The 288,358-nt window shown below is 47.3% G+C and overlaps 3 protein-coding genes across 4 annotated transcripts; all 3 read left to right on the top strand.

Annotated features, from left to right (window-relative positions):
* Positions 1–87,444: 87,444 nt before the first annotated feature.
* On the top strand, positions 87,445–226,155 carry LOC146197229 (uncharacterized). The gene is made up of 4 exons (XM_084599022.1): positions 87,445–89,008; positions 215,331–215,517; positions 223,511–224,075; positions 224,454–226,155. The coding sequence occupies exons 1-4, from the start codon at positions 88,205–88,207 to the stop codon at positions 225,232–225,234; spliced, it is 2,337 nt and encodes a 778-aa protein (XP_084455148.1). The 5' UTR covers positions 87,445–88,204; the 3' UTR covers positions 225,235–226,155.
* A 24,243-nt stretch (positions 226,156–250,398) lies between these two features.
* On the top strand, positions 250,399–256,123 carry LOC146197228 (EEF1A lysine methyltransferase 4-like). Of its 2 annotated transcripts, XR_014706187.1 has the most exons (4): positions 250,399–250,813; positions 252,385–252,668; positions 253,480–254,858; positions 254,911–256,123. XR_014706187.1 is itself a non-coding variant. In XM_084599021.1 (3 exons), the coding sequence occupies exons 1-3, from the start codon at positions 250,657–250,659 to the stop codon at positions 253,762–253,764; spliced, it is 726 nt and encodes a 241-aa protein (XP_084455147.1). In that variant the 5' UTR covers positions 250,399–250,656; the 3' UTR covers positions 253,765–256,122. The 2 variants fall into 2 exon arrangements, 1 of the variants encoding a protein (XP_084455147.1); XM_084599021.1 differs by having other exon boundaries at positions 253,480–256,122.
* Positions 256,124–256,899: 776 nt separating this feature from the next.
* LOC146197227 (ceramide-1-phosphate transfer protein) lies at positions 256,900–276,445 on the top strand. Its single transcript, XM_084599020.1, has 4 exons — positions 256,900–257,114; positions 260,976–261,212; positions 264,569–264,710; positions 270,627–276,445. Exons 1-4 carry the CDS (start codon positions 257,005–257,007, stop codon positions 270,759–270,761), a joined length of 624 nt encoding a protein of 207 aa, XP_084455146.1. The 5' UTR covers positions 256,900–257,004; the 3' UTR covers positions 270,762–276,445.
* Positions 276,446–288,358: the final 11,913 nt, after the last annotated feature.

Raw genomic sequence — 288,358 nt, 5'->3', positions numbered from 1 at the left:
ACAACGAAGCTGTTTCTGGCTAATTTTGCGCCTATGAATGTAGTTCTGCCGTTCTATTTATTTATCAATTGCATTTTGATCAGAACTGAGTATACAGTGTACTTCTATTCGTCTGTGTTGACCTATATTTAAAACAGGACTTCTGGGCAAATATGCCGAGAGAAATGTGTACGGTTATAACACGAGACAGAATGTAATATATGTACTGCCACGTTAATGGCAAAAGCAAATAAAAAGAGCGCATGCGAGCCCTTCCCGTAAATCCGGAAGCTAGTGGAACAGTGGGACGCCCAACATCGCAGAAAAAGAATGGTCCTGCTCCCCTTGAGACCTGTACCGCATTCTAAAACGCGTTCCCGTCTCGCACCGAGAAGCTTAGTCGCGCACGTGTTCTGGTCACGTTCTGTGAGAACACACGTAAGGAAACCGAACCGTCTCACCTTGTACAGCCGAGCTCTCACGCACAGCATGTGGTCGCTCAATGTGTCGCATATAGTCGGTAGGCGGAAAGGTGGCGCTGTCGTTGGTTCACTCACCGAGGGCGGCTAAACCGCACCGGTTTTGCATCTTGTTGCCGCTGTGCGGCTTTTGGCCTGGGCATCACATGGGCAGCATCGCCTGGACATCACCTGAGCTTGTACAACGACGAAAAAGGCGTCAGCGTTTCCTCGGTGGGTTTTGCTTACAAATATCGGCGATCGGAAATGATGATCCCCTTTTCTCCCCTCAATTAGGCGCATGCCGGCGCGCAAGGGGGGGGGGGGGGGGGAAGAAGAAGAAAACAGGCGCCATCCTCCCGCGCACTTCGGAGCGCCTAGTCAGCGCCCTGTTATCATTTGGCGCCACCATCCTTGGGCACAGTCGCAGGTCTGTTTTCACCGCCATGCAAAATTTTTTACTGGAATCAAATCGTTTGCCTTGCTGAATATTTTAACATCACTTGTTCTACAATTCCAGTGTCAATCTCCCGTGGGTGTTGCCACTTTTCATTTTATATTTCACTTATTTCCCGTTTCGTTTCCTTTCCTCTACTCCTCAAATCACTTTCTTTTTTTTTTTTTTCTGCAAATACACTTCGAAAATTTTCTTTGCTACCCAATTCTTGGCCGATCCCCCTCTGTGGGTATGTGCCATAAGTTATTTAGTCAACAACAACAACAACAACACTGAGTAATCCTACTTCGCGTCTTTCTCTCCCTCTTCTTTTTCTTTCTTCTCTATTTTCTCTCCTGTCCACACGAGGCAGCGGAGGGGGCTCAGCTACAGAGCCAGTAGCAGGCCCGTGCATTTTATTTTCTTTCTTCCTACAGTCGCAACAACAACAACGGGAAGGCCCGGTTACTATAGCGCGGCGAGGTGTCGCTCTGATCAGTTGCAAGTGGTCATCCAGAGAGGTTTTTAAATATTATTTTAAAATTACAGGGTTCACGCAGATGTTTTAAATTTGACTCGAATGTTCATAGCGATCACCTCTATGGATCTGTTGCATTAGAATATCGCTATAAATATCGTTTCAGGGTCCCTTTAAGCTGGGCTCTCCAGGGAAACAGTGAGAAAGTGAGCCAATGAAGCCCCCCATAACAATTGGCGGCGCGCTACCTTGCGTTCCTAGCATGCACGACAGTATTAATACATTCACTTCCGCTTATCTCCTCCAGGTTTTTCTTGCCATTGTAGGTCAAAACTATCACTGAATAAAACCTGAAATGGAGCAACGGAAATAGCAGATATAATTGTGCATTTATTGATTCGCGCAAATATTCTCCTACTATTACGCAGTGCACAGTACGAAATATTTTTCCCTCATACCATTTTTTCGCTTCATAAGATTCGTAAGCTTGCTTCGTAAGCCGAGAGCAAGAAAGCAAAATGAAGGAAGTGCTCGTTTTCACAGGAAAGCTATGCAGCGCTGATTGAGTGGATAAAGCAGATCAATTTTTCCGCATTTGGAAAGGGGAAGGAAAAAGTTGATTTCTTTACTGTTTTCGTTTTCTCTTTTGACATCGGAAGCTTGACATTCACAGAGTAGCGTCTACGTAACGTCTTCCGCACTGGGCATCGTAGTTTTGCTTGGCGGACTTGCATGTGGCTTTTACGTACTAGACCCAACTTTCAGCCCATACATGAGCCCTTTGGAAAAAAAAAAATCCTAAAAGAAAGCGTGCCAACTCAATTGCGCTGTAATCTTAGTGAAGTCAAGTAACGAGTCGAAGTCTCAAAATATAAACACTCGAAGAGCTGGTTCATTGTTTCCGGCACTACGCTACTCAAGGTCGCAAATCGAACCCCGACATTGGAGGCGGTATTTATATTGAAGCCAAATGTGTCTTGTATATATGATGTCAGTGCTCAATAAAGAACCCAAGGAGACCGAAAATAATCGTGAGTCCATCACTAACGCGTCTTTCATAGCCCAACGTGCAGCTCTATGGCGTTAAGCTGCGAATTCGCAAGAATGTGAAAAATATTTCTGAGAGGAATAATCACTCATTTTGAATCGCTCATCATTTACTGAGACTTAAGCGCTAGCCGCAAAACCTACGCGTTCTCTTCACCACTCCAAGAAAACCTGCGGTCACTTGTTTATAATTTTGGACAGAAGCAGCACTAAGAGCACTCCATTTCTGACGGCATTCTGTAAACTTCCTGTCAAGTCAAGGAAGAGTGCAAGGGTCGTCTACGTGAGAGAGCTCGCCCGCTGTGACGACTTCCGTAGTAACATGGTTCGTCCGCAGCTTCTTACGGAAGGGCTCCGTGTCACGGAGTCAGCAAGGTGGCGCATACCCTTATCCTCGTCTCAACTTTTCTTTTTTCTGCTTCGAGCCTCGAGGGAGACTATGCAAGCCAGTCTTGTCGCACAGCACCGCTTTCTGCATCCATTCACGCGTCGCCCGAGTAACACACGTCTGCGTCTTCTGAGCGAAGATGCTGCAGGGGCGTCTAAAAGCGTATAGCGCAAAGTGCCGCGTGCCAATGCGCGTCGGTGTCTGGCCGGAAACGTCTTTCTTTTTCAGGCGTGTCTTCACGCCGATTCACAGGGTCGAGATAGAGCTTCGTGTAATGTCCGTGTGTCCCTTACGTGTCGCGCTCTTGTATGAATGCAGGTATGCATGTGCATGCTGGCCTGAGCTCTTCCGTGCTCGCCTCGGAAACGCGTCTGGTCCAGCTCGGCAGTGTTTTCTTTGTGCGCGCTCAATATGGCTTCGGAAGTGGCCCCTAAAGGAGTGCATCCCAGGCTTCCGTGTCTCCTTCAAGTGCGACGCGACCCCGACGTGGTAAGGGCTGGGTACGCACGCTGGAGCAGTTATTCTCGGCTTTGCGTGTCCGGGACGCCAGCAGATGATGATATGCACCCGCCCTACTGTGTTCTACAGGGCGTAGGATGACTCGACGATGATGGCGATGTCTCTGTCCGTGGGGCCGCTCTTGTCTCATATTTTGCGGGGCCATACACAGTTAGGTGTTTGTGTTAGTGATATGACATTGTTTTGCTTAGTTTATGGGCTTTAATGCCCCAAAGAGACATGAGGGACGACATAATGGAAGGCTTCGGATAATTTCAACCATTTGGAGTTTTTCCAGTTGCCCTGATATTGTACAGCACACGGGCATTCAGCATTTCGCCCCCATCGATACGCGGCCGCAGCGGCCAGGATCAAACCCGAGTTCTCCGGCACAGTAGTCGAGCGACCTATCCACTGAACAACCACGGCGGGCTGTTCTGATTTTGTGTCGAGCGTTTATGGTGTAGGCTTTCGGAATTTGCGAAATTATACAAAAATGATTGTACGTGTCTAATTGTAAGGTCCATAACGCCACCATCCAGTAACTATACGCGAACGCTATAATGTGGCACCGCCATTCACCTCTACTCTATTTCGCAGAGGTCCACACAACGCGTCGCATACACTATTGATACGTGGCCGAAGGCTAGTACCACAACAGGAGAAACCACAACAGGTGATGAGAGACGTAGGTTCTTCTTTTTCTTCTTCTTCTTTGATATTTGGCACATACCCACGAAGGGGGATTGGCCAGGGTTCAGTGGACTGCCAAATGTCCTACACAAACTGAATTAGTGTATTAAAGTAATTGACAACTAAACAAAAATATAAGATTTAAGATCACAAAGTTATTGAATGAAAAAATATGAAGCAAAAATTTGGAGTTTTGTAAATTTGGAATGCAATTAGCAAGGGAATCTGTCCGTAGCTGTGATATAGTTATGTAAGTATTGACAAATTTGAGGCTTAGACGTAGGTGTCCAGGCAAGCACCAACCGTTTCTTCAGCTTCGTCGTCTATCCCTGTGTAGTCCATCGTCGTCCTCTTTAGTGGCATATACGTAACACTATATATAGTACAGCTGAAGCATGGAAGTTAATCTTCGCTACAAGAATAATAATCATACGTCTCTATAGTTACAAGTCCAAGTCCCGCACGCAACTATATACAATGAGCTTGAGCTGCCGAACCCAATGTGATGAGCTAGAGTCAGTGGCCGATAGCGGCGGAACTCTATAAACCGGCATTGTACCGAGGACGACGCAAGCGTGGAATCTCCTCCTGTGGCTCACTGAATGCGGAGCTTCTCGCACCATCACTACATAGCTTGCGTCCTCGACGACGTTCTTAGTTGAAACCTTATTTGTTTGCTCGACTGCGCTGCCACACCATTCAACTCGGACATTGGTGCAGGTAACTTTACTGTGCACCACTGCACTTGGCGAGAATGCCAGTGTTGTGTCAGAACCGTCCACCTTCCAGAAGCACCACCCACAACACACTATATCCGCTAGCATCACCCACTAGCTCCACGGCATGTCTCTAATTAGTATCCACGTGCTACAAGGGCGAGAGGAGGCTCTGACGGTGTCCATTAACTATATCGCTTTATACCTGCAAAGACAGCTAGAGCTCTAGTCTCCAATATTTTAATTTTTCACTCATTTATTTGCAGTGCCTGGCCGACTTTCAATACGTATGATGTCATAGGGCTTGCCTGCGGTTAGCATCCGTTGTTTCAGTCATTCTCACTGAAGCACCAAAGCTTAAAGGGAAACTGCACCGGGTGTAGATTTTGATGAGTTTCAAGGAATCAAATGATTACAGCTTCCAGGTTAAGCATGCGAGATATCTTCGCGCTAGCATTTCAAAAAATGGCGCAAATAGCGATTTAAACCGCTTCGGCTATCAGGCTTTTCCGCACCACACAGTGTCGTGACGCCGGGTCTACGTCGACCCGGCCTTCACTTGGTAGCGTGCAGAGACTCGGGGTTGAAGTAGGATTGAATCTTCGAAGTTGGTGAAATATGTACAAGCAGGTTTAATGGCACTTTGAGCAAACTTATTTACATGATTATTTACACGAAAAAGAAGGGTACATCAGCAAAATGGCAAGCGTTAAGAGTTCATAGCGAGAAGCGACTGGATGAGCCGTTTACCCAGGGCCTAGAGCGACATTTCGTGCTCTGCAGCGTCCTTAAAACCCCCTATGTCCAGCCCCTCTCTGAAGATGCTGACCAACCAAATCCAGGGCACGCCCCTCAGGTATCGGCATCCAATCGAACACATCACTGCACTGATGGTCTGAAGCACTGACTGGTCCGGCATTCATTCGTTGGGCGTGATCACTTGTTGGCGGGAAAAGCTTGGGAACGGCGAGGAGAGGAGGTACATTTCTATTCTTCAGCAAAGAAACCACAGGCTGGTTCTGACAAGTGGTTTTACTTCTCAGAAACCCGAGTGCACGTGGCGCCGCATCCGCTCCCAGCATTGTCCGTTTTCGACAATTGCAAATCTTTCCTGCATTCCTGGGAAATCACTTAATGGCTGTATGCGTCATGCTCCTTTCTTGTCCTGCACGTCAGCGGACATGTCACTCTGTCGTCTCCTTTGGAAAGTAGGCATTCCTCACTGGACGATAGGGCTTATCGACTGGAAGGGTGAACAAAAGAAAGAAAGCACTTCCTGCATTTCCCGCAGGGGGACGTTTCTTTGTGTTTTTCCAGACGTTCTCTTGGCAGGGTCAATTTGGCATTTGCAGAGTGTCCACAAAGCAAAACAGGCTTACAAAACAGGATTCCTGGAAACAGGCTCACTTAGAGCCATTGGACCATCACCACATATTCACAGCACTTATCCATGCCCACAGGCGAACAATAGAGCGCGCAAATGCGGATGCTTGGTCGTAACAGCCTCCTCCCCCGCCAGAAGAGTCTCGGAGGGCAGCAGTCCCAGCTGCTGCATGAAGAGACGACTTAATGGCCTGCACGTGAACGCTTGAAGCTCGCTGTTGCTTGTCGCGTTGTCTTGATTGTTGTAGGCCAAATTGCTCGAGCTGTCTGAAACTCAACCACATGTCGAAGCAAGCACTCGGCTCCCGTCTGAAGAGACCAGGTTAAAAGAAAACTGCCATTGTTGTTCGAGAAAAGCCCACTCTCAAGACGTTCAGGACCCACGTATTCCTAGAAAACCAAACGTGCTGCTTTACATAGCCACACATATACAAGCGCACGAAAAAAAAAAAAAAAAAAAACCTGATTATCAATTTGGATACATGGTGAGGAACATCTCGGACCGCTTAGAAAGAGCTGCTAAGCGCGTCCGCATTCCCATTTAACGTCCCCTTTTTGTATCTTATTTCAAAATTGTACTGCTGTAAAATCAAGCTCCACCTAAGAAGGCGACTGTTCTTCGATGTCGCAGTTTGCAGCCAAGCCAGGGGACAATGGTCCGTCTCTACGGTGAATTTGGCCCCTCCAAGATAGCACTGCAATTTTTGAATGGCCCATACAATGCAAGCGCATTCTTTCTCTGACGCGCAATAAGCCCTCTCTCTAGTACTCAGTTTTCTGCTCAAGTAGAGCACGGGGTGCTCATTACCGTCGTCATCTCTCTGGCAGAGAACAGCACCTAACCCTCGATCACTGGCATCACACTGGACCGTGAATTCTCGGCCATAGTCTGGAGCTCGCAATACCGGACGGCTAATCAGCACAGCCTTCAGGTTTACGAAGGAGGCTTCCTTTTGTTCGTCCCAGACTACATTTGTCGGTTCTGTCTTGCGGAGAGCGTCGGTCAGAGGGCTAGCCAAAGCTGAATAGTTAGGGATGTAGCGATTGTAGTACCCAGTCAGACCCAGGAATGCTCGAATTTCCGTCTTCGTGCTCGGCCGCGGGTAGTCTGCTACCGCAGAAATTTTAATCTCGCTGGGTTTCCTGAAACCCTGACCTACATTGTGACCCAAGTAGTCCACGGTCGCCCTTGCCAGGCAACATTTCTCGGCCTTTACGGTTAGTCCAGCTTGACGCAAAAGGCTCAGTACAGCTCTTAGATGTACCATATGGTCCGCCCATGAGTCGGAAAAAACCGCAATGTCGTCTAAATAAGGCACCGCGAATGTTTCACACCCCTTTAAAACCCTACCCATGAGTCGGGAAAAACAAAATGGAGCATTTTTGAGCCCGAAACTCATCATTGTTGGCTGGTAGCTGCCCGTCGGAGTGACGAAAGCCGCGTATCTGCTGGCGCGTTCAGTGAGCGGTACTTGCCAGTATCCTCGAGTAAGGTCCAGCGTAGTCACATATGCCGCTCTACTGACCTGTTCTACTCTTTCCTCAATATTCGGAATAGGATACACTTGATCCCTGGTGAGAGAATTTAGCTTTCGGTAGTCTACCACAGGCCTAGGGTCTTTACCTGGAGCTTCTACTAAGATCATAGGCGAAGCATAATCGCTTTCCGAGGGTTTTATTACTCCCAATTCCAGCATGCGAGTTACTTCCCTATCCAGAATTTCTCTTTGCCTTGGAGAGAATCGGTAGCACCTTGATCGCACTGGCACGTCTGAAGTCAGCTCAATATCGTGCTCAGTCAAATCAGTCCTGCCTGGCCTGTCCACAAAGCAGGCCTCAAACTCTGTTATTATTTCGCCCAGATCGGACAGCTGGGATTTCTTTAGTTCTCCTATCTGCTCCGTCCTTTTGAGAAGCTCATGTATCTTAGGATCATTGGCTTGCTCCATAGCTAAGTCCTCTCGGGTTCCACTTAAAAGTCTCGTGAGATTACAAGACACTGGCGGCAAGAGGTTATTCTCAAAAACGTCCTCATTCCGCGTCTCATCAAGCTCACTTTCAAGTTGACTTATTTGAGATGCCTCGCTCTCAAAGTTTTCTGACCTGCTATCTTCCGCTTCGACCACTGTTTTAACTGCCGTTTCCTCCACTGTGGCTTTTTCTGGAATGAGCAGTGTAGCTAGTTCTCGCGCCTTTGAACGTGTTAGGGCTTGCACAACTCTGTCTCCGAAAAGGATGCCCCTCTTTCGCAGTAGCATGTCCGATTTGTTAGAGAACAAATACGGATAGCACTTAGGAAGCTTTCCTGAAACGGCAGCCTCGGTTGTTAACTTGCCGAAAGGGCCCTCGATGACCACGTTCGCGATTGGCAAGCACACACTCTGTTCCTCCACTACCTGGCGGATCCATGCACACTGCCCTGTATAGTCGGAAGGCGACACATACGCCGGATGGACAACATCCATCGTTGCGGCCGAATCGCGCAGTACCTTGCAAGGCTTCCCGTTGACTACTAGGTCATGCAGGTAGGGTTCTAAAAGCTGCATATTTTCATCGCAGTCACTGACATACGAGAAAGCAATCTTTTCTTTCCGGCAGTTGACGGCAATGTGACCCTGCTCATTACACCTAAAGCATGTGAGCGGCTTCCTAGCCTCAAGCTTATTCTTTGTGTTCTGCGCGTTGGTCACTTCCCCACTTTTCTCACTGCCGTCCTTTCTAGGGCGTTTGCCTGAAGAAGCCTTCCTTTCTTCGTTTGCAAATCTAGCAAAGTGCCTTTTTTGACGGTTATTCACACTCAACTTGGGATTGTGGGGCCTATCCACTGCTGGGTTGCTGAATTGTCGGCGCGAAGCATACTCCTCAATAAGTTCAGCAGCTTCAGTTGCCGACTTAATGTCGCCTCGGTCCTGTAACCAATTTCTTTCTTTTTCTGGGAGGCAGTTATAAAACTGCTCCAAAAGAATTCGCTCGACTACAGCGTCCCTATCACTGTAGGAATCAGTGCTCTTTAGCCACTCGCCCAAATTGACTCTTAAATTATACAGGAATTCAGGGTAACTCTCTTCTCTGGACTTAGTAACTTTCCGAAAACGTTGTCTGAACGCCTCGGCGCTAAGCCTATACTTTCTCAGAAGGCAAGTTTTGACCTTCTCGTAGTTGTCCGCGTCCTCCTTGCTTAGCCGCGCGACAACCTCCGCTGCCTCGCAGGGCAGAACCGTCAATAATCTCTGAGACCAAGTGTCTCGCTGGAAGGACAGTTTTTCGCAGGTTCGCTCAAAGTTAGCCAGATACAGACCGATATCCCCTGTTATCACATATGGCTGCATGTACTTTGACATCTTGAAATCTGCCTCCTTGTTGAGACGAGGTACCGCTAGCTGGGGACAATCGCCCGACCTCTTGCTCAACTCTAGTTCTAATTTCCGGAGCTCAATTTCTTGGTCCAGCTTTTTTGCTTCTCTTTCAAGCTTCTCACGTTCGTGCTCCCTTTCCTCTTTTTCCCTCTCAAGTTCACGCTCACGCCTCTTTTCCTCTTTTTCCCGCTCTTTCTGCTGTCTGAGCTGCTCCTCCTTTTTTTGGGCGATGAGGTTCCATGCTTCACTGAGCTCCTCATCATCGGCTCCCAAATCTGTGATTGCCTTTATAATCAAGGGTTTTCGTGCCAAACCACTTGTATTAATTCCCAATTCCTCACACAATAGCAACAGTTCCGGTTTCTGCAGCTTTTGTAGGTCCATGATCGCTCCGAGTGTCGGCTACTTCCAAAACAACAGTGCAAACTACCAAACCTAAAGGCGTTTCAACACTTTTTACCAGTTCTAAAATCTAACCCTGTTCTAGAACCTGGTCCACATCAGAAGAAAAGCCAAGCACTCACCCACACATGCGATCGATGTTCCGAGCTGCTCTCTTGTTGGCCGATTGTTGCGCCTGCTTGTTGCTTGAGATGCCACCTCCGATCACAAGATGTGGCTTGTAGATTCTGATCCACCTCGAATCACCAGATGTTGTAGCTTGTAGATCCAGATCCCACCTCCAGTCATCAGATGTTGTGGCTTGTAGATTCAGATCCCAACGCTGGTCACCAGTTGTCGTGACGCCGGGTCTACGTCGACCCGGCCTTCACTTGGTAGCGTGCAGAGACTCGGGGTTGAAGTAGGATTGAATCTTCGAAGTTGGTGAAATATGTACAAGCAGGTTTAATGGCACTTTGAGCAAACTTATTTACATGATTATTTACACGAAAAAGAAGGGTACATCAGCAAAATGGCAAGCGTTAAGAGTTCATAGCGAGAAGCGACTGGATGAGCCGTTTACCCAGGGCCCAGAGCGACATTTCGTGCTCTGCAGCGTCCTTAAAACCCCCTATGTCCAGCCCCTCTCTGAAGATGCTGACCAACCAAATCCAGGGCACGCCCCTCAGGTATCGGCATCCAATCGAACACATCACTGCACTGATGGTCTGAAGCACTGACTGGTCCGGCATTCATTCGTTGGGCGTGATCACTTGTTGGCGGGAAAAGCTTGGGAACGGCGAGGAGAGGAGGTACATTTCTATTCTTCAGCAAAGAAACCACAGGCTGGTTCTGACAAGTGGTTTTACTTCTCAGAAACCCGAGTGCACGTGGCGCCGCATCCGCTCCCAGCATTGTCCGTTTTCGACAATTGCAAATCTTTCCTGCATTCCTGGGAAATCACTTAATGGCTGTATGCGTCATGCTCCTTTCTTGTCCTGCACGTCAGCGGACATGTCACTCTGTCGTCTCCTTTGGAAAGTAGGCATTCCTCACTGGACGATAGGGCTTATCGACTGGAAGGGTGAACAAAAGAAAGAAAGCACTTCCTGCATTTCCCGCAGGGGGACGTTTCTTTGTGTTTTTCCAGACGTTCTCTTGGCAGGGTCAATTTGGCATTTGCAGAGTGTCCACAAAGCAAAACAGGCTTACAAAACAGGATTCCTGGAAACAGGCTCACTTAGAGCCATTGGACCATCACCACATATTCACAGCACTTATCCATGCCCACAGGCGAACAATAGAGCGCGCAAATGCGGATGCTTGGTCGTAACAACAGCGACACACGATGACGTCATTGACGGCACCGGTATGTTTCCCGCATAGAATGGCTTGGTTGGAAGAAGTAAAAACAAGGCTACCAAAATTGAAGGCCCAGAAACATTGTTTGATGGCATCAAAAAAGGCACCGCAGTATGTGGGCGAAGGTAACGAAAAGAAAAAAATATTACCGTCCGTGACGTCATCATCGAGCTTCTACGCAGTCCTTCAGTGCTGTGAGGAGAAGCTCGAATTGTAATCGTTGATTACTTCATCAGTTTTAATGATAGAACAAAAACACTTTCCAAGCATTACCGACAGCTTATGGAGACTCAAATCCTTGAATGTCGCAGAATTCTCGAAAAATGATGCAGCTAGCTGCGCTTTAACTTTCAACTTTAAGCTTTGGTTTTTACGTCTTTCACTTGGAGTTAACGTCCCTCCTGTCCTAGGCGAGCAACACTCGCCTTCCTTGTTTTCGTCCCAGTTGCGCTAAAGAGCGCTTCAGAATGCAACGGAGGCAACACATCTCGTTAACTGCGTGCTCTGCTTCCAGCAGCATGGCAGTGGTATATGGGCCGCTTGCACTTCTGTTCACGATGCCGGCTGTTCGCTGACCTCGGCTCGGAGACGCCGTTCGAACGCGCGCGTTTTCATCTCTTTCGCGGCATGGGGTCGAACGGGGTATCCCAGTTCACCGGTTTTTCAACGAGGCCACTGCAAGGCGCGGGCCCCGCCCTAGTGCGCCCCATGCTTGTATGTGCATGGTGCTGCTGGTAGCCGTGTACGCAAACGGCGTTCGCTGTCAGGTCAAACGTCAGGTGGTCCAAAATGGCCTCGAAAACAGCGCACCCGGACACGGCGCAGAGGCACTTTACTCGCAACGGTTAATTCCTTTCCAGTCGCGCGCTCTGCGGGATTAATTTCGAAACTCATGGAGCGCGGCTCCGTATACGGGTTGCGCACACGAAAGCACATGCATACACCTTCGCCTTTCGCCACGGTATTTTTCAATCGAGGACAGGCGATCCAGAGGTGTGCACTAACAACTACAACGCCGGCAGCGCACACGGCGCTTGCGTCATTCTCCGCGTGCATTCACGCGTGCTAATTGGAGGGCTATTCCGAATGCAGCGTACATTCCAAGGAATGCCGTCGTCTTCTGCAACGGCTAGTTCCGTCGTCCCGGCCTCTCTCTAATCACTCTGGAGAGCACGACGTAGGCGGATGGCGAGTGATGCCTTGAGGCCCAGTTGGCTGTACACACGAATCTCTGCGAGAGTGCGAGACCCTCCTGCAGATTGAGTAGCACCCGCAACAAAAGAAACGCTCCCGTCATGATGCGGCTCCATTGGTGAGGAATGTGGCCAAGGACGCCCAAGGCTGCGTGCCGCTGGGGACGGTTCGTCAGTTGGCATGATTAATGGCCGCGCGCAAGAAAATGATGTCGCAGTCGGGCATCAGAGGGCACGAGCAATGAGGGAGACCTCGTACACCTTTGATTTGGGTAAGGTCGCTGTAACGCCAGCAGGATGCGGCTCGACATTAGTGATACTGACGCGATAGCATTATTGCTGTTGAGACACCAAAACCCCGCCGCACGGATTAACGAAGTTTCCTGATTGGTCGATACATATAATGACGTAGGACCAATTGTAGAACACCGCCAAATTTGAAAGTGGTCTTCCCAAGATTTGAGGATCCCCTTGATCAAATTACCTGGGAGCCCTACATCCGCAGCCCAAATGTGGATGAACAAAAGATCGTCCTACGCCTGGCGGAGGAGGCTTACTCCAAGACCTTCTCTGCGGCCAAAGCGCAGGAGAACCGGCAAGGAGACCCTCCCCCTGGCTGAGCCTCTGCCCCGAGGTCCATGTCTGTGTAAATAAAGTCTTCTCACTCACTCACACAGGGGCCCCAAAATTAAAAGGGCCCCAAAACGCACCGCAACAAATGTACTCCGAAAAATTGTTCGGAAAGCAATTGTTTCACCCCCTTGGCAACCCTCGAGATATAAGACCTTTTAGCTGGCGTGGCTGCGGTCTACACTTTAATGTTACAGCAATTGCGTAACAAAAACGCTGAGGAGGCCCCGTTATTCTTTTTAAGCACTCTAAACGGGACATCAGATAAAAATTAAGATATCTGGTGTTCTGCGATCATTTAACCAGAAGCAGCGATGGTGGTATCGCATCTCACCTCCGCCTATATGCACACACGCTCCCAGACCCAGCTGGGTTACTGACGTCTCATTATCGAGAGCACGGCCGCTCCGGCCCACATACGTTCGTAATGAAGTAGGCGGGGCCAACAAGGCCTTCTCGACACATGTGAACACGATAGCGGAGTTGTACACAAAGAAAATGTGCTTTCACCGGAGCAGACGGCCACACCCGGCTCATGATATACCCTATGATCGGAACTTTACACTCTTTGTGAACACCACCTGGGTCATAGAAAGTCGCTCTGGCAGCCATCGATATGAAGGCAAGCATTAAATGCTGCAACAGAGCTGACATAAAGCTGCAACAAGGATGCTTCACTAAGTGTGTGATCAGAGCTTTACTGATAAGGTCTAAGGAAAGTAAGATCGGCATTATCTCCTCGTTCCAGGCCGGAGGCCATCAAGAATCTATAGATGCAGCGGAAAGCTAAGAGTCCACCCGTGATCGTGATCTCGTCACCGGCCACAGCAGAGGTACAACGGAATACAAGCGCTCCTGATGAGCCCGTATGAGCAGCCGCTTCTCATGCTTTACGGCTCCGAGGAAAATTTGTGCCGATGAAGAAGAAAGAGGAAGAAAACTTCACTTAAGGCCACCACGACCAGTGCAAAAGAACGCTTGCTTCGTTGAGGCCCGTTGGTGATGTGTCGAGCCCAAGGCACTGCAGAAGGGAGGGAGGGGGTAAGGGGAATAAGGAGAATGTAAACTGCCGAGTCGAGAGCTACTATCAACGCAAGCATCAATGACAGCCACAGAATCAAGCCACATCAGGCAAAGCTGAGAAATTCGACGCGGACACCAACTACTACAGAGGAGCATCGGAACAATGGCTGTTTTTAGTACAAGGAAAAGTTACTTTCTTCTTGAGAATTGCCACTGATGCCTCACTCACGGAAGCTTCCGTCTCTCTAATCTTAAAGGCTTCAACAATTGACCTTTTTTTTTTTGTTTGTTTTCTTATTCCTGTTGTGTTTGCATCCAGGACAATGCAACGACATGTTTTAGCCGCCAGGCGAATCCAGGGATTAGTTTGCTCTCTCAGCCGCTCACTGAGACAGCGCTCTGTCTGGGCCATATGTGCAGTTACATTCCACTCAGCTGTGGGAATAAGGAGGAGCTTTGGCAGTGTTACACGAGTGCAGAATTCGTTCCGCATCAGGCCTGATCTACGGACAGTTGGGACAAAGCCCGCAGCTCCTTCGCCAAGGCAGACACGAGATCGTATGATAAGCCGCATTCAGCCGCCGAGATTCGGCGTTCTCGTGAGCGTGAGAAAAAGCGTCGGCAACGGTTAAATCTAGCTGTACGCGAGGAGGAACGGTGAAACTGAACTTTTCCAGTAGGACGCACCCCAAGCCTGCAGGACTATTGAAAGCGCTGTTTCGCCATATTGATCTCGAGTGGACCGTTGTCTGATACCCATTGTCGGAAACGTGCTACGAGATGTACAGCCTGAAGCAGCACCTTGACAGATGCAGTTTTGTTCGATAGCATCCCCGTTAAGTCAAGAACGGCTTGCGTAATCGGGCTGCTCGCACTGCGTTATAGGTACATAATAAGTTCAGCGACTGATTAATGGCCACGAGCAGAAATGGAATGCGCGGCTGTGCTAGCAGAGGAACTTCGCTGGCTGCTCGCCACAGCGCAACTACCCGAATGTTAAACTGCCTGTCTGTCGCGCTCTTTTTTGGATGTCGTCGTCATCATCAACCTCCCTCCGTGCACCAGTCAGTTCGAAAGCAATTGAGAGCACGCAGGCACTTGCATGTGCAAGACACAATCCAAGAGCGCGGCTACCTGTTGTTGCTGTGGCTGTAAGAAGAAGGAAAAGAAGATGCACGGGCCTGCTACTGGCTCTGTAGCTGAGCCACCTCCGCTGCCTCGTGCAGACAGAAGGGAAAATAGAGAAGAAAGAAAAGGAAGAGGGAGAGAAAGACGCGCGCCGCAACAACAGCCGTCGTCCACCGCCGAAGCGGTTGCGGATGCAATGACAGCCTACAACAGATAAAAATTCGGTGGCAGGTTAGCCCCCGCCGCTACCGCCCTAGCACCGTAGGGCCAGGAACAGCCACCCTTCTTGCGTACAGAAGAGAAAGTAGAGAAGAAAGAAAAAGAAGAGGGAGAGAAAGACGCGCGCCGCAACAGCCGTCGTCCCCCACCTAAACGGTGACGGGTGTAATGACGGCCTACAACAGATAAAAATTCGTGCCACTCAAAAAGGCGCTTTCCTCTCAAGCATGCAGCAGAACACACGAAACGGCGAGAGATTGGAACCAGTAGCTTTTTTTAATGTGCATTGCCTGAGTTACAATTTAATGAGGTCGCTATGTCGACCGGTAATTATAATAACGCAACCACGGTTCCTTCCTTTTTTTTTTTGTTCATGACGCTATCAACTCGCAACGATACCTTTGTCAGTGCAGTAGCGTTTCAACGCTCTTTTCAAATCTTGAACAAGTTAAGCTCTGTTTTCGCTAAACTCTGCGAAATTAAGCATGACTTCGCAGATATTGTTTGAAGAAATGTGTGGACCGTTCCCCCTAGTAACTATAGGTGAAGACACACTTAAATTTTAGGAATGTTTAACGCATTTTTAGTGCTCGTCAACGGCAGTGTCCGCTACGCCGGCGCCTTAGAAAAAACGCCGTACTGATGAAGTTTATGGGGTTGCTGGTCAGTGACGGCATCAGTTGTACATTACAGTACCGGCAACTGATTCGCTGTAGCAATGCACACGTATAGGGAGAGAGAGAGAAAACTTTTAATGAGCATGTAATCAGTAAAAATATAGGGAACGTATCCATTCGCCACACAGTTTTGTCGGAAACGTATTCCTAATCACATTTGCTGGCGTACAGAAACGCTAACATGCACACTCTACGCCACTATTTCTGCACCAATGCGCCTTTTTCACAAGGCCGCTCTGAGCACGCGTGCCTCTTCCCTGGTTGAAAACAAACCACCAACCCCAGCTGCGCATGCGCAGTTCTTGGCCTCCGCGATCGGCGCAGCCGTAGCTGATCTCGGAGTCCATGTGTAGTTAATATTTGTGACAGGCATATGTGATAGATGACGTTAGCTGTCAAGAACAAACATGCAATGGTATCCATACGGATGTAATGTATGTAATGGTATCCATCCGGAAGTTGATGCAGGCGCAGTAACTGTTCCTGAAGCTCTGGGGTTTAGAGATAACAGTGGCCGGGTGAATAAACCGGCGGTGGAAACTAGCAAAAAACGACTGGAAGATTGATGGCTTAAAAGCAGAGAAGTGACATAATGTTAGTAATGTAGGAACAAAAATTTAATAAATTGAATGATGGTTTAGTTAACCATTCTAAATCAATAATTAAGATATAGGTAGAAAAATGAGCATGATAGCTACTGCTACCACCCCGTTTCAAAGGGGACGCTCCTATATAATCCACCCGCCTCCACCCAAACATCGTCATTTCGCTGGCGCCAAGGACGTTTTCAACCAGTAGCAGACGAATTTTCGACCACTACCAGAGGGCGCCACAGTTTGTGAAAAAGGCATTTTCAGGGTTTGGCACAAATTTGAAAAGGAGCCTTGTGGCATATCTCCGTAACTACCATTCACCCCACCTCCCTCTACCCCCTACTGGAAAAATGCGGCACCATGCTGACATCTGGTCTGTTTGGTTTGGTTTGGTAAAACTTTATTTCCCACAGAACCAGCGCAGTTCTCGACGCGAGCCTTCTTTCTTACTGTTCCGCCTTCCTTTTCCCTGCAGAATTGGCAGGGCTTGTACCTCTCAGCGGCTTATATGGTCCTTCACCCCCCCGCCCTGAAAAAAAAAAAAAAAGAAAGAAGAAAGAAGAAAAGGAAAACAGAAGTGCACAAGCTTCTCTGTTTCTGTCATGAATTATGTTCGCCCGTGCACTGCATCCTGCACCATGACGTTCTAATGGCTTTTAGTGGCCCATAATCACTTACTCTTCCTGCTTTGACCGAACCTATCTTTGCTCACAACGATCGTTAAGAACCAATTGATCTCCTCCAGAGCATCAATCGTAGCGGATGCAGACGCGATATCAGCCAAGCGGCGTTCGAAGCAACAATGTGGCCGAGGAGCGCGCTTCGCGCATCGATGCTCGATGAATAAGCCACGTCGTGCACTACTCGGCGGTGCTTTTTTCGCCAACAGGAAGAAACCAAAAAAGAGAATCGAAGCAATGGCGAGACGCGGCCGGCCGCGCAGCACGGACGTCCAGCGCGCAACTTCCTTTCCCCTTTTACGCGCGGGAACCGCGCTTGCTGCTAAAGAGCACCATCGTCCCTGCGAGAAACAATTCGAGGAAGCGGCGAAAAGCAACGCCGCCGCGGCGACGTGCCGCTCGGCTATTTCTGAACGCTCGTCCAAGCGCTGCGCACGGAGGATCAAGCTTCCACTTAAGTAGGAACGTTTATATATATATTTTTTTTCGTCGTCCTCATGGACAAGCTTCGACGGCCGTTCGAACCGTTTGAACCATCCCACCCTTTGCTTTTTCCTCCTTAGTCGGCAACGAGCGGACAGCGGTAGCTGCTTTGTCTCAGCGCCGGTCGACCCAGTAGCGCGTGAGAATCGCTACCCATATTTGTGAGCGCGCTTTCCCATAGCTGCGATGCCATCGGGAACTGAAAATCGAAGATGCGGACGCTTCGATATCGTGCGTAGCCTTGCAGCGTGCGTTTAACCTGCCTTAAATGGACCGATCGAGCCGGCTGGTTGCCGGCTATTCCTCCTCTAGTTTTTCACTCTTTCCCTGCTTCGTGCCTCGATGCAGAACCAGCGCCGTTCTTTTCGACGCGAGCCTTCTTTCATTCGGGCGCGGGGTGCGGGGAACGTCTTCCGGTTTAAGCGGACTGGATGTATGCGCTCGCTGTTGCGGGAGCTCAGGCGTCGCGCTCTTGGGCCACGGGTTCCCGAAAAAGACACCCTCGGTGCCGGTTGCTTGAGCGCGGTTCTCGGTCATTGACGCTCGAAACGCTTCCCCGAGGGCCTCTGATTCGGGGGTAAAAGACGGGAATGGCGGACGTGCTTGGGCCTTGGGCTGCAACTGTGTGACAGCCCAGCACAAGTAACACACAATGCGGTATACGATTCAGATTGGATTCACTTGCTCCTGGCCAGCGGGAAGATTGCAGGGGCTCCGTAATATTATAATCAACTGTCTAATTCATTATACTTACTATCTCTCGTGTTCCACCTATGGTTACTAAGACCGTTGCCTCTAAACAGTACATAACAATGTCTTGCATAGCAATCTTGAATATATGGGAGCGCGAGGTAAAGGCTTCCGCAAAAGTACGATTCTCGCGCAGTTCAGGAAGCTGACGCATAGTACTACCAGAGCGCACTTCAATTACAAGACGTATAGCGAAATAGAGAGTATGTTCCAGCGCTCTGCGTAATGATATTTGGGGAATCAAATGAAACGGGAGGGGAAGTGAAGTGAGAGACTTTTCCATAATGATAGTCCTTAGCCTACATGGCTTATAAGAGCTCGAGGAACGACGAATTACACACGCCGCATGTGTAACTCTGTCGGTCGCATAACAGTTTCCACTCTTCGGATGCCGCCTTTCCTCTCGAGAAGACCTTTCCGGTCCTTGTCGTTGGGTGATCGCCAGCTGTGCAAACAAGCGGGAGCGGCTTTTTATATTTCTCTTTTTCACTATTGCCCCCTTGCCATCGTTGTAAGCACTGACAGCGTGTTCCCCGTTGCATACCTCGGCGGCTGCTGCTGATCGAGCGTGCGTGGAACTTACTTACGCCCCTCAGTGTGACCTCCCCTATTCCTCCCATTTATTGTGAATAAAGTTTTATCAGTCTCAGCCTCACCTATATAGGGGATCCGCCTTTGGCTCGCTCAGCTGTGCTTCTTCTTTGATTTTATTCCTGCTTCTGAGTCTTTTCTGGCTTGGTTTGATTTATGGGGTTTAACGTCCCATAGAGAGACTCAGGCTATGAGAGGCTTCGTAGTGGAGAGCTGCCGAAATTCGACAACCTGAAGTTTTTTAACGTGCACTGACATCGCACAGCACACGGGCGCCTTTCTTGTCGCCTTCGCCGAAACGCGGCCGCCACGTACGTCTTCCTTTTCTATCTTCTTTTTTTCACGACGACGGCTTAACCTGAGAGGTCGCATGAGTTCAGATGACGCCTAAGGCAACCTCTAATGTGATCATAGCTTCGAAGCAGCCGCCTGCTGTTCTCAGGAAGCGCAATAATAAAATACTCGAGGACGCAGGTTAAGTCGTACCAGCTGTATCGATGGCAATCGTCTCCATTTCGCGGAGTGCACAGCGTATCGCGTTAGTTCCTTTTACCATTTTTCCACGCGGGTATACTGAATGCAAGGCGAAACAAAGCAAATTCTACATATATCGACCGTTCTTTAGCCCGATTAGCTGAGTTCATATCATCCGCAGCTGTCTTATCCTAGGCGATGTGATAAGCGACATATAATCCTCATATTGGCGTCTGCACCGCTTGTACCGGAAGGGAGTGTGCCCACTGAAAACAAACAGCCAAGCCAGGCGCCGACGCCAGGTTGCTGAAGAACCACGTCTTGGCGCATGCCTGTCATTACGGGACCGCTTTACTCGGAAACCAGGCGCTCCAAGAACGCGCGCCCGTCTCTAGCTGTCCTCATCTGCCGTTTCGGGAGGCTGCGGGGGGCGAGATGAGGGGGCAAGGCAGGGAGGGTGTAGCAGCGTGAGGCACTCGCATGTAAGAAAAGAAAATGCCAATAACGGGATTCCTACCTTTCGGGTCAATAACCTCTGCGGCTTGAAGCTGCGTAAGCGTGTGAGGGGAGAACCTTTGCCTCGTTACGTAGTTGTATAAACATAGAGCAGCATTCGCTCCTGGCTGTAAGTGGATCAAGTGAGGCGCTGTCACGAACGATTGGTATTTTGTGCGGGCAAGACGACCCGGAAGGAAAGCGCGTCGTCAAGCCTTGCGCTTTTCGTTTTATTTTTATTTAGGGCAAGTTTTCTCGTAAACTCATTACGTCTATCGTGATGCAATCATTCCTTATAAAAAATACAAAGCCTGCGAGCAAAGCTCAGGCAGTTCCAGGGCACACCTCGCCAAGGGCGCGGAAGATAGCTTTGACAGAAATAATGGCAGCCTCGATAGAATCTGAGTAAAGGGGTGATAATCCGCCAGGTATGATGCTCTCAGAGCATGCCGTAGGCCAGATGGGCTTAAAGAAATGGGTTAAACAGTGAAATGCTTTCCTGACCCAATTCAATTCTTGGCAACCTAAGGCTAACATCGTCCTTAAGCGGCACCGAACCTGAAGGCTCAAATGAGATCTAACGTAATGGAGAGGAAGAAGAACTTTTCTAGAACCCTCGAAAGTTTGCCGTTATAATGGTATACAACCATCCCAACCATCCCCCCCCCCCCCCTACATACACACACACAGACTTCACCTTTCTGAAGACTGCAGCAGGGCTCGAGCCAGCTAGGACGGGCTGAAATCGAGAAACTTCGTTTTCCGGTATGTCATGCACTATGAACAAAGGGTTTAGTTTTCGATCCCTGTGAAGTGGGTCTGGGAGGCAGCGGTGACGCTAAGAGACAAAAGGCTGCCGTTAGCTGCATGTAATTAATTCGAAATTATTCTGTGCCGAACTATCTAGCGCCAGCGTCTTGCCGCTCCTCAGTTTGCGAAGTACGGTCCACCGACGAAAAGGCGAGCAGCGCAACCGCGGAGAACGCACCAGTGCCGCCGAAGTGGCGGAGGACTGGCTCAGCGGCCGAGCCACCGTTCGCTGTCCCGATCCGAGACTGTTCGGCGTCCGGTTAGGTGACCGACATCGAATGCGGGTCGCGCGTCGTTTCAAGGTCGCTGTCGTCCCTACTCGCACATCCAATGATATGTGTTCCGCTGATGAGTGATGACTAGCGGTGTTCCGTAATCGACGGTGAGGATGAGCCTTCAGCTCGCGGCCGTTGTATACGGTCTCAGTACGATGCGAAGCGGATGAGCTCAAGCGAAATACTATATATGTATGTCTGAACAGCATGGATAAGGAACAACGCGCAGGCATGTCGCCTCGTTAGACAAGAGCTGTCTGCACTTGCATCTGATATCCTTCAGACACGTGACATTCTCTCAGAGAGGTCACGGAGGGAAGTTGTGCCTGCGTCACTAACTGAGCAGGGACGCAGTGGATCTTTTCTCAGGGCCCATGCCCTTTTGAACTTTCGTGAGCTTTTTGTAGGCCGTCTGTCGCCAGGGAGAGTTGTGAGATATCAGCCTGACATCGAATCTGGCAGGTTATCCTGCGTTAAGCACGTATCAAAGCACATTACGAATACGATGGACACGCATAAACAAGTGCAGACATTGGCAACGCTAAACAAAAATGAAGCAAAGACAATAACGGATATCACTATTCAAGTCGGTCAAAGTATCGGAGGAGAGGAAGGTCGCCAACAAGCGGCCTCGAATTAGTTGACCAACTAGCCTCGTTCAGCACCATCTCGCACAAGCACCAGGAATGTAATTTGCATGTTGCACGAGCCACTTGCTTATGTTACGAGGTCATCGTTGTTTCGCGACATTAACGCTGCGTCCGACGCGACATCCTTGACTCGTCTAGTGCGCCCAATTTCGAGCCCCGTGCTTGCTCGCTCATTTCGCCTTCCATTCGAGGCACGTTGGAAAGATCACGCAGCTTCCCGATCTGTTTTTCAAGAGAACCGTCCCAAAAGACGCCGCAGCGTTCGCGTAATGAGCCTACCGAATGCGCTGGAAAACTAAAAACAAAAAGGGAAGAAGATTCAAATTGCTATCACTCCAGTGAGACCATTTTTAGTCCGAATGTGAAGTTTTTTTCAAACTATAGCTCAAATGCATGTATTTCTGTATTTCGTTTTATTTGCAATACTGCTTAATAAGGCGGAAACTTGGGCGAGTCGGAGAGCATTCGAAATCATATTGATTTCATATATGATCATATATGATTTCGAATGCAATACTACCATTGTGGTAGTTAAGGGACCACATAAGGCAGGTGGTCAGCGAAACAGTAATTTAAGTCAAATTAAAAGCGCATCGCAAATGCTTTGAAAAATTTGCTAGTTAAGAATTATAACGACCCAGCCGGCATGATAACAATAATTAACTTAAACGAATTGCAATGTATGGCTGGATTCTGAATTTCACCGGTCCGGTCTATTATGCCAACTAATCCTTCCCCGTTCGCCCGTCCGTCTGCATGCATATAAGTATGCACTGGAGCAAAGAAGATTCTACAGTTCTACAGCTGCCTTGCACCTGTGCTTACCCTGTGCACAGGCGCTCATCTGCATCTGGATCGGGCGCTTGAACATCGTGAAGCGAGTCAACGTCCCTTATAGAGCCATATGTAGTTCTGAACTGCATAGATTACAGTGCGATCGCACCTCCACAAGTCAGATATAAGCTTACCTGGACAGCAAAGAAGCACCCCTGGTAGCCAGAGGAGCTCCATTATAATTTATATTTAAGAGAAATCGGTTCTATAGTATACATGAGGAAATTGAGGATTTCTGGCGTACTTCTAGACTCTTCGTCCCAGCCAGCGAGAACTCTACCGCTACGCCTTATTTGAGCTATAACTATCACGTTCGATCTGACCCAAGTTAACATGCTTACTTGAGTGTTAAGTATCGATAACCGCATTTGTTTTTGCTGAGCAAATACTGCTTTCAGCGGCTGAGCAGCGTATTGCCTGTTTCGTTAGCAAACTTGTGTATGGCGGCAGTGACTTCAAAGAATAATAAAGATGTCCGAGAACACTGCAGAATCTGCACAGCAGAAATGCATAAGGGCGTTGCTGTGTTGCCCGCGAGGTGTGTCAGCCAGACGTGTCAACTTTGATCCGTGCTCGACGAAGGGCACGCGTTGTATACCGTGTGCAGAAGCCGCTTCGACATCACGCGCTTTATTTATGCTCGCATGTATTCTGCGCACAGCTACGCTCGTGGTGGTTCAACGTCTTAATATATAGCTCGCCCAGATTCAAAGACCCTCCGCATAACAAGGACGTGCGGTTCAGTTCGGTAGTGCGCACACGCGGACCTTTGTGCGCCGTCCTACCTGCGCACATCTAAATCCGCTCAATTTATTTGCATAAGATGAAAAGACGGCGATGAGAACGGGCCGCATATTCGGTCAGACATTGCTTCGTTATTATTGAGGTCGCTGTTCAGGGCGCGGATTTAAATCGGGCTTTCTTCACCCGTGTTATTTTTTGATCCTTGTTGCATGCGTCCCACGCGCAGGTCAAAATGGGAAGACGGGAAGACATTAGAGCAGTATATGAAGCATAAAACGAAGGCCAAGAAAGGTATTATGTTCAAGCCCCGCGTGAGCTGACGGGTGAATAAAACCGGCCTTGGTTGGAACGGGAAGTTAGGAACAGATAATGCGAGTGTGCCCGTTTCAAAGATAGCCGTTAATAACTCACATGCGAGCAGTGCATATGTTAAATGAGGAGTCTGCTATAATGAAACGCCAGAAAACTGAGAACCATGTACAGGGCAACGCTGGTGGACACATGCTGCGCATTTAGTGTGTCAGTCTGAAGAACCAGGAACAGGCAGTTCGATCAGCCTGGCCTTTCTGAATGACTTTTATTGCAGTATTGTTCTAAATACAGTATACCTTGCTTTATCTACTGTTCAGACGACATCAACAGTAGTGAACTTGGTATAGAACATGGTTCGTGTCTTTTTTTCTGCAAAAGCTTCGAGTCATGAAAACTATCTCCATGAAGATTACTTCGTCATGGCTTTACGATTCTTGATGAGGGAAATGAGGGCTCATACAAAGACAAACGTTTTGTTCCGAGTTGAGCACTCTTAAACAAGACCAATGATCAGAAACATGTCGTAAACATGTCCTTTAATTTTTCATAGAATACTTATGCATTGTGAAATTCATACATCTTTTTACTCGCGACCACTGTTGCCGTTGTTTTTTTTTTTGTGATTATTTTTTTAAGCATATGGTAGCATACCACTATAGCTCTGGAGACTACTATAGCGTCTGCTTAAATTTTCTGTACAGTTGATTTCTGCTATATCGTTTCACTGTTTCTCATTAACTACTTTGTTAAAATTAGCCTCAAAATTTTGGTGCACCACTGAAACATTTGTGAAGATTGGTCAAAAAATTTAAAAAAAAATGCTTTGTTTTGTTTTAGTAGTATAAATTCATACTGCCAAAGAGCCCTTGTTACTGAGCAGAAGTCTGCCCAACTTCTTCCCCTTTTTTTAAACCACGAACCTTCATTGCAATAAATATGCCTTCTTGGTCTTTCTTTTTTCCTTTAGACTAGAGCCCGTATAAAACTTTCTTGAAAGTTAAGCATAATTACAGTCAAAGAGCCAGTCAAAAAACCACAGCAGCAAATTACGGAAAGCACACAACATTAGTGACGAGCAAACAAGGGCAAAATTACTAATACACAGAACAGCCTTTAAATGGCTGATGACTTTTAACGATAAACCAGCGATGTCCAAGAAACGGATAAACGAAGAGTGCTGTGTTTGTTCGTTATCTTTTTCTCGACCTTGCGCGATCTACTTTCATTATAGAAACGACACAAGGCCACGCGCGAGAAGATAATCGGGACAAAGCAAACGACAGGCCTTGGCGAACGCAGCGGGTCTGGTTCGCTTGTGTAGCGTTAGGCAACAGAGCAAATAAGCACCTCTGCTGAAGCCGGTAGCGCTGCAGTGAAACAAAAAGAAAACGCACACAAGAAAAACCGCTGTGTTGTATTCTTTGTAATTGGTTCTTTTCTGTCGCGAGCCTTGTCTGTGGTTCTCTAGACATTTAGGTGTACCATTTAGAGCATGGGTTGACGGGCTGGTTGTAAGCGTTCCTTCCAGGAGCTCTGATTGGTGCTATTTGGGTGACGCCATGGAGAGAGCGCAGCTTTGTTCAGCCCCATTAATGCCCTCGGTCCGCTTTTACCAAAAGTTGTGCTTGCCCTCGATAGACCCTCAATTAGCGGACCCTGCTGAGGAGGTCCATTCATTTGCTTGCTTGTCATCTTTCTTTTATTTATTGGTGCCACTGTTGATGTCAGGCACGTAAGCTGGACTATATCCACTGCAGGACGCAGGCCTCTCCCTACTCCTCCAATCAACCCGGTCCTATGCCAGCTGCGTCCACCTGACTCCTCTAAACTTCTTAACCTCATCCGCCCACCTAACTATCTGTCGCCCTGCTTCGCTGTCCTTCCCTTGGTACACAATTTGTTACCTGTTTCGACCATCGGTTATCCTCTCTCCGCACTACATGCCCTGCCTATGCTCATTTCTTTTTCTGGATTTCTTCCTAACTTTTAACGCTGCACCTACCATTTTCCGTTCCATAGCTCTCTTCAGTTCAGGTGAGGCAGGTATTTTATACGAAAGTGCGCAGATTCCGACAGGGAAAAGGGGGCGGAATGGGGGGGGGGGGGGGGAGCAGAGAGGACAGACATGTCTTCCTAGTTCTCTTGTCTGTTAGCACTGTTGCATTCTTTGTGCGTACCAACAAACCAACATGAACCAACCAGCCCGCATTAGCCTTCTTCTGGAGTTCATTACTGACACTTCGCGCCGGAGTCTGTCATTTATAATGGCTCATGTCACGTAGGAAATGAATGAGCACTGGAGCTGCAGAATTCAATTAACTGCTTTGATGAACACTTCAACTAGTCCTAGCGAATAAAGAACCGGTTTCGAGGGGTGTCATCCGTAACCCGAGTAGCGGCAACTTTCTTTGAGCTTCTGAACGAGCTAGTATGCAAACGAACTTGCATTCAAAAAGTACAAGACTAGCTCCGAGATAACCATGTCCTTCAGCCTGAACATAAAAGGGTCCAAAAAGTGATTCGGTTCTTTCACGAATCGCGTAACAACGATATGAATGGCGCGGCGAAATCGCCGCTTCAAGAATGCTTTTGAAGTGCGCGCTTTCCCCCTTACCACAAGCTTTCCTTCGCGCTGCACCAAATGAAATATCCCAGAAGGGAACCGCTCGCACATATTTATGCGGTGAAAAGGGGTTTGCATGCCAGGCAAACCTTCGTTCCATCTGCGACGTGAGTGTGGATGTTTTCGTGAACACCGAAAGGTTGGGCAGCGCGGATTTCCCCCCCCCCCCCTCCCCCCCTCTTTACATCTTTGTAATTTTTTTTTTCTGGAACGCTGAAGACGGCGGGCGCTCTTCCCCCTGACGGACAGAGCGGCGCCCATTTTCGTGCCCAGCCACCCTGCGGTGAGGCTGGTTTCGTGTTTACGGCACGCACATCTCTCCTCTGCGTGCGGTGGTGACCGCGCCTAAGGAAAGGCTGTCCAGGAGAGAGAAGGGGCGAGAGAAGGGGCGAGAGAAAAATGGTAAAAGGTCAAGACCACCCACCTCCAAAGAGCATGGCAGTCTCGTGACCACAACCTCTCTGCAATCCCCCCTCCCTCCGCTTCCTTCGGATACCTACACCGAACGGACCCCAGCGGGGCCACCAAAAAAAGAAAAAGAAAAAGATGGAAAAAAATGCGCGGGAAAGGCCGAAAATAATAAGACATAAATAAAACGACACGTCGCGGAAGGGACGGCAAACTGACCGAACACGGTGTGCGGTGCGTGCACGCTTCTCTACATACACACGAGCACACCAGATGTATATTCGTGCATGGACTCACAGGCGCTACGGTGGTATATGGAGCCTCGAAGAGGGGTAAGGGGAAAGCGGATGGACGCGGGAAAGACAAGAAGACAAAAGCGCATCTCTGGGTCTGCAGGCTTCATGGGAAGGCCGGTAGTGCTGCCTCGCATCTCCGCGAAGGCGTTCACTTGGGTGCGAACGTCGAACATCTAAAGAAAAAAAAAAAAAAGAAAGAAAAAGCGGCAGCTGAAAGAATTGAAATTAACGAAAGGAGAAGGCTTTAATGTTGATACTAATCGCTGCAAAAAAAAAACTGCCTAAAGAAGCGGAGCCTGAAAAGGTAAAAGGAACTGCTCAGGCCTGTGGAAAGAAGAGGAATGAAATGGATAAATGAAATAGAAATGTGAAAGCGGACGAAAAAAGGACTAGAGTACATGGCCTTGAAAGCAGCGGGTGCCTCTGTTGCCGCCACTCCAACGCCTTCCCTCTGGGCAGAGATGCAGCACACTGGAGGTCCGTGTAGTGCACGTTCGCTCACTCGCCGTCAGCCTTGGCTCACTGCGGGAAGGCTCGCTGATTGCTGGCGCCCTTCTGTCAGGAGAGCACGGGGCTTTTCTACCTCTCCCGTCCCGGAACAATAATGGCGATACGTCGCTGGGGGCATGCGCTGACGGAAGGCATGCCCATCATTCCAGCCTGTCCCATGTATGTGGGGCTATAGTTTCCGCGTTTTCATCTTTTGTTTACCTCCTCTGGGCGCTTTCTTGTACACTCATGCGTTCGGGTGAGTGATTTGTTTCCAGCTTTCTTCTTTTGCGTGCGCATGCTTCTGGGGTATGCGTGCAATTGGCGCCGATTCTCTAAAGGCTTTTTGTGCTTTAAGTTTACAGCAGATTGTGTTTAGTGTTATCACCTTTATTGCTGCCTTCGCGCCTACCTCCTCCACTGCGCTCGGTACGAATCGTGTTTAGTGTTACCGCAGGCGAAACGAGGAGGCGTCCGTGTGCTGTGCGATGTCAGCGAAAGTTAAAGATCCCCAGGTGGTCGAAATTACTCCGCAGCCCTCCACTACGGCTCCTCTTTTTCTCTTTCCACTTTCACTCCCACCTTCCTCCCTTCCCTTACGGCGTGGTTGAGGTGTCCACAGAAAATAAGTGAGACAGTTACCACGCCTTTCCCTTCCTGTATATCAATCAATCAATCAATCAATCAATCAATCAATCAATCAGTGTTACCGTCTTTATTGCTGCCTTCATGCCTACCTCCTCCACTGCGCTTGGACATTCGTACCTCCATCCTGTATGCCAGCTATTTTCTTGTGTATTTAACTCTTGCTTTTCTTCTCGTGCGCTGTCGGAATGCACGAATTTATTTCTTCAGACACAGCAAAAAACAAATAAAATAACAAAACTGGACAAGCCTTTAAATAAGTAATAAGGGAGTAATTGCTCATTGACATCCACCCAAGCATAGCATGCGTTTACAAAGGAAGTAGCACCTATATACACATACAGCTTAGTGGACAAGAATGGATGCCTCCTTCACTAAAACTACAGTACCTGCGCCGGAGTTCTATTTACTGGGGTAAGTATGGAACTGCGTCCATCACTATTTTAGTACTTCGAAGTTCTAGCTTAACGGTCAAGGATACCTCCTCCACTGATCTTTTAGATGGTTAGGTATCCTACCTCGTCCATTCAACTAGAACTCTGGTGAATTTACTGAAATTTTGTTATTTTTATGCGGTATTCGGACGAATCGCATCAGGCAATAACGGAGCAAGTGATTTTTTTTTTTATTTAAACTTCGCATTTCTCGCTTCATTCTCTCTGGGATAGAAGTCTCGTAACCGAGATTGCTCTTTCCATGACGAAGACAGGGCACCTGGTCAATGTATTTGCACCGTGTTCGAGAGTCGAGACCAACATCAGACTAACTTCTTTAGTGTTTGGCCGCAAATTTTCCTGACCCATTAACAGCTAGGTCCCTGTACACAGCACCCTAACTGCTCGTTTGGCATTTTTTATACCCGGCAATATTTATTTATTCAAATACTTCGAAGGTCTTCTTGAAGAGGGTATAAAATAAGAGGGGCACAAATACTTTTCCATTATCAAGGCAGAAATATTTTTCTATTGCATGCGAACGGAAAGGCCTGCGGAGAACAGACAATACTGAGCAGCGGCAGAGCTTGAATGTGTCGTTGCGAAGTTAAGCGGTTCATCGCTGTCACTTTATACAAACATTTAACCTATCTCACTAACGAGTAGTACATGGCACGTCAGTGCGTTTGGAAAATGTTTTTCGCGTTCTTGCCTCAAATTTGGTGGATCGAACGCCTCTTTCAAATTCACTCTTTCAATGCACAATAACTGCCGAAGCCAGGGCCGAAGCAGCGCCTATTTGCATTTGTCGAGAAGCGCCAGGCCCAATTCCCCTTCCCGAGACTGCAACTACCACTAACCTTATCTCGCACGCCCGAGCTCAACACAGCCGCACTTGAACGGCAGCAAGCGCACCGCAGCCGCTCAGTTCCAGCCGTACGGCTCTACACGACATCCCGCTGCTGGCAAGAAAAATAACCCAGATGAAGTAAACAGAGAAACCGAAGTACAAAGCCTGCGCTAAGCACCGTGTCGCAGCCCAGACGGACGCACGTGCGCGCGTACTGATGATGATGTGGTGTCTCCGACCCCCGACCGCCTTCTGCTTCCGTCAGTGCGACGAGGAAAGAAGACCCAGCGACGAGAACACCATGCGTCTTCGTCCGGGGTGACAGAAGAGAGCCTCGGATCTATTGACAGCAAACACCCGGGGACTTTCTGGCGTGGAGCTCGGCAGGAAGCCTTGCGCATCACGGCACAGAAAAGGGGGCAGTGTGCATGCATGTGCGTCTTCTTCTCGGCGGAACGCTTGCTTATTTGTGCGGGGTGTCGCTAACCGGCTGTTGGCAGCCTTTGTAGGCCCGAAGCAACGCACAACCAATCTGGCTGCACCAAATTTTGAAATTAGAAACAGAACAAAGCGCAGAAATAAACTGATACGATAATGTACTTAGTTGAGCAGTCAGCAACACTTGAGCAAAGCAAGAGGCAGTGAACCTTGGAATATATACCAGTGCTCTGCACAGAGTACTTGACTTTGAAGGAGCTTGAACGAGTTGATGTTCGCACCGACGTAATGGTGGTCGTATGAGTTCCAGTCTATTATTAGGCTCCTGTCATTTTCGTCTCAAAATTTCTACCTGCCACAACCAGATGACATTGATGGACGTATACACTGCACATCTAATGCCTCAGTGTCTGTTATGAGTTGTTGTCTCGAGCGGACTGTAAATTATCACTGGAGTGTTGTAACTTGTACTTCGATTACTACGTGTTCCTCAGTCATATAGTTAGTACCTCTCCTGAGTTGCCCAACCACCGTGTCATCAGCAAAATAAATAACAGCATTAATGCACTTTCTATTAATTAGCTCGTATTAATTACTTTTTATCCACTTGGTCTCTTGTATGCTTCTTGTAGACATGAAAGAACAAAACGTGATTGGCGTTGTGTCCACATGGTCCAATCTGTATCAACGATTGTCACACCACTAACACTATGGCTGCTGTTTCTTGTGGGCAGATGTGTTCAAACACACTTCGGTATTAATGCCCCAATTTCGTGTAGAGCTGAACTACCGTTGATGTTTGCCTTTACTTCAACGTCGTTCAAAGGCACAGAAAAAGATGCACTCATTATTGACACACTTTCTGCAAACATTCTTGAGGACATTGCATTTGATGTGGGATTTCATTATAGACTCAAATAATCCGTCCTGCTTTTAGAAGATGTGGGCCTATAACTATAAAAGCGAATAACCATATGAAAAACCATCGGGAACGGACGCACTAAGTTAATAATTGCGCATCCTGCCTGGATATTTAAGTATTTCATAGGACAGGTTTTTAAGGAAGAACTGGGAGTTATGTATCTGCTTAATAAATGCACACACCAATCTTACGGCTTATTCCATCAATGCTCAAGCGAAAGCTAATTCGAGGAATGTATGTATACATATGGCATTTGCCATGTGGCACAAGGTTCAACTCGTTTTGTGATGTCTTCGACGAGTTCGTTTCAGTTGCAGCTGCGCTTAATGAGGTCAAATAGCACGAATTAGAGGGTAGTCGACTTTCAAGACGCCTTTAATAGGCATTTGTGTGTAGATACGAAAGAAACTTAGCAACGTGATGAAATTCAGCGGTAACAAGTCTTACATAAAGACGCTAGCGCTTCTCGAGATGACCTGTCGGACAGCCGCGAGCGGTAACACATATTGAGGGCGTGGCCACAACTCAACAAGTTAAGCCTGCTTCCTTGTTGGCTTGCTGTCTTGTCCGCCCATTTTTCTGTTTGACTGGTTGCGTGTGTCATGTCGCCTAATACAGGCCATGAGCGCGATGCTCTCTCCTTGTTTTCTTTCTCTTTTTCTCCTGTCGACATCTTGATTGAGTGGAAATTCTCCCCTGTCAACACCAACGGTAGTTAACCTTGGCCCCTGCTAACCGAGTGAACCAAACGGCCCTTAACCGCGTACACGCGGTGGCTCGTGTTTCATTCGCTGAAGAATAAGATGGCAGCTATCCAGCGATATTCGCGTAACGCCAGTTTCCGAACGCGCAGCGAACGATCAGCGCACGCTTCCCGTCTTCGCCGGCGCGTAAATCACTCTGCCGCCGCGGCGCAAAGAGCCGCAGACGCGTCGGCGAGACCGTTGGGGATGAAAAATGGCCCGCCCGCGGAAGGGCACGCTTCTTCCCGCTAGCGTCGCACTGGCGCCATTTTTAGAGTTCAGAGGAACTTGCTGTTGGACAGCGCTGCAGAGAGCTAGTTGGGTCTTCCCAAATTTCTCTAGGGCTTCTTCTTATAGAATCTCGCCCCTTATAACTCCCTGCAACATTATTACAACGAAGAGCTGGACGGAGCAATAGTGGATATAACGAATTAAAGCAGCATGACTTATCTCAAGGACCATATTGAAACCCTTACCGTTTACAATACATCTGTAGTGATTGTTTCTTTTTTTCTTTTTTTTTTTTTTTCATCGAGCATAAACAAAAATTAGTGGCCATTTAGAGCGTCTCTGTTCACTGCACACTATTCGATGCGCAGCACGCTCCCACTCCGTTTTTCATGGTGAGAGTAAAGTGCCGTCGGCGTATACGATTTGAGAGCGAAAAATCATCTGCTATCACGAAATAGTGAAAATGGGATGATACTTCTCCAGCTCCTCAAGTTCCAGGTCGAAATGCGCGCGCGAATCAATCACAAACGCGTATAGTTCGGAACGACCTGTCAGTATTTTCAGATTCTTGGACTTCATTTTTTTTTTCTTTAGCTCGTATTTATTGGTGTGTTCGTCGTTCCCATGAACCCACTCAGACGTGATTCCAGCGATACCGACCTGCGCAGACGTCAGAGTTGCAAATACAAAAACGCACTGCGCGGGCGGATAAACACAGGATGGCCTCTCTGTGTGACGAATGCTGAACACGATATCCGATGACGTTCGTCAGTAGTTCTAATCGTGCAATAATTCTGTCTGGTTGGGAGGGAGCTAGCGTTCTACGTGCGTAAACTGTTAAACTTGAGCTACGCTGACTTCCACATTTTTATGCGTTCGAAAAAGGGAGAGCGCGCACGCAGTTTCGATTTGTTGTGTCCTGCGAGGCATTTGAAAGACCACTGTCGCAACTGCGTAAAAGATAAAAATAGAAACAAAAACCGACTGCCGCCTTTTAGTTGCGAACACTAAGATTTTATTTAGACACCGGGTTAAAACAACAAGAGAGCTGATGGAGGCGTACCTGATCCAAGAGAGACAGTCGCAATGTATAAGCCAGCCTTCGGTCATCAGTTCAGTTCAGTCGTTCAGTCGTGTCCGACTCTTCGTGACCCTATGGACCATGTCACGCCACGCTTTCCGGTCTCTCACTATCTTCCTAGCATCACATAACTTCATCTGCAGCGCCTCGAGGATGCCATCTAACCATCGCGTTCGCTGCCTACCCCTTCTCCGGCGACCCTCAACCTTTCCCAACATCAAATCTTTCTCCAGCGACTCCTCTCTTCTCATCAGATGACCAAAGTAGCTGAGCTTTAACTTTAAAATTTGACCCTCCAATGAGCAGTCAGGGTTTATGGTCGACAATATCGACTGATTTGATCTTCTGGCAGTCCAAGGAACTCTCAAAAGTCTCCGCCAGCACCACAATTCAAATGCATCAAATCTTCGGCGGTCAGCCTTTTTCATAGCCTTTGGTCATACTAGTAGATGAAGAGGTGGCGTTCCTTGATAATTCTTAATCGTTTCCTTAACCTTCAAGGAAGAGGGGGGGAAAACGTGTCGGAAAAAACTATCATTTAGTGATTATAACTTTTCATATCTTTTGTTGACTCCTTCTAATGTATTTTGCGCAAGTGCTATATACTTGTTATATTCATCATTGAAGAATTGTATAAAGATGGGTTTCTTTCCATTAAAAATTTAGTTGCCAGTCAGCGCTCGTGTGTAAGTCTTCTTCCTTTCGTCCCGGGCCTTTTTGCGCTGTGCCCTTCCAACATGAATCGATACCAACTCGCCCAATTGTCTATCCTTCTTCATACCCACCCCGCCAAGCTAGGACAAGAGGATCAAACCGAGGGTCAACAGCCCCCTTGTCAGCTTCACAATCGTTTTGCTTCTATGTAACCGAAGTTCACCCTGAGGTGACGTCCGAGTGAACCCTATACGGGTTCACTTCCTCTCCTCTTCACGTAGTTTATATACTTATACCTTCATATCTGATTTTGCCCTTGTGCCTTCCTGAAGCCCCGATCAAATACGAAGCAGCTCTCCGTGCTCATAGTAATTCATCTCGGAATGCTCGAAGATGCAATCTTTTTATCCAGACAAATCGGGTAGAGCTGTGTATCACAAATATCGGTAGCTATGTTTGCGTGATTTACCGAACGCGTAACCCCGGGGCGCGATGTTATCACTTTCGTATAGATTCTGTACGTCATGGAGACTCACAAAAGTTGAATTGGAATGCATTGCGATTAAGCGAATTTTCATTTGGCACATGGTGCATTCACCCTCGCAGTAAGGCTGCATGGCTGTCAATTTGCCACATCTGGGCCTTTTTTTTTTTTTTTTTTTTTTGCCGGCATGTTGTTTGTGTGATCAACATTCGGACAACGCAGTGGCTATGCGCCTAAGCCACCCGTACGAGTAACTTCTCAAGACGTCACTGCGCGCGGTATAATCTAACGTGCAGAAGTTGCAAATTCAAATAAAAGTTTATCCTTCACCTTATGCTAATCATTTGCAGGTGGCACGTTCGCAAGTAATACCTCTGTCACATGAACACTTCCGATCGTCATTGAACTCTATTTGCCTCGAGATTTTCAAGAAGGATTGAAGCATCCGGTGCTACACGGCCGCTTATTCAAATGACCATCGAGAAGTTTCCTTCGTGTGCGTTATGTGACGTCGAGGGTAGCACCGCCCGCTCTCGACGTGCTTGAAAACTCGACAGCGATTGAAGAAACGGCTTCGAGCCAAGTAGACGGGGGATCGATTGCACTTGAAAGTTACCGTGTGACAACCTCGATCTGCGTTCAGTATTCGTGCGACAGAGATATAACTAAACTTTTCAGTGGCGTACTAAAAGCATTACGTCGGCTTCATATTTTAGGGCGATAGGTTTACTACTCCATGTGCAACTCTGGAGAAAGCTTGAAAACATCCGGATGACCTTCAGTCTAGCCAAGGTCAAACTTAGAATTAGACTGAGGTTCACTACTCCATGTGCAACTCTGGAGAAAGCCTGGAAACATCCGGATCAGTCTAGCCAAGGTCAAACTGAGAATTAGCCTGCCGAGCGACAAGTCTTTCTTATCATAGCGCGCTATGGTGGACATGAGCACGCGACTTACTGACCGCTTTACTAATTAGGCGTCGTAATAATTAAAGTTCTTTAGTTATTAGTAACTGAAAATGCACATTTACGTTACATAATGTCGTATATCATTGGATACCTTAAGTCGTGTATAACTGCACCGGTCTAAGTGGAGGCCTTAATTAATTACCGTTAGTTAACTTTATTAATATTCAGCTTTACACTACAGCATCAAGTTGTACATCGTTGATATTATTATCTCTAGTACGGTTGCACTATGCTAATTTCAAGTTTTGATGATTTGCCATTAATTAGTCGACTGTGATTAAAAATTGCACTTTATGCTATGAAGTCAAGCCGTTGAAGGTTTGGAACAGTAGAATTCGAAAATATATATTATGATTCAGCTATTGCTCTATCTTGCGTGTAAACAGGATGGAACTCCTGCGATTTTTTTTTTTTCGCAGGTTTCTTCTCTTTTTTTTTTTTTTTTTTTTACGCACGTTGAAACAAAAATTGTTCCTAGAATGTGGCGTAACCTGTGTTTTCATTGTCTAACTCGAAAACATTTTAACGCTAGAACGTAGTACTACCGAGTTGAAAAAAGCTGTCCGTTGTCGGCGGCGGTCGCCGACCGTCTGAAGCTTCGAAGCCTTGAAAATTCACAAGCATTGCTCGGGCAGGCTGTCAGTGTGACAGAGTTAGTAACCTTATCCTGACAAAAGTTTTTGCAGTGGTATCTGCCTAACATTTTGAAGCGTCGCAGCCTCGCAAAATTACGAGCATGCCGTCTCGTTTAAAGCCTCGCAACATTGAAAAGTTGCAAGCATGCCTTTGGAATTTACCGGACATGCGATGATAGGTCGGCGGCTGGTGGCCGTGACGCCATGAGACCTGATATTACATGATTGAGCTCAAAGGAGCTCCCAACTCGGGCGGATACAGAAGTGTGAGCTTGGAATCGAACTCATGGGACCCTTTCGCTCCCCGTTTGGAGACTTGTCGCATCGAGAGAGAGAGAGAAAGAAACGCTTTATTGCGTCGATGGTCGAACGCTCACAAGCATGCCTCTAGGAGAGGTCCTGGGAATGTGCACTTAAATAACCAGAGTATACTATCATTTCATACAGCTGGAAACCTTCAGGTATGTCGGATATCTATATATGTGATCTAGACCAAAGGAAATTTCCACCACGTGTGCACAATAAATGATTATGAAACGAGCATTAACGTCTGTGTCATACTTTTTTTTTTTCATAGACGATAGCATAATCATGTATTTGATATGCCGTAGAAAAGTAATGGTCTCCCGTATATGCAGCATGTATCTCATTGATCATCTCTGAATTTTTCGCTCTAAATTTATTTACTCTTCCTGTAAATTCCTTGTTGAATGGCAGACATCGAATGCATTAGATACGGCATGGCTCCAACTCAGTCAGCGGTCGCAGGAAACAAAGTTTTACTAACAGATGACGTCAGAGTGCACTTTATCGGATCAGAGCGAAGGAAAGATGCCTATCGCATCATTGACCCGCAGCAGATCTGCCGGGACTGCAGCCCAAATGGCACAGAAAGGAAGACCTCAGAAAAGGGCTCTGTTTACATCAAGAGCTGTGAAATAATCAATGAGGTATGGATGAGACCTTGATCTATAAATAGAATTGTCACTCGATCGCAAAACGGGTCTCTCGGTCAGAGCGATAGACGTTTTCCCAGAAAGCGAGGCAGCATCAGCACGCCAGGCGACACGCGTCGTCAACGCCTGCTTGAGATTCAGTTCGCGTGAGGCGGTAAAAACAACCATTTCTCCCAAGGCCACGAGCGCTTTCACTTTGCCCGGCCACGCCCCACCACGAATACTCGTTTTTGCCTATCTTTCGTGAGTGAGGGGCACACAATGCACGTGTGCACAGACGATGTGATTCAGCTACAGACGCTGACCACTCGGGCGTGATTTCGAAGTATCTTTGCGCTCACGTTCTCAGTAAGATGGAGTTCAAGCGCGGGACATTGCTTTACAGGTTAAGGGTTGATAAACCATTTTTGATAGACTTGGATGGGATAGTTGAGATCACGCTTTCACTAGGTTAGCTGGACAGAAGACAAAGAGGCATGCCACAATGTCATGATACATTTTTTTCCCCCCTTAGTCACGTAATTGCCCGTGCGCTCAATGCGGAGACGAGAACATGCGATAAGAACATAACGATAGAAGTCGTAAACTACAAACAATGCTACGCACAAACAAAAATCAAATGCACGAAACAAAGTAAAAGTAAATCATTCAAGAGAAGACACGCTAGCGCAAAAACATTTGATTTAGAAAAGCGAGAATGATGTGAAGAAGGGGACATGACTCTTTGGTTCATGGCGAAATATTGCTCGATCTGTTTTCGAAGCAATTAATATTCTCAAACAGTGCCTAGACACTTCATTACACAGACACAGCTACAGATACAGTAACTGCATGGTTGGAAGCTTCCAACGAGTTACTGTGTCTGAGTACTGCAGCGGTACATGTAGCATGTCGTGTATCATAACTCGGGTATGAGTACCATAGAGAACTCTTCCACTCTAGGCAGAGCTTAAGCGTCCCCATAATTTTTGTGTAGATATCCTAATGATTATATAATATTAGAATGCCATGGGTGAATTTGGCAACATGCGTTGTGTATGCGAGCAGTTTTTGAAAACCACTGTTGAAGCGGGTACAAGTTATACTTTAATGATTCAGTACAGGACATTCGATACACGCTCAAGACGTTTAGCCAGTTGCTGGTGTAATTTAGAAAACCTTACCTAACAAGCATACTACTTGATATTGGAATAGTATTCTTTAACAGGGACGCATCCTTTTTGCAACTAGCTTATGACGATAGGTTTGGAGACCTAATTAGATTGGCGATTGAACAAGCCGATTCATCAGTATATGTGTCATTGGTGGTTAAGAAGACAACAATAATCAAAGAAAATTAGGCCGGAAAAGCGAGAGGGGCACATGACGCAGAATGCAGTATACGGGATGGTTGTAAACGAGTAATACGGATTCTTATTACTCGCACCTTTCTTCCGTCCCTAGCTCGTTGCAATGGCTGAAGAGTTTGCAGTTCGAAATGTAAATTTTACTTTCATTCATGAAGCATGCATTGTTTTTGCAGCTATATAAAGCCGAAACCGTATATTGCACCTGGCAATACGTTCGTCATTATCATCAGGGCTGTGCGCCTAAACCACCGCCATGAACAGCTCGTAAACAAAAGCAGCGCAAAAACAAATCGGAAAGACCTTGGAAATGTCGGGGGAAAAAAATATAGACAATTCTCGGTCGTCTTCAAGAGGCCTCGCCGCCGCTTCGCTAAACCCTCCGATTCCAGAATAAGCACTTGCAAGACATGACTTACGTTGTGGCCGTCCCAATGGCGTCACCGTCGAACAAAACAAAACAAAACAAAAGTGGCGGAAGCCACGGGAACACTGTTTAGGGGCTGCTTCGAGGAACAACCCGAGCAAAAAAAAAAATGAAAGAAAAAAAAGAAAGCGCCATCGTTTCTCGTTTCTCTCCGTACGCGCCTGGCAGCCGGTGAAACTGCGCGGCATCGCGTTGTTCGAGTGTCCTTCGGAAGCAGTCTCCTCGCATCCCGTGCATCGGCAATTCCGACAAAGAGCTCGCCGACGAGAGTGCAGCTTTAGGAGTCGGTCGAGTCGGACAACTTTCAAGCGCGAGACCTTGCCGCGGAGCCAGCTCGCATGAAACCAAACCACAGCTTTGGCAATGGAGCTGCCCGCACATTTTGCCAAAGGCGGTCTGAAAGTGAACCAAGTGGAAATGTTTTGATGGACGCGGTGGTGTCATACGTACGTGGTCGGGCACTCGCAATTCGGCCAAAATGACTGCTTTCAGAACGTCGTAATATCGGTGTTTTTTTTTTATTTTATTTTCTGCAGCTTAATATCGAACCAAAACAAAGGCCTGGTATAATTCAACGGAGCAGACTGACGAGAGCTGGCTTTCGAATGCTGTTTTTTTTCTTGGCTGTGATAATAAAAAGTAATGAAGACGGCGTATCCACAGCCTTGGACGAAACGAAGGCGTTGACTGCGATGACATAATGTATACAATCAGGCTTCATGCGCTTTACCAGCGAAGTATATCCTTGCTTTGCGTTCTCGTAACCGGAGCGAACATCTCAAAGCAAGGAACTTATGCGTTAGACGTATTTCCATTCAATCTTAGGCATCATTTCCCAATGGACTCCTCTGAAATATTGATTTAAATACGATGACGTGCAAAACACCCAAAACTTCAGTATAATGGGGCATTTTAAGACGACAGGGCTGCCCAAATTCGGCGTCATCGACGTGTTGGCGCCCGGGCTGTGAGCGAAGAACCACGGCACGCCTCTGGCAGGCGGTGGTTGGCCGGTGACACGGCCGTGCATTAACTGATCCCCGGCTTGAGTAACGTCACGAGACCAGATGACAAGGCCGCGTTGGCAGGCGCTGCCATTCACCGTCCCGATGGGAGGGTGAGATCGGAATCCAGCTCTCCATGGACAACTTTTGCACGTCCCTAAGCAGGCATGTCCTTGAGGCTTGGTGAAAGGGGAATTTATATCGGGTGATCTTCCACGGTCTCTTACGACTGCATGCTGATGAGCATGTGTGGGATAATAGAGGTCAATATCAGAGATTAGTGATTAGGCCAGTATAGCAAAGGGTACATACGTACGCGAGCCAGAATCAGCAAGGGAAGCCGGAAGACAGGAGTCATTAATGCTATCGCGTCGTACCCTTAAAGGCGAAGCAGCTGAAGGGTCTTCCCTACTTTTTCTTTGCTTTTTGTATTTCTTTACAACGTTTTCTTTCAATCTTTTCTTTTTCTTTTGCAACTTTATTTCATTTATTTACCTTTCTTTCTTCTTTGCTCATCAGCTTTCTCATCGTTTACTCCTGTGCTTGCTTCTAATACAATGTACCGGAGAAGAATTCAGATACTTTCTGGTGCTGTGCGATGTCAGCGCACGGTAAAGAACCCCGGGTGGTCGAAATTTTCGGAATCCTTCACTACGGCGTCTCTCATAGCCTGCGTCGCTTTGGGACGTTAAACCTCAAAACCAAACCAAACCAAAGTTAACGATCCCAGGTGGTCGAAATTACCACGCTGCCCTCCACCTCTTTTTCTCTTTCCACTTCCACTCTCATCTTCCTGTCTTCATTTACGGCGCGGTTTTGATGTCCGCGGAAACAAGCATGAAAGATACTTCGCCTTTCCTTTTCTTTAAACCAACTTTATTTATTTATTGATACTTTCTGCTATAAGATTTATCCTGGATTGCCGTAGTCGGAATCGGAACTGTGCTCTGGTTTCCGCCGCTTCCATCGAAGAACTGCCCTGGAAACAAAACAGACCAAGTCATTCGCTCCGGTAGGCGCGACCATGCATGCCTATAGCTGCAGCGCGGCAGCAGCAGCCCGCCTCCGAGATCTGGTCACGTCCCTGCTTCGTGGCTCGAAGGCATGCAGGCTTCGCACGTGCTCTCCTGACTCGTACATGTTACACGCCTCCCCCAACTCACGGACATGTAGCACATATGCGCAACGCGAGAAGTAGCTCGTCGCGCGCGCTCATGCACAAAGATGTATTATACGCACTCCATAAAAGCGGGGGATAAGAGAATAGGGGTAGGCGTATTTGCTACGCCGTGAACAGGAGTACGGTATTTTGAAAGACTATCCCCGAGCAACAGAACACGTGCGCTATCGCCTTTTGAGAACACGTCAGGCTCAGAGATGAATTCTGCGTGCAGTAAGCGCGCACGAAAAGGGAAGAGAGGCTTTCTGATATGTGCTACCTGAGATAGCGTTGTTAGTTTACGCCTCTTAGGAGTCATGCATGATTTGTGAGGCTTACAAGGGCTTCGATTTGGTGAGGAAGCTGGTCGTATACAAAGTTTTCTTTCGCATCAAGAAAGAGAAGACCGCGTATCACTTCTTACCAGGTGTGGGAACGAAAGATAAATTGTAGGGATACTAATCATGCGTGCATTCAAGCCGTATAGGTAAAATAATCTGCGTTAATCACCGCAAAGCTCTGCAGCAGTTTTCCAGTTGCTCTGTTCGATAAACACATTTTGATGCACAGGGGCTGCACTGTGAGATGTGAAACGACGCGACGTTGTAGAGGCCGCGTTACAGTCTAATTATTAATATCTCCAATACTACCTGTAGCAATTGCTAGTAGTGGTAATATTCGCAGAATAGAAACAGGCAGAAATCAGGTAACGGCAGTAAAATTTAAATAGTGGCTTACAGAACCACCGCTATACTCGCATGAATGGTGCTGGTGGCGATGTAGTGCCACTAGAGGGAGCATGCAAAGGCATATTGTTACAGCGTAACTTTTATGTACAACTTGATCAGAACTTATAACTTTATTTTAGAGGTATACGCTGCTGAACGCATTTGTTTTCTTTCTTTGGAAGCTTTAAAAGTTTACGTACTGCTCCACAAAGGTCAGGTCACAAGCTAAATTAGAGGCATACGCCTCATGTGTACCTTTAACGGTAACTTCTATAGCTGACTGAAAAAGCCCTGTATACGTGTAAGCTTCTGAACTCTCAACAAAAACGAGGTCGAGGGGTCCACATTCGGAGAGGGCGATCAGGAACGGAAATTCAATATGCGCCCAAACGCATTGGATTGAAATTACTTGCTGCAGAGTGAGCGCCTTGGATGGCTTTGAGGTCGACCTCAAACCATGTGACTTCGTGCGCGCTTAAATAAAGGCACAGAAGACGATGAATTTTCCGCGCGTGGTTTGATCCTGCTGCTGCACGAATAAGTATATTAAAAAAAAAAAAAATTGCTACCCAATTCTTGGCCGATCCCCCTCTGTGGGTATGTGCCATAAGTTATTTGGACAACAACAACAACAACAACAACAAGGCACATTCACAACCAAGCAGTAACCAGCGTTTATTTTGTTTGTTATTTGACCTCGCGATAATTTTTATAGTTTTTACTGTTTTTATTGTTGTTGTTTTATGTGTTATCCACTGAAGGTACGAAAGTGAAGTGAAGCCTCTTTGCTTCGCGCAGCAGTAAAGGGGTACTAGGGAACCGACGAGTGAGCATTGACAGGGCGAATGGGTGAGTGGGCACCACTCACCCATTCGCCCTGTCAATGCTCACTCGTTCGTTTCCTAGTTGGCTTGTTACTTTAAATCACATGTTCTCGAAGTGGGTTCAAACTGGGTGTACAAATTACGAGAAATGAATTGTGATAGCAAAACAAGACCAAAAGGCGGGAGGGGGGGGGGGGGGGGGACAAATGACATATTTCCTTTCGCAAAGTCTGTCCCTCTCTCACCAAGGAATAAGCAGGGGATAAGGAGAGCAAACAGCCGAACAATGTATACTCAATACGTGGTTCTCTTGGCCTTTTGTGAATTCTAATTATAGACTGTATACCTGCGGCAATCCAAATTTCAGCGCCTCATATATATGCACGAACAGCTCGCAATTATATATGGAGGCACGGAAGCTGAAGTAATACAGTTGAAAAAGAGACTCATTGAATGGGCTGCCGTCCTAAGCCTGCTAATATACTACTTGAAAAACTTTTCCTACCAATCTGCATTTTTCCAGAAAGGTGTAATACCACAAAAGAAAATTCCACGAAGAATGATAACAAACCAATAAGGTGCTTTTTGGCACTACTTAATAAAAAAAATTGTCTAATCATTGCCATTTCTGCAGATCGTTATCGCAGAAAAGATTTAAGTAAAACTTTCGGACCAGCTAGTTGGTACATGATACTTAATAGTGTGCGCTTAAAAGACACAGTAAAGTATAGGGTATAGGACAGAAGCGTAACTTCCAACTTTAATAACACAAAAGGGGTAGATATGGGCGCGATTATATATCCGCTGATATCGGGAAGAAAGCTGCATGCTAGTGCGTGAACCGATTACTAAACACGAGGAGGAAACGAAGGCATATCAGCATGTGTAGAACTTTGATTAAGGCATATTCACATCTGCTGAAAAATATACAAAACAACCTGAACGAAGATACGGAAAACGACATGAAAAAAGGTGTATGACAGGTGAGAATGGAAGATTTAAAAGCATCCATAAGGATATTTTTTTTTTCTTTAGAAATAAAAACATCTCATTAACTGGAAATATTGCATGTATATTTTATGTTTCAAATAAACTATGCTTCCTATTTCTTATTCCCCTGGTACTATTTTTTTTTCTTCCGGGCGAACTCCTCAGCATTTATGCGCTTGCATGTGCCATGTTTCTGAGAACAAGGTCATCATTCCAGCTGAAGAACTAGGCTACCGTATACACACACGTACGCATTGTATATTTACGAACCAGGAATTTGAGAGACCATTAGGCCGATATGAACCACAGCCTCTGCGCGTTTTGTGCGATGCTCTAAGTCCAAATGCGAGAGCCTAAATTTGCACCAGATATGCGGAGGTTGTAGGTTCAGATTCTGCACAGAGCTGCGCTGTGCTCAGTTTAGAAGGTTTTCAGATACTTATAGGATAGACGCATACAAAATCGAATAAATGTATAACTATATGGCACAAAAGTCCCTTTTGCCCGAAGCCACATTTTGACAGGTAAGGTTGACGTGTAAAGTTTAAAAAAGAAAGCCTTTGCGGCTGACAGACATGGCAATAATTTTAAAAAAGTAATGTAATTTCATTACTTTTGAGAGCAGTAATGAGCAATGTAATTAAATTACTTTTCTGCGACTTTTTGCAACGTAATTAGTAATGTAATTTAATTCCTTTTCAAAAGTAATTTTGCCATGTATGGCGGCTGATTGCATATGCATTCGTTGCACCCGCTTTAATACACTATTGTCTGGAAAGGGGAAATAATGATGTCAATACATCGGTACGGGAAATGACGCCTCATTCAGTACTTTTGTCATCTGTCGTCTGGATAGCCTGTATAGGTATTCTAAGGAAAATCGTACGGTGAGGAATGCGTCGGCAACTTCCTTAAGAAAACCCCAAAAAGGGCCCTAGCTAACTCCTATAACCAGTGGGCGCAAACAAATTAGGAAAACGGGCATTTAACCATGTATTAAACTCAGCTAGGAGGAAGGGATGGCTTGCTGTTTTAAAAAAGAAATTCCTTGAAACAAGCTGATGAACAAACAAGTGCTAACGACCAGCTCCACCTGCCTCCAGAGGGAGAAACCGTGGCCGTGAAACGCACATCATAATTCTCCTTGTCTACCGTGAGGATGCTAGTAGCGATGACAGTGGCGCTGCAATTAGTGAAGAGGAAGAAGCAAACGATGAGAGGCCAATGATAGGAGAGGAAGGGCAGGCTTTCGCCGTTCCTCTCAAGATATATCTAAGACCCTCTTATATTTTGCTGGTGTTAAAACTGCTCTCGCTGCACAAAAAAGAATCCACACAAGGATGCATGGCTGTGCTGCTAGTGCGAGCGCTTTCAAAAACACTATTAAAACGGGAAAAGAAGCATTACTAGCTATCTTGCACAACAGCAGGTATGGATGCAGAGCATTGCAGCGGGCATTGGTAACCCTGCCGTCACACTGGTACGGTACAATAAATATAATAGCAGATTTTAAGGGGCAACAGTGTATGTACATATCAGTCGCAGCAACAGCTGAGGTACAGCCGTCCAAATCTTTAACTAGCGTGCGTAAGCCGCGGCCACACTTTCTGTGATTCTGAGCGTTACAGGGGAGCTTACCTACGAAAAGACCAAGTTTTTACTCACTCTTTTAATCTTGGCCTTCCAGAAAGTGCTATCGGCCGTAAGGCGCAGAAGCACAGAAAAGGCGGCCATTGCTCAGTTAAATATTTGGGCGGCTGTACTCGCACTATATAGTGTGTTCTTATATTATTACAGACATGGATTGACATTTTCAGGCACAGCAGGAAGCAGAGAAGCGTTCCGGTTCCAGCCTCGACGACTGCATCACTGCGAATGGAGTGAAAACAAATAAAAGCATGAGCGGAAGACGACGCGCTACTTCTGTCATTTCCCCTTTGCCACTTACTACGACGAGTATGCGCTTCGCGTAGCAAAAAGACCTGTGACATGCGGTGAATATTGGCTGTGAGAGATGCGAGGGGCTCGCCCTAGATGGAGCTGTGTGCATTCTTTGTGAACATGCGGGATGTATAAGACCAGGGTTACCCTTCGTGTGAACTATAAAAAGAAGGCTTCGGATGCGTCGGACACCCTTCATTGCGCAAGGAGTGATGGAGCGGATGACTGCCCTTACCCCACGGCTGCTAATCATGGTGCGGGTGTCTGCTATTATGGGAGCGCCAGCAAGCCGTCTGCTGATTGATCTGCCTGCATTCTGCGCCGAATTGAGGCAATGTTACGCAAGCCATGTGTGTAGAGAGGCTCTTCCCCATAGCGGCTATATAAGTATCAAAGGCGGCATTTGGCGTCCGTTAGGTATAGTGGCAATCACGCGTCCCATACGCTAATCCATCAGTGAGCATAGCGAAGAAATCCGTGACAGAGGAACTGAACTATACTATGCTCGCATTTTATTTCTTCTTTTGCGGTGAGCACGAGTCGGCCTTAAAGTACCTCGCTTGCATCCGGTTCTGAAGGCAGCAAACCACGCCTATATTTTGTTGTTAAACAAATTAGTAAACGCTTCAGTATCCATGCATGCCAGTATGACTGCATCGCGTACTCTAAGAAACTGCGCTACTTTGGAGTCACCAGTATTCCTCGTTTCTTCAGCTCTATAGTGGAACATCCACTTCTGATTTACCGCACACAGGTAAACACAGCACTCGTCTCCAGCAGTTGTAGCATTAAAAAAGATCAGCAAACAAATGTAAGCAAAATGAATCGTTATGGCATATATAAGCAAGGAGCCAACAGACACTACTGACACAAAGGAAAGCAGAGGGAATGTTTATATTTTTGTTGATCAATGTGAAGTAACAATTAAACGTGGAGGTAATTGATGAGAAAATGAAAGAACAACCATGCAGAGCCGGTGGAACCGGAACCCACTTTTCCTGTCAGATCACATTCTAACTGACACTCGCGGGATCACAAGACGCTCCACGTCCACCACTGGAGATTAGCGGAGTGTTTGTTTGTTTTTGTTTTTTTTTTTTGGGGTCTAAACGAATAAAAAAAAAAAAAAAGAAACCACTGCTTATAGGCAGCGCGCAGTTACGCCACTGCACAAATAGACTTCTACAGGAGTGCACAAAGACTGTACTTCTGGGTGCGTAGACATAGCACAGTCAGTGGTACAGCGCTTTCTCTCGAACCCGGCGAAGCGTGCACTGCTGCGCCGCGAGGCGAGGAACAAGACGCAGGTGGTAACTTGAGAGGGTCGCCGGCTTGCGATACATAACTCTTCCCTGCTGCCTGCAACAAGGATCTGTGCACGCGCTTACTGAAAGGGCCGGACATTAAGAGGCTCACTCACAGCGGCGTGCACGTGTCCGTATCCGCCGAGCCACTTCCGCCAGACCCGCGGGCGGAACCACGCCGTGAGTGTGCGGCCCGTTTCTGAGGCGTGCTGCGGCACTTGCTCGTGCGTGCCCAGATAGATAGCGCACGAAGCAGCGAGGTCTATGTGTACGTACTGCGGAGTGTCTCTGTGTATGAACGAAAGTAGACCAGCACTCGCTGTGTTGAAGTGAAGGAAAAGGAGGAGTTTTGTGCCGTATATTGTTGTCCTCAGAGTTGCTTACAATCGCGATCAGAGACAAAGGCAACGCCCCTCTCTCTCTCTCTCTCTCTCTCTCTCTCTCTCTCTCTCTCTCTCTCTCTCTCTCTCTCTCTCTCTCTCTCTCTCTCTCTCTCGCGCGCGCGCGCGGTCTGTCACCCTGCCTTTTCACATCTCACACATGCTCACACCAGTCTCGGCACGTAATGGGGACCGAAGCATGAAAAAGCGATTCTTTTCCTTCGATCTAATTTCATCTCACCATCCACCGAGCCGAATGACGTATCCTGCTGATATGATGGGGGTTGGTTTGTCGATCTAAGAGCCATTTCAAACGGCGGTAAGGATCGGAAAAAGGGAGTAGCTGGGTGGAGTCCTTCTATTGTCTTGGCCCGGAGCCCTTACTGCTTGCGTGCTAGCAAGTGTACAATGATACGAAGCATTATTGCGCGAGGGAAAAGTTATGATACATATCATAACTTCATAACATATATCATAACAAGTACGGCGCCGCCTGCTAGATTAATTTCACGATCACAACAAGCCTTACCTAAATGTGGATAATTTGACGCTTTTCGGTTTCCCAATTAGAGATGTGATCCAGTTAGCCGAGTTCTGTAGCACTGTAATAAACCAGAAGGATATGACGGATTATCAGCTCGCGACCAATCTTGGCAGAAGAACAGCTATTACAAACGGGGCACAGTCACCGAAAGCAGCGCTGACTTGGCAGGCTTAAAATTTCTCAAATCCTTAAATTGGTACTTTCCAGATGTGAGGCACCCCTCATGCTGAAGATAAACTCGTGGATGTTTCGAAGAACACATTTTTAGCCGTGCATTGAGGATGTTCCAGTTGATCGCATAAATTCCACAATGTATTCAGGGCACTTTGTTGGCGAACAGGGTTGAGTGTCAATTGGAGGCGGCGTTTCTTGCTACGCTAAGGTTTAATGGTTGGACTCGTCTCTAATGCGTAACAGTGAGCCGGGCTTCATTTCGATCACAAGAAAAAAAGACTCAAACAACATCCGTGCTTGCAGCATGAAACGGATAACGAGTTAAAGCTGGCAGTAATGGCCTCAAGTGTAAAATTCCACAGTCTTCCACGTTATGTAAGGAAATCTCCGAGTCCGAGCCATAGCATACCAAATCCATTGCATCGGTTCCGAAGCTGAAATGATTTTCAAGATGGCGAAAATGCCATCAAAGAGGACAACGAGAAGCGGAACCGACCAAAGACTATAGCCCTTTTTATTCTCGGAGCAGCGAATATACGGTAACTCCCACTCCATTTCTCATTCCTCCGAAGGGTGCTTTCCACGCACAAACATTGAATTGTACTGTTGCTGGAATGTCCAGGTATGTAGCCATCTCAGAGTTGCAACTTTTATCAGTATATCAGCGTGCTTCCAGCAGACGTTTATACATTCGCGAGAGTAAAACGCTTAGGAGGTGATAAGTAGATGGACAGCCTCTAGCTGGGGTTTGTTGAAAGATCCAATCATGAAGATATTCAGCAAGCAAGCCGTATGCCAACAACGGCTTTGACAACGTGAACGCATGCATGTATATTATACTCCCTATAAAATACAAGATACGGCTCTCGCTCGTTTCCCAATACGCCCACGGGTACGCGTCCTTCAGAAGGACGCACGCTCTGCCGAAACCCCGAGAACGTGACAGACAGGCACGACGCAAACGTGGCGGCCGCGCTCCAGTGCCGGTGCCATCGTCTGGGCGGACGTCGACGGCAGCATCACCGGCACAGATGCCGGTGCCCACACGCAAGAAAACAAAAGCAGGCGCGGTCTTGGGAGCCAGCAGGCCGTGGCTATGACGAAAGGACCGCAATCACTGACCAGAAGGCATGCGGGTGCAGAATTGGACCCCACTGTAACCTGTGACGCGTCCACGTAGTTCTTCGCGTCGACATGGAGAGGACCACCACCCGTGCAGGCCTTGTGGCATGCACAGCACAAACACGCGTGCACGCGTATGCACGCCTTGTGGACCAAGAAGGGGGGCGGCTTTCCCGCCGGAGGGAAGAAGGCACCGCTTGGCACATCCTCTTCAAGGTCGCGCGCTATTTTTTGTTCGTTTTTTATCTCTTCTTCTTAGCAACTTGATGCTCCGCTCCGTGCAGCGTCCAGAATGGCGGCCTCTCAGCCAAGGGGGCACCATCGCCGTCGCCGCCACTCTGCTCTTACCTGCCGCCGTTCCTTCTTGCTTCAGCTGTGGCCCGGGTCTTCTGCCGCTGAGCCGGGACCGTCCCCGTCATTACGGCGTGATTACGCGAGAGTCTCGCTGCCGTGCCTCCCATTCTCCTCCCCCTTTTCGTGAAAGAAGAGGAGTGCACTCGCGCGCTAGGAACGGCGACTGAGTAGCCCCGCGGGCTAAAAAGCGACGCCTCGGTGATTGTGCGCCACAGCGGCCTCCTGCTGAATGGGTCTTCGACTTCTTCCACGGCAAGGAGAACCGCCGCACCTTCTTGCTCGGGACGCGGCCAAGCGTCTCGTCACCTGTGCGCGCTGGCGACGGCCTGAAATCGGCCTTGCCGCGGCAAGTCCGCAGTTACTGATGGCGCGGGGCGGGAGGGAACTGTCAATGCGCAGAACCGTATGGCTCACATAAGGGTTGACTTCAGTTCTGTGTTGCCTGTGCAGAGTTTCTTACCCCAGTCGGTAATCGGTAGCCAGTTTTCTTTTCAAACTTGAGCAGCGCGCGTAGTAGCATTACGTCGTTGTCCTTCCTTGTCCAGACGAAGGGGCGGCGGTCGCGTGCAAGTGCTGTCATCCAGACTGACGGGGGTTTAACCACGACGCTGCGGTTGTTTTTCGGGTGCTTTTTGCCTAGAGGCGCCTTGACAGGCACGAATCTTTGTGGTTCCGCCTCGGTTATTTCTCATTCTGATAGGATTGTGGCTTATCGCTTGGCTGGCTTCACTGACTGCGTGCCCTTGGGCGCTATGAAGGATCAGCAGCAGCAACGACAAAAACGCTTCCGCGAATGATAGGCCATCAGAAATGAAAGGCTCGGCAGGCGTAACGGTGACTGGTTAGCTGCCTCCTTAGGGACCCCGACGCGAACCACCGTTACTAGCGTACATTTCGACGCGCGTGCCAGTGTCCAGCTATGTGAGCTCAAAATAAATTCGAGGCATTCGGTATGGATGCTCACTGCTATATGCAGGAACCAGCAGTACAGCACTACCTTTACGAAAGAAAAAAAGGACTGATTAGACAAAAAAAAAAACAGGTGTAACGTACGCTTGAGGTGCGTTGATAGTGGTATACACTCGAATTGCACATGCTTACCACGACATCACTTGTAAGACACTGAGAGAAGTAGAACTTTGACGCGTATCAGCGGGGGTGGAAGCAAGACATTTCTTTTGTTAGCTTCCTTATGGTAGATTGCGAACGGGAGCTAACGAGGAGGCATATCGAAAAGAGTGACCGAGACTGACGCCCCAATCCTTTTCACACCCAGAAGTCTCCATTTTCGCCAATGGTGAGAATGGTTGCGGACGTCCCCTTGCAGGCAATGCTTCTTATAATAAATCCTCATAAATTATGCTCAATCTGGTCGAGCACTTCGTTGGCTCATTTCTCCTTATCTCTGGACGATCCCTAAAGTGCAGCTTTAACGGGCTGCGTTGCGGTGAACCCGGACAGGCGGAAACGTCAGATGTATACGTGCTCTGCCGTCGCACGAAACGCACTCATACTTAAGTCTGCACCAGAATCAGGAATGAACCTCGTTTCTTGTATCTCCTATATAGTTCTTATTCGCCACTCTTACTACACGGACATAGTGTGGAATCGCGAAACGCCACCATCACCAGCGTTGCCGCAATTATCCGGGTCCCAACCTGACGACTCACGCACGGAGCATGCTCGGCCCAACATGCGAGCGCTTCTACTATCAGCCTATAGGGCTCTCAACGTGGGTGGCACTCACGGCGTCGTGTGGGATATGGTTCCTCTAGATGTTGCTCCAAATGCTGGGGAAGACCAAGCGCGACCAGAGTGGAGCACGAGGACACTGGCACGCTGCATGCACAGGCACGCTCGAGTAGACCAGCCGAAAGTCAAAGATAGACCATAGCCCACTTTGACCACATTTCACTCAGTCGCTCACGCTAACAGCCAGTGCCAGCTACTCTGGGAGCCTGGCTTGCAGAACTATAAAGAAAACACGCATGCATGCGAGCACCAGATTTCGTCGCGGACGCCAGCCGTGTCTGGAGCCAGCGATGCCTCGGCATGCGTGCGCCGCGACGGACACTTATGCCCAGACCGTTCCAGATCGATTCCCAGGAAACTAGTTTTAGCCCGAATTGATACCAGCTGCTCTTCTTTCGGTTGCGTGCTATACAGTGTGGCTGGATTCTGAACTCTATAGCGTTCTCAGGAGTCAGATTGCATATTTAAGTGCACGTTCTTTGTCGAGGTTCGGGGAGTTACGAAACTTGCGATTTGAACCACTAATATAGCCGTCCGCACCGCTAACGGTGGGGAAGTTATATTCGGCGCAAAATTCAAGAAAAAGTAGAAAACGATCTCTCTGGGAGCAAGTTGGAAGTCCAGGTCAGATCCATTGAACGCAACGCAACCATCGTGTTGGCAGGAAAGATGCTGGCAAAGAACGCCCTGTCATCTTACGCTTTTATGATTTCACTGAATAGATTAAGGGTTTTCGAAGTTTTCATAAGTGGAATATCAATACAGGAGGACTTCTCGGTTCCTGTTCACGAAATACGCAAGAAATTATGGCAGTCTTCTAAGTTAAATCGTGGCAATGGGGATAAAGTAAGTTTAGTTTTTGACAAGTTCAAAATAAGCAGTAATATGTACACATGGAATCCCACCGAGGATAAAAGGGTACCAGTGAAGCAAACGAAAAACACATTTTCGAAAACTATAGGTGGTCCCGCTGAATGACCGTCTTCAATCGAAAAAAACATTAATCATGCTGAGTTTCAATGCTAGGAGCTTTGTTAATAAGGTTGAGAAATTAGAAGAATTACCTGCTTTATAGTCCAGACGTAATAATAATTACGGAAGCGTGATTGCACTCTTCTATACACACTTCTTAGATCTGATAGGGACAGTCGTGGTGGTGGTGTCGCTATTGCCATTAAGCAGAACCTCCATTTCAAGGAAGAAGAAGGGATAGACGGGCACGAAAGGGTTTGATGCATGATTACAATGGGTAAGGCTAAAGTACTAATCGGTGGTATTTATAGGTGCCCGAACGCAGCAGATGACACTTTGAAATTGCATGACTATAACTATTTGAATGCTAAAATAAAAGAACTGACTAAAATTATATTATCTGAAGATTTCAATTTACGAGCAGTTGACTGGACGACCCTAACTCATGGAAGTAAGGAAGTGACTAATTGCGAACTGCTTTTAAACATAATGTTCCGTTTTTCCTTACAACAGCTTGTTACAATGTCGACACGCATTCAGGGCGAGATTAGCTCAGGGCTCGATCTTGTTTTTGTATCTAGCATGTTAACCCCGAAACTTGTCACTGAGGAAGGTATATCAAGCCACAAATTACTCGCATTAACATTTCCACAGATGGCTCAGCAGCATACCGGACTCCACTGTGCGCAGGCACGTATTGTAATGAAAAAAAATTATTGTCGGGCTGATGACGTGAGCATTATCGATTTCGTAGATTTAATGTCGTATTGTTATATTTTGGAAAACCGGTCGACTATAAATGACTTATGGCTAAAGCTCAAGGAAATTATAAAATACTGTGAAGAAAACTTCATTCCCTCCAAGTCGAAAAGAACATAACGTAAAACGCCATATATTGCCCGCAATATATTTCACCTAAAACGAATGCTCTAGAGAAAGCGTAGAAGTAAAAAATACCTGCGGATATATGTGAAATTTTCCATGTTCTTAAAAAGGAAATTGAAATGCGAGAGGAAAGTTTTTTTCAAGCACTTTGTCAAACTTTAGGTCTACACAACCACAGAAATTTCGGCTGTATATATTTATTGATCTTAAAAATAGAAATTGACGCTTGTATCGTTGAAGATCAGCGAGCGATTGCAAAGCAAACTGCATGCTTCAACTCATACTACCAATCTGTCTTCACAAGTGCAACACCGGTGAATGCTGCTCCTGCGCAGCACACCACCAACACGCCCGAGGTAGTGATAAACTGATTACGCGAGCAGGTGTCCTAAACTTGCTCTTGCAAATAGATAAAAAAAAAAGTCTCCTAGTCCTGACGGCATCTCAAATGCATCCATTAGACGCTATGCTGAGCAGATTGTGCCTTTTCTGTGTTCAATATTTATCGAGACTTAAAACAGGTACTGTTATTTCGAAGGTGAAACTTATTCACAAGGGCGGCAGCAAACTGCTGGTAAACACATACCGACCTATATCATTAATTAGTTCTTGTTGCAAGGTAATGGAGCACATAATTCATAAGGCTATCATAACGTACTTAGAAGAAAATAGCCTACTCTTCCCTAGAAAACATGGCTTTCAATAAAAATTGTCAACAGTTGCTCAACTGCTTGAAATCACACATGACCTGGCGTCAATACTTAATTCTCGACTGCAGGCTGATGCAATCCTCATAAATTTCGCTAAAGCTTTCGATCGTGTTCACCATAAAAAAAATCGATTCTTAAGCTAAAATCAATAGGTATTGATCTCAAGGTAGTATCATAGACAGAACCCCACCTTTCCAACCGCAAACAGTTGGTCTTAATAAACGGTTACGATTGGGATTTCGTTGAAGTGCTCTCGGGGCTCCCACGGGGCTCCGTTCTTGGGCCCCTGCTTTTTGTCATATATGTGAATGATATTTATTTGTGTGCAGAACCTGATGTGACAATGAGACTTTTTGCAGATGGCTGCGGGATTTATTTATTTATTTATTTATTTATTTATTTATTTATTTATTTATTTATTTATTTATTTATTTATTTATTTATTTATTTATTTATTTATTTATTTATTTATTTATTTATTTATTTATTTATTTATTTATTTATTTATTTATTTATTTATTTATCAAATGCCCCTTTGTAGGGGTTTTACACGAGGGGTTTTACATTTATACAGCCGTGAACAGCTCTGGAGATCAAATGAAACTTCAATCTTCTTTACAAAACATTTCTGGCTGGTGTGCAGCATGGGACATGCAAATTAACATTTCGAAAACGACGTACGTAAACATAACAAGAAAAAAAATTCCTTTGTCTTACAACCACATGTTATCTGGCTCCCAGATACCACACGTAGCCAAAGCCTGGTGATCACACTAACCCAAGACCTAAAGTGGAACACAAACATCCACAACATATGTAGCAGCGAGTTAAAACAGCTTGGTTTTCTTCGCCGCAGACTAGCAATGGCTCCACCGCACGTAAAATTAACTGCTTACAAATCATTAGTCCGACATACATCCTTCAGTATGCGAACATAATCTTGGATCCCCATTAACCATACCTGATCGAAAAAATGCAGTCGAAAGCACTACGGTTCACATATTCAAAATACTCACGTCATGAAGGCGTAACAGCCATGCACATCCCTGCACAGATACCGACCTTGCTTTGCCGTCGGAAGGCGGCTGCAATGAAGTTCCTTTTCAATATATATCATCATAGAAAAAACATAGTTAGGAGGACTATACCTAACAACATCCCAGCCTCACCCCACCCAAGGCAACCATAATTATTGTATTAGACCATTCTAGGCGCGTTGTGACACGCTTAAATACTCGTTTTTTCCTAAGGCAATTATTAAAGGTGAAATTATTAACATTGTTAACCCTGAGGTCTTTTTTCAAAATTTTGAAAATGTTTGTTTTGTTTTTTGCCAATGAAAATGATATTATTTCACTGTCAGTGATTACCAGTTTCATTGTATTCCTTTTTGTTTGTAGTGTTGCTATATACGACTGACTTGTCCCACTCCTGTATGAGCCTGAAGGAGGCTTGCAGTATTAATTAAAAAACAAAATTCTACGAGTGGTTTCTTTGTGCACCGCTACTTCAAGTCGAGCTATATAATGCAAGAATCTAAGTACACATGCATGAGAAAATTAATTTTATATTATGCTATATTAAGCTAAAACCTCCACATCGAAGTGAAGCCAAATCTTTAGCACTTCAGTCTGATTGCATTTAATGCCGCTTTCCTAACAGCATCAGATTAGCATTAGCAGACGCTATAATTGTATTATTTTGTTAAAATTTCGATCGAAGCAACACACACGGACGTCGACATAAGATGTGCTAAAATAACTCAGGAAGAAGGTGCAACTACGAGATAACTTCTTAAGTGCTGAAGAGGACGTCAAAATTCAATTTTGGAGTAAAAACTTGTTCCCAGCTGGCGATGCAAGACTATTTCCCTCTGGAAATGTTGAACGATTTGGCACCCTTTTTCAGAGGTTTATGACTTTTATGATGAGGTGAAGCGGGCACCAAAGAAACTGAACGTTTTTGTTTAATCTTTGTAAAAAAAAGATGTTTCGATTTGCTCATCTAGAAAACCGCATTTATTGCTGTGCCAAAAAGAATTGTCGATATGTCGGTCATTGCTTATATGACTGCGCTTTAATCATTCACGTCCTCGAGTAGCCATGAACAGTCTGTTCGGCACGCATGAGTACAATTTTGGACCGGAGCTGGACTACCATAGGCCGCATCGACAGCTTTGGCGCGCTCGCGAACATAGCTAGGAATGGGGCTTGCGCGTTACGTTGGTGTACACCGCGCAAACCTTTCGACCAGAAATTGTTATTCTACGGCCCCCGTCGGGGTGGCGCAGTGGTTACGGCGGTCGACTACTCTTCCCAAGGGCGCGGGATCGAATCCCGGCCTCGGCGGCCGCTTTTCGATGGAGGCGAAAAACAAGGCGCCCGTGTGCTGTGCGATGTCAGTGCACGTTAAAGAACCCCAGGTGGTCGATATTTCCGGAGTCCTCCTCTACGGCGTCTCTCATATCCTTAGTCGCTTTGGGACGTTAAACCCCACAAGCATCACAAACCAACCACCCTAATGTGCTTTATTTATTTTTTCGTCCAAGCGGAATTTCAGCTTTAATGTATGTATATTCCGTGAACTATAAGTACGATACATTTGCCGTTACCATCAGCTAGATCAAGTGCAGCGCGGGACAGAGGCCTCGTCAAACCAGGTGATTGTTTGTTTGTTTTGTGGGGTTTAACGTCCCAAAGCAACTCAGGCTATGAGAGACGCCATAGAGGAGTACTCCGGAAATTTCGACCACCTGGGGTTCTTTAACGTGCACTGACATCGCACAGCCCACGGGAGCCTTGCTTTTCGCCTCCGTCGAAAAGCTGCCGCCGAGGCCGGGCTTCGATCCCGCATCCTTGGGAACAGTAGTCGAGTACCATAACCACTGCGCCACCCCGGCGAGGTGTCTAACCATATGAAGTATATTCTAGTCCAACGGCCCACGAATCTACTAAAACAACATTCACAAGCCCCCCCCCCCCCCCCCCCCCCCTCCTCCTCCTCTAGCTAATTAAGTTTTACTGCTGTGTTTCTCTTCCCTTCGTGTCTTCTTTGAATCCATAGAAGAAGAACTGCGATAATATCCACGAATTGCGAGTATTGCCGATTGCCCTTCTTTATTTTAAATTAAGCTTGAACATTATCAATAACGCGCAGCTCTCGCAGCCACAGCTGCTCCAACAAAAAATAAGTAAACTATAATTGCACAATTCTGTCAATTTCCAATTTCCAATTTTCGAACTTCTCGGCTATAGCGTACACTTTCCTGCGGTTGCATCATGACTGCTGACGTCTCGACACTTTAATTCACTAGATGCTAACATGTCCACTGAAGATGGAAAGCCTGGAGCGTTTCGGCCCCGTGCACCCTGTGACCCGACGACCCGTGCCGTGCCCGTATATCTTGACAGCGAGCTTTCAACGTCCGCTTCGTATACGAGCGAGGTCTCATCCCACGCTAAACCTCTTTCTTTGGTTGCGCGCGCTTGACCTCGATTGTGAGAGTGAACGAGATCCACTTGTTGAAACCACGCCAACCTTAACGGGGTCGCGGACCGTATACACCCGGTGCGAACGCGCAAAACGGGGTGTGTGTGTTCGGATCCAGTGCGTCGAACGCTTGCGTAATGCGCATCCTGCTTAGCCCGAGTCGAGTACCAAAAATTCGTTGCTTGACCACTCAGTGCCAAGGGATGCCCCGGCAAGCCGAGTGCTAAAGGCCAATGAGTGACGACAGGGTATTGCGCCCTGTCCGGTCTTCAGGTCTCTTTCTTCCACTATTTTTTGCGCAAGTTCATTACCTTTCTTCTAAACGTCGAAACGGGGCTCCGGACTAAAGGCTCTTTCATCTCTCTCTTTAATTTTAGAACTAAATTTTCGCTAAAACTGCTGCTACTACTACTACTACAGTTGGCAGCTCCTCTATTGTTTTCTCTCCATCTGTACCTCTCGTCAAGGAATGTTTCTCAATTAATTTTCATATAACTTTAAGAAAAGGAACCCTACTGGATGATAAACGTGTGAGATCTACACACGATATAGCTTCAGATGTAGTATCCGCGAAGGGTATATCTGCCAATGTTTTCTTGTTTTCCGTCGCTATAACCGCATAATCTACCAGAGTATTACCAGCTAAGGAAGTTGTTCAGCTGCGCTTGGTGGTTCCCACAAAGCATGAATACTATCCTGTTTTCTAATATATTGCTTTTAGAGTGCATGGTCTTGATCTCTTTCTGAAGCAAAGCGCTTTATTGCAAACAGCACCTGCATAATCCACGCCAGGAATGTTATTAAGTTTTACATAAGCGACATGGTTTTGCAGCCCATCAATAGTTCTGGCGATGTCTGAAGAGAGAGAGAACATCAAAAAACCGGCATAAGCTGTCATAGCCTGCAGGCACTTAACCCTTTCGTTCCCTTGTAAATTCTCATTAATGCGGCGACGGCACCTCGTTCCTTCGCGTGCAGAAAGACAGAGTCCTCAATTCACTGCAATATCTATAGAAGGCACTGGAAAAGCGCGATCTCGCTGCGCATATTCTTAATTAATTACAACGTCATATTCGCACTAAGCGTTAATGCGACCAACGTACTTCGCCTGGAGACGGGCAGCCAAATTTCTGCTTTACATTTATAATAATAATCTTTTAAAGCACTATACTTTATATATATATATATATATATATATATATATATATATATATATATATATATATATATATATATATATATAGAGAGAGAGAGAGAGAGAGAGAGAGAGAGAAGCATCAAGCCCGCTTTAGGATATCCAAAGCGACAGATATCAAGTGCCTCTTCTGACTCGTACTCCCTTGATACTTTCGGCTGACGCGTACAGGCCGAAGTTGGAGAAAGTGCTTCCCTTCGTACTGTTGTTATCCCTTCCATGAAAACTCACTTTTTCCCACAGTTCATAATCCCGTATGATCACCCTGCTTCTTTCTTTTTTTGTGGTTCTGGGGCCCTTCGTACTGCACTAGAGAGAATCTTACTAGTGTAGGTCGACGAGCTAACTACGTTTCCTCCACACTTAACTATAAATGCTTCCTTCGCACGCACGTGCTCGCCAGGCCAGTCACGCTCACCCTAAAGATTAGAATTTGCCGCGTGCACTCTCGCGGAGTCGTGAATTAGGTTAACTGCATCCACGGCTACAGCGAGCATCCGGGTCAGATACGCCCGCCGAGACACCATGCCCGCACTGCAAGTGGTTTAGAAAACGGCGGAGTTGCATAGCTAGGTACGTATACATCGCTTGCCTATCGCATGAGATTTCTGTACTCTGCGATACGAGAAACAGTGGTGGATTAGACGCATGCTAATGTTATATAATTACTGCGTTGCGTGCGCGAAAACAACAGCGGAACGAGGCCGTAAAATAAACCATGCTATGGTAACCTTCTCTGAGGATTGTGATGGCCCATAATGATCTGCGATGATAAGCTTACGTTCCTGCGTGGCTTAATAACGGAAGGATGAAATATTACCTGCTCATGTAGATTCTTGTCTTCGCCGAACTATCGAGTAGCTCTATATTAATATTGATACGGCAGTTCCACTGCGATGGCAACGCCGCACCCATTCAATCACACTCCACAATCTTCTGGGAGACCATGCAGTTTTCTCCCAGAGACCGGAGAACAGGGGCTGGGAAAGAAGGCTGGGGGGCTTTTTAACTATAAAGCTCTCATGGGAAGCTTTTACATTGGTTTAAATAAATTTTACTTTCTCTCTCTTTCACTGAACTTGGCAAAATGTTCGTTGAAAAGGTGAGAGCCGTCAATATTGCCTGCTCATGCTGAGTTCGTTCCTGTTCACTTTTATTCTTTTTACGTGTTGGTGTCGTTAACGACCGCTGTAGATTTCCTTACCATCGTTAAGGCTACTCTGGTCTTCACCTTGCTGTTGACCCATTGTCAAGCTTCCAATTCCTTTTTGTTTCTTGGAAATGTCTTTGCATGTATATACGTCTGTGTTCGTCAACAGCCTTACTTAAGCCAACATCATGCCCATGAGAGCCTTCAGTTTGTTTTGCCTCGTGTTCTGCCCGTGTTCGTTAAGGCCGGTTTTTATACGATGGACCACATATACAGGAGTAAGCTTAAGATCAGCAAAACTTAAATAATTGAACTAATGTAGTAAAGCGAGTGCTAAAGATTGTCTGCGTCGTGAATAAAATCAAATTTTGCGACATTTTCCTCAAATACCTCTTGCTGCCGAGACTGACTTCCCAGACTAGCTGCACAATATGAAAAAGACCGCCCTTTTGTTCGAAACGGTATACACGCAGAAGCTGGAAGAAGGAAACGGGGAAGGAAGCATGGATCTAAAAAAAAAAACATAAAAAAAACAGTGTCGGCATTATGAGTGCAATACATTTGCGACATAAAAAAAAAAAAAGAAAACTGAAAGAAACGTTTCTACGGCCGTGTCCGAGCCTCATGGTCGTCCTTTAAGTGCCTCCTCATTCAGAAGCTGTTGCCTTTAGATACGCCCGTCCTAAGGCGTAACTGGCAAACGTTCACGCGTTCTGAACGGGCACAAAGAACAGCGGTCTCTGTATGTACGCTGCGCTGCGGAAACACCGAAAGGTGGAGGTTAAAGAAAAAAGCAACTCCAAAGATCCACGGACTGGACGCGTCGCCGCTTTTCGATGCTGCAGCCGTTTTCTAGGACCGTCTTGGAAAGTGGCCAAGGTGTCAATACGCGTTGACTCACCATGAGCGCTCACGCACGCACGCACGCACGCACACAAAGATTTTTATTCAACTCTTCCTGACCGCAGTCAGCTTCCAAGGTGGTCGCGTTTTGTGCCAAAAGGATTTTGTTTTTATTTATTTTTTTTGCTCGTGTATTCGGCTTTAAAAGTCCTAAGGCCTAAACATCGCATGGACAAAGGCAGCACCTGCGTGCTAGTAGCATATCAGAAACGCGCGACAGTGTTACCGAATAACTGTCGAGATAGACGCAAAGAGAACAGACGCCGAGAAAGTGCTTCTGCGACGTCCTCGGAGTCAACGGGTCTGTCTTCAATGCCCCCTGTGGACGTCGACTTAATTGGAGGAAACCACCAGACTACGGCGGAATCTAATGGCATGTATTCAGTCAAAAGAACACGCGAGAAGACGAGAGGAAGAGTACACCCTATCTTTATGCCGAGGCCTTAATTACGTGAACAGTCATTTCATATTGTCTGTTTTTTTAAAAACACAAAAGCGAAACCTGTAAGAGGACAAAGTTACACCTGTAAAGTAATTTCGTCACGCAGCGTGCGGTTATATACCCTGTGTGATTTTCTTCCATACTCTCAAATCGCTCCCAAAGCCATATTACCTTTGTTGTGGCTTATTCTTTGCGTTTTTCTTGATATTGTTCGCGTGAGAAAAAAAAAAAAAAAAGACTACAAACGGCATGCAAGATGAAAAGAGCAACGCGTTTAATAGATTGGCAGAAAACGAATGATAATGACATATAAGTTATAGCTCCTAAATTTGAGACGCAGATCTGATTTGTAAAGGAAAGGTGGTCAAGACAGTGCGTTAACTTATAGGCCAGTATCCGAATGGGACGTCACATAAATGGATTGGTTTTAAAGCAGGAACGCATTTAACGGCTACGTATTTCACCTCTCGTTGGCCGCAGGGTTTTGTCCGTCCGCACGACACCAAATGGCCACCCACTTCAAGCACAGATTTTCCTCTCTCCCATCAGCTCACCGCGCACTATATAGTCGGATGCAGCTAAAGTCTGCAGTAGTCTCGCCGCGGTGGCGCAGTGGTTAGGGCGCTCGACTGATGTGCCCGAGGATGCGGGACCGAATCCCGGCCGCTGCGGCCGCTTTTCGATGGAGGAGAAAAGCAAGGCGTTCGTGTGCTGTGCGATGTCAGCGCACGTTAAAGAACCCCAGGTTGTCGAAATTTCCGGAGCCCTCCACTACAGCGTTTCCCATAGCCTGAGTTGTTTTGGGAAGTTAAACCCCATAATCCAAAGTCTGCAAAAACCACCACGCACAATTGCTCTGTGACACACGTAATCCGCTATTAAAACTTTTCTTATTCTCTAAATAAAAAGCTAACTGATAGACCGAATTAGCAGCTCGAGAATTTCGATCTCTCTGAATTTTTTAGTATCGTCAAATTTCAAAACCTGATTTCGTGGGCTGTGCAGTGGAGTAATACACACGCTGCAGACCACTCATATTTATCAACTTCTGGTCATTAAGTTGTAATTAGTACAGATTGAAAATACAGAGCAGTCTGACGACGGCGGCAGACTAAGTGCCACATCGGACAATATAGCCAAATAGTTGCGCCGATGTGGCAGTGATCCGTTCCGCCATCGGACAGCAATAAGTCCGCCTCGCGTGGCGAAAGCCCATTATGTGGCCCTTTTTGAGACCTATGACCCCTTTCCCAAACATTTCACCCCAAAGAGCCGAGCACCAGGCCGGGGAAAGCTTGTACCCATTGAAAAGCCGGTGGGTACCCGGCGGCACAGAAGAACAAGAATAAGATTGGGATGGAGCGCATTTGGCAAGCACTCGCAGATTATATCTAGCAGCTTACCGGTATCGCTAAAGAGGAAAGTATATAACAGTTGCATCTTACCTGTACTTACCTATGGGGCTGAAACGTGGAGGCTAACCAAGAGAGTTCTACTTAAGTTGAGGACAACCCAGAGGGCTATGGAACGAAAAATGGTAGGGGTAACATTAAGAGATAGGAAGCGTGCAGAGTGGGTCAGAGAAATAACTCAAGTTACCGACATTCTAGTGGAAATTAAGAAGAAGAAATGGACATGGGCAGGACATGTAGTGCGAAGAGAGGATAACCGATGGTCGCTTAGGGTAACAAACTGGATTCCAAGAGAAGGAAAGCGTAGCAGGGGGCGGCAGAAAGTTAGGTGGGTGGATGAGGTTAAGAAGTTCGCGGGGGTCAAGTGGATGCAGCTAGCACAGAACCGGGTTAAGTGGAGAAATATGGGAGAGGCCTTCGTCCTGCAGTGAGTATAGTCAGGCTGGTGATGATGATGATGATGATGACCCGGCGGCACCAGGGATCGAACCTGGTACCTCCCGAACACGAGGCGGGGTACCTCCCGAACACTAGCCACAACAAGATGAATATCTCCTTCCATGATGCCATCTTACTTTGAACAACCCCTCCACCCCTTCTCGACATGCGGAGCGGTCAAGGTCATCCTTTTTTGCGGTACTTGTGGGAATGCCCCTAGCCCGTGGCATACCTCGCTTGCATACGTAACCCTTCCCCCTTCTCATGGGAGGCTTCTCAACTGGTTGCGCAACCAACTGGCCGAACCTGCACAGTGGACAGAGCTGTCTTCGAAGCCAAGACCCGTGGGCTCTAGCACAAGTAAGACTCCACAGTTCAGAGGCCCGCACCGGATGCGAGTGCACCGTTCTCACCGTCTGACGGCCAGCTTCAAAGTCAGCGGCGGCGAGGCGCCTGTGAAGGGAGCCTCACATGCCGCCTTTGCCACCGATGCCGCGACGGTAACGACGAACGCGGGGCCCTGACAACAGCCACGCCTGGTTTAACTCTATCGCCGAGCTTGGCTCCTCGATTTCCGCCGGGCGACAGGCCGCTTCGCTCAACGTCGATCCCGACTGGTCGCTTGCACGCTTTATCTGAGCGTCTCCCATGAGGCAGCTGAGCTAACGCTGAGTGCGCACAGTTATCCACTCAGTTGTTTCAAGAAGCGATCGCCTGTTTGCCGGAGGAAATGAGCGCCGTATTCTATAACAAGGAACAAGGGCAGGTGTGATATGTTCGCAACTCCTCACTCCGTACTCGTCACCCGCTATGTGCACATTTATTTATTTAATCATACTACAGGCCGAGGCATTGGTCTTAGCAGGAGGGTCCTTACAACAAAGATTATAAAGCAACTATACAAAATAAAGAACCAAAATTCAGGTCCCATCTCTAACTCTGAGCATCTTGAAAAAGTAAGGACGGAATTCGAGAACGCATTGCAAATCAAGGTGCTTTCTTGGATAAAAAGACATTCCAAGCGGTGGCGTAGCGGTAGAACATCCGCCTCGCATGCAAGAGGACCGGGGTTCAAATCCCGGTGCCGCGCAATTCTCCACCGGATTAAAAAAAAAAAGAAACAAAAAATCCGCGTGTCGATTTAGGGTGCGACCTGATGCCGGTGAACACCTCCGGCAACGCACTCCCTCACCAGAATATGGCCACCCTGGTGCAGTAATTGGCCGCAACCTCTCATGATAAGCTCCACAAAACCCCGGCCCTCAGTCACCAGCGGCTGCGGAACAACTGACCACGCGTCGGCGGTCAGACCTGTGACGCAGCAGGGGGTGCTAAGAAAGCCTGGCTCCGCTGGACAGGCCGCCATTGGAAACTGACCCTGGCAACGTTTAATGCTAGAACCCTAGCTAGTGAAGCTAGTTTAGCAGTGCTCTTGCAGGAACTAAAAGGTATGAAATGGGATGCCATAGGGCTTAGTGAGGTTAGGAGGCCGAAGGAGGCATATACTGTACTGAAGGATGGGCATGTAGTGTGTTATCGAGGTTTACCGGAGAGGCGAGAACTAGGAGTAGGTTTCCTTGTCAATAAGTATATAGCGGGTAATATCGATGAATTCTATAGTATTAATGAGAGGGTGGCAGGTATCGTAATTAGGCTTAATAAGCGGTATAAAATGAAGGTTGTACAGGCCTATGCACCTACATGTAGTTATGATGACCAGGCAGTTGAAAGCTTCTACGAAGATGTAGAATCGGCAATGCGAAAAGTAAAGACGCAGTATACTGTACTAATGGGCGACTTCAATGCCAAGGTAGGGAAAAAGCAGGCAGGAGACAAGGCAGTAGGTGACTAGGGCATTGGTTCTAGGAATAGCAGGGGGGAGTTACTAGTTGAGTTTGCAGAGCGCAATAACTTACGAATCATGAATACCTTCTTCAGCAAACGGAAGAACCGGAAATGGACATGGAAAAGTCCGAACGGGGAGACTAAAAATGAAATCGACTTCATAATGTGTTCAACCCCCGCTATTATGCAAGATGTATAGAGGTAATCGGGAAAGTGCGATGCAGTGACCACAGGATGGTGAGGTCCCGAATTACCTTAAATCTGAAGAAGGAACGCAACAGATTAGTAAGAAAGAAACCCATCAACGAATTAGTGGGGAGGGGGAGGGCAGAAGAGTTCAGGATCTCGCTACAGAATAGGTATTCAGCTCTAACCGAGGATGGTACATTACCCTAGAAGCAGGAACAATAATTTCAGAGATATCATTACTGAGTGCGCGGTAGAAGTAGGCCGTAGGACAGTTAGAGAGGATACCGGTAAGCTGTCTAAGGAGACGAAAGATTTGATTAAGAAACGCCAGAGAATGAAAGCTTCCAATCCAACAGACCGGATCGAATTGGCCGAGATATCAAAGCTAATCAATAAGCGCAAGGTGGCCGATATAAGGAAGTATAACATGGAGAAAATTGAGCATGCTGTAAAGAACGGGGGAAGCCTTAAAGCGGTAAAGAAGAAATTGGGCATAGGCAAAAACCAGATGTATGCGATAAGGGACAAGGCGGGCAACGTCATCATGAATATGGATAAGATAGTCAAAGTAGCTGAGGAGTTCTATACAAATCTCTACAGTAGCCAAAGTAGTCAGGACCGTAATGAGATTGGCGGTCGGGACAAACATTCAGACGTTCCACCAGTGACGAAGGACGAGGTCAAGAAAGCATTAGAAACTATGAAAAGGGGGAAATCAGTTGGAGAGGATCAGATAACTACGGATTTACTGAAGGACGGGGGGGATATCGTGTTAGAAAAACTGGCTACCTTGTATACGCAGTGCCTGGTGTCATCGACGGTACCGGAACCATGGAAGAATGCAAACATTATCCTCAATCATAAGAAAGGGGACTCTAAGGACCTTAAAAATTAGACCAATCAGCTTACTGTCTGTTACGTATAAGGTATTTACTAAGGTAATCGCTAATAGAATCAGGACAACCTTAGACTGCAATCAAACAAAGGATCAAGCAGGGTTTCGGAAACAGTACTCTACTATCGATCATATCCATACCATCAATCAGGTGATAGAAAAATGCTCGGAATATAATCAGCCCTTATACATAGCATTCATTGATTACGAAAAAGCATTTGACGCAGTTGAAACCTCGGCGGTGATGCAGGCATTGCGAAATCAGGGAGTAGACGAGCCGTACGTGAAAGTGCTGGAAGATATATATAGTGGCTGCACAGCAACCATATAGTTCTGCATAAAGAAAGTAACAAAATTCCCATAAAGAAAGGTGTTAGGCAAGGAGACACAATCTCCCCAGTACTATTCACAGCTTGCTTAGAGGAAGTATTCAGAGACTTGGAATGGGAGCAGTTAGGGATAAAGATAGATGGAGAATACCTCAGTAATCTGCGATTTGCTGATGACATTGCCTTGCTAAGCAACTTGGGGGATGAACTGCAAATAATGATTGATGACCTAGACAGAAAAAGTAGAAAGATAGGCTTGAAAATCAATATGCAGAAGACTAAGGTAATGTTCAACAGCCTCGGGAAGGAACAGCAGTTTACATTAGGTAGCGAAATACTGGAAGTAGTAGGCTACTTAGGACAGGTAGTAACCGCAGATCCGGACCATGAAAAGGAAGTAACAAGAAGAATAAGATAGGGATTGAGCGCATTTGGCAAGCACTCGCAGATTATGACTAGTAGCTCGCCGGTATCGCTCAAGAGGAAAGTATACAACAGTTGCATCTTGCCTGTACTCACTTATGGGGCTGAAACGGAGGCTAACCAAGAAAGTTCTACTTATGTTGAGGACAACCCAGAGGGCTATGGAACGAAAAATGGTAGGGGTAACATTAAGAGATAGAAAGCGTGCAGAGTGGGTCAGAGAAATAACTCAAGTTACCTACATTCTAGTGGAAATTAAGAAGAAATGGACATGGGCAGGACATGTAGTGCAAAGAGAGGATAACCGATGGTCGCTGAGGGTAACACACTGGATTCCAAGGAAAGGAAAGCGTAGCAGGGGGCGGCAGAAAGTTAGGTGGGCGGATTAGATTAAGAAGTTCGCGGTGGTCAAGTGGATGCAGCTAGCACAGAACCGGGTTAAGTGGAGAAATATGGTAGAGGCCTTTGTCCTGCAGTGGGTATAGTCAGGCTGATGATGATGATGATGACGATTTTTTTATGATGTCGTTTCACTCAAAAACGATTTGCGGCAATTCATTTCATTCTTTATTATTTACTCTCATTCATACATATATTTTTAGCAGTTATGAGTTGAGCCGGTTTAAATTAATCAGGCTAACTTCGAAGCTTTCCCTTCAGCGAAAATAAATTATTTCTCTCTTTGCTTCACTCTCGCTTATATCAAAATCAATCGGTTAGCTGAGCTGAAAGGAACGGCCCTCAGTAATTCATCATATTGTTACTTGTGTTCTTTTCTTTTTACTTATTCTTGACCATGCACAGTCGCTTTAGTGAGGCATGAGTATATTTATGTCTTCTCAAAATTAATGCGCGAAATGTACAGTGGAAATCGAGAACGTTACTAGTCCCTAGCGAAAAACTCATATGAGTCACCATAATTTTATACAGATTTCTCATACTAAACTCATACAAAACTCATACAAAACTCATACAAATCTCATACTATCTCATATATTTCTCATAAGTTGAATGTATTTGTATGAGATTATTTGAGATTTGTACGAGTTTAGTATGAGTTTATATGAGAAATCTGCATGAGGTTATTTTGACTCATAGGTTTTTTCACTAGGGTTGATTAGCACCAACCTAAACACGACCACGTGACAGCCAAGAAAAGCTACGCAGCTTTTTAAAATATTGCAATCGGCTTGCATATCGCACGCAAGTTGCTATATCTGCTAGGGTGCGACGGCCTCAGACAAGCAATGGCCACAGTTTCGAGCCCAGGGCCAATATTTTTGTGGACTGCGAATATTCTGAGCCATTTATGTTTTCCTTTGCATCCGTATGCCTGCGCTCAGGTGCATGCTAATGAGCGATTACTCCGTTCATTACACCCTTCCGTCGTAGGGTAAATCAATTTCGAGAAATATCCGTGGCGCATATGCTTCGGTATGTCGGACATTCAACTCGACTAAAAGCAAACTACGTGGAGAGAGATTCCACTAAATTCTTATTACTAATATAGAATATGCACGTGCAGGCGTGAAGAAAGGTATGAGAGCTATTATATTATATGCTAATATAGGCTATTAGCTACAAATATATTTCACGGGTTGCCTAGTCGAAAATTAGCTATGGTATACATATCGTGCACCGTTTACTTATGTTCGCGTTTGCTTGCGTAACTGCGGACACTACTGATGATTGCATGGTTGATGACCATCAGTGATCGCCAATTGTCAAATCAACTGTCATGAACCGCTACCCCAAAATTTATAGACAGGCACTTGTACGCCTCGGTGACTTTCACAAGACACGCCAGGTTATATACTACACATCAAATGTTCAAAACAGTGAGCGCGCAAAGAGTGCGGTATGAATCATCCGCAATGCTCCCTATAAGGGTCGTATGAGTTTCATATCCCTCTCTATATACTTCTTGTGTTATTTGCTACTTCACGCACAAACACGACAGGAGCCACATTGACGTACGAGCCTCGAACGTCAATTGTATACTTCTGCGAATGGTGCTTTGAAAAAGGCCGTTAGGGGCGAGGATGGGAGAGAGTCATGGCACTATTAAGCTCGCATTCCTCTGTGCTCTCGGGTCACTATCGCACGGTCGTACGGACATATCAGTTCTTACGCAGCAGAAACCTACAATAGGAAAGTCGGCAATCCAGATGAGGACCAGACATGATGACGTCCTCTCCATTTGTGCCGGCGACCTTCCACTCGACAACAATAGCTTACGGGGCCGATATGGCCGCATATATAAATGCGTCCGCAGATGGTCGACGGCCACCTCTATTCTGGGAGCATCCAAAACATCCTAACACTCTGCACTGTGACAACGGCGTTGCATGCATATGCACGCCACGACAAACGGGTTCGATGCAACACTGCTGAAACGGACACCATATGAAGCGTGTCTGCTCCGAATACTGACCAACTGCGCTAAGTCTGACGCCCAAAACGGAGGAGTTTCAATAAGCGTGGATACAGAGCGGTTTATAGGCAAGCAAAGGGGCACATGCCTTGCAACACGACGGCACTGTTAGATTTATTATTGCAAAGCTTGAAAGATTTCACTCTCTTCTGCCGGGTGGAGCGGTTGTTTCAACTTTGCGCAGTGCTGCATCGAAGTACATGGAGGCGGGACACGACGTACCGGACTACGCCTCCGCTGTCTCGCGCAGCAACCACAATGAGGCATTTGTCACTGCAGTCCCCGCATTGAACGTTGCGTAGCGTACGTATATGTATGGACGTTCTGTGCGACCCTGAGCCGTTGCTGTCTGTACGACTCAACTCGCGGTCGCCGAGTCGGGTATATTCGAAAGCTCTGCCGCGTTCCTGAATACGTCACCGCTTAGCGTCGATGCCAGCTGCTCTCTGCGCCGACGCGCCGCTTTCCCACGGGAGAATCTCGACTGCGTGATGGGATCTGCCGCAGAACGATATCGACCGTGATTCACAGTGTATGGGATGACTGTTCGTGCCGAAAAGACAGCGGTTAGACGAAGACGTATACGCTATCGCTATACCCTGAGGCCACAAACAATGCCCGCAAAAACGTTCGGCGAATGGCGATTCAATTCACCGGCGATAACTTATTGATGTATTTTTAGTTCAGAAGTGCGCTCAACGTCTGCGTTCACGTTATGAGGACTGGAAAGGGCAGCAATTCGAGCTCGATACCGTTTACAATTGTGAGGACGAGGCGGTTATGAGAAGAGGAAATAATGTTTCTCAGTTTAATCTTCAAAACTTTAACTTACTTTTAAAGAAAGGAAGGGAGCGTAGCTGCCTCTGTCTCGCTGAACGCCTCAAATCAACCTCGTCATAATCTTAAACTTTAAAGAAAGAAAATATGCAGTGCCTGCCTCTGTCTTGGTGAACGCCTCAACCTCGCCGTTAGGTAAGCTATCATGGGAGAGGAGGTGAGAGAAAAGAGAGAAAGAAGTGCCTTGGTGGAAGGCTCCGCGGCCGGGACTGAATCTTGACCTTATGGAAGCGAATGTGAATGATTTCTGCGAGTGATTGCCATGATTATGCTCTAGGAGCGTGCTATCGAGGTTTTATTGCGAAAGCAATACTACTCTAGGTTTCGAGCCTTCAGCGTAGCGCAGCCGGTAGCCACGTCTTACCCACGTGACGCTGTGACGTCATAGCCAACGTGACACCAGGGTGTGGGCTGGCAGGAGCTGCCAACTTGGGTCTCTCGTTTCACATGGGACGGTTATGTCAGAATCAGCCTGCTAGGACCCTGGCATTCACGTTACCCGTATAGGTCACTAAGGCATGTTCCTACGGCTTGGTTAAAGCGGGGCTTTATATGTGGGCTGAGGAAGAAGAAAAAGAGAAGAAGAAGAACGCTCGGTTATCCGCAGCTAATGCTTTCGCTCAATATTTGGTTCAGGAGCGTTAAACTCTTGTAATTTTTTTCGAGCTGAACTGATTCTGTGTGTCAGGGGGGGGGGGGGGGGGGGGGGTCGACGTCGAAGACGCTTGTACCTGAGGGATGATACAAAATTAAAGTATCAACTGTAGACAGCCCAGCTAAGAAGCCTATCTGATCACGCACTCTAGACGAGCAGCATGCAAAGACCAACCACTTAGGGTCTTTGAGTATACGGCCATGAAGAGAGACATCGGATATAAAAGTACTTCGTCTTTCCCGGTGGTCTGCAGATTCACGTTGTTTGGCCGCTTAATGTTTCAAGGCGGGCCACAAGCAGCCCCTAATTGAGATCGTAGCGGTGACGCAACATATAAAGAAGATCAATTCCTCGCTGATTGCTTCCCCTTGAGCTCAATTCATTTTTCACACGACGTCTACTGCGTTTCGCAATGTACGAAATAAATGCTGCAGGCTCTATACACTATATGTTCATTTTTATTTTTATCGTTTTTGCTTCAAGTATACGGTGGAGGAGGGGTGGTCCCTGATTATGCTCACGCTTTACAATGACCCCGTCCACGGGCCTCCTCAATGACGTGATGGAAGCATGGCGAATTGCTCCTTTTGTTGTATACGATACAACCACAGCAACTGAAGGGTACCCGTTGAACCGCAGCGAAGAAAGCTCTGCAGAAAGTTCAGTCTGCATCAGCCATCCGCCGAGCAACGGCGTCGGTGAACAGGCGTGGGAAAACTCTGGCAAGCAGGGCGCAGGCGATGCGGTTACTCAATACAGTCAGGCGATTACTAACCGATCGAGACAGCGCGAGCCAAAGTATTTCATAACTTTTTTAATCCGCATGGTGTAATTATCGTCTTATATATCTATAACGATCCTTTAGTGAGAATGTCAGTATTTTCTTTTTTTTTTATATTTTACTGTTATGTTAAAATAGTGGGAACGCAGCATGTTATATTTTTAATCTTTTTAGCTTCACTCTGGCACCAGCTTCTCTCATAGCTCATAAGAAAAATTCAAATGCATAACAAATTCTAACAGACCGTGTTTTTATTTATTTATTTATTTATTTATTTATTTATTTATTTATTTATTTATTTATTTATTTATTTATTTATTTATTTATTTATTTATTTATTTATTTATTTTATTAGCACTGCTGTCCATGGGGACCGGACAGCTGAACGGGTGGCGCCGCCTCTCGGCGCAGCGCTCAATCGCCGGAATGCGCCGGCCCCGGCCGGCGCATTGCCAGCGCATTGGAGCGTACTGTTTGTCATTGGTTTGTGTGGAAATTGGAAATCCTAAGGTTTAGATGACGTTGTGCGTGAATATATCCTCAAGAGAACAAAAAGTTGGGCTAGTTGTGTGAATATGTCCAGTGAAATGAAGTCTGGCCGAACAAGGCTGGCGAAACGTGGTGCGTTGTTGGCTCCACTGGCAGCTACGCAAACTCGTCGGACGTTTTTAAGTCGATTCATTTCTACGGGTTTCCACAGGAGCATGAGTGGCGGGCGACCTAAGCATGGTTCTTTGAAAGGCAAAGGCACGAATCTACGTATTTGGTTACTGTGTGGTCATGGAAAGTGCCGAATTTTTAAAATTCCGCTTGCTACCGGATGCTCTGTGCTTTCTGTTCCCCAGGAGGGACGGCACGAGAGTCTCGTAGTCGAAGCCGCACTCCTTCATCTGTAGTCACTTTATTGACAGTTGGAAATTGAAGTAACCCAACAGCGTAAGTTACAACGCTAGCATTTCCTCGCCTGTGTTCAAGAAAACCCCAGCACGGAAAAAGAAAAGGCAGCTCCACCATCGTCGTTCGGGCTGCGTTACCATCTTCAGTGATGGGCAGAGACAGTGTTTGTGCAGATACTTTCGCTGACATAGTCCAAGATAATTTACTTTTTTCTCTTAACAGAAAGAGCAGATAGGAGACATGGACAATTCCTATTACCATGATCTTGTCATTTTTCCTCTTTTCGTTTGTCAACCAATGAAAATGCGCTGAGAGCTCTGCGTTGATACTCTTAGAATTTGTTAACATTTGTTTGTGGCATATGTCCATTTCGCCTAATAAAATCACTCATTTCACAGCTCAATCAATACCACATGGTCACAAAATCTGCTATCGGGTTCATATAAAAGTCGAACAAGAAAAAAAATACAATTGAATTTATGGAAACGAGCATAAACATAGCATTTTTTTTTTTAATTTCGGAGGCCCTGTTTTTTTATTTTCGCATTCATGTTGCACCTGACACGGCTTTACGCATTTTCTCAGCAGCGCTCAGTTCCTGGCCCGCCTAAACACATGTGTTTTTTATTGACGTTTTAGTGAACGTGAGATTTCCTGATTGTGGCGTAGCAAGACAAAACCGTTTTCTCTCTCTCAGAAATTGCTTCTATGGCCGATGTAAATAGATTTAGCGGCAGTCTGGCAAGCTGCAGTGACAAGGTTGTAAAAGGAATGACTTTCAGTTATCCGGATTCCTTTACGTGCAAATAGAAAACTACATACATGGTCGTGTCCCCTCTCACTCATCAGGTATCGAGGTCAGCTAGGTATTGGCCCCGCAAGTTCGTGGTACGCTGAGAAAGTAGACCACCTTAGCGAACGAGCCATCAGAGGGGATTCATTTAACAATAGAACGCTCTCTTAGTTGTCGGTGGCTTATCTTACAACACATCATACTGTGTTGTTTTTTCGATTGTATTTAACAGTTTGACAGTATTGGACTATTGCCTTCAGATGTTCAAGGCGGGTGCGGTCGACGCATTGAACTTCCTGCGCTGAGAGAACGCTAGCAGGAAATTTATTTATTTTCTTTTCACAACCTCCGCAGCATGTCGGGAGAAAGGCATGTATAGTATAATATTTTCTAAGTCAATTATATGTAGCAGCTTCGACGGGTTCAACAAGAGCATTGCCGTATATGTAAAAATGATGCTGAGGTGGTATTACTCATTTGGCTTATATTATGATTAGGTTTGATAGTCTCAGGGCCGGGTTCAGTGAGCTATTGTAGCGTAATTGTGCAGGAAGTCGTGGAAGTATATGTGTGTTTGTTATTCCAACCATAAATAGGATCCTACTTTTGCCTTGCTTGTTTATTTTTCTCCTCTTACGGCTCTCGTTGCAAGGTTGAAACTGGAATGTCATTTCCTATTATTCTACTCTGAATCGTTTGAGCCTAGCTATTACCAAAAAAGACAGGTGCAGCATCTTTTTCATTTTGCATGTACGCTGACCATTACAACTACCACTACCACGGCGCCACGGCTACACGGCTCGGCGGTATTTGATCTTCAGGCAGGTTTCGACTAGACCTAATATAAGATGGACGCGCAGTGCAGGCGCAATTCCCGCCGTCGAAGTTGCCTTAACAAGTGCCTAACGAAGGTGTTCCTAGCGCATGGTGAAATCACGCGCGCGGCATTTTCTAATATAACAGCAAATACTATGCGCCATGCGGTTTCAAAAAGAAAAAAAAAAACGCACGCCCTGCCGAGAACGGCCTTTTTCTTTTTCAAGATTTCCCGGTCAAAAAATACTCCTTGCGATTACTCAAAGCAGCTCAAAGCTCTCAAAGCCACACCGCAAAACGTCGGGTTCGACATGCTCAAAAACGCCTCGCGAAACGTAAACGACTGCGCCGCTCAGCTGCCTCGGCATTCCGCTGTTTCGGCACTCCGCCGCGGGCGGCGCTGTTCCACCGAGGCGACGGTGGCGCCGTACAACGGGCGCCCGGTCCCTATAAAGACTTACGTAGGAGTGGGGTACGTGGAGCACAATTCTGTACTTTTCCATTCCGTTCCGCCGTAAAGTAGTTCCATTCTGCTGTAGTGTTACCAAAGAATGAACGTTTAAGGGTATTTGTGCGATAGAATATTAGGGATGATTTGTAATTATGACAATGGCTTGCGATTATAGGTGAAAGGTGCTGCAGGTATGACAAGGGGAATGAAATTTTGTGCCTGCGATATGCGCATGAAGACGAGTTTATCAAGATTAAGCTCTATGATTTGATTTGGTTTATGGGTTTTAAAGTCCTAAAGCTATGAGAGACGCCGTAGCGGAGGACTCCGGAAATTTTGACCGCCTGCGGCTTTAACGTACATTGACATCGCACAGCACACGGACACCTTGCTTTTCGCCTCCATCGAAAAGCAGCCGCCGCGGCCGAAATTCGATCCCGCATCCTTGGGAACAGCAGTCGATAAAGCTATGAGAGACGCCGTAGCGGAGGACTCCGGAAATTTTGACCGCCTGCGGCTTTAACGTACATTGACATCGCACAGCACACGGACACCTTGCTTTTCGCCTCCATCGAAAAGCAGCCGCCGCGGCCGAAATTCGATCCCGCATCCTTGGGAACAGCAGTCGAGCGCCCTAACCCCTGCACCACTACGGCGGGGAAGGTTAAACTCTATACTATAAATTATTCCATAAATGATAAATGATAATATATATGATCAGTGTAGTGCTAATGAAAGTCTTAATGATGTGCACACAATTCATAGGATCACCGAAAGATTAAGCTACATATACCAGTAATCCTATCTATTGAATACAGCATTAAATTAGACCCACATTGAACATTTGTATTGTTTATAGCCTTGAATATCATAGCTGTCATCAGCAAATAAACGAATACTAACACTTTCATCTATACAGGTGGCCAAGTAGTTTACATAAATTAAGAAAGGAGAGAGCTGTCCTGAGGGACATCGTATATAGTTTACAGAGAGAATACCTGAATGATGTTCTTCGACACCTACGAATTGACGGCGCGTATGCAGATGTGGCGATATCTAATTACCCCAAGGTAAACCCACCTTATAAAATTTTAATATCAACTCTGAATATGTAAACCTGTCAAATAATTTTCCGGAGTCTAGGAAAATAAGCTCTATTTGACCCTGACCTCCCGAGAACAGAGGAAAAGGAATGAACTGCAGAGACTATAGTTGCACATATTCGTGAAATTGTAAGCCCACTCCGGAGTGATATATACAGTTAATCCTACCGGAAACAGCCCTTCTTTGACTTCCCACCATTACAGCTACGACTTTGGCTACCGCTACACACTACCTTGGTACAGAATAAATAAATAAATAAATAAATCAACAATAAATAAATAATACGCAGCTGCACATGTGCAAAAATAAGAAAAAACGCATAGAGAATTTTATTACCAGCGAAATGTTTAGTGCACCGCCACGTCTCTCTCACTTCTCTGCCAGAACGATGTGATCACGTTGGATTAAATGTGTGAAGGAGCAGCTCGCGAAGCGTGAGCTCTCGCTAAGACTCACGGGGGCACGAATTAAAACAATCCGAAAGTACCATTATCAGGGAAGCGGCTTCGGAAAGCGCGGAGGCTTCTCTCGCTTAGGTAACGGATACAACGGAGTGGACGCTCGAAGGCGATTTATCATGAAACACACATGGAGACAAGTTATGTTCACAATTATTTTTTTTTATTCAAGAAGTTTGCCACGAGGCATAAGTTGAGAAAGGAGGAATGGAATTCAAGGAGATAGAAAGTTAAGAGAAGGAGTGAAGTCCAGTTTCAGTAAGGTAGTCGCAGAGATTGGCCGTGTAGTGGTTGTCCATTGTCCACTTCTCGTAATCACAATCGCGGTTCCACCACAGGCCCACCTTCATGAGTAGCCGTTTTCTAACTAGAGCCGTTGCTGGGCACGTCCACAACAAGTGAAGCACATCACAGATCTCAGGTGCAGTGTCACAGTGAGGGCACCTATCAGTCAGTTCACAATTAATTAAAGTAGTGGGGTGCATTTATAAAATACACACTTGATACCTGCCTGGTTGAAGAAAATGTCATATATATATATATATATATATATATCCGATAAAGCTACATAGGTGGGCCACGAGATTTACGAAGCAAACCTCCTTTCCTAAAACATGAAGTCGTTAAAGCTAGTCAAATATAGCATTACATGCTTACACAATTTATCAAAAATAATAAGCTATATGAAAATGTCGGGCTTAAGGCGCCCAGTCGGGACTGCCTACACAAAGCAACGCGTAAATACCCCGCATACGAACAGACTACGGCATCCAACACGCAGATTACCATGTCCCACTTAAATAAGCTCGAAAACGGCATTGAATTCTGCGCTCGTGTGCCGAAGAGATAGCTAAGAGGAGATTCTTGTTGTAGACCGAAATAGGCAGTATTTAACTTTAAAGGCTCCCTTATGTTGCTTTGTTGGAAAACATTTTCCCCCCTTTCTGTTCAACTTCAAAGTGTGCGAAGTGTACATAATACATTGTATATGCTTATTATTGTTATTTTTTTTTTATTTGCGATTTGCCTCGATTTTTTCTACCGTTATACTAATCGATAGGAGGTGCATTTGTGAGGTTATGTCTTTTACCCCTGCTTTATTGCTTCTTTTTACTCCTGTAAGATAAATTGATGAATTATTATTTCCACGGGCCGCCTCAGATTGGAACAGCCTACAGCTCTTCTTCGCTGCCATCACCTGCCCATCATCTTTCAACGTCAGCCTGAAAGTCGCATATTTTTGTGGCAATTTGTACTAAAGCTTCATGATGACCCCTCCCCTTACACCCCGGAAAGCGCCTTCAAGGTAAATAAATGAAATTAAATGTCTCTGAAACATGAAATATCGAAAGAGAACGGAAACCTCAAACGCCGATACATTCGTACCAATTCAGTCGTACATTCTCGCATTGTTTCGAACCCCTTAATCATCTACTAAGTACCACGTACAGGTGTAATAGCGTACGTGTCTTCCCTACTGACGTCTTCAAGGGCCAGAGAAGTCTCCATCTTGTGACGTAACACAGAAACTTGCGCGAACAGCAGAGGCGGGCAGATGAGCCAGCTCCCAGGCTATAATAATGCCTGCCATACCTTCAGGGCTCCAGACTAGTGGGTGCGCGGATTTATGCTAACGCATGCGCCCACATCTGCGGCAAAGCACGTACAATACGGAGGTCCTCACGCTCACGCACTCGCATACCCCGGAGAGCCTCCGCACCGCAACACGTGACGGAAGCAGGACTGTGGGATGCGCTCCGGATATTTGAGCGCGCTCCCACGGGGGCTTCTCATCGCGAACAAGGCGGGTGCTGACTCGCGTGCTGTGAACACGGTGTGTGCTCGACAGCCTGCAGAACCCGCGAGCAGCCGGCTGAGAGGAGATGCCTTGGCGTGTGGTCGTGTTGTGTGGTCGTTCGTGTCTTGTTTGTCGCACACTTGTAGAGCCAAGGTCGTTGTGCTGCGCGGCCCTTTAATTTGCTCCTCCCGCATCTTTTTTTCTTTCTTCTCTCTCTTTCTCTGTCTCGCTCGTAGAGCTCTCGGCGCTCTCGTTCACTTCACCTCACTGAGTTTTCGTTGTTTCTCTCCTTTATTTCCAGCCTTCTTTCTTCTTTTTTTCTATGCGTGTGCCGCGCTGTTTTTTTGCCGTAATGAGACTTCATGCAGTTGCTGGAGGGCCGCGATCTCCATTTTCGGAGCAAGTATATTACGCCGAGGATAATCTTCAGTCGAGCTCACTGTCTTTGCACTCTTCGTGTGGCTAAGGAAAAAATAAATGAAAATTTCTCGGAGTGCTGTTTCCTTCTTTCGCTTGCCATCTTTTCTTTGGTTTAAAGAAATATGAGGTCAGTGAACTTCGTTACACGCCGGTGTCTTTTATCGGCCGGCACTTTCGGTTTACCTTGATTGGGTTTCGCTGTAGATCGCAAAACTTGTTACTGCCCACAAATGAATGCCCGTTAAAACCATGAAATATTACTGTGGGTTGCACCCAGAGTGATTTCTTGTTTCCGGTCGTTAAATTACGTCGTAAAAGCAACTTTGATTTGCCACTTTCCGCGGAACTGTGGCTCTCTTATGCACCTCGCGTTTTGACTCAGTGTGTCAATCGTAGCACGCCTGAGGCGATCTATGTTCGAAAAGCGCATTGTGGGTGGAAGAAAAGGGGAATGGTTCAGGAGATGGCTGCTTGAAATCAGGATGGGACAAGCGACGATGCTATCTCACGGGAGAACTTGAAAAAATGCAATTGAATGCATACCGCTTAGACAGGATGCGCACATTTATTGATTTGTCGGACCGTCTTTAGCGATGTCAGTAGTGGTGCACTTCGGCAAGAAAGTTACACTACCGAAAAAAAAAAATGAGAATACAATATAAACGTGCACAGGTGAGCAGTGGACTTTAATATCCCCCCCCCCCCCCCCCCAGGTTACGTCTAAAAGAAAATAAACATTGCATGGCAGATACGAGACGTCCATGCGCCGTTAGACGCCGTGCTGTAAGAAATGGCACTAAACAGACTAACCTTTTATGCAGCTATGAAGGAATATCCAATCATCTTCGATTTTGACGGGTGCTTTTTGCCCTCTCTGCTTAAAAAAAGAAATCAATTCATGCACCCGTGACCCGTGAGACCTTGCAGGAATGCCACACTGATAACTGCTTTTTAGCGTCATCCTTTTTAATGCTAGCAATGCACGTTTGCATTTCCATCTATACTTCTTCACTTACCCCGTGTTCGCACATTTTTTTTGCTCCGTCCATGCGCGGTGCGGACGCATTTCAGTTTACAATAAGGATCATATTTGGATGGTAACAATATACGACTTCGTAGGAGGTGTAACGTGACGGTGCACAACTTGTGTCCCTGTAACTTGCGTACGATGTAGGACCAAAATTGCAGGCGAGAGAATAAGAGCATGCTTAGTGACGTTTGTTAGCGCTAGTGCATCAAGTCCAGCTATCTCGGACATCAATTCCTTTACTTGTGGCGAATGTAGTAGATTGTAAGATAGTCTCATGATTCATGAACGTACTGGTGGCAATAGCCTGCCTTGAGACGCGTAGCAAAACCTTACTTTTAAAGTTTGCTTTGGGCTATAAGCTTGCTCTGAGTAGGTAACATTACCACAGGGGGAAAAAAAATGGTTGCTTTTTGTTTTACAATAAATACCAAAAAAAGAACTGCAGACGTCATGGAGAGGATGTGCGGATATATTAATTAATGCGAAAGCATTTCTTGTCTCATTAGTGGCGTCATGTACCAGAGTGCGTCGGCAGAGTGTGTTGCCACAGCCCGTTATCACAGCTTGTCCGCACAACCGAAAAAGGTTATGGGTTCGAGTCCCAAATGAGGTCGTGGGTTCAATCTGGTCAAGAGTTTGAGTCATAGTAGAGGTCGTGCATTCCTGTCCGTCGCTCGCGTCACAACAACTGTGATGCCGTACATGATGCCGAGGGTTCGAGTCCTTCGCACACCTCACGAGTGTCGTCAGTGTTTGTCCAGCCATCGAATTAGCACTGCACGAACGAGCTTTCGCCTTCGCACACGTAGGCGGTCAAGACGGTCCTAATTGTGCTAATTTTTTTTTATTTTTAAGGTGTAATCTAATGATATGCAAAAATAAATGGTTCATAAACAACTTTTCGTTGAAAGAATGCGGTTCTCCAAAATACCTGTGTATAAGTGTTTGCATGGGCATTTTTAGTCCAAGAGGATAATCTTCCATAGGCTCAGCGCCTGATGACAACGTACTGCACTGTCCTAGCAAGCATTTTACTGCAGCGTGGAAACTTGTTCCAGTTTTCACCCGCGGTATGGCTGCCAGCAGAAAACAAAGCTCCAACGACACTCGGCTGCTTTTGTATCTCGTTATACTGACAGCCTCTATTTGGCAGCACTCCCAAAACTTTACGTAACGGAGCAGACAACGTTGCCTCCCTGCGTACCAATCCTTCGGCTAATTAGACTACATGGTAGTTCTTGACGTTGCCGCACGTGGGGTTGATTTCGAAAAAATCGCCAACGCGCACAGTCTATGCGCCTCATAAATTCGTGCTACAGAGAGCGAGGCAGAATCCATGCTATCTATATATGTACACTCATCCGCAAAGATGAACAGTTCAATAGGCTTCTTTCTCGGTCTCGCTATGTTTCCCGTCACGTATCGGCAGCCTTCAAAATTTCTGGAAGCTGAGAGCAGATAGGAACTTTCTCATCCCTACGAAGACTCCCACAAATGCTATAAAAGAAAGCTGAGAGCTCACTGCAAAATCTGTGCGTCCACCTACTATAACGGTGTGTAGCATTCCCACCTAAGCACGCTCAGCGTGTTTATTTGATCCCGTTATGCATGACTTCTACGGGAGGCGGTTGCGGGAAAGTACAAGCGAACGCATTTATTGCCCCAGGGTTCGTTATTGTTTGTATCCCGTGTGAATTCACGTTACCCTGGATAAGTACTCCCTTATATAGCATACATGCATAATTCGTACTGAGTCAGCCGTCCAAAGGTGACGGCCCTTTTATCGCAATGAAAGCGCATTCCCTCTGCTGGTCGCTGTGCTCGACTGCGTGTGCACATGCACACAAACAGTGGCGCACGCAATCTGCCCACCACGACTGCGCATGCCACGCAGAAAGCGAGGACAGGAACTGTGGCGCTCAAGGTCGCGGCTGTGGTGTCGCCCTCCCTGTTATTTTTTTCCTCCTCCGTAGCCCGCTCACGCTATACCTGTGACGTGAGCATGCATAACTTCCTCTTCGCTATCCACAGCTCGCACCTCTGAGAGAATATGCCGGACCATGTTCTTTCTTTTTCTGTTTCCTTTCTGTCTATTTTATTTTCACCATAGCCCCGTTATAAGGTCACACTTCACAATTTAGCGGGAAGTCGCTTTAACACCCGTATGCGCTTACCGCAACTACGTGACACAAAAGGATGGCGCCAAAGGTGGCAACAGTATCATGAGGGTACGACTCCGTCCAACTAGCAAGTTCTCATTCATTTGGAGAATGACTGACAGTCCTTTCTTGGGGGCCTGGGCCCCATTTAAACGCCTTAATGAGAGGGAGGGAGGAAGATACTGAACGGCGAAAATCAAGCGTTCAGTGTAATTTGAACAATATATAGTTGACCAAGGTGAACTGAATCTATATCTGTGCCAACAACAGCCGAGCCAAAACCAGTCTATAGGTGTTGGATATGCTGGAAGGATGCATGATGGAAAACGTTGACAGAATTAAGGCGGTATGCGAATGGCGAATTGCGGAGTTTTATGCATTTTTAATTGTTGAACCCACAACTATTCATCGGCTATTGGTCCAAGCACTTCTCTGCAAGCGTTTTCTACTTAAGCAGCAAATATAACAAACAAGCAAATGATGAATAATTAAACATACTACTACTACTACTACTACTACTACTACTACTACTACTACTACTACTACTACTACTACTACTACTACTACTACTACTAATAATAATAATAATAATAATAATAATAATAATAATAATAATAATAATAATACGCACCGCACGCTCCGACCACAGCGTGTGCGTGAACTTGTCACGCGTCGTCGCCGCACCGGGCCGTATGCGACGAAGACCGAAGCACACCCGAAAGCGGCCCCTGTCAGAAATAACGAGCCTGAAAATTTATGGCCCTACTTGTTAGGGGGATCACCCACGTCGCTCTTTCTTTGCGCGCCTTCGAGAAAGTAAAAAGGGGAACCGCCCGAGACTAGGAAATGTTGTCGCTGACAATGCGGACTCGATGCCGCCCGCCGAGTGTTTTGTGAGGCCCTTGACGACGCTCTCCGCCTTGGCGCCAAACTGAGTGGCCGAGACGACAGAAGAAAGGAGGAGGAGGAGGCAGTGGGAATGCCACATTTCCGCGCTCGTGGGAAGACGCCGCTGGAACGAGGGGGTGTAAACAGTTTCGAAGTACTAATAGTTCGAAACTACTTCTCACTGCCCACGTTCTCAAGAGAAGTTCCAGATTCCTCGCCCGCAGATCTCGCAATCTGCATAGAGAGATCAGTAGAGGTTGTTCAGACTTTGTGCGCAGTCCCGTAGTAATATCTGACAAGGCTGAAAAAAATATATATATGTGCTCCGAAGATGTATAGTGTCGTCTGAGCAGCATAAACAATATAGCGCTTATTTTACATGTTAAAAAAAAGCATCTAACCTGCGCCGGTTGGTGATGGTTGTCGCAAGGTGATTTTAAGTTGGGCGCGAACATGATATAGTGAGATAACGAAGCACTCCTTCACATGTCGTCTGTCTCTTTGCCGCGCATTTCCTGGCTGGTTTCCTTTTCCTCTTTTTCAGACGTATGTACTGTTTCTAGTGAAAGACGCTGCTCGGCATCCCAAGTTGGTTTCCAATGTCGGATGAGTTTCGTCCGGCACTACTATAGACTCTTCCTATAAGGAGAATATGGACATAACGGGTACGGATTGAGATCTCAGAAAATATATGTGCTATCGGAATACGCCACAGTGAGTTGAACGGAAAAGGTGTTACGATTACGAAGCGAGAAAGGCATGGACTCTTCCTGCGTGTGAAATCGGCAAACTCTCGCTCAGTGCTTTAGACATCATCGGCTTCATCACCCTTCAGCCCGTGCTCGAGTCAGCTCAAATGCGAGGACACACGGCCGTTCGCACATGCTGGCTGGCCTTATAGTTCGAACGCCTGGCCGATTTTTCGTGAGAATGCTTCGATATGCAAGAGCATGCGGATGGGCCTGAGAAAGAAAGAGAGGAAGAAAGAAAGAAAGAAAATTAAATAAATAAATAAAGAAAAGAAGGAAGGAAGGAAGGAAGGAAGGAAGGAAGGAAGGAAGGAAGGAAGGAAGGAAGGAAGGAAGGAAGGAAGGAAGGAAGGAAGGAAGGAAGGAAGGAAGGAAGGAAGGAAGGAAGGAAGGAAGGAAGGAAGGAAGGAAGGAAGGAAGGAAGGAAGGAAGGAAGGAAGGAAGGAAGGAAGGAAGGAAGGAAGGAAGGAAGCTGGGCAAGTCCGCGGACTGGCGGTTGTACTAATTTGGATCATATGGGATTTTTAAATCCCGGCACAATGAAGTTTTTGTCTTTCACCGCAATGGAGATAGGGGTCATTGCATAACCCACCGCTCGGTCACCTGAACGAGCAGGTTACGCGTAAGTCACACACGCTGTTTCTTTTTTCTGGGTGTTAACACAAAGTTGTAGCACTGAGTTGTAATGAATGGTTCTTTAGTGCGGTTTTATCTGTGACCGTCTTTCCAGGATACGGATTCGGAAGAAGATTGCTTTCAGGAATGCCATCACTTGCCAGTTAAAAGTAAGAAAGGAAAAGAGGGACCTAGAAAGATTGAGACGAAAAGAGTGAGGAGCAAAACAGAAATTGAAAGACAGCGTGCGCCAAGCGTCATCTTTTCTTCTTTTATCACTCCCCTTTCCGCTCCGTTCAATCTCCGAAAGTGGGCGTTGATATATGTCACCGCACGCGCGTTCTTCTGCTGCTCCAAGCGCGAACGCATGGCAGGGGCCTCTGCGTTGTCGACGCACCACCGTGTGGCCCACTTCTGGGACGACTTCCCGCCGGCGGCGAGCGGACAGCCGCCCCCCGTGATCTACTTTGGACGCCGGAGAGGCGAGGCTGCGGAATCGAAGACACCGGGCAGCAAGGAGGGGGGGGGGGGGGGGGGGGGGGGGGGGGTGATGTGCCACTCCTATTGCTCGTCAACACAAGGAGCAACCTCTCCTCTTCTCTGGTAAAGAAAGAAAGAAAGAAAGAAAGAAAGAAAGAAAGAAAGAAAGAAAGAAAGAAAGAAAGAAAGAAAGAAAGAAAGAAAGAAAGAAAGAAAGAAAGATGCAAATATGGCGATTTTTCCACTGGCTTCGCACGGGCCATGCCATTGCGAGAGGGTAAAATGAGCCACACTGTACCCTCGGTATATCCCGCGCAACAAAAGAATGCTGCGTGTGAAACGGCACAGGCTCCTTGGCGCTTATTACGTTCCATTCATTGCGCACACGGTGGCGCTACCTATGTACCGACATGTAGTGACGTCATTCTTTCTAAGGCGCCGTTGAGCACGAGCTACCTACGAGGCCGAGGCCAACCTAATGAATACTCGTGACGACGCCCGCGGCCGCTTGCGCTATTGGAGCCACTTATTTGCGCGCCACACTCTTCGTGATAATCTAGCACAACTCATTGCGCCCCGCTTGGTTTGCTCCACGAACGGTGGTCGAGACGCTTTCGCTATTCTGCAGGAAACGTTGTCACCTCGGAAGAGGAAGACGACTGCATGTGTCGAAAGTGAGGTCTGCCGGGGCTTTCTGCTACTAACCTCTGTGAGTCTTGCAAAGAAATTGAATTCATAGATGATTTGTTCTCTTCTGCCGGAGGTTCGCATCTCTCCGCAAAATTTACTTAGCAACTCCCCTTTCGAGATTAGGCCTTCCACAAACCATTCCAGTTCTCCTCTCCTTCAAAGCAAGCTTCAAGGGATATGGCTTAAAACCACTTTGCGATTTCATTCATCATTACATAATTTCAACAGGTAGATTCCTATGCTAGGTATGATTTCATTACCTTTTCTTTTCCTTTTTATTTTTTCCAAATTCTAGTTAAAGGTCCATATTTATATGAATACTCCAGTCCTTGAACATAATTATTTACAAACTACAATGCACCCTGGCCAATCCCCCGCCGTGGGTATGTGCCATTTTGTCTCAGGTCGCCATCATCATCATCATCATCAGCATCATCATCATCATCATCATCATCATCATCATCATCAAAAGTTCCAGTCCAAGTAAACCGAAAGTGAGTTTGAATTTTGCCGAGCTTCGTACGATCTGCGCGCGCGTTTTCAGGCATAGTGGCGACTGTTCACTGTATACAGACGCTCGAGGAAAAATTACGAGGAACTTCAGCGACTAAAGTAGTGAAAGGCGAAAGCCTGAGTGTCGTATTCTGCTACGCAACTGGCACTAATGAGCAATTGATTAATAAATTAATCACGAGTTAATTTTACCATAATTATTTAATCAATGAGTTATTTATATTAGTCATAAATTATATTATTCATTAATTAATAGTAAATGATCATTGATTGGCATATGGCTATATAAGGCATGCATTCGCGCACACTGTGGTGGTGCTCTGTGATTGGTCTAGACCTCTATGACGTCATTATGCCTCGGCCAATCAGAGCCGCCGCAAAAGCGGGACACATTTTGTACACGACAGCATGAGCCATTAAAGGCTTTCGCCTTAAAATGCACCGTGAAGCGTCGATGCCACTCGTACTCCATTTCTCAATGCCAAGCAATGCGAAGCTCCGGCGAAACCTATGAAGACAACCGATTGTCGTTAAGAGTAACTGACTGCATTCCAAGAACAGGCAGGAGTAGCAGGGGGCGGTATAGAAAGTTAGGTTGGTGGATGAGATTACGAAGTAGCGGGGATAAAGTGACCGCAGCCAGAGCCGGATTTGGTTAATGGAGGGCTACGGTAGAGGGCGGTCCTGCAGAGGGTGTGATCAGGGTGATGGTAATAACGGTGAACACGCCATGCCACTGTTAGGAGGGCCGTGGGAAAGCTCTTGTAATACTATAGGTTAGGTCTGCATTCACAAACGCTGAGGTCTACAAGAGGACGGCCACCAACGCTTCTCACTTGACATGCATAAATCAAGATTTTTTACTCGTTAGGCGACTTCTCACTCACTCACTCACTCACTCACTCACTCACTCACTCACTCACTCACTCACTCACTCCCTCACTCACTCACTCACGGGCAACGTCTGCATGGAACCCTTTACTTAAGAAGTAACATCTGTAATGCATTGCCGCTGGAGTTCTGTATCAACCACTGCGAAGTTCTTGCTGAGTGCATGGATGTGTGTGCCTAATTCCTATATACCAGGCCACGAAAAAGGAAACTCCTTTTGGCCATTAACGTAGTCCACTGCGATTTATTTATTTATTTATTTATTTATTTATTTATTTATTTATTTATTTATTTATTTATTTATTTATTTATTTATTTATTTATTTATTTATTTATTGATATAATATGGTATGGGGGTATGTGGGAAGTACATGCCGAAGCAACTCCGGCTATAGGGAGCTTGCACGAAGCCTGGATTGTCCGCCCTGTTGTCGTCGCTGGCAGCGTATACAATGCTGCTATTGCAGCAAGGACGCAGTGAATTGATCGCGATCGTCCCTTGTCATTTTCGGCACTTCAACAAGCAAGCACGCGGAGTAACTCGTGCGCTGACCCTACGTGCGTACCAGATGTATAGTCAGATTTCCTCTCGACGCTGTGCCCGAAAGATCGGGTGAGCTATGAAGAAAAGGCAAAGCAGTGTGCAGCGCGAAACCCTTCACTCTACGCGTCAACGACTGCACTATGGGTGCGGACTTGTGGCCGCTCGCCGACATTGACGAATTTCTAGTTCTGAGGAATAGTTTGGTATAGTTGCCCGGATTGACATCGTCTGTTGGTTCGTGCGACGGTGCGAGCCATTCGCCTCCAGGATTCGCTCAGAGCGCTTGCCTTCTCGCACTCGGGTAGGTGATTCGGAATCCCGAACAATGCGCATTTGGTTTGTCCGATTTCACGAGCATCGTCTGCACGTATTTTACGTGACCATGCACGTAAACGCGGCTGTGTGGCAGCGCGGTGTTGCGCCGTCTGCTGATAACGATGACATCATGATGGATTACCCAGTATGCATCGCTTCATGCAAGCTCCCTATATCAAGAATACCGTAATGGAGGACTCTTAGCAATTTCGACCATCTGTAAATTTTACAACGCATTGTCATATTATACAATATATTGGTGTCGTTTCTTTTGCGTTTCGCTGCCGTCGAAAGGCGGGCGTCGCAGCCGAGTTCAAACCCGCGTCCTTGAATTCAGCAAATTGGTGGATAAAAGAGAGGCGTAGTGAGTAAAGACCCATTCACACTTGCGACCCGCAGAGGTTGTGGGAGCGTTTTAAGTCGAAAAGCGACTGTCGCAAATGGTCGCATCGGTGCAAAATCGACAGTCGCAAGCCAGTTCAGCACTGCTCAATTTTCTAGTCTTGCGATTGCGAGTCGTTGAACCATTGAACCAATCAGCGGTGCAGATGAAGTGAACGAAAGTTAGTTTTATATCCGATCTTCTCGTTGCTGGTGAACAGTCAGGATCGCCAAGTCTCGTTCTGAACGCGACCAATTCGAGAAAGTGACCCGTGGGTCGCCCTCGCTGTGAACATCGGTCGAGCTGAGCGGCATCCTTGATCGCATGGCCAGCCGGTCGAGTGCCCTTCGCGACTCGCAAGTGTGAATAGGCCCTAAGTATAAAGCCTCGCTGCTACATTTAAGCAACTGCAGAGGCATTGCAGAGGTCACCTGCAAAATCCCAGTGTCTGTAAACATATTTAAATCTATAAATTACCTGTAGCCCCCTGAGGGCCTTCTGGACACTTCCAGCAGCTATTATTCGAAATTCGCGATTGCTGCCAAGCTGTACTTCCGCAAGAGTCATGATAAAGGTTGCATCTGCAAAGCTACTTTGGCAGTGCATCGGTCTTTGCTATGCAATAACCATCAATCGCTCCTGGATCGAGGAGGGGGTACCTACATACGCGACGCGCTTTCCGGTCCCCGCCGTTGGAGAGGCACTTGGGGATCCCTCTCCCCCAATCTCGTTCGGAGCGGCCCAGGAGAGGCTGCCACACACGTTCCGTCCTCTCTCCTGCGAGCGGGGGAACGCATCGCCGTCAGCGCGGCAAGAAACCGGGCGGCACGCAGAACGGGCAGAACGCGCTCGGACCGCACCGCGGGAGGACCTGTGTGCGCGCCGTGCTCCCGTTCCGGATACACACTTGGCCGCCACCGCGCGCTCTCCCCGCATCCTCCCCTTGTGCTGTGTGTGAGTGTGGCGGTGCGTTGCACGGGCGCTGTTGTGAAGAGTTGTTGCTGCTGCGCAGCCGGCGTTCGACGCCTCTTTCGGAAACTGGATATCCCAGCCGCCGTCGCAGAAGATCCTTGAGTGCCGCCCGGGGACTGCTCCGGGTGCGTGTGTGTGCGTGTGTGAGCTCCGGATTGCGCGCATCGAAACTCGGCGCCGCTTGAGTGACCCAGCGCCCGACAGAGGAGAGATGTGGCGTGCGTCCTCTTTGTGAGGGGTGGTGGAACTGGTGCCGCGAAACGAAGGATGTACGGTGGAACGCACGGAGTCCCTTGCGTTGTAAGCGAGTGTGGTCTCGGCGATATCGATTGCGGCCGTTGCTGTCAGGTTTAGTACTGACGACTTTAGTACTCCGGCTGTCACAGTCTGCATTACGCGAGCACTCGTGATGTGAACACGCACACTGTGATCCTTTGGAGTTAACCCCCTGAAACCTGTCAAAGTTGACCGACGCTGCCAAAACTTACGGGTGATACTGACCAGCTACTCCCGTTGCCATAGCTATCATTACCTACGCTGATAAGTCGCGTCATGTGAAATCGCCGCGACCCAATCTGGGGTAACCGCAACCACGGCGGGCTTTCGATTCACCATGGAGCTGTTCCCGGTGCTGTGGCTGGCCGTGTCAGCCACGGCGCCCGTGCTCATAGTGCTGTGCCTTTGGGTAGCCTACGTGTTCCACACGTACCGCCGCAAGTGGAGGACTGTCGATCTCTTCCTCCTTTCAGTCTGCTGCCAGGACCTGGTGACCGCACTCTTCTGCTTCGGCTTCTCAGTTCTGAGACTAATCGGGCCCAAGATGGCCGCCGCCCCCTGCGGGTTTGTACTGTGGGGACTAGCGGCGAGTCGCACCTTTCAGCTGACCACGCTGGCCTCGGCCGTTGGCGACCGGCTCTTGACAATCCGCTGGCCGTACCGGTACCGATTCAGCGTGCGCCGCAATCAGATCCGCTACCACGTCGCGGTGCTCGCCGTCATCGGCGTGCTCATTGGCGTCGCGTCGGCGTTCGCCCGGTCCTCTGAGTCCATGCTCGAGTGCTCGCTGCACCCACAGCTCTGGGACAGCCGGTACACGCTGTTCGTGCTCGTCCTCTACGGGCTGCTTATGGTGAGCAGCGTCGGCATGAGTGTCGCCATGGAGGTGCAACGCTGGCAGCTAGGCCGTAAGGCGCGTCTCCAGCAGTTGCGCACCGCCACCCCGGAGTACGGCACCACGAGCACTGGGAGCAGCGTCAGCTCGTCCAGCTCCAAGCCGCTGCACGTTCTGGGAAGGCAGACGTCCAGAAGGCCGTACAGTCCACAGGTTCTGTGCGAGGCCGGAGTGTCTGAGTATCGCTGGACGGTCGTAGCCGTCGTTACCTTGCTGTCCTTCGCTGTCAACCATCTGCCCTTCCTGGTGAGTACCCGTGCGTCATTCGGCGGTTATGTAGTGTCGTCGATCGTTTTACGGAGGCGATGCCACTCGCATCTACTGAACCGTTTGCGCGAAGAAAAAATACTGCTGTCACACGGGCATGAGAAGTCGTGAAGTACGACGAGCGCAAATTTCGTTAAAGTTGTGTTCGTAGTGATGCCGCAAATGTCCGGTTAGCAGAGCTATTTTACCGCTCCTATTATGGCTCGAAATTAAGAGGTCAGAAATACATTTCAGAACTTTTGCACCAGGTACAATTATGTGCAATGACACCAACACTTATTTCCCAAACAGTACATCAAAACATTGCACTTTTCCACAATATTTTGAAGCGGGGGGCGGAGGGGGGGGGGGGGGACCATGGGAGCCACTATAACGAGCCGTTCGAGTCCTGTCAGGCGTGACACGACATCGGATGTTCCCTGTAGTCTTATTACACTGTACCTGACCACTCACGACATGCTTACTGATGCTACAACCAATCTAAGCCTCTAACACAGATCCTGCATTTATTCCGCTTGAAAGCGAAGCTGTTTGACTTGTAGCAACTAATAAATACTGCGAAGACGCTAAGTACTTCTAACAGCTGAGCAGCTGCTAGTTTCTTCGAGGAGCTATCTTTTGTGCAGCGTCGTGGGGCCCTCGCGAGGACTAGACATGTTCGAAAATGTCGTGTTTGGTCTCCTAGCTCTTACTGAAGGATGTACTACTTCACCAATATCCTTGTTTCGATGTCGGCCATACACAACACTACTCATCATACCTCCGTACAGCTTTTTTTTTTTTTTATTTTCCACGGAGTCCGACTCTTCACTGAAACTTTGTCTACGTAACCTGAAAAGCCATGCGAACTTCTACGAATGCTACACGTTTTTCATTAATCTTCAGGCGCGGAGATGCGTGATGATGCCGGGTGATTCTCTCACGGGACACGAACCTGACGATTGCATCACAGGCCGGCACATGTCATTATAATTCGAAAGTGGTGCGCGCGTACACGTGCACAACATCCGCTCGTCTTAGCCGTGCACGACCGCTCGTATGCTGGCTTCTTGTTGCGCATATACCGCGCGTGACTTGATCGTCGGATGCTTCGGCATGATTAAGCCGAACTGCCCCAGCCGCGTTTTCATGTGCGAGCGATGAACGACAACGGGTAAGCGTAGCGAGCACCGCAGCGTGATCGGCAGCAGTTGCGCAAAGGGCGTTTCCCGCGCTGGGGGTTTAGTAGCGGCTTCGTCAGCCGGAAGCGAAAGACAGCGTGAATGGGAAGGCGGGCGGTGGCGGCCAGGTATGCGCACATTTTCGGCCCTTTCAGCGCCGCTTCTTTCTTTTCTCCACGACTGGCACAGAGCCAGAGCGGTCTACCGCTCAGGATCTCTTGCTACGTTTTCTTTTCTTGGGCGCGGCGCGCATTTACCGTTTATTTCCCGCGTTTTGCTGGTCTCTGCGCCATTTTCGTCACTCTGTATAAAGCTGGCAAAACGAGACCAAAAAAATAATAATAATAAGTGAGGAAGCGATATCGCTAGCGTGTACATCAGTCTCTTTTCCTTTCTTTTTATTTTTGAAAGAAGGGAAGGCCAAGGAAAGGTACTGAAGAAGGCTAAAGAAAAAGTTGCATGCGCCTCTAGCGGCCAGTGCCAGAACAGGCGAGATTCACATAATACGGGGCTGTCACCTCTGCGGCTATACCATAACTGTCACGCAGAGAAAAAATGTTTTCATCTACAACTCCTTAGTGCGCAAGAGTTCTTCGGTGTTATATGAGCCAGCTGTAGAACATCAGTTGTCGGCCAGTTGGCATCTCCGATTGACCCAGTCTAGGGAGATCGAGGCAATCTAACCCAGGCATAGTGCGGTCACGAGATAGATGGAGAGCAACCGTACATACCTTATAAGCAGTAACTTTAGGCCTCGCGAATAGTAAAATGCTTGCCCCATAAAGGTTCGATGGATGTATATCCGAATACTCCGCTAGAAAAGAAAGGATACCCGCCTTACGGGTGGCTTCTTCAGGCTGCTGACATCTGCTAGCGCGTTCGTGCGGTCAGCCGATTGTTGCAATGCGTTTATCTTACGCATGGAGGCGTGCTCACAACTATGCCAGTCAGAATCTGCGTTTCCTTTTGTAATGATTCTCTTATCAATTCGGCCGTTTGTTCCTCCTTGATTTCTTGCTACCGCGTGTGTTGTTGGAACTATACCAGCCAGATTAACGCAACGAGCGGAGGTGCTGACCAATTAATGGGAAAACAGGCAAAATACGAAGCGTTAGGAAGCGCAGCACCTGGCTCTTATATCCCCAGAACACACGCCTCGTAAATGCGAATTCGCAGAAAAAAAAGAAAAGAAGAAAACTCACTCCTACGCCAGCCTCGCTAACAATTCAGTTGCTATATATTTGTTTCAGTTCAGTTAATTCAGTTGCTATATATTTGTTTCAGTTCAGTTAATTCAGTTGCTATATATTTGTTTCAGTTCAGTTCAGTCGTTCAATCGTGTCCGACTCTCCATGACCCTATGGACCATATCACGCCACGCTTTCCGGTCTCTCACTATCTTCCTAACATCACATAACTTCATCTGCAGCGCCTCGAGGATGCCATCTAACCATCGCGTTCGCTGCCTGCACGTCTCTGCATGCTCATGCTAACTCTTTTCATTTACTTGTGTAGCGTACAGCGCAGGAACATTTTTCTGTCTTAAGTAACTCTTATAGTGTAAATATTTTGTCCGCAACTGTGCATGTTATCGGCTACACAGATAATGCAGCGAATTTAGGTCACTGTAAATAGATATGTGGGCATACTTTTGTTTTCTCGCAATCATGATGAATGCCATTTGTGGCGTGTAGAGGGTCGTCTTGACCGAACGAGTGATCTGCGCAAAAGAGCGATGCCTTCGTTTAAATTAACATATTTATAATTTTTATAGCTTTGTTATTGTTATTAGCCTGGGTCTCTTTGGGGGACGTTAAGCCATACAAACCAAACCAGCTTTGTTATGTAAGCTTTGTTATGAACGTCTCCTGTAGAACTATTCTTACGGAGGAATTACGTGTTCTGGAACAACAAGGATAATTTCCTGTTTACCACACACTATGGAGCAATGATATGGTCTTCAGCACTCGCTTTTATCATCTCGTCCGCTCGGCGATCAAAACAAGCGAAGATACGCGCATGCCTGAGACAAGACCCAAGACGCTCTATAACACATTCTCTCCGGGAGGCCGAGCCATGCATGGATCGTGATTGAAAGCGGTATTATTCGATTGGCCCACACGGTTCGACCCGTATTCGCGGTTGCAACGCTCATGTCCGACCCGATGCGCGTCGTGTTGTTTCTTATCGTCGCTTATATGCATGAGCCTAGTTGTCCGCATGTGGGAGCAGGCGAGTGATGTTATGTGTCGTCACCGTTGCGCCGCGTCTGATCACGATTGTTCGATGTACAAGGCTGCTAATACCAAGGCAGACATTATTCATACTTCGAACGTGTAACTGAGAGCGGGATCCGAGACCGCGTTGACGGCTTTGCAAGCGAGATTGGAATTGCAAAGCTTTTCGAGGAGGGAAGGAACTTTAGAAATGACTGATATATATATATATATATATATATATATATATATATATATATATATATATATATATATATATATATATATATAAAGGATTCCTTCCGGCGTGTGTAAATGTCGTCCTGACGAATTCGTATAATTTTAAAACGCATAATACGACGACGCTTCGTGCATTACGAAATATACCATGAAGCAGCTCTGTAGATGGGGCGGAGGGAGGGGGGCGGGGGGGTGTAGTTGTAACTCATGTATAAGAGCTTCCAATGCATCGTCCCATCTGTCCGGAGGAATGTCCCGTTCGGAGCCGCACGCTGCCGTCCTTCTTTCACGCATGAGTGTAAGGTCGGCACGAGCAAACACCGATGCGACCTTAATACATCTCACGAGGTCTGGCACGAATGACATAAGAGGGGAAGGTTTTGCCGGTAAGAGTCCGCGGAGGGACTTGCAGCAATCTTTTCAGAACGCATCCACGACGTGTCACTTTGAAGGCCCATCCCTTGTGTTTGCCTTACAACGTTATTTTTGTTTTTCTGAATATTTTCGTTACGGGCGGAAGTAAGAAGGTTGTACACTTGGTTAGAGATGTGAAAAGCGGAACCAACTGCATGACTTAGTATCGACGAATAGCTTCTTTATTTGAGACTTGCGTCTATTGTCCCTTTCTAGTTAATCCCTTAGAAGAGAGAGTGTGGCCATACAGTTCGCACCCTATGAGACTAGCAACCCCTGTAGCAGTTTGGACGTCTCTGCTTATAGAATTGGCACGGGTTACAGCCTACAAAGTTTATACTTCCTGGCACAATTCGCTGGTTGCTTGCAATTTAGAATCACACTTATGCCTTGCACAAAAACACCCGCAGTAGTAATATTTATAAGCTGTACACAAGTCAGAGGGGTCTTGACATAACGCAATGGCGTACGTTTTATTCTTTCGCAAACAGAGACATCTACATTGTTGAATAGCAAGAGCAATTGGACGTTGGTCGATTTTGTCGGGGAAAAAAAAAGATGCCCTCGGGTGGCGACGGCTGAAACACCATTAGAACCAAGGCACCGAAGTGACTCCGCCCTACACCATCTGGGGACGGTGCCAAAGCTAACGTCACAAAGCGATGCATTGGCTGCCGGGTACTTTCCGTGCAGGAAAGAATAAAGAGCGCATTAGGTGCGCAGATTACAAACAACACGCCACCACTGTCGTTTAGCAGCTCGTTCGTCATCCGTCTACGCCGTTCACAACGTAAAGGAAGAAAAAAGAAAATGTACACACATTGTCCGCCAGGTGGGACTCGCGGTTGCGCACCATCAAAGTCATCTGTTTCTTTTTCGCCCGAGGTGCTTCAACCCTTGTCAGGAGTGGGCTTCTATGGCTGTGGTTCTGCAGCCTGTGATTTTCTTCCACGCGCTCCGAGAACTGTCGTGCGTATAAAAGAATGATGAGAAGGAAAACTGCTTACGCGTGGAACCTACACCCAAACATTTGTTTGGGTAGTTTTAGTGAAAGTGTGCACCAAATTTGCGAGCTTCTGTTTTGCAGTAGGTTGAAAAAAAAAGGGGGAGGGGGGGGGGAGTTGTCGAATTTTGGGGGATATTCACGTGCAGCATATTGGCGCAGCTTAGCTGAGGGAAGGGGGGGGGGGGGTGCGGTTACAGCGCGCCTGAGCTAATACAGCTGTCGCCAGCTGTGCAGTGTACATCTGCCAGTATCTGAGTATTCCTCCCGCCTTTGTCCAGGCGCGCTGCCAATCCATTCTGGCGCGCGCCGAGACGCCATGCTCCACACACGTAACATGCTTTTCCTCACTCTCTCTTCCCGCAACTGCGCATACGTACAACCCTCCCTGATAGCGTGGTCCAACACGGGGGTCTTTTCCCGACCCCATCCATCTGCGCCGCTCTGTTCATACCGGCGCCTATTGTGTTCGTATGCGATATTCCGAGCGCCGTTGTAGGATTTTTTATATGTCTTTTTTTCTTGTTTTTCCGATCGTGCCTGCACACCCGGCCCCCAAATAAGTTCGCGTTTCGTATTCCTAACGGCAGTGACGTCCGCCATGCATCTCGTACAGCCCCTGCGTGCGATCAAAAGCACTTACCTGAAGGAAGCCCCGTGCAGTCGGGCGCAGCTGCTGGCTTTCGGTTTGTGTAAAAGAGCCTGGTACAGTCGCTTTCATATACTGTTCTTTACAAAAGTCCTGCACCAAGGGGAATCTAGATTCTTTTCGAGTAGGCTTCACTCGCTCTCTCGTCGCAGAGAACAAAAAAAAAAAAAAAAAAAAAGCTGTTTTAGCTTTCGAGCTTAGTACTGTATACGACACGATATTTATCGTCGTCTTCCGAAAATATAAGAAAAAGGAAAGAAAAAAACGTCAGTTTAAGTTGTGCAACGTCAGCAACGGAAAGTCATACATTCACATTGGAAAGTAATGCCATGCTGACAAGGCGCTGGGACCATGTTATAACTCTCGAATGCGCTATCCTGCAAAGCATATCTTATATAAGGTGTTCTGAGGTTGGAGTACCGTTAGATGTGACCTGTGGCATTTATCCCGGTGTCATTTAGAGCAGCATTACAACAACAGTACCGTGCGATATCTGTACGCGATTAATGCCGATGACAATATGAAGGACCTGTTTATCATGTTAACTCGACTGGCATATCGTACTTTCGGAAACATGCCGCAGCGTTTCTTGCACTGGCATTTCTAGTTGTTTTACTCTGCAATCTGACTTCAACACAGTTAGTGCTTATGTCCTATATTTGAACGGCAAAACTCACTCGCCGAAGTGTTTTCGGTAGTACGCATGTTTTCCTCTGAATTTTTGAACTGGATTTTAGGTTACGTGCGTCGAAGTCACGCATATACGCCTTTGTCTCGTGAACTTCGCGCATGACCTACGCGCGCCATTAGAGTCAGGTCGGGAAACGTTGCAGGAATGGCGTTTAGGCTCAACTTAAAAGCGTGGCCCCATTATTTTACGCTATAAATGGCTTTGCGAAGCAAATGCATACGTGCCTACATGAGAGCGGTCAGCGACACTTCGGATCGTGATTTTACACCGGCGCCTCCATTATAGAATGGAACACACACGAAGGTAGCCTCTCAAGAGCTTCTGCTCGCCCGCCTTCCTATAGAGCCGTCGTAAATAGCTTAGATATAGGCAGTGTTTTGGGGCAATAGCTTCGCCTCACGATGGCCGTGTCTTAGAGCACGTGCAGGCTGCTCTGTTATCAGCCCTTTAAACCTCGTAAACAAAGAACAGATAGGTGAAACTCACTGAGGTAAGCCGTCTTTTTTTCTGTTTAATTTGGGGCTTGAGATGTCAAAATGTGAAGTAGTTCGGCATTGCTAACGGCGCTACCAGTAATCCTCGGGAACATGGGGGAAAAAAAGTAGGTGCTTTTGACTAAATTTACAATATTGAGAGGTCGTCATTATCTGACAGGCCGGAATGCGAGTGGATTTGGCCGGGCGTGATGTATTGCTGTATCGAAGCTGGCTTCTTGTATGCAAATGAGCACCAGACACTGTTAGTCTCGCGCTCATGGTCTAGTTTTCTTTGCCTTTCAGGGGCACTTCAAATAAAAAGTTAATTTGTACCCATAGTCATCTAGTATAGCGAGGTCAAGCACCTCCCTTGTCCAATCTCTAATTCCAGTCCCGTTGCACCTCATAACTAATTCAACTGGCTTCTTTAGCGCTTAAACTTTACGCTCTCATAACCTGCCAATTTCGATATCGTGGGTTGGATTCTTTCCACAGTAGCCGAATATAGAGGCGACACCCAAAAGACAATCCGTGTGCTGCGCGACGCCAGTGGACGTTAAAGGAGCTTAGTTGATTTTGAAATTGTACTGGAGGGTTTCAGCTTTGAGCCTTGCAGCCCGCGCAGTGTAGTTTTGGCATATACGAAAATTCATCCACCCATTTTAGTTCTGCATATCCTTCCACCTATTTCTTTTACGATCTGACATCCACTCCAACCGTTTCAACAAATAATTGATGGTCCGGCTTTTCATATTTTATTTTGCGAGAAATCGATAAACTTTTCAGGTGTTTATTTCGGAACGCACTTTTCGTTTTTTTTTTTCGTTCTTTTTTTCTTTTTTTTTTTTTGCGAAGATCATTTTCGATGAATGAATTGCTGATTTTTTTTTTCTGCTGCTGTTCCTTCCTGAGGCTGTTGAACATTACCTTAGTCTTCTGCATATTAATTTTTAGGACTACCTTTCTGCTTTTTCTGTCTAGGTTATTAATAATTATTTGTAGTTCATCCACTGAATTATACTTAACACGGAGATGTTATCAGCAAGTCACAGATTACTGAAGTATTCTCTATCAACCCTTATCCTCAACTGCTCCCATTCCAAGTGTCTGAATCTTTCCTCTAAGCAAGATGTGAATATTACTGGGACATTCGTGTCTACTTACTTAACATTTCACATTGTCTTTATGTGAAATTTATTACTTGCTTTATGCAAAACTGTGGTTACCGCGCAGCCACTGTAGATATCTTCCAGTAATTTCACATACGGCTAATCTACACCCTGATTTCGCAATGCCTGCATGACTGCCAAGGTTTCGACTGAGTCAAATGCGTTTTCGCAATCAATGAATGCTATGTATAAGGGCTGGTTATTCGTAATCAATGAATGCTATGTATAAGGTGTGGTTATATTCCGAACATTTTTCTATCACCTGATTGATAGTATGGATATGATCGATTGTGGTGCACCCTTTCCGAAAACCGCACCGAAGTTAACGCACAAATAACAGTAATTGTAACTAAGCTCGTAAAAAGAATCATCAAAGCAACACAAGTGAAATGAGCAAAAATGCAGTCGGTAGAGCACCTTTAAGAGCTAGGTTGACATGCTATCTTCGGATTGCTTGTGATGAATGAAACAAGAGAGCGGTACATCACGTCACCTGCGTGTTGACGGAAGCGATGTAAGTGGCGCTCAGCCGTGCGGTGCACAACATGATACTAATTATATCGTGACGCCCAAGTATGGTTTCGTGTCAGTATAACCTACATAAAAGTGATAAGCTTAACAGACTAACTGTTCGAAGCGTGTGATGACAGTGAACAAATAGGGCCTGGGAAGCGGGCGGCGACTGCGTGGTGCTTCCTTGTATCCAGTGGCGTGTAAGCTAACGGAGCAATTCCTCAAATTGCACAACGATACTATTTGTTCGAGAATACCACCGCCATATCTTGCGCCTAGCTTCCCTACTTCATTAATTTTCGATTAAGTGTAAACCGTACTCAACAGCCGGATTTCTATAAACGTCTAAAATGGCAACTTTACCAACCTTCTCACTTCTACACCTGAATTCCGCTTACATTCAATGGTTTCTTTCGGTTTCAACCAAAAAAAAGAAACATCGACCCCCCTACTTCAGCAACGTCGACTGCACGTCATGCACGCGCATACACATTCGCGCACACCTGGCCGGGCGGTCCCGTAGTTTCCACCGCGTGCCTGCATAGCGCACGCTCATTGTCCACGCTGCGGGGAGGACAAATGGCACCTCCACAACGGGACTCTTCTCCCTCCTCTTGAGTAGGGCGTCCGCTTCCGGTTTCGACACACGCAGGATCCCTCCCCCACTTCCGGTGTCCCACCGCCGCTGCTATTGTGGACACGCGCCACGCAGCAGTCGGATGAAGGGAGGTGACAGGGCACGTGGCAGCAAGCGGCTCACGCTTTGACTATCCATGTGCCCGACCTGCTGGTTCACCAAAATAGGAAACGCCTGGAGGGAGCGAACATCACCTGGCACGCGAACGAAAGAGGAGTAGGCTTCCCGAGTTTCTTCTTGTTTTCTTATGTGCGCGTTACCACCTCCCTTTCAGTTCTAATTGTACCGTTAAAAGACGCGGACACCCCTTGGTGCAAACATTTTCGCGACATTCGTGAAAAGCTTTTATGTCTCCATTTAACGCTTTGGAAATACGGGTGTGGTCATGCTTCGACACACACACACACACACACACACACACACACACACACACACACACGCACACGCACACGCACACACACACACACACACACACACACACACACACACACACACACACACACACACACACACTGATAGTGGAGAGAGAGAGAGAGACAGACGGAAAGCTCACGTACACTGGTTGCAGGGACGGTCGCAAATTTCACTCACCACTTGCTTCATAAAAAACATTGTGTGGCACTTTGGACCACTAAGTGCGATAAAAGCATCACGTGACCTAGGGTGGCCGCAAAGTGTGACACCTTCTGCGAACGACAGTATGAGCCATTAAAGGTTTTCGCCTTAAATAGTAGCACAGATTCCTTGTTTCGTTTTATTACTACTGTATCTATAGCCATGGTCACAGTCATCAAGACATCATTGGTGAATTGATCGTCAGGTCACTAATGGAAGGTTGAAAATATCGGAAAGTCCGCGTCAGCCGCAAGGATGCGGCCGAACAGCTTATATGATATATTCCAGTCGGTTATCCATAGCACGTTGTTCCTAGAGCCGGTAAGCGTGCTTCAGTAAATCATTCAGAATGAGGTCGTCGCGGTTTCTTACTGGCCGAAACTGATGGTATGTTCCGTCTTGGACTCAGGGCTCGATTGGCGACTGGAACATGCCTGTTTTGCCGGTAGTGCTGTATATAGTAGCTCTCGAATAGTGTGCCATGACATCGTCTTGGAGGTATGCATGGTCTACGTGGTGCCACTGCCAGGGGTCGAAATGCAAGCAACCTATTTAGTAAAAAATAAACATCTTTGTAGAGTCGGTGAATTCCAAAGTAGAACTTCGGCGACTGGAACCCCCACGAACGGTGACATGGTTAAAAGTAAACAAAATCAAAAGTACGCGTAAAGCGTGCAAGAACCGGTATTCTAATAGTTCCCAGATGAGCGCTTATGGAGGTCGGCTACTAAAGGCAGGGTCGCTTTGTCAATTAGAGTTCGAACCATTTGCGACTTACCGGCCGGCCGGTCACGCAACAGCATTCCCGGGTAATCGTTGGTAGCAACTCATTTTCTCCTTCAAGTCGTTACGGACAGCCAGTGCTGCTCCGTTACAGTCCGTGAGTCCCATTCCCCCACTTCTCACTCCACGCCCATCTCGTGTCCACCCTTTCTTCGATCGCTGTTTAACAGCGAGTTGACTGCCTGCATGGCTATATTGAGCTTCCGTTCCTCCGCTTTCCATTGAGAAGTACCGCTGATTGATAACCTCTTATTGCGTTCATTGAGAGTATAGCGCACGCGCGCCGTAAAGATGTAGAGGCACGATCCATCGAGCTTAACAGCAAGGCAGAGGCTGTGCTATGTTGTGTGAGTCCGCTACTGCCCCGTGACATGGCAGTTCGCCTTATGCTCCAAGAGCGGAGGAACGCGTGTTTCTTCGCCTCCTTACGAATACCATGATGTGCCCGGCGTCACTTAAACACTTTGACAGTGCCTTCTCTGGGGAGTGCCCGCACTGCGCGGAAATGTCCTCGGACCTTTTCCACATGGTGTGGGCGTGCCCCTCCAACCCTGCCTTTGCACCTAACCCAAACACCACCCGGGAGGACTGAGAGGTGACCCTACTCGCCTGCTCCGACCTGAAAGCCCAAAAGGCATTAGTCAAGCGAGCATTGGCAGCAGCGGAATCCACTGGGGTCCCGTACTAGAGACTCCACCTAGTGTTTGGGAGTAGAAGGGCACTAAGCCTGACCCAAGAGCAACCTTCATGTAACTCTCTATATTTATTAAACGTTTTCACCACCACCCCCGAGCGCACTGCGGCAGGAAATTTGTATAACAGTGCAGCGATGACTTTGTTTTTCTTTTTGCCTGCGCTATCAGGTGCTTCACAAACTGCGCATATATTCTTCGGCTGACCGTCTCAGGAGTTGCTAATGCAAGCTGCTCGAGAAAGGTCGCAGCGATGGACACCTTTGGCATACGTGCTCCGTGCTGTCCCTCTATCCGAAGAATCCGCATAAGCGGACGGAATCGGCTGCGCAAGGCAGAGTTCAGGTCTCACACGAGCACGTCACGCTGCTGCAGCGCCACACATGATCTAGCGGCGCGGGCATGGCGCGGGCGCGCAGGCGACGAGAAAACGGGAGCTCACGTCAGTCAGGCAGCCATTGCTCGAGACGCGCGTTCGACCATGAGCCTGCCTCGCTGCCGTCACGTCTTTTTTTTTTTTTTCGTTGCTTCGCCCTTACATCCACTCTCCCACGGCGCATACAATTAAATGGCCCAGCAGAAGGCACCCCGAATTCTACACGCGCCTCCGGGCCCCGCACGAGGCCTCGTTCGCTGAGTTCCCATCGGAGCATGCGTGCTCGTCCCGTCTCGCCGTGACCCTAATGAGCAGTACACGCTCGAGTAAGTGCGCGCCTCGGAAGGAAGTGTTCGTCGTCTCCCGCCCGGCTGGCCTACCTCCGGACGATGAGTGAATGGTCCTGAGCCGGGCACTCGTTTCGCCAGGCGGCGCTCGCGTTGTCTAGAGGGTCCATTGTAGCTTGTTCGAAGCAGTTAGCTCGAGATACACTGAACTATGGAAAGGTGTACAGGTCTTCGCGGACTCGACTGCACACAGGTGCTTGGAGAGTTCAGATTGGCGCGCCTAAAAACCAGCGCCAACTCTATAGATCTAGTGGTGTCCGGTGGTGGCTTTGTGGTTCATGGTATGGTATGGTATGGTATGGTACGGTACGGTACAGTATGGTATGGTATGGTATGGTATTGTATGGTGTTTTATGGTATGGCACGGTATATGGTACGGTATGGTATGGTATACGGTATGATATGGTGTGTGACACGGCCACAAAGGAAAGCTATACAACTTTTTCAGACACTTCATAGTTCAACAAAAGTTCACCCTGGTCCGGTTTTCGCGCTGCATTCTTATTGAATGGACATATGGATGCCAGATCTTCCTCTGGAAAGGATCTGCTTTGGGATCGAAAATGGAAAGAAAACTCGTCTTGCTGGCGTTTCCTTTGTCCAAGGTTGATACACTATACGCAGGCGAACTTCGCTTCAAATGATTTCTTTCTGGACGCGGAGCATTTTCTTATTGCTATTGCTTACTCCTGTCATTTACCACCCATAGCTACGGAGCAACGCGCCGCGGTGGCGCAGTTGTTAGGTCGCTCAAATGCTGTATCCAAAGATGTGCGATCGAGCCCGGCTACGGTGGCCGCTTTTCAATGGAGATGAAAAGAGTGGCTGTCGTGTCCTGTTCGATGTCGTGCGCGTTAAAGAACCTCCGATAGTCGAAATTACTTCGGAGCCCTCCACCACGGCGTCTCTTATAGCAATTGAGTCGCTTTGGGTCGTTAAACCCCATAAACCAAACCAAACCGGCTACGGATCACTTGTGTGCCCTCTGTATATATAGTCTGCAAGCTGCGCACTCAAGGAGGGGAAAAGAAAAAGAAAGAAAACAAACAAACAAGAAAGCAAGAAGTATTACAAAAACAAGAAAAATCAAGACCGCTATCGAGTTTTAGAAAATTACGAGTGATGCATGTGTCTCGCACTTTTAGCAGTCTGCCTATAACGACGCAGTCTACAGAAGACGCTTAAAAAAAGCGCCTACCGAGTCCCTGTCACACAGAAGACTTCTGGACTATAGCCGAATGATCCTGCAGGCAGGCTTTCTGAAATGGCACGCGGGGAGAGCCTAACGTGTTTGGAATTTGAGGCAATTAAAGAGGCATCAAGAAAAATAAGAAAATGAGATGACACTGAAGGAAGCGGGTGGTTGGTTTCATTGCTTTGCTCATTTCTTCGTTGTCGACGTCCGACCTTCTATAGAGTCGGCGGACCCTTGATGTTGAAGTGACAGGGCAAACAAGCTATGTGCGCGGCGGGAGGCCAAGATGGGACCGGACAGGCAAGGAATGCGGAAGATGCCGCCTTAACTTTAAGCACCGCACAGCCATCACAGTTGCCAGTCGCAGGATGGAAGCACACAGGGCAAAGAAAACTCATTTGCAAGTGCATGAACGGGGAGTTAAGAGCGCACGAATGTCTGCAGTACATGCGCTTGTGTGCGCTCGTCTTTTAAAAATAAAACAGGAATTTTATACACAGATAAAGGTCGGTCACCGAAAGTTTCATCCCGACAACGTATTCTGTCAATGTGTCATATTTTCTAGCTGCCTAAAATGAGATAGTAAAGGAGGGTGTTTCATTTATTCTTTTTAAGGCAAAAAAAAAAGAAAAAAAGCGGGCCACATCGACAAAATGTGGCCCGCTTTTACGGCTGCTCTGATTGGCCGAGGCGGGATGACGTCATAGAGGTCTCCACCAATCACAAAACACCACCACAGTATGCGCGAATGCGTGCCTTATATGGCCATATGTCAATCAATGATCAATTACTAATGAATTAATCGATGATTCGAGACTAATTAAGTAATTAGTTAATTGATAATTGATGATAAATATTATCTACTAATTAATTACCGATTAATTCTTCACTTAATCATTAATTAGTGCCAATTGCGCGGCAGAATGCAATACTCAGGCTTTCGCCTTTCACTACTTTAGTCGTTGAAGTTTTTCGTAATTTTTATCAATCAGGGGACCAAAAGCGCTTTTCTGGGGAGGGAGGGCCGATCACTCAAAACGGGAAGCTAAGCGAGATAGCAGTCAAGTAAAAAGAACGGGTTCGGAGACGGAAAAAGGAAACAAACAAACGAAAAAAAGGACGGAGATTCGAAGGCCATTGCCGCGGGTCTGAGGTGTTTGGGTATGAGAGGTGCCCTCAAGATAGACCTGTTTCTTTGAGGAAGCTGGTCCCGTAATGACAGACCCGGCACGGCAGGCGACGCCAAAGAAGCCCTTGCTGCTGCAGCCCTCTGCGCGCTTCCCGAGTGTCGTCGTCCCTGACGGCTTCAGAGCGTCCGGTTCGCGAGAATGGGCCGCTGTAAGCTTAGGCGACGCTCTCAAAACTGCGGCCTAGCTAGCAGGTTAATTTCTCTCTATAGAGCCGATCGAGTATTCCTTGGCGAGCAAGGCAAGACCGCGCTGTAATACGGAGTTCTGGCGAAAGGCGATAAACAAGAAAACGCATGCACTGACAGGTCTCTTGCTTCTGCTTGATGTGTCTTGAGCGTCAGATAGACGTATCGGTTTACACATGTGTCTTTAGATCCAACCGCCGAAAAAACTGATGGAAACAAGCATTTTGCTAGCGTGGTCGTACACCTCTCAATAGCTGGGCTTCGTTGGCTGTTTATGCAATCATCTTTTTTTTTTTTTTTTATGACCAGAAAAAAGAATTTACACCAGAAAAAGAAACGCCTGAGTATGTCGGGGACGAAAGACCAAACCGTGCTGTTCGCTGCCCTATAGCTCCCGCTATTTTTTTTTTATTTTTTTTTAGCGCTTGTGAAATATCCATGTCAGCTATCTGGTTAAAAAGTTTTCCCTTTGGAAACACAACGTTTTCAGAGGCCAACAGCATCAGTTACACTATACTTGTTGGCTAAGACAAGTGGTAATTTACGTTACCGTGGTTAGATTTTGGTCTTGAACGGTCCTATTTGTCCTGCGAAGTATATGGCCTAAATATGACTCTTTCCGACGTGGACCTTACGCCGGAAATCTGTAGGGGAGCTTTATCGACTTTCAGTAAAAAGAAAAGTATGTGTTCTTTCTATGAATAGTGAGCGAAGTTTTAAAGTAGCAGTGACTGATTCCTGTGTTCCTGCTTATGTTATCTCGGAATGCCTTAAAGACGTCCTTGATTCACGAAGCTGCTACACCTCAAGTTTCCTTCATACATTGCCTTTATGCGCACATTCACCTCGAGGCCTTATCATTTTGCTAGCAGTGCATACTTATGCAAGGATGTTCGCGCAGCTGCCTCGGCCCATCTGAAATGATTATAAATGCCTGTGCCCCGTAAGAAGAACTGGACACTGTCTGGTTCCTGGCTGCTTTCTTCCAAGTGAAGACTGAGTGGCGTGCAGGAAGTCAGGTTATCACAGTTACCACTGCATGAGCATATATAGAGAGACCAGGGGCATTCGCACTCACCTCTCCTTCCGCACCGCTTTTAGCATTTCCTTGTTTAAACGAGTGGCGTTACGCTCACGTTTGACTACACCGTTACCCCTCACACACGAACATCCCTTTCTACCCTCATGACTTCAGTACGGTTGTTTCCGTGCACGCCAATTTTGCGCGTGAAGTTGTCAACTTGACGTTCGTCATGTAATTGTCTCATCACTTTGCATCTACAACTCACTTCTGATCGAAGATCGTTACATGCGCTCTCGCTCGAATAGCCCTCCAAGGGCTTTCTCTTGCTTCGTAAGAGGGCCCTCCGTACATGGAGGGGGCTCTCAAATGCCATATAGGGGACAATGCCCCCACTCTCTGTAATATTGGCAGTATATGTTTCTACCACCAGCACCACTTCTGATCGCGTGTCGTATAACCTTGCGTCGAGTACGCTGCGCTTTCCCTCCCAGGAGCAACGTTAACTGAATGATGATGATATGCCAACAGACATGCTGTGGTCAGGTAGCCGGCGACTTGCTAAATTCGCTTGCCGGCGTTGCTCAGAAGGGGGGTATCTTAGCATTGTACCCCCGTTCATAGCAGGTTCGCACTTATTAGCACCAGTTCGCATTTTTAGTAACTGCGGAACTCACAAAAGAGGCCAGAAAAAGAACATTTGAAAGGAGGGGGTGAAATTTAGAGGCATTGAGCTGATTACGTTGGACGGCTCGGAGAAAGTAATCAAAGTGACATGCGCATGCATTTTTCATGAAGGGTGCAAGTGCGTTAAATAGCCGGGCTGTTTAATAGCACGATGATCAACCACGAAATTGTCTGGGTTTATACATGCGTCTCTAGTACGAAAGCTGCTAGTGAAGGTGGCGAGAAAGCTTAGGGGGAGGGGGAGGGGGTATATTAAATGGTGGCTCTATTTGAATGACCAGGAAAAATATTGGGGCTATTTGGGGAGGCAGCTGCATATTTATTCCCTCTCCAACTTATTCTGATTCGATTCTCATTGTAATTGTATTTGCAAGCACTTGTTTATTCTGTTCTAGGTTTGGGTTGGTTCTATTCTAATTCAGATTCTTTTTTACTATTCTTATCATACTCCCCTTTTACTCTTATTTTAACTTTGCATTCTTAATTAGGAATTTCGACTCTTGCAATCACAATATACGCAAACACAGACATTACTATCGATTCTACTAGCTTTGGTATGCTAAGTGCGAATCTTAAAATCTTAATCACTAATTGAAGTCTGATAATTAGTTATAATTACAGCATTGTACTTACTTATATGCTACTAGAGCACTACACTGGCACTACTTAGGCCATTTTCAGACCGAGTATTCACACAGACAACAATGCCGGACAGAGTTAAGCTTTGTGGTAATCATTTGCTAACACAGTGAAAGGAAAGGTAAAACAGCAAAATATAAAAGCATGATTCCGAACTGGTTCCGCTTTTTGAACACTCAGCGAAACGTCGCATTTACGGTATTCGTCTCATAGAAATCAGCTTCTTGAATGGCCGTATGCGCCTTCTGCAACTTTACACACGTCTGTATATATATATATATATATATATATATATATATATATATATATATATATATATATATATATATATATATATATATATATATATATATATATATATATATATATATCTTGCTGTATATATCTTGCTGTACCTTGCTGTAGAGTGAGCAGCGTGTGTAAGTTGACCTTCTGCAGAGGCATATTTACAACCATAAGCCCCACGGTTAAATGGCTCGAAGTTTCCACGTTCGCTATTGTTGTCCGAAGGTCATTTACTTATTCTTTCTTTTTTTTCTCTTTTTTTTTTGCATCTTGGTCGCATGCAAGTGTGCACCATGTCGTGACGCTGGGGCTACGTCGTCCCGGCCTTCACTTGGTAGCGTGCAGAGACTCGGGGTTGAAGTAGGATTGAATCTTCGAAGTTGGTGAAATATGTACAAGCAGGTTTAATGGCACTTTGAGAAACTTATTTACAAGATTATTTACACGAAAAAGAAGGGTACATCAGCAAAATGACAAGCGTTAAGAGTTCATAGCGAGAAGCGACTGGATGAGCCGTTTACCCAGGGCCCAGAGCGACATTTCGTGCTCTGCAGCGTCCTTAAAAACCCCCTATGTCCAGCCCCTCTCTGAAGATGCTGTCCAACCAAATCCAGGGCACGCCCCTCAGGTATCGGCATCCAATCGAACACATCACTGCACTGATGGTCTGAAGCACTGACTGGTCCGGCATTCATTCGTTGGGCGTGATCACTTGTTGGAGGGAAAAGCTTGGGAACGGCGAGGAGAGGAGGTACATTTCTATTCTTCAGCAAAGAAACCACAGGCTGGTTCTGACAAGGGGTTTTACTTCTCAGAAACCCGAGTGCACGTGGCGCCGCATAGGGCTCCCAACATGGTCCCTTTTCGACAATTGCAAATCTTTCCTGCATTCCCGGGAAATCACTTAATGGCCGTATGAGTCATGCTCCTTTCTTGTCCTGCACGTCAGCGGACATGTCACTCTGTCGTCTCCTTTGGATAGGAGGCATTCATCACTGGAGGATAGCACTTCTCGACTGGAAGGGTGTACAAAAGAAAGAAAGCACTTCCTGCTATTTCCCGCAGGGGGACGTTTCTTTGTGTTTTTCCAGACGTTCTCTTGACAGGGTCAATTTGGCATTTGCAGGTTGTCCACAAAGCAAAACATGCTTACAAAACAGGATTCCTGGAAACAGGCTCACTTAGAGCCATTGGACCATCACCACATATTCACAAAACTTATCCATGCCCACAGGCGAACAATAGAGCGCGCAATTGCGGATGCTTGGTCGTAACAGCCTCCTCCCCCGCCAGAAGAGACTCGGAGGGCAGCAGTCCCAGCTGCTGCATGAAGAGACGACTTAATGGCCTGCACGTGAACGCTTGAAGCTCGCTGTTGCTTGTCGCGTTGTCTTGATTGTTGTAGGCCAAATCGAGCTGTCTGAAACTCAACCACATGTCGAAGCAAGCACTCGGCTCCCGTCTGAAGAGACCAGGTTAAAAGAAAACTGCCATTGTTGTTCGAGAAAAGCCCACTCTCAAGACGTTCAGGACCCACGTATTCCTAGAAAACCAAACGTGCTGCTTTACATAGCCACACATATACAAGCGCACGAAAAAAAAAAAAAAAAAAAAAAAAACCTGATTATCAATTTGGATACATGGTGAGGAACATCTCGGACCGCTTAGAAAGAGCGGCTAAGCGCGTCCGCATTCCCATTTAACTTCCCCTTTTTGTATCTTATTTCAAAATTGTACTGCTGTAAAATCAAGCTCCACCTAAGAAGGCGACTGTTCTTCGATGTCGCAGTTTGCAGCCAAGCCAGGGGACAATGGTCCGTCTCTACGGTGAATTTGGCCCCTCCAAGATAGCACTGCAATTTTTGAATGGCCCATACAATGCAAGCGCATTCTTTCTCTGACGCGCAATAAGCCCTCTCTCTAGAACTCAGTTTTCTGCTCAAGTAGAGCACGGGGTGCTCATTACCGTCGTCATCTCTCTGGCAGAGAACAGCACCTAACCCTCGATCACTGGCATCACACTGGACCGTGAATTCTCGGCCATAGTCTGGAGCTCGCAATACCGGACGGCTAATCAGCACAGCCTTCAGGTTTACGAAGGAGGCTTCCTTTTGTTCGTCCCAGACTACATTTGTCGGTTCTGTCTTGCGGAGAGCGTCGGTCAGAGGGCTAGCCAAAGCTGAATAGTTAGGGATGTAGTGATTGTAGTACCCAGTCAGACCTAGGAATGCTCGAATTTCCGTCTTCGTGCTCGGCCGCGGATAGTCTGCTACCGCAGAAATCTTAATCTCGCTGGGTTTCCTGAAACCCTGACCTACATGGTGACCCAAGTAGTCCACGGTCGCCCTTGCCAGGCAACATTTCTCGGCCTTTACGGTTAGTCCAGCTTGACGCAAAAGGCTCAGTACAGCTCTTAGATGTACCATATGGTCCGCACATGAGTCGGAAAAAACCGCAATGTCGTCTAAATAAGGCACCGCGAATGTTTCACACCCCTTTAAAACCCTATCCATGAGTCGGGAAAAACAAAATGGAGCATTTTTGAGCCCGAAACTCATCATTGTTGGCTGGTAGCTGCCCGTCGGAGTGACGAAAGCCGCGTATCTGCTGGCGCGTTCAGTGAGCGGTACTTGCCAATATCCTCGAGTAAGGTCCAGCGTAGTCACATATGCCGCTCTACTGACCTGTTCTACTCTCTCCTCAATATTCGGAATAGGATACACTTGATCCCTGGTGAGAGAATTTAGCTTTCGGTAGTCTACCACAGGCCTAGGGTCTTTACCTGGAGCTTCTACTAAGATCATAGGCGAAGCATAATCGCTTTCCGAGGGTTTTATTACTCCCAATTCCAGCATGCGAGTTACTTCCCTATCCAGAATTTCTCTTTGCCTTGGAGAAAATCGGTAGCACCTTGATCGCACTGGCACGTCTGAAGTCAGCTCAATATCGTGCTCAGTCAAATCAGTTCTGCCTGGCCTGTCCACGAAGCAGGCCTCAAACTCTGTTATTATCTCGCCCAGATCGGACAGCTGGGATTTCTTTAGTTCTCCTCTCTGCTCCGTCTTTTTGAGAAGCTCCTGAGCGTTGCTTCCTTTTCCGCTGAGGCAAATCAAGTTATCCCCCATCTCCTCGGGAAGGTTTAACGTTAGATTTACCACGGCTTCCTTCTGCACATAGGGCTTCATAAGATTGCAATGATAAATGCGCACTGCTTTACGCCTATCGGGGATTTTCACTGCGTAGTTAGTGTCAGAAAGCTTTGCAACGACTTCAGCAGGTCCTTCCCACTGTACTTCGAGCTTATTCTTGGGATCATTGGCTTGCTCCATAGCTAAGTCCTCTCGGGTTCCACTTAAAAGTCTCGTGAGATTACTAGACACTGGCGGCAAGAGGTTACTTTCAAGAACGTCCTCATTCCGTGTCTTATCAAGCTCACTTTCATGTTGACTTATCTGAGATGCCTCGCTCTCAAAGTTTTCTGGCCCGCTATTTTCCGCATTTACCACTGTTTTAACTGCCGTTTCCTCCGCTGTTGATTTTTCTGAAATGAGCAGTGTAGCTAGTTCTCGCGCCTTTGAACGTGTTAAGGCCTGCACATCTCTGTCTCCGAAAATCAGAAGGCAAGCTTTGACCTTCTCGTAGTTGTCCGCGTCCTCCTTGTTTAGCCGCGCGACAACCTCCGCTGCCTCGCAGGGCAGAACCGTCAATAATCTCTGAGACCACGTGTCTCGCTGGAAGGACAGTTCTTCGCAAGTTCGCTCAAAGTTACCCAGATACAGACCGATATCCCCTGATATCACATATGGCTGCATGTACTTTGACATCTTGAAATCTGCCTCCTTGTTGAGAAGAGGTACCGCTAGCTGGGGACAATTGCCCGACCTCTTGCTCAACTCTACTTCTAATTTCCGGAGCTCAATTTCTAGCTCCCGCTTTTTTGCTTCTCTCTCAATTTCACGCTCCCGCCTCTTTTCCTCTTTTTCTCGCTCTTTCTGCTGTATGAGCTGCTCCTCCTTTTTTTGTTCGATGAGGTTCCATGCTTCACTGAGCTCCTCATCATCGGCTCCCAGATCAGTGATTGCCTTTATAATCAAGGGTTTTCGTGCCAAACCACTTGTATCAATTCCCAATTCCTCACACAATAGCAACAGGTCCGGTTTCTGCAGCTTTTGTAGGTCCATAATCGCTCCGAGTGTCGGCTACTTCCAAAACAACAGTGCAAACTACCAAACCTAAAGGCGTTTCAACACTTTTTACCAGTTCTAAAATCTAACCCTGTTCTAGAACCTGGTCCACATCAGAAGAAAAGCCAAGCACTCACCCACACATGCGATCGATGTTCCGAGCTGCTGTCTTGTTGGCCGATTGTTGCGCCTGCTTGTTGCTTGAGATGCCACCTCCGATCACAAGATGTTGTGGCTTGTAGCTTCAGATCCCACCTCCAATCACCAGATGTTGTGGCTTGTAGATTCAGATCCCAACGCTGGTCACCAGTCGTTGTGCTTGTAGATTCAGATCCCAACGCTGGTCACCAGTGTTGGGGCTTTATCCCACCGCTGCCACCAGTTGTCGTGACGCTGGGGCTACGTCGTCCCGGCCTTCACTTGGTAGCGTGCAGAGACTCGGGGTTGAAGTAGGATTGAATCTTCGAAGTTGGTGAAATATGTACAAGCAGGTTTAATGGCACTTTGAGAAACTTATTTACAAGATTATTTACACGAAAAAGAAGGGTACATCAGCAAAATGACAAGCGTTAAGAGTTCATAGCGAGAAGCGACTGGATGAGCCGTTTACCCAGGGCCCAGAGCGACATTTCGTGCTCTGCAGCGTCCTTAAAAACCCCCTATGTCCAGCCCCTCTCTGAAGATGCTGTCCAACCAAATCCAGGGCACGCCCCTCAGGTATCGGCATCCAATCGAACACATCACTGCACTGATGGTCTGAAGCACTGACTGGTCCGGCATTCATTCGTTGGGCGTGATCACTTGTTGGCGGGAAAAGCTTGGGAACGGCGAGGAGAGGAGGTACATTTCTATTCTTCAGCAAAGAAACCACAGGCTGGTTCTGACAAGGGGTTTTACTTCTCAGAAACCCGAGTGCACGTGGCGCCGCATAGGGCTCCCAACATGGTCCCTTTTCGACAATTGCAAATCTTTCCTGCATTCCCGGGAAATCACTTAATGGCCGTATGAGTCATGCTCCTTTCTTGTCCTGCACGTCAGCGGACATGTCACTCTGTCGTCTCCTTTGGATAGGAGGCATTCATCACTGGAGGATAGCACTTCTCGACTGGAAGGGTGTACAAAAGAAAGAAAGCACTTCCTGCTATTTCCCGCAGGGGGACGTTTCTTTGTGTTTTTCCAGACGTTCTCTTGACAGGGTCAATTTGGCATTTGCAGGTTGTCCACAAAGCAAAACATGCTTACAAAACAGGATTCCTGGAAACAGGCTCACTTAGAGCCATTGGACCATCACCACATATTCACAAAACTTATCCATGCCCACAGGCGAACAATAGAGCGCGCAATTGCGGATGCTTGGTCGTAACAACCATCACAAACGACTCTCATCGACATAACAGCAAGGACATCTACAACTACATAAACAGCAACAACAGCAGCAACAACGGCAGCGAAGCAGCGGCCACAACGGTCACGGCCACAACACCAGCAACCCAGTTGAAACTCCCAGACAAAGGACAAAGAAGCATAGCAAGCATAGCGGCGGCAGAGTGGAGCTCGACTCGTGATGTCGTCTAGGATGTGCAGGATGCAAAGGGGGGGATCGGCGAATTAGGCGCGTTCTTCAGCGGCCTGTGACCGTGATGACAGGCTGCGGACCGCCGTTTCCTTCTGGAGGACAGCGCCATTGTGTCTACTGCACCGACACAGTGGATGAGGAGGAGGAAAGAGAGAGAGGGACAGAAAACCGGGCCACCACCAACGTGCGGGCCGCACTTCTTCCCGAACGACAGCGTCGGCACTCTGGCATTGAAGCCAAAGACGAAAAGAGAAGCGGGGGGATATATATTGGGCGGCCCGAATGTTCGAGTCTGCCTCCTGGTATATGGCCCTCGCGTCCTTTCGCGACAATTCTGCGACGGGGTTTGCTTCCTCACGGGTTGGCAGTTTATTTTACTGCGTCCGTCGGGCGAAAGAAGCTTACAGGCATTTCGTCCTCTTCCTCAGGAGCGAAGAAGTGACAGTACCGCACGGTTCAGGCCCACTGGAATCACGTGACCACTCAGAAGTTTTAGACTAGGCTGACCCTATTCGTTTGGTCGATAAGGGAATGGTGGGCCGCGAGTGCGCTTGCGCGTACGTTGAAGGGGCGAAGGGTATGCCTAAGTGTGGTTGGCTACCCTCGTAAATGCTCCGAATTTATTCTAAACTGCTTTTTGATAACGCCCCGTTACCCGTCCCACTTAGATAAGACTCGTGGGCAAACAGTTGAAAGCGAGATTTTTTGGCTACGGCCAGCTACCCCGGCAGCGGTGGGCTACTAAAAAAAAATAATAAAAAAAGCTCATAATGGTTCGTTTGATTCTCTTTATGCCAGTCCAGGTGTCCGCATTTTGAAGCAACTTCAACGGAGGAACGAGTCTGAGGTGAAAAAATTTGAGTACCTCACTCCATGTGAAGGATGTCGCTTCCGTTTTATACGTCTAAAAAAAAAAAATTAATTTTGATCAGAATAGGGGCACGTGCCCTGTTATTTTCTTTGCCAGTATGCGCATGCGGAAGATATCTGCAAAAATCTTCAGAATCGAACTGTCTGAGCGGCGGGTTCGATGTCAAATAACGAGATCTTTCTCGTTCTCTCTCTTGCTATTATTCGATTAATCTCTCGTTGAAAAAAATAAAGATGTCTGTATAATGTATCGATCACGCAGTATTAAAGAGCTGTTCATATGCAGCCCAGTCTGACGCTCACTTACCTGGAGCCAGAAAAGACTCCTTGCGATTATAATGGTGCGCGTGTGTGTAGCTTTCCCTGAAGGCCGATACATGACATTTATGTGGTGAGCCAATGCGTGCGCGCCGTATACTGTACATGTGCCGGCCATTTCCAAGTATCTCCAGTTCACAGAAGACAAGGCAGTGCGCCAGCCACCGAAGCCGTGAATGAAGGCAGCGGCAGCGGATAGGGGCGTCACACGAAGCTTTAATGCATTTCCGCGTAGAGCTCGTAACGAGCGCGGGTGCCCCCGCATAAATATCCGTATATCAGTGCTCGTGATCCGTAAGCGTAATTATTGACCGAACTACCTTCGTCAATACACCGTATACACAATACAAACACACACGGGGTGTTTATACATTCTCTCTTTCACTCTCTGCGTAGCCGCCATTTGTGCTTAACAATGGCACCCCCTTCTCCTTTCTTCTCCTTTGCTCCCGGTGGCGGTTCATTTCTCTTTGTTTCCTCGATGGCCTCCTGACGTGAGAAACTTCCTCGCGGCCTGCGTGCGGCATTGATTGAGACGAATGGGCGCGCTAGATCGCCTGTCGACCACTTCCTTGGGTGGTCGCCGAGTCGTTCGTATTCGACGAACGTACGCCCTCGCCAAAGTCCGTTCGGCAGGAGGCGTGTACACTATATGGCAGCGTGTATAGCTAGCGAATGGTGGCGACTGTGACGCTTTCGCAGTGGTCACCTCTGCGGTGCCGTCGAACTATTGCAAAGTGCAGCCCCACCGCGAGTGAAAGTTGTATAGAGCAGGACTAGTTTGACCTCCTCCTATATATTTTAGCAAGAAGACACTGACACATTGTTGCGACGGGAGGTAAGTCTAAATCCTCGCTTATGGTACGCACACCTCCCGATCAGAACTCGGTGCAAATGAAATTCAACGTCACAATTTCGATCTTCGCCGCCCTAAACGACCAAAGGCTTTCTCATGAGGTACCACTTGGTGTTGCGTGTGCATAGCGACGACGGAAACGGCGAATCTAAACGATCAATGAATACGCACATTGTGCGTAACAGTGGTTGCCTCGAAATCCTTAGTGGGTTCGAGAAAACGTGAAGAGTCTCGCGCGAAATATATCGGCGGCGCTGACGTGGAGAAGGAGCTGAATAGAGGAAAGATCGCTGCATTAAGCGGGGCAGCGTCCTGCTGTTGACATGCTTGGCTTTCGTGTCTCGAGGGGACGGCCGGGAAGTCGCACGGGGAAGGGCGAATGCGTTATGCGTACATCATTTGGACGCGAGGGGAGGAAGTTCGTGGCAGTGTGACGCGTACTTATCCTCGGCGACCTCCAAACGTGAGGAACCGGAGCAGCGAAAGCCGCAGGCGGAATGGCGTGTGCTGCTGGCGGTCACTGCATGCCCGCGTTGGCATCTATGTCGCGGGGACATTTTGCTGGCGTCGGGGTGATCACTACTTACATATTCTGTGTGCGCGTCCTCGGCTCCGTTTGCGTTGCCGAGTTCGCAACAGAAAATTTAAGCTTTCAACTGGAAACTTCCACTGCCGCTTAAGGAGTGGATCTTCCAATGACTCCCACATCTCTAGCCTGAGGAGTTTAAAGGTGCTTTAACTGCACACGCATATCCGTCTCATTCATTGTTCAGCTCTAACCATGTGCTCAGTCTACGGTGCGTTCAGAATGAGGGCGACTTGTTGCGAGGGATAAAAGGCGAAGCAACCGCGACACTATAGTAGTAGTTCGAGTCTTACGGTCTTAGCTATGCCTCCAACAGTCTTCGCCGCTCATCGATGGCTCGCTTGTTGTTGTTGTGGCTCTAGGAAGAAGAAAAAGAAAATGCACGGGCCCGCGCTTTGTAGCTGAGCCACCTCCGCTGCCTCGTGCGGACAGAACAGAGAAAGTAGAGAAGAAAGAAAAAAGAAAACGGAGAGAGACGCGCGCCGCAACAGCCGTCGTCCGCGGTGGCGGGTGCGATGACGGCCTACAACAGAAAAAAATTCGGTGGCAGGCTAGCCCCCGCCGCAAGCGGCGTTGACTTCAAGCGAGGTGTGTCGCTTTTATATTCGGCCCACAATCACTTGCCGGCAGTCAGTAATCGAACATGCTTGGCGATGCACAGCCCCAGTCACATCCAGCCTCAGCCGCGCCGCAGCCGTGAAAGTGATCCCCTTCAAAACGTGCGCGAGAGCTTTATGCATCCATCGTACATGCGTATACATGCTGTGTGTGAGCGCTAGTGAGAGGAAGAGAGCATGCAGAGAGGCAATCCAGCATCTGTTGTACGTGCGTGCGCCATTCTCCGCGAACGTCTTTGAATGCAGATTTGTGCCGCGATCGGGAGGCCGACTGAGCGTGCTTCGCGCTTGCGCATGCACGTAGAGCCCTCTGGCGCGGGGCCAATAAGCGGCCCCATTGTCTCCTCACGTCTGCCTCTGTCTGCGTGTGTTTGGGCCGACGTGCTTCGCTAATTGGCAGGAATGGCGTTCTTGCTGCCTGTGGCCGTCCGCGGAACACGACTGCGGCCTGATTAGCGGGCGCAATGCAGTCGCCCTCTTGAGTGCGCGATGCGGATCCGACTGATCGAGTCCATCGTACACGATCGCGTACGGTCTGAAACGAAACCGACGACAGCGGGATCCTCGTAATCTTGTACAGAAGGTTGTAGTAAACGAGTGGTTGCATGTTAACCGTGGTCTACTTTGCTGACTTTTACTGATTACTGGTTACCTGCCACTGATCAGTGGACATTTACTCGTCAGAGCGACACGTTGCTATCTGACGGACCCAATCGTAGAGTGCCCGAGACAATTTTCAATAACATGAGATTTTTAATGAGTCCAAATTTTGTTTTATCGTACGTTTGTTTGTATGTTTGGCCTCCATGGGAACGTGTCGGTATGGTCTCCACTCAGTCTGCGAATCAGTACGCATGCAGCCGATCGACACCATTACGCTTTAGTCGCTGCAGCAGGTCGCGCCTTTGAAATCAGCAAGATTGAATTTCGAGTAGACAAGTGTATGGTGCGTGCATTATTACTTTATTTTGAACAACCTGAAATACGGCTCGGGAAGAAACAATTGTTTCAGGGTACTTTCATCATCCTACATCTTCGGGCACAGGAGTATGTATAGGTAAGATGTTCCGGCAAGGTGTTTATTATTACTAGTGTTCTGTTGCTCTATATCGTTTCAGAATCGCGAAGGACAGCATTCGTACACGTGGATCGCTCAACCGCTCAACTACGTTCGGCGCCCTCGCTATAGGTTCGCTCTGTATGTGACGTTGACTTCCTTGCAGTGTTAACAGCGGCAAAAAAACGAGGAGAGAATGAAACAGGGTCACCGGGTTGCGACTACAAGCCCGAAGGCGTAATGGAGTGACAAAACGCAGCCTCGGTAGTGGAAAGTAAGGCGAGCCAAGGCACGTCCTTGTCTTCAGTCAGTTAAATAAATAACTCTCGTCGCATACGCACCCCAGGGAGATTCAGGCTTGGTCGGGAACGATGTTTCTTTTCGAGCTGCTCGAGGTCGTCCCGTTTGTAGTGCACGATAAAGTGACTCGCGTTCCTGCCGCTTCGACAGAAGCTGCGCCAGCATGGCCAAGATGCATGCATACTGCAAAGCCAAGCGATGCTTAACTCTCCTGGCATCGCTGCGCGAATTTCTCTCGAGTCTGGAAGCCGAAGGATTAACTCATTTAAGCCGAAGAGGCACGCACAGCAACTCGTGGCCGCCCATGATGGCCTTTGTTTGCATTATTTTGTTAAGTATACTGCGAGCCCGTATTATCGCTCGAATGGCGCTTTTAAGTTCGCCGCTATCATTTCACATATAGCCGCGGGTGTTTTTTTTTTTGTTTTTTTTTCTCTCTTCTTTTTTTTCTCTTCTTTTTTTTTTTTTCTCGTACGAATTCAGAGTATCTCTTAGACATTGTAAGAAATTGTTGCGACAGAACAGTACACGTCGTGGGCTCGATTCTTTCCAAAGTTAGAGGGTAGGGAGGGGCTGTTTTTTGATGAGAGAAAATGCAAAACTACCAGATTACCTAAAGTTTCCTTTGCCGCTGAATCGCGTTCTCACGGGGAGAATACATTGGCCTAGGCTTTTGTTAGAGGCCAAATCGTATCATAAGAATATGTACCTCCTTGAAAAGACAGCAAAAAAAAAAAAAAAAAACCAACTACTACTACTACTCTCCAAACTAAACCTCAGAACAATTTGACAACATGAGCGAGAGAGTGTGTGAGTCCACAGCTAACGAAATCCGAGCAAGATAAAATAATATACTCAGAGCCACACACTGCGCATTATCCAGTGTACAGGAAGCTTACTTTCGAGGATTAGCATAGAACACCCTTGATATAACCTATTCACGGCCAGTGTCTTATGGCAATATTCAATTCGAGAACCTCGCTAGGGTTCTCGACGGATACTCAAAAAGGCTGGCTAGAGCAAGCTAGTTCTAGGGTTACCCACTTTGAGCAGCGTTAATCCACCCACTTATGATGATGATTTAGAAAGAAAGAAAAGAAAGATATATATAGAGAGAGAGAAATGAAGAAGGAACGCACGAGAAAGAAAGAAAGAAAGAAAGAAAGAAAGAAAGAAAGAAAGAAAGAAAGAAAGAAAGAAAGAAAGAAAGAAAGAAAGAAAGAAAGAAAGAAAGAAAGAAAGAAAGAAAGAAAGAAAGAAAGACGACCATTGCGATCGCAGCCGCTCCATGAAAACTCACTGATCCCGCACGGTGCCTGCGGCCAGCGAGGCAAAAAAGCTAGGAGCATCGCCAAGAGGCACTAGTCGCCGATAAAGTGATGGAGGAAGCTGAGATGAAAAAGAAAGAAGGAACAAAGAAAAAGCGGCCAGTGTTTCCTGGGTTCGCAGGGGGTCACCTTGCGAGTCGCTGTCGCCGCTGCTCACGCTCTATCAGGCTTAATTTGCTTCCAGTTCGCGGGGCGTCCTTTATTTTTGGCAGCAGGTTCGTGCTCCGCGTGCGTACTCGCACCGACGTATAGTATTCGTACGCAGACACGCAACCGCGTGGCGCCACGCTATCTTCGGCCTCCATCGCCTATTCTTTCTTTTCTCATTCTCATTGTAAAGCCGAGATGGCGCTCATTGTTCGTTCGTTAAGTGCCGGCCGCCATTATCGGCCTTGCGTGTGCTCTAGCGTCTACTTCGGAGCGAGAGCACAACTCTGTTCCCTTTTGTCGATATCCTCTCGCAGCTGTTAGATCTCGCGCAAGAAAAGGGGGACGACGGGCGTCCACAGCTTCGCTTTTCCTCAGAACACTGACCTTCTTTACGCGGTAATCTTAAATGCTGTGTCGCCCTGTATATGTTTCAGTGAAGTCGAAGTGGACTGCAGAGCGAGTCAAACATGGCGACCATGCAGAGGCAGCCGGCTAGGATTCGAGCAATATGTTGACCATCGTCGCGGCGCCTACGTCGTATACCCGAAGAGTTTTAACATGAGACTTCCGCAACATCGTTACGGTCGTTAGCTATAGGTTTCAGTAACCAATCAGTGCGAATTATTACATGTCACAGCTCTGAGGCACGTCCTATAGGCAGGCAGGATCCAGTCAATGACAAGTAGAGGTCTTAGGAATAATCCTGACTGACGGGGGCGGGTTAGGGGGAGGGGGAGGGGGGGGGGGGGCAGTCTGTTTTTGCAGACTGAAACTTCGGCACACTGTATTATTCGCATGTCTTCCCCATTCAAGTGCGCACGACGCGTACAGGATCCAGTCAGTGACATAATGCTCAGCACTGGACAGCCTTGTAGCCAATGAGACACAGTGGTATGGTGATGTAATTTAATTTGAGCCATGCAAGCTGAGAAAGATGGTAATGTATCAGTGACCCTTACAATACACGCGATGCTGATACCGGTTTAGATTGCGAGCAGATACGTACAACCTAATCGTGCCCTAAACTGGTCACGAACGGCAGGCAGTACAGGTGCGGACGTTACAGCGCCTCGGTGCAAGGACTTTGCCTTGAAACTGCGAAGAATATAGCACTCGTCCCGGAACTGTTAAACTTATCGCGCGGGTTATGTGAGAATAAAGTTTGGCTTAGTAAACACAGCCGCGATTTTGAATTTAGTTAATAGGTAGGAAACACCTGAAAAGCTTAAATTACTGTTGGGCGAGACACGCAACACGCTGCTTGAAGTGCGTGCATGTATTCCCCCAGAATGCAACGCGAGAACGGCGCGCACTTTCACGCACTTTCTCTTTTCTACGTTCACACGCGCGTGGCTTGATTCTTGTTTTGCGTGTGGTGCGTTAGGCACGATATGCTCCTACAGTGCCTAAAATGCCTGCGCCTGCGCTCCTACAGTCTACAGGTCACGTCAGGCGCTCGAGCGACATAATACATCGCTGCATATTTATCCCTCATTCTAGCCGTGCAGTAGAAAGTTCGCTGAACTAACTGTTGTGAACGCAAAATAAAAAAAGAAAGCTAAGAGAAATAGCTGAGAATAACTTAGGTCAAGGACCGGGCTAGAAAGAAACCAAAATACGAATTTTATATTGGATGCATACGCACAGATCCATTTTGTTTCTAATCAGTTTGACTCTTAATTTAGCTCTATCAAAAACGAAAACGAAACGAGCAAGTTTCTTTTAAGGACACAACAACAACAACAACTGAAGGAAAATGGCTTGACGTTCACAAGCGACTTCGCGTCTAGCGTTCTCGATCAAAGCCGAGCCACGTCGACGGGCACCAGAAGAAATCGAAGCAATTGGAACGTGAGAAAAACTGCAGGTTGAGAATGGAACGAAGAGACATCTGCACGGTCTCTCTTGTACGCGCCAAGCCAGCAAACTTATCAGGTGGTTATCTACCAACAGCATCTTGCTTTCAGTTTCCACATCCACTTCGAGGTTACCCGCGTACAACGGCTCCCACTCCGAGTGCTCCCCCAGAACGCACACACAAAGCGTCCCCATATGTACACAGCTCCGAATAGTACACGCACTAACACGCACACACAGAGTGTGCCCGAGAAACGTGCACGTCGTGTCCCGTGAGAGGCAGCCTTGTTTTAACCACCGACCTTACTCCGCACTCATATAAAAATGCAGCATGAAACTCTCGTGATTCGAGGTCGCCAGCCAAGTGGTGCTGTACATTGGCGCAAACAAGGCTGCTTCCTCTCCAGAACGTGTGTGTATACACGCGTACTGGGCCTCAGGGGTGCCACACGCGTCACGGCTGTATGAGCGTGCATTTGCCCTTCTGTGAAGTATATATATATGATTGGGCCAGGGGTCTTCTTCTTCGGTTGCTCCACATATCGAACGGAACGGTGTCGCTTCGCATTTTGAGCAGCGCAGCGGCGGGCGCTTGGTCAAGCTTTCCGTGCTGCGCGCGCTCTTATCGGCGGCCGTAATCTGGCCTCCCGATCGCTGCCTCCGTACCTTTTGGCCAGCGATTGACCTCCGCGTCGCCGATCCAATTGCATTTCGTTCGGTGCCGAGCTGGCGTGTACAGCGCTCTTGAAATTTACAAGTCCAACTGTGTAGCAGCCTTAGGAGCGTTTCGAAGGGCGTCGGTTAGGATCGGAATCCCTGTGCGAACCATACCTGCGATAGGCGGAAGCAGGTCCGGCTGCCAGAAACAAGTTCGAAAAAAAAAGGAATAAAAACATAAAAGAGGTTCGGCAATACACGTATACAGCCTAGCGGAGGAGCGAGTTATATCGGCGAGACAGGTAACGTGGCAAAAAGCTTTTCTGTACACCTGACTTGAACAGAGTAAATCGCGTATACGTATATTTAACTGAGTTCGGCCTTAAAGTGTCCCGTTTGTGCTATATGCTGGATTTTTATTTTGCACAATAAACGTATACTAACCCTGAGGTTTCCTTTTTCTGTTCTAGCACCAGAGCAGCGGCCTCGGGATGCATACATACTAAAACGCAGTTTGTGGGTGGGAAGCGGTTTTATCACTTGGGAACCGAAAATGATCACTATTAAGCTGTAATTTCTGAATTTCTGATGACAGTACGTGTCCTTGACCTGCAGGACAAAAAAAAAATAAAATAAGTTGGTCACAAAAGGTTGGCTGCTGTCCTTTCTTTTTTTTTTTTTGTTTTTTTTTTTTCTCGTTTCGCCTAAGCGTATGCGGTGGGAACTTAAGAAGATATAGGGAATAATCATGACGAAAACCTATCTTTATGCAGGCCCGTATTTCAAGGAATGCGGTATTGAAGAAGCGTAGCTTGTTAGGTCAGTTAGTGCATGGTACCGTAAATGACAAACGGATAAGGCGCGTTCACTACAGAAGAAGCACACATGACTACGTTGGGCGCACATGTATGCGCGAGAGCAACCACAAACGCTACCAAAACAACAAGAATAAAAATATTGATTGAGCGGGAGAAGATAACATGAGGCAAACTATGTCCCATTCATGAACCCGTTACTCCTTTTCCCTGAACCTGACAGCTAGAGCTGTCGCTGACGCATCCAATGCCTAACTTCTTGATTTTAAAAGCTTCTAAGATTTCTCTACCTGCGTTTTCCCGCGGCCAATGATTCTGATATTATGGAAGAGAGGGGTGTAGTCTTTACAGTGGTTGCAGTGTTTTGGCAGATTTTCTGTATTGCCTGGCTGGAGCGAAGTGCAGTGCTGCCTTATCCGCTCGTTAATGGATTGACCAGTTTTACCAATGTATACCTTTCCACAGGACAGTGGAAGCGAGCATACAAAATTGGTTGCGCATTTGGTTCACGCGCTCTGGATCTTGACATTACATTTCATTTTTTTTTCGTGCTGTTATTTTAGAGATACGGGAACAAAGTGACGACAGTTTTTTTTTTTTTTGTTTCTTTTTTTTTTTTGCGCAGATTAGACAACCTTGACACCGTATTTCCTAGCTACCTTTTTAACGTTTTTAACAGAACACTGTCGGCTTTTTTTTCTTTTTTTTTTTTTTTTTTAGCAGAAGAGGGATGAAGGCTAAAGAGAAAACCTATTAAGCGCAGCGCCTGCTGAAGATCTTGAGATATGGTCCGTAAAGCTGATCTGGTCCGCTAGTTCCTCAGATGTGCGCTCTAAACACAAATAACCCGATAACGAAGTAAAAGGGGAGTAACATTAACACCCCGTATTAGAATCACTTAGAATCACGATATGCTGCCTGAGCCCCGGGATAAACTTCTGTCACTAAATATGCCAGACTCCTATGGCCGGCAATGAAAACAGATTCTCACATCAAAGCATGCGAAGCTCTTCCTGTTACGAACATTGCAACGAATATTTCAGTCTCCTCTAGTTACTTCAAGGTTCCTATTGCCACGGTAAATGACTTCTGTGATTGATAATTAAATCAAATTAATATTGTTGTTTGTGACAGTAATATGTCTTCGTTGCCAACAGTACAGCGTTCCATATATATAGTTAGTGCGCGAAAATCTACCTAAAGGCTTTTAAAAAAAAAAAAGAAAAAAAAAAGAGAAGCCTTGGTCCCATAAGGATTACGCTATATGACAGGTTAATCTATTTTCACTGAGTAATTCGTGTTTAGGGTGTTGTTCAATCCCACCTAGTTTAAGGATGAGATGAGAGTAGAGTATAGACAATAGAATAGAGATTAGAGAAGACTCATCGACTATGTCGGGGAATTCGGTAACTCTTTCCACGCTCATTACTAACCTTTGTTACACAGGCAAGAACGAAGCCTCCTAGTAGAGCACCGACTCGGGATTGAACATTTCCTTCGGCTTTGACACTATGCGCTGGATTCCCTAGAAATGCTGGAATTGTTAGTCAGCTGCGTCAACTTCTCTAAAGCACTGAAAACCATGACTCCGTTTGTTTCACATCGTAAAAGGCCTGTTCGAATAAGCATAAACAGAACAGGCCTACATCGACCTTCGCGTCATGTGCTCCATTGGAAGTGCCGGATGAGAAATGCAGCTCTTCGAGAAATATGGTGGCAGACAGGTTGCAAAGGCCTCTGCGTTGTAAGAGCGCTGCATTCATATGTAAAGTAGCTCGTATTGTGTGCGCGCTCTTGATATAATTTAGTGCGCCATATTTAGGCTTAACATATGAACGGGGTCTTAGGACTGCAGCAAAACCGACAGCAACGCCCCAGTGTAAACACATCATAGCAAAACATCTGAAAGAAAACCTGTCGCGCCATTTTTTTTTTTTTTTTCAGCAGCCTTGCGCAGCGTCATGCAAATGGGCTCGCGATTCCTTCGCTTCTCTCGAATCTATCTTATCTGTTTTCTTTTTATTGTTGCTATCTTTCCTCTTTGGCGATTCCGCGCCTGCCGTCTCAGCTGAGCCCCTTTCGGTCGGCGCTCGTTTCTTCACGCTTCCAAGAGCCTTGCGTTTCTTTGTTCGCGTCCGAATTGCATACGCAATTGCGGGAGCACCTAACCGTGTCACGCGTCGATTGTCCTCGCAGTCTGCACCGAAACAGTGGCTAACTTATAGGCTCAAGGGGAGAGGGAACTGCAGACGAGATTTTCGAAAAAAAAAAAAGGGCACTTTTATCGACGCGCCAGCATCTTCACTCTTCTGTTTTCTTTCTTGTTCTTTGTTGTATATTTTAATTCCTATTTCTTTCACTCGTGTTTGCACTCAGTACCGCCCGACTAACTCACATATTTGTTGTTGTTTTTTTGTCATCTTTTTAGCAAAAAGGAGCGTTCTTATCGAAATGGCGCGCCAGTTGCGTTGCGTCTTCCAAGCGTCGCCCCCATTGTTTGCGCGCGACGTTTTTACGCAAAGGACGTAGTCTTTGTTCATTTGTGCTCAGTGAAATGTAGGTTACACGAAAAAACAAAAGGAATTGAAAAAGGGAGAAGAGGAGGGCTTGCTTAGTCGCGCGGAATTGGTTCAGAAACCAGCATACATCTTTAGGCGGGCTCAAAATGTAATCCACTGTTGAAACAAGCATACCGTGCATGCTCGCGCACTTTATACAGGATACTCTTTTTTTTATTTATTTTTTTTAAGGAGCTTTTGGCGGTGCAACGTTTGTCCTACCACACTTGAGGGCACCTGGGAGTGGAACAAAGCGGGAGAAATTGTATTCGAATCAGTATAATCAGGGAGAGAGAGAGAGAGAGAACGCACTTTATTTGCCCCCGTCAGAGAGTATGGATGAAGATTCCTCGGAATTTTGAGTGGTTGCTTAATGCATGTTTCGAATTTACTGAGTTTACAGCGAACTTTTTCCCTTTGCGCAAAACTTGTGACGCTCGACGCGTTAGAGCCATTTGCCCGGCTGGAAAATACTATCTATAATGAGCTCAAGAAATAAAAGCGAGACGAAAGAAATAATTCGATGCTAAAGGTTCTTATCTCGTTATAAAAACTATATAGTGATTATGGCGTCAGTGCTTGTAGCATTCCTCATGTCCACCGAACTTCTCTCACGAACGCCGAAGAAGGAAAAGGCAAGTACTAATTAGTAGTATGTGCGCCGTTTCGGTTTCAAAACTTTTTTTTTTTATTTGTGCCGACTTGTATTCCTTGACAGCGATTTCTCTTAACTAGTACAGCGTGCGGCAACGTAAGGAGATATCGGCCGTTATCAGACATTTGGATTTGTGCCAGATTAGTATGACTTATTAACTCCTGCCTTCCCAGGCGTGCTCGGGAAGCGTTGCGACAGACGGGTCGATGCAGCCATGCATCATGGCAAAGGAAAACCGCCGCTCGGTGGAAAGGGACGATTTCTCACAAGCAGCGTACACACTTGTGGGGGCTTATTTCATTATCGATACCGCAGCACCTGGGCGCGGCTTAACCAGCGGGTGCCGAGCACCGAAGCGGCAGAAATTAGTCTAGACCGCGCTCTCGCAATCAGATATACGTGCCTGGAATGGTTCGACGGTCTGAGACCTCAATCCCTGGAGGCAGCGAGGCACATGCAGTGGGTCGCGCTTGCTCGTGCACATTACACGCGCCGCCGCAGCTACCGACACCATCGCAGTTTGGCGCCATGCGCTGAAGCAGAAATGCTTGCGCTGGAGTGCCTGTCTTCAAGATCAGGTCATATAGCTAACTGTGGCCTTTGTTTGGGAATTGTGTCCGCTACCTATACAGCTTCGTGGAAGGGCGGGGCTGCAACACGCGTAATTAACAGATATAGCTTTAAACGCGAAAGCATTTAGTAAAAGGCCCAAGAGAAATATCATAAGCATGGCATTGGCATGGTGGTATATGGCACTGACGTTTGGTAGGAGCTGACAACTCGTGCTTCTTCCTTCATATGGGAGGGTGATATCAGAATCAGCCTGTCAGGACGATTGCATTCTGAGTCAGACACGTCGTGAGTCAGACGCGCAGGTGCTTTCGTCGCTTGGTTACAACGGGGTATATTGTACGTCGAGTGGTAGCCTACGCTATCGCGTCATACCCTTAAAGGAAGAGCTTCATTGTCCTGCATATTTGGTTACCCACCGTCCAAAAGCGACTCAGGCTATGAGAGACGCCGCAGTGGAGGGCTCCGGTAATTTCGACCACCTGGGGTTATTTAACGTCCACTGACATCGCATAGCACACGGGTGCACCGTGATTGTAGTCCACATACAGCCTCCGCACTGCACTTCGGAGCAGGTTGCGGAAAGCGCGCTATAGACAAGGCCGCATCTTCACGCCCTTCATTTGCAATGGTCTCCAACACTGCGGTGCTACTCTAACGACAATGCAACGCTTTTATCAACTAACTGTAACGAGTGCCAAGGGGAAAAAAAAAGCAAGTGCCGACCGCACAAGTTGTGTTCAAGTCGGGTGCTGCCTTAGAAGTCTCCGGGACCAGTGTGTGTATATCTTACAATACGGTGGCACTATTTTGAAAGATGAGGACAAGAGCTCATTTTGCGTGTCAGAAATTTGTAGCGTCAGGGATAACTTAAATGCCTGACTACACGAGGCCTAACGCCAAAACGCCTGGTCTAGGGAATCTGACCGAGGCAGTATATTTTCAGCAGGTCTTCGTGTGAATGCATTTCTACCTGGCTACGCAGCTCACGGACGTTCGCACGGAGGTCGTTCTCGCGCCGACGCCTTCACACACTGTTCTGTGCCATATATCGCCAGCCACCATTACTCACCGTATGGGAAAGCGGGGGGGGGGGGGGGGGGGGGGGGGGGGGTTACTGGCAATTAATGGTGAGCAGTGGACGTCATGTACCCTCGTAGCAAATGAGAGAGAGAAAGAAGAATAATGAAAGAAGCTGGCGATAGCGAAACAACCGCCACGGCGTACAGAGCGAAGCCGATGAATAGCAAGTGGCACTTAGCGCGTGCCACCCACGCCACTTTCATCGGTCATGCGCACGTTCTTTCTGCCGCCGACTGCACACTGAACGTATATACCGTCGGAATAAATCTCCGGCCACGGAGTTCTTAAGGCCACCGTATATGGCAGCGTGTTTAAGGTTTTCTAAGCATTTCTTTTACCTATTTGTAGGGCAATGAGAACGGCGTGCATGCTAGTTAGTACTAGTTGTTATGTAATAAATAAACTGCGAATGAGACAATGTTTATCTCGCTAGGCGGCGCACTATTCGCTCGTTTTGACTATAATAAGATGGGCGGATACCACGAAGCAGATACTAATGTGAAATCTTCGTTGTTTTCTCTTTTCTTTTTAATTGTTGTGCGCCTTGTCAAAACTGCTCGTTTACCACCAAAACGTATTTAGAGCAAAACTGAAAGAAAAAGGACGCAAATGTAAGTTCCGGTAGCAAGTTCGTGTTCCTGTTTCTGTGTCGTCTTTCATCTTCCCGAGTTATTGCACTGATTAATCTTTCTTATCATTAGTTAATGGCGCTAACATCTACTCACCCAGGGCGCTGCACTATGCTATATCGGCCCTCTTGGATCACACTCAAATTTTTTTATTCCCGCTTGCGGAATTTGTGTTTCATTTGATTGCAGGGGTACACCCAATGTGAAATGGGAGAAGGCAAGATTACTTATTGACACTTTTTCGTGGCGATGAATTTGCATAATTCCTATCGCGTTAGCGCATTCTTACTAGATTGGTGAAACCATGTTTCCTTGGCTCCCGAATTATTCTTTTTGTTTGATGGCTTCTCTGTTTTGAGTTGTTGATTTTCTTATGGCTCGGTGAAAGTGTTGTACAACGCGCTTGCAGTAAGACGTGGGCTAGGAGACAAAGTCAGTGCCAACTCTGTCACGTATAACACCTCTTGCAGGTGCAAAGGCCGTTTTTTAATATAAGTGATTGTTTGCGACTATCTGTTAAAACATTTGGCAGCTCAGTCCGAGCATACCTGAGAGAGAAGCATACCTGAGACAACCGTGCACTTCGTCTACTTTCGTGGAGGAAGACTTATTCGGCGTTCATATACATATTAGGCCATCGTCTTGGATCAGAGTTGTACGTAATGGATTACCTGTAAGTAAATGTATTTTGTCTAATTAATTGAATACTTTTTCGAACAGTAAGGTTTAGGGTAATCCAATTAAATATTTAAGTAACTGATTATCGGTAATGAATTACTTCTGTCTAAAAACAGCCGCAAGGGCGAAGCGTCACTAAGAGAGTGTTCAGTGTATCAGGTGAACACTCTTCACGTGGAAACGTTGCTAAATGAGCAACAACTTTGGAAATCTCGCATCTAAAATTAACATTGTGTAAAATCATTTAATTAAGACGCGCTAGGTAATCGCAATTTGAGCTGAGTAATAAAGTTCGAAGAAAAGTAACTCAACAGTAATCGATTAACGGTCTGTAATTATTAATTACTTTTATGGGCTGCAAATGAGTACAGGTCAGTTGCATTTCAGATGGAGTAAGTGTAGATGTAATCAGTTACTTATTTTCTGTAACGTGTTCATAGGATAATCTCGCTTCGCTGATTTATCTCTTGTTTATTTTTTTCATAGGTCATCTCGACGTCTCCTTCCAATCGCTCGCACACAGCACCACTGCTTTCGGCTTGCTCCGTTTCTCAATGTCCATAGGGACGAGTTTGGTTGTCCCTGCAAGAAGCAACCTCACCGAACCAGGCTAGCCGCCCTTATTGCCTAACTAGGCCCAGCACTCCACTTCTGAACGTCGCCACGACGGAGTACCAAGCAACCGCGCAGCGAACGCTGTTCGACGCAATCCTGTCGGGGTACAGAGCCGTTCAAGAGGAAAAAATGGCGCCGTTGCTCTTGGCGCAGTCGACATATCGCGCCTTGCCATCACACTGCTCACACGCGCGCCCGAGTTGCGAACGCGACAGGGGGACCCCTTCAGGTCGTTATTGTTTTCCTGCAGCGAAAGAGCGCGTTACAGTGCTCGCGCTCTAGTTCTCGAATGACACCGCCTTCGTTCTTTGGAGACCATATAGAAAAGGAAGAGTGGAAGAGCGCGGGACAACAAAAAGGGTCATGGTGAGCGTGTTTCACTCATTGACATCCACCCAAGCGCAGCCATGCAGCTTCCTCAGAAACTTCGTAGTTAAAGAAAAAAATTACAAGGGTTCAACGCTCCTGAACCAAATATTGAGCGAAAGCATTAGCTGCGGGTGACCGAGCGTTCTTCTTCTTCTCTTTTTCTTCTTCCTCAGCCCACATATAAACCCCGCTTTAGCCAAGCCGTACGAATGTGCCTTAGTGGCCTATAGGGGTAACGTGAATGCCAGGGTCCTAGCGGGCTGATTCTGACATAACTGTCCCATGTGAAACGAGAGACTCAAGTTGGCAGCTCCTGCCAGCCCGTGTGTCCGTGGGGTGCGACGTCACTGCGTCACGTGGGTAAGACGTAACTGCGGCCGGGTCGCGCGAAGGCTTGAAAGTGCGAGTAGTATTGCTTTCGCAATAAAATTCATCCTGATCCGGGTGCGGAGAAACTTCGGTTCCACAGGTGCGGATAAACTTCAGTTGGACCGGAACCATGAACCAAAGCTCCTTGTCGTGCTCCCCAACTCGCAGCCAGCCGACCAGGTCGTGCTTAAGACCAAGATGGAGGCAACGGGACATTGGTGTCGCAAGTGCCCGGTCATCAGCCATGTTTTGCCGCGCCGAGTCTAATTTTATTTTCCATTTCGTGGTTGCATTCCGTCTATTTATTTAGCGAGTGGTGTTTCATGGACACTGTACCGGTTCTTTCAATGGTCTCTGCTGTGTCTCTGTGAACTAGAAGGCAGGAATTAGGCTCACCGGCTCGCTTCGCTTGCTGTTGTCACGCGCCGACCCGCGAAGCAGCTTCGCGGCGGCAGCTGCTTGGAGTGTTGCTTCAGTGTGAACCGCAGTTACACTCGCATTCATGCGCGCATTACCTGCTGTCCCCGCTTCGGAAACGAAGCGAAAGAAAAGAAGGAATTAGAAGGAATGGATCAAGATAACAACGGCATTTCCCTGTTTCATTGCTGGCTAGGGACCGCGACAGGCAACGCAATGTGGCCGAGCACCCCGAGTTTGCTAGACGAACGTGCGCTGCTGCGGTGAAGGCGAAAGCAAGGCACAGCTATCTCATTCTCTATGCCGGCCACTGGAGTCGTGGTAGCCGCGGTTTCGTACTACTACAATGGAGTTCTGTTGTCGTTGTTGCGTGCGCGATTGCTTCGCGCTTGGGAAACAAACGCGCGCGGGTCGAGCCTTGCGAGATGCGGAACAACGCGCGCGACGGAAAAGCATCGACACCGCCTTTTGTCTCGCTTGTCTCGTTGCTGTTTTCGTTTTCGTTTCTTTTTCTTTTTTTTTTTTTGTTCCTTTCCTCAGGTTACGCTCCTCCGAGCAGTCCTGAAGGCGGCGAAGCGGATGCATTCCACAGCCGTGTCGAAACATGGTCGAACGGTAATCGAAGTTACTACGCTTGAGTTTCGTGCCCGCCTGCGCAACGGGCCGCGCATGCGCAGAGGACTCGCGCGAACGAGATTTCATGTATCGTTTGACGCTTTTCTGCACACAACTTTTTCTATTTCATTTTACCCGCGATTTTGGCGCACTGTTAATCTGGGAAGAGCACGGACGTGACTTATTCTAAGGCTAGTCGGCAAAACTATATTTGTAAGCTTAAGGCAAAACTAATTATAAAACGGCTCTGGTGGTACATATTTACATACGGGACCTTCCTTAGCTGCTTGGCACAGAAGAGCTTATAGGATACGTCAAGTGGTCACTCGTTCTTACTTGGCACATCAGGGAGGTCAACAAAGATAACACAAGTGGTTACCATGCGTGCAGGTGCTCGTTCCCTTCATTTTAGCCTTAACTGCGTCTTCGCCGCCGGCCATAGTACGCAGTGAAGTAGCGCTGCTCCCAGGGCGCCCTGCTGCCGCCGATGATCCCCATAAATGTGACACGGAATGTCTCTAGCTCCCATGGCTCTGACCCGCCTACGCGGCTGCTGTGCTCACAGGTCACGTGCGCCAGCATCGTGGAGGAGCGTAACGCAGTAATCGTCGCGGGTTATTGAGATATCTCAGTTTGCAGTCGCCGCGTAACGTCTCTGTGTGTGCCTCTCACTCCTTTCATAGATATATCATATAAGTGAATGCTGGTGTTAGAATAGCATGGAAACTATCAAGCCTTTATTGTCAGTGGTTGAGGCACTCGGCTGCTTATCCAAAGGAAATGGGTTCGATCCCGGCCTCGGCGGCCGATTTTCGACGGAGGCGAGCAACAGGGCGCCCGTGTACTTCGCGATGTCAATGCACGTTAAAGAATCCCAGGCTGTTGAAGTTTTCGGAGCCCTTTACTACTGCGTCTCTCGTAGCCTGAGTTGCTCTGGGACGTTAAACCTCATCAGTTTAGTTCAGTCGTGTCCGACTCTTCGTGACCCTATGGACCATGTCACGCCACGCTTTCCGGTCTCTCACTATCTTCCTAACATCACATAACTTCATCTGCAGTGCCTCGAGGATGCCATCTAACCATCGCGTTCGCTGCCTACCCCTTCTCCGGTGACCCTCAACCTTTCCCAACATCAAATCTTTCTCCAGCGACTCCTCTCTTCTCATCAGATGACCAAAGTAGCTGAGCTTTAACTTTAGAATTTGACCCTCCAATGAGATGAAACATCATAGATGAAACCAGACGTACATAGTCAATATATGTGCACCGCTAAACCTTCTCGGTAGCTCCGAGTCACTCTGCGCACTCCAGGTGTCGCAATTTCAAGGTTTTGTAACTACATGCTGCGGGATGAATGCCTACATAAGCATGCATGGCCACGGGCATTAAAATATAATGGAGGCGGATGGCAAGGATGCCCATTTACAGAGTGTTTGGTGCCGTTAAAAGAACTACAGGAGATCTGGATACACCTGGAGCCTTCCACTATTATGTACGATTGGCCGCACTTTCCGGTGCTCGAGGACGAATATTGGATACGATTTGGACAAACCGCTGGACAAACTAGATATACAGAGGCATACCGTCTGTAGTGTGCAGCCCGTATCTCGTTGTTTTGTCCCTTAGAGTTTCAGCTCTATTCCGAGATACCTATTAGGCCTGCTTAGTGTGCGTCTTCACCTATACAGCTAGCTCACAGTGTTGTTCTAGCTCGAAAAATTAACTGCTCGATGGACTCGGTGTTGAAACTTTTCTTTAACATGTGGGCAAGCTATACACCTTTCAGCCAATAACCTTGCGAGGTGCGGCCTTGATATCATGCACTACACGTGCAACAAAGTGAATATGCAAACAATAAACCGGTGGAAAGTCCGCGAGGCACATCATGCTCCAAGAGACATATTATTGTGCGCCAAGAGCTCCATCGCAACCACGAATGCTGAGAATATGATTTTCGACGGAGCGCTGCAGATTTTTATGCCCGGTTTCAAGGCTAGCCTTTTTTTTTTTTTTTCGCCATTTTGAAAAACAAAATCAGTAAAGCCTGTAATCGCACGCAGAAGCAGATAATATCATTGCCCACCCATTCGTTCTTATTAATAGCTCAGAGAAATGCCACCGCATCACTGACAAAACCTCTGTGTAGATGAGGGCTAGTTACCATATGGTAGATGGGCGGTTATTGATGGGGACGGGATACAGTTTTATAAGGGCTAAAGAATCGCTTCACTACACCGATCCCATTTTGAACGCAACGCAAATGCACAGGGTCCCTCCCGTGCTTCGTGTGAGACACACGTTTGGAACAAGCCAGCACTCAGTTAAACACTGCGTCGCCTTCCGCACATTTGTTTCTCGGTCTGTGTCTGTGCGCCGTCGGGACGTTACGCAAGAGGGACCAGAGCCTCGTCTCGAAGCTTGGCACGCACGCACGTTGCCCCACCAGCGTAAGCATCGCTGCTTGCCGTCTACTATTTCTCACGCCCTTCGCCACCGCATGAATCCGTAAGGCTCGCGTTCCAACATGCAAAAGGCTGCCATACAAAACTCGCGCGTCCCTCCACGAGGAAGACGGCGCCGTGTGAGAGCATATGCTCTTTCTCGTGGCGCGTTGGCCAACGCCGGCCGGTTTTGTAATTGCGCGCCGCTGCATGTGCCCGACCTCGAAAAGGCGGTCCGCCGCCGCGTTCGGCCAAAGCGCAACCTCTCCCTCATCTCCTTTCCTCCGTACCAATCTTCTGCTCCTCGCACACACAAACGCATTACTGCCTCGTTCCCATTACGCGCGACGCGCTTCAGCGCATGCGCGCGAGGGGCGCGTGTTTTCGCGTATATTCTCGTGTTGTCTCGCGAGACTGCGAGATATTGCGGACGCGAGGCGTCCTTTTCATTCCCGCAGGAAGCGTGGCGAATATTCAGTTTTGTCAAGTGACACAAAGGCTACGAATGGTTGGACCAAATTATCAGCGCCGGTTGTTTACTAACTGGCCGGATCCAAATGTTAACGCGAGCTTCTGTTTTAGCATCGATGTGTCAACGGTTGACGGACATACAATTTATGCCTGTAGTATGAATCTCTACAGACAGGCAGCCAGGTTTTTGTGGGCGGCAGGCCTAAAGTACCTTCTTGTACCGAAGGCGGTGATTGGGAAAGGGGGACCTCAGGTAGCCCGTGGATCCGTGTGGAATTCCATATATGCAATAGTATGAGGAAGGCACACAGGCTTGGGCTAACATGAAGTCAACGCTTTGTCTCACGCCTCACTGTGTGAGCCGTGGTCTAGAGTCGCCCCAGAAGCTTCTCAGAAAGAGGAAAGTTCAAGCCACGCGCATGAATAAACGTGATCGCCATTCCTCAAAGTTAGGAGTCTGACCAATAATCTGCAGGTGGCCCAGGATTTCCTTTGTTGCAGCGAAGACGTTTCAATTTTAACCGCGAAACTCACCTATTGCTCTAGTACACGAAGGGTATGTTTACATTAGTGGTTGGTCTCGCAGGTATAAGTGAAGGTCCTCCAGTTATACTATCCAGCAAGGGGAAGGTTTGGACTGCTGATAAGCTTTAATTACATTGAGCCGCGCGAGGAACAAACTTGGACGGCGAGCAGAACTTCTTCGGATTTGTATTGGAGGAGAGAATTCAGGGGCAGCCCATTTAACGAAGTTCTGGCTTGAAGTCTTCATTTCTTCGCCGTACTTATTCATATAGTCGCTTCGCTCATCGAAGCCTGAGCACTGCCTTTCATTTCTGAAGGCACTTATTTAATTCTTAATGATATCTATTTTACACTGATCAATACCAAACATGACTATCCCTTCTTATGCACCCCCCACCCCTCCCCTGGATAGTTAGGCACACCTAGTTCAAAGTACCTTGAAAACCTCTGTTTTAAAGCTAGCCACTTGAAAGTGATAAAATTTATTCGAATTGTAAGTGCAGCCTTAGCATAAAGTGGCAAAACTATTTGCATAAACACCTTGTTTTATAAGCAGCGCAGGCGCAACAAGGGTATCTCTATTATGTGAAAAGCCTTCAGTGAAATGATGGCTTTAATAAACGGGTGATCATACCGATTTTCTAACCACAGCACGCGCTCGAGGAACAACACTTTGTTATGTTTGGTTATTGCCGGAGAGACTGACGACACGGACCAGCCCAGTTGTGAACAGAAAAGGAACTGAGGTTAATTCAGGATTGCTTGGTTTCCTGTTGCGTAGGTGGCGCTGGCTGTGGAGCCTAGTTAGGAGTGAGGCGGTCACGTAGAGATGGCGCGACAAGATGAGAAGCCGAGTTGCTGTTGTGCGTATACATAACACACTTGAGCTGCTTTTCACGTAACAGTAACCTGAAACGAGTCATTGCGCCAAATTGGCCAGGAAACATCGCACGTCGCGAGACGGCTACGGCCATTTTCTTTCTCTTTTTGCCTCAGCAAAAACTGAAGGCGGCGGGTGGCTGGATTTTCCCTTATTAAAAACCAGCTCCCTCCACGGAGAACTGGCAGGATAGGATACCGTTGCTGTCCGTATCTTGGTTTTCCTTTTCCTGCTCTTTCTGCTTCGGTTACGTCGAAGCGCATGCGTTATTTCTGCACCCCATAGCTTTCCAAATGGCTTTCCGGAGTTGCTCAACGAGACTGAGAGGTTGCGAGCGGCTATCGGCGCTGCTTTTAACTTCGGCTGCAGTTGTGGAAATGAGAAAGGCTAACTTTAAACACTTTGCTCTGTGTCAAAATGCCGTGATGTCACTGGATCTCATTGAAGTCATTTCTTCTGTATGAACCTAAAAATGCGAATGCCTTTTTAGGTTCATGGTGAATATCTCAACAATGGCAGCGTTTGGGCGAGTTGGTTAGACATGTTAAACCCGGAAAGCGCATAAAAAACACACAGACAACAGCAAGAGACAGACACAAAGCGCTCGTGTGTCTGTCTCTTGCTGTTGTCTGTGTGTTTTTTATGCGCTTTCCAGGTTTAACGTGAATATCTCGCGTCTGCGAAATGTGTCCGCGAGACGTGTCAGCGAGACGTCGCAATAGATTCTGATGTCAACATAATTTCCCCGGTAAGGACGTCAAAATAGGTTCTGACGAGGAATCCAAAGAAAAGAAAGTAATGAAATTTTAACCTAGTACACATAAACGCAAGATAGAGGAAGAAGAGGAGAAGGAGGAAAGGCTTTCGTCATTAAGCTAAGAGCAATCCTGTAATTTTTGTTTTGCATTAACACTCAATTTTCTAACTCACAACAATATTGCTGGCGTCTGCCAACGAGGTGAGTGAAAATAAAAGATGAAAAAGCAAGCCCTCATATTCTGCATCACCTTTTAGCAACAACTGCGGCCCCTTGCACTGCCGGCGTGTCGAAGACTGAGAAGTGACCTGAACGTTTGACAGGGCTTGTCGTAAACGTTGAAAGAAAACCTGCCTTTCATGGCATCATGAAATAGATTGCACCTCTGAGTAGCGTTGAACGTTACATAACCCTCCAACGAGCGAGGGGCTAATGCTAAAAAAAAAAGAAAAAAAAATACAAGCAAGGGCTTGCTACTCAACTTGATTAGCGAGTCGACAAGGAACCGCGGCTACGTATGGAGGCAGTTCTGGAGAGTGATCACGGAATTCCGTGTTGCTGTCGCATGCGCCGATGACGGTGTATACCCCATTTCGCTCGAGTGTAGCAACACAGCCACGTAGAGGCTGTCGAGCAGGATGATGATGATGATGATGATGATGATGATGATGATGATGATGATGATGATGATGATGATGATGTTGGCGCAGAGAAGTCCTCGTCTTTTTTCAGGCAGCAAAGCTCAATTACCTTGTCTTCGATGGTCGGATCGCGGCCTATAAACCTCGGTTGCGCCTCCCTCCAGAAGGCACAGATGATACCCTGAACCCGATGTACCTGAGAAGCGGCTGTCCCGAGCCAAAGCTCTCGGAACACAGGTAGCGTCTCCAGACGCTTATGTACACCTGCATAATGACAGCTTCTCGCAACTCGTGCCGTTGCGCTTTGCACTCACAGCTTGCATGCGCAAAAAGACCCCTTGCGCAAGTAGTTTCTGTGGCGTTGATATTGACATCGGTAGCAACAGCAACAACGTGACTAAATAAATGGAAGTGCAGCAACCTGTAGACGAACGCGGAAGAGCATGGCATGCAGATTAGCGTCGAAAGAGTAAGAAGGAGGGTTCGTGAACAACGCGTTGCGAAGGCCGAGTGGTCCTATTCATCTTCCGAACAGAATAAAAGCGCCGCCGCTGCCCAACGTGGAAACAAAGTTGAAATCCAAGCCCTGGGAGGACATCCTGCAGATTACGGCCTCAAAACAGGAAGATTGAGCGGGGCGACCGGCCGCCGCCCTGTCCTGGGCCGGCCTAGCGAACCGAGCGGCCTCGCCGAGCGGTTCCATCCCGGCATCGCTGTCACTTCGAAACCTCGAAAGAAAAAAACAATTCGAAGGCGATGAAAACCACAGAAGCTGGAAAAAAGAGGATGTGTTTATTGTTATAGGTTTATTCTTGATCGTGCTTTTCTTTTCCTTGGTCAAAGGAGCGGCAAAAATTGGAAATATACGCAAGGGGAAGTTTCGAAACCTTCTACTGTCCAGCACACAAGATCACAACCATTCGATAGCTTGAAAACAGTTAAGAAAAACTAAGTTTTTTTGTGTGTTTTCGACTCTTTTCGGTGTACCGCCCGAAAACGAGCAGTGCACAGCAGGTTTCCTCAAAGCCGTAAATCTGAAAAGTGAACTCCAAGGAAAAGAAGCTGACCTTCGCTCGTCTATGTAGCAACCGGCGACTAGAAATAGCAACGCCGCCACCTGCACAGGGGAAAACAGCGCGCGTAATACACTATGCAACGACCTGAACACGAGCCATAGATATACCTCGCTGCCGATTCTTTCAGCTCCGGGGCGGCAGGCACCCCTCGTCGGTCCGGAATGGCCGGTTCGTTATCTCTCCAGCTCGGCGGCCCTTCATTTCGAGCGCTCTCGCGTCCTCCTTCGTTTTCCTCTGCCCTCTCTACATCTCTTCATCTTTGTTTCGAACGAACACTCCTCGTCCCCCCCCCGGGAGTGACCCCAGACCAGCGCAGAACGATGCGCGAAGAACCACGACGAGCCCGCAACAACTATAACTGCGTGCGCGTAGCCCGGCTTAATACTACGAGCCGCTTAAGCTCTTCTCGGGACGCTGCGGTGGAAGCATTCTTGCCTTCTCGTCGTCCCGAGTCATGCGGGGCGACCTTCGCGGCAGGTGTCTTCGGAACGGGCAGGAGACTCTTCAGCGCGCGCCGGGCCTTCGTTTAGGACGCCTATATTCTGCCTTCCTTTTCTTTGCTTTAAGTTTCGCCGCTGCGGTTCATGACTCTCGTTCTCTCCGGAGATTTTATGAGGCAATGCTCAAGGATGGCGGTCGGAGCGGAGGCACCTGGGGGTCCATTTATGATTGCCCTTTCATCTCCCCCGCTCGTTGTTTTATGGCTGGACGAGCTTACGAGGCCTCTTCTTCCAGCACGGTCTTCTTTCGCTGGTTCGCGGAGGGCGCGCGTGTAACTGTTCGTTGTTGAATCACCGACGATTTCGTAGGTCTTTCTTTTCCCCTGCTCGCTGAATGCGAATGAGTGAACCTGTTGTTGAGTGCGCGGCCTTTGATCCCCGTGTACGACCGGTCGAATGAGCGGTCCTGTTGGGTCTTGGCTTCTCTTGCGGTGTTGTCGACGGCGGATTTTGTTACTCCGTTCATCAGTAGTCTACTTTGGAAACTTCCAGCTTGACACAAACGTTCATACTAGACTGTGTTAGTTTAGAGACGAAAAAATAACTATACGTAGCATGTGCCTACCAGTCAACGGCTGGCAATGCATTGAACTCCGATCACATTCTTCCCTCCCTCGTTTCCTCCCTCCCTCCCTCCCTCCCTCCCTCCCTCACTCACTCACTCACTCACTCACTCACTCACTCACTCACTCACTCACTCACTCACTCACTCACTCACTCACTCACTCACTCACTCCGTACAGGCCAGCTGATCACAGACTTAACGTAGCCGCTAATCTCCTTGTCAGTAGAAAGCTAGGCTATATGAATAACTCTAACTCACTCCTTGACTCAGGATAGCTTTATCTCTACTTCCATATATCGCCGCGCCATGTAATCTTTGCTGATCTCCTCATTCACATCGCAAGGAAAACTCGCACTAAACCTGATTTATGCGCATATACCCCGCGCCTAGCCTCCCCTGCTCTTGTCATTTTATGAATTATGGCGTGTGGAATTCAATGCGCCACACATATGACGGAGAAGCCCTGGAAAATTCGCGATTATATATTATATCACCGCAGACTCTCTCCAGGCCACCACGTTGGCTCTGCGGCGATGCAACACGGCTGCCTGCGTGTTGCTCAACGCCAACCTTCTTTCTGGGCTTTCGCTTCTTTATGCCTTCGCTGTATACTTGCAAGCGTGCGAACTCGTGTGCAGTGCCGTTTATCGCCGCTTACCGAGAGTGCTCTGCCTACTTGGTAATTTTTTATTTTCGTGGCGGTCGTTGTTTTGCCGGCGTCCTCGGCGTAATCTGGCTGTCTCCAACACATGTTTTCTTGCATTGCGCTCACGTACTTACAGACCGCGCCTGCTTGTGTCCCCGCACGGGACGCGCCCGTCGTTTTTCGCGTGTACGCGTAGTTTGCATATCTCTCGCTATGATGTGGTAATGGGCGCAGTCGCGTTTGGGGCAGCGCACACCATCCACTGCGTCCTATTCTCTCAATGGCTCTCTCCCCTCGCCTTTTTGTTGTTATTGTTGTTGTTGTTGCATAATGGCAGAGTAAAATACGAGACGGGTAATAACCGAGGTATAGGGCTCATAACCGAGGTTCCGTTGCATGGATGCAATGTTCGCCACGTCCCTGTTTGTAAACAAGTCAGCTCTGCTTTCAAAATTCGCTAGGACAGGCCCTCTCTTCACCGTTGACTCGCTGTACTAAGAAAGAAAGAAAGAAAGAAAGAAAGAAAGAAAGAAAGAAAGAAAGAAAGAAAGAAAGAAAGAAAGAAAGAAAGAAAGAAAGAAAGAAAGAAAGAAAGAAAGAAAGAAAGAAAGAAAGAAAGAAAGAAAGAAAGAAAGAAAGAAAGAAAGAAAGAAAGAAAGAAAGAAATCGAAGGGCATGCTCTTCACTTATAGCTGTCAAGTAATAATTCACGAATATGCGAAAAGGAATTTTTTTATTACTCGCACCTGTACACTGCAGTGGATAGCCTCAAGGTGTACAAACATATTTCTGCCCACATGGAAAGTCCATTTCATGACTTCCCTATTTTCTTTTTGTGGAAGTGGGCCTGCCGTGGTCAAGCAGCATATTTGAAGCTTTCTCACCAACGCTGTGTGCTTACGAGTTCGTGACTTCGAAGTTCTCTGCCAGAAATATTGCTGAAATTCAAAGGCGTTAACCAATTTAATCAAACTAATCGCATCGATTGGCCTGCAGCGTTCACATACACGTGGGAAGAGGGACGATCGAACCTTTGTGTTTGGTCGCGCGAACCTTTTACAAGTCAGTGGACATGTTGAGTTCCCTACTCTTTGATGCTCTCCGATCTTGCCTTCTCTTTTACAACAGGAATGTTTGTTCCTTTCAAGGTGAAAATTAAAGAAAAGAAACACACAATAGGAGGGCTACGGACCTATTTTTGAATAGCTGTCGCTCACCGCAATATTATTCTAGTTCTAAAGGCGTCGCCACGAGACTTCAGTCCGATACCGCTTTCCTTGTTTCCGTTATTAGCAACGGACAGGAAGAATGACAAGAGGCAGCGGAAACAAGGAGCGCGTTGTTCGGTTCGTGTTAAAATGGAAGAGACCGGAATAGAAGCGAAAATCTCATTTGCATGCACTGGGCTGGGACGTGCATTGAGCGCATTTTTTTAACCGCGTACCGAGGAGCCGGCTTCCAGTGATCAGACAAAACGGCAGACGCAGTTGCAGCAAGCAGGTTCGGCGAAAGCATTGTAGCCCCTGTACACTTAGTACGACGCACCGCAATTACGACAGCTCTCTACGCGGTGCCGGTTCTTTCAAGAACATGTTTTCCTGGTGTCATTTCTTTATCTTCCTGTATTATTCAGCACTGGCAAAGGATCAGTGGGTCGGGTCAGCGAATTCTTTCGGTGGAGGGGCGGGACATCTCGACCTGTCGTTGGTACGTGTCACACATTCTCTATACCGAAGGCCCTTTGGTTTTCTAATGCGCGGGTGAGAAGCCTTTCTGCCAACGGTGAATGCAGGCCAGCCCGTTAGGCTTGCTTGCCTCGCATTCTGCTCGCTATTTTGTGTGTGTGTGCTTCGTTTTGTCTTTTTCGCTCTTAGAATGCCCGAGTTTCTTCCTAGAGCGGTCTGCCTCAGCCGGCGAAAGTGACGTGACCTGCCCGCCGCTTTCACTGACGTGGTCTGGAACAGCCTATAACAATGCCGCGCTAAAAAGAAAGAAAAAAATGAAGGCAAAAATATGGAGAAAGTTGGACAGAGCAGTAAAGAATATAAAATGAGCTACGCGGCAGTGACTAGACCAGCGAAAGACGCCCCCGTGCGAATTCAGTTTGCGCAACTGAGAAAGAGGCAGTGTATGCGTGCGCAGTGCACGGCAGTCTCGTCTCGTCTTTTTTTCTTTGTTAGTCTGCAACAATTCTTGGCAGACGAAACGCGCCGTCTTGCTCCTCTTGTTTTCAAGCCAATCCGCGGCATCATTTGCAGACGACGACGACGCCCGCGCGCATCTGCGCGCCTTCGCAGACGAAACGGTTCATCGCGGTGCAGGGCGCATTTTCACTTTCACTTAGCATGGCTGGTCGGTCATCTCGTTGAAACAACGGTGATCTCTGCGAGCAGCGTGGGCGTGAAGGGATATGTTTATTCGCTTTTCGTCTGACGACAAGGGCGGGAGAGCTTCCCACGGACGCGAAGGAATGCGCCAGAAGTTGTGCTTATGAGACGCTGAAGCAGGACGGCACGTTGGGGAGTAGGCCAGCAGAAGACAACAAAAGTTATCTGCTGTTATGCACGTGCTAAGCCTTCTAAACCCGCACGCCTTCGCTTGGAAGGCGTCTTGCTTCTGCAAATACCTAACCAAACGACCGTGCTGGATTTTTGCAGTATCCGCGTAAAGGCTGGTACTAACTACAAGCATCCGAAGCCATACCAGGTTACCTGCAAGCGCCGACACGTAGTGGTGTAACGAAACGGGCGTGCGAGCGTGTAACTGTGGGAGGCTTGTCGCTTTCGCCCGATGCTATTGTCCTGTTTCCTGCGTCAAGCCTGTAAGAACGGTAAGAACGGGGGTAACAACGAAAAAAATAAACAAAAAAAAAATCCTGTTGAGTCGTTGAGAATGAACGCCATGAACACTTTTACGCTGTCAGTTTCGAACGAGACTCGGAGCTGCGGTGACAAGCTTGAAGATCTGCTGTTTTGCCGTCGCACTGGTTCACAGCGAGGCTCAAAACGGACAGACAACCTGCTCAGAGCAGGGGCTGAGTGCGGAGGGAGGGGGGTGGTAGTGGCATCACGATGGGCTACACGAGCGCTGACCTCTCAGAGCAGCACGTTGGCAGCGCAGATTGGGGACGTCTGGCTGCATGTCCGGAGAATTGGCAGCTGGTATGCGCAGGAATCAGTAGGTATCTTGACTGGTGATCCCAAGTCAACGAGGAGTTTCGATGCCGCTGGACAGGGTCCACTCGACAGTGAGGAAACTGAGGTGATCAAGAACAAATATATATATATATATATATATATATATATATATATATATATATATATATATATATATATATATATATATATATATATATATATATATATATATATATATATATATATATATATATATATATATATAGAGAGAGAGAGAGAGAGAGAGAGAGAGAGAGAGAGAGAGAGGGAGGGAGAAGAAAGAATGAGTGCTCTTTAATTTTATTTTGTAGAGCTGCCTTTACGCCAGTAAATATTGTGTATGTGTAGGGTAGCACACCAGTGGAAGAATCGATCAGCTCGGATACACTCCTATAGCCTTCTCTCTCTGCGCCCTATATATTCTTCGCGGCATAACTTACGCGTGCATCCATACTCAGAATAATAGATGCGTGTAAATGTTACTGGCTGCTCGTCCTGAAACGCATAGTTTCTGTACAGTCCCATGAATAATATCTTGGAGCATGTTTTTGATGTAGCTTTTATATATATTAGCATATATGTCGCTGGTAGGCTGGCGCATGAGCCCTAGTAGCCTGCGGAAGTAGTAATAGTTGGAATCGTGCATGTTATCTAGGGAACGCGTGACAATTTTCAGACGCCAAGCGTGCACCTGTGATGCTGCAGCAGTCAGTCCGTATAGGCACTTTCTTTTGCTCAGCCTATTTCACAGGAAAAAAAAAAAAAATTAGTTGTGGTTTAACTAACCCTAGTTGAATTGCGATAATAACGGCGGAAGCTTCTTTTGCCTACTGCATTATTCCCCGATCACACCCTATCAGTGTAAGGTGCTACATTATTGGGGACACTTAAGCTCATCCTTTAAGAGTATGACGCGAGAGCGTAAGCTACCACTGCCTTCTTCTTCTTCTTCCTCTTCTTCTTCTGCTCCTCCTCCTCCTCCTCGGCTGTTCAAGGTCAAGAGTGGCCTCCGCCGGGACCACGCGACGGCTCGAAGCCTGGCGCAGCATACAGGGATTCAGTACGAGTCAGCTATAAGCTGTTACGCGGGGGATATATGTGGACCGAAACTGCACCGTGAAATCTATGGTGCACGTTTGTGCGAGGCGCGCATAGACGCAAACATATGCAAGTAACACGAAATGTTAGCGTACTTCGCGCAAAAGACCGAAGTCCATATCGAGCTTTACAAGGCCGAAGAACAACAAAGCGACATAAGTAAAAAGCCTTTAACTTGCTGAACAGAAGTGATCGTTGGCTCCACATACAATAATACATGTTGAGTTCCCTTTCGTACTGCTTGTGTATGTGTAAAAGCCAAAGAGACAAACGACATATCGCAACCCCAGATGCGGAAACATGTGCTATGGGCCAGCACCGGTTACCCTTCAAATGGGCCGCGGCCCCTCGTGTTCTGGCGCAGCTATACACTTGCCGTTTGAGTTTGTCTCGTTGCAGCAGTGTTGTCTTCTATCTAAATGCTACAGTAGCGCGTACCGGTTCTCTGTTTTCATATGGCTTGTGTTACGAAATAGCTGCAGCGCCGTCCACTTCTCCCTCAGCGTCCGAGTATCTATAGCTCTGTGACGCCCGGTCGCCTTTGACCGTGTCGCTCGCTGTTCGCCGGCAGGACGTCCGGTGTAGCGGCGGGTGAAAGCGCTCGACAGGATCCGCTCGCGTTGCCCCGTGCGCCGGCGCGGATTTTGCTTTTGCAGCATCTTGCGTCTACCAGCCCTATCCGACCGTTCGCCCGCTTCATGCCTTCCCTTCAGTGGCCATTCTCCGGCATTTTTGTACTCGCCGCTTCCGGCCTCAGTTCTTTCCCGTATACCCTTCCTCTCTGCGCCGACTTGATTGTGCGAGTCCTATACACCACGAAAGGTAAAAATAAGTAAATGAAATTACCAAACTAAAGAGGTTATGTTTTCTTCTACTCTTTAAAATATTAAGGCGAAAGCCTTTAATGGGTCATGTTGGACAAGATGTGTCCCGCTTTTGCGGCGTCTCTAAGTTGGTCGAAACGGGATGACGTCATGGAGGTATCGACCAATCAGAGCACCACCACACTATGCGCGAATGCGTGCCTTATATGGCCATATGCAAATCAAATATAATTATTGGGCAATTAATTTAATCAATGGCTAATCAATGACAAATTATCACTTACTAATGCTCAATCACTAATCAATACCTAATGGCTAATTAATGACCTAATTATCAATGACTAATGATTCATTACTACTTAATGACTAATTATATCAGTTAATGACTAATTAATGATTTAATAATTATATGATCTGATATCTGATTACTTATGCAATAATCAATAATCTATAAATAATTTTTGACTTATTACCGACTGATTACTGACTAATTATCACTTATCAATGACTGATGGCAAATTACTAATTAATGACTAATTAATTTAATTCATGACTTATCAATGACTACCTAATAATCAGTTGCGTAGCAGAGTGCGGCACTCAGGCTTTCGCCTTTCACTACTTCAGTCGCTAAAGTCCCTCGTAATCTTGTTTGATGTTTTAAGAGTGCAGCTCAGCTTTAGTGCCTCAGTATTCCAAATGATCTCGGATATTTTTTTGGAACAGCGGGCTGTCGCTGCTTACCACCTGTACCAATCCAACGTGCGAGGTGTCAAGCGTTATTTACTCTCACTATAGGACCAAAAGCAGAGAAATGATTGCACGAATCTGTTTTCGTTTCGCGCGACGCACATGTCCCCGTTCGCAAAAAAAAATTGGCGCACTGTGGCGAAAACCTCCCTCTGGAGCTCGCGTACCCATCTGCGTCGCTAGTGCCTTTCGGCTTTGTTTTTCATGATCATATTATTTTAGTGCGTTCTCTTGCTAGTTCAACAAATGCCGGATGCTAAAAAAAAAAAGAAAAAAAAAATGGTGTTCCAAGAAAGCGGATTCACGCTGCTGTGCACAGAGGCTCGTTAACCTTTGCTGCAGCATGGAACGCCGCTTCCAGGATTATTTTAATCGTCGCCACCAGGTGTCCCCAGTGGCCGAAAAGAGAGCGCGGTTTCGCAGATAAACACAAAGCGGCGGCGGAGGTACCCCACAGAGACAGAAGCCTGGTGAAAGCTAAGGGCATAGCGGTTGAGGGGGTAGGCGGAGTCAGGATCTACGACCATGCTTGTAAATTCGCGGAGGGCAACGGAAGGACACCCAGGTGTGCTATACGGAGCTTAGGGGGGAATCCATTGTTCGCTGTGAACTTTACGACCCTCGTCCCGGGCGCATACACCGCGTGACAGTTGCGCGACTTTCCCCGCGCGCGTCTCCTGGCAGGGGAGCTCGCTCTATAAAGTAATAAAAATGCATTAACAAAGCGTCAGCGAAAGCTTGAGCGCTCGCAGGCCGCTTTGATGCGGTGCGCCACACTTCGCGATAAGAACTCTGTTGATTTTTTTTGTTTGTTTGTTTGTTTCGCTTTTATTTTGGTATTCTTTTCCTTTACACCTCTACCGTCCTCCCGCCCCTCCCTACGCCCCGTGCTGCTCCGCTCAGCGGGGTGGTGGTGACTATGGGGTTCCTCGTATGGCGCTCGCGCGGTTTCCGTGCCTTGCAATCAGCTGGCACAAAGGCACCGCCATCTACGGTGGCCCCATTGTTGCCACGTGCGCAGCGGGTGAGATTTACCAGCCGCGTCAGCTTTCATCTTGAGCGGGTACTTACACAACTACGGGGTCCGCCACAATTCTTTTTGGACTCCGGGCCGCCTGTTGCCTGGGGTATGAGTTTACAGCTCTAGCAGAGCCAGAGGTCATGTACGTGCGCTTCGGCTTATGTGTGCCGGGGTTTTTGAGTGGCTGTAATTCGGAACGTGGCTTCACATCCGACGGAATGGCCGACTTTCTGGTGTTGGGTCCACGCTGTGCGAACCTCAAGAGTTTTATAAATCGTCTTGAGAGCTGTGGCTGATGTGTCAGTTGTAACGTATGTGTGGCCTTGCTGCATGTGGTACGGGATGTCGTAAGGACTTATTTCAGCGACTATACGCTTGTTCTATGTGTACAATGGAGGCTATTCTTGTCCCGGATAATCGCCATTGTTTAGCGCAGCTGGTTTCTATAGCAACTATATTCCAGCAATTTTTCTTGTTTGCGCTAAGGACAGTGGTAGCCAGTTTCGCAATTTTATTTAAAATATGGCCACAATATAATTTATCTGACGTCAAGCGGGATGTCAAGAAATATCACAATGATTTGTGTGTGGCCTAGGCTGTCACTACAGCACTGAAGCCTTTTTTTTTTTTTTCTGTTTGGGTGGTTATTGAGCTTTACGTCCTCTTATTCATATGGAATTATACCAATAAATAAAAGTATCTCAGGTCACTGCGCACACTGTCCTTTATTTCCAGAAAGAGTTCAGAAGGCACAGCCGATACACCTGCTCATCTCAATATCATGTTTACTGAGAGTACAAAAGGGCGGGTTCTGGCGGAATTTTCTGCGCCCCATGTCTCTTCACAAAACCGTTTTTTTTTTTTATGACACCTCCATTCTCGACATACTAGAATTGTAATGTATAATCGCACTTCATATGGACATTTATCACCCCTTTTAGCGCAATTGTACAGTGTATTCGCAGTGAAGCTGGCCTCCCTCGAATAGAAAGTTGGTGAGACATAAGGAAAATAAAACCGCAGTAGACACAGGACGGAGGCTGGAGACTTCGCAGTGCGGTGTCCGGAGACACATAACTTAGCAGGGTAGATGTGTAGGCCAGTTGGTGAGACATAAGGAAAATAAAACCTCAGCAGACACAGGACGGAGGCTGGAGACAACACAGGGCGGTGTCCGGAGACACATAACTTAGCAGGGTAGATGTGTAAGCCAATTGGTGAGCAGAAAGTTGGCCTCGACACAGCTGCGTCATCGACTAATGTAACAGTGCACTGCTGTAATACCAAAGAGGGCCTTTATGTAGCACGGGTGGCGACTCTGCGTTGTTTTCTGCTCGTATAGTGTTCTGAACTTCATCTCGCCATGAGGACTAGGGCACGTGGCGGGCTGCAGCGTGTTCCAGGCAGAAAGGCGTAACCTATCGCCAGCGCTGCTGGCTGCGTACGATTCCCTATCACTCCCCAAGACTCTGAAATACGACAAAAAAAAAAAAAAAGAACACCTACAGAAAAGAATAAATTGTGGTATGGTTCGTAATTAAATCGCTTTCAGCATAAGTAGACGGTAGAGTGAGCTCTCGCGAACAAATATATACACTATAGGGCTCTGCACACCTCGAGAATGCAAGGCGTAAAGAAAAAAAAAAAAAAAGAAAAGAAACAGTTTTCGGCCATACATCAGCTGCCAGCTACCATCTGCCAGCGTCATGACCGGGAATTTTTGCTCACAGCGCAGACAGTGGCGACGCCGATGATGAAGGCGGATTTTCTTGGTAACGTAGCCTTAAGCGCTGCACAAATAAGGTGGACCGGAAGAGACGTACGTATCACTCAGCATGTTATTTGTGCGTACACATACGGTCGATGACCGATATATTTCGAGAGTGTTGGAGCAAGACAGCTGTTTTCGCGAAAGAAACAAAAATATATTCGCGCCTGCACACAACGACCAACGGCCTTCGTTTAAACTCGACTGCCCTGCACCCCACCGTCGTGTTTGCTTATATAGTTAGTCCAGTGTTCGTCCTTGGAGCTCGCCTGAGCCCCTAGGCACAAAGGATCTTGCTGCCGAGCGGCTTCGCGATGCTTGCATGTCTGCTTTCAGCCTGGCTGCAGCCAATCCTTTTCCCTCCCCTCTCTTAGTATCCCCCCCGCTCGTTTTCGCACTCAGAGCTTTTCCTTTGGGGCGTTTATTTTTGTACCCCACTTTAATCCCTTGGCGCGCCTAGAGAGCGCTGCTCGCACGCTTGTAAGTCGTTAGGGCTGTTTAGTCTGGTAGATGCCAAACTGGCTATTAATGGGAGGCTGCTCTTTTTGGCGGACTTGTATAACCAGGCGCCCGCGCCGATCGTCGTTTCTTCGAAACCGGCCGTTCGCCCGCCAACGAAAGGTCAAGCGCCTTCATTACAGACAGGCTTCGTTACGTGCTTTTTTTTTTTTTTTTTTATTCGTTCGTAGTTTCTTGGCCTCGCTCGCCATGGCAGCCTGAGGGCTTCGCGCGGCTTGCTCTGCATATACAAGCAACGCTCCGGGGGGACTTCGGTTGTGTATACGTACAGAAAACCGAGTGCGGGCACAAGTTATGAGCGTTTGTATACGAACACGTCGATGAGCAAAGCATTTCCACTATGATTACGCCTGCAGGAAACCCTGCTACGTATGCGGCTCGCCTTATCGTGAGTTGTACGAACGGCTCTACAAAACAAATAAGCCTTGAGGAACAGCTGAATGCGTATGCAGAGAGGGAGTAACTCAAATGAATAAGGCATGCAGATATTGCAAGAGTAGTCTGTCGAACGGTTGCAGGTCACTGTGCGCCTGATAGGAACTGCCGTCGACTGTTACTGTGTAGGCGGCGTGAGCGGCTCGGCATGTTTGACATTTTGATAGGGCTATTTCATTGTAAGGCCGAGTTCAGTTCAGTTCAGTTCAGTCGTTCAGTCGTGTCCGACTCTTCGTGACCCTATCGACCATATCACGCCACGCTTTCCGGTCTCTCACTATCTTCCTAACATCACATAACTTCATCTGCAGCGTCTCGAGGATGCCATCTAACCATCGCGTTCGATGCCTACCCCATCTCCGGTAACCCTCAACCTTTCCCAACATCAAATCTTTCTCCAGCGACTCCTCTCTTCTCATCAGATGACCAAAGTAGCTGAGCTTTAACTTTAGAATTTGACCCTGCAATGAGCAGTCAGGGTTTATGGTCGAAAATATCGACTGATTTGATCTTTTGGCAGTCCAAGGAACTCTCAAGAGTCTCCGCCAGCACCGCAGTTCAAACGCGTCAATTCTTCGGCGGTCAGCCTTCTTCACAGTCCAACTCTCGCATCCATACATCACAACTGGAAAGACCATAGCACGAGTTATACGGATCTTGTTTGGCAGACTAGTGTCTCTGCTCTTTACTAGGCGGTCAAGGCTATAGCTATGGCTCTCTTTCCCAGAAGCAGGCGTCTCCTAATTTCATGGCTGCAGTCTCCTTCCGGGGTAATCTTGGAGCCCAAGAGGAGAAAATCTGTCACAGCTTCCACTTCTTGTCCCTTGATGCTTGAGGTCGGGTTACCAAGTTTTGTAACGGTAGCTGATTATGAAATGTCGAAATGAGTTAGCAGGAATTTAAAAACATAACGGTAAGTTTATTCCAGCGTTCCCATTGACCCCCATTATTCGTTACTCAAAAATGGATCATACCTTAAAAGGCTGACTTACTGCCCGAACGCGCCACGTGGACACTTTGAGTAAATATCAGCTGTCTGCGTCATCTGGTGTCGAATGTAAGGTCAAACGCTTTGTAGTAGGCGATTGCCCTTGCCCTTGCCCTTCTGAGCTTGTTCGAGCTCATTTCGATGAAGGCAACGCTATTGAGGTTGAAGCAACAAGTTTAGTCTTCGATCAGTAAGAGGCGGGGCGACGGAGGGGGGATAGTGCAATGGGAAAGGGGGACCTATATGCACGTACTCTGGTGGCACTGGAGCTTGCATATATATACTAACCGCCCGCAGAAAAATGTTTCGAAGCTGTCGGGTACGAATCGAGACGAAGCCGTCATCTGCGCACATCGCGAACTAAAAGTAAGCCGCCTACGTTCGATATTTGTTTTGTCCCACTGTAGTACTTGTTTAAAACAAGTATATGGAGGAACAAACAAATCGGAGTATGGTAGAGTTATTTATTATTTTTTCTTTTTAGATTTGGTGGCGAAGAAGGGGGCTACCATACGGCCTGTATTCCCTATCGCTGAAAAGCTGCTTCGAGATCTTCTCTTTATTTTTTTTTTTTCAAAACAAAGTAAAGAAGATAAAGCTGGGTGGCATAGTTACACAAGCTACTCAGCCTCCACCACGACGTTGTATCTCTCGCACCGTTCCAGAGACGCGTTTTCGCGAATCTTTATGCTACCCGGCTCCTGCGTGCGTGTGGGTGTGCGTGCATACAAGTATACAAGTATACAAGCATATAACACGCAAAGGCAAGAATATGGAGCGGGAACTTATCTGCCAAAGACTACCGGTGGTCTCCATCGAGCACGTTGGAGGAGCCGCCCGCATTGGGGCCGTAATATCTTCCGCGTCCCCCCACCCCTCTCATACCCCCCCCCCCCCCCCCCCCGCTCTCCTTCTGAGCCTGAGCATCCTGCGATAGGAAGCAAGCTCTGCTCCTAAACCAGGCACACTGAACTGATATGTGTGCTTTGTGGAGTGCTGGCTTCATTTTATTTTATAGATCCGGCGCCCAATCCGCGGTTACAATTGGCTACAAATAACTTAGTGACAACTTGTATGCTTTGTGTGCGTATGTATGTATGTATGTATGTATGTATGTATGTATGTATGTATGTATGTATGTATGTATGTATGTATGTATGTATGTATGCATGCATGTATGTATGTATGTATGTATGTATGTATGTATGTATGTATGTATGTATGTATGTATGTATGTATGTATGTATGTATGTATGTATGTATGTATGTGTGCGTGTGTGTGTGTGCGTGTGTGTGTGTGCGTGTGTGTGTGTGTGTGTGTGCGTGTGTGCGCGTGTGTGCGTGCGTGCGTGTGTGTGTGTGTGCGTGTGTGTGTGTGTGTGTGTGTGTGTGTGTGTGTGTGTGTGTGTGTGTGTGTGTGTGTGTGTGTGTGTGTGTGTGTGTGTGTGTGTGTGTGTGTGTGTGTGTGTGTGTGTGTGTGTGTGTGTGTGTGTGTGTGTGTGTGTGTGTGTGTGTGTGTGTGTGTGTGTGTGTGTGTGTGTGTGTGTGTTGTATGTAGTACGTATGTATGTATGGACGGAACGACAGCTGCTTAACTCAGAACGCGGTGCCATGTATCGCGAATGCGGGCATGGTCTGTATAGTTTCGAATTGGAGTGAAGATACTGGGCTCCCAAATAATCGGTTCGAGAAGATTCTATCACCGTACTAGTCCACATCTGTAAGTCATATACGTCCGTTTGAAAGTCTACGCATGCCTATTCGTCTTGTGCGACCACTTGTGCAATTACTCTCACCGCTGCGATCATTGTTTGCACGTCGTCATCTGAATGCACAACAGAGAGATAGATGCTCAGCACTGGCAAAGTGAACCAAATGCTTCGCAATTTTGCACATATGCCCTTTGACTTCGGCCCTGCCGTGGTGTTTGGTTAATGACGATTTTCACTGCTCGATCGGAACTGGGCGCCTGAAACGAGCTAAAGCACTACAGAGCGAATCAGCCTTGGTCGATTAGCGAAACATGTAGAGCGCGCGGCGGAGGTAATGCTGAGCTGGTTCCGAAAGTTGAACTCGCATCCCAGTGCCAATATTTTTGATGTTGATAAATAGGCAGGAGTGCGGCCCTCTGCTACTTGTTTTCGACAGACGCACTTCGACATATGAGCGCAAAAAAAAAAAAAAAAGAAAAACCGGTGATGCCCAGTGTCCTCTGCCGATATTGCTTAAACTACAGTGAACTAGAATATTGTATTCTAGTTCGCTGTACTTAAACGGCCAAAAACAGCCAAAAGAATCCAACAGCCTTCGGAAATGGCCTCATCAGCGGCTAGAACTTCCGGCGAGATCCGACTCTGGTCGGCTGATTGAGCTATAGAGCACCCCGAGTTGCTCCAAACGACCAGCGGAATACGCGCAACCAATCTTAGTCGACCAGCGGAATTCGAAATCGTCATCCCAGAGCAAGAACACGTGCTCCGGAGCGACCAGTGGAAATCGCCATAAGATGCCCGACTACCGTGCCTGAGTACACGGGTTTGGTCTCGACGCCTGCCTTTGGAGGCGAAGCGGAGAGGCGTCCGTGTGCTGTGCGATGTCAGTGCACGCTAAGGATCACCAGGTGGTAGAAATTGATCCGAAGCCCTCCACTACGGATCCGCTTTCTCTCTTTCCACTTTCACTCTTACCTTCTTTCCTTCCCTTACGGCGCGGTTCAGGTTTCCGCAGAACAATGACGGATACTGCGCCTTTCATTTTCAGTGAACCAATAATAATAATAATAATAATAATAATAATAATAATAATAATAATAATAATAATAATAATAATAATAATAATAATAATAATTATTATTATTATTATTATTATTATTATTATTATTATTATTATTATTATTATTATTATTATTATTATTATTATTATTATTTACTTCGCATCTGCAATTAAGCAGTCCTTTAGCGCTGCGTGTGCTTAAGCAAATATATGTACAGGATGTCACACTGCAATGTGTGGTTGTCCCGTATAGATCAAATGCGCATGTGTAAATTACGGCTGTTGGTGTTGCTGTTGCCTGAATCGAAAACTGAATTGTGGGCCCAGATGAAACTGTTGCTTCTATTTATTCGTCAATTTTCTATTACTACTCAATTTCGCCTTGCTTCTCAATGACTGATTGATAAACTTTATTGGCCATACATACCTAAATTAGGTGCCCCAGCAGCGCTTTGTAACGCAGTGCAAGTGTTACGACAGGCCGCGTGTGATTTCTCCGGTCTGATTAATGGCCCGTTCCGATAGCTTATCGTGTTTCCCAGCATTCGATAGCAATGCGATGATCAATTTTACGGCTCTTTCGCGATAGCGGCACTACTACCGTGAGAGACATTTCGCACGGTGGAAGGATCGCTCTGGAATTTCTCGCACGCGCAACCACGATTTCCTTTAACGTACATCCAAAGGGCTCCAGGCATACGATGCGCATTTTGTGCTTGCGTTCGTTCCTGTTCTGGGCGTCGCCCGAACCGAAACGCGGCCGCGTCGAACGCGGCAGAGATGGGACCCGTGCGTATACCCCGAAGCTGAAGGCGAGCCGAGCGAGAACGCCCCTGCATATAGGTACCACACCTGGTAGGGTATATCCCGATAGCGCCGAGTTTTGTGTGTCGGCCCAACTTCTCTTTCCTCGAAGGTCACCATCGGACAGCGTCCTTGATCTTTCCTCGCGACAAAGTTTAAAGCAACAAAAAATTGCGCCGAACAGAAAGGTGCGGCGACAGAGCCAGGCAGAAACGTAGAGGAATGCGCCTTTTAACAACTGCGAACGAATAAAGAATAAAAAAAAATAATGCTTCAAAGAAACAAGCTATAAAATTTATAGAAGCGTGAAGAAACCGCCAGGAATGCTGGCTGGCCTCTGCCGACGATTCCGGGAGGCTTCTAAAGGTACTACTACGCCCGCTCCAGATCGCGTTCACCTTGAAAGATACAGCCCAGTTTCTCCTACCGTCTTCTGTTGTATATTATTTATTATTTTCCTTCGTGCTTTCTTCTTCTTTTTTTTCGTTTTTCGTTTTTCGTTCCCACAGGTCGTGTCTCTGTCCGTTGGGTGGACTGGAAACAGCCGCTCGCGTGCGCCGCGAAGTTCGCTTCTTTCGTTTTCGGTGTATAGGCTATTTATTTTCTGTATACACGGACGCCCCAGAGCCAAATGTTTTTGGCCTCTTCAAAAGCGGGCCGACCCGCTCCTTACTGGCGAGTGCTTTTGTGCTTTGTTGGCTTCCGAAGGTGTGCTTTGTATGGTGTGCTTCTCTTTGCACTCTTTCGCAGGGTTTCGAAAGTGTTCTTCCGTGAGCATCCTTCGCGAACTTTCGATACTGTGCTTTTGTGTTCGCCCTTCAGTGACTTTCGATGATGTGTGTTTGTGTCACCTTCAAAAGTTTTCGATATTCACGCTTCGCTGGCTTTCGATGGTGTGCTTTTGCACTGTTCACAGGCTTTCTACGTATGTGCTTTAGTTTGCTTCGTTTTTCGATAATGTGCTTCCGTTTTACACTCCCGGCCTTTCAATGGGGTGCTTTTTGCCATCCTTCGTAGTCTTTTAGTGGCACGTTTTTGTTTCACATTGACAGGATTTCAGATGTACGTTTTATGTCGTCATGCGCAGCTTATTCGGACTAAAGCCTTAATTCGGACTACTCCTGTGAGATGGAAATCAAACCCGGAACGTTTGGGTCAAGAGTAAGACACTCAACCGTAGGTGTGCACGCAGTCACGTTCGTACTGCTTGGATAAAAGGGGATTATGTTATGTCTCATGTCAGGTGGCCTTTTACGCAGTGTGCTAGCTTGCGACTGTGTGCTGAGTATGTGGAGCGTAATAAAAGCACAAATTAGGGGATTAGTGTATAAGTGAGTTGTAAAATGCGTCTAGAATCCCCAAGGGTAGTAGCAAGGGTAGACGAGAGTGTACCGCAAGTTATTGTTTCACCCTCTCGGGCTTTCGACTGTGTGCCTCTTTTTCACCTTTCGAGGGCAGACTTCGTGAGACTTTCTTACGTAACAGGGGACGAAAATGGGTTTGGCGGAAAGTTAAACGATTAAATGATCTTGAGCAATTCACGACGGGGGCACGCGGAGTGTTTCACCGTATGGCGCATACCAGACATGGCAGTAATTGAATTACAGCAATGAAATTACTGTAATTTAATTACTTTTTGGTAATTTGTAATGTAATTAATTACTTTTTCACATTGGTAATTTAGTAATGTACTGAATTACTTTTTGGTAGTAATTTTGCAGCAAAGTAATTAATTCCTTTCGAAATTACTTTTACTAAAGTGCGCCATCACTCCTTCTATAGACAACAAAGTAGAGTGCGCGAAAGCAGGAACGACGTGCTGCAATCCGAAGCCAGCGTAACGGATTGGCAAAAGGAGACAGAATTGAGCAGAACTATAGTCAACTAGAATACTTTGGGGAACAAGTTGTTGTTTTGTTTAATAGCTTTATTTAGTTTTTGCATTTATGGAAACTAGAAAGTAATTTCAAAGTAATTGCATTACTCAGAAGTAATTGTAATGTAATTTCATTTCATTACTTTTGGGAGCAGTAACGAGTAATTTTCAGCAAAGTAATTAGTGATGTAATTCAATTCCTTTTCAAAAGTAATTTTGCCATGTATGGCGCATACACAAAAAAGGCAAAATGAACAACGACTCCGACCTCGGTTAGACCGCAACAAGCATGTCTGTTCCAAAACCCGCGTGCATGTATAGTCTGCATAGTGATGAAGACAGCGCGGATGCGTCTTCTGGCAGCACAGAACGCGGCGAAAGCAGCCGGAACCACGAGGCCAAAACAACCCAGGAGAAACTCGCCACATTCTCTGTGTCGCGCAGGCAGGCAGCCAGAGACGACAACGACGGCGAGCGTCATTGTCGCCGGGCTCCCGCTCCTCCCCTGCTCGTTGTAGCGGCGTAGAGACGCGTTGTCGTGCTACTACGGCCAAAACGACGAGAAAGTCTTTAGGTGTGTGTAGATGGGGAGAGTGGGCTTCGCTCGGCTGGCCACCGCACAGCTCGCGTGACGACGATCCCTGACCCCAATCTATCCCGCCGCGCCACATGTCTTGCTGCTGCGCCGAGCTGCTTGGCTGCTCCGTACAAGTGATAGTCGGAGGAGGAGGGGATGCGATTCTGGGCCCTTGTTTCTCCCAGCTAGGCCGGTCTCTCCCTTTCATTACGTTTACGTCCTCCCTTTCAGACACTCGCTGCGCGAGCAACAATCTTGCGGGCTTCTCTGAACGAGCACGTAAGGAAAGGAAGAGTGCATGCTACCTAGGACAGCGTGCAGTGACCTCTCTGAAGGCCGATTAAAGGAAGAAAGCAAGCACTTCCCGACTTCATATATTTGTGTTCACCACCCCGCTTTTCTGCCAATTAGGAGTAAGAGTACATAGGTGTTCGCGAGCGCTGCGATCGTTTCTTTTGCTGACAGCAACTGTACATATCCACAGTTCGTGCAAATACAGTCACATAAACACTGCATGCAGGACTGCTTATGGAATCACTGAGTTTATCGCGGCCTTCAAGCAGAGGGACCGCCTAGAGTCCGTCGTCTATAGTTTGGAAAAACTAAAAACACAAAAGTGGCCCCATAGTAGCCACAAAAGAATTCTTGCACTCAGCCGCCTAGTTAGCCTGAAGCGCTGGATAAAAATTGGGCTGCCATTCATTGGCTCAATGCCATTTCGCTGACACGCATTCTTGTGGATCACGTGGTCACCGTCCGTTGAAAGGCGCGTTGTCGTGTAGCTCACGCGATCTCACAACCGTATACGTACGCCTTTCAGCAGTGAAGGAAAGGCGTACATTGTACCTATCGAACGGCGCGGTGATCCAACTAGGAATGGGCTTAGGTGGCGACAGGCTATTTACCTCCGAGATCACCTCAATGGATTATTTTGATGAAGGCAGAAAAAAGTTTTTAAACGACGCTCTGCGATTGAGTCCGTGAATATTTTACTCTTTTTTGTCTTTTCCTCCCTGGAACAGCTAATTACGTTCACTGTCAGTGATTTTCCTATCTAGCAGCTCTTTGAACGCCTACTCTGTGTTGTGCAACCATGACTGTTGAGAGAGAGCGAGAGAACTTTATATAATACAAAAAAGAAAAATAATCTAGAGCTCCCGTGGTTGGGTCCTCAGTCCAGGACTACCGCGGCCTTTGCTGCCCTGCTGGCCCGTTGAATCAGCCAAAGCTGGTCTTTCGACTTTGTGTCAAGGCAGCGATTTTGAGAGCGAACAGTCGACGTGTCCGCTTGGTCGGATGTAACGTGTGTTGTTTCGCTACGTAGTGATGGCTAGCAGGCGCGCCCCCTTTACGGCCTCAGCCTGCTACCTCTCGTGACCAATGCTGCAGAGCGTCGCTGTCTTGGGTGGTGTTTCAAATAGCACTTGTCGGTTCACCCTGACCGCTATGCTCGCGATATCTTGTATTCTTGGTAGCGGCATCACCTTTGGAGAAAAAGAAGGAGCACATTATAGATCGCACGCAGGAGCTTCAGTAACCAGTGCACAAGTGTGTAATAATGAGTGTCATATATTTATTGGCTAAATATTGCGGCTTGATTTTTATCAGAACAAAATATACGCTCAAGGGGCACCAAAGTTCGAGCTATCAATGCTTCAGGCCGCAGTTAGAACAGAAACATGCAAATGCGGGCATAAATAAATAAACACAGTCAGAAGACTCCGGTTTGCCAAACCAAGCTCAAGTCGACGCTTCGTCATTTTGCTGCTTTTCGGTCTTCAACGGATTTTGGATACGAGGCGCGCAGGCTAACGTAGGTTTAAATTCAAGCAATTTAAGGCGACATTTTGCAAGCATTGCTGCTATTGGCTCTACAGCAGAGACAAATCTGTAGCCCGACTTGGTTTACGCACACGAAAAGAAAGAATGTAAGCTGAACACGCTTAAAGCTTTGCACTTTTTTACCTGCTATTATGCTGCTCTTACGAGTTGTCCACATTTTGAAACGTCCAGTTCAATACGATGAATAAGTCATTAGAGGACAATTTTGAACTTCAAGGCAGTTAGGCCGGACTACCAGTTCTTATCTACAAACTAACAGTTTCGAGCAGTTCGGCATCGCCGCGTAGGAAACACGTCGCCGCATCAGCGGTCCCTTCAGTCGAAGGCGCCTGATGCCGGCTCTGCCTTTTCCCGGTGGCCTCACGTGCGCAAAGTATACTACACATCCGGCCGCCAGAGCACGCCGTCCGCATGCGGGCTTCACGGAGCCCCCGTGCAAAGCTACACAGATGTATACGAGGCGGCCACCGTGCTTACGGCACGTATATACAGTACGTGGCACCGTGTGGGGTAACAGAGCAACCCACTTGTCCGGCCACTGTGAAAGGCGTCCATCTCTATATTCAGCCGCCCGCCTTTTCTCTTTCCCCTCTCCTCCCCACAGTGCGAGCTCTCTTCCGTCTTCCGCCGTGTATGCATATAAGCTGAGCCGCGCACTGTAAATGCACCAGCGCCCAGTAGAAAGGGACGGCAGCTCGACCGCGCTCTGTTGACCCGTGTCTTTTGTTTTCTCTCTTGGTGCTTTGCTCACGCGTTTCCCCTCCCGCTTGTTCTCCTTGTTCCTTCATTCGGAAGTGATGTGTTCCATTTTTTTTTTTTTTTTCTGTGGCGCCACCTCGTCGGCAGCTTCGCTTCGTTTGGCGCGAACACATACGTGGGCGGCTGGCCGTTGCCGGCGAACGTTTACATTTAAGGAACCACCCTCTGGATTGAAGGCAGAAGAGGGGTTAGTGGAACAAGGGAGAAAGGAGATTTGAAACATTGGAAAAGAAGTGTGAAAGTTTACTGCGAAATAAATGCACGATCATTGTGAAGAGTGCGTGTGTCAGATAAGGATGCAAGAGACAAGCGGAAGTTTTGGTTTGGTTTATGGGGTTCAATGTCCCAAAGCGACTCGGGCTATAAGAGACGCCGTAGTGGAGGGCTCCGGAAATTTCAACCACCTGGGGTTCTTTAATGTATACTGATGCACAGCACCCGGGCTCCTTGCTACCGAAAAGCGGCCACCGCGGCCGGGATTCGATTCCGCATCCTTGGACAGAGTAGTCGAGCGCCCTAACCACTGCGCCACCACGGCGGGGCTGAAGCGGATTCAAGGGATCTGGTGAGGTAGGTTGTAGGTCATAAAAGTTTTCGATTTCCTGTTCACGATTTCAGTCTTTTTTCCGTGCAGTTCAGCGTTTATAATCTCGGTTGTTTTATGCTGCCATTGTCCGCGCTCGCGCACTTGGGTTGATGGGGGGGGGGAGGGGGGGGGGGCACATTTATGTCGACAATAAAGTTGTTTTTCATCCTTCTCCTCTTTTTCTCAGAGGTCCACCTGGAAATAAGAAGCAACATGCAATGTCTGTTTTGCGATGTTCGAGCAATGATGAGGCTACTCTTAGGTACTGAATACGGGCTCTTATGCACACGACCGAAGCAATGCAAGACAATGTATTTAAACTTCTTCACTTCCACGTGTAATTGTACCGCCTGTACGCTTTCCCTCCTCTTTGGAGACCCATCAGTTAAAATGAGGGAAGACTGGCTATCTTGGACTGAGATACATGCTTGCGGTGGCCAACTTCAGCCAGCAAAAGCAGAGCCGCCTGTTCCATCTCAAAGAGAGCATATACACTCTACAATTCAGCGAGAAATTACTATACTCGGCAGCTTTGTCTGCATATGAGAATACCTGCGACGACCCACCTCGTGTATATTTCTGGTCCCGTAAGTCTACGACAACTCGAAGGTGGCCTCCTATCTCGTGACTGTGTGGTTTGAATTTTCAGCATGATCAACCGGTTTTATTCATAAAATGTGGTCGAATAATGGGCACGGCACCAGAACTTCGACCGTATTTCGGTAGTCGGGTCATTCTAAAATAATCGCGTGGACAATATCGCGTTGTTTTTAAATTACAGTTTAGTGCTAGCACGTGCAGTCTGAATAACCGGCATTTCAAGTAGCACGAAAGGGAAGGGCTTCGGGGGAAATCTTTGTGTTTACTTCTTTGTCGAACTTACAAAAGTGTTGTGAGGATGTGTCAATCGTTGAGGAAATTATTATTCTTTAAAAATGCAATTCACATTTATCACGAGCAAATGGGAACAATTACCGAATGTATCAAAGTCAAGATCTCTTCAAAATTAAACCTAAGCGTCTTCGGACACTGTCTCGTCTTGGGATGTCGTCTTCTATTTCATAAACCCCATGCTCTGTATATGTGCCGACGTCACTTCCTGCACTCTGTACGCCACTCCTCTAAGCAACGCGCCCGCTCTTGGAAACGTAAACGGTTCCTCCCTGTGTTACACTTCGCGATGCAAACAGAAGCTGCCACGCTTGCGTGCGCGACGGAACGATGTGTGAAGCGTTTGCAGCTCACGTGTGTTTAAAGTACCTATACCGCGCCTACAGGCTGTGCACGTATACGGGCGCACTCCTGTACGCGCACACATTCGCTGTCTTACGCAGGCACTCCATGATGTTTACGTCTACAAGACTTGTCAGCTGCTACGTGTACATTGCGAATGCCCAAGGAACGCGGCTACGGAAGCTCTACTTGCTCGGTAGGCATGCGGGCGCTTTCAGTATTTTGTTATTGCAAATACTGTGTGTAGTGATTTCCTTGCAAAAGCAGATGTTTCAGGGAAAAATTCGAAATAGGGACTGACCGTAGCGCAGCCGCAAGGAATAACGTGTGCTTAGTTTCTTTTCTTCTTCTTCTTTGTGTGTGTGCGTGCGTGTGTGTGTGTGTGTGTGTGTGTGTGTGTGTGTGTGTGCGTGCGTGCGTGCGTGCGTGCGTGCGTGCGTGCGTGCGTGCGTGCGTGCGTGTGTGTGTGTGTGTGTGTGTGTGTGTGTGTGTGTGTGTGTGTGTGTGTGTGTGTGTGTGTGTGTGTGTGTGTGTGTGTGTGTGTGTGTGTGTGTGTGTGTGTGTGTGTGTGTGTGTGTGTGTGTGTGTGTGTGTGTGTGTGTGTGTGTGTGTGTGTGTGTGTGTGTGTGTGTGTGTGTGTGTGTGTTGAAACTCGTTATGAAACAGAGCATTCTCACTGTTGTATTTCTAAAGTAGCCTTTCAGCAATAAAGAAGGTATATCTGTACCATTCACTTTTTCTCACATATCATTCGCAGAGTCAGTCCATAAAAGCGACGGCTTTCAAGCACGTAAAGTTTCCAAAGAGACCAGACAGCGCTACACAAGTCCTGTTGCATTACTCTCCTGTACATTCCTCCATGTAAAAAAAAAAAAAAAAAAAAGCAAACAAAGCAAGGAAAAGTTAGCGTTGCGCCGCGAAGAGCTCGGGGCGCTCACACGTACGTTTGGGAAGATGTGGCTATGCACTTTCGTCCGTCCCACGGCAAGTGATGGGTGTACAAAGCTTGGGTGAAAGTTCTCAGCTCAAGCGTTGCAACGTGCGACCAACACATCCAAAGTGGCCACAGCTTGACTGTTTTTGGAAACGAGCGCGTGCGCCTATCCCGTGTTGGTGACCCAGGAGACACCCCCTCCCCCCCCCCCCCCCCCCCCCCCCCCCCCCCCCCCCTCGCTCATCTGTGTACCGTGTGACCCGACACCCTCACCAGGCCAGCACACATCCTGTCTTCCACATGCGCACCCAGACGGCTGACGGGAGCAGCGGTGTGGAACGCGGTGTGGAACGCGGTGGTCGTGTCTAACCCCGCGGCGACCTGTTGTTTTTGGGCGAAACGAGCTGCAGGCAGTCGCGGCGCCAACGGTGGCGCCCAAATTGCGACGAGCGCTGCGCCGTCTGCCACCGTGGGAGGCCATTTTGAAACGGCTGCTGCTGCTGCATAATTAGTGTGCAGGGGTGTGTGTGTGTGGGGGGGGGGGGGGGGGGCTGCTTGGCTGGGTTAATTGCTGTCACTATCTTACCGCTTCCTCACTGGATCTAATTTTCGCTTTTAGCATAGCGATATAAATATCCCGTGCGTGGCTATCTTCCTGGGGTTATTTTCTCTCGTTATCGCTCACAATGCACAAAGAATTAGTGTTATGCACAGACTGGCTGGAGTGCAGGAAGCTGACGGCAGTTCCTACACCCATGCTGCAAAAATGCTATACAATGACAGGAAGAAAGAAAGACAATGCCAAATATTTTTGTGTCGTCCCCATTTCTTCCTGTCATTGTAGGGCGCGAACAGTCCTCATACGGAACGCTATATACGAATGGAGTGCGTTTTTTGTGCTTGTGATCAATTAAACATGATCTCGACAAACGTGAAATTCGATTTTTGGAAGCAAAATAAAGAAAGGGCTACTGCTTAGTCAACAACTGAGCCTTTGAGTCCTTCGTGTCCATTCCATACGGGGGATAGGTTGGGGAGCAGGCGCTTCCTATTTCTTATGCCGGAGATACTGTCGTCTCGAAACGAATACTACGCTATTACTCTTGGATTACCGGCACCGCTTCTACCACAATGACGACGTCGAAAGGATGTGCTGTCGCTGCCAAAGCCAGGCAACCGCCGCCCACGTCGTCTGAGAGTGCCAGGAATTTTCTGACCCTGGTTGAATTGGAAGCTCACAAAGCTTCCTACCGCGATCCGTCCAGCACCGTACGGCGACAGGGTTCTTCCATAAAAGGCAACGCTTTAGCAGTTCCATGGCTCACCGTATTGGTTGAATTTTATACGCACGTAATTGTTGTTGTTTACCAATTAAATAACCTGTGGCGCATACCCACATGGGGGATCGGCCAAGCATTGAGCAGTAGAGAAAAATTTTTGATTTATACTGAAATGTCTAAAAAGAAAATGATAGAAGGGGCAGAGGAAAAGAAACGAAAATGTGAAATAAATGAAACAAAATATGAAAAGTCATAACGCACACGGGGGATTGACACTGGGATTTGTACAAATGATATTAGATTGATTCCGGTAAAAAAAAAAAAAAAAAGCATGACGGTAAAAACAGACCCGTGACAGTGGCCAAGGATTGTGGCGACAAATGATAATAATATCGGGTTATTTAAACTGATTCCAAGCTGTTGCAATGGCTTTTCCAATTCGTCTTCTCAACGTGGTGAAGCGGTGGCAAAACAGTAAATAATTATCTGCTGATTCCTGTTCACTGCAAAATACGCCGTGAGTAATGGTGGGTGGTGACTATGGTGGTGAATACCTGTAGTACTAATTCACGTCTGCTTCTCCTCGCTTTTTTCTTTTTCTTGACCTATTGAAAATGGCACATACCCACATGGGGGATTGTCCAAGGTGTAGTCAGTGGTGCTAATTTTACTTTCTTTTTCCTGGAACGCTCCTTTCACATGCATGTAGAATGGTGTCGGGCTTAACGAGAATGATTGCCAAATCATTTAGCATGCAGGCCGGACCACAGTTCGTAATTTTCATTGTACATTTCAATCGTTCACAGCACACATAATCGTCGTGTGACCTAAGCAGCTCTCTGCCGCAGTGTCAAAGTAAAATACTAGAACAAAACACTTCCCCAAACAGCGATTACAATACTTGTTGGTATGTTTCGCAAACTATAACAACGAAAACTGCGTACAAAAAGACACAGTAACCGCTCGGGCCACTGTTCGCAATAGCGGGAGGTTCATTGTACTCGGCATGAAGTCAAGGGGGTGGTGAAAGTGCTGACTACGCGGGGCGGCGGCGGGTAGCGCGTCCTTAATTGTCGCCGTAATGAACCGTTTCCGGCTGGCCGCTTCGGGCGTACGAACGCATGTGCCGCCCTGTTTCACGACGACACCCGAACGCCCTCGCGTGCTTGTTGAAACTGCCGCCGGGCCAACGTGGCGAACCTCGCGTTCTCCCTCGTCGCTCATTGTCGTCGGTGGCGTGTTTAACGAAGCCGACACGATATAGGTCTCCCTCTAAAGCGCTCTCCGTGGTACATTTGCGTAGTCATGTCTAAGTGCGCGCTCCGCCGGCTTGCTTTGCTCTCCTTTGTCTCGATCTAGCTTTCTTTTTCTTTCTCTCTCTCTCTCTCTCTCTCTCTTAATTGCTGATAGCAGCGTCTTGCGATCCGCCGCTGAATTGAAATAACGTTTTAATCTACTTCCTTCTATTGTATGCATGAGCGTTAGAGAGAGACGGAGACAGAGTGAATGAGGAAGGAGAAAAAGGGAGAGGAAGGAATGCGAGTGCAGGAGTCGAGCACGAACAAAAAAGTAAAATTAAAAAGCGCGGTATGTTCGATGAGGACTTTCGCTCGTGATATGAACTATACGACAGTGCAGAGGTGCACGTGGTCGTATGTAAACTGCGTCACAGATATCGAGACAGCAAAACAAACTGTGGCAAGTTTGGCGAAGCAGACAGAGCAGCAGATCAGTGATAGCAAATGGGAAAGGCAGATAAACGGGCCTTCATGCGTAGTGTTATTGGTAATTTTAACGTTTTATTCTCAAATTTCGGTCTCATGATGTGACATATAGTTTCGAACGAAGTTTGCTGGATTTTGCGCATGCGCCAAATGAATGGGCGGAAGTTGCCTGGACTTTGACAGTGCTTGAATGCAGTCGTCTATTTTTTTTTTTTTTTAATAACACAACGAAACCTTCTGAATACGGTGTACTTCAGGGAAGCTCCACATACACCACGTTGCACCTTACCAACGGTCACAATATGCTTTCAGCTGCGAATCCCGTCTAAACACAACGTTACGCTTATTTCGTAATAGTTGCTCTGAAACGCGTGACTGCACAGCACTACACAGTTGGCGTATGCCTTTTTGCACACGCCTGCTCATTAGCATGCCATTCCCGTTCTTCTGTGGCAATTTTCGGGCATCATTTTAATATCCGAGTTTCCGGGCACTTGCGACACGAACCCGCGCGTGAAATCACCCATTTTTATATTCTTTTTTTTTCTTTCCCACTTGCGAATGTTTATTCTTTCAGAAACAGGCGTCTCGCAAGATAAAGCGTACTACTATGAGTGACTGCACGGTGCGAGCGCTCTCACGGAAGTAGACATCCGACCAGTTTCTTTTTTTCTTCTTCTTTTTCTGGTCGAATTAAACGGTAGCGGCGCGCGTTATTGAGGAAGAAGGCCCGCATCCAAGGCCGACGCGGAGCCGCATAGCAGCAGCGGCGCCAGAGGCAGTTATGCGGCTTGCCGTTCTCCTCTTCTTGTTCTTTCGGGGCTGGAGTCATGCACCGGCGACTCGCGCGGCCCGCTGCGGTTTTGCTGTTGTCGCCGTTGTTGCTGCTGGGAGTCCGACGCAGGGGGAGGCTCAAGAGGAGATTGTGCACGCATGGACGCCGATGTGGGTTAGATTATGGCAGGCACGCGGTGAGCGCTCTTCCCTCCTGTGCTGGGCGGGAAAATAAGTCCGCGTGCGCGGAGGAGTTGGAATCTGCGGCGACGAAGCTACCCCCTCTCTTTCCTCACCCTTTCCATGTTGTATATTGTCAAGATGCCACGTGCAGGCATCGACAAGCGACGCAAGTGCGGTCTTCCAATGCTCGATCGTTCGTTGCTGCTTAACTTCGTCGAGTACTATATTAAAACGAAAGCCTTTAATGGCTCGTATACTGTCGGCGTTCGTTCGCACCCGAAACCGATACAACGTCACCAGAAAAATAAAAATCCGGCCTCCACCGAGAATCGAAAATTCATCCCTCGGATCTCCAGCAGAGAATTTTAACAAACTACGCCACGCCCGGGATTGTGAAACACACATCATAATTCTCCTTGTCCAGAGTGAGGATGATAGTAGCGATGACAATGGCGCTGAGCAATGATAATGACGGTGCAATTAGCTGATCATGATAATGACAGCAAACGTGATGCACCGTGTACACCAGCAAAGCTTAGGCTTTCGTATTTATGCAGTGTAGATTGCACGGTGCTCTCGGAATTTTACTGTTCGTTTTCGCGATGCGCTTCTTAAGCACAACTATATATGTGTATTCAAACATGTGGTTACTTCGGTGGAAAATATTTTATGCAGCACCTGACGTAAACGTCTGTCAGTTAACCAATAAGTGTGTGGAAAGCTTTTGATTCCTCCTCAGTGCAACAAGTCCATTATTAGAAGTAATGTATCTAGCTATAAACTACACGTGCTATATTCGTCTCTTTTGAACTGGTGCTCAGGAGCAGTGTCTGCGCCATGACGTTCAGTTGCCACGCAGACGACGGAAGCAACAGACCGACGTGATTATACGGGCTCTGTGTCGCGCTGCCGAATATTTACACGAACGGCACCTCGACAACTTGACAACTCTCTTCTTTCCGCCCTCGCCACTCGTTGAGCGTGAAACAGGAATGTCTCCACTTGTGGCGCGGCGCGCGGCTCGCTCAATGGCATCGCTCAGTATCGCAACAAGGAGGCTGTCGCGTCCCTATTAGGTGCTGCTCTCAGTTCGCACATCTCAGGGCCGGTCGATTCAAAGGTGAGCGGCATGGTCAAACCGGACTACTACTGAAAGGGCCAAAGACTGCGCGGACCACCGCTACAGGGAAGAGAGTAACGAGTGGGAGATAAAGAGTCAATGTTTGTCGTAATAATCTTCTCTCGACGCCAGTAACCGAAACTTCGTGCACTTGTTTCCCGACCCTTCCGTTACCTCCGTCTTTTTTTTTTTTTCCTTCTTTCTTATGATTCCGAAGCAAGAGTGAGAAGGGGTCGGGGAAGTAATCTCGAGGCCGGCAAAAGGGCAGCACAGGACGAGCGGCAGTTTTGTCGAATATGAGCGCACGCGCACGGCGGCACGCCGCCGCGCGTGCCCTGACGTAATCGCTCAACCCGGAAGTGGGCTGCCGCTGCGTCCGTCTGTACGTCCCGTGTTGGTACGCACGACGTCCCCCATCTCCTTACACCGTTTGGTGGTGCGTACACTCCCGCGTGCACACTCGGTGGACGTGCGCATTATATGCGCGTGTGTGCGCGCGCACGTTGATGCATTCGTAGATGGGGCCCCCCTCCATTTCCCTGCCTCTTCTTGCTCCGGGCTCTCCACTCCCTCCGGACGAAACAAGAACAGAGGCGCGGCATTGAAAGGACATAGAAGCGAAAAAGAGAGAAACAAGAAGGACGTGGCGCTGCACGGACAGGACTGAAAACTAGAGGCCACACTGACCGAAGGGCCTCTCTCTCCTTCTGAGCGCCGCTGCCCGGAGGGGCTAGGCGGCGGGATGGTCTCCAGGCCCGTTCTCCTTGTGTTGTGTGCACCGCTGCGTTTCGGCAAACGTCACTGGAGCTTTCCTTTAGCGACCGAACGCAACAGCTACGAGCGCGAACTCTCGCGTCTTCCGTGAATGCGTACATGAAGAACTGCCGGCGCGAAGGTAAAAATGGAAGCAGGTGCATCTTCCCTTCCTGTCGTTTTAGAATACCTCTGGCTCGGAGCCAGGCGGAGTATCTATAGTCGTTCCGTAACCATCCGCGCGGCCGAAAAGCAAATCAAATATTGATTTGGTGTTACCCGATCACTTTTCGATGGGGATGCCTATGCGCACGTTCAAAGAGCACTTTGTTTGAATGCTGGTAGCGAAGAACGACGGTGCTGCGTCGGGGACAGGGCGTTATTTTTGTATACACCGCGCCATCTTTCACGTTAAACGAAACACATAAAAGACTGCCATGATGGACAGTATCTATGAATTTTGGCTACTGAGCGCAATGCCATGTGATCGAGTTCTAGCCGCTGTGGCCATGTTATGATAGAAGCGAAATGCAAAAGCGTCCGTGCGCTGTGCGACATCATACTGCGGTGTAGGGGCTTTGCAGCGTCCCTCATTGTCTACCTGTAGCGTCCAGGCGACACACTTCACACACTGGATTTTTGAGGAGGGCTGTGTTCACTGCCAGAGCACACGCCGAAGTTCTGATTGAATCAGCCGCGGCTCAGTACCCGGTCTTCCAGTGCACGGAAATGTTGCGTCCCGCACAAGATGGAGCGTGCGCGTACCTGGCCTCCTCGTGCAAGGCGCCGCCGACGGGAGCCAATTAGAATCACTCTGCCTCCCCCGTCCTGCCGCCACTCCCGCAGTCTCCACGTTGTGTTGATGCGTGCACCCCTCCCACCCACCTGCTGTAACCTTCCTTTCCTGCCGACACACGACGTGCACGAGCCAGAAGAGGGACGGGCATGCCGCCGGGAGGCAATCTTCGCTCCGGCATGCCCGCCGCCGAGCGAGGGGCGTGATCCTACGAGAGGCTGTTGACCTCCTCCGGCACACCGTCTTCGGAGGAGAGCCGTCGACGGTGCTGGCGCGTTCACGAGTCCTGCCTCCGGCGTGCTTGCCCACGATGTAGTGGCCAGGTAGTGTGCTCAGAGTGAGTACCATTGGAAACGCTGCGAAGTTGATTGTCGGTACGGGGCCCCGCATGATCTGCTAAAGTATCACTTGCCCGTTCTCCTGGTCGACCATTTCGACGATGAGCTGGACCTTGTCAGGACCTACTATCTTCCTGCCCTTTTAGAGCTGCCGGGATACTGATTTCTTTGTGTCTGAACGTGCTGGTCACCCTCCTTGGCCAGTACCTATCTGTCCCGCAATTTGATTCGTTTGTTTCATCTTTCAAAGAACTAAACCGCCGATTACGGGTTGGACCAGCGAATACTGAGAGGCGCTGGCGACTATTGGTTCGGGAGATTAATCAGCGCTCGGCCTTGTGTCTTCAGTCAAAGCATAAGTACTGTTTTAGCGTAAACTCCAACCGTGTTGCTGTCCTCCTTCAATGTGCACTCGAAGAGCACCCTGTACACGCGCATTTTCAGACAGGATTATAGGGGCATATGGGCATAGGTTGGCGAAAGAGCTCGAAGTGGTACTTAATTAGTGCATCTTGTGAAACTAGATGAAGAAAGGAAAATGGCAGGTGTAATATTAGCAGACAGAGAGAAGGCAGTGAGTGTTAAGAGCGACCGTGTCAGAAAACGAACTCCATGCTGTGATTACTTGGTTCGACCGGTTGGTGTATATTGTCTCGAGCGCGTAATACAGCGCGCAAGGTTAGCTCGAGCAAGTAGACCAGGTGAGCGTTTTTTTCCTGTCTGCTTACTTGCCCAGCCTTTATGTGCTGTTTTATGCTCTTCAGCAATCTTTAGTTAACGATATCCTACCTCGAGGAAAGCGAGGAAGCATTTGGATATAGCACTTAGTACGCAGAACAAATAACCGGCGACTCCTGGTAGCGACGCGGTGCTCACCATGGGAAGGGATGCTTACGGCCGTGCTGAAACAGTCTGGCCACATTTGGTGCAATGCACAGGTAATTGGAGATCACTGCGGGAGCTAGGTGCTTGTCCTAGCTGCAGCAACGTGTACGATGGCAACTCCAATTATATGACGGGTACGATGATAGTGGTGTAGGGTCGAGTCGTGCTTTCGGAGCCATTGTGCTGCGTATTGTCGGAGAAACATTCTTGGATTACATTGTAATGGCACTCCCCTGTGGCCCACGCCGGTCAGCAGACGCACTATATATAACCTCAGCAGTCTGCGGACATGATATTCTTCTGCCGGCACTTTCCAATCTCTCCCGTCTCAGAACGCCCGAGCTCATTCTGCGTTGAACACTATTAGGTGTATTTAGGGACGTCATCACACGAGTAGGCGTTACAGTAACCTAGCATCTGTTTGGGTGCGTATTCTATGCACGTATATTAAAGAATTCGAAATCCAAATGAGCGCTGGACTGCTGCGCAGCAAAAATATAAAATTTATCTGTCGACTCACGTTCTGGTTTAGGACAGTGTCCGCTTCTGTTCTTTCTTTGTTCAAAGTTAGCGCGATATTACCCTGTGTAATTAACGGGTGGAATGCGCAATGGATACGTGTGAGATAAAGTTATTATATACGCTAGTAACTAGTGTGAGGCATTAAGTCAAATTGTATCCAGTGGTCTGCCACGGAAACAGGTGCTATTAATACGGAGTGAATGTATAATCTGTTACGCATACATGCATATTTCGAGCTGGGAATCGTGCCACAATATACTTCTCGTCTATTATTGACAACAGCGTTACATGACCTCGCTCACTACACGTTGGTAGTCCGTTGCATTCGCAGAACTTGGTGGGAAATCCCTCTAATAGAGACACTCTCGACTCGTTTTTGCATCCAAATACATTTATACATGTGGTCCGTCGCCATAATAAAAACACGCTCAATTCCTTTTATCTGGACGGGCGTGAATGCCCGACCGCACATATTTTTGTTCGAAGAAAAAATGGACGCATTATATATATACGAGCAGAAGCTGGATGACTTCGCCGAAAAGAAGGCGGAAGTACACGCTGATCGCCTCCTCCTCCAGCACATCGAAAGCGCTGGCTTCGAGCCCCGCCGTCTTTTTATCTCTCTCAGTATATACGCGTATTATTCGGGAAGAAATGGCACGTGTAGTCTTCTTCGATAACGTCTTCGTTATTCTCGCCGGCGCTGCAGGAGGCGACGTGTTCCGCATTCGGAGTCAGTCGAGCGCGTCAGTGCGTCCAATCGATGACGCCTGATGGTGCGAGACCGAGCCGTCGCATGTGCACCAAACGACGGCCGCGTCGAGAAGGAAGAAGACTGCACGCCAAGACAGCATCCGAGTGGCCTCGACCGAATGCCAACTGGGAAACTGGCAGGGGAAGGGCGTTAAGAGCGCACCGTGACGGTATGTCTGCAGTGTGCTGGCAGAGCGGTGACCGGGACAGGCCATTCCGAGCGTGTAATTACAAAGTGAGCCAAGAACCGGTGCCACGGCGCCAATCGACGGCGCGCGATGTCCAGTCGTCCTGTTATCGAAGGAACAGAGGTGACCTGCGGTCTACAGCCGCGACTGGCCGAACACTGCTCGCTATGTGCAGACAGGTGCGGGTCGCAACAAATTTGCCCTACGAAGCCTGGACAGATCGCGTGTCGTTTCCGAATAGGCTAACTGTTAATTGCCTGATACGAAATAAAATTACAGTTGATCCCCTCGTTGCTACCGCGCCGGCCATTGCCACATTAATTCGTTCGCTTAAAACTGCTTAATAAACTGGATGCAGCACACTTCTTTTTGTTTGTTTGCTCCATCGCTTTCTTATTTGCGTCTTGTGTCAATGCCTTAGCTCATTTTATCTGTTGTTTTTCTTGCGGCTGTGCAATATGGCAATGCCTATATCGCCACCTGTTAATTTCGTTTATCAGATGGCGCTCTTAGTTTCTGGCCTGAAAAAGTTGTGTTTTCCCGGCGAGGCTCTTTCGCTGCGTATGACAATTTTTGGTATTTTTTTTTTCCCTGCACGTCCTGAGCAGCAGCCAGTGTATAGTCTGCGTCGTCATGCAATTTCTCTTTGATTTGTTCGCTCATGTAAGATGCAAATGTGGTTTAAAAAAGAGTGCTGGCTCACGGAACACATGGTTTTGGGCATTGTTATTCATCCCATTTTCTGCGCAGCTGCCGGATTACCGGGATAAATCCCCGAGCGAAACGGCTGGCAATTCGTGGTTAAGAGTCGTGAGGGTACAAAAATAGTCCCAGCACGATGAGGTCGCACCCTTCCTAACTATCCTGCAGCACACGGCCTAAACATGTATAGCGGGTCGAGTGTGGCCAGGCTAAGCGAGCCGTTAGAGCACGAGGTCACACGGCAATATGGCGGGTGCCCGAGAGTTCGCAGACGGTACTTCTGCGTCGCCCTCAGCGTGCGTGTCTCGGTCGTCTGCGTGCGCACTTCGCAGACGGGCAAAGAAGACAACTCACGCCTGCCCGACTTTCGCTCATATTTCTTTTCTTTCTTAATTTTTCGCCTCTTAATTTTTTTTTTTTTTTTTTTCTCTGGCTGAGTCGAGTGGAATGCACTGCACGAATCTGAAGTCGGCTGTAATCTGGAATCTGCCGCAGAGTTGTGTGAGCGTACCTCGAGTTCATTTTTCTTTCGTCAGTTTTATTTTTCTCTGTGTGTGTTTGTTCGTGCATTGTCGGGGGTGGGGAGTAGGGCCCTCCATTTAAGGTGGACAATAAAAGTTGTTATACATCCATCGTGCAATCAAGTAAAAAAAAAAAAAAAACACGAGGCATGCTTAAGCGTTATACGGAAGGAGCGAAATGCTAATCGACATATGAAACTCAGTACGGTCAGCGCTTCACCGACAGCAATGATGCACACGCAGACACTTTGGACAGTGCAGTGGGCTCCGAACATATGCTGTGAAACATACTGAGAAGATTTTGCATAGCGCCCTGCAACTGAAGTTTGGCAGCTCGGTGCGTAGAATCCGCGCAATAGCTCGGAACCAGTTTATGTTCCAACTAAAATACTGCCCGGCGATATTGTAGGGCTGTCTGCGGGGAAGTAAGGGTTATTACAATAGCGAAGCTTGCACATTGGAAGTGACTTAGTTAATCATAATATATTCGTTATTAAGGCGAAAGCCTTTAATGGCTCGTGCTGTCGTGGACAAAATGTGTGCCGCTTTTGCGGCAGCTCTGATTGGCCGAGGCGGGATGACGTCATAGAGGTCTCGACCAATCACATAGCACCACCACAGTATGTGCGAATGCGTGCCCTATATGGCCGTGTGCCAATCAGTAATAAATTATTAATTACTAATCAACGAATTAGCAAGTAATTCATAATTGGCTGATTAATAACTGCCTAATTGAATAATGGGTAATTCATCAATTGCCTACCTAAAGATCAATTAATTAGCTAATGATTAATTATATATTTGCTGCTTAGTGCCAGTTGCGTAGCAGAATGCGGCACTCAGGCTTTCGCTTTTCACTATTATAGTCGCTAAAGTCCTTCGTAATTTTTTTATTATGATGTCTTCATTTTGCGTAATAATTTGCGCCCTGCGTTTTCTTTCCTGTCATTCATCTTTTAGTTTTCTTTTGCACTTGTGATCCTTTCCGTCCCTGCAGATTCAATAAACGAGTTGAAACTAACTGCATGAATGCACGCTAGGCTGAGAAATGCTCACTGGGGTACATGCCTTTATTGTTTGCATAGAAACAGGTAAAAAAAAGTGAAAAAAAAAACACACACACACACACAACATTATTAGGATATAATTATCATTGGTGGTTGTGGTCAGAAATTCTATGTTTATTTAGCGGGACGCAGCGTTGTGATCGTGGTTGACCATTCTCGCGTATAAGCGAGGCTGTTTGTGGTCCTAATAGTTACCGACTGCCTTTGCTTTTATTTGCTTGCTCTATTCTTCCGCGCATTTGCATGACGAAAACGAATTCGAAAACAAATGTGTCCATTCTTTACGACAGAGAATATAGAAAAAGGCAGCGCATTTCTTCTCATCGCCTCATCACTACCTCCCGCGCGCTCCTCAAACACGCACTTTTAACTTTTTTTTGTTTCTGTTGCTGTCTACCTTTTTTCACCTAACCATTCTCAGCACTTCTCTTCTTGCAAAGAACACGGAAAGAATAGTTGCTTTTGTGGCGCGACTTTGTCGTATTCAGTATTCATTCACCTAGACTGCGTCCGATGCAAAGTACAGAGAGACGAGATAACGAGATACCCATACACCGAGACGAGATACCCATACACCGGAAGCCAGCTCGTCCCCCTTTCGAAACAGCGCGAAGGTTATGCCCAAGGTGTACACAAGGTGTACATATGCAAGCAGGGCGGGACGGGGGCGGTTGAAGCACATCCGCGTAAACGCACAGCGTTTTTTTTTTTCTTTTCTTTTTAAGTCTGTTTTTCATTGGGCTGAAGCGCACTCGTCTGTCGGGGCCACGAAATGTATATTCGAAATGCCCGTCGAAACTATGCAACAAAAAAATCAAATCAGGTTCACCTGTGATGCTTCAAGGGCGAGGTGTTCGAAATTGCGTTGTCGGCCAGAATACATTTCGTGGCCCCAACAGACGAGTGCGCTTCAGCCCAATGAAATATATATATATATATATATATATATATATATATATATATATATTTGGTGTCTTTCAGTTTCAGCTTTGGATAATAATAATAATAATAACAATAACAACAACAATAATAATAATAATAATAATAATAATAATAATAATAATAATAATAATAATAATAATAATAATAATAATAATAATAATAATAATAATAAAGCCCTAGATGCAGTGGACCTTAATGATAGCAGATCGTAGCCTGATACTGCGTTATTATTTGTGGCTTCCCATACGGTGACCCCATAGAGTTGTTGTGTGGCTGTAGGAAGAAGGAAAAGAAAATGTACGGGCCTGCTACTGGCTCTGTAGCTGAGCCACCTCCGCTGCCTCGTGCGGACAGAAGAGAAAATAGAGAGAAAGCCCCGACCTGAGTAATGTCGGGGCTTTGTCCGCAAGCTGTGCAGATGTGACCACACGGGACGTGTAACTGAGATGCCAAGGGAAGAACTAAACTGATAGCCACGATAAATAACCTGCACTCGGCGCTTATGCAGCTATTATAATCACGCGAGATGAAGCACACGGTTCGCCCAAATTTATACATATACATATACGAGCGGGCGATACTCCTCATCGCCTCGGTCTGACAGCCGCGCTGGCGCGTATTAATTTCCGGGTTGACGCCTGGCGCCTATCCGGGCGCCATTCTTATCTCTACTCTCTTGACAAGTGGAGCGGAGCCGGGCGTTTAGGCGCCGGGCTATAAAATGATCAGCGAAGCTGTGCGGTGCAGCACAGTGCAGTGGAATGGGCGGTCCGCTTGTCGGAAGTGGGGGCGCGCTGTAAAGCTGCGGCTGACCTCATTTGCTATTACCGTTATAGTTACGCGTATCGCACCACTCTTATCCTTCAGCGAGTCGTGAGGACTTACGTACTGGGTCTATGTAATATACGGTCTTACGTATATAAGATTCCGGCGGGTCTTGGGGTTCAGTTCGTCGCTTTTTAACGCATGATTTTTCGCTCTGCCTTGCTCGAGATTCATAACAGCTTTGTAATTGAACGAACACGCAATGGCCGCCCCCTGGGAACCGGACGTCCGCACACTTGAACACGCTAACTCAATCCCTTTCAGCCCCGGCGCTGCGATGGTACAGTGGTTAAGACGCCCTACTATACTGTGCCGGAGTACCCGGGTTCGTTCCCGACCGCCGGCGCCTGCGTTTCGATGGAGGCGAAACGGAGTGGTGTCCGTGTGCTGCGCGATGTCAGTGCACGTTAAAGAACCCCGGGTGATCGAAATTTCCGGAGTCCTCTTCTACGGCGTTTCTCATAGCCTGAGTCGCTTTGTTAAACCCTAAAAGCCAAACCAGGCCAATCTCTTCTCTCTTATTCTGCAGGGAGTTCCAGTGGCGGCTTATGTCGTATGCACCTACTATAATATAGACAGGAGTCCTTCCAGAGCTCGCTCTGTGCGTGTTTAAATTGAATGCCTCGACTCGGGTGCTGATATTCGACTAAGCTCGAATAGCTGCTCCGTTATATTTGCTAACGCTTTGTTTGCTCGCGCAGAGGCGACATTAAAAACACCGGTTTTGTTTTGTTTTCTTTTAACTTCGGGAAATTTTTTTCCAACGTTTAAACCGTACGCAGTGATGTGGAATTATTACCAGTAAAGAAAGAAGAACTACAAACAAAAGTGCGAAACCGGATACTATGCGAACTAAACCAGAAGCCAGCACCTTGAAAGGAGGCTATAGATTGTGGGAATGGGGGAGGTCGGGATTTCTGGGTTAACAACCGGATGCCAACTGCTATTTCCTCGCTGAGATCTAGCGGCGCAACCTTGGAGCTTTCTTTGGCGCAAGTTTGCAGTGTCCTAATAAGGGTGCACTGAGGCTGATTTCGCTCACCTGCAGTGCAATTAGAACTTGCTCAAGAGGCAGTGAGACAACAGTGTATTGTTATTAGAGGTCCTTGGAAGTTCCTGTGAGTCTCCTTCAACGCTCTTTGCTCTTATCGTTACAGCGTCACATATAGCTAGACGTTAACGTCATGATCAAGAAGAAAATGTAAGGACAAGAATGAAGGTCTGTTACGCTTCGTTTCGATAAAATTATGACGTTCACTAACTATCTTAACTTTCCCGACTGCAAGAAAGGATTATGTACAGGTAAGAATGCAGAAACCCATGCGTCATGTTGTAACTCTTACCTTCACCATTTTTGGCCTTTCTTTAGGACTTGGAAATTGCTCTTTAGAAGTTAGCGGGTACATTTAGTTTTTCTATCTATTTATTGTTACTCAGTGCACAACTCAGTAGACTGTATTATGTATAATTAATGTAGTCAAATTATGTATAAACGTAACTAGTGCATCGTTCGTCAATGCTGCTGGGTGACTGGAGCTCAGTCAAGCTGCAATAAAAGCAGCTTTTTCTCCTGTCACCCTTTTTCGCTGTACATTGTATGCGAAAATAAACTCATTGATTCATTGATTTGATTGATTGATTCTTTGACGGCACCTGCTAAGAGAGATGCAGAAGTGCTGCGGCTGAGTAAGCTTGCACAAATTTGAGGCCTTAGCAACAGTTGGCTTTCAAGCTGCAGCGGCGTTGCATTACCACACTCAAGTGCAGTGCCACGCACTGTCAGTTCCTTGTCAATGTTTCGTTCTCTGATGACGTCGCTACGTGCGTTTGGTTTGTAACGTTGACAGAAGGGGAGAACGTGAAAGTAAAAGAGGTAAGCTGGCATGTGCGGGTACAGGCGTTCTCATGGACAGGAGACTGCATGCGCGAGGGGAGCACTTCCGTGGGCGTCAACTCTACAGCGACACCGTCTCCACGCTACACTGACTACACCTCCAGCTTTGCTTCTGTTGTTTATTTGTTTTCTCGCACGCACCGTGAGCACACGCGGTCGTCGCCGCACCGACGAGAGAACGACGGAAGACGCTTCGCGCGCGGGTGTCGAAGGGAAGGGGTGACCATTAACGCCACCGTAAAGGGACAAAGCCGGGACAGAAACAAGCATTCGCGCGCAAGCGCGAATGCAAACACAAGCACACAAAGCAGGCAAGGACGAATGATGCTTTCGGCGTATCTCGCGCACGCGAAAGCCAATGCCAAGTTTCCCGCATGAAGCCCCCCTGTGATGTTATACGCAGAGTCTCTCCGCCTGTTCCGGCTTACGACGCGCTGCTGCAGCTCCTTGTCGAGCGGTGCGAGGGTGGCGTCGTTGCTTAATGATTCTTAGCCCTGCTTTGTGCCATCTTCCCGGCGACAGTGGTGAAGGTGTGCTCGCACGCTGAGCAGCGAGAAACGCCCACCTTGGAGCGACACCCACACGCACCCATATATACTCGTCGCGTCATCACAGAGCAGCTCGGGGCGTTGGCGCCCCTGGACTGAAAGGACCATAGAGGTGCTGCTTGGCCATGTCTTCCTCTGTCGCGCGCTCGTTCGTCTACTTGGCGGTGTCATTTCGTCGCGTTGGGCGTTCGTTGCGTGACGCGACAGCGATGTCGCGCGCGCGCGTACCGCGCCGCGTGGCTTCTTTCAGTACACTCAGCACGCGCCTTCCTTTCACTGTATACGCTGCTTCTTTGGGTTCATCTCTCTCTAGCAATTGCATCTACGAGCTGTGATTCCTACAGTGTCCGTGCGTATACTGTGAATACATTAGCGAAGAACTGACGAGCGAAAAGGGAAGTAAGCAACGTGTCCTTGAAGTTCTCCATTCGCCTGATAATGCTGTGAGTGAGATGGAGCAAAACTCGCATGCAAGGGTAATGCACGCCTTGCGAGCGACCAACACTCGGCACGTGAACTGCCAAAGTAACCATGCAACGGACCTCGTTTCTTGACCATGTCATAGAGCACCTTTCGTGACCTTTCGGCCTGTAAGGGTGGTGCCATCAGGGCTGTACTTAAAGACTGAAAAGTAGACCTCGTTTCCTGCACCCTTTGAGGAAATACGATACATTGGATGTTCAGTGCCGTCGTCATCACAGTTGAAAACTTAGTCATCATCCCCAGTACAATCGTTGCAACCTTCCCTACTAGGAAATGAACCCTCCCCAAGGCCTCCTGTGTGCAGTGTGTATAATAATGCATCTATTAATCTACGTGAAGCTTCGTCGCTAGTTTCCGACTACTATGTTGCTTGGAGTTCCCCTTCTCAATGCGATGGGCGTCGAGGATGCGAAGGGTTATGAGTGAAATGATGATGTTTTGTTCGTATTCCTCGACTACAGCGTGCCGCATATACAGCAGACCGTATAGGCTCGACCTTATATATGCAGCCGACGTTCCCACCTCTTCCATCAATAACGCTTCCGTCTTTCGAGAACGGGGCACTTCCGCATCTGCTTGATGATGGCGGCGTTGAATTGCCGAGGACCGCGAGGCGTCGACATGCGAGGATGCGGGTGCGAGACGCCGGAAATGGTGGCCGTGAATGAGCGACCAGTCGGCTGGGTTCCTCGCATAGCAAGTGCTAGCGCATATAAGCCTAAATGCAAGTCCCTTTTGCCGTTCTAAAGGTCGTCTTTTCTCTCTCTTTTTTTTTTTTTTTTTTTTTTTAATGAGATAAGAGAGATCATGCTTCTTCGTAAAAGTAGCGAATGCCTTTTGTCGGCTGGCGCAGTGGTAAGACGCCCGACTACTGTGCCGGGGTAACCGGGTTCGAACCCGACCTCGGCGGCTGCGTTTCGATGAAGGCGAAACGAAGAGGCGTCCGTGTGCTGTGCGATGTCAGCGCACGTTAAAGATCCCCAGGTGGTCGAAATTACTCCGTAGCCCTCCACTACGGCTCCTCTTTCTCTCTTTCCACTTTCGCTCCCACCTCCCTCCCTTCCCTTACGGTGCCGTTGAGGTGTCCACAGAAAACAAGTGAGACAGTTACCGCGCCTTTCCCTTCCTATAAATAAATCAATCACGATTTAAGACCGGCGTCTCACTAAATACAAATACCTCCGACTCGCTGTACAGGAACCCGCAGCTGGTCGGTGGCATTTCTGATGGAGCCACACATGGAGGATGAGAGAGGGGAGAGGAATGTAAAAGAAATTGCGATAACGGAATGGAAGACAACAAGCCGGTGGCTACCGTGCCTTTTTGTTCTCACGTTGTTCTGCTACCGTTAATGTGCTGCACTGAGCGCCGTCCCCGTTTCCACAGAGGCGACGGACACTTGCGGCTTTGGCTTTCGACCCCACATGAAGAATCAGGTGCGGAAAGAGGGAGGGACGCGGCCAGATTGTTTAAGCCCACCGTTTTGTGTTTTGGGGTTAATACCGAAATTCTGTTGCTGCGTTAATTGCAGTTGTCTGCGTAAATGATTTGTACAAAGGGGAATAATTTTTACTTTGCGTCTTGCAGTGTAACGTGTCGAAAACCTGATTTTTGCGTATCAAGAAGAGGGCTTGTACCACAGGGAATTGTTCTAAAAAAACTGATTTATTTATAGGAAGGGAAAGGCGCGGTAACTGTCTCACTTGTTTGGTGTGGACACCTCAACCGCGCCGTAGGGGAAGAGAGGAAGGTGGGAGTGAAAGTGGAAAGAGAGAAAGGGGAGCCGTAGTAGAGGGCTACGGAATAATTTCGACCACCTGGGGATCTTTAAAGTGCGCTGACATCGCACAGCACACGACGCCTCTTCGTTTCGCCTCCATAGAAACGCAGCCGCCGTGCAAGGTAAAAAGGAAAGAAGATGGGAGAGGGAACCCAGGGTTCTATGCAAGATATAGAAGAAAGAAGATGGTTTGGTTTGGTTTGGTTTGTGGGGTTTAACGTCCCAAAGCAACTCAGGCTATGAGAGACGCCGCGGTGGAGGACTCCGGAAATTTCGACCACCTGTGGTTCTTTAACGTGCACTGACATCGCACAGCACACGGGCGCTTTACATTTTCGGCTGTATTGAAAAGCGGCCGCCGAGGCCGGGATTCGATCCCACGTCCTTGGGAACAGTAGTCGAGCGCCGTAACCACTGCGCCACCCCGGCGGAGTAGAATGAAGATGGGAGAGGGAGAGGGAGCCCCAGATTGGAATTGTCGCATTTGCTGCTGTCATTATTTTCTCACTGACAATAACAGTAAGGAGCACTTGTACTGACACTTTACTGCACGCCAAGTAGGCTTTCCGAGGGATTGCGTTTTGAATAACTTTTTTCAAAACTTCTCCAAACTTTTCCGGTGTTTTCCAAAATACCGTGATTGGGCGCGGCAGAAACGCCGTGCAAAATATATTGCATGTGTTTACAACAGCATAATATGGGTTGCAGCATGAACGCATGAACCATGCACGACTATGAAAAAAAAAAAAAAAAAAAAAAAAAAAAACATTGCAGAAACGTATACGCATGTACGCCCTTTCCCGTTCGTTTGCTGAATCTATTGTGAGGAGAAGGGCAGTCAAAAATGACCATGTAGTGGGCCGTCGTCTTGCAGCCGCTCATACTTTCTCACTAGCGCTCTTTGCCTGCGCAGAGCGAACCGGCAAGCACGTATATCACTTCAAATGCACCGCACATGCACATTGGCATACCGCTCTGCATGATTCGAACGCAAGCTTTAATGAACCGTGCAAGCTTGCTTCCTGTCGTGTCCACTCCGTCTGTCGTGTGTGCGTTCCATTACGTGAAACCCTCGCGGAGAGACCAGAAAGACTCGAGCGGCGCGCGCGCAGCAGCAGGAAGTGCCCGTGAATTCGATCCAGGTTAAGCCGTTTCAGTGCAGCGTAACGCAGATATGCAGCGGCATCCTTCGTGCCTCTGCCTCTCTTCCTCTTACTTGATCCCTTCCTTCTTCTTTTTTTCTTCTTCCTCAGTAAAGTCCGTAGCCGTGCATGTCTGCCCCTGTGCGGTGGTGACCTCTCCGGGCACCGCCACGTACGTAACAACACGCTCACTACTCGCGTCCTGCACCGACTTCCGCCCGGCCGGGTTATACGTCCCGGTAGAGCAGCAGCAAGGAAGCGTCGTGCGTATAGAGGTTGGCCTGCCGAACGGTCGTGTCCGACCGGGATCGCTGCCCGTCGCCGCTCAGCTCGTTTCCTCTTCCGAGTGACGATCGCCGCCGTCGCTCAAGCGATGCTTTTACGAGCGGCCTCGCACACTGGAATCTGGCTGGACTACCGGACAACCATGCTACGCCTTTGGCGAGGTGTGTGTGTGTGTGTGTGTGTGTGTGTGTGTGTGTGTGTGTGTGTGTGTGTGTGTGTGTGTGTGTGTGTGTGTGTGTGTGTGTGTGTGTGTGTGTGTGTGTGTGTGTGTGTGTGTGTGTGTGTGTGTGTGTGTGTGTGTGTGTGTGTGTGTGTGTGTGTGTGTGTGTGTGTGTGTGTGTGTGCGCGTGTGTGTGTGTGTGCGTGTGCGTGCGTGTGCGTGTGCGTGCGCGTGCGTGTGTGTGTGTGTGTGTGTGTGTGTGTGTGTGTGTGTGTGTGTGTGTGTGTGTGTGTGTGTGTGTGTGTGTGTGTGTGTGTGTGTGTGTGTGTGTGTGTGTGTGTGTGTGTGTGTGTGCGTGCGTGCGTGCGTGCGTGCGTGCGTGCGTGCGTGCGTGCGTGCGTGCGTGCGTGCGCTTTTTCCGCCGCACATAAGTCAATACTCGACTGACAAATGTATCGATACAATTGGCATCTGGTTTTCTCTGCGAGGACAATATCAAATAAAAATAAACGCGGGCAGCACGAACATTTGGCCCAATATTGGAGTGCATTCTTCCGTATATGATCACTTTATTCCGCCTTTACATATACACATAATGCAACTAAGATCGTCAGAAATAGTGGTGGGTGAAGCGTAAACGCTTCTCGGCTGGCTTTCCGATGCTGGAAGTAGAACGGTATAGTGCGATGCAGAAGCTTGCGTAGCGTGCTTAACGAAGTTGCACCTGTTACCTTCGGCAGAACGCAGAGAGCCGTATACGTGTTGAGTGTCTTCCGAATTGCTGGTGCTTCGTCATTGATACGCCTGACAGAACCTTTACTTGTCCAGATGAGCACTGGGGCACTGGCTGGATAGTATCTTAATCACAAAATGATATAAATTAACGTTATGGTCTCGCTTAGGCCCTGCCGAAAGAAATTCATCATAGTACTGTGTGACAGAGCTTTCGAAATTTTTTTCGTAAATTCTCTAACACTGTTAACGCTTCAGATCAGGTGGTGGTGGTGGTGGTGTTGAAGGTGTTGGTGGTGGGGAAAAGCTTTTATTTAACAGTACACATGGGTGTGGACACGTAGGGAAGACTCACATACTTGGCGTCCCAAGTGCGAGACCCCACTGGTAGATGAGCCTGCAGCATACAACAGCCCGTAACTTCTAAGTTCCGGCCGCCCTGTCGCCACGGAGGTCAGTTTTGCGAATTACTCGACAAAAACCTAACTAACTGTACGACGCCGCTGCTTCATGGCAAACGACTTCTGTTAACGAATGATAGGCACCGTTTGTTTCCCTCTCGGCATTCCTGCCTTCTCTTTTCTCGATATTTTTGAAGGCTTTTTTAGGTTGCCCCTTCCTCCTTTAGCTTTCTCACGCGGGCGCGTCACGCAACACGATCGGCATTCCATAGTGACAGCAGCATCGCCCCCCCCCCCCCTCCTCCCTACGACGCGGGCTATTAATACTGCATTCACGCGGTACCTGCATATCTATATAGGGGGAATCTATACGGTGCATACCATCCAATAGTACTACACTCACCTCCCGCTAAAAACAGGCACCGGGACAAACAATGACTGGGTGCGGTTTATTATTTTTTCCCTCCGACCGCTCCCAATCCGGCCCGTTCCGGAAGCTCTGCCCTCCTCTTCCATGCGCCGGGCGACACAGATACGTCGCATCCCGCCTGCTTCGTCCGTTTTAGTGCATGCACCAGGACATGGCAGCCACCGCCCCCACCTCATCGCGTGATGCACGCGGGCGACCAGGCATGGTACACACAAAGCGTGGCTCCAAATCTCCCCTGTGTGTGCAGCCGCTCTTCTTTCTCGTCTTGCTACGCGCCGGTCTATATACATCGTAAGAGCTGAGCCGCGGCATCAATGCGCGCCCGCGTTGCTTTCTTCGGCAGCGCTATTATTGCTCGGAGACCCGCGGTGCCGCCTCTTCCTCGACAGCACGCTTGGCTGACCGCACGACAGAAGACGACATTCGAGCCCGCCGCCTTGTATGTCTATAGCGATATCCACCTCCCCTTTATAGTGGGCATCGCGGATATAAAGCACGTGTCTGTGCGTCTTTGTACACCTCTTGTATAAAAGGCACCGTATATGTACGGTGCGGACGACGAATAGGTGCCCATCTATACATTTGCGGGATGCGCGCGTGCGTTCAGCGGCACACGGAACCATGCACCCACTGGCGCATCCCAAAGTACGAAGTCAACTGATCGAGCATCCATGCGCTCTTTCCTCCCACACCTCCTGGCTATTTAGGTCCCTGTAGTCATTCCGACAAATGGCCGTCAGGCTACGAGCCGTGTTCTTGATGCGGCTACGCCGTTCGCTAGAGTATCGGAAACTGGAAAAAAGAAAAAAAAAAGGCAAACGGTGTTGAGCTTTCGCGCATTTAGCACCTTTGTAGTACATTCGTCGTTCTTCGCGCTATTTGTACAAGGAATCGCTTCGCATCACGAAGAAAGGGTTCCTGTTGCTGCAATATCCTCTGGATTCTATACCAAGGAAGAGACAATGCTCTCGAACGCAATCATCGCGCCCCGTGGCAGTTTTATCGCTGTAGGCGTGCTGCTATAACGCCGCCAGATTGATTCTTCATCCTGTGCCTAAAAGATGTGCTATTTTTGAAGAGTGCGCTCGAAAAATAGAAATCGGCCCCGTTGGTCTCTGACTGCCCTCCACTGAGACTGTAGCCGATGCTTGATGGTACTCGTCGCGTCGGAAGATATGTGCATGCCTGGATAGCATTCGCGATAAAAAGTACGTTTCTTTTTATTTGCTTTGTATATACTTTGTATTTTGTTTTTGCGCGGCTGGTGAGAAACGTTGTAAACACTGTGCGACAAAACAACCATAAGCTTTCCTGGTAGCAAACTTGCATGAGTGCTCTCAATGTACAGTTGCGAGGTAGCGAGCTTCCGTAGTGTAAAATACGCATGGCCCATCGGTTGGCCGACGGATAGATGCGCTCAGGGTACATGCGCTGGGTATGATCTCACGAGTACCTCTGAATCTTGCGCGCATGAGTATACCTTCGCAGTGTCTTGAAGATGACAATAGGTGACTCGTAATGCAGCGTGTGTGTTATTCGACACCTGATTTCCTACACCGACCAACGAGAACAGGTCTTTAAACAACGTCCCCATCAAGCATATCAGCTATAGAAGAGGCCGTACCGTGAACCGACACACGCCGCGGAACCGTTTGGTGAGACTCGGCACTTCATTGTCAAGCGACGCTTAAATGTCCGTGGCGGAAGTCTTCCTGGGCGTCTTATCTGTCCCTGCTATATGCACCTGCAAAAGATATTTGGCCAGATACCGTTGTCTCATACGAAGTACCGTTATAAACCCTGAAAAAACGCAGAAAGAAAAGCGCCCGTCGCGTATACGTGAACCGTTCGTAGCAATCGATGCGGCTGTATGCATACTCCTCGCGCACAAAGGAGCCGGGCCGGAGAAGTTCCTCCCCTGGCTTTGGGTCCTGAAGTAGGCGTCCCTATACGTACGCAGCTTCCTCCAGTCCACGCTCGGGTGGTCGCGAAAGAGACGGCATGAGCTGGAAGGCGACGTCCTCGGCCTACGTCCATCATCACGCGGACGCCTGGCGAACCGCTGCTGTGGACGCTTTTTTCAATGCCTCCATGCAGGATGAATGCCGACCACCACAGCCCAAATTAGCCGTTTCGTTCGCGAATCTGTCTGTATACGCGTACTGACCGTTGTTCTATACGTGGTGCGTATATATATAATGACGCACAGCTATTCCTAACCTATACTCTCAACAAGATGCGACGGTTGGCGTCATGGGTTTCAATACACCGCGCTGGTGGCTGCACAATGAGTACGAATACAAAGTTGCGTATGGTAGACGTGACAGTTTTGACGCCTCGCGCGACGGCGTCACTTCCGGGCTCGGCGAGGATCTGCATAGCGTCGAGCCGTAAATAAGCACTTGCGTGCCGCAAGTCTCAGCGCCCACAGCGGAGAGCTTTCGAAGGGTGTCATTGTCTTCGCACTTCCGGAGACGCCGACAAAGGCAGCATGTGTGTGGCGCGAAGAAGAAAGCTGATACTGTCTCTTACATATCTCATTTTATTTTGTTCAGCCTGGATTTTTTTTTTTTTTTCGATACAGCTTTGCTTTGTGCGTTGATTGTCCTCGTATTTCAGAACTCGCAAGTCGCGCCGCTGACGTGAAGTATGCGGAGAAACCTGCGACACAGAAACATCTTTCCCAGCGATCGCAGTCGCTCGAAGCGCGCCGGTAAAGAGCCTTTCTCAGGAACTTCAGTAGAAGAGGCGCACAAAAACCAACAAAACACCTGGTCTCTGCATTCCAACACGAAGTGATGGTTGTGGGCTAGGATACAGGAGTTTACGTCTAAAAAAGTATATCGTGTGAGAACGGCCTAAACTTTGAACACTCCATTCTTTCTACTTCTTTGTTCGTCCTCTTCCAGGATTCTGGGCGCAGGTCTTCTAGGCGCATACCGTTCCGCTACCTGGTTCTATGAGAAACAGACCAAGCCAGAACGAAGCGGAGCTGTCTTTAGCAGCAGATTTGCACTATTTTATCTGCTTTAGACAGAATCTTCCAGCACATGAGGATGTATCAGGCCATTTGCGCATGTGAACGAGCGATAATTGTTCCCAGCCGAACTCTTTTACTTCCCCGGTCCATTCTTTTTCTGAGCTGGCACAGTGCATCCAGCTATGCCTCGTTCTCATCGTTCTCACGACTAAATGTTCGCTGGGACAAGAGCAAGCCGGCGGCGATTAATGAAGAAAACATAAAAAAAAAAAGGAAAATGCAGAGGAGCTAACGTCTTTGCAAAGAAGTGGAGGATTATTCCTAATCTGGGTTCTCCCTAAGTTGGGCTCTGATTAAGGCACACCTCTACGCATATAGGACCACGGATATGAGAATTTTGGGCGGCGCTTCTTTTACACTCACAACGCTGTTTTAGAAGCCAGAAGCATAGAACTCGCATTTCTTAAATGCTTTCTTTGTCCTGATCTCATAGGTGCGACTATTATTTGAAAGAACACAGCATGGTATATAGAGGGCTGGGGCAGAATTGTTCCCGAAATGTGTCGATAACATAAAAAGAAAACTTCAAGTCAGGTGCTTATCAGCGCCGTATGTGGAGTTCATCGAAAATAAACATCCAAAAATGCTAGCTTCTTCGCCAAATTGTGTCTCTTTTTTTTTTTTTTTTTTTCATTGCCGTTCGGAAACACTGGAAGATACGAGGAACTGCCTTTCTCACACCTCCGACCAGGAGCTGTAAGCTTTCAGGGGTGAAATAACGCGGCCGTGTTGCTTCTAATTAAACCCAGAGTCCAATTGATGGATGACTTTCGGAGAGTGAATTGGGGGGGGGGGGGGGGGGGGTGCAGTTAGTGCATTACAATTTTGGTGTTTCTTCGCAAAAACAACAACAACAACAACAACAACCGTTTTTCGTGTCTCTTTTATACCAAACTGTTGCTCAAAGAGGGCGACCATCTTCTGTACACCCTCTAAATCTGTCTCTGCCTTGAGCTATGTATTTTAAAACGCAGCTCACATGCGTACATTCGGCGGTTCAGCCGCGTCATCCTTGGTGCCGTTGCCGATGTGACTGAGCGAAAGAGTGTCACGAGCCACAAGTCGCGAAAAAGCCGTGAGCCAAAGAAAATTTCTTGGAAGAAGGGAAAGAAGAGACCCCTGCGCCGCTCGCTCCTGGCTCCTCTTCCTCTTCTTCCGAGAAGTCCTGTTGGGCTCGTGAGAAAAAAAAATGGTTATTTGTAACTGCACATACAAATACAAGCACCTCTCAAATTATTTGCCTGAATATATCGCAAAAACGCTTAGCTACGCTCAAATTTCGCATTAGGGAGTATCGTAATCGTTTTCTTTTTTTTTTATTTTATTTTTTACGAACGCTGTGCGAGCAATACAGGATCTGCACTTATGCATGGCGCGCTCTCTTCGGCTATGCTGCTGGTAGAAGAGAAGCGCATAGCATTTCATTTGGATTGTAACAATAATGCACGGAAGTAACTATTCGTATACATATGTATAAGCATGTGCTGTATGTATATATATACAGCACATATACCGGGCCTATAGCTTCCTCGCTGTGATGTGGTGAGAGCACGCATGCACGTCCGGGAGATGCGCAGACAGACACAGCGACGTTTCAATATTGCGTGAGCATCACGCTGTGCTCGTAAGCCGGATCACAAATCGCTTTGCTCAGACTTTGGGAGTTGCGGAAGAATTCGCGTCGTATAGACGCAATTCTTTACGATGCGCGCTGCCCGTAAGTGCACTGCACTCGCGCGACAGGTCTTGTTGCATGTATTCTGCGCACGCACTCACCGCCCTTGTAGCATGCGTGTTGGTCTTACTGAGGGAGAGAGCGTTGCGATGCGAATACAATGTGTCTCCTTCACGTCCTTGAACGCGCATCGAGGTTGCCTCGAGTGTCCCCGCACGCGAACCCATGCACGCGAGTCATCACATCTCAGTAGTGAAGATCTGATCTGAATCGCCAGACTTGCGCAACACGGCACGTACAACATTTTAGGTTGATTTGCAACCAGCATTCGAAATCTCCCTACACACTGTGCAAACTTGGAGAGTCCCAAATGCACTGTATTCCGCTCACATATAACCCCTGCGGAGAAAGAACACAGGCGGCGGGAAATATATCTGCCCGACATTGTTTTTTTTTTTTTTTTCGTCGCACTTGCCTTTCCGCGTTCGACCACATCGGTGATACACGAACGGGGAGAGAGGGCTCGCACGAGTCCGCACAGCCCTCCGCAGGTCGACACGTTCGCCTCCTCTGCAGAGGCCGTCGCGGAACCAGCCATCATCATGCGGAGAGGATCTTCCTCTCGGGGCAGGTGCATGCGAGCCTTGCGTCGATGCCGCGGGGTCGACCTCGCATGCAGTCCTTCTTCGACGGGCCGCTAGCGGCGCCGGGCAAGCAAGGCAGCCTCTCGTGGAAAAGCACGACCAGCGATGGAGAGAGAAGGCGCTCACACCGCTGGCCAGGCAACAAGGACCTTTCATTGATCACGTCCAGCGCAGAGGTGCCGTTGGACGAAGCCCCGGCAGCGAGACAAAAGGCGCTGATGTAGCCTCGGGAGCGAACAGGGCCGCGGCGGTGCCGGCGAGCTTTGGCAAGGCTTGTAGAGAGTTGCACGCTTGGCCTTTGCATCCGGCGCGACCAGGAAGAAGCGAGCATTATTGCTGCGCGCGTCTGTGATCTGCGTGTTGAGCCTGTCTGTAAACGCGTGTAGTCCAGTTCAGCCACAGGGAGAAATGCGAGAGAATTATAGGATAAGCTTTCGGTGCAGTAAGTTTGTAATGCCTTCCAACTTCACCGGTATAGGAAGAGCGCGGCCGTAACTTTGCACATGCAGTTCGGCGCACCAATTCCAAAGCTGCGCCTGTTCGGTGCATTTGCCTCTTTATTTATTTATTTTTTTTTTTTTTTATGAAACTGGCCGTCGGGGGAAGGCTTGACGAAAAGGCGGCCTGCTATGAAAGGGACGACTTGAGGGAAAAAAGAGGCAGTGGCATATGGTACGTACCGTACTTCTACACGACATTAAAGAGAAAAAAGTTGTAAATTATGGGATTTAGCTTCCCAAACCGACATATGAGCGATGAGGGATGCAGCAGTGATCTCCGGGTTAATTTATATTACACGAGCGCCTTTCTAAACCCTGTCGCCGCGGCCGACATTAAACATTGGTCCTCGATCGAGCGCCTTTAATGGCTGAGCAAATGCGGCTGGTCTATTAGCGAGAAAAATGAACCTGGTGAATGATGGCCAAACAAAAGCCCGAACTTTGTACACGCGCTGGACTGCCCGGCTTGCGAGCTGCGATGGGTGGAGTTTTTTGTTTGCCCACACATGACGGAGAGCACCCGCACATCGTTTCTGTGCCTTTGACTTTCCAGCGAGCAGGTGGACTGGGTAGTTTCTCGTTACAATATACTAAAATGGAGCTGACGCCAGCAGAAATGACTTGTCTTAACTGTATGCGGGTTTACTGCTACTGCAAGAAAAAAAAAAAAAGACTGAACGCTCGGTTAACACTCACTGTGGAGGGCCAACAGGCGCTTCATAGATTCGTTCTTGGGTGCGCGGAGTCGGCTGGCCCCATTTACCTGAATAATCAGAAAGTGGCTTTGAAGAACGCAAGAACGTGTAATATCTGTCTCAGATTCAAGTGCATGCCTCAACCATGCCGGGTGGGAATGGGCGAAGGAGGAAATGAATATAGGAAGATAGAGATGCACCGCAGTGGAAGGTTCCGATTAATTTCGACCACTTCGGGTTCTTACATGTACTGACATCGTGTAATGACTCGTATTGACATCGCGCAGCCCAGCAATGTCCTTTTAGCTTTTTGCCTAGCTCGTTTCTCGTCTGTGCAGCAGTGGCCAACCGCACCTGAAAGCAGGTGGCCGTACCTTGAGCCCGGCAGAGGCGTTCGCTAGTTCCGCATTGGGCTACGAGAAGCGCGAGCTGTCGTTCTTGGCCGAAGCACTGCAACGCACGAAGTGAGAGAGAGAATATGCTTCACCTGACGGAACTGCGAGCGCAAATCTGCGGCTGGACTTGAGTCGACGGCAAGGAATCGCAAAATAATTTCAGAACTTACGTATTTATTCCCCGGTTCGAAGAAGGAACAGCAGAAGATGTAACACACCTCTCCACCGACGCCGCGAGATGCGCCTGTGCAATATGGCCATATAGGAGACAGGTTTTGGAAGAACGCTATTATTCTTCAGAAAGTGGGCAAATGTGGGCTTTTGCGTGACGTCATATATTGTGATGCCGTGCATATCAGATCTCATATACATCTCGCACCATGAAAGAATTCTTAGCGTATCATAAAGCAACCAGGGACCAATATTTCACATTGTCGCAAAGCCAAGAACGCGACTTGGAAATGTGACGTCAGAAGGGTATATGGTGTCCTTTTCGCGGGAAGAATCCTATATTTGCCTGTGCCAGCAACGCACGCACTGTGTGTTAACGGTTTCTGGCTTTTTGCCTCTTCACGTCTCGTCGCAGGCATGCGGCGAGGCTTGCACATATCCCGCTGGGATATGCATTTTCCGCAAGCCGCGGAATCTGCTGAGCATAGCGAGCAGCTTCGATTCGACAAGCAGTGGCTTACAGGGCGGACTGGTCTCAGAGAACATTGAAAAATACAAGACGCGTTGCATATATATGTTTTTAAGCATGACAAGCAGAACCCATTCCCGCAATCAAACTCGAACGCAGGAACAAAAAGATTCGACCGAGATTTGCACACGCGTAAGCCTCATTTAACGCGTCTTTAAAATCGATGTATATGTTTTGTACAGATTGCTCATTATTCTCCCATTGATTTCGGCAACATATTCTATTGCTTCCACTGCATGTTTTAGCCATAGTTCCTTGCGAAGCAGTCCGAAACATGCCTTCCAGAAGCACCAGCCACCAGCCGCCTTCTCAACCCGACATTCTTGGCTAGGGTGCCGTCCAGTCACCTATACCGCCAGCATCGGCGTCCCCACATTAATCGTTCACAAAAATCCAGAAAATCATGTCGCGTTCGCGAATCAATTTGAGAAAATACATCCTAGTTATCGATGACAGTAAATCCAACTGACTGCATTTGCACAAGTGTAGCGTCGGGTCTCTGATAGCATATCGCAATTTTTCGTTTTCTTTATTTTTATTATTATCTGTCCTTTGCAGTTTCGCTTTTTACTGCTTTCCTTTGCAAAAAGTTAAAATTCGTCGCTTTTACCTGACAGACTATAGTTTCGTTTTGCTTCGAAAAAACGACAGAAGAAAAAAAGATGCGCCCTCATAGACGGTCGGTCGTCTGGGCGAGGAATTTTCTGCGGACACTGCGGTGCTGAAGCGTCGCACGGTATAGTTGATGGCAGCGGCGCGAAGACTTGCAAGGAGTGCCCCTGGCCAACTTGGACGCGACCGTGCTGAACTGCTGTACTGCGCTGATTGGGCACGAACGGCGTGAAATAGGCGTGAAAAGGTAGTTGACATGCTGTTAACTCGTTAGGTAGGGCGAAAACCAGACAAAACAAGGCAATCAAAACTGCGGAGCGCCGCTTCTGAGTAAGCCGTGGTGGTGACTGTGCACTAGACACTGCAGAGGAAAGCAGTGACGAAAATCAAAACAGGACGAGGAGGAAAATAAAACAAATTATGCTTGCCAGGAAGGGCAAAGTGATGTAATAAATGTTTGAAAAGAGGTTTACTATTTCCACGAAGCGTGACCTCAATCATGCTACTACAGCAGATAACGCGTCGTTATAGCAGTGAACTACTATAAACGCACAGCATCGCACAGGACGCTAACCTATATCTACAACGAGCAACTCCTGCTCGCTCCAACTGATTATAAAACAACAAAACGTTTTTTTCTTCTCGACGATATGGCAGATTTAGTGGTCTATTTTTAATTTCTTTATACTTTTTCAGCCTAAGTTTTAGATCCGCATTAATATCAGTTTAGCGAGGAGGCAGTAAGGGCCCGTAGGCTACGCTGTGTCCCTACACTGAATCACGAGTGCAAGGTGCTTAGCAGCCCGAACAAAGTAGGGCACATCGCGGGGATCGGATGCTCGTAAAATCCTAACCAGAACGGCGACGGTGGCACCTTAACGGCCCGGCCTACTTATGACGCAACGGCGTCCGTTGACCGATCCTAGGAACGTCTTCTCGAGACACGCGTGCCGAGAACAATGCCTCTCGTTGTCTTCGCGTTCGGCCTCCCACTGTTCCTCCACCCGCTGAGCGCTTTCTTTTTCTTCTCAGTGGTTCTTCTCGCTTTCTTGGCGCGGGCTGACTGAAAGTAGCGCGCTCCAGGCGTGCTGAAGTTGCCGAATCGCGCATACCTCGCTGTGCTCTCCTGCGGCTCATAGCTGCGGCTTACACGACCCCTGTGTTGACTGCGTTGCGTCACAATACGCTCTGCGTGCCTCTCCCCCTTGTCGACTGGGGAGAGGTTCTTCCCAAACTACGCGGGCCCGCATAGAACAACGGCTCGCATTGTTTGCCGGGGTTAGCGCTCGTGAGCATGAAGTGTGAAGCTCTGGGCGTCACTATCTTTCGAATTTCGTCGGTAAGATGGAAAGAGGTCTCAAGTGACAGTCGTGACTTGATCTTTCAAGATACTAAAGCCCTTTGTGGAAACACATAAGTGAATTATGGATTTATTTATTTACTGATTTATTTACAGCTCGCCTTACGGTTAGTTTCAGTTATTTCGCCTGCTCTCCGTCCTTGTTTCGTTAGATGCAGCAGTGCAGAGCGTTCAATAATAAGTAGGTGAGACGATATGCGTTCGTTCCAGCCATAACGCAGTTGGTTCAGTTTTAATAATGGCTGTTAGTACAGCTTTAAACCAGTGGATGTGCAGACTGCGAATTAGGGCGATCATTTCATTTTTCCGTGAGAAACACACGCTCCAATGCAGCGCTGAAAATTTTCGGTGCATAACACCAGACGATGTGAAAAAAAAAAAAAGAAAAAGAAAAGAGATAAATAAGGCCGCACTTTCGTCCCGTACCAGCGCACACGTGCAGACACGGAGTTTCGCGTGCGTGAGGTAATGTATAACGCACCGAAACTCTGGCCGCATTATTCGGCCGGAAGATATAACAGTGTGGAGGCTGCCCACATTTTCCAGACTCGCGTGATGAACGGGAAACAGCGCGTGAGGGCGACCGTTTCATCACTTGCAGAGTCGGCACAGGGAAACAACAGGTTTCACACCGCTAGCATCCTTACGCTGTCGCTTCCGCGCGTATCCTGCGTAACACGCACACATATATCGCAGTGCGTACAACGAGCCGCATCATACCCGTGGTTATGGGAGCCTGGACGCCACCCAGTCATCCGCGAGTACCACGTAATCCCTTCCGCCTTCTTATGGGGGCCACCCGCATCTGAGGAGAAACGACATGCAAGCTCATTTCGTCTTCCTCCGAATCTCCCTCCCCTCTCTATCGTTCATACTTTATACGTATATACCGCACTGCTGAAGCATCGCTGTCTAGTTTGCTTAGATCTGTATAACGTACAGCGTCTGAGCATTTTGTTGCTGGTTTGGTTTGGTTCTAGCACCCTGTCGCTAGCTTTCCCTCTAGTACGCTCCGTCGTTTTGCTGTCAGAAAGAGAGCTTTAAAGAAGAAATATGCACCTTGCGCACGAGGAAGTATGGGCGCTCTCGACTCCGAATGCGGGCAGGTTCTTCTCTACGCGTCCAGCGCATGTATACGCGCGTACTTCTACACTTCTTTCCGGGCGCTTTGAATCATCCAAGCGTGGCCGGACTGTCGGAAGTGGATTATTTGAGCCTTCTTGAAAGGCTAGATCGAAGAATTTTCGATGCGGAAAAAGTGATGGGTTTCACTTTTTGAAGGAAACTGCGGGTAGTTTGTTGAGGGTGAATCGGGTTTTCGATTGAAAGTGCGAGCTTCCGCGTACGATCTCGCGCCCGTCTGTCCGGAACGCGTGCATCGGAAGCCCGGGAAGTGAATCCAAGAACAGAACCTCTTACTTTATTTATAGAGTGCATCAACTTCAAGGCATCGCCGGAGTAGGCCTACGTGTGGGATAATTCGTTCCAGGAACAGCTGTGCGTCTTGGTCGAATGTTTTGAGTTTTATTTGTAGCTTGAAACGCGAAACATCTTGGCAAATCCGGTATTTGGCTTTTTGTTTATATTTGCTTCCTCTCTTTTTTCTGAAAATTTTCATTTCATACTGCTGTGTCCAATTAGCACGCGCGATCATAGCGATGGGTAACCGAAAGACGGGAGCGAATTCGCACAGTTTAACATCCAGGGTGGACTAAATGAGGTTTTGCTCTCGAGACAGTTGTCCATGAAGAGCCATCCGACGCCGGCTCCTTCACGAGTCGCCCTCTGTCTCTTTTGGCAGCGTACTACTCATGGACGGCAAAGCGGATGCAGTAGCAAAATTCCTTTCCGTGCTTGCTGGTTCAGTTACTGTCGCCATTTTTCTTCATGCATCAAGAATTTAGAAAGCATTTATGCAATGACGAATTCCACATACTGCTTATATGTAGTAGAAATAAATTTCGAGCTGGTTATAGTTTGAAAGTATAGTGAAACAGTGAAACACACACACACACACACACACACACACACACACACACACACACACACACACACACACACACACACACACACACACACACACACACACACACACACACACACACACACACACACACACACACACACACACACACACACACACACACACACACACACACACACACACACACACACACACACACACACACACACACACACACACACGCACGCACGCACGCACGCACAAAATGAAAAATTATCGGCATTATGACAGAAAAGAGAAAGTTTATCGGCTATTTAATGCCTACAATACACGGTCAAAACGACTACACGAACAACCATGCTGGATTTCTTGTTTGTAAATACTGACCCCACGGCATGATCTAGGTGCTGTCAGTGCAAATATCTGCTGCAGTTTTTCAACTCTATAGCGTCATCACCACCATAAAATCATGACCGTCATCATGAAAGCTGAGTGTATACGCTGCAGGACAGAGGACTGCTTAAATGGCCTCTCGAGATTCCTCTTTCGCTTCAGAAGGGTCTACGTTATCCCAGCGAATTTTTCGAGCTTCCCACTCTTGGCTGCCCCCGATAATGTTTTGCTTTTCTTGGTACCTGTCCTGACACTTTAATAGACCACCGGCTTTGTGTGACTGCGCGAGCAAACACAGTCACTGTGGGTCACTATTTCGAGGTGGCACGCGCACACGTGCCACTCGCATAACATAATAGTCGTATTCGTCACAATGCCGTTCGTACACGCGGGAACAGGACGCGCTCTTGCATCAGCGCTTGGTTCATTGTGTGTCTTCGACATCGCGCTATTGTTGGACCAGCTACGGACAAACCTGATCTCGGCGTGACCCTCACAAAACTTGCGCGATTACTCAACGGGACCGTTACGAGGACGCTCCATCTATATACGTTTGCGACAGCTCCAAATCTGCAGACGCTCCAGGTGTTCCTTTTTGAGCGAAGAAGAATGGACTCTGGGGGCTCGCCCCGGCTTGAGACCCTTATAAACGCCCCACGCTTTGACGCGATCGTGCCCTAAGCGATTTCAATAGCTTTCGCAAACATCCAGCTGGATTTTCTGAAGCGGATGCAACCTTCCTTTCATACTTGAAGGTCCACGCACCTCCTAAACAAGAAGCACATGGAAGGAATAAAGGTGACGTCGATTGTTAGGTGGCGCCATCTGCTTTTGACCTAAATCGGACTCGACCGTTGTCTGTCAAACGGTTTTTGTAACCGGGCCGCGTTTGAGCCGAATCAGACCCGCGCGAGCCATGTAAAATGCAGCGACTCAAGGTGGCAATATTCAAGAGAATACAGAGAACTGTACTTCGCACGTGTGTCCATGTTTGTTGTCCGAAAAGGGATTTGTACGTGATCCGTTTCGCTTTGTGTAGTTATGACTGTCTGTAGTGGTTCAGTTTAATATAGAACGAACCCAGGGCAGCAAAATCGCACTGCTGTTCTTTACTAAGAAAGGTGAAAAAGCCCATGAATTTCAGTTCCCAGTGTCCTTTCAGACGGCTTGGCCCTCTAATTCTTTCAAATTTTCTACAGATCTAGGTTACAGTTTTAGCCTCCTCGAACGATAAAGGGAACATAAAAAAGAGTGTGATTGTGAGAAACAGTTTTTATGTCTGATAAGGGCGGTTTTAAATACCTACAATAATTTTTCATCGTTACATGTAATAATCCTTGATCTCAATCGCTTGTGCGTGACTTCGAACGAATTCCAAGCTGTGTCCGGAAGTCTAAAATTATATTGCCTTTTTAAAAGGGACAAAAGAGATGCACGTCAGTATCGAAATTCATGTCAGTGAGCGGCGGTAGTAGTGCCGACATCTACTTCATTTTTCCTTGCTCTTATATACTCAGTTGAAAGATTCCGTTTGTTTGAGACAGTTGATTTATTTCCTATGCGTTGTACTCTATATATCTGCCTTTGTTTCGTACTTTCTTTCGCTTGATTCTGCTCCTCGAGCGTAACGTACGCTACACCTCAACTGTCTCTCGTTTTAGAGCACGGGCGCAAAATGATATTTCCAGCACATTCTGCACATATCATACCGACACTTTGCCCTATCATTCTGATTGACAGACTATGACTTTCTCACCTCCTCTCATCTCCTACCCTCCCCCTTTAATCCCCCCGTTCTCTTTCCTCAGTGCAGAATAGCCAACCGGAATTCTTTTCGGTTAACATTCCTGCCTTCCGCTCTCCTTTTTCTCCTCCTCCCCCTTGCCCTATCATTGGTCATACGATTATCCGATTTTTGAGCTATCAGATGGAGTCTCATAAGCACAGTTTAAAGCCGCGCTGAAGAGATTATGGAATTCGGAGCTCTTTCACGTGTTGAAAGTGTGAAACTTGCTTTTCATATATAAAGCGTGCAGTCTTTTTGTGCTAGCATTTGAAATGATGACGCCATGGCTAATTAAAACCGCGATGGTGTTCTTGCTTTTCCGCAGTGCAAAGTGCCAGATAGATGGATGGATGGATGACAACTTTTATTGTCCACCTTAAATAGAGGCCCCTTAGTCCCCACCACCGGCACGCAGGCCTAGGGGATGGGGGCTGGAGACTCCGCGACTAAAGACTAACAAAGAGATTTTGTCTCTTCGCGGCCTCGGCCCCCAGGCGGACGGCTTGTTGCTGTCGAGCGGGGTGTCTTCGCTCCGCAGCAGGGCTTCCCAGCTCTCTCTGCTATTGATATTTTCCTCGACTCCAGGGGAGTCGACGCATTCCCATATAATGTGGTCGATAGATAGATGGATTTATTGATAGGAAAAGGCAGAGAGGTTGGCCCGAATAATTCAAATCTGACCTGCTACTCTGCACTGGGGAAGGGGAAGGAGAGAAGAAAGAAGGTCATGATGAGTGATGATGTGGGAGAAGGCATATAAAATATATATACAGACACAGCAGCTTGCTTTACAAACGTGAATCAAGTCCGCTGGCGCTCAAATAACGGCAAAGAGCGCGCACTGCTTGGATGCCCTTCCCCTCGAGGATACCCCTCTCCCCATATGCTTTACAAAGATAATTTTTCTGTTCCCCTAGTAGTACGTGAAAGGCCAATACTGGGTTAACGAAATTTCCAGCTTGCAGTCGCCGCCATGCGGTCGCCTCTCTATTACTTAGTGTCTTATTCGGTGGTGGCAGTAGTTTTCTGTTTAATCTATAATTCTCAACGATTTCACAATATGTTTGCGCGCGTTCATCTAGGTTCTAGCAATCCGGCAGTTCTACGGTTACCCGGAAGTAGATAGCTCGGGCTAACTCGTGTGCCGCTTCATTGCCAGGAACCGACGCGTGCGCTGGGGTCCATATTAGGTTGACTTTGCGGGTCAACTCTTTGCCGGTCAGGATCCTCGCCGCTTCCAGCAAGATTCTGCCTCTCATGAAATTCCAGATAGCAGTTTTACTATCGCTGACTACAAATGTCGCTTCCGTTCCAACGCACGCGAGCCCTATAACTTCTTCGGCCGTCTCTATGTTGCGGCTGTGGATAGTAGTTGCCGACTTGGGGGCTCCTAGTCCGTTGACTACTGAGGCAACCGATATTCCCACTAACTGCGTCCACGTAGGCAACCTCTTCGGAATCCATTTTTCCGAAGAGTTTTGTTAGCGCTTCGGCTCTCTTATTCCTCCTCTCGGTATTATGTTCCGGATGCACATTCCTCAGGGCCTTCTCCCACATCGTCACCCATAATGACTTCTTTCTTCTCTCCTTCCCTTTCCCCAGTGCAGATTTGCAGGCCAGATTTGAATTATTCCGGCCAACCTCTCTGCCTTTGCCTTTCAATAAATACATCTATCTATCTATTCCTCGGGAGGGGAGAGCGGGGGGTGGGGGGGGGGGTATCACTATTTTCTCCCTACATTTAGGGGGGACGTTGCGCAGCGAGATGACGTCATGAGTGGTAACGTTAGGCTTCCAGCGCTTTAGCGCTTACCCGAAGGAGGAAAGCACAGGCCGCCTACAAGTGGCATATAACTCTAAAGAGTCAACCCTTATTGACGTCATCACTGCACTTTTCCGCATTTTTTATGCTGTAAGGCATGGTTCGATGCTGCTGAATAGTGTCGTGGGTTTAGTTGGCGATTATGTTACTAGTATCTTAAGCGTCAACGCAAAAAAAAAAAAAAATCTTGGCATACTTTACCGCCACGTTTCTCACATTAGATTTTTTTAATGTCCTCCAAACAAATTTAAGAGAATTGAAAAAAAAAAAGCACCTACCCCAGTTTCCTCTCGCTCTTTCCTCGCAAAGAGCTGCGTAAGAAACGTGGGCACACATTTTCTCCAGTTTCGCCCGATAGCACATCTCGGCGATGGGTCACATTTCCGGCGAAGTCGGTATAGTGTTTTACGCTCTGTCTCTGGGATGTAATCCGTTCTGCATGGATCAGGCCTATCTTCGACGATGCGGGAGGCACGTGCGCTCTTACACGGCTGCGTCGAATCGTGTGGCCTGGCGACGTTGTGCGCCCTCATCTAAGCTCACATGCGTGCATAATCGCGCCAGAACACGGCGAAAATGACTCCTTATTCAACGGCGTCCGATATTCAAAAACCATCGTCTGTTGATTTATTCATTTTGAAAGGAGGTTTTTACTGTGTTTTAACAAGGATAATAGCCCTCTCGAAGTTGCACGGCGAACCACACAAGAACACAGCCAGTCTAGGCCTCCACAAGCGAGCTCGAGCAGCTCAGCGGCACTTCGTCGTTCTTATCCTCGTCTTCGTAATATTCTCGCCTAGTTCATCCTCGTCTTCGTAATATCCTCGCATAGTTGACTACAATTTGCTTATTTGCATTAACGCGATAGCATTGAGGGATCCGTTCACCAAAAATCCGTCGTCGGCAACGGCTATGGCGTTGTGAGAGAAAACATTACAAGGGTTCAACGCTGCTGAACCAAATATTGAGCGAAAGCATTAGCTGCGGGTGACCGAGCGTTCTTCTTTTCTTTTTCTTATTCTTCAGCCCACATATAAAGACCCGCTTTAACCAACCCATATGAACGTGCCTTAGTCGCCTATAGGGGTAACGTGAATGCCAGGGTTCAAGCAGGCTGATTCTGACATAACCGTCCCATGTGAAACGAGAGACTCAAGTTGGCAGCTCCTGCCAGCCCGTGTGTCACGTGGGGTGTGACGTCACAGCGTCACGTGGGTAAGACGTAACTGCGACCGGGTCACGCGAAGGCTTGAAAGTGCGAGTAGTATTGTTTTCGCAATAAAATCAAGAGCATGGCGCTGGCAGGCGGTAGCTGGCAGCCGACATGACCGCGCATCGACTGGGCGTAGGGTTTCCTAGTTACATTTGGCTAGGGCTCTCAACTCAGGTCTCTCCTTCCGTATTGGAGGGTGATATCGGAATTAGTGGACATTTCAATTCACGTTACCCCTAGGCCACGCAGGCACACTCATACGGCTTGGTTAAAGCGGGGTTTTATATGTAGAGCTCACGGTAATGGGGTTGCAGCCTACGCTATCGCGTCATACTCTTAAATTAAAGGCGGAAATTAAGCGTCCCTATAATCTATAATTTGTGTTATTTGTCGGCGTAGGGCTCTGTGATTGCATTTCTCCGTATTGTTCTGCATAAATATACTTATGCTCAGTCCACTCCCCTCTTCTCCCCATTACTGACTGGGTCTACATGGAACTTCAGCATCTGTAATGAGACGAAACAGTTGCAGTTCTGCGACACAACAGTGCCGTGGGTACATATGTTTATTTATTTATTTATTTTTCTTTTTTTTGCAAGGGGATAGGTTGAGGGAACGCATGGGTTCTAACTACACAAAAATACTAATCTCATATTTCTTACAAATCCTTACCTGCGCTCCTGAACTGAGGTCGCGCAAACTCCTGTTACCGGGGTCAATGCGTTATTTTAAATAAACGTTTTCTGAACGATATCGTTCAGTGCCTGATAATAATGGCTGCCTGGAAGAAACGTTCTTTCTGGTATAAAATCCATGACAATCGGTAAAGTTCTTAGTTTCCTTTGTTCTCTGTGATCGCGCGCGTATCTCTCTCTGTCTCTGTGTGTGTGATTGTGTGTGTGTGTGTGTGTGTGTGTGTGTGTGTGTGTGTGTGTGTGTGTGTGTGTGTGTGTGTGTGTGTGTGTGTGTGTGTGTGTGTGTGTGTGTGTGTGTGTGTGTGTGTGTGTGTGTGTGTGTGTGTGTGTGTGTGTGTGTGTGTGTGTGTGTGTGTGTGTGTGTGTGTGTGTGTGTGTGTGTGTGTGTGTGTGTGCGTGTGTGTGTGTGCGTGCGTGCGTGCGTGCGTGCGTGCGTGCGTGCGTGCGTGCGTGCGTGCGTGCGTGTTTCACTACTTTTAAACTATACCCACACATAATTATATAATAATAATAATAATTGGTTCACAGGAAGGCAAAGGCGCAGTATCTGTCATTTGCTCTGTGGACACGTGAACCGCGCCGTAGGGGAACGGAGGAAGGTGGGAATGAAAAGGAAAAGAGAGAAAAGGAAGCCATAGTGGAGGGCTACGCAGTAATTCGACCACCTGGGCATCTTTGTGCGCTGACATCGCACAGCACACGAACACTATTTCGTTTCGCCTCCATCGAAACGCAGGCGCCGTGGTCGGGATACACATAACCAGCTCGAAATTTATTTCTACTACACGTCGAAGCGATATGTGGAATTCATCAGTGCATAAATGCCTTCTGAATGCTTGATGCATGAAGAAGAATGAGGACGCTAAATAAATTGGTTCACAGGAAGGGAAAGGCGCAGTAACTGTCACACTTGCTCTGTGGACACCCGAACCGCGCCGTAAGGGAAGGGAGGAGGGTGGGAATGAAAGTGGAAAGAGAGAAAGAGGAGCCGTAGTGGAGGGCTACGGAGTAATTTCGACCACCTGGGGATCTTTAACGTGCGCTGACATCGCACAGCACACGACGCCTCTTCGTTTCGCCTCCATCGAAACGCAGCCGCCGCGGTCGGGTTCGAACCCGAATGAGGACGCTAACAGAACCAGCAACAAAGAAAGGAATTTTGCTACTGCATCCACTTGTTGTTATGGCTGTAGGAAGAAGGAAAAGAAAATTCACCAGCCTGCTACTGGTACTGGCTCTGTAGCTGAGCCACCTCCGCTGCCTCGTTGTGGCTGTAGGAAGAAGGAAGAGAAAATGCACGGGCCTGCTACTGGCTCTGTAGCTGAGCCACCTCCGCTGCCTCGTGCGTGCGGACAGAAGAGATAAAATAGAGAAGAAAGGAAAAGAAGAGGGAGAGAAAGACGCGCGCCGCAACAACAGCCGTCGTCCACCACCTAAGCGGTGGCGGGTGCAATGACGGCCTACAACAGAAAAATTCGGTGGCTGGCTAGCTCCCGCCGCAAGCGGCGTTGACCTACCGTCCCAGCCCCGTAGGGCCAGGAACAGCCACCCTTCACCACCTCCCCCCTCCTGCATCCACTTTTCCATCCATGATTAGTCACGGCCGGTCTCGAGGGACCCTCGAGACCGGCTGTGGAGTAGTACGCCGCTAAAAGAGACAGAGAGCGACTCATGAAGGAGCCGGAACGTCGGATGGCGCTTCATGGACAACTGTCTCGAGGGCTGCCCTGGGGGGTTTTAGACAAACGGGGGGTTTGCAGAGAGACCTTTCGCCGGAGGTCATGGACGTAAGCTCGGTTCCCACGTTCCTTTTTCCACACCGGACAGCAGGTGTTCGGCGAGCACTGTCGCCGTGGGGCGATACGTTGCTAATTCCGGTCCTCTCCTTTATGGGTCCTTTTCTTCGTCGTACGTGACGACGCCGTGAACGGGCCGAGTGCAATTAAGGCGCTTCATCCGGAGGGGAGCGCATATGGGCCGTTGCTCTCCTCTCGAGTTGTGAACCGGCCAATTGAGGCTGCTTCGTCATTGTTTCGTTGCAACTATCGTCGCTGCTTTCATCGTTGAACCTATTGTTTAAAGCGGTTGTTAAGGGGTAAGAGGTTATCTTTTCTTTTCTTTTTGGCCACGTATACTTCAAGCTCTTTAAGGCAAACACATAGTTACCGAATACTTGGAGCGGCCTTGCGTCGTCGCAGTGCCTGTCGTTTGCTCCTTCGCTCCTTTCCAAGTTTCATTTTTATTCAGCCATCTCCGTTGTTTTCTCCCTGACCATTTGCCATGGTGCGCATTAACCTTTTGATTTGCGTTTTTGTTGCTGGTATTGGTACGGCTACACTGTGGGACGTTCTCCCGTTCTGCTATACTTTAGTTTAGACAGTCGACCCATTTCTCTTTGCGCCCTCCCCATGGCATCGTTTTAACTGATATAAACGCGGAACTTTTTTTAGTTTACTTCACGTTCTACATTTGGATTTCTATTCTTGCCTCATAAGGCTAGTTAGGTTGCCCCAGTTGTACATTCTCCTCTCGTCGTTTTCTGTTTTGGTTCGTGCTTTCCCGCCCAGTTCCTTTTCGTGTTTACATTTTTAGGCAATGTTGACTTCCGACATGGAAAAGTACTGTTTGTATCACTCGACTACGCTAAGCACAAGTACCTACGAGGTGGCACTAGCGTTAATCCTTGATTTATCATGAGGCCTGTCTCGCTGAAAACTGACTCAACATTGCGAGGCCAGTACTCGGGTAACGCCGGATACTACAGGTCACGACGGTTCACCATAGGAATCCAGTCACATGGCTAAAGAAAATTAAATAGAAAAACGCGTCTAAGTCTACAGACTGCTGTGCATCGAACATTTCGACAGTTATCTGCAACAGAAAAGCACTCATGCATCTTGCAGTAGTCTTGGTATGCGAAATGGGCTTGTTAAAGCTCTATCATTAGACAATCCGGTTGCGAGGACCAATGGAGCTCAAGGCAGTGAAAGTATATATATATATATATATATATATATATATATATATATATATATATATATATATATATATATATATATATATATATATATATATATATATATATATATATATATTTATACACATTTCACATTTAACAGAATTTGTATAGTATTGCCTAGGTCGTTCCGAGTAGAAATCATTTTGTGTGTGTGCGTGTGCGCGCGCGCGCTTTTGTGTGTGTGTGTGTGTGTGTGTGTGTGTGTGTGTGTGTGTGTGTGTGTGTGTGTGTGTGTGTGTGTGTGTGTGTGTGTGTGTGTGTGTGTGTGTGTGTGTGTGTGTGTGTGTGTGTGTGTGTGTGTGTGTGTGTGTGTGTGTGTGTGTGTGTGTGTGTGTGTGTGTGTGTGTGTGTGTGTGTGTGTGTGTGTGTGTGTGTGTGTGTGTGTGTGTGTGTGTGTGTGTGTGTGTGTGTGTGTGTGTGTGTGTGTGTGTGTGTGTGCGTGCGCGTGCGTGCGTGCGTGCGTGCGTACGTGCGTGCGCGCGCACGGGACGAAAAGGAGCGGTGCCCTTCAGGTATCTTCGAGAAAGAACCGGTGTTATCGCAAAACAACCGGCTGAGACGGGAGGCTGGCAAACTCTGTCGAGCAGATTATGTACAGTACTATGGAAGTCACATGTACGAGATCTGTGGCTGGTTCAGTGAAGGGAGAGAATTGTAACACTTTCGACGAAGCATTGTATCAGCTCGCCATAACGCGTACGCCTATTATGAGGCTTTCTGCATCTATCGTTCTTGCTAGCAACTCGCCGTGGGTAGTTCGTTTAAATACGTACAGCTTCGTTTAATTTACCAGTAACCAACAAACGAATCTTTGATCGAACTGGCACGATTCACGGCTCTGTCCGCTGCCCGCAACCGCTGGAACAGAGTCCACGGAGCCATTTCGCAACAATCGCAACGGCTCCTTCCAGTGGAATAAACCGGCGGCGCCTACAGCGGCGACCTGCCGAATAAAGCCGCTCTGGAAAGGGAAGCCGGTCGTCCTCCCGGCCGAAGAAGAATTAACGTCAACAACAACAATGGCAAAGAAAAGAAGGCGACGACCAGAATGAAGCGGTGAGTCCGCAATCTCTTCCCGGGTTTCTGGTTCAAGGCTGTCTTCTGCGGCGCTAAAGTGAACAGCGCCGGCACCGCTACACGCAGTCTATAAGTGCAGTAAAGGGAAAGAAAGAAAGAGAAGCGCCGGTCAGGCCTCGTCTCTCTTCCCCCCTGTTTCCTTTCTTATAATACTGCAGAGACACGCGCGAGCTCACGGATGGCTTGTCCCGTAATAGCGGTGCCCGCGTGCGTGCTTCGGTCGGCGGAAAAGAAATTGAAGGGTTCTCCAGTGTCTACTGCACTCGCGGGTTCTAGGCGCCGACGGGAACAGTATTTTGCTTTATGAACAAGCGCCGTTCCGAAAGTGCCGCGCTGGCGCGCTTGATGGCTGTCGGCGACGCGGGGCCGTTCTGCTGTGACCGGCAGTGTGTGCGGTCAACGCGACGCGAAATTGTCGTGACCTGGTCGGCCGGCTCTATAGTTTCTCTCTGCGGGTGGGTCCACGTGGCAAAAGGAGTGTATTCAAGCTCAGAATGGACCATCTGGATACGCAACGCACTTGCAGGGATTGAATGCTTTATACTATCATTAGCATGTGCCATGAAAACCCCTCCGTATCCTTCTGCTGTCATCTGGATACGCACATCTTAACCAACACATGCATCCTCCTGTCTACATCTTGCTTGTTGCAAGTTGTACCGAGCGCGACTGTACAGACAGCTTGCGGACCGTGTGGGAGCGGAAAGTATTCGAAGCCGACGTAAATTAATCAAGCGCTGCTTCCCTACCTCTAGTCGACAGTGTGAGAAACCGACTGTGTGGCATGTAATCTTTGTGGAAAACAGGAAACGCGGTACGATTGCTCATTGCACAGAACAGTTGAAAGCTTTTGCGGACGAACTTGTGGAGCTGTAGCGCTTTGCTGTACTTTCATCACCGACGTTTGCTTGCATGACACTTTGCCGCAAGCGTTTTAAACGAGTACGCTTCGTTTAAGACGGTGCTTCTTCGTGTAGTGTCATAGCACCTTTGTATAATTTCATAGCAAGCGTAATTTACGTCGTATGCAGAATACCTAATTTTGAACGGACTGTTAGGGAACACTGCAGAAGACGAAGTGCATGAGCAGTGGCGGAGAGGGGGGGGGGGGGGGGGGGGATGTTCATCCTACTCCTGCGGCCATTAACCATGCATCATCACCAACCGTCATAGGGTCCTGTATTCATCTGCTTACAATCGCGTAGTAATGTTACCTGCCGGGCAAGAGATTCGAGTGATAGTTCCAGCCAATTACCGTAAAACTGCCCTATGGCAAAAGCAAGGAACAAATGAACCTTTCACTTGACCTGAGCTTGAACTCTGGTTTTGCGCCGCGCCGGAAGTGTGCAGCTGACGCTTTATCGCCTATACAGTTTCTGCTTATCAACGGCGATCTATCCCCGCTCGCTCCGTATCCGACGAAAGGCATTCCGGTATGTGCGTGGGTGGAAGGCGGCCCTTGAGTTTGCGCAATGCCGAGTACAGTTGGTCATGCAGGCAAGGTCTGGAGTGCCTCTATCATTCGATGCCGTATACAATCATTAACCTTCTGCACTAGGCCACCGACCATGGCTGCAAAGCGAAAGCCTCCAGCCATTCTTGTAGATGCGGTCCCGAGGTCCTCCTCGGCGGCAACGTCGCGAGGTCCATTGGGATCGACCTATGCGCCGCAGAGCGGTGATGATGACGAAGATCGCCCACGCGCTCTGGCGGTGCTGTCCGGCCGAAGGTCACGTCTTCTGTGATTGAGTGTGCCAGACCGGCTCGTGCATTGTGCACCGCGAGCAGTTATGCGAGCATATAGAATGAACGACATTCCAAGCACGGCTTCTCTGCGCATATAGCGTTCACAAGTACTCTCCGTTTTCTCTCCCTACCCCCTCCCCTCTGCTCCCTTCTTGCCCGCCCCTCGACCATGATGGAATACGGTGCTTTATGCGCCTTGACCCTTATATCTCGCTACAATACCGCCCCCTGAGGTCGATTGCCGTCCCCGTAGGAGGATGTCGATCCGTTGCGTAATGTCTCTCTCTCTACGCCATGTTCCACAGGACAGTGCAGCTTGGGAATGGCATTTGCGTGCGTTGCTAGGCGTTCTCGCGTGTCCGTTTCAGTCCGCGCGTCCCTAACCTACGTGCGAGACCTTGTACATTCATAAAAAGAAACAGTGCCGTATGGAGCCATTCTGGGCGGTCTAGAAAAGAAATTTTGCGGTAGTCTTGGTTTGTAGTACTGCTTAAGCTATGCATCTTGTTCAGCTTTAGCCGAAGGTAAAGCATGCTGCTGAGCCGACAAATATACGCTGCTGTGTTTCTTAATGGTACGCTGAAGGGGGAGAGAGGGGGGGGGGGAGGGGTGTGCAACGCGGTTCACTGTTGAATTCCACAAGCTCGGATATCTCGTGGGCTCCAACTGCACTCCTCCGATTATGCGATCATCATTCCTCTCTAGAAAGCTATAAATTTAACTCGACGCCTTTTATTACCTCACTGTGGTTTTATCGCACGTTAGACTCTGGATCCTAATCTTGAATTTTGCAGTGGCCACAGCTCCGTTTTCTGTGACCGGCTGTGACGTAACGTCCTTCACTGGCATTTCGGGTAGTTTTGTTGATTCTTTTCCTTGCAATGGCTTCTCTGTGCTACACGATACCTGTAATGTGGATAGACCAGATCGTCATCAGGGCACACTCTTCAATACATGGGAAAGTCTGCTGCGATTGTAGCTAGTTTACCTCAGCTAGTCTGCGAGTTATTTTGCTCCAGAAAAAAAAAAAAAAAGAACGGCAGCATCAAGGCAGATGTGAACACTATATATATATATATATATATATATATATATATATATATATATATATATATATATATATATATATATATATATATATATATATATATATATATATATATTGCCGCATAGAAGACGACGCAAAAGATGACGACAAGCGCGAGCCTGGAAGTGAAAGAAGCTTGAACACAAGACTTGTTCTGGTCGACCATTCAAACCATCTATCGCTAGGTTCTCCTTGGTCTTCTACCGAGACGTGACACTGGTGGAGGTGCTGGGTATGCATAGGACTCCTTCCAGCAGTCCACAGCGGATCCCAAACATCGACACGCCTGTCCATCGTGCTAGCCGCCGCCTTCTAGGCCTAGCGCCGGAGTACAGTCATCTGCCGAACGACTCCTCAAACGCCCAAGTTCCTAAGACCTCTCAAGCCATGGCACATACCAATCCTACACCGGTGACTCTACAGAACACCAAGGTGCCAGAGTGCTTTCGCGGGGAAGCGTTTGAAGATGTGGAAGACTGGCTCGACCAGTTTGAGCGAGTGTCAAAGATCAACCAGTGGAGCGCGGACCAGAAGCTTTGTAATGTTTATTTTGCCCTTCAGGATAATGCTAGAACGTGGTTTGAAAACCATGAGGCCAGCTTATCCACATGGGATGACTTCCGCTGCCAGCTGGTCGACACTTTCGCGAGAACTGACCGACGGGACAATGCGCTGCGCCTGCTTGAAGTGCGCATCCAGAAGCCAAATGAGAGCGTGGCTATGTTTGCGGAAGACATGGCTCGCCTTTTTCGCCGTGCCGACCCTGATATGATTGAACCAAAGAAGCTACGGCATCTCATGCATGGCGTCAAAGAACAGGTGTTTGCCGGCTTGGTCCGCAACCCCCCTAAAACCGTGAGTGAGTTCGTTAAGGACGCTACGGCTATCGAACGAGCCCTCCAAGACCGGTGCCGCCAGTACAACCGACCGGTCAACTGTGCCCCGACGACTGCGGCGGCGCTGACTGCAACAGATACGACCACTCTTCGAGACATCATTAGAGGCATTGTCCTTGAGGAGCTGCAGCGAATTACGACTACGAAGGCTCAGTCGTCAGGGGCCCTCATGGAAACAGTGAGGAATGAAATTCGATACGCCCTATCACCGTCTACACCATGCAACGAGTCTCATCCAGTCTACAACGCGGCACCCCTTTCCGAACCATACCACGCTCCAAAACCGATCAGCTGCACCGCCAACATTCCTGCAGCTTACCTCGAGCCGCAGCCCGAGAGCTATGCTGCGGTCCTTCGTCGCCCACCTCCAGACCACGCCCCACCGAGCTCACCGAACCGTCAGGAGATTCGGTTCCTCCAGGGGCCTCAGTGGGCGCCTCCCAGGCGCTCTCAACTGCGCCGAACTGACAGGTGGCGCAGTTATGACAGCCGACCACTTTGTTTCTACTGCGGACAACCTGGCCATGTGTATCGGTACTGCCGCCACCGCGAAGAGGGGCAGTCCTTTCCGCTTGCTTCTGCTCGCCGCCGCTTCGACACTAATTCTGCCCAAATCGACGACGACCCTCCGGTCAGCAGGGAAACCGAAACCCCGGGTTTCCGCCGCCGCTCCTCCCCATCGCCACAGCGTTATTCGCCGACACGTCGCAACACTACTGGCGTTAGCGGACGGCGGTCTCCTAGCCCTCACCGGGGAAACTAAGAGCTGCAACCTCGCGAGGGGAGGTTGCAACCAGTCTAAAAGTGTCGAAACCCTCACCACCGCCGCAATTGCCGACAACCCGGGCTTCTGACGCCGCCGCTAACATTGACATTTCCGCACTACCGCCGAAAATGCCGTACCAGATGATCAGCCATGACGACGAAGCTGACAGCGCCGACCTTGCCGCGCTTCCGCCGCAAATGCCGAAAGGGACGATCAACCCAGATAATTTTGTTAGCGCTGACCTCGCCGTTTCCATTGATGGGCTGGCGGTACATGCTCTGGTGGATACCGGGGCAGATTTTTCAATTATTAGCCAGAAACTGGCCGACACCCTGCGCAAAGTAAAAACTGAATGGACTGGGCCAGTAATAAGAAGTGCTGGGGGTCAGCTACTGGCACCGACAGGGAAATGCACTGCCCGGATAGAAATAGGAAACGCGGTGTTTGTTGGCAGCTTCGTTATTCTCCCTGACTGCTGCAAAGACCTCATCTTGGGCATGGACTTTCTGCGTCTTCATGGGGCTGTAATCAGCATCCGTGACAGCATCGTTGCCTTCACCAATAACCATGAAGACCTTGGTTATGCGCAAGTACCACTATTGCCCTTACGCGTCGCCAATGAGACGGTGACATTACCTCCGAGATCATGTTCTCTTGTTGAAGTGAAATGCGACGTGGCGCATACAGGCGATGGCGTCGCCGAACGGGCAGTTACCCTGGTACTCAGCCGAGGTGTTTCTATAGCTCGAGGGCTGGTCAACTTGACCAATGGGCATACCGAACTGCTGCTGACAAACTTCAGCGACGAGCGTCAGCAAATTCCGAAAGGCACAACTGTGGCCTTTTTCGACAGCCTCCCAAATGCGCAGCACTGTTGCTTACTGCAACAGAGAGGATCAGTGTGCAAGACACCCGTAACCATCGTTGATGTGAGCCCAAATCTGTCTTCTTCAGAGCGGGACCGCCTTTTGGATCTCATAGATCAATTTCGAGACTGTTTTGCTTCAGAATCGCGGATCGGCCAAACGCCTTTGACAAAACATCGAATTATCACGGATGACTCGATTCGCCCGATTCGACAAAATCCTTACCGTGTGGCTCCGAAAGAACGTGAAGCCATTCAGCGCTAGGTGGCCGAAATGCTTAGAGACGACGTTATCCAGCCGTCACAGAGTCCCTGGGCTTCCCCCGTGGTACTTGTTAAAAAGAAAGACGGCAGCTTACGATTTTGCATAGACTATCGCAAGCTTAACCAAGTGACCAAAAAAGACGTGTACCCTCTCCCTCGCATCGACGACTCCTTAGATCGCCTACGAAATGCACGTTACTTCTCGTCGATGGACTTGAAAAGTGGATATTGGCAAATCGAAGTGGATGAGAGGGATCGGGAGAAGACAGCATTCATCACTCCCGACGGATTGTATGAGTTTAAAGTCCTTCCGTTCGGTTTATGCTCGGCGCCAGCAACATTTCAGAGACTGATGGACACTGTGCTTTCGGGACTTAAGTGGCAAACATGCTTGGTGTATCTTGACGACGTGATAGTGTTTTCGGCTACATTTGAAGAGCATCTACTCCGTTTGCTAGCTGTGTTTCAGGCCATACAATCTGCGGGCCTCACATTAAAACCCGAGAAGTGCCACTTCGGTTACGAGGAGCTGCAGTTCTTAGGCCACGTCGTCAGCCAAGAAGGTGTTCGGCCGGATCCTGAAAAGCTCTCCGCAGTCGCCAAGTTCCCAACACCTACGGACAAAAAGACATTGCGGCGCTTCTTGGGTCTTTGCGCCTATTACCGTCGGTTTATTGCTGGCTTTTCACGAATAGCCTGGCCATTAACTTCACTGACTCGTGACAACGCAGTCTTTCGCTGGGGTGAAGAACAGCAACAAGCTTTCAATGAGCTGAGGAGGCGTCTACAGACACCACCTGTCCTGGCGCACTTTGATGACGACGCCCCTACACTGCTTCATACGGATGCCAGCAACGTGGGCTTAGGTGCTGTGTTAGTACAGCGCCAGGATGGTGTGGAAAAGGTAATTGCTTACGCCAGCAGGACCCTATCTAAAGCAGAAGCGAACTACTCGGCAACCGAAAAAGAATGTCTTGCAGTGGTATGGGCGGTTATGAAATTCCGCCCTTATTTGTACGCTCGCCCCTTTCAAGTCGTCAGCGACCATCACTCTCTCTGTTGGCTGACGAACTTAAAGGACCCTTCAGGGAGACTCGCGCGTTGGAGCCTTCGATTGCAAGAATTTGACATGGCAGTTATTTACAAATCTGGAAAGAAGCACACAGATGCAGATTGCCTTTCGCGAGCGCCGGTCGAACCTTCCACTATGACCGATGAAGACACTGCGTTTTTAGGTGTCATAGATGACGCAACGCTTTCCCAACAGCAGCGAGAGGATCAGGAATTGCTCCCTCTTATTGATTTCTTGGAGAAGCGAACTACGGTTGTGCCGAAGATTTTCGCCCGAGTAATCTCTTCATTTTTTATTCGCAACAACGTCCTTTACAAGAAGAACTTCCGTCCTGGGGGAAACAGTTTTCTGCTCGTCGTCCCATCGGTTCTCCGCACTGAAGTTTTGCAAGCGTGCCACGACGAGCCAACCGCCGGTCACCTAGGCTACACCCGCACGTTGGCTAGAGTACAGCACGGATACTACTGGCCAAAACTGCCGGCGACAGTGAAACGCTATGTACGTACGTGCATTGACTGCCAGCGCCGTAAATCACCCCCTGTAAAACCAGCTGGCCTACTCCACCCTCTTCAAGTGCCAGCGACACCTTTTAAGCAAATTGGCATGGACCTCCTGGGACCATTTCCGACGTCTACAGCCGGGAATAAATGGATAATTGTCGCCACTGATTATCTGACCCGCTACGCGGAGACCAAGGCTCTGCCAAGGGGTACCGCCGCCGAAGCAGCTAGGTTCTTTGTTGAGAACATTGTCCTGAGGCATGGCGCTCCGGCACTTATTATAACTGACCGAGGAACTACATTTACGGCCGAACTTTTGGAAATCGTTCTTCGCCTCAGTGGTACCAGTCACCGTAAAACTACTGCCTATCACCCTCAAACCAATGGGTTGACGGAACGCCTCAATAAGACCCTCGCAGACATGCTTTGCATGTACGTCGACGTAAACCACAAGAATTGGGACGAAATACTTCCCTACGTTACGTTCGCCTACAATACGGCCCGCCAAGACACCACTCGCATGACACCATTCAGCCTCCTTCACGGGCGACCAGTAACAACTATGCTGGATGCAATGTTGCTCCCGAATGCCGACACCGATGATCTCGACCAGGACGCCGAGGAATTCGCTCAGCGTGCAGAGGAAGCTCGCCAACTAGCTCGTGTGCGGATTCAAAATCAGCAGGAGCACGATGCACAACGCTACAATCAGAGACACCGGCATGTAATGTACGAACCTGGCGACAAAGTGTGGGTCTGGACACCTATTCGCCGCCGTGGACTCTCCGAAAAACTATTGCGACGATACTTTGGACCCTATGTTGTTCAGCGACGTTTAACCGACGTCACTTATGAGGTGATGCCAGACGGGGTGTCGACATCAAAGCGACGCCAGCACCAAGCTGACGTCGTCCACGTCGTGCGTATGAAGCCATACCACTCAGTCTGACCTTAACCTCCTACTTCCTTTTGTTCTCATCGGGACGATGCTTCCTAAGGAGGGGGGCAAATGCCGCATAGAAGACGACGCAAAAGATGACGACAAGCGCGAGCCTGGAAGTGAAAGAAGCTTGAACACAAGACTTGTTCTGGTCGACCATTCAAACCATCTATCGCTAGGTTCTCCTTGGTCTTCTACCGAGACGTGACAATATATATATATATGTGTGTGTGTGTGTGTGTGTGTGTGTGTGTGTGTGTGTGTGTGTGTGTGTGTGTGTGTGTGTGTGTGTGTGTGTGTGTGTGTGTGTGTGTGTGTGTGTGTGTGTGTGTGTGTGTGTGTGTGTGTGTGTGTGTGTGTGTGTGTGTGTGTGTGTGTGTGTGTGTGTGTGTGTGTGTGTGTGTGTGTGTGTGTGTGTGTGTGTGTGTGTGTGTGTGTGTGTGTGTGTGTGTGTGTGTGTGTGTGTGTGTGTGTGTGTGTGTGTGTGTGTGTGTGTGTGTGTGTGTGTGTGTGTGTGTGTGTGTGTGTGTGTGTGTGTGTGTGTGTGTGTGTGTGTGTGTGTGTGTGTGTGTGTGTGTGTGTGTGTGTGTGTGTGTGTGTGTGTGTGTGTGTGTGTGTGTGTGTGTGTGTGTGTGTGTGTGTGTGTGTGTGTGTGTGTGTGTGTGTGTGTGTGTGTGTGTGTGTGTGTGTGTGTGTGTGTGTGTGTGTGTGTGTGTGTGTGTGTGTGTGTGTGTGTGTGTGTGTGTGCTCTGATGCGAAACCTACGGCATATTTCAACAAACTAACCAGAAATGAAGACGAAGAACTGCCTACCACCGCAGCTGTTTCAATGTATCTCAGGTCAGTAAGCGGGATAGTGGCCACCGACTTCGAAACAAGGAGAGAGCACATAGAGCGTGCACATCGCCCAGACCAGAAAACGTTCCCAGCGAAATGGGGGGCCGCCGAGAACGGCCAGGCCCCTTTGGCCTCTTCACCCGCAGGCCCGGCTTCAGGGCAACGTGTGGTCATCGTTCGCGAATTCGAGCTACCCCAGAGCACTCCCTTCCTGGTGCACACCTTGCAAGCTCGCCTTCAGTGCTCGGTCGTTAGGGTGGTGCGTGTGCGAGAAGGGCTCCTCTTTTCTTTTGCTTGAGGCAAGAGAGATGAGGAACGGAGGGGGCTACTACGTCTCCAACTCCTCTACACCGTTCTTCGCCGTGGCTGGAGTGACCCAGAAAGGCTCCTATCCTTCTCCTCTCCTTCGCTCTGCTTTCCGGGACCCTTTCCTGACTTCCTCTTTTACAGCGGTTGTATGGAGCGGGTCGACACGCAGGCCGAGCCCTTCGAATGCAGGCTCGAACAAGAAGAAAGGGCCGCGGCAGAAGAGACTGTGCGAGAGATACCACGTTGGAGATCTCAAAGACACAATAACGCGAGCAGAATGCGAACCTGAGACGTGACTGCGAGAAGACGGCAGAGCGGAAAGCAGCTTATGCCGTTCGTGAAGGAGGAATTCGGACGACGCTGTTGTGCCGATGAAGTCATTGCCGAAGAGTTCGCACCCACTGGGGTGCGCGTGGGCTTTCGGGAGCCATTTGATCGTCTGAGAGCTATCTTCGTTGACGGACATGAAGGGGCGTGATTTGGCCAATATTTTAAACACGAAGAAAGTGTATATGAGTGAAAAAGGGTGCTAATGCGGCCATTGTGGTCGCCTGTGCCAGCTGGTGCTGTCATATAAAACACCGTTCATTCCTGTAGACTGCGCCCGGGGTGGACCTGCTAGCAAAACTTTTTTTTTTTTAACAAGCTTCTATGCACCTCTAATGATAGTTTTGCTAAGAAGGCTTTAAAGGGGTTTTTCGGGCCTGAAAAGTTCGGAGAAAAAGGAGACGAAAGGGTGGTTAAAAAAAAAAAGTACGCCAGTAATTTTTACTGAATCCCTGACTGAGCCATCCTGCGTCCGCCACTGTTACCGGGTTTTCTTTCTTTTTTTTTTTTTTTTCTGGCACACGAAAAAAAAAAAACTGTTTCCTACACACTTAATCTGGTTCCACATACTTTCCGCTTATAAGTGGAACTTTTTAAAAAGTTCCACTTAATAAGCTGAGCTTTTTTAAAAGTTCCACTTATAACTGGAACCTATGTCGAATGAGAGTAAGAGTGTAGATTTCACTATGATAACATCCACCGGCTACTTTATTAAAACTCAAAATTAAAAATGCACGCTTGAAGGAGGCGTAGCTATTTAACTTTACTAGTCTCTGTCCTCAACTGGCGCTGGAAGTTAACATTTATAGTTAACATTTATAGTCAGTACTTAAGCCCTGAGGCAGTTGAGTAGGGCCAGGGGGACGACAGGCAGGCTCTTACTTCTTGTATCTGATACAGTGATGTAAACTGGTGGCATCATTGCGAGAGAAGAGGCTAGTGGATGTTGCACGTAACGAAAAAAAATGACGTATTAAATCCAAGCTGTCCTACTAGGTGACCACGCCCACAGTGTCCGCAGGGATCAACGGGACTCATACCTAACTCTTAGAACATGTGGCCTTCTCAGTGACCTGACACTCCGCAGTTTTCTCTCTCCCTCTCTCTTTAACCCTAGTGTCCGGGTGTGAGAACTAAAGCGCTCATGAGGCGCCTATTATGTGTCTTCACAGTTTTCCTGACCGGTGAGATTCCTTGGGAGTGCTTTGTACCGGGCCACCCACATGCTGTAGGGCGTGCTGTAATCTTTGCAGTCCATCTGATAGGTCAACCAGTTCGGCGAGAAAGCGAGCACTTGCGTTCGCCCTGGGGGGCACAGTCACGTAACGTAACCTCGTGAATAGTTTACCGGGACCCGCCTATCAGTGGCGAAAAAAAAAGAAATCGCAACGAGGTCTGCAGGAGAGTACGCATTCCTTCAGAAACCATCTTTATTTTTCTATTTTCTTTCATATGGTTGCTTACGGCATAAGGCTGGAATGTAGTCTGGGCATGAGCGACTTTACGAGGACAGCTCTGTACCCCAGAGGGTTGTACGTATTAAACGAAGCAGGGGTAAATGCTGAGAGAATGTATTTGTGCTGTATGAGATGTTTACGACTGAACCCTTGTTTTTACAACCTGTGACGAATGTCCATCGAGCGCTTCCCTGTGATGGCACGTGAAAAAGAAATAGTTAACAAATCTTGTCAGCTTCTTGTACGCTGTAACGGTTGCTGGTCACAAAGCCGGTAGAAAAGAGCCCCCCCCCCCCCCCCTTTTTTTTTTTCTTCGATAAACATTATGCAATGTACGCAATGCAACTTATGATAGAGCAGAATGCGCACCACTATAGTGCGCACTTCGGTAGTCCTTTTTCTTTATAGATAAAGTGTGTGCAATGTGCGGAAGTAGTCGTTAAGTCTTAAGTCAAAGATACACAAGCATCAAGAAGCAACGTTTAGAAAGCACGGAAGAAGGGATCCAATTGAGCACGGCTTTATATTTGGCAGCATTCGTCCAAAGCTGCTTAGAGTATTTTCCTAGTCCTTAATACTCAGTGCATTGTGTGTAGCCGTCAGCGGGTTATTTCGATAATCTTTGCCCAATTTGCCGTCGTCGCTCGATACATTACGCTTGAGTACATTTGCACTAACAAGTAATGTACTCACTGTTATCATCTGTTGCTATTTTTCTTTTCTTGCCCATTTCTCCCTGTTCAAAGTGGTGGTTCGGACACACGGACAGAACCAGACGCTGTCGACATTTTTGCGGGAAAAAAAAAATGCTTTCGCGTAGCGTACAGTGTACACTACTAGTGTACAGGTACAGGGGGAGGGGTGTCGTACTCTCGCGCGACAGAAATTGGCGTATCAGTATTTAAGTAGCATGATTCTGTTGCTATGTGCTTAACCGCTTGTACGTTCCGAAGTTAGGCAGTGCTGAATTGCGCTGTATGCGGTACGCAGTCCTGGTCTCCTCGTGTAACGCCTCCACTCTTCGTTCTTCCTCTCTGTGCAGGTGATGGTTGTGCTGGGAGCATTCATCGACGGCTTCTGGAGCCCGTGGCACGACATGGCCGTCGTGTGGCTTCGCCTGGCCCAGGGCTTCCTCTTTCCTCTGGTGCTGTGCGTCACGGATCGCCACCACTGGACGGCGCTCAAGAAGGCCCTTCAGCGGCGTTCGGCGTCGGCCGACTTCACTGGAGGTGAGGCGAGACATGCTTTCAAGCTGAAATAGATATTTCAAAGTTTCCGCGGTAAAAGATGCCAGAGTCTCAGAGGAACGCTTATGGAAATCTGCTTTTCACCTTCTTTTGTATATGAATCTATGAGATTCTATTCAGCTGTTGCTCGGCTGGGTGTTGAGAAACTCGGCATCAAAATCCGGTCACTATGTACTTACTGGTGGCCTTTCTATGGTTAATAGATAGTGGTGCCACCTATGACTACATAGCGGCGTTCTGCGACTTTTTTTTTTTTTTTTTTTTTTTTTTTTTAACCGTATACGCTTGTTTGGAACAGCTTTGCTAGTTAGCTAAATTCCGAATGTGCGCGACGATCCGCTAACCTTCAATATTCGGCCTAAAGAAATCTACAAATATTTCTGTGTCCTGGGCTGTCTGACTACTGGTATGATCGAATAATTCTGCTCAGTGTGAAGAACGATCCATCATTTGTCACGCGACCCGCTGAGATCTTTCATGCTCGAAAGATCTACTGCGTTGCTTTATATGTGCCATTTGAAGTCGTGTGCACTGGCCGCTATATAGTGATATACTAGGAGTGGATGTAAAGATTATGAGGCGAACCAGGCCACAAGCATATTAAAGTCCGCTTCAAGGAAAGTAAACAAATTGATGGTTGTCCACCAAGGCGGCGCTCCGTCGCACTATATTCAGCGGCTAATTCGCGTACTCACGAAAGCTGCGGCAAAAAAAAAAAAAAAAAAAATAGCGATATACAGTTGCATTTACTGCGAATGTTCTCGCGATCGTCTACGCAGTGATGGCGCGAAAATATGGTAAATTTGTCCAGGCATCTTTAGGCCCTTAATTCTAAATGCACATGATCCTGTCTGCTTTGAATTTCCATCAAAACGTACCCAGACTAGAACTGAAGTTTCGAACCACCAAGAGTGGTTGTGATTTGCGCAATTACGTAATAAAAAATTACGTTTTTTTTTTTTTTGTTTTTGTTTTTTACCTACGAAACTTTAGTTCCTTGGCGGCAAAGGTGGCGTCATAAATGACGTAATACTGCAGTCAAGCCTAGCGCCTCTACGAACTTCCCCGTTGACGTCTGGTCAGAGACAAACGCCGTGACATTCCTCGCGACTTTTTCCCGTCCACCTGTAAACTTTTGGCCATTCATCGTTCTTTGTCTGCATGTGGCATGCACTCCATTCATCGTCGTTTTTATGACTTCTGCCCACGACTTCATCACGTCCCACCACAGACCTTATGGTCTGCAATGCTCCAGATTCGTGTGAACCACAATGGTCCTTGTCCCCGACCCTGTTGGAATGGACACCTTCTTCCGCGTTTTGATGAACTCTTATGCGGTCGGTCTAAACTCAACACGTCATCTGTCAAAGCTGCAGACGCAATCCGGATGTCCTCCGCAACGCGCAATATCAGGCGTCACAATGGTAACGGTATAGCGATGACTCTTCCAGAGATCTGTTCTTCCTGAGCATCGCCCGTTTTCCGCGCAGTCATCTCTCGTATAAAATCCTACACTTCCCGTCCACTACTTGCTGTGAGCAAGGCAGGAGCTCCCGTTGGCTCGTATGTCCCGCTCGCCAACATGCACAGTAGCTTCAGCAGCAGCAGCCAGAGGCTGTCGGCGCACCCTCCGGGCACCTCACTGGGGTAGCATTTGCTCCCTCCTTTTATCTTGCGCGTCTGTCTCTCGCTCGATGAGGTTGTTGTTCCGGCCGATCACCCATTGTGCCATTGTCCGCGCGGACAGCGCGCCGAGAAAGCGAAGAAGGTGCGAGGAGGTCTTCCCGTCCTCGCAGGCCCCCATAGTATACACTGCGGTCGACGGTACACAGGACTTCATCTCATCGTCCCTGCTCTACTACAGGCCACTGTCCGGAACCAGTCGCAGCGGAGCGTGGGGCTGCGCTGCTGTTCCGGCTGGTCGCCGGCCAGATAGCGGGACCGCGGCGCTCTTGATCGGGAAGGTCACGCGGGCATAAGATGCCACTGCATGTCTTCCAGTGCATGGATCGACTAGCCAGGCCTCTCCTTCTCTTCCTCTGCGTCTTTCTTCTCTTCCTTCTCGACGCTCGCTGGAGCAACGCAACGGCGCGTTCACCTTCGCCGTCGTCGGAAGAGGCCGGAACGGCCTGGCAATCCTTCCAACGGCGCGGACCGTTGCTCGTTTGTTGGCCGTCGCCGCCGCCGAGCGCGTTCGCTTTCTTCCGCGAGGTCGGCCGAGTTGAGGGCGTGCTGCTTCTCCTACCCTCATCCTCTCTGTCTTGGCACAAGACGAGGGCGAGCCTCTTGTTGCGGCGGAAGCGAGGAGTGGTTGACGAGACGAAGTAGCGGAAAAGACGTGAGCCGATTGTTCGACGCACATTTCCTTTTCTTTTTCTTTAGTGCTTAGCTCGTGCGTGCCTGACGACGGACTGGGAGCGTCATTTTGAACTATTCCTCTGTAGAACGAGGGAAACAACGTGCGCAGAGAGAAAAAAAAGTACGTGCTTAAAGAAACAGCTGCGAATGTTCATCACTTTACGCCTTCTCGCGAAACACATCAGAATGTGAATCTCTGACACGAATCGAAGATCCAAAGCTCGCGTAATGATTAGGGTTGGGAGTGAAGACCTCTTTTACGAAACGAAAATGGGGGAAATTTTGACTGACAGTTTCTCGTGCTGCGACCAGGGCTGCATGATCGCTCCGGGAAGGAAGGACCAAGAAAGCGGAGTGTAGAAAAGAAGGGAGATGCGGAAATGGAAGTGCGAAAATGAAGGGGACATCAAGGCGATGATAGTACGTGTCACGCACGCGGCTTCATTTCTGAAGAGAGCGCGGATGCCAATCTCACAGCGGTATGTTGTGCCAGTAAAAGTGCATTGGAGACACAAGCATTTAGCAGGTGTAGCCTTCGTATCACGCTTGCCGCATCATGATTTAAAAAACAGGAGGCGAGGTACAGAGGATTCTTACGCGCCTTGAGAAAGTGTCAGTTGTGAAAAGCTGACAGGAGTTGCTTGAGCCCCTTAGAGAAAATGATTGTCACTAAAAAATTAATGCCATTGCGGCAACGTTGCCTATGCAAACTGCACACGCTTATCACTGGTTTATTTATTAATTCGTACTCGAGTCTTCTGTTCTCAGTTATGAGAAAGTAATTTTGAAAAGGTTCTGCGTACGACAGAAGCTCTCCTGACACGGTGTGCTTCAAAGCTGCTAGTTGGTTCTCACCTTCGATGAAAGAGTGCAGCGCGAGGCTGAATGCGATCCCTCTGTCTCGTAAACCACTGCGTCATCCCAAGAAAAGTGTGTGTCCTATCACAGGTGCACCAGAACCACGTGGCCATAGGTGGCATGTTCTCAAAAGAGCACTCGTCCACCACCATACATACACATGTGCACGGCTATTCGCTCACATGTAGACCTTGTGCGGCCCAAGCTTTCGAGGATAACGATAGGAGTGGCCCGCTTGTGTGAACATCACAGAACCATCGTTAGGAAAACGCCAAAATGTTTGCCAGTGGTCGCTAACGATTGCAGGCAGCTGCGACAGAAGCTGGCGATGGGAACTGTGTAGTTTCTACGTGTAACAAACCACCAACCACAACTGCCACGCCTGTTACATACACATTGCACAATTGGCCTTGGGAAACTGCTTCCAAGGCTGTCTTCGAAGAAGGCACAGGGTCGTCAGTTCGTTCCTTTAAGTTTAGTTGTCTTTCAGTGTAGGGTTTTCCTTCAATGTCTCAATGCATTTGAAATCTGCTGCCTTTGTTCCGAGCTCCAACCTGTTCATCGCTTTACCTAGCTGTGCCACCAGAGGCTTGCGCGCAATGGCACTAACGTCCACAAGGTTCCGCCATTTGCAACTAGGACCACGGCGCGGGCTTTGAGCTTCCCAATAACGTATTTACCTTTGTCTCACCGGTCTCACGCTACGCACAACGGCGAGGCCAGGCCGCGCGGCGCGTAAAATCTTCGAAAGCCGCCAGTTGCTTCATGCGTCCAAGCGTGTTGGCAGCGTGCACGAGCCGTTGCACCGGCGGCGGCCAGGACACACAAAGGGCTCTCCACATGTCGCTTTCGCCGCTCGGAAACGATGGAGTGTAAGCAAATTGAGATGGTAATTAGCTCTCCCTCGCCCCAGCCCGCTGCTGACTTCCCTTTCGACGCCACACCCTCGTCGCGCGACACAATAGAATAGCGGAAGGAGGCCGACGCGCCGCTGCTTCGGTGGAGAGCTCTTCTGCTCGCCACCGCGCTGCTGACCACCTTGAGTGTTCGTGAACGGCCACGCTAGTGCGCGCGCGCGCCAGGAGGCCTGCGTGTCCTGACGAAAGCCGAAGGCCTTGACGCCCGACAAGTTCGAGCGTACAACCAGTACGACTCCTCAACTGGGAACCTCGCGTCCCGCCCTACTGTTCTTCTGCCATATGGGCGGTGTGTTATCTTCGGTCTGAGGCGTACCCTGCAGGTCTGCTATAGCTGAGAATGTTCGTTGTTTCAACGAGGCTGTCATGGAAGACAGTTGGGCTAGTTGGTGTGTATTTGTTAGCGTGCTGTCCCGTCGGTATCTTTTGTCGCTGTCCTTTGTGTTTTTCCACGCTAGTTGCAATGTCGCAGTCTTCAACGAGGCTGTCGTACCACTGGGGAGGCTCAGTGACGTCTAGAACTGTATTCCCAATCCCAAGTTTTCACGAAGCAAGCAACCGAAGTTCGGTTGCTTAAACAACAAGTAATCTGGAGCTGCACTTCGTAAACGCTGAATAGCAGATTAAGTACAGCCGCCAAAACTTACGTTTCCTTAGCAGCGTCATTCAGTTGTGGCTCCTACTATTTTCAAGCACCGGAGTGGAAGGCAAGCGTGCCTAATCCAAGATAACTGTGATGATTACCGCACTAAAAAAAAAAAAAAAGTTGGCAGAGGCTTAGCTTGGTAAGCCCGGTAGGTTGCGAAAGCATCCTTAGCAGTAGGCGGCATCGTAGTCATGCGCACCGCCGTCTCTACGGACGGCGCGAGTCGGTCGCCGCTTTATACAGCTGCATAACGTCACAACACCTGTGGCGCTCCTGGCGGAGATAGCGGGAGTTAGGCCGCTGCTCATGCGCACCGCTGTCTCTCACGAACGGCGCGAGTTGGTCGCCTAGATTGATTGATTGATTAAAACTTTAATTTCCACCGATTTAGGAGGCCCCCTACTCCCCGCTCCTGGCACGCAGGCCTGAGGAACGGGGGCTGGAACCTCCGCGACTAAGGACTGGCGAATATACATTGGTTATTCGCGGCCTCGGCCGCCAGGCGGACGGCTTTCTGCTGGTCAGCGGCGACGTCGCTTCGCAGCAGGGTTACCCAGGCTTCTCTGCTTTTAATGTTGTCCCTAGCGCCCGGAGACTTAGGGCATTCCCAAAGTATATGGTCGAGGGTCCCCCTCGCTTCGCAGGCTTTACATTTATCATTTTTTCTCTGGTCGCCTAGCTTTGAAGCGTGACGTCACACATGCGTGACGTCAGAGGTCATGCGAAAGGTAATTTCATGTGCACCGCCGTAGCACCGCAAAGGCTTGAAAGTGAAAGTAGTATTGCTTTCGCAATAAAAATCTTTTTTCTTCTCAAACTTGAGCTAAAGCATCCACCCTTCCGCTCTTCGTAAGAAACAAGGGTTGCCCAACCGAAACGGAAGTACTCCATAATGAGAGAGAAATCGCCTATACTGCATATTCCAATGCGGGCATGAATAAAACACTGCGAACGCTTGTTAGTGCACTTACGCACTCGTATACAAGTGTCCTCTCCTGTGCTCCTGTAGACGTGCGTATACGTGTACATGACAAGGCCGGCGTGATCGCCGTCGGCTCCGGTGCTGCGTTCCGTGACCGGCGGCGAAAATAGCACCGATATCAGGGGGCGCCACTTCTGATCCTATCGGAGGTCCTTTGGTGCCTGACCGTTGCACGGGTACGGCTCTGCTAAATGGGATCCACGGCACATTCGCTTCCAGCCAGGCTGGCACGAGTTGCCAGGGGCCGCCGTATCGTTTCCCGCTGCTCCAATAGACACGTGTTGCTATTAGCGGTGACGGTAGAGGAGGGAGGGAGCAGGAAGGACCGTGCTTAAATGCTGAAGGCGTCCAAGGTATCGGCGAAGAACTCGGGAGAAGGGCCTTCTTCCTCCTCGTTGCCATATAAGTATACGTTGCCGTATGTGGATAGCAGATTTTTAATTTATAGACGGAAAGCTTAGGAGAGCTTCGGAAATCCGCCGAGTATACCTCGCATTTCGCAGCGGACACTCGCTCACGGCCGAGTTTGCCGAGTCTTTCTCTGAAAGTAGTGCTGGAATAGGTGACCGGCTATGAAGGACGCACAAGAAGGACATAGGAGTAGACGGCTGCATCGCGACGTTTCTCTGTCGGCGTCGCGCGAATAAACGAACCAATTAACTTAGATACCTTTCTAAGTGAGATGGTGGAAAAATTGCAGGTTAGTGGATATTTTATGCATAGCCGTGTAACTTTAGCTGCAGTGCTTGACCTTCGTAAAAGTTTTGAAAGGGCAATCTACAAGAGCGATCCGTTACCGTTCCCGTTGGTATTCTTTTCCTTGCTAGCACTTTCCGCGGCTAAGGCGTGTATTCTCTCGTAAGCCCTTAATGCATTTTTGCAGTTTTTTCTTCTTCTTTTTTTTTTTTTTTTAGTCGTGCAACGTATAGCCAACTGCCGAGGCCTCCACGAATTGGGCAAGAACTCCAACGCGACGAACCTGTGATTGTTGTCGTCTATTTCGATCAGCTCGCTTATGCTAAGTACATCTGTTCAAATTCCCCCAATCACGTGGCACGCGAGGGCGAACGGGGCACCACGGATGTCTTGCACAAACTACTTATCAAGGGCGGGGTGTCAGGGCCGTGCGTCCGGAGCTCGATGCCCGCGTAAGCGAATTAAGGCCGCTGGCTGTCTGCCCCAGTCTAGTCGACGGTTGCGCCTAATGGCGACTAATTGGAGACTCGAGGCAAGCGTAGTTCATTAGAGACAAGTTTGCTTGTTCCTGCTTGTTAGATGTAGTTACAATGTGCAGATGCAATTGCGCAGCGTGGGTGATGCTATAAGGCCCGCCCATCACCAGAGTGACATGGTTCCCCTCTGGTACTTTCTGATGCTGTGCAGGGTTCTCATTCCAACTAATCCTCTCGCCTCCCTCGAATAAAACCTTTAGCTTTATGCATGGAGAATATTACAGAATGATATGTTGTTGTTGTTGTTTTCGGGGAAGGGGGGGGGGGGGGGGGAGGGGGGAATGCAGCTCAAGAGCAATGTTCGACCTTTCGCTGCTAGGGCCCGTGCTGCGTCGTCGAAAATCATTGATATACAGCGGTATCAAAACTACTGGAACCACCGACGTCGGAGACACGATGGAATACCATCGGCCTAGCGCGGTTCAGTGCTTTGACACACTGCTCCGCGCTATCACACGCCTCTGCAAACCGAAAGGCCCCACATCCTTGCTATATGCTGGCCAGTGCTGTTTGTCTTCGGTCATTACACTCTTAAGACATTTACTCAGTGAAATAGATTTCTCCACTGCATGGAAGGTAATGTAAGTAGCCAGAGCTGCGACCCTTATTTACAAATTTCGAAGAGATCTAGACGAGGCTGCCTTTTACCGTCTCGCGTTCTGTGATGTAGTGCAAATATATACGAAGGCGATCTCTGACTTCGCTGTTGATAACGAAGTCTCAGTGCTACCACGTGTTGTGTTTACTGTTTGCATCGTCGCGCTCCACGTCTCTAAACCGAATAACATTAACTATTGTGTTGTTGTAGTATGTCTGTGCCTTACGTAACCTCTTCTGCATACGTTGTCACGTTGTTGGCATGTTGCTGCAACGATACATTCATATGATCGCATGAATCCTTTTAAGCCAACTAAAAATCTCGCTAGAAAAGTGTTTGTTTCTTCTTCCTAACCGTTCTCCGTTCGATTTTCTCCTGACGCAGCTGACGACAACCGATACCGGCTGTACCCGGGAGACGCCAAGAGCTACATCAAGCACCTGGGTCCCGTGGCACCCATAGGCATCGTCACCAACTACAAACGCTCGTCGGCCAACTACGGCCGCGTGGCCAAGACCCGGCCCGGTCGGTCGAGCTCGTCGCGAGCGAGCGATCGACCCCGACTGCCCGGGCTGCCACCGCCAAAGTACCTGGTGCCGGGCATCTACAACGTCGACTGCGTGCTCGACAAGGCGGCCTACCTCCGAAGCTGCGCCGTTCAGCTGCAGCACCAGCAGCACCTGCAGCAACAGCACCTGCAGCAGCAGGGCTCGGACAGTCCGGGGCCTCTCAAGAAGAGGCCCCTGGAAGACGCCGGCAGCTGCTGCTCCATCGACTCGGCCATCAAGGTGCACATCCCGGCCGTCGACTACGACTCGGAGAGGAGGACACGCCTGGACGACGGCGACCGGCGCCAGGTGGCGATCTTGCAAGAGGAACTACCGGCTTGGATACAGAGTCAGGAAGAGGACCACATCTACGCAACGCTGTCTGACACGCTCAGCCTCAGGTGCGGACATTGTGGAATTATCTGATGCGGCAACATTGAGACGGACGGCGTTAAAAAGGGAAAATGGGACGAGTCGCATCGGTTACGCTGTGGTCGCTTTTACCTGCCGCCGAGATTAAGAGATAGCAAGAAAGGCGTAATTCTGAATCGTAGAGTAGAAGTTAAATAAGTAAAGGAGAGTTACTGCATGAGAAAGATATGGCGTTCTTGGGGCTGTTTTGGGGCTAATATGTTAGATTTAAATATAATCACAACAAATACACGTACTGGATACTGTGTGTAGATGGCTAGCACGAATACCTCAGCTTCGATCATTTATTGACAGTGAAAAAATACATAACCCGCAACTAAAATATCTCGTTTTCTTCCTTTGTACAGATCAACGGTGGCTGGAGAAAGCTGTGCCACGCTGAGCGCCCCCGAGGAAGAGTCCGACTCTGACGATGCTGGTTCCTTCACGACGGACGCCAACGACGACTTCGAGTTCCACGACACCCGGCCATGTGGCGGCGAGGTTCGCATGCGGCCCTCGAACGCATCGGACGTCGCCTATGCGGCATATGGCGTTGTTCAACACCAGTCCGAAAGCGGAGGCTACGGCCGCATCCAGAAACCCGCAGAACCGCCGCCTTACCAGGAGCCGTGCAACATAGCTGGCTCCCGGAACGCGTCGTACTCCATGAACGACCTGGACCTCATCGACAAGATGGAGGACGGCGATGACCATGCGGATGACGGCTTTCGTGCTCCCTGGAGGCAACCAAGGAGCGAATCACTCATGTCTCTCTACAACCCGCCCGCCGAGCAGGAACAGGAGATCGGCGACGACGTCTTGGCCAGAGATCCGGGAGTCGCCAGCGACCCTTACAGCCTCGGCCAGAAAGTCATGGAGGCCATCATGAAAAATGGTCGGTCGTCTTTCGTCATCCGCAGGAACTACGTGCGCAAGGCCAAGAAGAGGATCGGGCTCAAGAAGCATAAGCTCGTCTTCGACTGCGAAGGCATCGATGACGGTTTCACGGCCGTCCGAAGGTTCCCTTTTCAGCAGCACCGCCTGGGCGGCATCAACGCCATTCGCAGGATTGGCAGCCCCACGAGCCAGTGGCATGTGCCCGTGGGACCCGCTGGAAGGCTTACGGTCATCTCCGAGTTTATCTAGGTGTACATATATATATATAACGATGTTGCCCTGTTTGGCTTTTGGAAGAAGGAAGTGTTTGTTACGCCGCAAGTGGAACTAACCCATCGTGTACATAACGTTGGTGCAACACTCACTCCCCGTCGTTTTGAAAGTGTCAAACAAAGAGCTCCCTCTCCCATCCCCGTTCTGGCTGTTTTATTGGGGATGTGCCTCAGGATTATGGTACAGGCCCGACGCGTGAGGTTCGTCATGAGCTCGTTATTGTATGGAAAATGCGTGGACTATTTTTTTATTGCATAGTTCTCCTGAAAGCAGTGCCTTGTGTCGTTCGTGACCCGGCCGAAATGTGTTCTACGCGACTGACGATTGTAGGATATTGCAACGTTGCTATTTTTGTAGGACTGTAAACGTGTACTAGAGCATCGCCCTACGTGCAAATATGAACTTCGTCTTTTTGAACTATGTTGGAAACGGCTCTGTGGCAGTCTTCCAAAGAGTGGAAAGAACATATCTTAGTGATAAAGTGAAGATTATTTCAATCTGCCCCAGCTAAACGGCGTGCGCTCAGATGTCGGGGATTATGGCACTGAGCGCTCAAATACGTTTTCATTTGGCAACCCATAAACAAACTATGCAATATATCTTACTAAATCATATTATTTGGAGTCCTGTGTAACCGTTGACATGATAGAACCCGGTTTTCTCCATCTACAGGAGCGTTGCTGTTGCTTTGCTAACAAGCAGAGCGTCGATAGCTATTCATAGTTTAACATAGTTACACTCTCTCCAAGACTACGTTATTGCTTGCGTGAGCCAGGTGGGAATGCATTGCCGCGCAGTCACCGGCTACGTAAGATGCTAAGCTTTCGGCGTAGTTCCACCAATGCGTTTTGAGAAGAGAGTGAAGCAGCTGATACCTCCGCGAAAAAAACAAAAGAACACTCTGTACCTGTTCTCCTTTGACATGACTGCCATAGAAGTTCTCGTTCCGAGTTGTCAGCGTGTTGTGTTTTGCTGCAGGGCGCACAACACCTAACTGCAGTTTGGTCCGTGCGAAGTGCCTAATTACCAGAGAACACGTGGTGCTTTGAATACGTAGTGTAGAGACTTGATAGTTGTGCTGCGTGTTTAGTCAATGTGCGAAGAGTATGTTGGAAAAAATGTTTGTTGGAGTGAGCATCATTTTCTTTCGTCTTTGTCCGAGGAGAGTGAGAGAACACTTACTGACCCGCCAACACATCGTTCACTACTGTTACCTCTTGACTGTTGTCTGCGTGCATATAGGCTTGACCTTCGAACAAACCGCACACGCATATACAACGCTGATGAACTCATGCCACTGCTACGCACCCGCCTAAGACAAAGGTACGGTAAGAGTCTGTCCTGCGCACTTTCGGTTGTGACTTGGCAGCCATCAAGCTAGAGACAAGCGCAATAAAATGCCAAATTGCGCTATTTAGTGGGCAGCTGTACGTACAGATAATTGCGTCTAACGAATGGCGATTGCTTTACAACTCGTGTTGTGTACAAGGAGTCCTCATTCCGTCGTTACTCCAAATTTTATCGAAGGAAAAAAAAAAAAAAAAGAAAGTGTGGAGTCCACATTTGGTCGGCAACTTGCGTACCTCGTTCTTTCTTGTGCCTTTGAGAATGCGACGTCGCGGTAGAGACAGTTTGAACCGCGAAATAGCTCTAAACCGACAAGTGTTGTGATCAGGAAGATCACGAAGAGACTAACCCAATACGTAGCGTAAAATCGTCATCATCTCCTGTACAAGTAAAAAAGAAGCATAGAAAAAGAGGATTCTATATTTCTTCGCTTTCTACACCAGTAACACATTCAGCCATCACTGTAAATAGACACCCATCGCGACCTGAAAAGCACACGCGCTCTCACGCCACTTACTCATTGTCACGTAGTGCCCGTGGAAGAGCACTCAGGTTAACACCCGTGCGTACAACGCACAAGTGTTTTTTACTTACCGTACACTAACGAATCGTTTGCAACAGCACACCCGCCCGAGTGATATAATATGTAGCTTGTCAACGCATGCGACTGATCCGCCAGCAGAGATGGCTCCAACTCCTCCTATAGACAGACCGAACAGGGGAGTTACAGTTTTCGTGCGCTGTGCCAGTCCGCGTCCGGTCATCGTGGCATCGGACAGTCACGCCGTCAAACTTATATCGCTCAGCCAAACAGCGCTCGTCTATCATCTGAACTTATCTTTTCGCGCATCAACCCTCCTCGGGCCTGGTGACCTGGGCTTTGGCAGAATTCGAGACGGTGGTGCGTTCCGTCTGATAGCCATTTCAACTGAAAATTTCAATGCTACAAACATCATTGCTTTCGGAGGACGACCTGGCGGTAACGAGGGGAAAGCGTAGCGGAAAATTTCGAGTTTTTTATTTTCTTTTTTGCTTTCTTCACATCCTTAATTACGTCTGTACATACACCCACATCTTTAGCTACATATAAAACAAAAAGTGCGCTTGTTTTATTTGCAATTAGGTTCCTTGAGTAGTAGACCTTCACCTACTCCTCAGCCAGCCGCAATCATCGAGACTGCCTCGTCGCGCATGCGTACAGAGCTAGTGCAGATTTTTTTTTTTTAGTAATTCGTTTCTTTTACTTCTTTTTAAAACAAAACAAGCACACCTGCGGCCGAAGTGATCGCGCCGCCGTCATGACGCTGTTTCGGCAAAGAGGAAGCCAGCGCGAAGGAGTTGATTGAACTGACATACGGATGGGGCTGAGTTGTCTCGTCGCCAGGTCGACCGACCGGCGCGTTCACGGAAGACTGGTTCGCGCCTTCAAACAATGGCACCCGTGAATGCGCGTCCGACTGCTGCCGCGTTCGCCTCCGCACTCGTCACCACATCCAGTGTCCTGTGCTCTTCCACCCCTCAACCTTCCTCTTCCCTTTCCCCAACACAGACCGAAAAACATGGGCGCGCGCATTTCATCGCGCTTATGACGGGACTGCCTCCCTCGCTCTTTCAACTCATCCCTTTTCCAACAAGCCTTGTGTAGTAGTATGTGTGTGGCTATATGTACAGTAGAGACAAGAGCAACATGGCATGCCTTCATAAAATTCTTGTGCTGCGGTTGCTAATGGCGTCGACCAATGTGACAATGACACCCCCCCCCCCCCCCCTTTTTCTCTCTCTGTCGCTTCCTTTTTTTTTTTTAATTTCCCGTCAATTCTTAATATATTCTTCAACATTGGTTGGTTCCTCAAGTGTTTGTGGAGATGATTTCGTCCTTTCTTCCGTATCACTTGCTGACTTTCGTCTTTTTTTTTTTTAACTCCGTTTTGCCGGTGCACAGGTTTCGCTGTGTCGCTTAGCAAAGTTCTTCCTCGTCCCCCTCGGAGCAACCAGCCGCCAAAAGGAGACACGCACTTGTTGTTGCTGCGAGACAATGAATAAATGGCGACCTCGTGTGAGCACCCTTGCGTCTGTCAGTCTTCTCAGGTGGCGTGTCTGTCGCTGCTTGGATTCTTCTCCCGAGAAAGCACGCCACCTTTTTGATAAATGTTTGATAAACAAAGGCAGTAGCGTGCAGCAGAACAGAGGATACGCAGTGGCTTTATTTTATTTTTCTATTGATTTACAAATACTGTCAATCTCTTGCGGGATTTTCACAAGCAGGGCACACAACACACGCAAAAAGGGAAAACAAATTTGGAAAGAATGTTGAACGGAAAGAAGAGGAATACTCACGCGAATTAAAATGCACTAAGATATTCATTAATGAAAAAAAATTTAACATTGTACACTAATAACCCCAGTGAAACAGTGCTTGGTATAAAATACGTGCAACACCATAACGGCTTAACAAAGATGTTGATACACAGCAGTGAAAGAAATTACATCTGAGTAAAAAAAAAAAGACAAAAAGTTATGCATATGAATTAAAAGAATGATGCAGTACTATTCGCTTGCCATCAATGTATTCTGACAAAAATTTTGCAGGTATGAAATTCAAGCATATTTATGGAAGAAATCCTCCACCAGTTGAAGAAATTTGTTCAATTTAGTACTGTAATTGATGACTCTAAGCTATTCCACCCCCTAACTGCACGCTGAAGAAGTGCGTTTAAAGCGGTCATAATGACATAAAAATTCGTTTAGGACCAAACCGTTTTTATGACGTGTGGGTTACATGATGTGCCTGTACTAGAAAAGTACGTGATGCACGTATATGGTAAAAAAAAAAAAAAGAAAGAAAATAGTCGCGCCGGTACGGCTCGTTTTTACAGGCTGTGTATATCTTATAGCTTTCTTAATCAGGTGTGTCGAAGAGTTAGCAGTTTTATATTTATTAGAAATTTATGTTTTTTGTTTTGTTTTCCTGGCCTTGTAGCCCTTTTGATTCGTTTGTTTTGTTTAGTTGCCGGGAACCACACGAAGTTCGAATTACACATTTGTCATTAAGAAGGCATTCAATACTAGAATAGAATTTTAGTTTCGAGTGGTGTAACTCAGAGGCGTCTTTTAAGGTAAAGTACGTTTTGTGGGGCGGCTGCTGTGATGTTAATTGCGTGTGCGAGCCCCACCTGAAGTCGTGTGTATTAAGCCGAGGGTAATATATATCGTAAAAACTTAGTTATGATAAAGCGCCACGCAGTGTTGTCGGCTGTTAAATATTAAAATAATAAAACGTCAAAGGAAGGCGGTAGCCGCCTCAAACGGCGGATAAATTTTCATTTCTTTCAGCAGCACATCTATTTTTTACCTATTCGCATTGTCACAGACTTGTACTATTTGGTATCCGTCTGAAAAACATCTAGAGTTAGAACACGTCATAGCTGTCTTCCTGCCCGTGTCTTCTCCTTAAGTTTGCATTATCGATTTTGCTGTATAATAACGAACCAATAATGCCCTTATTGCTTTCTCGAAATACCATTGAGAAAATGCTGAACAAGGCTATACAACGGCCATATCTGACTGGCGACGAATTACAAGCACGCGGATATATCTGAGGTAAGTGCTGACGGCTGAGCTATACGTGTACGCGGGTAAACATTTCGCAGCAGGAAATGCCTTTCAGTACATGAGCAGGAGATACTTGAACGTGACAGTTGGCAAAGTGGTTCCGAGTTTATTGACTTCGCTTGAAGTATCTTTCTCTAGCTGAAGGAGGGAGTGACAAACAAACGAGTGATTTTCCCCGTATGGAGCATAGAGAAAAACATGTCCTACGTAGCTTTTAGTCGTGCCTACTAGGTTACATTTTTTTATTTAGAAAAGCGGATCTTAAAAAAATATATAATAGAACTTTCTGAAAACAGCTCAGGTCAGTTGCGTTGTGTTTTGTTCTATGGCACATAGGCAGCTAAGGCCATCATGCGCCAAACGCACTCTTCCGGTCAGTAATGAGCGACATTAAAAGATGACACACATGATGTCCCAAAGCATGAGTCTTCTACACGAGTTAAGGACAGGTGGTACAGCTAGTGTATAGTTGTTACGTCGTTATCAACTGAATTAGGATAACGGTCTGAGGTTTGGTTAGTTGGTGAACCCTAAACTCGACGGAAAGCAGCGCGCAGAAACTGTACAGGAGACGACAACCGCAGGGTGCTGTCCTCTATGTGTCGTCCCTTTCTACGGTGGCGTTTGTGGTTTAAGTATCAACCTCCGATGATATTCAGTTCTGTGTTCGGGAAATCGGCGGGCACCCGGTGGCGCGGGGCTTGGAAGCAACTCTGGAATGCGAGGCAGATTTTCTATGACTTGGCTCCAGATCTCATTATCAGGCCTCCCAACGACTTGTGATTCGTCCTCAATGGAATAGAGATCCTTTTTGGTATCTAAACCCCACTCTGAAGCTTGTAATTTTTCGTTACACTAAATTGGACCCAAGACCCATTTTTGTAGCGTTTTACTCATATACGCTGTAAGGGAAAGGTTTCTGCAGGTAGCGAAGGGTACCCGCCCCGATGAAACCGGCACTTCCCGCATGGGAGGCCAGATGTTCAAACCACGGGGCCATCGCACAAATGGGCCTTACTGCACACAGCGGATTTCGAGCTTCGAAGTGTCGAAGGGCAGGTTGGCCAATGACTCTTCTCTGAAAGCATTTCACCCCAATAAGAGCCGAGAATCAAGCCGGAGGAAACTAGAACACTTGTGAGTGTATCCCATGAGCCAATGGGGATTGAATAAGCACTTCCATAATGCGAAGCTGACGCTCTCTTACACTAGGCCACCTACTTGGTTTCGCTCATTTACATTATTTCGCATTGGTGCTTAAACTTGGCCTTCAGCATCACAAGCGAGTGAAAAGCACTCAGACAGTTTAAAGGGCTATATGTAGCGAACTTAGGAGTATTTAACTGGAACAGGGAAATGAAGAAACTTACCATTATTTTTACTGTGCGATATCATGCATCCAGGGCTCTGCTGTAAACTCTAGTCAGTTATTAATCTACAAGTAGTTGTCGATCCGTTGTCTGCTACAAACTGATTATCGCACAGTGCCGCATCATGAATTCTTTGTCACCTTAACTTAACCTAAGCCAATGTGGCTGTCAATAAACGTTTTCATCATCATCATCTGTCAACCTTATGACGCTTCTAATTTTAGACATTTAGGTTTGCTCTCTCACGGGAGCGCAAAAAGAGCAATGACCACAGAAAAGCAACCTGGGCCCTATTCAAATTTTCAAAACATAATGAACATGGAAACGAGGACAAAAACCTTATTTCGAATGACAGCAGCTCTGCCTAATACTTGGAGTAGCCCCTGTAATAAACAGAAAAAAAATGTGAATAATTTTTATTTCTACTCGCACGATTGCATGAATTTTGAACATAATTGCAGAAACGGCCGTGTACAACATTCTATATATATATATATATATATATATATATATGAAGGAAAGAAGCCAACAGTCGGCGAGGCCAAGGAAAGCGTTGGGAATGGTACTTTATGTCTTTTTGTTTTGTTTTTTTCGTTTTTTTTTTAATGTTTACTTGGATAATCACAGAAACTATTAATGTAATCTGTTAGGGGAAAGACAATTAAACACAAAGTAGAAGAAAAAACGACGTGCCGATGGTGGGATCCGAACCCACGACCTCCGAATAACGCGTCCGGTGCTCTACCAACTGAGCTACATCGGCCGCTGTCCCTCCTGCTACTTGCTTGGGTATTTATGTTGTCTGTATACGAACCTTGAGCTTCTTTCCTTCATGTATTATAACGAGCACCCTCATTTCCCTTTAATTGATCTGCTTGTAGCTCCCGGGGGTCTCGGTTCTGGCAGTCTTGAAGCCATAGGTAGCGTAAGAGGGTTCTAGCACAGCTTTCGCCCTCGCTCTTGATCACGTTCTACGTGACGCTGGCGGTAACAAAGGACGTTCTTCGTCCGCCGCTATGGTTGAGGGTGGCGCTGGTGAACACTCTCAAGGTTCGTATACAGACAACATAAATACCCAAGCAAGTAGCAGGAGGGACAGCGGCCGATGTAGCTCAGTTGGTAGAGCACCGGACGCGTTATTCGGAGGTCGTGGGTTCGGATCCCACCATCGGCACGTTGTTTTTTCTTCTACTTTGTGTTTAATTATCTTTCCCCTAACAGATTACATTAATAGTTTCTGTGATTATCCAAGTAAACATTAAAAAAAAAACGAAAAAAACAAAACAAAAAGACATAAAGTACCATCCCCAACGCTTTCCTTGGCCTCGCCGACTGTTGGCTTCTTTCCTTCATGTATTATAACGAGCACCCTCATTTCCCTTTAATTGATCTGTATGTATATATATATATATATATATATATATATATATATATATATATATATATATCTTTTTTTTAGAAAGATAAAGCGGCAGCAGCCACAAATCTAGGAGGCGTGCTTAAAAAGATGAATTCTTGTTAAATTTGACCTGCCCGCCGCGGTGACACAGTACTTAAGATGCCCGAATACTGTTGTGGATTACGTGGGTTCGAACCCTACCGCCGGCGGCTGCGCTTCGATGGAGGCGAAACGGAGAGGCGTCTGTGTGCTGTGCGATGTCAGTGTTGTGGCTGTAGGAAGAAGGAAAAGAAAATGCACGGGCCTGCTACTGGCTCTGTAGCTGAGCCACCTCCGCTGCCTCGTGCAGACAGAAGATAAAATAGAGAAGAAAGAAAAGGAAGACGGATAGAAAAACGCGCGCCGCAACAACAGCCGTCTCTAAATCTAATATCTCTGCACCCCAATTTTTGGCCGATCCCACTGTGTGGGTATGTGCCATCAAATTAGAGAACAACAACAACAACAGCCGTCGTCCACCACCGAAGCGGTAGCGGGTGCAATGACGGCCTACAATGACGGCCTACAACAGATAAACATTCTGTGACAGGCTAGCCCTCGCCGCAAGCGGCGGTGACCTACCTGTCCCAGCCCCATCAGGGGAGTACCAGATATGTCAGTGTACGTTATAGATCCGCTGGTGGCCGAATTCACTCTGTAGCCCTCCCCTACGGCTTCTCTTTCTCTCTCTCCTCTTTCACTCCCACCCTCCTTTTTTCCCTTACAGCGCGGTTCAGGCGTCCACATAACAAATGTGACAGATACTGTGCCTTTCCTTTCCTGTGAACCAATTATATATTGAATTTAATTGTAAAGGAAAAGCAGCCTGACATTTTCATGGTCATAATGTTCCGCTGACTGACAGTAAATGTAGCAGTTCTAATTTTTGCTCCCGACTTACCGTGGGCGTCTGCATACCTGCGCGGAGTTTCTTTCCTTAGCCATTCAAAAATCGTCAAAATGATAGTTATTATGTACTGCATTTTCTTTAACAAATCTACCGTATCTTTTTATTATTTATGCAATTATTCATTGTTACTATGCCATAGCGGTCTGTCGTCCAGACTCGCTAAGGACGTTCTTATTGCGGTTCGGCCTAAACAGAAATAAAAATATAGAGAAAATGCGGCGCCTGTCCCACACCAGCACCGACCCGTTCGTCCTTGTCCCGTCTGCGCCTAGCAGCGATGCCTGCTGCCCCCAAGTGACTAAGCAGTGTACGCACGAAATAAGAGAGCAGTCAAGGGTGGAACGCACTTTCCGGAGTGCTTCGAAAGCTGTCGGTAGCACTGTATAGTGCACTGTAGTTTACGCAGGATATGAGCGGGTAATTGGGCTGCAGGGAAAGGGGGGAGGTATTAGCGGTGAGCCGTGTGTGTTAGTGCTGCTGTACACCCTCGCTCTCACTCACAAAAACGTACGGGAACGCAGCCCTCTGTACAAGCTACTCACTGCGTTTCAAGGCACTTTTCACAGCCGGCTGCCTCGCAAAATGAGGCAGCCGCGGGCGACCGTCCAGTGCGGGACTCGCACCTGCTCAAGGTGAGGCTCCGACATGCGTATACACGCGCATTTGAGCTCCGTGCATGGATTCGGTATATATCGGTCCCGATTAAAATCCGTGACTGCACCAGACGCACACGCTTCTCATGAATATAGACCATCCTTAGGTTCCCACAAGCTCGAGCGTACTCAGCGGCCGGAAGCGTAGACAGAAAGCAAAATGGAACTATCGGAACGGTCCTGCCACGTCAGCTTCCGCTCCTCTCTAAACACACTGATTTCATAATTCTGCTTTTATTGTGCATATTTTCCTCGTACTCCGTCTTACGCTTGCAAAATCTAATGTATGGCTTCTGCAAAGCGTGAAGTAGTGGCACGGGTTGTGAAAAAAAAAAAAAAATGTGAAAAACAAATAATTTCAGACATCTTAAGTTGCGCGAACAAAGACACAAGACAGGATGCACCAACTAGGCCGACAACACATCTTACTGAAACAAAAGATTTCTTCTCGTGCTATACCGTTTGCCAACAAGGACGCCCGCCTCGGCCATCCTGACCCGTTTGTAACAGGAGGCAGCACTTGCTATATAGACACATATTACTGTGCTTTTAATCATACGCTGGTTAGTGAGTTCAACAAACAATGTTGCCCCAAGTGCTCAGAACCAGCATTGCTCATCAAGATGGGTGCATAAGAACACACTGGAATTATGAAGCGCAACAGACAAGATCTTGGAAATATGGCACGTCAGTGTGTTAAGCAGATGGCAAACACCTCTTAGCACGGCTCGCGAAAGTATTCTGTGTTAAATAATACGCGAAGCGAGACGCGCGCCCTCATGAAGTCGACTAGCAGCTCTGCTACTCCTGATGCGTTCAACGTCCTCTCCCTTTTAGCATGGGAGTCATTGCTCTTTCCACAGACACCGTTGTTAAGTTCATGTCGACACCACAGTGAGGCGATGTTGCCCATTAAAAAAACACGTCCATCAAAGGCAAGCATCGAAGCTCGGTCATACACATTCCACAGTGTGGTCGGTTTCTCGCAACATGGAGTATCAAGTGCACTGAGTCTGCAGTAACACATTTGTATTCTATAGCTTTATGCCCTGCTACGGAATAGAGTGAAAAATATGCACGTTTGGTTCCAAGTGGCGCCACAAGGCGCCTTTTTACGGTACCATATATTCGCTCCATTGGGAAGAAAATACCTCAGCCTGCTGGCCAAACTTTCAAGCTCTGTCTGCCGAAGCGACGAAAAAGGCACAGTTCAAGACAACAATGACGCAAGAGCGATGCGCTATCAAACAGGAACTTCAAGGACGCGAAAGGCGTACACTTCAAAATCATAAATAAAAAAAATATCGACATAGAGCGCACATCAATTAACACTATAGTAAAACGTATCGCATTCAGCACCGCAGCAGCGGCGGTTCGGAGCATCCGAACGCGCGGGTAAAGTCATGCGAACTAGCAGTTCTGTACCGGCAGGCGCCCGCCAGCGATCCTCTCTCTCCACAAAGGGTGTGACAGAAGCGCAAGTAGAAGAATTGTCGGCTGATTCTCAGCCCCGGTGAACCATCGTCGATGACTCCATTCAGCGAGCTCGCGACGGGCCCACCAGTTGGATGTCGCCTGTGCGACTCCGCTGCTGTCCAAGCCACGTCCAAGGCCCAGTCGGCAAAGGCCAGTAGCTGGCCTTCACCGTACCCGACGTTCCTGCCAAAAAGTTTGGACGCCGTGTTGCGGACGCACTGTATTCCACGCTCCAGCGTGGCTGACTGGTCGGCTCCCATCGTGGAGGCTCTGGTGGCCAGGGCCCAATTCAGCAACAGTCGGACGCCGACGGCGGCGTAGTCGATGCTCGGCACTTTGTCGTCGGCGATGAGCGTGTCCGCGACTAGGAAGCTGGCCGGCACAACGACGACAGACTGCTCCTCGCCCAGCTGGGAGAACTTTAGGTCGCCGCGGAGCTGCTGCTCGACGACTCCTTCCTCGTAGTCGGCGCCAACCTGAGCACGGCTCGCACGGACGACATTGAGAATGAACTGATCGCCGCTGGCGCCAGTGGGGGCCAACGGGACACGCGATGCCCAGCTGTACTCCGTGAGCGCCCTCTCACCTGTGTACGGAGAAGCAATGGTGGCGGAATGGAGCAGGCCACAAAGGGCTCAACAAACCTACCAAACAAACTTCTTGCAACTTACAAGTATATAGCCTCTGCCATGGAGGGATGCGCTCAGGAGTGTCCGTGGCAGGAAATCGCCTTCCACGCGCCAATTTATGAAGGAATTCAAGGGTATGGGCAGTATGGTCGTGCGAGTTTATAAGGCAGGGTCAATTAAGTGACAGTGAAGACAAGGTAGTACGGTACGACTTTAAAATGAAGCAGAAGTGTTTTTTTTTTTTTTTTTACATTTCGACGAAATTGAACAACTCGAATGTACGACGTACGTAGGGAAAGAGTGCAAAGTAGTTTCGCGCTAGCAATGAAAATAACGACGTAATCACATATTAAAATTTAGGTTTTATCCTCAATACGCCGAAGCAGTGCAGAGAAACTCGTAATGACGTCATTGTCGCCGAACATTTAGATTTAGCTCACTTCACCTGCATAATGTCGTGCGTAGTCCGACGTTGCCAAACAACTCTCCATTCGGTGACGTTGGTTTCCTATCTTCAGGCCACCGTTTCTTTGCTTGAAACGTAGCGCCACTATGCACGACGTAATTGTTGCGGCCTCAGCCTAGTGCAGTAGAAGTCTCAGCGCCTACGTGATATTATTCGATGATTATACCGACAATTCAAATGATAGCACAAAAATCCTTCGCATTATTTACCTGCACGTTTCATAACTTCAACGCCTCTAAGCTCGTCGAATCCTAAAACCTCTTCAGTTGCTCGGCAAGGTAACACGTTTGTTGAAACAGTTGGTATAATATTTGAATCCAATTCGAATGGCTGTCCGAACAAAGCAATAGCACAAAATCAGCAAAGGGTGGAACATACGCAGTGAATCGAAGCATGTGAAAATTTCTTCCGCGTGACCTTCTTGCGCTCCCTTCTTGCATGTTATTGTCACTATATTACCGCAATGTTATCTTATTGGCGCCGCCATGTGGCGAGCTCGGGAGACTGGCACGCGCTCGCCTTCTTCGCTCTCGGTGCTCGCTTCCGAGTCGGTTCCGTGCCTTATCTTGCCGGTGCTTTTACTTAGCAGTGAGTAAACCTGCTGAACCAGTTTCACTGGCTTCTGTGACAATATTAAACGTTAGTGTGCTAGACTGGCACGAAAAGTCGGATGCGAAATTACCCGTGGTTAGAAAGGGTGCGCGGAACCATGCGGAGGCGAACTGGTCACCGTCGTTCGTTAGTGTTTCGACTAAAAATTGACAAAACGGAATTGATACCTCCTCACAACCTCTGTGAACAAATTTACGCCTCCATGTCATATGCGCAGTGCGCTCACTCTTTGGCTTGGGAAGGTCTTCGTTTCTTCCGCAAAAATCAGATAGGTGCACAAACGCTCACCAGAGCACGCTGTAACTGCGTTGCGCAGGGACGAGGCATGCAACGGAACCGGGCCACAAGCACATGGGAGGAATTAACAGGTCACAGAGAAAGGTTCGTCCTCCTTTCGCTCTCTCGTCCCGTAAGAGTGCAGTAACAATACACCCAGTAAAAATATATTCCCTATAAGCAGCGCAACAGTGTTGCCAACCCACCGCTGTGACTCTGCGGTTTTGACATTCGGCTACTGATCCCAACGGGCACGACGGGTGTGATGAAAACTAGGGCGGCCGCATTTCAATGGAGGCGAAATACGCAAACTCCCTTGTGTTGTGCCAGAGAGAGAGAGAGAAACACTTTATTTAAGAGCGCAAATTAAGCACTCAACATATCCTTCGCCTGGTTTACCAAGGCAAGCTGGTCTTCCATCTGTGCCGATGACAGCCAGGCACTCCAGGAGGGAGGTGAAGGGAAGGGGATGTAGTGACTGGACTGGGCGACTGGACAGGAGTAGAGGCAGTGTTCTAGATTGGCATACAGCGCAGGACAGTTGGAACAGGAAGTGTCTGAACGAAGACGGAAATGGAATTGTCGAGAAGGTGTAATAAGAGTGTTCGTTTGAATCCTACGAAGTATATGTGCTTGAGCAACGTTGAGATGCCGATGGGGGCGGGGTACGTGCCTAAATGGCGCTTTTAGTTGGCGGTAGTGTTCCTTAATTGTGAGTTTATAGGCCAACGCATCGTCCCACGTCGGAGGGCTTGACCAACGGATCACAGGCGCCCGGATGTGAATATCGCGGGCTAGCTGATGAGCCAGCTCATTTCCTGTGATCCCTGCATGGCCAGGGACCCACCGTATCGTGACTGACGATGGAGCCAACGAACGTAAGGCGTGGTGTAATGCTGTTTCTAGGTCCGAAGAAATTAGCCGACGCTGCAGCAACCGAAAAGCCGCCATTGAGTCAGTGTAAATGGTGCTTGTGCTGTGCGAAGTTAGCGCACGTTGAAGGACGGTACTGACATCCATGCTCAAAGCAGTGAAGGGCTCCTCAGAAGCAACGCATATCTTAACATTATTTCATGCTCCTAGCTCCTCCGGGATGGCGCAGTGCTTCGGCGCTCTACTACTAGCTGTTCCCGGATGCCCAGCCTCGGCGGCCGCTTTTCCTTGCAGGCGAAAAGCTAGGCGCCCGTCTGCTGTGCGTTGCCAGTGCACGTTAAAGAACCCCAGGTGGTCGAAATTTCCAGAGTCCTCCACTACGGCGTCTCTCATAGCCTGAGTCGCTTTGGGACGTTAAACCCCGCAAGCCAACCAGCCAACCAACATTTCATGCTCCAATAACTACCGGGTACATTCATAGCCATGGTGTGTTTGTTCTTCGGTAATTTCTGCCTACGTCCAAGGTAAACATTTCAGAAAATTTGTATGCTATTGGGCATGAACGGCTTAGCGGCTATTGCAGAAGAATCTTCGTGACAGAATGTGGAATTCGTGGGATATAAATGTCGAAAGCATTCGTAGTTCGTTTCACCAGTCGTAATCGACTGTATGCACGTTACCCGATGTTTATCTCAATGTCTACGCAACCACAATGAGGTTAAGCTGCAAGCTTGCATGATGTGCAAAAAGGAATAACTGAGAGAGCTTGTTTAGCACTAAAATTTTGCCAGGAAGTTTCTCGGCCAAAAGTCGCTGTTCTCGCTTCTATTTAAGTGAATAAATGACGACCCATTAACAAAATGGCTCAGGAGGCAACACGCTTCCGTACTTAATATGCAGCATATTTGTCAATGACCGTGCTTACCAATGATGGTGACGTTAAGCTTCGAGAATTCACTGCCGTCAATCGCCATCCTCCTGGCGCCTTGAGAAGAGTGCACAACATTGGCTTGCAGGTGCTTCACCATAGTTTTGAAGGCGCGCATTCTTTCGTTCGACACCAATGTCGCAGTGATCCACCGGGGCAGCAAGTCCTTGAAGTAGGTTCCTGTGACCGTCAGGCATGTCTCCACGCTTTCAGTAGCTGCAGCTCGTCTGTCATCCGGCTGTTTGCGGAAAAATGGATCATACTTTAACACCTGGGCCAGCAGAACAGCTGATGCGTAAACGAGTGCATGGTGCATGGTGAGATTGTCGTCCGAAAGAATGGACATGATTTCGACGACTTGTCCTATGCCCCTCGCGAACACCATACTGTCGGGAGAGTAACTTGCGCCATCTGCAGGCAAGCCTTTATTGAGGGCATCCGCCCAACTGGCACCGGTGAATGGAACCTGCAGGTGTGCAACCAGAGTCATGGTGAACGGACCAGGCTTACCGCGCGATCGCCACTCATTGGCGGAAAGGTCGACGTGGTACAGGGCATCTAAAAATGTATCATCTTCGCTGCGCAGAGTAGAGTGCAAGAACTGCTCGACCAGCTTACTGGGTCCGAGTGTCGAATGCAGCGTTTCTCCTATGTCCAGGAAGGTCTTATCGCCCCTCAAGGTCACGCTAACGAAAGATGGCAGGCCACTCTTGAAGCTGCTGCCCACGGCGAACTCTAGGAGACTCTGTAAATCCGTCTGCGCCGTCGCGTTGTCCAGGGACAGTTGGTCCAGGCCCATTACGTTAATGACATCGGAAGTGTTGGCAACCTGGCTGTTGTTTGCATCCAGAAAGGCGCGGCAACTGCTATAGAAGGTGGCCATGCTGACCGTGCCATTGTCCACGTCGCCACTTCGCTGTCGTTCGGAGCCACCGTCGTATATTCGCTGTAAAGCCTCGCCGATGCTCTGCGTGTAGTTATGCGCGCTCTCGCGCTGGTAGCTGCGCCTGTTGAGGTCCAGGGAGCGCCATTTGGCGCAAGCGAACCGATCGAACTCGGAGCAAGGGTCAGCAGCCAGATCCAGCGATTCTGCCATTGCTCTCACGGCTCGTATGCAGGCTGTGCTACCTTCGCAGGCGGCGGCCAGTTGCTCGGGGAAGCGAACCTTTCTGGGACGAGCTGGAGTCTTGCGGACGATGAAGGCTATGAGGAACGCGAAGATGATCAAGACGGGAATGACGAGAACGGGAATCATAAGGTGCTTGGAACTGGCCCCGAAGACGTTTTCCTTTGGTTTGGGAGCCCTGAGCACTCGCCTGGGACGAGCTGCGCAAGAGAGGTGAGAGAGAGAGAGAGAAAGAGAGAGAGAGCGCGAGCTAAGTATACATGACCTACGACGCCTTCGCACTCACCCCCATAGCCTGCGCATTCTTTATGAATGCATATTCTTATTTGGATACACATAGCACTGCGGAACCATTTCAACTCATTTCAACTTTATTTGATTTTATAAATGCGAAAGTGCTATGCCACATTAGCGACGAAACCAGGCGGCGGCGGTGTTTGCGCCAAATAATCGACGTGACATCATCGGGACAGCCACGTGGTCGCAGTGGTCCTATAGTCATTGCAGTACGTAAATGCAGCGATTACTAATCCACCTCCTAATCTATATTATTCGACCTCAGTCCACCTCTTAAATCGACTTCCTCATTCATATCAGGCTTTCGCATTCAAAACATGCAAGCAGTACTTTTCGCTAATGGCTAATAAGGATTTTGATCACCGTTTTATTGAAGGTGATGTATTGTCGCCAGGTGCTCACTAGTAATACAATGGGTACAAGCTTTCTCCTTGCCTGGTGTTTGTCTTAACTGAGGTGAATTTCTTGGAAAACGAGACTGATTTCACCTTGGATAAGAAAACAAAATACGCTGTGTCATGGCGCTGTTTGGGCTGAGTTACCATCCTACCACAAAAATATATTGTCATCAAATACGCTGCGTTATGTCACTGTTCGCCCTGAGCTGCCCTCCTGCCACAAAAATTTATTGTCATCATCGTCATTGTTATGTGACCGATCGCTGGCTCATATTCCTAAGCCCCTCATGCACACTGCCTCAAACTGCTCTGCAATGCTTGGCTTCCTGTTCTTCTTGAAGAAAAAAAAATGACTTTATAACGGAAAAAAAAAAGATGTAGATTTTTATAAAACGACAGACAAGCGAATTGTCCGTATCGTTATCCTGTTTTTGCGGACAGCAACAATGGCTACACGCGAAATGGTTACACGTAGTACATTAATGGAGTTGATATGCTGAATCGGCGGATTCGAAAGTGAGTCATCCCACTTATTCTCATGCAGGTCCTCCCGACATTTTGCTAACCGTGGCAGTTGCCATCATGGTCCATATCTTGGTAGCCTTCAGTTCTTATGAAGGCCAATTTTATGGTCTACTAATTTAACATCAGGTTTTTATGGGTAGTCATTCTAAACGATATGTTTTCAAGAGAAGGCTTTCAAGAAAAGGAAGGTTTTGAAGAGAGCTTTTATTGTTGTCGTTAAGCCGAAAAATATTGAATCGTCAAGTATATATAGGATGTCTACCATACAGTTACCCTTCGATAGTATTATGTTATGCGGAACTACCCGGCAAGTACATATGCATCAATTCGTGTTCATAGTACATCTCAATAACTTGTACTCGGCTTTCCTAACGTCATAGCTTAGAAGTGTTACCTTGGTTCGCACAGCGTAAATGTGTAACTTACAGTCACGGCGGAGACTGACACGAGGCACATCCGACACATCCAAGTTATCCACCGTCTTAGCGATGTGCACACTGCGAGTTTCCTTCACCTTGACAGCCGTTTCCTTTTCCTTGCTCAGCGCAGTCACCGTCGTCGTGAATGCGGGCGGGCCCCCGACTGCAGGCGTCGGCTCACACATTCCTTCCGAAGTCCAGGTGATGGAGGACAACTTTCCATAAGGCTGGGTTTCCTCGGGCAAAACAGGGGCCGGGGCTTCTTTAGCAACGTCTCCCGGAGTCTTCCTGGTCATTCCCTTCTTAAGAAGCGCAAGAATGGCATCTTTGCGGGGCGTCAAACAGCCCGCCATTTCTCGGCTTACCTGCGAGATCCAGGACTGACCAATTGACCTCGGAATCTGTTTTGAGCGGTCGGACGACGTACTCGTATCTGACATCGGCATCGCACGGTCTTCCAGCGCAGTTTCGGCAGGCATAGCAGAAGTAACTTCGCAGAAGCTTTCTTCTTCTTCTTCACCCTGGGCACTGACATTTCCAGCGGCGGCGTGCTCTGCGGGCTGCCCAGCCACCTTACCTCGCGTAATCTCGCTCCGGTAACTTCGTCCAAGACTGGGGTTGCACGGTGGCGTAGAGTGGCCTTTTGCGTCGGCAGGTATGCCCGGCCCGTCGTCTTTGCCAAAGCTCTCGCCTTCGCTCATCGATTGCCCACTGCGTTTCTTAGCAAGTGGAGCGACGTTGGTCCCTCTGTGCTCGTCGGCAGAGTTCGGGGTAAGGTTGATACCTGAACTACCACGAGTGAGATCCAACTGGCTGGAGTCGACAGCAGTGGTATCCGACTGGATTCTCCGGACTGCACCTGGGGACTGGATTACTGCCCTTTCGCCTGACGCCTTCTTCCGAAATCGCGTTGCCTGTTTGCCCTCTAAGGTCTGAGCGAACAGCTGGCCTCGTCTCCCCGGTCGCGTACCATCTTCGGTCGAAGACTTATGGCGGAATTCGCGAGGTGTGCTCGGGCCTGCACTCACCTCTATCCGTTTCGGTCTTGGACAGGATGAACTCACTTGTTCCTTCTGGTCTCGCGTAGACTCGAGGTGATGGCGACGTCCAGAGCGGCGCCTGGACGGTCGCGGTGGCGACATCATGTCTGACCGTCCGGTTTCGTCGGCGCTACTGACGAAGCTGGTAATGTCGCTCGGAGCTGCCAGTGCTGATGGCTCGCGCAAATCCTCGGTAGCCGCGTTCGACGGGGATATAATCTGCGATGCAGCAGTATTCTTGGATGAATATCTGCTCTTCTTGCCTTTGGCCTTCTGCTGGCGCTTCTTTCTTTCAGACTTCGTGGAGTGAGCTGAAGGAGGCTCCATGAAGGCAACCGACAGCACGAAAGGAACTTTTCTTCTTCTGCATGCGCAACGTGGCACGCTCTCTCGAGGAGCAGAAACGAACTTCTTCTTTTTCCTCAGACGAGCTACAAATGCCTTTTCTGCTCTCCTAGTTGTCTATTTTTCTTATTTTTCGGCACATCTTGTTGGCCTTTATTAGGACACTAAAAGCAGAAAGGGCCGATATTGATTACTGAAAATTGACTGGCAAAAATTGTATTCCTTTAAAAAAAAAAAAAACAACGCCTTGAAGGACTAAAAGCAAGAATAAAAGCACAGTCAATTATGGAAAAATAATAAGCTGGGTGCTACCCTTGTTCAAATATTTAATTAGAAAATTTCCTGCGCTGTAGACCTCAGATAAATAAAGAGAGCGGCTACATTAACACAACAGTAGGAGATAGCTTTTTCACGTTATGAATTGCCTAACTAGGCATATCGCGCAAACAGCTTTTTATTGGCCTCAAATGTGACGTGCTCGACACGAATTTTGGAGGATTCTTGGCTGGGAATAGTGAATTGATGAAATCACTGGCCTTGACAGAATGTGAGACGAATAAGGGAGACAGATATATAAAAAGTCAAGTTAAATTTTGAAACAGAGACGAGGGATGGAATAAGATCATGGGAATTCGCGAAGCTAAATTTATTCAGTAAACAGAGAGGAATGAACAGGAGGCATGTATGAATCGCAGTCTATAGGGAAAACAAGAACAGAGGGAGAAGCGAAGCTCTAACGTGACGATGGGCCTAGAAGTGGCAAAAGCAATGGTTTGGAGTCTATTCGCACTGGTAACTTGGACGAGGAATGAAATAAGAAGGCACACACGGATGAAGACATCAAATAATGCCATTAAACATATTTTTCTCTAAGACATAGTAGATCTGCGCGCGCGCGCGCGCGCGCGCGCGCGCACGCACACACACACACACACACACACACACACACACACACACACACACACACACACACACACACACACACACACACACACACACACACACACACACACACACACACACACACACACACACACACACACACACACACACACACACACACACACACACACACACACACACACACACACACACACACACACACACACACACACACACACACACACACACACACACACACACACACACACACACACACACACACACACACACACACACACACACACACACACACACACACACACACACATACACACACACACACACACACACACACACACACACACACACACACACACACACACACACACACACACACACACACACACACACACACACACACACACACACACACACACACACACACACACACACACACACACACACACACATATATATATATATATATATATATATATATATATATAGTATAAGTAAATAGACGTACTTGGTTGCTAGAGGTTACATACGAGTGAAAAATTGCTTCATACTGTTTCCAAGTTTATTTGTAGTCGACGTTTCGGGAGGAGCCCTGCCTTTCTCAATACTGAGGGTACATGATTCTTGTTCGTCTTCTTATAGCGTTGGTAAGAGGTGATACAGAATATGGGCACATACAGGTGAATCAGCTGGACACGCACAACACACACATACACACACAGGTGCGGACAGCAGGCTAGGCCCAAAGGTTCATCAACCCAAGGCACCGGCCGCCGGGAGTCATCTGTATAAAATACAATGCACAATACAGGCAACCGCGGAACAACCCTGAAAGGGAAAAAAAAAAAAAAAAAAAAAAAAAGGAAGAAAACAGATGGGGAAACATGTTTGCTGCAGGTGGTGAGAAAATTATTTTTCTTGTTAGAACAAGAAAAATAATTTTCTCACCACCTGCAGCAAACATGTTTCCCCACCTGTTTTCTTCCTTTTTTTTTTTTTTTTTTGCGCATGGTGTCGCATATGCGCAACACCATTCTACAAAAAGCTGGACTTTCACCAAGTAATGACTCTCATTTCCACTTATGGACAACAAACAACATTTATGCACGCAGTTTGTGTGACTTCTTGCACATGGCTGCACTCCACACATTCCTGTGACGCTATACCACCACCTTTTATGCCATGTGGCAAACTCAGCGCCATAAATAAATAAATAAATATATCGCGGAATGAAAAGGAAGATTTAAAGGCGCTATCGAGTCTACTTTTAAGCCGAAGCTTAAACGTTCTCCTACTTTTTGATCGGATTAGATATCGCGCGTCAATGACTCGGAAGTTGCGTACCTTTAATGTACCGGTGCGGACAAAAGTAAACTGAGCACGCGATTACCTCCAAAAATCTTTCACGCGTTGCATAATTGAAACTGGCAGTCATGATATGTGCGAACAGGTACTAGACGCCAGTACCTTTTTATTGGACAAATAATTTTATCTTACCTCCAGTGCAAAAAGCGTGGATTTAATTTGAATGGAAAAGCATGCTCCGTTTACTTATGTCCGCACCTGTATGCAACCCTGCACATATACTTGTAACCGACAACTGCAATTGCAACTATTCACGAATATATTTTCTCACTTAGTTTGTGACAATTTTCGAAGGGGCCCGAACAAACATACAGAACAGGGATCATAGCATCATAGCTTAACGTCACTGCCGACAACATTTGCTGATTGCCGGCACATTTAATCCTGAAGTGGTGGTTGGTTGTGTTCCAAATTCTGCCGCGTGCGTAGGGTTGATTGTTTTTTATAACAAACCTGAAAGGGACGCGTGCCCAGCCTTGGTAAGCTCTCAGCTTCTTTGAAATGTGCGCCTTTCTGCTTCTTCCGGCACATACGGGCACATGCTATTAACATGCTAGGCATAGTAGCGCCTTCTGTTGAGAGTCAGAAAAAATGAGCCGCTGAAGTAGAACAGCGGGAGTCTCAAACAGCTCTTTGTGCGGCTAAAAACATGCACCCGGAGTTTCACCTGCAGCGTCGGGTAGCAAGAGCCCAATCATTAGAGAAACACTATTCTAATCTACCACAAACGACGTATATCGACGCGGCAGAATACGAGGATAAGAGAGCCTATGCCCTGGCACTAAACGAAACATGAAGGCCAGAGGAGGCAGAAGAGGCAGCTGTAGCTCTGGCGATTGTCACGACGAATTTTAAATTCATCGTTAGCGATTCAAAAACAGCCATTCAAAATTTCGCAAAGGGTAGAATTTATCAACCAGCAGAAAATGAACGTTCGATCAAATTTTTGTGGGTCCCCGCACACGTGGGTCACCCTGGAAACGAGGCGGCGTACCAGTATGCCAGACGATTCGTCGTAGGCCTGGAGGTGCGTTACCCCGAGCTAAGATCGGCTCGCGAGAGAGACCCCACGTACAAAAGAAATACGAATTGGTATAAAAACGACAGACTGAAATATCCAGAATCCCACCCTACGCTCGGCAAATCACAACAAACACTACTCAGCAAACTTTAGACAAATACGCGCTTTAGTCCTCACAAATTAGCACAATGGTATCCAGTCGAATACAGCCCCTCATGTTCCCTCTACGGTGATCACAGGGCAGATCTAAAGCACATCATGTTTAAATGTGAAACCACGCAACCACCGGAGGGCCTGCAGATTACCAATTCGGAACAGTAGGAGGCCGCATTGCTTAGCTCTGATCCAGGCCGGCAACATGCCATCACAGCCTGGGCCAAGGAGGTCGTCGAGAGCCATCGAGCGACGATCACCTCTGGGGCGGCTTGAGGAGAAGCGTCCTCTCACGAAGAAACAATACTCCAATCTCTCCTCAATAAAGTTTCTTCCTCCCCTTTGTGCGGCTGCCACCCTACTTGCAGATGACTTTTAATGACTTTTTACTTTGAGCCATGAACGCGTAAACCTTCCCTCGCATTTCAGCGGTTAACGGTAATTTCGACTGCTGAGCACGAATTATTTTTTGATGCTAAGGAAGTTTCGATGGAGTAAAATACAAAAGGGAGTACACAGGCGGTTGAAATTATGGATCCTTGAAATCCATCAGAAGTACCTTAACCGCGGGAGAGACCCACCTGAGCCCGCACTGTGACCGGATGTGTCCTCCAAGTGCCCTTACCAGTTTTTCCAAGTGCCCTTTCCGGTTATACGCTTCTCTGTGATCCTAGTTTCTATGTGTGCTGGGCACTTCTGTAACTATATTTTACAGCCTTGGGTAACGTTACCTTTAACACTGCTAACAGTTCAATTGTCCCTCGCGTCCTCACGGAAATTCCTCGGGGTGTCCAAAGCCGTTAACATCTCTTTGTCCTGAAGTCCCTCGCACCAAACGCGAGTAGATCTTGGTCATCTCTACGTGTCACCTATCCGCATCTCTCGGCTCTGTCTCGGCAATGTCTCGTTGTGCTGAGAGTGAGTGAGAGAATGAGTGAGGTGAATGAGCGAACAAACTTTTTGCAATAAAATACAAATAATTAGTTGTGGTTTAACTCTGGTTAAACCTAGTTGAATTGCGATAGCAACGGCTGAAGCTTCTTTTGCCTGCTGCATTATTCCCCTATCGCCCCCCCCCCCCCCCCCCCCCCCCGACGAACTTCGCAAGTCCCTCAAGGTAGCTCCAATCGCGAGAAACATGGACCCTAACCTTCACCAAGGTAGAAGAGAAGCAAGGGCCGATTTTATTCAAAAAACATACGCTCCTCAAGACACGACCGTGTATGCAGACGCGTTCTCGAGAGGAGGACACACCAAAATTGCAGTGGCCACGGTGGTCGATTCGTCTCTACGCGAAGTGACCAGCTCCTCTATCCGACACTGCACAGTAGCAGAGGCCGAGGAAGTAGCCATTGCTCTTGCGGTGGCGGAGGGCTATAGAGCTGGGTGGTCGCTAACGATACTCACGGACTCTCAAACAGCCTGTCGAAATTTCATGAATGGTAGGATTGGTCGTCACGCGCTCCTTATACTCCTCGAAGCGAGCGACAGAATTAAAAACCACGAAGAAAACAATTGAGCAGACACAAAATTATGTGGGTACCGGGGCACATGGGGGTAGCAGGGAACCAAGAGGCTGACAGGATAGCTCGAGCATACACTACTTTCCGAGCATCCGTCGGGTACGCGAAACTTTTGCCAGCACCCAAGGCATACTCGGCCATACTAGAAAACTATAGAGGAAGAAGAATGCGATACCCCCCACCGCACAGTTCTCTCACCAGAAAGGAAGCTGCCATATGGAGACAATTACAGATGGGTTCATACCCAAACCTACACATACTAAACAAAATGCACCCTACCATATACGCTGACAGATGTCCGTGGTGCGATGAAAAACCAACACTATATCACATCACATGGGCCTGTCAAAACATAGATGCGGTCCCCAAAATTCGAAACCTGCGGAGCAATGGGAGACTCTGCTGTCCAGCGACCGCTGCGAAGACCAGCAAGGTCTGGTACAGCGAGCCCAACGGGCGGCAGTAGCCAGCGGAGCCCTGGACTGAGGGCAACCGACCATTGTGCAAAAGTGGACGAAGTCGACGGAGAAGACTTGTGGATTCAACAAGCAGACAACTCTGAAGACGTCCAAAAACCGCCAAGTAATATAGGGCTAAATAAAGTTTGTCCTCCTCCTCCTCCTCCGTTTTGGCGATACATATGGGACCTCGCTAAGCGCCCAGTCTCTCATTATGTACAATGTTCTGCACTTAATCAAACCTCCGTTTGAAAAATTCTCCCGCCTCAACCGGAGGCTCATTTGCGCTGAAACTGCGCAGAAAGCTTGCGCGTTGTTGTCTCCTCCTTTACGAGGTAAGTTTGTCCACGGTGCTTACTTGGTTTGGCCGTGCATGCTGAGAAACCAGAACCGTCTGCGACGAGACTGAGGAGCAAAAGACGCAAACGCAAATTTTCCGCTGCGCTGGCGTTTTTCGCTCCTCACTCCTGTCTTGTCGCACTTACCTCGTAAAGAAGGGGACAACTCGCAAGCTTTATGCGCAGTTTCAGCGCAAATGAGCCTCCAGTTAGGCGGGAGAATTTTTCAAACGGGGGTTCGATAAAGTTGCAGAACACTGCAAAGCCATCGATCCGTCATTCGTGGCCTCATGACCTCATCATCATTTCGCGGACCTGGTAATGCCCCACGCTGGATTTTAGTATTTATTGCTAAGGGCATAAACTTGATGGCACGAAGAAGAAACTTCGGTGAAAGCCGCAGTTTTGAAGTTTTAAATTTTGTTAGAACAAGCACACATTCCAGTTTCGGTTTTTGAACCTGACTTTGTTGTAAAATTAAGAAAGTGGGTTTTACAGAGATATTTATTCCCAAAATTTCTACCTGATTAATTAACACAAGCTGCTTCAAAAATGTTCACTAGCGCATGTGTGTAGAAAGCCTTAAGAAACAGAGTTAATACGCTGACTTGCTTGAAAACAATTTGCGTCAACTCAGGAAGTAGAGTCAGCCTCCTCAATACTAGAGTGAACAACATAAACATGGCGGCTGGAGAAACGAAGATGGAGGCGTTCTCATTCGTAAGGGTTGTCCTTACTCTGCGTATTCTCTTATTTTCCTGTCCACGTGGTTTTTGCTGGCTGCTACCAGCACGTTTTCCGCTTTGAGCTCTGACCCTTTGACAAGCCGGGTCTACTTGCTTCGCTAGTGTCAGAGTAGGTCGTGGTCAGACTAATGCTGCAGGCAGTGTGAGTAGTTTGATGGCCCTTCCAAAGGAAAATGCAAGCTACTGTGATGTGGCCTACTGGGATGACAGGTATCTAACTGAGACCACGTACGACTGGTTGTTACCGTACCACACATATGCCCACCTCATCAGTCGGCATGTCAAGAAAACCGATCGGATACTTATGCTCGGTAGGTATCATTTCTGATAATTTTGCGTTGTGTGCAATGCCCGCTTAACTGTTTGCCTGGTCGTCGTAAACGCAGGTCAGTTTCTATCAATTGTATCCGTGAGGCCCAAAGGAAGTAAAGACTCCAAAACAGTTAACTGGAGAGAGAACGCCCAATTAACACACACACACACACACACACACACACACACACACACACACACACACACACACACACACACACACACACACACACACACACACACACACACACACACACACACACACACACACACACACACACACACACACACACACACACACACACACACACACACACACACACACACACACACACACACACACACACACACACACACACACACACACACACACACACACACACACACACAAAATCGTTTTGGACGTTTAGTGGTTGTACGCACGCACACAAAATCGTTTTGGACTTTGTAGTGGTTGTTACGCCATGCTTAGCCATTTGTTATGTTTCGGCCAGATGACTGACGATTACAGACGATGTGCTTGCTAGCGAAATAGCAACCTCGTAACTTTGTATTGGAATTTTAATGCTATGTGTTTAGTGATTTTTGACGCTACAGTGGTTTAAGCAAGAGCAGCTGTAGGAAATCATTACCGTGTGAGGGTTGTACTGCGTTTGCTGTTGTTCTACCCCTGGCGCACTTTACAGCGTTTCCGTCCATCTTTTCAACCTCCTTCATTCGGTAAATTCATTTGCCTTTGCCTTGTGTTAGCTAGAAGTTCAGAAGCATGCCTTTCAGTGAATCCATATTTACTTACATTGGTTTGCTATTCATCTCCATGAACACTGTTGATTTCTGTTGACCTCATATTAAATCGCAGTGCAGATTATTCTTGGGTTTCACGTTCAACTACAGCCGTGCATAGTTAATATGAACTCTTTTATCCCTGTGCAGAACTAACCACAAAACAAGTAATTCATAATAACATATGGCAAAGTAACAAATATTCCGAAAAAGCAATAATACCACCCTATAATTAAGGTCTGCTTTTGAGCATAGTGGAGGCCAGTAAAGGGGAAATTCGAAAATTTTTGGGAGCTGCCATAATGCTTGAAATAATTTGGTGCAGTGTTATTCATATAATAGTCAATGTTGCCATTGATGGCATCTCATCGATAAATGAAAATATTTCCGACAGCTGTGCACATGGTACAAACTGCAGCTACATATCAGCACTGAGTTGACTGAAAGCTTGCACATCAAATTTGCACATCAAAATAAATAAAATAAAACATCTGCTTATGACAGTAGTAATTCTTTTCTTGTTGCATTTTGCATTAATGTGACATAAATATATGGTCCGAGTGGGCTTTGTGCATTTTTATCTTGTCCATTGCCCCAATAGCAAGTTTTCGCAAGAGGACGAATATCTATTGAAGAAGTTTGGTCCTCAGAAAAACTGTTTACAATTTGAGTCATACTTTTATTAATAGTGGTCATATGCAGAGGCACGACTGTATTTTTAATTGTTCATTGATGCTTCTTGTGACGCAATGCTGAGGAATTGTTTTGTTCCTTTTCTTTATTCCAGGTTGTGGAAACAGCCCTCTCAGTGAGCTGCTGTTCAAGGATGGCTTTAAGAACATTGAAAATATTGATTACTCTGGTGTGGTGATAAACAACATGGCATCACACTGTGGTGACTGTGCTCAGATGAAATGGCACATAATGGATGCCACAAATTTGCAGTTTCCAAGCAGCTCTTTTGATGTTGTCATTGAAAAGGCCACACTAGATGCTATGATGGTGAAAGAAAAGGACCCGTGGACAATATCTGAGCCAACCAGGGTGCTGGTCACAAAAGTACTGAAAGAGGTAAATTTGGCATTTTGTTGTGCTTCTGTGATACTACAAAGCTGTCCACCAAAAGGAACTTTGCCTGTTGTCTAATGTTTGATGTTATTTTAAATTTCTGTTTGCAGAATTTAAACTGAGAAACATTTGATTTATATTCCTGCTCAAGCTTTTCTCAACTTTGTTATTGTTAAACTGATTTGTTGAAACTGAAGGTTAGTCTAAGAATGCTAAATGGATTGAAAGATTGCTTCCCATGGCAGGTTTTGTTCATCAGATCTCTTTATATCTTTAGCTTTTGGTGTTTCGTGCTGGAATAAATTGGCTTAGGAAAATAAACCGCTGCTGTTGGCAGTAGTCAGTGTGTGTGCTTGTCTTAATTCCTTCATGTTGTTTCATCTGTGCTGCATTTTTGTTTCATGAAATGCTTACATAGTTGGAATTCAGTGGTTTTTTAGGTAATGATCGTAATGCAGAGTAAACTTAGCAGTGAAACTTCATGTGTTCTTATAGTCAGTATTATGTACAGCCTTTCTGCTGTACAGAAATTTGATGTGCCATGTAGTTTATAGCAATGCACGATTAGAGTCGGGTATAATGTAGTAGAGTCCATTTATTCTAGTGTTTGACAACCCGAGGCTGCCTGCGGCAGAGAGTTGATCTAGTTCGTCTACTCCTGCTGACTGAAATCGCGTTTATTTATGCCTGCTTAACTTGCCACCAGGTGTTTTTTATTAAACGTTTTCAAGCAAATGCCCTTTTTTTTTTTTTTTTTTTGCACCACTTTCTTGTGCTCAGGAGGCTAACATGCATCATGCTGTGCTCGTTTCAGGTCAGTCGTGTGCTGTGCAGTGGCGGCCGCTTCATATCCATCACCTTTGCGCAGCCCCACTTCCGGAGCCCGCTCTATGCGGACGCCCAGTATGGCTGGTCTCTCGAAACATTTGAATTTGGCAGCAGCTTTCACTACTTCTACTATGTCATGACCAAAGGCCAAAGACTTGCGTCTGATGCAGTGTCTCATTATTGCTTGCCTACATTCCGCAGGAACTCGAGCGCAAGCCAAAGCAGTGAACCTGAGAATGAGGACTTCCTTCTAAAGATTTTAGCCTCCTGACACTTGAGGAAAGCTTAGTTCTTTTGTGCTAATATACAGTTTTAACTGCAGGACTAAAATTCACGGGAAAGGTTTTCAGCAAATTGACGACGTGGAGTTGTGTTCCTCAGAATGAAGCTAGAGTAATGAAGTCAAGAATTCCACTTTCTTAACTTAATGTACTCTTAAATACCACTCAGACTCATGCAGTGGCCACAATTGGCTTAGTGGTAGTCGGCTTAGCTTACAAAACACTGTTACTCATGTGCTGCACTCACGTTGGAAATAAGGAAAAGTAGGAGTTAGCCTGTGTTGATAGGCTACCATTGCCTTTTTAATCCCAAAGAGACCACTCTTGCTGAAATCCGAGCTTTTATATACTGAGGAAGACCTTTGAAACGCTAGTGTCAGTATCGCTGGCAAGTTTCGTAAATAAAATGCAGCCGTCATCACCACTATTTTGGTGTGGATCCCAGAGGATATGCTACTCTACCCTTTAAAACGGATACAGCCAGTCTTTCGTGGTAAGCGCGTCAAGACAAGCCCTTGTAATGATTAGCTTTTGGTAGTAGAGAAATATGTTGCATACCATTTTGGTAATTATTGCTCTGGGGTAAGAAACGTATGACCTTGAGCTGCCACAGTTGGGAATTTGTCTACGGATAGCCTTGCTGCCTAGTTTTGATGTTGGTGGCATCTCACTGTGATTATGAGGCCACAAAGTTGGCACGCCCACTCTCCTTTTGTCATAAATATACAGTCGTGAGCAAAAGTGGAGAGACCACGCTAACTCCTACGTTTGCTTTTTTGATGCATAAAAAGATATGCCAGAGAAAATTGCTTGGGCAAGAAGGCAAGTATATTATGCATGGTACCTAATGCAATTCTCAGAAATAACTGTTTCCCTGTCAGAAAAAGCTGGTGGGTAGTTTTCTCAAAGCGCATGGTCTCTCCACTTTTGCTCACGACTGTACCTTTATCTACATTTGAATTTACTTGCTGTTTTGTTATCAGCTTTTTGGCATACAGCAATATTATGTTGCGTGTGCTAATGTCAGCTGTTGAATCTCCTTGTTTGCTACCATTCATTTGTTTTTAAGTGACTTTACCTTAAGGTTGTAATGTAATCGCAGTATCTCATTTGTTTTTAAGTGACTTTACCTTAAGGTTGTAATGTTATCGCAGTATCTTCCTCTTTGCGTAAAAAAATTTGGTGTTCTTCAGCAGTTCAGAGGTTGTACAGAAGAAATGTCAATAGCTTTTAGTTGATAGCACACGTCTGCTTGCATAAATATGTCTTGAGCTTGCTATCTCTATAAGACATTCAGCTACATTGTACGTGGCCGAGTACCTTTAGATGAATACTGCCTTATTCACTTCAGCCTGTCAGCCATGCACACATGTGTAACACCATTACCACTTCGAGTTTTTGATCAATTAGCTCTCGTACTGCCATCTGCTAGCTCTCCTGGTTAGCTTAGCAGACAAAGTGCCTGCCCAGGACAGGCAGCAGGTTTGGGTTCAACCTCCTAGACAAATTTTTTATTGACTATGAAGCTTGTGTGAACAGTTATAGCTTTGTTTTGTAGCCATGTGGCAGTGCTTGGGTTGACAGTATTGAGTGCTGACTCTCGTTTACAACTCCATTCACTTTGAGAGATTCCTCTCAGCTTTAGACTTAAATCTGTATATGCATGTACTGAGTTGATTTGCACTGTTATCATGAATGGACCTTCACAAATGTTAGGCCAGCTTCTCAGCAATGCTGCATGCTCATGTTCAAGTGAACAGCCAATGTTTATAACAGCACAGACGAAGTGTTTTAAGAAAAATATGGAGGATGTTAACATTAATGTGGTTCCTTTGGTGGCTGTACGCACAGCTGCAAACTGCTTGAAAGCTCAATTCAGCAGTTCATCTCCTCCTTACTGCCAACTAGCACTGCATGTTTCTGTGCAGCACAGAAACACGAACTTATAGACTTATACAGGGCTTAAGAAAATGCAAAAAAGGCTAGGCAGATGCAAATATATGTTCCTGCATTTATGCAGCAACCATCATGTGTGAGAACATTGTTCAAGCTTTCATTCTGACTGCACCACATATGCTACAGCAGATTGAGCAACTTGGCACAGGGTAAAATATTTGGTTAAATGGCTACATTCTATGTATTTAATGCATTATTAATTTGCTGCAGAGGACGTGTACTGTGATATAACAACATATGCTTCTGCCATGGAGTGCATATGCACATCCACCTTTCTTCTTTTGCTTGGGAGGGTGTACAGTGAAGTTATTAAGTATTGTATCAGTGGTGTTTTTATTGTAACGTCTGTTATTTACACTGAATAAATATATTTTACCATTAGCTGTTGTATTCTGATTTCAGGGCATGAAGGACGAGGATAAAGCCGCAAAATGAATTCTTTTCTGTTTTTGTTTTATTGGTGGCGGAAGTGGTGCTTGGTCAGGGTACTATGTGCTCATATAATGCTGAAAATGCGGAAATTAAAGTAGGAGACTGGAGAAAATCGAGACTATTATGCACCCATTTCACTACCTGCTCATCACCTGGCACATTTTTGTTTTCAAACACAGCTACAGAGTAATATTTAGACAAGGTGCGCCTATAATGTAGCTGTATTGCCAAGCTCTTGATTTGGTGTTTCAGGAAGGTAAACTGTAAACCTTGACTTGCATGTTTTAGTAGCTGTTGAAATAGCTGTAAATATCAGTTTTAAAACCCTCGGAGACAACTGTTTTTTATAAATGTTTGTTATTTGTTCCAGTGAGGTTAAGCTAAGCAATCTGTAGTTAAAGGTTATTCCTTCCTGGTTCCAAAGTACAAAGAGGCACTGAAGAACAAACCGAAAAAAAAAAAAAAAAAAAGATCGTGCCACTCTGTGTGCGTTGAATTATGGCTAAGGAAGGTGGTAAAGGAACGGCAGAGTCGCACTGATTACTGCCATCGTGCCTTTCGGTTATCCTAAAATGACATTCTAAAGGGCAATGTGAACAATAAACCCTTAATCATTAGCGTGCGCTTGGCCCTGTATCGCCTGTCGCGCGTGCTTTCTCCAGTTGTTGCCGCGAGCCGTGAACAAATGCTTGACTCGTATTCAGCCCAAGTGAAGTACAAGGCTGGCAACAGTGAGCTTTTATTTTCTTGTTTTTATTTGTTCGCGTTACGTCTCGTTTTAGGAGCCACCGCTCAAACCGTGTTAGCTTTAACCGCACTGGCTCAGTGTTTCAAGTCTTCCAATGTCAGTGTTTAGCCTCCAAGTCGTAATTGATAACCTGAAGGACTGCCTTGAAGATGAAGTCGACCTTGACATGGACGCCTACATAACGGCGTACAGGGAGCTCAGCAAGTAAGTAGACGCTGTGCGATCTTTACAGTACAGCTGTTTTGTGGTCATGGATCAAGGCAAACAACGTTAGCCCATTTACCAAGCTAACCTTTAGTGTGTGTGACGTGTGCTGATGGGTAGTGAAGAGCATCTGATACTCATGGGATGTGGAGTCCGGTACCGTTACTCTTTATCGACAGTTTCTTGTCCCCCAGTGATCTTGACGAGAACGAAATTGTATCGATGTTCTAGCATTCTTGCGTGCGTTGTAAGGGTCCTTTTGCTTTTGCCAGTTTTCTTGCGCTGCGTCAGAGTTAAGACAGCATCGCGTTGCAAGGTTTCGCATGTCGCAGAACAGTAGCGTAAGCAACGCAATTGTTCCGTATCCACTGTTCGTGCTGATCGGTTGCTTCCTTTGATCACATATTCGGCGTCGCGTTGAGCAGAGATCACAAGGTGTGCATGCTTTCCTAGAAGACTTTAGTTTCAGTTTCTGTTAGTTTCTCAGTATTTAATACTGAGAAACTGAGAAACTGAGAATACTGAGAAACATCTCGTCCCTAATACTATTAGGGACGAGATGTATTATTAAAAATAAATACATTCAGATACCTCTAAATGCTATTAAAAGAGGGTATTACACGCAGCTCTTTGATCATGCGCTCTGGACATAATATGGGAGAAGAGGTCGGGGGATGAAACACACTGTAGCAGATCCAGCGATTTGTGACACTTCGAAAAAAAAAAAGAAAAAAGAAAAAGAAGCAAGATTTAAAGGAAGATTAAAGCAGTAATAGAATTGAAAGCAGAAAAAAGAAAATTTTGTGTAACCAAAAAGTTGAAAGCAGCATAGAAATTTGAAATAAGAATGGCAGCTAAAATCAGAGGGGGTGAAACGTGTTGATAAGTGGCTCACGGGATATATCACGATTTGGATATGACCATATAAGTTCCTTGAAATTGATAGAAATGAAGCTAAAATCAGAGGGGGCGAAACGTGTTGATAAGTGGCTCACGGGATATATCACGATTTGGATATGACCATATAAGTTCCTTGAAATTGATAGAAATGAACATTTTTAATCTGTGGTATGGCAGTTTATTTCATTCAGCTATGGTGCACAGTGTAAATGATTGTTCATGAAAAGATGTCACAGAGCTTCTGATTTTTTTGAGGTGATCTTTCCAAAGAACTGTGGCAGAGGCTATTCGAAAGCAATCATAATATAAAATGTCTGTGACAATCCGTCATGTTTACCAAAAAGCAATAAGTGAGGTTTTTGTCGAAGTGATAAATAAACCATATCATCTTTGAAAACTGTGGTGCTGAAGTACGGCCGTCAGTGAGTAGCAGGAGAAAGTGAAATAAACAATATGGTTTTGCAGGGATTCAGTGTTTTGTGTATGTAAGCTTGACTAGGGTCCCAAAGGGCTCATGTACCCCGCCGGGGTGGCGCAGTGGTTACGGTGCTCGACTACTGTTCCCAAGGATGCGGGATCGAATCCCGGCCTCGGCGGCCGCTTTTCGATGGAGGCGAAAAGCAAAAAGCGCCCGTGTGCTGTGCGATGTCAGTGCACGTTAAAGAACCCCAGGTGGTCGAAATTTCCGGAGTCCTCCACTACGGCGTCTCTCATAGCCTGAGTTGCTTTGGGACGTTAAACCCCACAAACCAACCAACCAAAGGGCTCATGCATATTCAACTTTAGGTCAAACTACTAGTGTAGTATACATCATTTGAGCATCTAAATGTGAGGGTATCTGCTTTCTGCTGGTCTTGGATGTTCAGTTCGCGAATGTGGGGGTAAATTTTTTGCGATGATATTTTTTTCTGCCTCCATTGATTTTACTAACACATTCATGGCACAGTCTTTGCAGTTTTCATGCAAATTTTGAGTGGGCTCACTTTTTCAGCTGGGTGGCAGTTTGTTACAAGGACAGTAAATTTTAATTTTAATATTCCTATTTCATTGCCTCAGTCAGAGTAGCTTCTACAGGCAACCTTGCAAACATAATGTTTTGTCTAGTTTGCACGCTAATCGATATACACTCTGTATTAGCTGATCGACGGCACTTGTTTTTAGTTATTTCTGATAGTCAACAAGCACACATTAGGTTTTGTGATTGTATCCATGATGTCATAGGTTGGTCTGTCGTTTTGTCATAGATATGTTGAAGCACATTTTCGGTGTCTGTTTGCAGACTGTTTTAGTCGACTTTGTACTTGAGACAGGGGATATCAAGAAATATGATGTAATTGTGAACTTAGCATATAAAAGAAAATCCACAGTTGCCCTTTTAGCTGTATTTGACTATAACCTTGATTACATTGCTTGATGGGCATCATGAGTGAGTATCTTGGGGTAGATAACTCAATCACTAGAAAATAGTTTTAATTGGAACTGCAGCCATTTAGCAAACCATTGATATGAATTAAAAAAAGGAGTGGCCAAGGATACTCTCTTGTGAAATGATGGATGTGCAACGAATAAAACAGGAGTCATAGTTATTAATACTTGTGAACTGGTTTTAGAATAATTGGAAACTTACATGCAAGGATATGAAAGGTATAAAAATGTGGTGCTTAGCTGGTTGCCGGCATCAGTAGATCAAAGCTTGTCACTAATAAATGCAACTAGCTGCACGAGAATACCCCTCGTGAAAGCTTTTGGATGTTTACTTCTCTTATCTCCATCTAAGTAGATTATAATTTGGAATTGCATGACATGTTCCAGTAATTGGCAGACTGCACTTGTTAATAAAATGAACTGATAGCTAAGTGGCGTATCAGTAAGTGGTGTGGTGGTGAATGATCACCAGGTTTAGGTCATTAGGAATTAAGTGGGATGACATTGATTGTGAAAAGTAGACACCCAAGATTCTCATGATGCTCTGTGATGTATATTTAGGAGAAGTCCAAGTTAGCAGCAACTGCCATGACCGACCTGAGGCATGCCTGTGATTTTTCGCTCATACAATGCTGACGCCAACAACGCCATGCCAGATTTTTTTCATAATGAGGCGTTTAGTGCCATCGCGTCAAAATGCTTTGCTAAACAAGCCGTGTGCACTCGTGCTTAGGCACGGTTGTGCTTATGTTCTCACTAAGACTTACACCAGGATGATTGCCTGGATTCATTACCTACCAGGATTTGTTTTTCAGCATCGGTAACTGTTGGTTGAGGAAGTGACAGTGAGTGTAGATTGCCTAGATTCATTACCTACCAGAATTTGTTTTTCAGCATCGGTAACTGTTGGTTGAGGAAGTGACAGTGAGTGTATATAATCTAAGCCTGAAAATATTTGTCCCATTCTGTTCACTCAAGTGCCAAAGATCAAAGTCAGTATTTGTTGGCTTGCTTGTTTGACCATTCTTTTATTCTTAGATGCTGAAGTTGCTGGTTAAATGATCGCTTAGAACTGCTGTTCCTAATCATTAGGGTCAAACATTTAGGCCAGTAAACACATTTTTAATGTGATCCAATTTTGTTCATCTCTATGGTACTAAAACGTATTCAAGAATTGGCCTACAAAACAGGATCATTCTGCATTAATTACATCGAAGGTTGTAGTATTCAGTGCTCTTGCTTTAGGTCTGCCTTCTGAAAGGTAAGTGCACAGTTATTCCATTAATGATGTTGTGATCAGACAGCTGGTCTAATTGAATGATGTTTGAGCAAGCATCACTGATGTTCGGGAGGATTAGATTAGATTCAGTGAAGTGGCCATTGCAGTATGCCCATACTGTCTGATCTGAAATGTGCTAATATGTGTAATTTGGGGCTTTATTGCCTTTTTTATTGCTTCTGCAGTGGTTCATTCTTATGCATTGCTTTCTATGTTTTCTGTCTCGTGTGCATCATATGGTTTTATTTCTTTGCCAGGTTCTTTGAGGATCTTGGCTCTCTGTTTGGTTTCATCAACTCAGATGTGAAGAGCAAACTGGACATTTTGGAGGAATACAGGCAGTCACCTGACAAGAGAGAAAACTACGAAACACTTAAAACCATGATTGAGTATGAGAAAGAGGCCGGGATAATTGCAAATGAGAAGATACCATCCGGGTCACGCACCCTACTCCGGCTACATAGGGCACTGGAGTTTGTCGCCAGTCTCTTCAAGTGAGCATAGTCTTCTTGGACATTACTGAAGGTCCAACCCAAGTATTTGTACATTCCTTTCCCGCAAGCAAACGAAGTTCACTCTTGGCAAGCACATTTTAGTGCTATCATACTTTAAGGCAGAGCAAAGTGTTATTCAGATTCATATTTGGTGATTGGTAAAACCATGTGTAGAATTTTAACTAGCATCTGTGAAGTGGGTGGCAATATTTGTGTAACAAAATGAAGAGAAAAGTTTCATTTCACCAATTCTTTGGTAACAACAATGACAAGAGAATTTGCTTCATCTCTCTCTGGGCAAAGTGAACCTTTATGGAACTGATGACGGTGACAGGACATCAGTCTGTCCTTTTTGTTATGCTGTGTATTGGTACCACTTGCCCTATCGAGCTTTATAGGCTGTTGAAAGGAGCAAGGCAATATCTGTATTTGTACATATGGGCCTGGGTTTGCATCTTCCTTGTGGGGGTTTATAGCTGCTTACGAGAAACTGGATGGCTTGGCGGGAATGTGCCTCATGAATTCCGTAAATTGGTGTCCAAATTGTTATTGCATAGGCCCTTGAATTTACGGCGACGCTAATACTCCTTGCGGCATTTATCTGTTACTACTTTTGTTAAAACGTGTGCATTTACCATCTTCTCTGCCAGTAAATAACTGCCAATGGGGTTTGCTGCTTACAAAACTTCTTATGGCACCCCTGAATGTCAAAAAGTCTTGAAAGGTTTGGGAAAGGGTTCTCCATACTTTACACTAAATATGAACCTAAGGGATGCCGTATGTGCTCTGGCGTAAAGCTATGTAACAAACACCTGCTTACCTTTGGCACAAAAGAGGGTGTATATATAGTAATATGTGTCTAATTCTGACCACAGGTATTGTGATGCCTTTCCAGCCATACATACATAGTGTGAGGGAACCTGGAATACTTTTTTTGTGTGTAATAGATTACTTCACTCATGCATGACATGCTTAATGGCACTGCAGAAGAAATAGTTTGCTGCTGTTTTTAAGCTATTGGCCACTTCAGGTGAGAATGTGACCTTTCAAATATTTCTTAGTGTTGAATTGTTAGTTTTTTTTTGTTTACACTATACCCTGCAGTGCAGATGTATTTCAGCAAAGGAATGGATTTGAAAATACAGTATATCAACAGCAGGTACAAACGCAATGCATAAAACTATACAGTTTGTGTGAAAATGACAAAAAAAAAAGAAAAAAAAAGAAAATTGCATAAACAAACAGCAGTGCTATTGCTAGTACTTTTGACTTAAGCTGGGTCTACATTCCATTTGAAGATCGTTTTGAAGATAAGGAGGACTTTATGCAATAAGAGTTAATTTCGTAGATTTTTTCAAGACACATATTGCTCATGCTGTGAGGAGGTTCTTTAAGACAGAGTTGCCGAAGGTCTGCTTCGGTGGAATGAAACAAAAACATGACAAGACCGGCCAAACTAGGACCACATATTTTTATCCACACACATTTGCTGTGACGAGAGTGACTAACAAATAAGACAAAGACAGACATTATCGAAAGTCACTGGGCGCTAGAGGAGTTGGGCTCCGTCTTCCAGGTGTCCGACTGCACTAGTGAGTCTGGAAGGCCTTGATGATGTCAGGGAGAGAGCCACGCAAAGTGCAGATGCTTTCGGTTGTTCCCGGTTCAGCTTCCGCTAGAACACCAGATGTAACATTTATGATTTCAGGCTTACTGCCCTCTTGCACTAACACACTGGTTTCATTTATTAGGGCAGTCTTCAACCGCTTTGTGGATTTTGCTGTGAGTTTGGGCCTTCGTTACGAATTTCAGGAGCTCATGTGAGGTAGAGTCGTCTGCTATTGAAAGTCTTAAGAATATGCCATCACTTTATAGTTGTTTTGTAAAAGGCATGGCTGAATTTGTTATAGATGAGTAAAGCAAGACAGCTTTCTGAAATATATGTTGGTTTGTTTTCATATAAATGTATAAAGAATTTTTAAGTATTTGTTGATTGCATGAATGCTATGAAGCAGTGGGTAGATGGAAGAGTGGGGAGGCCTTCTTAGAACATCCAGAGCTTACTGAAGCATTTATACTAGCAACATGGTTACAGGCAGCAAAGTTCTTGTTGGCTTGCTGAGGGTGTGCATGCCTTCTCATGCAAGAAATATGCAATAAATGTGCCCGCTGTGGCTCAAAAATTGAGGCAATTGTGGACAGCAGTTGACTGTACGACCTTCCTTCAAGCTTATTACTGGACACCTCTGGATTTATTGTCTTTCCTTTCAGTGCTGTTGTTCCTACAGGCCTCAACTCCTTTGGCCAAGTTTGGTTTGGTTTGGCTCGTGGGGTTCAGTGTCCCAAAGTGGCTCGGACTATGCGGGATGCATACTGGAGGCCTCCAGGAATATCAACACCTGGGGTTCTAACGTGCATTGATGTTGCACAGTAGATGGGCACATTGCTATTCGCCTCTGCCGAAATGCGGCCACCAGCCTCTGCCGAAATGCGGCTGAGCTTGTCGCGTAATCACATTAACCTGTTATGAACTTATGGTAGTTAGAACCAAGAGGGGCATGTAGCATCTGGTTCTTTTTTTATTTTCCTACATCAGCCCTCAGTAGCAGGTGCATATTTCTATGCTTTGCACTGGTATAGAGGGCAACTCGTATAAACAACTTCGGTGAGTGCTGTTTCATTTTAGGCATTCCTCAGTCTGCGTGCATGCATGCATATGGTATGGTCTGTTGGTGAACCATGGTTTGTTCAGCTGTACTGTTTTTGAGATGGGGCTTTGTCCAAATACTGCACTAGAATGCAATACTAGCAGAATTATGCCACCTTGTGTAAGTTAAGACAATTACTTTAACTCTTTGAGTGCCAAATATTTCAGGATCCACTTTTTCCCCCTGTCTATTTAAAATGTGCATTTTATGCAAGGAGCACAATACAAGAGTTCATGGGGAATGGAAGACAATCCAGCACCCGTGCCTGACCATAACTTAGACTTTTATCCATTTGCTGTACAATGCAGAGCGGTGTCTCCAGGTTTTCTTTTTCTCTGGCTTTCTGACTGGTTGGGAATGGCCATCGCATTTGTCACTAGTGAAACCTCTGCAGTTACTAAAGTTTTCAGTTTCACTCTTATCGGATCACAAATTCTTCATTAATTTCTGAATTTCGATATCATTAAGATAGCGTTTAGTCTCCCACGTGCATCCACTACATCAAGACAAAGGAGATTTTCCATAATGGACTGCCACGAATTGCTGTAGCAGGAACAGTAGCATCTGCTCTTCATCTATAAGTGTGTGTGAATAAACCGAGGAAGAAAGAAATATGTTCTATGCCATATTTTTCTCTTCTCTTTGCAGAGCTATTAGCACTGCCAATGATGACGCGTCTGTTGGGAAGCTGGCTAAGGAAAGCTACGACGAAACTCTTGCCAAGTATCATCCATGGCTTATCAGGAAGGGTGCTTCGATTGCGATGTTGACGCTCCCCAAGATTCAGGAGGTTAGATTTTTTTCTCCTCATTTGAATTCCTCTTAACAGCTCTCTTGTTGATAAGCTGCCTACCTGAAGCTTTTTGACAAAGTAACAAAGCAGAGAGGGAACAAGGGGACTGCAGAATAGAGGTGTCAAGTGCTAAACATTTAACATGGTGTCATTAAAGACCCTCTTTGCCAGAAAATCTGGCACCAGCATTGTTGGCATTGTGATCAAAAGGTCACGAGCATGCCTCTGGCATGGTAGTTGTCAGGTGACGCAGCTGGACACTGTTTGGCAAGCTGTGTAATGTCATGAGGCCTAATGACAAGACTCAATAGGCAAGAGCTGCCAATGAATAGCTCTTTTCAGATGGGAATCGAACCTGGGACTTTTGAACCTCAAGTCGGACCCTATGCTACCCCTATGCCATGCAGTCATGCTTGTACGGCTTAGCTATAACAGAGCTTTGTACCTATGTTTGGTGGTCTTTAGGTTTTAGTGACTGGATGCTAATTAATAGGTTCGATGTGATAGAGGCACACAGTAAGGAATTAGTTTTTAAGTGAGTAGCCAAGTGCATATATGTGAACAGTGATCCGCTAGGGGAGCCACATAACCGGAGGTATTAACACTGTCGCATCATACACTTGAAGGTGGAACTGAAGTGTTCCCAAATTTTTTGTTACAACTCTAATTCAAGTTGTCAGAAATGGGTTCAGTGCCTTGTTTTCTCTCTGGTTTCATCATATCTCTACCATGTTTTGTTGCTGTGGCATTTACTAGTTCACTTCAGATATAATTTGATCATTGCTCTCAGCACTTTCCCTGGAGCCTCTTATAGCTATAGTGATGCAGCTGCTTAGTTTGGAAAGCGAAGGGGCGGGCGTAATACTGGCATGGGCTCAGATATGCACCCATTAGTAAAAATGAATTTTCTGCCTAAAAACAAAAGCAGTGGCCCTGTGGTAGAGCATATACCTTACATTCAAGAGATACTAGGTTCGATCAATAGTTCCACCAAGTACCCCCTCGGTTTTCCATTGGGTACAAGATTTCCCCTGGCCCAACGCTTGGCTGTTATTGGGTGAAATGCTTGGGAAAAGGGTCTAGGGCCAAGTAGTTGCGCTGAAAAGCCAGTGATTAATTCCGCCGTTAGACAACCTGAAATCTGCCCAGTGCAGTAGAAGCCTATTTGTTGCCTTTTTTTTTTTTATGAAAACTGCTGCTGCTGAGAGAACCAAAATGGCGAGGAGCCACTTTTGCAGGCTGCAAGGTTGTTTGAAACTGGGCTTTGGCACGAGAGAGACACATCAGAGTTTACAGAGCTTCTGAGTATATGTCCTTGAAGAAAGCTGGGTTCCAGTCGCCATGGTATCCTTGTATCCATTTCTACTGGTGGTTGTCGAGCAGTTGGTTTCGAACCAACCACCTCCTGCAGCTGAGACAGGCACCCTAGCCATTATAATCTGTTCTTCGAAAAATTTTGCAGTAGAACCCAGATATATGAAGACGACAGCATATTTGTTTCCCGTTAAAGTCAAGAAAGTTTGATAAAAATCGGTTAAAGTACGTCTGGCTGTAGTGACATACTTCACAAAAGGCATCGCGGCACACACGCAACCTAGGATCGCAAGGCAAGCATTTTTTTTTTTTTGGTGGCTTTACCACCAAGTTTACCAGATCGGAGGAGAAGCCAACTTTACGTGGGTCTTGGAGCCATGAGGCAAAGCATGTGGCAAGTAGGGAAAAAAAAAAGTAAAGCTTTCTGCTGACATGGAAAGCAAGTGGTGTGGTCCATTGAGAGCATTAAAGAGATTAAAAGTGTAGTAAGAAATAGAGAAGGGAAGAAACAGTCGAACATTTGCAGCACTGTGCAATGCGAAGACCGAGGCAGCGGTGGAAAGAAGTGAAGGCACGGCGTGTGCAGTTGTGCCGTGTTTGACTGCCACATGCATTTCTCATCTATTGCCTCTTAAGGAGACATTCTCCACAATGAAATATTTTTGTTAATATTAGAGCCAGGTGGTTGAAAATTTCACATTAGGTCAATTTTTACGAGCTGTTTTCAAGTCTGTGTTGATTCCTGCCTGTCTAGTTTGCTTGAATTTTTTCAAGTCATTCATTTGAAATCGGTAGGTGTTTTTGTGCACCTATTTGGCGTTAGTATAAATTTCACAAAGCGCAGTGAGCAGTATTTCATCTTCTTCATTGCTATGCACTGTACACAACGAGGGAAAGTGTTATATCTATAAATTTTTTAGGGTGTGAAAAAATATTACTTTTTAAGTTGCTATTTTTTTGGCATGACTACAGTGCTTTTGCTAATGTTCATCTGATTCACAATAGCAAATTGCAATAATGAATAGCATTGCTGTATTTTGTAAATACTAAAGAACGTCCCTAGTTATACAACATCGACAGGTGTAGTAATGTCCTGCACAAGCAGTACTGTTGCTTGAAAATAAACAAAGAAAAAAGGGTTTTAAAATTTCAGCGAACATTTAGTAAAAGAATATGATGCTTCTTTTTAACAAACTTGGGAAAATGTAGCTTAAGGAGCTGTAATGTACCACGTTTCTTAAGAATTCTCCTGCAACATATCTAGGTCTCTTGGGTTGCCTCCGAAATTTGTCCTCAGTGCAAGCTTTCTTCAACATGTGGCGACGATGGCACTTGACCTCAGGAGTTTCTTTATCAGACATCCTTGACACCCCCAGGCTGTCATACTCATTACTCAGCAAAATCAATTCCTGAAAAAGAAGGATACCTACAGCTTCTCCAAAACTTGCTCAAAGCTTGTTTGTCCCTGAGTGAACCACTATGTGGCAATCCGACAGCATGCAGTACAGCACCTTTCAGCCAATGGGAGCAGCAGTTTGGAGAGTGGCGGGGCAGCTTTTGGGGACAACAAAAAAAAACTTGTTCCTGATATCTTTTTTTAAAACTGCTGGAGGACTCACAAAATGCAAAAAGCTCTTTCTACCAGCCTGTAATGCCACAAATGCAGTAGACGCGGTGTTTGAAATTCGTAGCTGTAATAAAAGCAATCCTGTTCTGCCCATTGGTCCATCACTTCGAGTGCTTGCATTGCAGACTTTTATCACTTCTCATCTACTTCCGAGGCTGGGGTTGGCGGATATGAAAGAAGAAAGGTTGAAGATATTGAAACAAGCCGAAAAAAACAAACTACAATTTTTTGATAAAAATCGCGTTTTTTTTCACTCGCTTCTCCCCTTAAATGATAGAAATAGCAGAAGATGACAAAGTGTTAGTGCAAGGCATTCGTTTTCACATGAAATCGAAGTCGGTTGTATTCATGGCCTCATTGCATGTGCTACAGAGGTACTCTCACAAAATAAAAGCAAAAGAGATGATAAGAGAAAGATTGAAGGTATTTTGGAGTGTTCATTTTTTAATAAGCAACAAGATGTGTTTCTAAGTAGCCATTTAATTCATCAGAAAGCATCTTCAGGGCCATGCCATGAGCAACAAATGATATAGTAAAGGCCCTGATATAATAATTCCCGAGTGACGTTACTACAGAGAGGTTTTATTAATGAAGTTTCAGTTCTGATTTTAAGTTGCGAAATGAGAGGAGGAATGAAGTCACAGTTGTGAAATATTTGGATTTTGAGATTTGGAGGCGAGCCATTTGGCTTTGGTGGCCTTGGCACAGAATAGGCTCGATGCTTAATACTGCATCATAGTGAATTTCTTTTCACTTCCTCTACTTGAATTAGTATTTCTAATATGCACAGACTGATCACAGCAGAACAGCAAAAAATGTGAACGAAAGAAGAATGCCAAGTGTTGTTAATGGACATATAAAAAATGAAGAAAGCAATACAGATTAAAAGACCAGTGCGAGTTGGTGTTATTGTAGCTGAGACCAAAAAGAGGGAAGGGAAGTTGAAACTAAGGTCGAAGTATGGGCTTGTTGGTTCATATTCGTGTAGCTGTAATGGTAAGTGTGCCCACCTCTGTCTCCATCCCTTGTTTTTATGTGCTACAGCTGTGCAGTTATAGAAGTAGAAAAGCTGTACTATTTCATAAATTACAGCTTATTGTATGTCAGAGTGATAGAGCTGATATGAAGCGTAGGAAAATATTATCAAGCCCCTAGAAAATTAACTGGGATAACATGGTTGTGGCTTAGGTCAGACAAGGCTAGGTTTAGATAATTGACCTTTGTCCAGCAGTGGATTCAGCTTGGCTGCTGATAAATAGGATGGTTGACGTCAGGCTGCCGTTCATCACTCGAGGATTGAGCTTGCAGAACTACATTTTTACATTGCAAAGGACCCTGTTTCAAACCACTTACTGGCTATTGATGATTTTTCTTGAATCTCATAATTTTTGATCACTTGCTCTGTGGACGTAAAATAAAAGATTTGATTCCTATTTTGCCCTTCCATCTCACAGGAGCTACCCGAACTAGTAGCTAGTGCCAGTACACGGGGTAACAAGCCCAGCCTCCTTGTGTGTGATGTCTTTTGTTATCTCAATGTTAGGGAGAGAATTGTTGGCTCCTGTTCTCATTTTTCACCTGCACGTTCACTGCCTGTTGTTGAGTGTGTCTTGACATGAGGCTTAATTCTTTTGTTGCTGGTGTGTTGCGGAGTCCCTTGGTGGTCATCAGAACAATGGCTTTATGCCCAACCTAATGCTACCACAGGCTGGCTGTATATAAGATCAGCAAAAAAAAAGTCAACTTTGTCAAGTGTATGCAAACGACAAAGAGCTGTTTGCATGCACTGTGATAATGTTTGGCCACGAGTTTAATTGTAGCAAAATTTATTAATTTCCAAGCATTTACAAGGTTTTAATACTTTGAATAGTAAGTGTGTGGTGTGAATCAAATCAAACAGCCAGCACCATGTGCAGGCTATTTGGAATGTCAGATATATTTTCATGCCCCTTTAAGTTAGTGATTTGTATATATAGTAGTGCAGTCCAATTTCATATCATGCAGGGATAATGAGCAAGAGATAAAATTGTTGCAAACACACAAGTTTACCTAGTTGCAGACGAGCAGTTCTGCAGAGAGGGAGAGAAAGAGAAAGAAATAAACTTAATGAAAGGAAGAATGAAGAGGCTGGCCAGCCAAAGGGGTTAGTCTTGTGTGCTATGAATACTGTGAAGGTTATGATAGGGGAGCTTGTTGGAAATTGGCACCAAAATGAAGCTTTTGAGTCTAAAATGGTTTGCTTTGTAATTTCAAGCTCCACTTCCAGCATTAATATATTGTAGTGATAATTTAGTGCAGTTTGTTATTCTGGAAAGAAGCCAACTAAATTGCCATGTCTGCAAAAAGCAAGTATTATATGTTAAAAAAGTAAGACACCAAATTATTAGTCATACTTTTTTTTTTTCTGTGGAATATTATGCGAAACAGTAGCGTACATGAGTCGGGACCGGGATTTCACCTATGGCAGCTAAATAATTTATAAGCAAAATTTTTTTTCGTCCAGTTTCAGTTTCAACTGCTAAGAAATCGTTTCATGTCACAAACGAGTTTAGGTCACATGAGTTGCAAAAGTGCATTATGTAATTGCTGCTCACCTATTTTTCATGAATAAAACTCTTGGGAAAGCTCGTGTAAGAGCTCTTGTGAATTAAAATGAACAAAGGAATGATCATGCCTCATGTGACATGGCAGTTTAAACCGAAAAAAGTATGAAGGGAAAAATTCAATTATAATTTAGGCACTGCTCTTTCGAGTAATTCACATGGCTGTCCACGTTTTCTGACTCATCATTTCAAAGCCAGAACTCCGCTTGAATTTAGTGTCTGTACTCCTTTAACTGCAAGGAACAGCTTATTGGAGTCATGTACTGATTTGAGTTTCTTTTGTTTGATTAACAGGCATTTATTGAAGCATTTTCTATGTTATTACATTAATGCAACTTCATATTAATATGTCTTTTTTTTTTTTTGCAGCTCTTTGCAAAGGCCCTGCCTGAAGAAAAGTTGAACCTGCGGGAATTGGTGACATCTGTCTCGGAGGAAGCCTACAAAGTTTTCAAGTTCACGCAGTCTGTCTACGAACAGAACAACATGCTGGACCTCCCGTGAACCTCATTTCCACAAGAGTGGTGGCTCCAAGTGTGGACAGTGCTGGTCTGAAAACTTCTTGCGTTTTCACAAACTGCGATGAGCAACATCACATTTTGGTGAAGCAAAGCTTTTTTTGTTTTGGCCGAGAACTGACATGGGATTGTATTTGCTTGACTCCTGTGCTGCCCTGCTTCAGTCATGGTGGCTAGAGTAGATAGGATATCTAGTGTCAGTTGCACTGAGATTTCACTTGCAATGCAGATTTCAATTCGACTATCGTCGTATGTCTGTTTCTGTGCCTTTCAAAGAACAGTTATAGGAAAGTTATGCTGCACAGCTCTGTGCATTAATTTATGGCCTTAATTTTGGAGCTGAGATATAATATATGTGATCTTATTGCAAATGAAGCTTTGATACAAAGTAATGTATTCAAAGGATAATGATCAAAATGCTTTGACCTCGTAATGCATTCTGTATTGATATGAAAACATAAATAATCAAAAAGGAATGGTGTTTCAGCTAATTAGCCTGTGTGGGTGTACTTAGATGAATTATCATACCATTTGCAGGTGTGTAATATCTTCTCAGGAATGTTTCTGAGGAATTTGCTCCTGCTACATGGCTGCCCAAGGAGAGGAATTGATATTGAAAAAGTTGCTCGTTACTTGAGTGCTTTAAATGAGAACAGTGCAGGATTCTGAAGCTGCTACAGTAGAAGAGAGATAAGTGTGTCATTGCTCACTGACAACTTCAGACTTGCCTATATTTGCTGTGCTTTGCTTTTCTTGGACTCAACGTAACGTCCAATACTGTGTGTCCTTGCTCACGGTAGTATCAACTCAGTATAGTAGTCAATTCTGCCTTACGGACTGTGTATCTTGAACAATGCACAAATGGATGCTTCATGAACTTCATCATTATATACATTGGTAACAGAGGGGTCATGTTTAAATGCATATCAAGTATCAATATCTGAAGAAAATGCTGGTAACATTTTTTTTTATATTTAAATACTTCAAATATGCAGATCTTAAGGGAAGTCTGTCATTTTCGGTTTGTGTTGTTTTAGGGCTACCTTAATTTTCAGCATATACAGGAACTGAAAGACATTGTCAGGTATTTGCAATTAGCACTATTATGAGGAAATGGTGTAGACCTGTGGTGCCTCTTCTTGCGTTCCATGTCAGTGCACTGTTTTCCCATCATTTTGGCAAATTCATACTGACTAGCCCAGCTTCACTCTACTGGAAAAAGGTTTCACAGATTTTTTTTTTTTTTTTAACTAAAGTACTAAAGTTTTGATTGCCTTATGGCTTTGTGGGGTGAGATTAGTTCTCAGGGTGAGTCACTGCCATGTGATAGGGATCTGGGTGTAAACTGCACATCTCAGCTGTTGCAACTAGGTAACTATTTATATGTTTTTTCTTGTGTGTGTGGGCTTGTGGCATAATTCGATGTAATTTACTTCTCCTAAAACATAGTCGTTCGTTTCAGCACTTCTGGCATGAACATGGCTTCGAGCCGTTGGTGCTCCATGGAGCACCCCTCGTAGGCCCTAGGAAACAATTGTGCACACACAGTCAGAGGTGGCAGAAAGGAGCCAGCATAGAGCTGTGTTCAGGCTAGAAATGAAATATGAAAGATTGTGCTTATAGAACAGCAGAGTCAGCAGTCCACGAGCTGTTTAATTGCTCACTGACACAACCAAATCATAATTTTTCCACTTTGTCTCGTGTGGCTTTTCTAAGACGTGTATTATTCATGAATATAATTTGTAGGTTACTCAATATGTGTTTCATTTTGCATTGATATGTGTGTGTTTGTACTTACATAGAGCGATTTTTTTCTTCCAGAGGAAATAATTTGGTTTTGAAGCTAAACTTTCACATCGTTTTGCATTTGTAACCAAATTTTTATTGAATAGCATTTCCCGTCTCTTGGGAATGTTGATTAAGGAAAGTATACTTTGCTTTTACTTCTATTTTTAACCTGGCAGCCAGCTGTGATTGGGTGTATGGAAAACAAATACATTTAGCTTGTGGGCGGGTTTAACTTTTTTTTTTCTTCTTATGCATTCAACCTATAGGCTATGTATACGGGTGCCCGCAAAATTTTTCTGAGTACAGAAATATAAAAAGGCATAATTTGCTTACAGTCTGGGCACACAACCATAAATTTAAATGTGTGCTCTGCTCTTGCTTAGGTGACAGGAATAGTGCACACCTGAATGGCAGGCTGCACTTGTGGGCAGCACTTGTGGACAGTGGGGAAATTCAACAGTTTGTATTTTCTCTTTTTTGAAAGCTTGTGTGGGGACTTGTATGTGACAACGCATAAAATTTTTTGCAGTGCTTTGAGAACGTTTCTGTGGTGTTATCATAACATATTATTATTATTATTATTATTATTATTATTATTACTATTGGGCAAGAATTGGGCCTTTTGAATAATTCACCAAATTTCACTTATGTTCATATGCCATTTTGGCTGATCAGTATTGGCAAGTATTTCTCTACGAATCCTAGTACCTGTCAATCACAGGGTCTATATCAAAGTTTTTTTATTGTCAACATTTATAACTGCTTTGTCATCCTCCTTGCCACTCATTGTCTGTACTGAATGAATGACCTTTTCTTTCTACCACAACTTACAGGCAACAGTAAAGATGTCTAGCAGCAGGACCCTCTAAAAGGAAATGACATGCAATGTCTTATTAACTATTTACTGAGTAAGGTTTTTGATAAAACAATTGTACACCACAGGTTGATGTTTTCTTTGGTGCTAGCCATCAGCGAACAAAGCAACACTTTTTTTCTGTTCCTGCAGCGTTAAAAGGGCCACGAAAAACACTCTTTGTTTCCGTTCAGTGCATATATAATCTTGTTAATTTGGCCTGCAAGGAACCAGCAAAAATGTTCAGATTGTTCGAAAGTTCGAATTATCGAATGCCCCAAAAAAGCTGTTGAAAACGGCTTTGGTCAGTGTAATTTGATCTATCCAACACCTGGAATATGGTTATCTATACAGCGGAAATCAAAACGAATTTCTTTGCTTTGCGCACACTATCGGGAATATCGGAATACTCTGCAGTCATGTCGCTGCGGCCTTTTTCGCAGTGCGAGGCTTGTAGCAGTGGTACCTCTCCACAAACAGGCCTATCGCATGTTGAGGATGCTTCACTACCAAACTGACTGTGCAGTTCAGCGTACTAGAGGAGCGGAGGAAGTACACAAGAATGCAAGAATGCAAGAGAGAGAAATTTGCTTATGTGTTAGAATGACGTGACACCATCCTAGAAATAAAACTAAAACACCAGTGACGCTCTAAGCAGCGTCTGAAATTATGCGGCTGGCTGATTGCGCTTACCCGATGGCATTGGTGGATTGGTGTGAATTTGAGAGAAGTGAAAAAAACTATGCGACTGTCAACACTTTTGCCATAGCGCGTATGTCTGAAGTGCGCGGGTACCACTGTTTCGTGGAATTCACATTCGGGAAGGTGTATGTGGACAATCGCTAACCTTGAGAGTCGTACCTTTGATGGGATCCCCTGTCCAAATTAATCAATGTGAAATGCCCATTTCCGAATTAGCCAGTGTATGATGCCAAAGATTTTCATGGGCACCAGCTGGGACTGTGTTCCTGGTTCGAATAATCTGAATTTGGGGAATTAACAAGATTTTACTGTATTTGTTTTGTCATGGTCACTTGAAGTTTAGTCATTGAATGAAACATGCCTTCGTTGTGGTTTCCTTGAGCAAGAGGACAGGTGATGCGCTCGTGAGGGTGTTGTCAAAAAGAAGGTTAAAATTTGTGCTAACACATTATTGGAAGTTTCATGAGGTAGTGCATGATGGTTTGCTGTGCCTACCAGTAGAAGAAGAGACATCTGGGCGAGTAGGTATGGTGACATGATAGAAAAACAGTTGTGAGCGCTGAACTCACAAGCTTCAGTTGTGAGTTCAGCGCTCGTCCTGTCCGTTCTTCTCCTCCGTGCACGTCTTTTGCGCTGTTTTTCTATCATGCTACCAGTAGAGTTGCCCCAAAAGTAAAATGGACCATGCAAATGAACAAATATATTTTTTTCTAGTGACGTGCTCTACCAACGCATGCACATGCATGCAGCTTGGGTGCATGCAGAATGTCCAGATGACCAGTGCTACATTTTTCAGTGTTTGCCTCATCAGCAGCTCGAACAAAGCAGAGAAGTTTTTTCACAAGCCCATGCTCCGTTTTATCGTTGGGGCACCTGTACATTGGAAGTGTTGAGGGAAGAAGGAGACGCCTTGCAGGAAAAGGAAACTACAGTGTTCGAGGAAGGTAGTTCAGGGTCTATTATGACAGGTCTGAGTTCAGTTTTTATGTTTAGGCATTCATTGTGTAAATTCAGCGTCTCGGACCAACTCTGAGTGATTACTGCTGAGAAATTTTCTTGGTGCCAGTGATTTAGCGATAAACTTTGTTTGCATTGTGCCAGTTTTGTATTGTGTTAGTGTCAAATTTCTCGCATACATAGCAGAAGACTTTATAAATATGCTTCATTGTTTATGTTTTTAATGGCTATGAACGTTTCACACTTTGTAAGCTGTTATTGGGCTCTAGTCAAATTGCACTGAGTTGCAGCACGCAAGTGTTATCACTACAGTGCTGAATACTGCCTCTAAGGGCCTAGTAAGTGCTCACTCATTGAGGCCTATTAATTTTAAATGCTTTCCCTGGCTGCAGTTGTGACGAGACGACGGGTTTTGTTGTTGTGGTGATTTCCCAGTTTTGACTGTACTTGTTGGCTAGTGATCTAGATGCCAAGTCAGCAGGCAGTTCGGTTCTGTGCTTTGTTTATGTTTATTTTGTTTGTTCACGTGCAGCCAAATGCCATAGTGCTCAAGAGCTATGTAGTTTTCCTGCATATAATGCTTTTTTTTCGAGAGTACAAGCTCTAAATCTGCGCTTGAGCATTTTTGCCAGGTTCTGTTTAGCAGGGTTGCTGATCCTTGATTTATAGGCTGATCGCTTTTAACCCCTTCTCGCAAATACATTGTAGTTGGTAGAAGTGTATTGACATGTTTTCCTTGTTGCCATTTACTTTTATGAAATCAATTTGAATTCGGCCTTTCTTTATGCCGTACCAGCAGGAAGTGCTCATGACAAGGCTGATTGTACCATTTAGACTTTGCAGTGATAGGAGACCAGCTGCTTAGCAAAGCATCATGCAGTTAGCATCTTTGATGACTTTTCAGTAGTTTTGAGTGCAGTATTAACTTGAAAAAATTATGAAAAATGTTGAGTAGGGACATGGTACGACAGCGTTAGGCCTTTCTTTCTAAATTTAAAACAGTCTTATTCGAAGGACTTACAAACTGGTTTTTTGAGTCTGTGAAACAGAATTTGACCATTCATATCGACTTGTCTCAAGCATTGTCATAAGAGCGTTTCCTGCAGTAATCCAAATTTGCACAGAAAGGGTCAAAGTCTGGGCAGGGAATGACTTCAGTGTGTGTAATTGATTGTGGCTCTGCTTTTGTGATTGCATATTTTGTCTGTTTTGTACAGGTAAAGCTTTTTAATTTTATACAAATTTCATAACTTATCAACTTATAAAAGATGGTTGTGAAATGCATGAGCGTTTACTGTCACTGGGCAAGTCCTTTTTGGTCTTTCCTTGTGGATAGTAATTTCACTATTAAATATTTTGTTCAACAGTCACTGAGGTTTTCTCTGGTGATGAGAAATGCAGCCTTTCAAAGACTAGGACAGACATAGAGTGGATAGAGTGTGTGCTCCGTGTTTGTCCTTGTCATTGAAGTGCTGGATTTTCCATCATGACAAACCAACACACCCGAACACCTATCCCGATCAAGTTTTCTTGAAGTCGGAAGTGCACTGATTTCACTGACAACTGACAAGAAGATGCCTGCCACAACTATGGTAGTCATTTGCATTGTGCAGTGTGAAAGGAATAAATTCAACCAGGACATATTGGGGTTGAGTGCAGTGGACTTTTGATGAAAATGTGAAAAGGCCATGAAAAAGGATGTGTAGCCATGCTACATGTCGAAATAATGTCCCAGCTAAGATGGACCGATATTTAAAAGAAACCTACATTTTTTTTCCAAGTGAAATCAAGTGAACGTGGATGGGAGTAAAAGTACCCAGTGGTACTTTTTTTTTTTTGGATATTTGACCCATGTCAAGATTGATATTTTAAATATATTTTTAACTCTTTATATTTTTAAATGCTATTTCAATCCAAAATACGACGAAGATTTGAACGGGCGATTCGCAAAAGACGACGAAGCAATACGGTGCTCCGCTTTTGTGCTGCCTTGACGGGCTGTTGGAGTTCTTCGGTGTTAAACGCTTCAAAGCGGATCAGTCTATGATAGACGCCGTAGTGGAGAGCTCTAGGAATTTCGACCATCTGAGGTGCTAGCGGTGATATTGTAACGTAACGTTACATAGAAGACGCTCTGGCACTCTGGCACCGAAGAACTCCAACAGCCCGTCAAGGCAGCACATCACTCTTCGCAAGAAAGCGCGCACTCCTGCGAGATAGCTTTCCCACACTTGAGGCTAACGTTGAAGGGAGATTCCTTGCGCGGTCTCGCCTTCTTGCTGACAAGCGTTCTTTTCTGGTTACCAATCGCTTCGAAATTTCGTTTTAACCGAGTCGCGCGCGATACAAGACGACGCTACAGTCGCCTTCTAGCCCCGGCGTGACAGCCCTAGCAGACAGAGCTGAGTACCCCAACCCGCGGTGCAAGAAGTCTGTGGCGGGTTCGGGCCAGAGGGGACAAAACACGAGTTGCGCACTCGAACAAGCTTTAATTTGCCCGAACAGTTATAAACGGCAAATCAACAGCACACAAATACAACTGCCGTAGCGAGCGAACGTCCCGCTCGGGGGTGAAATAAAAACCACGAATGGGGAAGCACACGCAAAGAGTTGAGAGGAGCGTTCTGCTCACCTGACATGGCTTTGCGCTCACGGCCCGTTGCGGTAGGTGCGTACGAGGACCGGGCGATTCTCGGGGACGGCGGTGGTCAACTGGCAGCAAAACGGGCACATCCATCCTTAGGAAGCTGAGCTACCAAAAACCAGAATCGCGAGAGGGGATAACCGCCATCCCCAAAGAAATTGCCAGCAAGTTAAAAATACCCCCCCCCCCCCCCCACCCCCCATCCTAAAAAACGCACCCCATAATCAACGGGAACGCATGAGAAGAAGCAGAGTCCAGACTCCAAAGCTTGCTCCTCCAAAAGAAGGGGCGGTGTACACCGATGCGGCAGAGTACCCAGAAGGGCACTACGCTGCAGTAGCAGTGAGCGACAAAGGCGAGCTAATCTCGAGCTGTAGCGTAAGGCAATCTTCACCAGAGGAGGCAGAGATGACGATTGCCCTGACAATTACAAATCCATCAAGCAGAAAAATCAACGATCCTAAAACTGCAATCAGTGTCCAAAGAGGCCAGCAAAATTCTGCAAGCAGGCAAGGAGAACGTACCCAACGACCTAATTAAAATAATATAGGCTCCCGCCCATAGTGGACTCGCAGGGAAAGAGGTCGCCCGAGGACTCGCACACCGGGCCCAGCGCGGGCAGACTACCCTGTCCGAAAAGCGAGACTTAACTTAACCACATACAAATTCTACAGAATAGCTAGGAGACCCCCCTCCCTATAGATCTCTCACAAAGAAGGAAGTAATATGGGGAAAACTGCAGACGGGTACCGTCTCAAACCCGTACATCCTACACAAATGGCATCCTGAGGTGCACTCTTCCAAATGCAAAAACTGTGAACTGACATGCTCTGGGCTTGCCCAGCGCTAAATGGGCTACATGGAAACAGTCATGGGAATCCTCCCTCCATAGTCGGGAAGAGCAATCCCAGAAACAAATCATAGGCCGTCGCCGGAAGCCAACTGATTCCGGCCAACATCTAGGGGGGATATGGTGAAAGGGGGAGCTGCGTTCTTCTAAGTCTTGCGGGGTATTCTTGGGGAGGGGATACCGGAAGCGGGTTATGCCGGCCTAATGTCGTGGCGGCACTCTCGGCATCCGGGGGATGGGAAGATGGGAATAAGTGGGAAGGGGTGAACCACAGATCACCCATACTCTCTGACGGGTGCAAATAAAGTGCTTTCTCTCTCTTTTCCCGGCGGAAATGGCGAGCCGCGCGCGAGCGCGCTCAACCGCCGAAGAACCCTGAGCGAGTTGCGACGGTTGCGACAGGCGCCCTCCTCGACTCGGACCGGGGAGAGGAGGTCTCCGGGTTAGCCGGGAGGAAAGAGGGAAGCCTGTGGCAGCGTCGCCGCGGAAGACTTAGGAGATGGTGGGGGATGACCAGTGTAAAGCTCCTCAATAAACTTTATAAATAAAGTTTATTGAGGGTCTTTAGGCCAGTGTGCCCTCTCCTCCGCCAACCTTCCCAACAGCGCGCGTAACTCGCGTTATAATTACGCGCTGTCGTTATAATGAGGCAGGGGTTTGTGAATCTTCACAAGGTCCCCTATGGAAGCCAATGCGGGCCGGTGAAGCCGGCTGAGCCAGTAGCGGCCATGTTGCAAGGGGCAAAAAGCACGCGGCGCCGGACGCAGCAAGCCGTGCGCGCGAGATTCGCGAGCACTTTCGCGAGTGTACATTTGAAAAAAAAAAAAAAAATTAATAAAGTCATCTTGTGGTTAAAATCATTCATTTAGACTATCAATTTCATGTTTCATGCACCTTGCATTGTGGTAAGAGTGGATGTAATCGGCGGTGAGACATAATGGTCTCCAGATTTTATCACTGATTCTTGCATCAGGAAACAATTTCCTGCGCTATCAAAAATACCCGCGTGGGAACATAACTCACCCGTAAACAGAGCAGAGTTTCAAAATTAGTGCACACCAATTGATCAACACTAGTTAGTGATGAGAATATGCCCTTAGACCTGCAGTGGGGTACATACGCTTCGCTCTGAGCATTAAAATTTTCTCTCCAAATAGTTGAACGGCGTTAATTGTCTGCATTACCAACACATTGGAACAAAAGTCTGTTACTTTAATGACATCATTAGCTCTTGAATACATATTAACACTGCGACTTCTAGAACTAGTGCGAAATCTTTCAAACTCTCTTGGCTAGCACCGCGAGTGAGAAAAAATGACAGCCTTCTAATTAAAAATTTTTGCTGCTGCAAAAATTTGAGGTGCTATAGATTTTTTAATGAGGAGGAGTCGCACACCTCTTAAGCGTCGCTAGGCAACGCCAGCAGAGCTTGTGAGGGGGCTGCACAACTGGCTTGGATGTGACGTCACTCGGTCGCGGCATACGGCATACGTCACTTGGTTTCGCGCATGCGCAGAACTGGCAAATCTGTGCACCGGCTCACGCCAAGCTCGGCTCTGACCCTTGTAGTGAAGCTTTTCGCTTCAAATTTAGTCTCCATCCCTTGGATCCCCAGCCGAGCGCTTTACCGCTGTGCCACGCTCCGGGTCGTGAAACGCTCTTCAGAATTATCTTGTCTACCGTGAGGACGATAGCGGGATTCCGCGAGTGACAGATACTGCGATTGGCGCGCAATTTGAAACTATCAAAGACTATTCAAAATAGTTAAGTCACTCAATTAGGGTGACGTCAAGGATGTGACGTCACCCATCTGCCGTCAGCTATGAGGACCAAGCGGGAACGAGTGCGCTCCAACGCCGCCGGGCGCCGCTTCTTGCCTTCCGCGAGTGACAGATGCTGTGCCTTCCCTTTCCTGTAAACGAATTATAGAACGCTGGTGAACTTAGACGGGCTCGACATGGAAGCCAAGGAGAGTTTAGCTGGTGGCGAACGGCACACAAGACTGGAGAAATTAACTTCTGATCCCGAGATAGTCACTGATTTTGGCTACGTATATCCAGGCATGGCAGAGCTAAGCCATCTTTCTTTTTTTTTTTTCTGTGTACACCTGAACCGCATAGCAACAGTCCCACGCTGACACAAGGAAATGCACAGTATCTGTCACATTTAAGAGCGCAAGCTCTTGCTGCTTCTCACACGATGCTGGGATTCCGAAGCCATCTATCCACGCAAGACGTAATGTTTAAAATAAAAAAAATCCTACATCCTAGACATTGCGAACGCACAAGAGCACTGCTAGTCTTACACCTCACCAAGGTGTTTGGCAATGTCCAACACACAGCCATACTGGACCGTATTTAATCTTGGAGTCGAGATTGGAACGCGCACCTACGTAGCAGCTTATCTACGAGAGCGCAAACTAGGCTCTGTGGAGTCCCATTCCTTCCCATTGGGCAGCAGGGGGAAACCCAAGGGGTCTGTCTTATCTCCACTACTTTCAACCTCACTCTCATCCCCATGGATCGCAAACTAGAACTCATCCCAAACCTCTCCCACTCCTATGCAGATGACATTGCCTTATGGACAACCAACCTATTGCCCCACCTATTGTGGACTTTTGGCGGCTTGGGAACACCACCGCAGTTTTCATCACGTTCGCTTAGCCCCAAGTGCCGACCTGGATCTACTTTTGCAATAATCGCCACAGATGCAGCTTAGTCAAGAAGTACGAAGTGTGCTATCTCTGTGGCGCTAGCGCGATCATCGAGCTGACGTTTGCGCAAGCACAACTACTAAATGCAGGAACTGCGGACCATCCAATCCAACCAACGGTCACACGTGCAAGTCAATCTGCCGCCTGTGCGGCAAAAATTATTTCACGGGCGATAGTCACGCTTCAGGGAAATCGTCAGGGCTCCTTATGAAGTCAAGCGCAGGAAGTGGGAGAAAATCCAGAATAGTGAGACATATAGACTCAAGACTCAAGACCCAAGAGCCCGCCTAGCGGGTCACGCTTCGGCACACCGGCCGATGGGACCGGCAACGCTCCAATAGCCAGCAGCGGCAGCCCCGAGATGGCTCGAGCTCTTTTCCACCGCTCAAGTCTCCCGCTTCGCGGATGAGTCTCAGAATAACTCCCGGACCGGACCCTGGCTACCTGCAGTCGTCTAGTAGACAGCGGCCTCTCCTCATCCTCTGCAGCAGCCACCTGGGCTACCACCATCTCCACCCGATCAACGAGAACGTCAGGAGCCGGTGAGTACGCAGAAAGGGAATCCCTGTACTCTAGACACACACAAAGCGGTTATGGAACTGACAGCAGTCATCCAACAACTGATACTCAGAGTAGACGCTCTCAAAAAGCCAACGGCCACACTCAGTCTCGCCCCTATCCGCAAAACCCACCTGAGGCAGTACCTATGGATATCGTTCCACCCAACCGATCCGCAGAAAAACGCAAAGATACGGCCGACCCGCGGAGGGTTGGCAGGCGCGTTTCGCCAATGTCTAGGAAATCTACGACCTCAGTCAAGCTCGCATCAAGGCTTTAGGAGCACACATCGTGCACATCACTTCACACAATCGGCTCATAGCCTGAGTTGCTTTGGGACGTTAAACCCCACTAACCAATCGGCTCACAAGTCACATAAAAATTTGAGATTCTGAGCAAAGCTATAAAAGCAAATGGCAAACTCCTCGCTACCGTGGTACTCACAGCCCCTGCGCCTACACCTGCTCCAATTCCACAACTTTCCCAGCCTAATTATGTCGAGAAGCTCGGGTAACATCACTGTCTGGCAGTGGAATACTGTCGCGTGTTCGCGCGTAAGCGTCCAGTCCTCCATCAGTTCCTCACCGCGATTGATCGCCATGAAGTAATAGCCCTCCAGGAATAGGACAAGAACACGCAACTAGTACATATCTACTGGAATGAGTAAAGCCTCGAATTAGCCACTCTCGTCAAACGTAATCTCAAATGTCCTCCAATACTATTTAGATCCAGCTTTTCCTGAACACGTCTTAGAAATATTACCTCGACCCTCGCGAAAACGTCGCAAAAGACTGGTAGGTCAACGCCGCTTGCGGCGTGAGCTAGCCTGCCACCGAATTGTTATCTGTTGTAGGCCGTCATTGTACCCGCCACGGCTTCGGTGGTGGACGACGGCTGTTGCGGCGCGCGTCTTTCTCTCCCTCTTGATTTTCTTTCTTCTCTATTTTCTCTTCTGTTCGCACGAGGTAGCGGAGGTGGCTCAGCTACAGAGCCAGTAGCAGGCCCGTGCATTTTCTTTTCCTTCTTCCTACAGCCACTACAACAACAACACCGCATCTTCATTCATAAGCACATGACTTACACACTGACGTGACCATCTCCTGACTACCGGTGACCAAGCACCACTGTTATCGATGTACAACCCCTTTTCTTCCTTCCTTATAATCCCAGCTTTTTTAAAATAAAAAAAAATTAGTTGATAATCAGCGCCCGTGTGCTTCCTTCTTCGTTTCAGTGTGTCCCGTCCCTTGCGCTGTTCCATCAGCATGCAGAACCATGCAACTAGCTCGCCAACTCGCCCTTCTATATAAATTTCATAGCACAAACACTTATAAGGTCACATCAGAAATTTAATTGGGAAAAATCGAAAGCATAGCACTGCCGCTGTGTTGTTGACTTCTTACCGGAGACTTCCTGCCTCTACATACCCACTCCATTAAGATCCGACCGCCACTCTTCGGCTCGCCGATGCTACCACTCGACGATGCGTAATTTTCTGGAGTCAGACATCGGTGTTTCGCGGCATTCAGGGTTACAGTTTGACTCAGCCTCCTGAGTGGCTGGCTGTGCGACGTCATCAAACCACTGACGTCACTCGTAGCGACCACATACCTTACGTCGCCATTGACCTAAAACTTCACATAACTCATAACGTCATAGAACTGACCTAAGACACAATGTCTCAGTAACGTCATCAAACCACTGATGTCAGCCTATACTCTGGAGCAGTTTTTGAAAATCTTATTGATTTTAATCTTTTGTCTTACTACCGCTTTATCGTTTCAGTCAGCGCGCTCTACGGCGTCCTTATGTCAAACAAGAATGACTAAACCATGCTACGAGCCCAGCCTAGAGTAGTTAGCGCGCTCGGCTTGGAATCGGACTGATGGTGGCACGACTCCTGGCGGTGACGCGATATTTTCTTTAGGGGGACGTCTTCTGGTAACACGAAGTACGAGACAAGATTACGTCCAGTCCGGCACTCTTCTGGGCGAGAACGACTCCTAGGCCCAAACTGCTTGCGTCGGTGTGAATTTCGGTCACGTCATTTTCATCAAAGTGGTCAAGGACAGGAGAGGACTGCAGGCGGCGCTTAAGTTCGTCGAAGGCTGCTCCTTGCGGCGCTTCCCATTTAAAAGGACGTCGCTGGGTGATGACGTCACAAGGGCATCAATTTCTCGCGGCACATATTGCTTTAAGTAAGACTTTCGCCTAAATAACCGTCACGATAATAAGGCGAAGAGCTCACGTTAGAAATCGCATCACTGATGATGGTTGAAAGTTTGTTCTTTGCGTTTAGTTGATAGCACTGAATGACTAATATTCGTTTTCATTGAAACAATGGAAATAAGATATCGGACAATGTCTCAAACATAGTTAACTAGCCATAAATGAGTTAATACATGGCAGTAACCCTTATTTTTTATTGTATATTGAATCCTACTCAATCAATCTATTGATTGAGTGAGTAGGGTTCATAGGCCCATAAACCACACTCCTAAATATAGTTCTTCATCAAAAAAGAAAAAAAAAAATCCGACAGCACCATGGAATCTACACTGCAGAAATGCGAAAGCCCTAGCTTTGCTGGTGCACACGGTGCATCACGTTTGCTCTCATTATAACAGCTAAATGCACCGTCATTATCATTGCTAATGTCATAATTGTCATTACCACTGATTTTAGAGTCATTGTCATCGATACTATCATACTCACGGTAGACAAGGAGAACTGTAATGTGCGTTTTACGACCCGGGCGTGACGCAGTTTGTTAAAGCTCTCGGCTGGGGATCCAAGGGATGGAGGTTTGATTCCTGGTGAAGACAGGATTTATTTATTTGTATCTATCTTCCTCACGGTAGACAAGGGAATTTATGATGTGCGTTCACGATCCCGGGCGTCATGATGACGTCAGTTCCGGTTATTATACGTGACCGGATGTGATGTGATGACTTCCCCTCCGGTCATGGCCGCTAATATGAGCCATAAAAGGCTTTCGCCTTAAAAAAGATAAACAGCGACGAAGCCTGCGGCAATGTAGATGACCAGCGCTAAAGTTTTTCCTCCTTGGGCTTTTTTTGCGTCAGGGAGTACTTCAGGAGACATCACACGGCCTAAGTACTTCAGATTAACTTCCCTGGCTGTTTCTTTATTAGGCGCACATTACTCAGGGGGTCAACAGTGAATTTTAATTCAATTCAATTCAATTTGTTTTTTACCTTTCCAGAAAGAAGCTGAGTGAACAGCTTCACGGGGCCCAAGACACCGTTACATGGCAGAATTGTGGAGGGGAGAAAAAAATGTGCTTATATAGCAAAGTACACCGTACGCAAAACTAAATTGCGGCTACGTAATACAGCATATGATACATCATCTTCGCCAAAATGAGCTTGGAAATTAGTACCAGGTAACAAATAACAGAGTACAATATTGTAAACAAAAGGAAGCACAGTAGATAGAACAAAGAACATCCTATGTGGTTCACAATTTTATGAAGTACTGGCGCAATTTCTTAGGGTTTAGACGAGTTGTGTTTGGGTACATATTAGGCAATAATGGAAGGTTATGTGCTAATGATTGATGTTTAAAATATTTGCGGAAGTATGAGATTTCTCAGCCATATTTACTTCTTGTGTGTATATTTGTGCTACGCAGTGTTAAAGATGCCAGAGCTAAAAGTAACTTCTTGACTTCAGTAGAGGAAAAGAAGAATGTTTGGACTAATCGATATTTGTATAAGTTATCAATCCTTATGGTGTTAAAGGACAGAAACACATCTTTAGTACTGGATGTTGGTTCAATATTTCCTATGTAGCGGATAATCTTTATTCATTTTTTGTAACATTTGAAGTTTGCCTAAGTTAGTCTGTTGTCGTGGCCCATACCTACGAACAGTAGTTTGAATAAGAATTGAATAAAGCGTTGTTTACTTGAAGTTTAGCTTTCACTGGAAGCAGTTTCAGAAAGCGCGATATCATGCCTGCAACTGAGGATAGTTTTTTCCTAAGGTAGTCAGTGTGTGTATCCCAGCTTAAGTTGTAAGAAAAATGCACACCGTGGATTTTATGGACGTTGACAATTTCTATGTTCTGGCACTCAAAATTAATAGACGGGTATATTTCAACAAGCTTATTTCGGGCACGAAATATGATTGCTTTTGGTGGCAATGTATTTATTATAATTACGTTGAGTTGAGACCACACGGATAACTTCTGGAGGACTTCATTGCATTTTATTATTAGTCTACATTGAACTCGGGAATAAGTATGCTACATTCGTCAGCATATATAATAAGTTGAACCGTGGTATTTATGTTTACAAGATTATTTATATATGTATTGAATAAAAATGGTCCTAATATGCTACCTTGTGGAATGCCATGAGTAGTTGGTAGGAGGGAGGAGGGATAACCGTTTACATATACACACTGAGTTCTGTGGCTGAGGTAAGACTCCAGCAGGGCCAAACAATACCATATGACTGCAGCTTACTAAGGAGAACTTTTTGTTGTAGGCAATCAAATGCCTTGCTGAAGTCAACAATAATGGCAGCAGTCAACAAATTGCTTTCTATATTCCGCAAGATATTTTCTTTGCAGCGCTAACAGAGCTGATTCCGTTTATCTGCCTTTTCTAAATCCGTATTGTGCAGCTGTGATAAAGTTTTATTTATCGAAAAACTCTGTTATGCGAGTGAAAATGATTTTTTCCATTCTTTTAGGGAAGATGGGGAGCACATATATTGGGCTGTAGTTCGTGGACAAGTTACGTTCGCCACCTTCAAATTTGCGAACAGATACTCTGGTTATTTTCATTTGCTCATGAAAGGTTCCTTATACTCTAGAATTAAATTATAGATATGAGCAAGTACATGACTAAATATCGGTAAAACGTACTTAACTGTATTATTGTTTCGCAGGCAAATAAAAGTACTGTATATCTCAGATTCATCGGTTGGCTGGGGGATAAGGGTTTTGGTGACAACACTATGGCGCGATTTTGTGGAGGGGGTACCATATGCATGCAGCAGCAGCGATTACAAAATGACGATTGAAGTGTTCTACTAGAGCTTTGCCCCGTAATTCATTACCATCCACCATTACAGTATTTGGTTTAGTTTTTACTCATACGACCGAGAATGTTCATAGCCTTCTAAGCAATGTCTGGACACTGCCGGGTAACATGAGCAAACAAGTGCTCAGGGTTTTGTGAATTCGGGAAAATGAGTAAAATATAATATAAATATAACAGCAAGGAGTAATAAAGTACTTCACCTATATGCAGCGTAAATGAACCCTCGTTATTGGTTTACGTTAATGAGCAAGTCATTTAATTTCATTTGGGCAATTTCTTTTTTTTTTTTTTTTTTTTTTTTTTTTTTTTTTTTTTACAGGACTGACCTATTCGCCTGATCCGCGTTGGATACGTGGAAGTGGGGAGCCACCGTGCCTCCTCGATTGGGCTTTGCTGCACGGAGGCTCGATTGCCAAAAAAACGGGGAACCATCGCCTCAACATCTCGCGAAACACACACACACACACACACACACACACACACACACACACACACACACACACACACACACACACACACACACACACACACACACACACACACACACACACACACACACACACACACACACACACACACACACACACACACACACACACACACACACGTGCACGAACGGACATGTTGATTCATTCCCAAAGGAAGCTAAGTTTTAAATGAGTTATTGTTTTCTTCAGCAACTTTTCATGACCCTTCACACATATAACACACTAACCCTCGCGCTTTGCGCATGATGTCCTTAGTATAGCCTATGTGCCATTAAACCCCGCGAAACTATACTAAACCAAACCGTTATGAGGGAGAACGAAACAGTCTTCGCAGAATCGAAAAATGAACCGTTAAGAGAAGTATTCGTCGAAATCTTCCATCGTCACACTCAATACCAGGGCGGCTGTTTGCATGGCATTTTCTGAGTGCGCTGTCGCTGCCACTGCGAGCGCTGGTCGCTCTTTATCTGAGCCTCTGAACGCCTTGTTGTCTGTCCTTTTCTCGTTCCTCGTCCGTACGCGCTGCTCCGTTAAAAGTAAATTTTCTCTTAGCCTCACTGGCTTTTGATAAAACCTTTATTATGGTTTATGGGGTTCAACGTTCCAAAGCGACTCAGGCTATGAGAGGCGCCGTAGTGGAAGGCTCTGGAAATTTCGAACATCTGGAGTTGGTTAACGTTCAATGACATCGCGCAGCATGCCCGGGCCTCTTGCTTTTCGCCTACTCCGAAAAGCAGCCGCCGAGGCCGGGATTCGATCACGCATCCTTGGGAACAGTAGTCGACCACCCTAAGCCCTGCGCAACCGCAGCGGAGCCCTTTATTATGCGTCCAAGTATCTCTCTTAACCGGTGGTGTGTAACAAGGTTCTTCAATCTTTGTAAGGCCTAGTTAACATGCGCAAGCCTTCTGAGCCAGTTGGTTTTTGAAAGAGCACGGTGCCCATGCATTGAGGGCTA

Source organism: Amblyomma maculatum, chromosome 3 (genome assembly GCF_055883805.1).
Source record: "Amblyomma maculatum isolate TAMU_Amacu chromosome 3, ASM5588380v1, whole genome shotgun sequence".
NCBI lineage: Eukaryota > Metazoa > Arthropoda > Arachnida > Ixodida > Ixodidae > Amblyomma > Amblyomma maculatum.
The sequence above is the reverse complement of the archived record's forward strand: the minus strand, read 5'-3'. Positions and strand labels throughout refer to the sequence as shown.

Coding starts and splice junctions, on each gene's coding strand:
- LOC146197228 (XM_084599021.1), top strand. CDS start 250,657: ATGGCCCTTCCAAAGGAAAATGCAAGCTACTGTGATGTGGCCTACTGG. Junction 250,814..252,384: donor CGATCGGATACTTATGCTCG/GTAGGTATCATT, acceptor TCTTTATTCCAG/GTTGTGGAAACAGCCCTCTC. Junction 252,669..253,479: donor TCACAAAAGTACTGAAAGAG/GTAAATTTGGCA, acceptor TGCTCGTTTCAG/GTCAGTCGTGTGCTGTGCAG.
- LOC146197227 (XM_084599020.1), top strand. CDS start 257,005: ATGTCAGTGTTTAGCCTCCAAGTCGTAATTGATAACCTGAAGGACTGC. Junction 257,115..260,975: donor GCGTACAGGGAGCTCAGCAA/GTAAGTAGACGC, acceptor TTTCTTTGCCAG/GTTCTTTGAGGATCTTGGCT. Junction 264,711..270,626: donor CGCTCCCCAAGATTCAGGAG/GTTAGATTTTTT, acceptor TTTTTTTTGCAG/CTCTTTGCAAAGGCCCTGCC.
- LOC146197229 (XM_084599022.1), top strand. CDS start 88,205: ATGGAGCTGTTCCCGGTGCTGTGGCTGGCCGTGTCAGCCACGGCGCCC. Junction 89,009..215,330: donor TCAACCATCTGCCCTTCCTG/GTGAGTACCCGT, acceptor CTCTCTGTGCAG/GTGATGGTTGTGCTGGGAGC. Junction 215,518..223,510: donor GTCGGCCGACTTCACTGGAG/GTGAGGCGAGAC, acceptor CTCCTGACGCAG/CTGACGACAACCGATACCGG.